This window comes from Bombina bombina, chromosome 12, assembly GCF_027579735.1.
Source record: "Bombina bombina isolate aBomBom1 chromosome 12, aBomBom1.pri, whole genome shotgun sequence".
NCBI classification, from domain to species: domain Eukaryota; kingdom Metazoa; phylum Chordata; class Amphibia; order Anura; family Bombinatoridae; genus Bombina; species Bombina bombina.
In genome coordinates, this window is record NC_069510.1 from 58,380,393 (window position 1) to 58,587,892 (window position 207,500).

The 207,500-nt window shown below is 40.9% G+C and overlaps 2 protein-coding genes across 3 annotated transcripts in view; both read right to left on the reverse strand.

Annotated features, from left to right (window-relative positions):
- Window positions 1–4,121: 4,121 nt before the first annotated feature.
- GATA1 (GATA binding protein 1) lies at window positions 4,122–147,008 on the reverse strand. 2 transcript variants are annotated; one of them, XM_053695403.1, is made up of 7 exons: window positions 146,638–147,008; window positions 144,184–144,275; window positions 23,084–23,293; window positions 16,681–17,037; window positions 16,447–16,592; window positions 15,495–15,620; window positions 4,122–5,389 (listed from the first exon to the last, which is right to left on the reverse strand). In XM_053695403.1, the coding sequence occupies exons 3-7, from the start codon at window positions 23,256–23,258 to the stop codon at window positions 5,096–5,098; spliced, it is 1,098 nt and encodes a 365-aa protein (XP_053551378.1). In that variant the 5' UTR covers window positions 23,259–23,293; window positions 144,184–144,275; window positions 146,638–147,008; the 3' UTR covers window positions 4,122–5,095. The 2 variants fall into 2 exon arrangements, with proteins under 2 accessions (XP_053551378.1, XP_053551377.1); XM_053695402.1 differs by lacking the exon at window positions 146,638–147,008 and having other exon boundaries at window positions 144,184–144,496.
- A 1,767-nt stretch (window positions 147,009–148,775) lies between these two features.
- The window catches only part of CDK20 (cyclin dependent kinase 20), a 164,462-nt gene continuing 105,737 nt past the window's right edge, over window positions 148,776–207,500 (reverse strand). The window contains exons 4-9 of the mRNA XM_053695852.1: window positions 194,012–194,200; window positions 193,798–193,919; window positions 193,582–193,644; window positions 153,702–153,825; window positions 153,003–153,158; window positions 148,776–149,185 (exon numbers count right to left, since the gene is read on the reverse strand). Of these exons, the coding sequence (XP_053551827.1) occupies window positions 149,006–149,185; window positions 153,003–153,158; window positions 153,702–153,825; window positions 193,582–193,644; window positions 193,798–193,919; window positions 194,012–194,200 (834 nt within the window). The 3' untranslated portion in view covers window positions 148,776–149,005. The remainder of the gene's footprint in view (window positions 149,186–153,002; window positions 153,159–153,701; window positions 153,826–193,581; window positions 193,645–193,797; window positions 193,920–194,011; window positions 194,201–207,500) is intronic.

Below are 207,500 nucleotides of genomic sequence, written 5' to 3' on the forward strand. Positions count from 1 at the left end.
AAAAAAAAAGCCAATCTGACGCATTCCACGCAAAACTCCAAAAATGGACTGGACAAATTATTGGCACCTTCTCAAAATTGTAACAAACAATTGCATTGCAAGTTTGTGATGCTCCTGTAATTTGTAATTAAACTCACCTGTATCAATTAACAGGTGCTGACAATATAGAAATCACACCGGGAACCAGTTAAAATGGTGAAAAATTGACTCAACCTTTCTGTTGTGTGTCTCTGTGTGCCACACTGAGCATGGAGAAGAGAAAGAGCAGCAAAACATTGTCTAAAGATTTGAGAACAAAAGTTGTGGAAAAGCATGGACAATCTTAAGGTTACAAGTCCATCTCCAGAGATCTTAATGTTCCTGTGTCCACTCTGCACAACATTGTCAAGAAGTTTACAGCCCATGGCACTGTAGCTAATCTTCCTGGACGTGGACTAAAGAGAAACATTTATCAAAGATTGCAACAAAGGATTGTTTGACCTTCAGGCACAGGGTACAAATGTGTTAGCTCGCACTATATGTCGCCATCTGAATGAAAATGGACGCTATAGTAGGAGACCCAGTAGGACCCCACTGCTGACACAGAAACATAAAAAAGCCAGATTGAAGTTTGCCAAAACTTACCCGAGGAAGCCAAAATCCTTTTGGGAGAATGTGCTGTGGACAGACAAAATATAATTACAGCTTTTTGGTAAAGCCCATCATTCTACTGTTTTCAGAAAAAGAAATGAGGCTGTTAAAGAAAAGAATACAGTCCCTACAGTCAAACATGGTGGAGGTTCTCTAATGTTTTGGGGTTGCTTTGCTGCTTCAGGCACTGGATGTCTTGACTGTGTGCATGGCATTATGAAATCTGAAGACTAACAAGTAATTGTGTCAGGATATCAGTGAATGTTATTAAATTATATATATATATATATATATATATATATATATATATATATATATATATATATATATATATAAAATTTAATATATATATGGTTGCGTACACCAAATAATTAATTTTATTTGTAAAACTCCAGATGTCACTTTAACAGACCAGTCCCCCTCTCTCATTCATCAAAGGAATTGTTTTCAAGTTATCTTAGAAAGATCACTTCAAAACACCTTATGGTCACTATCTGGAAATATGTAATAAGATTTCCTACTTCTTAAAAGAGAGCCTAAAAGTCTGAGACAAGTAACAAGTTTTGTGGGAAAGTGACCATTCACCCTTTGATGCAAATTGGTACCTGCTGTGTTAGATAAGAATCGCAAGGGCGAATCAGAGACAAGTTCCGAAGGGCCTATCATATTGTGTCACCGATGATTAGAATAATAAAGGGAGGGGATTATCACGTGATATAACCTCAATGCAAGAGGATAGAAGAGGCTGGCTGGCTGGCTGGCTATTTGCTAAACTTTTGACTGATAACTTGCTGCCTTGGAACACAGTCACTATAAGCAAAAACATAATTTATGCTTACCTGATAAATTTATTTCTCTTGTAGTGTGTTCAGTCCACGGGTCATCCATTACTTATGGGATATATTCTCCTTCCCAACAGGAAGTTGCAAGAGGATCACCCAAGCAGAGCTGCTATATAGCTCCTCCCCTCACATGTCATATCCAGTCATTCGACCGAAACAAGACGAGAAAGGAGAAACTATAGGGTGCAGTGGTGACTGGAGCTTTAATTAAAATTTAGAACTGCCTCAAAAAAAGACAGGGCGGGCCGTGGACTGAACACACTACAAGAGAAATAAATTTATCAGGTAAGCATAAATTATGTTTTCTCTTGTTAAGTGTGTTCAGTCCACGGGTCATCCATTACTTATGGGATACCAATACCAAAGCTAAAGTACACGGATGATGGGAGGGACAAGGCAGGAACTTTAAACAGAAGGAACCACTGCCTGTAGAACCTTTCTCCCAAAAACAGCCTCCGAAGAAGCAGAAGTGTCAAATTTGTAAAATTTTGAAAAGGTATGAAATGAAGACCAAGTTGCAGCCTTGCAAATCTGTTCAACAGAGGCCTCATTCTTAAAGGCCCAGGTGGAAGCCACAGCTCTAGTGGAATGAGCTGTAATTATTTCAGGGGGCTGCTGTCCAGCAGTCTCATAGGCTAAACGTATTATGCTACGAAGCCAAAAAGAGAGAGAGGTAGCCGAAGCCTTTTGACCTCTCCTCTGTCCAGAATAAACGACAAACAGAGAAGAAGTTTGCCGAAAATCCTTAGTTGCCTGTAAGTAGAACTTCAGGGCACGGACTACGTCCAGATTATGCAAAAGACGTTCCTTCTTTGAAGAAGGGTTAGGACATAATGATGGAACAACAATCTCCTGATTGATATTCCTATTAGAAACAACCTTAGGTAAAAACCCAGGTTTAGTACGCAAAACCACCTTGTCTGAATGAAAAATCAGATAAGGAGAATCGCAATGTAAGGCAGATAACTCAGAGATTCTCCGAGCCGGATATTCCTATTAGAAACAGAACTTTCCAAGATAAAAGCTTAATATCAATGGAATGAAGGGGTTCAAAAGGAACACCCTGAAGAACTTTAAGAACTAAGTTTAAGCTCCACGGGGGAGCAACAGTTTTAAACACAGGCTTAATCCTAGCCAAAGCCTGACAAAAAGCCTGGACGTCTGGGTTCTCTGCCAGATGTTTGTGAAAAAGAATAGACAGAGCAGAAATATACGTTAGCCATGTGGAAAAAAATCATGCCCAAAAAGATTTATCACCAAAGTACCTCACAAAACGAATAACATGCCAGTAAACGTTTTAAAAAACAACTTTCCAGTATTATGCAAAGTTATCACTAAGCCTGCTACCAGTCGCTTCTACTGCAGTTAAGGCTCATACATTTATTTCAGTACTAACAGTATTTAAAGTCAAATTCTAGTCCCTAGAAAATAACTCAACTGCGCATACATTTATCAGCCTGATACCAGTCGCTACTACTGCATTAAAGGCTGTACTTACGTCATATGGGTAACAGCAGTGTTTTCTTAGTCAATTCCATTCCTAGAAAATATTTTACTGCACATACCTCATTTGCGGGAGACCCCGCATGCTATTCCCTTCTCTGAAGTTACCCCACTCCTCAGAATGTGCGAGAACAGCCAGTGGATCTTAGTTACGTCTGCTAAGATCATAGAAAAACGCAGGCAGATTCTTCTTCTAAATACTGCCTGAGAGAATAAACAGCACACTCTGGTGCTATTTTAAAATAATAAACTTTTGATTGAAGAATATTAAGTAAAAAACTCCTATCTACTCTCACAACCTCCTTTGTTGAGACTTGCAAGAGAATGACTGGATATGACATGTGAGGGGAGGAGCTATATAGCAGCTCTGCTTGGGTGATCCTCTTGCAACTTCCTGTTGGGAAGGAGAATATATCCCATAAGTAATGGATGACCCGTGGACTGAACACACTTAACAAGAGAAATTGGGTTACCTTTTATTATCCATATTGCCATACCCTTATTTATATGAGGTGAAACAAGAAGTTCTGGAAGCTGAAATATCGATTTGGTTATTTTTGGTAAAGTATACGCGATTGATGAATACAAATATAATATTTAAATCAAAGGTATTTGGTAACTATAACTAGATTGCAGTTAGTAATTTTAAAAGGGCACAGTTGTATTTCAAGCTTGTGTTTCATAGCCCTGTGTAGTTTAAAACTAGTCTTTTGTATGCTAAGTAATTAATTTATTTGCTAGATAAATATCCTTTGTGTTTCATATTTCTAAGTCAGGCCTACTATTGTAAGTATATCTCTCTGGTGTGCATTAAGTTATTGGAAACTATATATATTTTAGAACTTGCCTTAATTGTAGCTAAAAAAAGATTTAATTTCAGCTCAGAGAAATTGGCTGTTAAAATATATTGTTCTATTGCTTAACTAAGCACTGTTAAAGTTAGTAATCCATATTGAACATTGAACTAGAGTTATTGGTTAATAACAGAAGATTCTGGTATTCTATTGTGGATATTTTTATGATCTTTGTAAGGGTATTATAACAGCATAAGTGTGTATCATCTGATTTATAATCTGGTTTTCTATAAATATAATTCAATGTGTTTATAAATTTAACTAATATAAAGAATTTAGGAATTTATATTAATTTTGATTGTTTTGTATATGCATTTTATTGGGGGTTTGTTTTAAAGAATAATTATTAAATATATAGTATTATAACCCGGCCATATACTGACAATTATGTGGTGCAATGTAGGGCCCAGTGTCAGAAAGTTGGGTCTCCATCAAAGGCCATTGGTCTTACAGCAGGACAATGACCCAAAGCACACTTCAAAAAACACCCAGAAATGGTTTAAGACAAAGCACTGGAGAGTACTGAACTGTCCAGCAATGAGTCCAGATCTCAATCCCATAGAGCACCTGTGGAGAGATCTCAAAACAGCAGTTGTGGAAAAGAAATCTTCCAATCTGAGAGACCTGGAGCAGTTGGCAAAAGAAGAGTGGTCCAAAATTCCAGTAGAGAAGTGCAAGAAACTCATTGATGGTTACAGGAAACAATTGATTTCAGTTATTTTTTTCCAAGAGTTTTGCGTCAATGTGTCAGGTTTGACTTTTTTTCTACAATTTTTTTGTGTCATACCAATACAATCAAAATAAATAAACATAAGAATGGCTAAACATTTGTAATTGCAACAATTGTCTGGGAAAAATGGTGCATTATCTGACAGAAATGCATGGATGACAATATTTTGACTATGACTGTGTGTGTATATATATATATATATATATATATATATATATATATATATATATATATATATATATATATATATATGAGACTATGACAATGACCTGAGAAGTGGGGTTTCCTGCAGTGGGAAACAGAAAATTATAAAATGAGGCATCTGGCACCCAATATCAAAGGGTGGTGAGAGGACAGAGGGAATGGCAGCTAATGGTCTGGGCAGGGAGAGGGTTAATTGGCAGTGTCCTTTGGGGCAGGCAGTGTTCCAGTCTGTATCTCTTTATGGGAACTAGCCATATTCCTGTAAAAAGTAAGCTGATCCTATACATGCTGGCAGTGTCCCATTGGAAGGTGATACTAGCTGTCCCTATGTGTTAGCTGAATGCAGATGTGGCCCCTGTGACCATGTGTGGTCTGTAACTGATTCCTTGGGGGGTCCTTGGGGATGTCATTAAGTGAGGCTGAGGAGCATAGGGCATCATGGATCCCATTGGGGATATCTGATTGGAGATGAGAATAGGTGCCAGGGAGAACAGAGCTGATTCCTCTTGTACCCCTTTGGGTAAGTCATAGGGAACTTCCATCTGCTTCTTCTTTTTGGATTTGCTGGTGACTTTGCGATTTCGGGTTTGAATACCATCTTTCTTCATTGTCAGTGGGCGATTCACCTACAATGTATAATTATTATATATTATTACAACAAATAATTCATAATGAAACATTATGAATGGACATTGATGGGATCACAATTCTTAGGCATATTTATACATTTGTGTCCACAACCAAACAAAGTTCTTCTAAGTTGCAATCATTGGAAGTGCATATCACTGTTCTGGATTTCATATCCCTAATATATAAACAACTAAGGGCTAGATTACAAGTGTGGTGCAAACATTTTTTGCACAAGCGATATTGTCTTTTTGTGAGCAGTTTTAATTGGGCTTATATTACAAGTTGAGCAAAATTTACACTTCAATTCTTACCACAAACTCAGAGCTGTGGTTAACTGTTTTCTGAAACAAAAAAGTGTCACAAAACATAAAAAATACATTACAAAATACAGTTACACTCAAATTAACACCATCTAATAAAAATGATTTTAAAAAAAATTGCGTGAAAAAGTTATAGTGACTCAAAGATATGAGATCTCGAGTGTTAGGGAAAAAAAAAAAACGCCAAAGTACGGCAGAGATACATACATAAGCAGAGATACATACATATACATTCTGAAGATGTATTTGTATGTATATAGATATGTTTAACTATGTATCTTATTTACTGTAAATATTTCACATTCCAATGTTCTGCACATAGTAGAATATGTTCTATGTATTTTGAAATAGATATTCCCTGTGGATGTCAGGCTTTGTCATCTGCCTGAAGGAACTGTTTGAACCATTTGATAAAGGTGCTGGTTGGGTTGGCACCAAAACGTCATGGGATCGTTTTAATCTTTGAAAATTTTACAATAAAAGCTAAGTTTTATTTTTAAACCCAGTGAGTGCTATCTTATTAGTGACTGTTTTTGTATATCTCTGATATAGCACCCTGGTGGCTGCTCACTCAAATATTTGAGGATTGGAGTACAGGTCCTATATATATCTGTATATGTCTATATCTATATAAACATAGTAACATAGTAGATGAGGTTGAAAAAAGACTGAAGTCCATCGAGTTCAACCTATACAAATCTAAAATACAAAAAGCTCCAGTTAAGCTTAAATAATCCCACTAAAAGGTGACATTTAATACTAGCAATCATATCCATGAATTTTGTTTCTAGACAAAAATGTATCCAAACAATTTTTAAATGTATCTAGGGTATTGGCATTCACTACATCCTTTGGTAACGAGTTCCACAATTTTATTGCTCTTACAGTGAAACAACGTTTCCGTTGCAGGAGATTAAGGCCTCTATTTAACAAGGTCTGGTGGACCTGATCCGACAGTGCGGATCAGGCCCGCCAGACCTTGCTGAATACGGAGAGCAATACGCTCTCCGTATTCAGCATTGCACCAGCAGCTCACAAGAGCTGCTGGTGCAACGCCGCCATAAGCGGGGGCCGCCAGCAGGGGGGTGTCAATCAACCTGATCGTACCCGATCGGGTTGATTTCCGGCGATGTCTGTCAGCCTGCTCAGAGCAGGCGGACAGGGTTATGGAGCAGCGGTCTTTGTGACCGCTGCTTCATAACTGCTGTTTCTGGCGAGTCTTTCGGAGCTTGATAGATAGACCCCTAAATCTCCTTTCCTCCAACTTTAAATTGTTACCTCTTGTCAGAAACAATTTTCTTGGAATAAATAGAGCTTCTGCCATCTCTGTATATGGGCCTTGAATATATTTATATAAAGCAATCATGTCACCTCTCAAGTGCCTTTTTTCTAAAGAAAACAGACCCAATTTGGCTAGCCTCTCCTAATAGCTTAAATTCTCCATTCCCCTTATTAGCTTTGTGGCCCTTCTCTGAACTTTTTCCAGTTCTGCAATATCTTTTTTGTGATCGGTCCCCAGAACTGCACTCCATACTCAAGGTGAAGTCTTACCAGGGATTTATATAGTGACACAATTATGCTTTCCTCCCTTGAATCAATGCCTCTTTTAATACATGCTAGTATCTTATTAGCCTTTGTAGCCGCTGCCCTGCATTGTGCAGCCATCTTTAGCTTGTTATCTATTACTACTCCCAAATCCCTTTCCTCCTCTGTTTAGCTGTCTTGTCCCATTTAAATAATGCATTGCCTGCTTATTTTTACTTCCAAAATGTAAAACGTATTACATTTAATTTTCCATTTACTTTCCCATACTTCTAATTTGTGTAGATCCCTTTGTAACGAAAGTTCATCCTGCTCTGACCTAGTGACCTTACTTAACTTAGTATCATCTGCAAAAATAGAGATGTCGCTATTTAATCCTTGCTCCAAGTCATTTATAAAAATATTAAAAAGAACAGGGCCCAGTACTGATCCCTGGGGGACTTCACTGATTGCCTTTGTCCAATCTGAGTATGATTCATTCACTGCTACTTGTTGCTCCCTATCTTTTATCCAGTTATTTATCTATGAGCTAACATTTTCAGATATTGCCAGTCCCTTAATTTTGTGCATTAATCTCTCATGTAGCACTGTATCAAATGCCTTTGCAAAATCTAAGTATATCACATCAACTGATTCCCCTTTATCTATATTTTTACTTACTTCCTCATAGAATCTAATTAGATTAGTTTGACATGATCTATTTCTTATAAAACCATGCTGGTTTCAACTCATAGGGGCCTATTTATTAATGTGTGAGCAGACATGATACGATGTAGCATATCATGTCCGCCACACATTTATAAATGCCGACAGCATACGTTGTTGGCATTTATCATTGCACCAGCAGTGCTTGTGAACTGCTGGTGCAATGCTGCCCCCTGCAGATTTGCGGCCAATCGGCCGCTAGCAGGGAGTGTCAATCAATACGATCGCATTCGATTGGGTTGATTTCTGTCCGTGGTCTCAGAGCAGGCGAACAAGTTATGTAGCAGCGGTCTTTAGCCGGTAACAAGGGGCATCAAGCTCCATTCTGATCTTGATAATTCGGCCCCATAATCTTATTTACACAAATGTGCTCATTAATATAATTCCTTATAATCCCTTCAAATATCTTCCCCACTATTGATGTCCGACTAACTGGTCTATAGCTTCCTGGATCATCCCTGCTTCCTTTTTAAAGAGTGGCACCACATCAGCTTTATGCCAATTCTGGGGTACCATGCCTGAGGATAATGAGTCTTGAAAATTTAGGAGTAGAGGTTTGTCTACTATATTTATAAATATATATTTGTCTAAAAAAACAGCATATATATGTAGAAATATTTAATTACGAATAAATAAAACATATTCAGTTACGTTAAGAACAAGGGAATATAAAATATTCATATTTTCATGTCAGGTTAGCGCAGTTGTGAAAACGCTATAGTGTTTGCGTGAGAGAGTGGGTGTTTTTTCGAATTTCAACTTTAACCGCAATTTTCAAGAAGAAATGTGTCCTGTGTTTATGTTTGTGTTCCCTTTGAGGTGCCAGGACCCTCATAAATACTTTGTAGTATACACAGAAGAGACCTTTATAGCTCAAACTGTCAGCAGAGGGCATGACAGAACACAGAGCCTCAATCCAGGAACTACACTGGGGTCAGTGATAGGACAGCCAGCTATGTACATAGGTGCTTGTATCAGAAATAATGTTTCAGGAACATAAAGAATGGAAAAATATATGATGTTGGTATCAAAATACTCCTCACAATATCTCTAAGAGATTGCCTCTTTGTATATATGCAATTGATTTACCTAGCAGAAATTATGTGTTCTATAATTTCAATCAAAGACTTAGAGTTTATTGACTGTCGTAAAAGATAGGGGGCTTTCCAGCCCCTGCAAAGAGGGAGGGTCAAGCAACCGGATCCCCTGAAAATTGTATAAAGATTTGTGTTTTAACATGTAAAGTTGTTCTTCTTACATGGGAGGCTGTATACCAACAGAGTGAGAGACCATCTTTTCCTGCCAATCTCCCTGGCACAGATACCAAGACTAGTGAAGTATAAGGGTTCTGCTTTTTTTCTCTTTTTTATTTTAAAAACTGTTTGCTTGTGTAATTCTATTTGTTAATATCTTTTTATTATTAATGCATTGTGCTAATTTTTCATATAATAAACTTTCATTTATTAAGCTTTGGCCTTTGTCTAATATTTGAACCACGTTACTGAAAGAGATTGGTAGTATTAGGACTGTGATTTTATGTTATTTTTTTGCTAAATTGTAATCTGTGATTCAATTTGTAATTGTTCTGGGTTTTCCTTAAGATTTCCCATATCATATAATCTTAAATTGTGGCAGCTAGATATAGTGTTTAGTTTAGTGTGGGTGGCATTAAAGGGGAGTTTGGGGCATTTCTTTTACGTCTAGCACAGACTAAAGAGTGTGGTTAACCCTTGCACCCACTGAACTAAGTCACTTGCTTGGATTGGCTAAACTGTGACAGAGTAGGGACAGTAAAGAAGGGGTCTGATAACCCTTTCTGTGCCAAACAAGTGACTGGCGCAGGGTTGGTTAACTTGGTCATCACACAGCACAACCTGGCTAGCACAAAAATTAAAATCCTAGCAGAGTTTTTGCTAAAGCAAAAATGCAAAACACTGCTCCACTTGTAATTTAGCCCTAAAAGAGGAAAAAAATATTATAGATATATTGAATGATTGCTGCTTCCAGGAGAAATAGGTAAAGTCTATAATAAAATCATTTTTTTTCATTGGTATGTTCTGTCTGAATAGAGATATTTCTTTGATGTTAGCAATTGTGTGTTAAGAGCAAATAAAAAAGAATTCTAAGGAAGCGTGAAGTATGGTAAAAGTTTATCTGTCGTTCACATATAAGTTTTACCCTCATTAACATCCTAATACACACACATGCACACACAACACCATCCTAATACACACCACATGCACACATAACACCATCCTAATACACACACATGCACACACACCATCCTAATACACACACATGCACACACAACACCATCCTAATACACACACATGTACACACTACACCATTCTAATACACACACATGTACACACAACACCATCCTAATACACACACATGTACACACTACACATCCTAATACACACACATGTACACACAACACTATACTAATACACACACATGTACACACTACACCATCCTAATACACACACATAACACCATCCTAATACACACACATGTACACACAACACCATCCTAATACACACACATGTACACACTACACCATTCTAATACACACACATGCACACACAACACCAGCCTAATACACACACATGCACACACAACACCATCCTAATACACACACATGTACACACTACACCATCCTAATACACACACATGCACACACAACACCAGCCTAATACACACACATGCACACACAACACCATCCTAATACACACACATGTACACACTACACCATCCTAATACACACATGCACACATAACACCATCCTAATACACACACATGCACACACAACACCATCCTAATACACACACATGCACACACAACACCATCCTAATACACCCACATGCACATATAACACCATCCTAATACACACAAATGCACACACAACACCATCGTAATATACACACATGCACACATAACACCATCCTAATACACACACATGCACACACAACACCATCCTAATACACACACATGCACACACAACACCATCCTAATACACACACATGCACATATAACACCATCCTAATACACACAAATGCACACACAACACCATCCTAATATACACACATGCACACATAACACCATCATAATACACACACATGCACACATAACACCATCCTAATACACACACATGTACACACAACACCATCCTAATACACACACATGCACACACAACACCATTCTAATACACACACATGCACACACAGCACCATCCTAATACACACACATGTACACACAACACCATCCTAATACACACACATGCACACACAACACCATTCTAATACACACACATGCACACATAACACCATCCTAATACACACACATGCACACATAACACCATCCTAATACACACACATGCACACACAACACCATCCTAATACACACATGCACACACAACACCATCCTAATGCACACACATGCACACACTACACCATTCTAATACACACACATGCACACACAGCACCATCCTAATACACACACATGTACACACAACACCATTCTAATACACACACATGCACACATAACACCATCCTAATACACACACATGTACACACAACACCATTCTAATACACACACATGCACACACAGCACCATCCTAATACACACACATGTACACACAACACCATTCTAATACACACACATGCACACACAGCACCATCCTAATGCACACATGCACACACAACACCATCCTAATACACACACATGCACACACTACACCATCCTAATACACACACATGCACACACAGCACCATCCTAATGCACACATGCACACACAACACCATTCTAATACACACACATAACACCATCCTAATACACACACATGTACACACAACACCATTCTAATACACACACATGCACACACAGCACCATCCTAATACACACACATGTACACACAACACCATTCTAATACACACACATGCACACACAGCACCATCCTAATGCACACATGCACACACAACACCATCCTAATACACACACATGCACACACTACACCATCCTAATACACACACATGCACACACAGCACCATCCTAATGCACACATGCACACACAACACCATTCTAATACACACACATGCACACACAGCACCATCCTAATGCACACATGCACACACAACACCATTCTAATACACACACATGCACACACAACACCATCCTATTACACACATGCACACACAGCACCATCCTAATGCACACATGCACACACAACACCATTCTAATACACACACATGCACACACAGCACCATCCTAATGCACACATGCACACACAACACCATTCTAATACACACACATGCACCATCCTAATGCACACATGCACACAACACCATTCTAATACACACACATGCACACACAGCACCATCCTAATATACACACATGCACACACAACACCATCCTAATACACACATGCACACACCGCACCATCCTAATATACACGCATGCACACATAACATCATTCTTATACACACACATGCACACATAACATCATTCTTATACACACACATGCACACATAACATCATTCTTATACACACACATGCACACATAACATCATTCTTATACACACACATGCACACATAACATCATATCATCCCACCACATGCACACATAACATCATTCTTATACACACACATGCACACACAACATCATTCTTATACACACACATGCACACACAACATCATTCTTATACACACACATGCACACATAACATCATTCTTATACACACACATGCACACATAACATCATATCATCCCACCACATGCATGCACACATATGGGGGTCCATTAATTAAGCAGTGGATGCTGCTTCGGAGTCCCATCATTTCAGGCCCGCCTGAAACGGAAGTTTAGAAGCAGAGGTCATAACAAAGGTGGCGGACTGAAATTATCCCGATCCGATACTATTGGGATGATTAACGGCCCTTGCTAGCAGCCAATTTTACCAGAAATACTTGTGCAATGTTAAATGCCGCCAGTGTATGCTTGTCGGCATTTTAAATGTACCCCATAATCTCAACACACACATGCACGCATAACATTATCCTAATACACACGCATACACACATAACATCATCCCAGCACAGACATGCACGCATAACATTATCCTAATACACGCGCATACACACATAACATCATCCCAGCACAGACATGCACGCATAACATTATCCTAATACACGCGCATACACACATAACATCATCCCAGCACAGACATGCACGTATAAAATTATCCCAGCACATGCATGCATGCATTACATCATCCTAGAACACGCATGCACGCATAACATCTTCCCAGCACATGCATGTACACATAACATCATCCCAGCACATGCATGTACACATAACATCATCCCAGCACATGCATGTACACATAACATCATCCCAGCACACGCACATCATCCCAGCACATGCATGTACACATAACATCATCCCAGCACATGCATGTACACATAACATCATCCCAGCACATGCATGTACACATAACATCATCCCAGCACATGCATGTACACATAACATCATCCCAGCACACGCAACTCCACCACAACGCACACATGCACACGCAACTCCACCATTATTATCCCAACATACACATCATTCCAACACATACACATGCACACTCAACCAGCAGTCCTGGGTTCAAGACCCACGTAGGCTGTGACACATATCAACAAGCACATATGGGCATACATCATCTCAGCAATAACAAGCATGCACATACATTATCCCAGCAAGCATACATACATGAATACACGTCATACTAACAAACATACATGTTAGCAAAGATCTCATACAGACCCACACTTACCCTTATTTTGGTGCATAAATCAGACAAAAACAACAATTTCTTTTCATGTTTGCCTCCTGTGAAGTGGTACGCTTCACAGGAGGCAAACATGACAAGAAATTGTTGTTTTTGTCTGATTTATGTGCACGCTCAGTGTTGTAGGTGTTTGGGAGGGACAGCTGTATAACTTAGTCATAATTTGGTGAAGGAATCCTCTATGCTAAGGTGACCAGATTTTTAAAATGAAATCCAGGGACATTTTTTTTTTATTGACAAATGGTAAAAAACTATTTTATTAGCATATTTTCCTCAAATTATGTATGCAGTGTATTTGGTATGGGTTTATGGAATGATTGTATGATATACAGTATATATACACACATGTTATTTCTCACATTTTCTCTCTCTCACACACACAAGCATACATATACACACATGCACATACACACCAGCATACATATACACACATGCACATACACACAAGCATACATATACACACATGCACATACACACCTGCATACATATACACACATGCACATACACACAAGCATACATATACACACATGCACATACACACCAGCATACATAAACACATACACAAGCATACATATACATGCATGCACATACACACACACAAGCATACATATATAAACATACACAAACACACAAGCATACATATACACACACACAGGTATAAATATACGCACCTGCACATACACAGACACACAAGAATACATATATACACATACACACAAGCATACATATACACACATACACACACAAACATACATATGCACACACACACACACAAACATACATATACACACATACACACACAAACATACATATGCACACATACACAAACATACATACACACAAAAGCATACATATGCACACATACACACACATACATACACACACAAGCATACATATGGACACATACACAAACATACATACACACATGCACATATACACAGACACAAGCATACATACACACACATATACTGTATATACTAACACACACATATACTGTATATACAAACAAGCATACATATGCACACATACACAAACATACATACACACATACACAGACACAAGCATACATACACACACACACACATGCATATACTGTATATATACATACATATACTGCATATATACACACACACACACACACACATATACTGTATATACACACATGCACATACAAACATACATGTATACATACATGCACAAGCATAAATATACACACATGCACACATACATATACTGTATACACACACACACATATACTGTATATACACACATGCACATACATTTATACATACATACACAAGCATACATATACACACATGCACATACACAAGCATACATATACACACATGCACATACACAAGCATACATATACACACATGCACACACACAAGCATACATATACACACATGCACATACACAAGCATACATATACACACATGCACACACACAAGCATATATATACACACATACACAAGCTCTTCCCTCCTGACCTGCGCGCTGCCTGCCATACACAAGGACGAAGTGAAGTTATCAGGACGATCACTTCCACCCAGCGCTTGGATGCAGTACAACAGGACTGGTGCAAATCAGATTTTTTATTTGATGCAAGTGCTTTTCTAGTTAAAGTGAAAAAATCCTGTTTTTTAGTTGTGGTGCAGGTAACGAGGTATATTGCAATTGGAGGTGCTTTTGTCCATATCTTACATTGTGCAACTTGTAGTACAGCCCACAGGCATTGCACACAGGGTCGCCACTTGCATTGCGTCTCCACAGCGTTGTGGTTGTTGTATGGCAGTTGCTGCACTGTGTCCCAGCTCTCTTACTGACTATCTGTAGGAAACAGACATGAATAAATGTAGATGATTGTATGACTTTATCAAGTAAATCTTTTTTATGCTAATACGGCAAACTCACTGTACTTAGCTGCCACCCCACCACATTCACTGCTGCCATCTCTAGTGAATATTGTTTGCTTATTCTTTGTTAGAGGAATGTTTGCTGAGTACTAGCTATGACAATTTTGCTGCGCTCATAGTTGAATCTCTACAGACCAACTGTATAACACCTTTATAGACCACCATGGCATTTTACCATAATGGCATCTCTACAGCCCACCCAAGATCTATACCATAATGACATTTATACAACCCTACTACTATGAAATCATCAAAATGATACCTCTCAGCCTTACCCCTATGGTATCTCTACAGCCCACCAAAGCAAACGATGGCTTCTCTAACATAACAGCCTTACAACCATGGCATTTCTACCATGGGGATATTTCTTCACCCTTACCACTGTGGCATCACCACCATAAAGATACCTCTACAGCTTTGCCACTATGGCATCTTTACCATAATGACACATCTTCAGCTTTACCACCACAGCATCTTTCCTAGAATGACACTTAACCACCCTTTTATGTCTACCATAATGATACCTCTACAGCTTGGCCACTATGGCATCTTTACCATAATGACACATCTTCAGCTTTACCACCACAGCATCATTCCTAGAATGACACTTAACCACCCTTTTATGTCTACCACAATGATACCTCTACAGCTTTATCACCATAGCAGTTTTACTATGATAACTCTCCAGCCCAAACACACTTAAATCTATAACACAATTTTGTTATCCCTTTTGTGTATACCAGTCGTTTTTTGGGACGAATCAGTGGGCGATTTTGTCCATTCATCTTATGGTAAAGACCGCATGCATTGCATAAATAATGACCACTAACATCCCGTCTCCAAAGGGGAGTTACAGTAGCTCCACAATTTACACACTCACGATCCTCTAAAAAGAAGAAGGAAAAAAATGAATTTACATGTCTGTTTTCCTAACATTGTGTCACCTTTCTAAAGTTTTCACCATCTATAGATACCTGATATCTGGAATAGACTCGTGTTCATGTCCTGCCCCCCTCCTCCTAGATATCCCATCTGATGTAGACTTTGGCTGCTGGGACTTTTTGGCTCTAATGTCAAAAGCTCAGAGGCTAAAGGGCTCATCCTCTCTGTCTTCAGAGTCTCCAAGAATTTGGGGCTTCCTTCACGTTCCAGAGAAGGGGCTGGAGCCACCAGGAACTGAGCAGATGAGTATAGCGGGGAAGTGGATAGAGAACCTAATTGGGTAACACCTTGAGGGTAGAAGGAATAGGTTCCTGGATTTCTCCCATAAGTGGTCACACTGTGTGAATGTCCAGGTGTCTCTGACCAGTGAGAGGTGAATGTCTGGAGCACTGTGAAAAAGATGCAAGAGAAATTGAGAGAAAGGAAAAGAGATGGACCAGAGATGAGATTAAGGAATGGGAGTGTGAGCTGGTGGTACAGAGGTTGTAAGACATTAAGGCCTCAATCACAATCTATATACAATTTGCTCTTGATAAGGCTTTTTGCTTTCTGACCGATAGGTAGTCGAGTTTTAAAAGTGCTATATTGTTTCATTTGTAGAAACCTAGCCACTGTGAACAAGTTTTGAGTTGAAAATCCCCCAAAAAGGACTTTTCATGAGTTAACTGCCTGGTTTCGAAATTGAAACTTTGAGGTCTCCCAAAATTAACTGATACAATAGTGCATTAACACTTCTTAAAGGGAACAGTATACTGTAAAATTGTTTTTCCCTTAATGTGTTTCCAGTTACTATTTTTTACCAACTGCAGAGTATAAAATGTATGTGAATTTGCTTTTTAAGGTTTATTTGTGTATATGAATTAGCTGATTTTTTTGTTTTGAAGCCACAACCTAATAAAATGGGTTGAGCTTGTAGGTAAAATCAGATCTCATTTCTTTATCACATTGTGTACATATACATGCTTCTTTATGTTATATCTGTCCCTAAACAAAATACTTGGCGAGAACAATGGAAAATTTAAATTGTATTACCTCATCTCTTCTTTACCCCACTTGGAGGAAAATTTATTCTGCTGGCTTGGACCTAAGGCCAGAAACTTTCAGAATAGGTGGGGATAGCACAGGTTAAATCAACTATTTTGAATGCCAATATAAGGGTGAAGGAAATACTTGTAAACAATGTAATACACTCCAGCAGGTAAAGTAGATCATTGGGAACAAATTAAAGGGGATCATTTTTTTGAGTAAACTGTCCCTTTAAGGTTACAGTAAAGCTGTATTTATGTAACCCCTTTGTTCACTCTGCAAAGGAAATACTAATTTGCATGTGTGACATTAACCTATTGTCATCAGAATATATCTGTAGCAATAAATAACCATAGGTATTTAGACATGATGGATATTTCTATAGTCATTTCAGGACCCCAACATCTACAAATGGCGAGTTTTTATATTTCATTTGTAATATTTGATTAAAAGTCCCACTTGCACTGTCGTGATTATCACTAGCAGTATAGGCATAATTCAAATTGCGTTTTAAAGGGGGATTGATTGCTTAATCGCAACTTTTATAGCTAACTATTGTAATCCTTTTCCATCCGCACCACTGCCAACCCATCTGAATGCATCTTTTAGGTTGTTAAGGATAAGGACTGTTCACTATTTTACTATAGCTATATGGTCACTTTCAACTTTGACAACTATTTATTAAACAGTATTTTTTAAACTATTGTTTGTTAAAGCACCGTTTCAGTTTTGGCGTGAATTGAAAACAAAATGGCAAGTACGAATTTCTATGCAAATGACTTATAATATGCTCTTTTACTGGATTATAACATTTATTTTTTAAACTGTAATGTTTAAATGTTGCCATGCAACATTTTATCTTCCTGAGAGACTTAAATTAGATTTTCTGACCTTTTTTTTATAGTTGACACGCCTACATGCACGCCAAGTCCAAACTAGTTCACGCCTTTCAAAGTGCATGTGCCTACATTACTGAACTTGTAAACTGGAATGAGCATTAATGACCATGAGTTCCATAATGTAGGCACCACCACTTTGAAAGGTCCTCTTGTGAATGTGTTTGGTCCTGGGGGTAGATTTAATAAGCAGCGGATGCTGCTTTCTACACCCGTAGTTTTTGGCTCGCTGGAAACTTAAGTTAAGAAGCTGCTCCTTAACTTGTCCACCACTTGTCCACCATCAATCTCGATGATTGACACCCCCTGCTAGCAGCTGATTGGCGGAATTGCACAAGCATTTCACAAGAAATGCTTGTGCAATGTTAAATACTGACAGCGTATGCTGACGGCATTTAGCGATGTAGGGCGGACATGATTTGTTACAGCGAATCATGTACGTCCGACATATGATAAATTGACCCCCTACTGTGCATAGAGGTGTTTCCCCTATAAAAACATACGGCTAGATTACGATTTGTGTGTTAAGGTAAACAAGCAGCGTTAACAGGTCCTAATGCTGCTTTTTTATGCCTGCTGCTATTTAAATAAATCTAAATAAAATGAATATTATTAACTAAATTATTCCTATTTAAAACTAAATACTTACCTATAAAATAAACCCTAAGCTAGCTACAATATAACTAATAGTTACATTGTATATAGCTTAGGGTCTATTTTACAGGCAAGTTTGTATTTATTTATATAACTAGGTAGAATAGTTACTAAATAGTTATTAACTATTTAATAACTACCTAGCTAAAATAAATACAAATTTACCTGTAAAATAAAACCTAACCTAAGTTACACTAACACCTAACACTACACTATAATTAAATAACTTACCTAAATTAAATACAATTAAATAAATTAAATACAATTAACTAAATTACAAAAAAAACACTAAATTACAGAAAATAAAAAACAAATTACAAGATATTTAAACTAATTACACCTAATCTAAGAGCCCTATCAAAATAAAAAAGCCCCCCAAAATAAAAAAAACCTTAGCCTAAACTAAACTATCAATAGCCCTTAAAAGCCAATCGGAATTAAGGTAGAAAAAATCCTCGTGGCTGTTCCAATCAGCCAATAGAATGCAAGCTCAATCCTATTGGCTGATTTTCTAACCATGTCTAGCATTCAGCTCTTTTACAGTGCCAAAAAAACCCTAATCTAAAAAAAAAAAAAAAAAAAAAAAAAGTCCTGAAGTCCGGACATCAATCTCCATACAGACGGCGAGAATTCTTCATCCAGGCGGTGATATCTTCATCCATCGCAGGGGCATCTTCTATCTTCATCCCGGCGGCGCGGAGCGAAGCTATCCAGGACCGACGATGACATCCTTGCGTGGAGCGTCCTCTTCATACAATCACCACCACCATACACTTAAGTTGAATGGCGTACCTTGCATTCCCATTGGCTGATTTGATTCTTCAAATTCAAATCAGCCAATAGCATGAGAGCTACAGAAATCCTATTGACTAATTTGAACAGCCAATAGGATGACAGCTACTGAAATCCTATTGGCTGTTATTTTATAGGGCTATTAGATTAGGTGTTTATTATTTTTTGTAAGCTTAGAGTTTTTTTATTTTTCGTAATTTTAGTGTTTTTTATTTTTTGTAATGTTAGATTTTTTTATTTTTTGTAGTGTTAGGTTTTTTTAAGTTTGTAATTTAGTTTTTTTAGTTTTTCGTAGTATTAGGTTTTTTTTAAAATTGTTGTTAGGTTCATTTATAGTTTAATCTTATTTTTTTTTAATTTCACAGGTTTTTATTTATTTTAAGATAATTATATTTTAACTTTTAATTTAGACTAAGTAGATTTATTTAGTGTTGGTGATGTGGGTGGGCGGCGGATTAGGGGTTAATAGTTTTAGTTTATTAGTTACGATGTGGGGGGCTGGCGGATTATAGGTTAATAGGTTTATTTAATAGTCGTGATGTTGGTGGGCGGCAGATTAAGGGTAAATAAGTTTAATATAGTATTTGTGACGCGGGAGGGTGGCGGTTTAGGTGTTAATAGGTAGTTTATTGGTGTTAGTGTACTTTGTTACATTTTAGTTAAGAGTTTTTTGTAAAACATTTTTCTTTTGCAAAATCCCTAACTACTGGTCTCAGATGGCGAAATTGATCATGTCGGTATGGGCTGTAATGCAAGCATTTTAGCTGGACCGCACAACCTGTAATACGGCGCTATTGAAAATCCTGCACTCATACGTAAGTTTTTTTGGGTGCAGAATGGACGTTGCGTTACAGGCTAAAATGCTTGCGGTATAGCTATACTGCTGCGACTCGTAATATGCGTTACCAGCCATTCTACGCGCAATGGCCAATATATCAGCGGTAATAGCCGTACCGCACCGTAATGCAAAACTCGTAATCTAATCAATTGTCCCTAGGCTACACAGTATAAAAAGATAAATACATTATAGCCTAACCCAAAAGAAAGATTTTGGGTTTAGTGACCCTTTAAGCTTACATTTCTGCTTTTTCAAATAAAGATAGCATGAGTGCTATAAAAATAATATTAATAAAAATTCATATCCATAGGCACCCAACTACTGGAAGATGGAACATAATCCAAAAGAAAGCCAAATCAGTGCAGAAACATATCAGTAGAGGATATGGAGTAGTGTACCGACGTCCTAACAGGAGGAGGCAAAGGACATGCTCCTGCGATACCTGTGGAAGGCTTGTGATTAACTCCCAAAAAAGGTGTAATTGTGCCAGTACCAAATACTTCCTATACACCTCTCTGCCAAACAGCAGCACTCTGAGGTGAAAATTGGGCCTCAACTCAGTCTGAGATCTCTCTCTCATAGAAAACTTCTGGAGCACTTTCATTCTTCACCATTCTTCACCTACCTCCAGCGGAGGCAAAGACCAAACTAGTTACCATAGAGGTTGGAGGGGTTTTATAAGGCTCTTGGAGTTTTGGAATCTTTGTCTCCTCCTAGTGGTCAGGTAAAATAATTCCCAGGAGTAATGGATCATGGAATCTCACCACCTGAAAGAAAACCTGGTCATGAAGGTAGAATCTCGTTTGAGGGTCTCTTACGCAAATACAATGTTGCAAGGCGGCGGGTTCATCATTTACAGTTTAAGTAATGTTAAAATCTAGTAACTGAAGATATATTTTATTTTTTACATATAAACTCATAGTCGCCATTTTGTTTTTAGTTCACGCCATAATTAAAATGGTGCTTTAACAAACAATAGTTGTAAATATTGTTTTAAAAAAATACTTGTCAAAGTTAAAAAGTGATTGTATAGTGATCGATAAAAAAGGGTGAACAATATGCCTATTCCGTCAATCTAAACAATGCATTCAGATGGGTTAGCAGTGGTGCAGATGTAAACAGATGACAATAGTTGACTATGAAAGTCGCATTAAGCCACCCAATTTAAAAAACTCCAGGACTGTTAGTGAAAATCACGACAGTGCAAGTGTGACTTACAATCAAATATTAAAGGGATACTAAAGCCATATTTTTTATTTCCTGATTCAGATAAAGCATGCAATTTTAAGCAATTTGCTAATTTACTCCTATTATCAAATTGTCTTCGTTCTCTTGCTATCTTTATTTGAAAATGCAGGAAAATAAGGTTATTAGCTGGCCCATTTTTGGTTCAGCACCTGTGTAGAGCTTTCTGATTGGTTTGCTACATTTAGCCACCAATCAGCAACAAATATAGAAATGCAGATTTTATCAGCAAAGATAGGTAGATGATAAATAGACAGATAGGTAGATGATAAATAGACAGATAGGTAGATGATAAATAGACAGATAGGTAGATGATAGACAGATAGGTGTTTATAAAGTTACATTTTGATACTATTTAAAGAACGGAAGAGTATGGGGCCTATCTATCAAGCTCCGGATAGAGCTTGAGGCCCCGTGTTTCTGGCGAGCCTACAGGCTCGCCAGAAACACCAGTTATGAAGCAGCGGTCTAAAGACCGCTGCTTCATAACCTGTCCGCCTGCTCTGAGCAGGCGGACAGACATCGCCGCAATTCAACCCGATCGAGTACGATTGGGTTGATTGACACCTTCCTGCTGGCTGCCGATTGGCCGCGATTCTGCAGGGGGTGGCGTTGCACCAGCAGCTCTTGTGAGCTGCTGGTGCAATGCTGAATACGGAGAGCGTATTGCTCTCCGTATTCAGCGAGGTCTGGCGGACCTGATCCGTACTGTCGGATCAGGTCCGCCAGACTTTGATAAATAGAGGCCTATGTGTTCACCATCTCTGATGGTTTGCCAATTCCTGGCACGAAAAGCGTAAGATGTCTATAGGTTAATTTTGCTGCTAAACTTCTTTATGCTTTTAAATATTTTCTAATAAAGTATAAAGCTTTTTTTTATCTTCCACAATCGTTGGATATAGAATTTTATTTAATACTGTTTTAAGTTGTATAAGAGAGGAAAAAGAAATACAAATTAGTAAAGAGAGTTATACACTGTCTCACCTGGAGACTGCCTGAATCCCCCCACTGCTCTGGCACCAAGAGATCCCCCATAGTGAGACGGACTTCCATCACCCCCCAGTCCATAGAAGAACTCAGATTCATCTGAGGGTGGCATAAGAGATGAGTCAGGGTAATGGGAGAGGGTCTCCTGGCCTGACAGGGGGGTGAAATCCATTACTGGAGATATCCTAGCACACGCTACCAAGTAACCTGCAACAGAGGAAAGAAGCACAGAGTTAGATACTTAACGATGGGGTAACGATCAAATGCAATTAGGGCAGCTGTTTATTAATATTCAGGTATCCATATTTCTTCCCTTTAAAAGGACATAAAAGTCAAACTTAAACTTTCATGGATTTCTACTTCTGTTATCAAACTTGTTCTCTTGGTATCGCTTGTTGAAAAGAATCCCTATGTGGACTTAAGAACACATTTGCACTACTGGGAGCATGTTTAACGAATCAGTTGCTGCTAGGACCAAAATGTACTAATGAAAGTGACGTTATTTAATTACCAAGTCACAGAATTAAAACGCAGGGCTAAATTACAAGTGGAGCACTGTTTATTGCTCACGGGCTAACTCCGCTAGAAGTAAGCTTTTTGTGAGCGCCGTTTACCCTGCCTTTTACAAGTTAAAAGTAAAAACGTATTCCCCCATAGACTTCAACACCCAAAAAGTCGAGCAAACCCAATCACATTTCACATTCCAATGTTCTTCACATAGAAGAATATGTTATAAATATAATGTATATATATATATGTATGATGTTTTTTGGTTAAAATTATATATATATATATATATATATATATATATATATATATATATATATAGAGAGAGAGAGAGAGATGATTATATATAGGTATAAATATATAGAGATACATATACATAGAACATATTCCCTTATGTGAAGAACATTGGAACATTGGAATGTGAAATATTTACTATACAAACACATTATAACACTTTATTAAATATGAATATTGCATAAATATTTTTTTTTATGTTTTCAGCTACTTGACTGCAAAGGGTTCCTACGCACTTATACATATGTCTATACATGTGTATATATATATATATATATATATATATATATATATATATATATGTGTGTGTGTGTGTGTATTTATGTGTTTATATGTGTATATATGTCTGTAAATACTTATATACACATATAAATACATATGTACACACACATATATATATATATATACATATACATATTTAGACATGTATATGTATGTATCTTTATTTTAAAGCCCTTTGCATGCATTTTTTCTATCTTTGAGCCCTTATAACTTTGCAATGCAATTATTAGTGTTATTATGAGTGCAACTGTACTTTTTATTCCAAATTCTTTTTATTGTGAGACAAAAAAAGGAAATGCAACATGCAAACATCGTTCTTGCAAATAAATTGACATTACAATTTTGTGATAAAACATAAAATGAAAACAACATTGCATATAGTTGAAATCAAAGTTAGGTTCTCATTTAAACTCAAACAGACAATAACTGTGGTTATATAAGCAAACAGTTTAAGATCAGATAGAGCCCCGGTTAGACTGTGCTAGGATAAAGCAATCCCAAGTATCTGTCTTATAATATCTGAATTCCTCCAGTTCTAATAATTTGGTGGTCTTCTGTCTCCACATATGTAGTGTTATAGGGATGGGTGATTTCCAGTTTTTAGCTATGAGTATTTTAGCACTATTAATACATATCCTGAAAAGGATTCTATGTTCTTTAACGGGAAGTGTCGGATTTTTATTAAGAAGCACCGTTAGAGGGTCCATGTGGATCCGTGTCTGGAGGGCCTCCTCTATCTCCCCTATGTTATTCCTCCATAAGTGATTTATAGTTTTACACCACCACCACATGTGGCCCATTCCGCTTCCCACATGACCACATCTCCAACATCTGTTGTTAGCTGAGGGGTAGAGTTTATGGATGCGTCTAGGAGTGAGGTACCAGTTGTGAAGAATCTTATTATTTAATTCTAGAATGGTTGCTGAGGAAGAGGATGATTTAGTATTCCTAAAAATCTGGGAGGCCGTCTGGGGAAAAATGATAATCCCCAACTCCTTCTCCCAAGCATCTATTGAACGTGGCAAGTTACCTGGGGGAGGCTGGGACATAATGTTCTGAATTTTCGATAGAGTGTGTTTCATCAGAGTTTTAGATGTGAACAGTTTTTCTAGATTGGTTAAAGGTCTCAACATATTATGACTAAATTTGTGCGTTGTTATGTAGTGGTGCATTCTTCTGTAGTTGTACCAATTATGTGCCCATAAAAATCCTTTCTCCTGTAATTGTGTGTAAGTTAGTATCCGTTCTCCCTCTGTGAGGTGACATATAGCTGTGTCTGCAAGGGGATCAGGCGAAGCTAGTCGTGGTCCTAGTGTCCTTAGTGAGAATTCAGAATTATGAATCAGGGAGGTCAGGGGAGAGGGACTTGATGACAGGTAATTGTTGATTCTATTTATAATTTCCCATTGTACGTATGTTTCCCTGGTAACTGGGTCCTCTATAATTTTAATTGTTTTCCCAAAATTGGGAGACCAGCAAATCGATGAAATGTTAACTCCACTATTTATGTTCTCCAACTTGACCCATCTTTTTTGCTCTCTGTGTATCCTCCAGTCTAATATTCGTTGTAAAAATATAGCTAATCTATAAGACTCTAGATTTGGGACTCCCAAGCCCCCATGTTCCCTAGAGCACATCATGATGGATCTATTTATCCTAGGGTGTTTACCTTGCCATATAAACGAGCTGAACAATTGTTGCACTCTTGTAATATATCTGGGAGGAAGAGGAATGGGCAGGGTTTGAAGTATATATAGAAGTCTAGGAAAGTCCTATTGTGTGTGTGTGTGTGTGATTGTGTGTATATTATTCACATATATATATGTACACACACACTTTAATCAAATTCCTACTCTAACACATATACAAATATATTAGAGCGTGAAAAAATAGATGAACAGATCCAGCTATGAATTTTGCACTTTGCTGCATATTTTCTGTCTTTGAATTGTAATATAGTTCTAATCAAGGAATATCATTGACTCCCTGTGACACATACAAGGAATAAAACACAATTAGTGAGGCTGTGTTTGAGGGGTCAGACAAGCTGCTGTGTTTGCATACACTGTGGCTGGAAAATCTCATAGGAGTGAGTAACAGTAAACTTAACTGTAAGTAAGTCAGTGGCCCATATTTATCAAGCTCCGTACGGAGCTTGAAGGGCCGTGTTTCTGGCGAGTCTGAAGAATCGCCAGAAAGACAAGTTATGAAGCAGCGGTCTAAAGACCGCTGCTCCATAACCCTGTCTGCCTGCTCTGAGCAGGAGGACAGGAATCGCCGGAAATCAACCCGATCGAATACATTGGGTTGATTGACACCTCCCTGCTAGTGGCTCTCCAGCAATACGCTCTCCGCATTTAGCATTGCACCAGCAGCTCACAAGAGCTGCTGGTGCAACGCCGCCCCCTGCTGACTCGCGGCTCAATCGGCCGCCAGCAGGGAGGTGTCAATCAACCCGATCGTATTCGATCGGGTTGATTTCCGGCGACCTGATCCGCAGTGTTGGATCAGGTCTGCAAGACCTTTGATAAATAGGGGCCAGTGTGTTTAATTTGCAAATTGATCTATCTGATGCAGAATTATTTGTCCAAGGGGCCATAAAGGGAGGTGACTGAGGGGTACAAAATTTAACCCCAAGAGGCTGAAGAAGTCCTGTGGAGCCTCTGTCAATAAATACACAAAATAAATTACCAGAGATATCCGCAATACATTTCATAGGTGTATGTTCCATCCATTTTTGATAACGGTCGGTTTTAATTGTATGGCCATTTGAGTTAAATAAATATTGATTTTTGGTGTAGCTTCCATTACAACAAAAATTGCAATTGGTGTATGTATGTGTGTATCTCCATAAAAGGGAAAATGTAATTACCTTAAGCTTTAAAGGGCCACTGTAAGTAAATATTTTCTATGCCTGTTACTAACTAACTACCCCAAATACGCTTTTTATCAATAGCATTTCATTAACATATCTCTACCGTATATTAATTGTTTTCCAAACCCACTCCGTGGGTATCCTTTGCTCTGTACCAATCCGTTTACAATACCTAGGTTTCAAAATGGCGCTTTAAACAGAAAGTTATTGGTTTAAGTATTTTGAACACTCAGTGCTGAAAATAGTGGGCAGGATAACGTGACATCATCGGCAAATAAAAGATATAACTTTTAGAACGTTATGAAACTTCGTTTTGGAGAAAATATAGGTCAGTAGGTATTAATTAATGTTTATTAACTTTAATATGTTAGTTGTTTAGCTTAAAAATTATAACAGAAAGTAATCCTTTAATGTTTTACATCTAATATTTATTTTTAGCTGTCCTAAATAATAATAAAAAAAAACTCCTCTGTTTTTTTCCTACAGGCACCCAAGATGTAAATCCGGCCCTGTGACCGCGCATCGACCGCTCCAACTCCGCATGGATGAAGAAGATGCTGGTCCCTCGATGGATGAAGATGGAGATGCTGGGATGAAGATCGTTCAAGCCGGACTTCAGCAACTGTGAGTACCTAAAGAGGGGTTAGTGTTACGTTTTTTCAAGGTATTTTTGGGGTGCTATTTTTTTTTATTAGGGCTATTGGCAATCTTAAAAGAACTGAATGCCCTTTTAAGGGCAGTAAAAGAGTTGAATTATTTTGTATAATTTGTTTGTTATTTTGTGTAATGTTTTTTTTTTCTTTTTGGGTGTTTTTTTTTTTTAGAATAGCCATTTTTTTATTTTTATGGGCAGCAAAAGAGCAATGCCCATACAAATGCCCTTTTCAGGGCAATGGGTAGATTAGGTTTAACTTTATTTTTATTTTGTGGGTTTGGGGGGTGGAGGTTTGTATGCTGTTAGGGGTGTTTGTTTTTCTTTCTTAGCAAAAGGGCTGATTTCTTTAGGGCAATGCCCTACAAAAGGCCATTTTAAGGGCCTACAAAAGGCCATTTTAAGGGCCTACAAAAGGCCCTTTTAAGGGCCCTTGGTAGTTTATTATAGATTAGGGTTTTTTATTTTGGGGTTTTTATTTTTTATTTTTTTTAAAAACGGTATTAGAATAGGAATAGTTTTTATTGTTTTGGATAATTTCGTTAATTATTTTTTGCAATGGTCGTTTTTTATTTTTTGTAATTTTAGTGTTTTCTTATTTTTGTAAAGGTAGGTTTTTTATTTTTGTAATGTTAGTTGTATTTATTTTTGTAATGTTAGGTTTTAGCATAAGGCAGCTTAGGTTTTAATTTTATTTCACAGGTAAGTTTGTATTTATTTGAGTTTGGTAGTTAGTAAATAGTTAATAACTATTTACTAACTAGTCTACCTAGTTAAAATAAATACAAACTTACCTGTGAAAATAAAAACCGAAGCTAGCTACAATATAACTATTATTATTATTTTTTCACAGGTAAGTTTGTTTTTAGTTTTTAATAGGTATTATTTAGTTAATAATTGTAACTTTAATTTAGGTCTATTTTAATTATGTTAAAGTTAGGGGGTGTTAGGTTTAGGGTTAGGTTTAGGGATTAATATAGTTTAATTTAGGTTGTTGCGATGTGGGGGCCGGCGGTTTAGGGGTTAATAGGTGTATTTAGTGGCAGTGATGTGGGAGGCCAGAGGTTTAGGGGTTAATAACTTTATTTAGTGGCGGCGATGTCGGGCAGCGGCGGAATAGGGGTTAATATCTTTATTATAGTGTGGGCAATGTTGGGGTGCAGGAGAATAGGGGTTAATAACTTTATTATAGTGCGACGATGTCGGGGAGCGGCGGAATAGGGGTTAAAACATTTTATTAGTGGCGGCGATGTCAGGAGCAGCAGATTGGGGTTAATAAGTTTATTACAGTGTTTGCAATGCGGGAGGGCCTCGGTTTAGGGGTTAATAGGTAGTTTATGGGTGTTAGTGTACTTTGTAACACTTTAGTTTTGTGTAACAGTTTTGTTGCGTAAAACTGCTACTCTCAAATTGCGAAAAAGGATTGTGTCGTTATAGGCTGTAATGCAAGGTTTTTAGCCTCACCGCAACACTTGTAATGGCAGCGCTACGGAAATCCCACACAAAAACGTAATTTTTTTGAGTGCGGGACTGACGTTGCGTTACAGGCTAAAAGGCTTGCGGTAAAGTTATACCGACAAGACTCGTAATGACTGCGTTGCTGTTTTAACACTGAAATGGCCATTTTTTTTAGCGTTAAAACATGAACTCAAAACTCGTAGTCTAGGTGACTGTTTTTTTGTCTCTTTAAGCAGAACTACAGCCCTCAATACTGGATACAAATAACAAATATACATAAGATGAAAAAATAACTTTTAGTAAAAAAAATGTTGAACTATTTTGAAGAAATACATTTATAATAACTGTAATTCATTTTTTGTGTATTATTAGAAACATTACTGTGTTAGTATTTTTCTGCAAATTGTAACTATTTTTTTCTACAGCTTCTTGTACTAAAAGAAAAAACTTTAGGCCGTTAAAGGAAGTTAGAACGTATTTCCTTAAAGAACCCGTTATCTGGCCAAGATCTGAGTTTTGCAGTGAAATGTCAAAATACTGTGCCGTTTTCTTACTTCAGAAGAAAATTACACAGGATCGGACATGCAAGATGTGCAGAGAGATATAATAAGCTAAAAGGGAAAACAAGACATGAAAGGAACATTAAACTCTTCTTGCTTTTAAGTAAAAATTGTGCTTTGCTTTTTTTGCCTCTATAGGGGAACGTGAGGCAAATTCAGTAACGTAAGTTTTCAAGATATGCTGCAAATGACCTAAACCAGCTTCTGCAGGTTACAGAATTAGCTGTTTGGTCTCCGTAGAAAGTGTGGGACAAGCAACGTTTACACAAAAGCAAGAGGTGTTTATTGACCTTTTAACCAAGAAAGAGAACAGATAAGTAGCTAATGAAGGTTTACAACTAACTATAGCGGAACCAGGAAAACAATTATGGTGACCGGTAACAATTAAACATGGGACCCTTTCAGCCTTCTTCTTAAAGGGACATTAAACACTTTGAGATGGTAATATAAGTTAATAAATCGTGTATATAAAAAAAACAATATACTTTCATTATTTATCCTGTCCCATTTTCCAGTAATTCCATTCTGAAATTGTGAGCTTTTCAGTTCCTGTTAGAAATGGAAGTGCAGAACACTGTTATATTCCACACAGCCATTGGCTGCACACTCTAGTAACCTATTTATATCTGTCCCTAATTGGCCACAGCAGAGAAGGTAACCTAAGTTACAACATGGCAGCTCCCATTATTTTAAAGACACAAAGGGTTAGATTTCAGGTCCGCCTGAAACTTAAAGGGATACTAAACCCAAATTTTTTCTTTCAAGATTCAGATAGAGGGGCCAAATTATCAAACTCCGAATGGAGTTTGATGCCCCTGTTTCCTATATGATCGGGCTGATTGACACCCCCTGCTAGTGGCTGATTGGTCGCAAATCTGCAGGGGGCGGCATTGCACAAGCATATGCTGTCGGCATTCAGCGATGTCTGTCGGACATGATACGCTACAGCGTATCATGTCGGACAGACATTGATAAATTGGCCCCAGAGAATACAATTTTAAGCAACTTTCTAATTTACTCCTTTTATAAATTTTTATTCATTCTCTTGATATCTTTATTTGAAAAAGCATGAATGTAAGGTTAGGAGCCTGCCCATTTTCAGTTCAGCACCTGAGTTGTACTTGCTGATTGGTTTGCTACATTTAGCCACTTATCAGCAAGCTCTAGCCAGGTGCTAAACAAAAAAAATGGGCCAGCTCTTTAGCTTACATTCCTGCTTTTTCAAATAAAGATAGCACGAGAATGAATAAAAATTGATAATAGGAGTAAATTAGAAAGTTGCTTAAAATTGCATGCTCTATCTGAATCATGAAAAAAAAAAAAAAATGGGTTTAGCATCCCTTTAAGTTAAGAAGCAGTGGACTGCAATCATCCCGATACAATATGATCGGGATGATTGACACCCCCTACTAGCGGCCAATTGCACAAGTATTTCACAAGCAATGCTGGGTGGACATGATTCGCTATAGCGAATTATGTCCGCCCGGCATTTGATAAATTGATCCCTAAACCTTTACATTTGTTTTGTCAATATTTAAACAGCTAATGAAACTTTAAGAAATACATCTACATACTAATCTTTTTTTTTAATGCATCATTTTATCTAGCATTTATTTAGTGTTTAATGTCCCTTTAACGGAAAATTGAATAAGCATAGACACCATTAATAAGCAGTATAGCGTGTTTTACTCACCTTGCTATTGCTATATATGTATAATTGCAAATTATTTAGCTACAGGGGCACAGGCCTAAATTTGCACATTTTTGGTTTTAAGGGATGCATTAGGCTTAACCCTTCCACTTCTGGAATTTCGGAGACATACTTGCTCAAAGTACCAGAGAATGTTTAGCATTTTCGCTATCACTCCATTTAAACAGATATAGAGCCTTTATTTATGTACAATAACTGTATATTTTTCTTTTTGGCATAAAAAAAGCTTTCAGTGGATGACCATTTCAACTAGCAATTTATTCACAGAATTAAGAAATTACTGTAAAATGAACAAAAAAAAGTGATTATATATATACTGTATATATATAAATGATCACATTCCACTTTTGCATTGTTGAACCTGTAGCTTTCTAACTTCAGAAAAAAAATCTCTACGTTTGGTCAATGGCATGTTTGTTGGCAAAGTTTTATTATTGTGTTTGATTAGTTTAAGGTCTTTATCTGCAGTAATGTCTACAATTATGCAATGGGGTAACTCCCATTTGGTATAGCAGAACTGCCCAAAGTCTCATAACGGACCCACAAAAATATTTTTTTAAATTAGACAACCCAAGTTATTAATCTAGACCTAGTTTGGAATATTTCAAGCCGCCACTTGGCCACCAAATGTAATCATATAACAAATGTTTTAATTTTTTTCTCAAACTTTGGGTTTCTCACTGAAATGATTTACAAATTCCTGGCAGTGAAGGGGTTAATCAGTTAGCTGTTAAGGGTGAAATGTATTTTAGTGCAGTGATTACCCTCCCACCTGACACCTCCCACCTCCCTGATCCCTCCCAAACGGTTCTCTTCCCTTCTCCCTCCCACTGGCCCCTTAGGTACTGTCAGCCAGTGTGCAGTTTTGAGTTTGTTTTTGTTGTTGTTATTTTTTTAATTATTTTCTGCAGTGTAGGGATCCTGTCTCACTGTCCCACCTCCCTGATCCATCCCACACAGCCTTTTCCCCCTCCCTTCCCCCATGTTTAATGTCATATTTGTAATAGCCAGTCTGGCTGCCAGTAAAATTTTTATAACTTTTAATTATATATTTTTTTTTTACCTGTAGTGTAGGGAACAACAATCATATCAGTTAAAGGGACTTTATCTGCAGTAAAGCAAAAATGATGTTACAATTTTGTTACTGTATGTTAGTTTTGCATTGTTGACCCCAACAAACTGAGTAAACTCATAGGTAAAGACCCAATATGGATCTGCAAGCTTTGCAGCTTCTGTGCAAGACACAGCTGGTGGTTGGCAGCTATATATGACTGAAGTTTCTAATTGGCTGACCAACCATGGGAGCTGCAACCAGTGTTAATTTTGATGGCACATTTCGATTTAGTCTTAGTTTTAGTCTTTTGACTAAAATGCCATTTTACTTTTAGTCATATTTTAGACATCTGAATTGATTTAGTTTTAGTCAACTGAATCTCCAGTAGATTTTAGTTGACTAAAATCCTAAGGGGTTTAGTTAAAGTGTAATGCAATTTAGGCATTATATACTCTAGGAGTAAACATAACACCTGTTATTATTTATGGTATAAAGGTTTAGCCGTTGTGATATATAACGTCTTTATTAAACTTAAAATGAAATAAAACCAAGTTTCATAAACAAAGAGAAGTGTAACTTTAAAATATATATAAAAAACAACAACTGTAAACTGTATTGCACATATTACCCAATATAAAAACATTAACAGTTCTCTGTTAATAATTAAAACAAGTATCACGTAACATAAAGTTTCTGCAGCTAGCACAGGCACAGCATAACTTAAACCCATACTCATGGGTTATGCTTATTTCTATAGGAAGAATCAATTGATTGTTTACAGATTTGAACATTTTTCGGCAACGATATTAGCACTGCTCTAGAACTTCCAAACTCATTATATACTCCTGGAGTAAAGGTTTATTAACCTGTTTTTGTTTATGGTATTAAGGTTTGAACATGCAATACAGATTTAAGAGATTTAACTCTTGTGGTATATAACATGTCTTTATTTATCTTAAAATTTAATAAAATTAAGTTTTGTAAATTTTACAAAAGGGCAGTAATTAGATATGGACTGATTATAACACCTTGCATAAAATGTTTTTGTCAGCAAATTTTTAGTTAGTTTTAGTCAGTCTTTTGACTAAAATGTCATTTTGATTTAGTTTTAGTCATAGGCCTCTAGTTATTAAGCCGTCAACCGCAAATACGCTGGAATTCCGCAGTGTATTTGTGGCGAGGCTGATTCGCCGTAGTTATCAAGCCCTACAGCCCGGCAAAAGTAGAATTTAGTGACGTAACCTACAGATTGATGTTTATGTCACTACAGATGTTTTCCGAACGCAAGTTCGGCACAATCTGACTACTTTTGGTAGTTATCATATACCTACCAGGTACGCTCGCCACTATTCCGGCCCAGCGTACCTGGTTTTCAATCTGCCGCCCTGGAGGCGGCGGATCCCATAGGAATCAATGGGAGTCTGACAGCAGCGAGAGCTCATGTTCGCTGCTGCCCGATATCCCATTGATTCCTATGGGAAGTGTCTGCACCTAAAACCCTAACATGTACCCCGAGTCTAAACACCCCTAATCTGTCCCCCCTACACCGCCGCCACCTACATAACTTACTAACCCCTAAACCGCCGCTCCCGGAGCCCACCGCCACTATAATAAATATATGAACCCCTAAACCGCCGCTCCCGGACCCCGCCGCCACCTACATTATACCTATTAACCCCTAATCTGCCGCTCCCTATACCTCCGCCACCTACATAAAGTTATTAACCCCTATCCTGCCGATCCCGGACCCCGCCGCAAATAAAATAATTGTTTAACCCCTAAACCACCACACCCGGAGCCCTCCGCCACCTACATTACATTTATTAACCCTTATTCTGCCCCCCCATACCGCCGCCACCTACAGTACATTGTTTAACCCCTAATCTACCCCCCTACACTGCCGCCAATATATTAAATGAATTAACCCCAAAACCTAAGTCTAACCCTAACACCCCCTAACTTAAATATTATTTAAATGAATCTAAATAAATATTACTATAATTAAATAAATTAATCCTATTTAAAACTAAATACTTACCTATAAAATAAACCCTAAGATAGCTACACTATAATTAATAATTACATTGTAGCTATTTTAGGGTTTATATTTATTTTACAGGCAACTTTGTATTTATTTTAACTAGGTACAATAGCTATTAAATAGTTAATAACTATTTAATAGCTACCTAGTTAAAATAACTACAAATTTACCTGTAAAATAAATCCTAACCTAAGTTACAAATACACCTAGACTATCAATAAATTAAATAAACTACAATTATCTTAACTAAAATAAAATTAAATACACTAAACTAAATTACAAAAAAACAAACACTAAATTACAAAAAATAAAAAAAGATTACAAGAATTTTAAGCTAATTACACCTAATCTAAGCCCCCTAAAAAAATAACGAAGCCCCCCAAAATAAAAAAATGTCCCTACCCTAATCTAAATTACAAAAAGTAATCAGCTCTTTTACCTGTAAATAAAAATACAACCCCCCAACATTAAAACCCACCACCCACATACCCCTACTCTAACCCACCCAATCCCCCCTTAAATAAACCTAACACTAACCCCCTGAAGATCTCCCTACCTTGAGTCGTCTTCACTCAGCCGAGCCGAACTCTTCATCTGATCCGGGAACAGGTGGTCCTCCATCCGGCAGAAGTCTTCATCCAAGTGGGGCAGAAGAGGTCCTCCATCCGGCAGAAGTCTTCATCCAAGCGGCATCTTCTATCTTCATCCTTCCGGCGATGAGCGGCTCCATCTTCAAGACCTCTGACGCGGAGCCATCCTCTTCTTCCGATGTCCGAACGCTGAATGAAGGTTCCCTTTAAGGGACGTCATCCAAGATGGCGTCCCTCGAATTCCGATTGGCTGATAGGATTCTATCAGCCAATCGGAATTAAGGTAGGAAAAATCTGATTGGCTGATTCAATCAGCCAATCAGATTGAAGTTCAATCCGATTGGCTCATTGGATCAGCCAATAGAATGGACCTAGCTATTGTACCTAGTTAAAATAAATACAAAGTTGCCTGTAAAATAAATATAAACCCTAAAATAGCTACAATGTAATTATTAATTATATTGTAGCTATCTTAGGGTTTATTATATAGGTAAGTATTTAGTTATAAATAGGATTAATTTATTTAATTATAGTAATATTTATTTAGATTAATTTAAATAATATTTAAGTTAGGGGGTGTTAGGGTTAGACTTAGGTTTTGGGGTTAATTCATTTAATATATTGGCGGCAGTGTAAAGGGGTAGATTAGGGGTTAATCAATGTACTGTAGGTGGTGGCGGTGTAGGGGGGTAGGATAGGGGTTAATAAATGTAATGTAGGTGGCGGAGGGCTCCGGGTGCGGCAGTTTAGGGGTTAAACAATTATTTTATTTGCGGCGGGGTCCGGGATTGGCAGGATAGGGGTTGATAACTTTATGTAGGTGGCGGAGGTATAGGGGGCGGCAGATTAGGGGTTAATAGGTATAATGTAGGTGGCGGCAGGGTCCGGGAGTGGCAGTTTAGGGGTTTATATATTTATTATAGCGGCGGTTTAGGGGTTAATAAGTATAAAGTAGGTGGCGGCGGTGTAGGGGGGACAGATTAGGGGTGTTTAGACTCAGGGTACATGTTAGGGTGTTAGATGCACACTTCCCATAGGAATCAATGGGATATCGGGCAGCAGCGAACATGAGCTCTCACTATTGTCAGACTCCCATTGATTCCTATGGGATCCGCCGCTTCCAGGGTTAGCAAGAAAGCTGCGAAGAAGCTGATGAGCAGCGAGATCGATGACTGTTAGTTAACAACAGTCCGCTGCTCATCGCTCCGTACTTGGTGCGCGGCTTCTTGACAGCTTTTTTGATAACTTTGGTGAACGTATTCAGGTCCGCGGCGGCGATGTTTGGCGAGCTTAGGCGAGCGTATTGGACAGGCAAATGCAGGAAAATATGGAGCTTCATAACTAGAGGCCATAGTTTTTTGACTAAAATGTCATTTTGATTTAGTTTTAGTCATTGTCTTTTGACTAAAATGCCATTTTAGTTTTAGTCGCATTTTAGTCATCAGAATTTCTTTAGTTTTATACTAATTTTAGTCTAGTTTTAGTCGACGAAATTAACACTGGTGGCTAGAAACAGAATTCAGGGGTATGATTGCCTGTTTTAAATGGGACTAATTTGGAAATATATTAAGATTTGTATAGGTTGAACTTGATGGACATCTTGCAATTTATAAAAGTCAGTGACTACTTTCAGTAGAAATTCAGGAATTGTTCATAAAATACAAAAAAGAACATTTGTGAGATGCAGAACAAGTAAAAAGATGCTTGGGGAGTGCTTGACACCATCTGTCACAGATGGTGGAGGCAATGTGATGGTCTGGGGAGTGCTTTGGTGCTCTTAAAGTGGGAGATTTATACAGGGTAAAAGGGACCTTGAAAAAGGAAGGCTATGCCATGCCATACTCTGTGGACGGCGCTCGATTAGATCCAATTTCCTTCTACAACAAGACAATGACCCAAAGCACAGCTCCAAACTAAGCAAGAACTCTTTAAAGGGACACTCAAGTCAAAATAAACTTTTATAATTCAGATAGAGCATGCAGTTTTAACCTTTTAATGCCGTTATGGCGGTTTATTCCATCCTAACTGTGCTGGGCTTTAACGCCGTAAGGACAGGGTAATAGCTGAGCGCCATACTTAGTTTTTCTAGTAAGGACGGAATAGAACGTCCTAGTTGTTTGGCTGTCCTGAAGCCAACAGCGCTTCCTGGATGCAATCGCGGTCTGGAAGGCGTGTCTAGCTTCATAGGGATGCCCCCTGACTCAATCCAATAACTGAAATCTCGCGATCGTGCACGCTTTGTTCCGATGTAGGCAAATTTACCCTGTCATGAAAGGGTTAAGACACTTTCCAATTTACTTCCATTATCAAATTTTGCACTTTTTTTTATATTCACACTTTCTGGGGAACAAGATCCTACTGAGCATGTGCACAAGCTCACAATGTATACGTATACTAGCCTGTGATTGGCTGATGTCTGTCACATTATACAGGGGGCCAGAAAATGGGAGAACAAATACATTTGTCAGAAAAAAAATCAACTGCTTATTTGTAATTCAGAGTAAGTGCTATTGCATTGTCTTTTTGTTATGTGCTTGTTAATTATGTAATTCTACTGCATTGAGTGGTCCTTTAAGGAAGAAGCAGTCAGCTGGTATTATGTCTTTAATAGAGTGGCCAGCACATTCGCTAGATCTTAACCCTATTGAGCTGTTGCACACGTAGATAGACACACAGATACATACACACACACACATATACACATAGACAGTAGATACACACACATGCATATATCTATCTACTGTATATATATATATATATATATATATATATATATATATATATATATATATATATATATATACACACACACACACAAACTCACAAATACATATACACATAAACACACACACACATGCATATATCTATCTACTGTATATATATATATATATATACACACACACACACAAACTCACAAATACATATACACATAAACACACACATGCATATATCTATCTACTGTATATATATATATATATATATATATATATATATATATATATACACACACACACACAAACTCACAAATACATATACACATAAACACACACACACACACACATGCATATATCTATCTACTGTATATATATATATATATATATATATATATACACACACACACACACACACAAACTCACAAATACATATACACATAAACACACACACACACACATGCATATATCTATCTACTGTATATATATATATATATATACACACACACACACACACACAAACTCACAAATACACATAAACACACACACACACACACACATGCATATATCTATCTACTGTATATATATATATATATATATATATATATATATATATATATATATACACACACACACACACACACACACACACACACACAAACTCACAAATACATATACACATAAACACACACACACATATGCATATATCTATCTACTGTATATATATATATACATATATATTGTAACAGGAAACACTTTTAACCACAGTCTTCTAGGGCACAAATGCAGCACAGGACAGTCACTATAGTTTAAAAGGCTTTATTTTTCACAGCAATAACAAACAGGCAGTTCATTTTCAAAAGAGGGAAATCCTTCCTCTGCAGCAAAGTTAAGTACTTTTAAATGTGTCCCAGCACTTTACAGCATTCCACAAGTGCTTTGTAAAAATAATGTCCTTTTACAGTTCACAGGAACAAAAGTCTTTTACACAGTGTAACAGACACACACACCAGCCTCTGTAGCTGTGTAACTCTCTCCCAAGGCCTAAGTGAGGCTGCTATTTAAACCCTCACAACTTCTAATTAGCCACACCTGTGATTAGCTGCTGGACAGCTTAACAGCTGTCTGGGATAATCAAATACACACTCTTTCTCCCTGGGGTTTTAACTGAAAGGAGAAATAGCATGTACAATGCTTGGTCTTAAATATCTTCCATTTATAACCAGGCCTTGCTTTCTGTCACATATCCTCCCCCCCAGCTCACACCCAGTGGGTTGAGCGACCATGGACATCAATGAATGTACCCGAGACAAACCATCAGCATTGCCCTGCAAAAGACCAGCCCTGTGCTCAACAGTAAAATTGAAGGGTTGCAAGCTAAGAAACCACCTAGTAACCCTTGAATTTGTTTCCTTATTCTGACTCATCCATGTGAGAGGAGCATGATCTGTTACTAATTTAAATTTTCTTCCCAACAGATAGTACCTAAGGGTCTCTAAAGCCCACTTAATGGCAAGGCATTCTTTCTCCACTATAGAATAGTTCTTTTCCTGTGAAATAAGTTTTCTGCTTAGGAAAAGGACAGGATGCTCTTCTCCCTGACACTCCTGCGAGAGAACTGCTCCTAAACCAACATCAGAGGCATCTGTCTGTACAATAAAATCTTTAGCGAAATTGGGGGTTACCAAAACTGGATGGGCACAAAGGGCATCTTTCAAATGCTTAAAAGCTTGTTCTGCTTCTGGGGACCATTTTATCATAATTGGGGCCCTTGCTTTTGTGAGATCTGTCAAGGGTGCCGCAATTGTAGCAAAATTTGAGATAAACCTTCTATAATAACTAGTTATCCCAATAAATGCTCTTACTTGTTTTTTAGTTAGAGGCTGTGGCCAGTTCTGTATGGCCTCTACTTTTGTTGTCTGAGGTTTAACTAATCCTCTACCAATAGTATAACCCAAGTACTTAGCTTCCTGTAAACCAACAGTACATTTTGCAGGATTGGCAGTTAACCCAGCGGACCATATTAAATCAAGTACTGCTTGAACTTTTGGAAGATGGGATTCCCAATCTGTACTATAAATTATAACATCATCCAAATATGCTGCCGCATAACGAACCTGGGGTTTCAGAATTCTATCCATCATCCTCTGGAATGTTGCCGGGGCCCCATGTAAACCAAATGGCAACACCGTATACTGAAATAAGCCCTCTGGGGTTGAAAAAGCTGTCTTTTCCTTTGCTTGACTAGTGAGAGGCACCTGCCAACACCCTTTCGCTAAATCAATTGTAGTGAGATAATGTGCTTTTCCTAGCCTTTCTATCAACTCATCTACTCTAGGCATTGGGTAGGTGTCAGATTTGGAAACACAATTAAGCTTATGAAAGTCATTACAGAACCTTAATGAACCATCCGGCTTTGGAACAAGCACGATTGGACTGTTCCACTCACTTTGTGATTCCTCAATTACCCCAAGCTTTAACATGTTTTCTACCTCCAGTTTAATAGCCTTTCTACGAGCCTCAGGGACCCTATAGGGTTTAAGGCAGACCTTCTTCCCTGGTTCTGTTATTATGTCATGCTTAATAACATTAGTTTTTCCCGGTACCACAGAAAATACCTCTTTGTTCATTCTAATAAAATCCTTGACCTCTCGCTTCTGATGTACAGATAGGGTTTCCGATATATTTACCTCTGGTTCAGTGACAGGGAGTTCTGTAGGTTTTAAGGTAACTAAAACTTCCCTATCTTTCCAAGGTTTTAACAGATTTATATGATATATTTGCTCAGGTTTCCTTCTCCCTGGCTGACTTACTTTGTAATTAACATCATTTATAACCCTGATATTATTTCTTGCCTCTACCAATGTTGGATCCTCCCATTGGGCTTTTTTAAAATTACCAGGGCCACCAACCAGATCTATCAAATCATCAATATTTTCCAAGCTAGTACTTGGTACTTCATTACTCTGAGAAGGTTGATCACCTACTAATACAGGCATAGGGCAATAAATCTTATTTTTCTCCTTTTCAATGGAACCCCCTTCAAAATCAGTTTCAGAGAAAGGAAATACATAAATATCAGAAGTTTGACATATTTCTGGAGATTCCCATAACTCCAGAAATTTTTGAAAATTTCTCCCTATCACCACCTCATGGGCTAAATTTGGTACTACACCAACACAATATTTTAATTTACCACACTGAGTCTCAACCTCCACCTCAGCTGTAGGATATTCCCGTTTATCTCCATGAACACAGATAATTCCCATACTAAAGATTTAGCCACTAGTGTGACCATACTTCCTGAATCAAGCAAAGCCCTAGACACTTTACCATTAACTGTCACAGTACACCAATGGGAATCATTATTAATAGAGCTGTTGCTATTAGACAATAGTGAATGTGCAACATTACGGTCCATAAATTCATCTTTATCACAGTCTCTAGCAATATGCCCAACCTCATTACATTTAAAACATCTTACAGGTTGGTTATATTTAAATGTTTCCTTAATTCCTGGGGAAATGTCTCTGGTGTTTTGCCTATACACCTGCTGCTCTCTTATCCCCTTTATCCCCTGAACAGTCTTATCAGTTCTTGTAGAGCTCTGGGACTTGGGATTGTGGGGCTGATCCATTGAAGATTGTTGCAAAACTTCTCCTGAAGCTATAAATCTTTCGACCAATACAATCAACTGATCCGCTGTTTGAGGATCACCTTGATTAACCCACCGCCGCAGGGAAGCAGGTAATCCACGCTGAAACCGGTCCATCACCAGTAGTTCCACTATTTTGGTAGCCGAATTAACCTCTGGTTGCAGCCACTTCCTGGCAAGGTGTATAAGGTCGAACATCTGGGATCTTGCAGCATTATGAGATGAAAACATCCAGGAATGGAATCTTTGTGCACGGACTGCCGAAGTCACCCCCAGGCGTGCAAGGATTTCTGCTTTCAATTTCTCATAGTCACTGGCTTGTGCTGGCTCTAAATCAAAGTAGGCCTTCTGAGGTTCACCAATAAGAAATGGCGCAAGTATACTCGCCCACTCAACTGTCGGCCATTTTTCTCTTTCTGCTGTGCGTTCAAATGCCAAAAGATACGCCTCAACATCATCAGCTGCTGTTATTTTTTGAAGATAATGACTAGCCCTTATTACTCTGGAACCTTGGCTGCCACCAACATATTCAGAGTTCAGTCTTTCTGATATGGCTTGAAGCTCTCGTTGCAGAGTCTGTGTAGCACTTTGCTGCTCCTCCCGGGTCTTCCTGAATGTCTCAGCTTGCACAGCAGCCATCTGTTGTATCAACAATTCAGTGTTCTCCTTCTGTGATTTAGCCAGCAGCATAGCACTCTCTGACTGGGCCAAGACCAACTGTTGCAGTGCTGCAGTATTTTCAGCAGCTTTTCTGTTAGTCTCTTGCTGTATAGCATTAGAATGGATCAAAGCTTTAATGACTTCCTCCATGTTGCTTGCAGATTATTATGCCCACAGACTTACAACGTGGTTGCCCGTATTCTCCACCAAGTGTAACAGGAAACACTTTTAACCACGGTCTTCTAGGGCACAAATGCAGCACAGGACAATCCACTGTAGTTTAAAAGGCTTTATTTTTCACAGCAATAACAAACAGGCAGTTCAGTTTCAAAAGAGGGAAATCCTTCCTCTGCAGCAAAGTTAAGTACTTTTAAATGTGTCCCAGCACTTCACAGAATTCCACAAGTGCTTTGTAAAAATAATGTCCTTTTACAGTTCACAGGAACAAAAGTCTTTTACACAGTGTAACAAACACACACACCAGCCTCTGTAGCTGTGTAACTCTCTCCCAAGGCCTAAGTGAGGCTGCTATTTAAACCCTCACAGCTTCTAATTAGCCACACCTGTGATTAGCTGCTGGACAGCTTCACAGCTGTCTGGGATAATCAAATACACACTCTTTCTCCCTGGGGTTTTAACTGAAAGGAGAAATAGCATGTACAATGCTTGGTCTTAAATATCTTCCATTTATAACCAGGCCTTGCTTTCTGTCACAATATATATACACACACACAAACTCACAAATACATATACACATAAACACACACACACATATGCACACATACATATAAATATACACACAAACAGATACAGATACACGTAGATAGACACATATACATATACACATAGATACACACACATGCATATATATACACACAAACTCACAGATACATACACACATACATATACACATAGATACACAGACATGCATATATTTATATCTATATATATATATACACACACACTCACAGATACATACACACATACATATACACATAGATACACACACATGCATATATCTATATCTATATATATATATATATATATATATATATATACACACACACACTCACAGATACATACACACATACATATACACATAGATACACACACATGCATATATCTATATCTATATACACACATACATATACACATAGATACATACACATGCATATATATATATATATATATACACACATACACACAAACACACACACACATATGCACACATACATATAAATATACACACAAACAGATACAGATACACGTAGATAGATACACAGATACATACACACAGATGTAGACAGACAAATACTGTACATACACACACATGAACACAGATACACATGCACACACACACACCGCCGGAACATAAGTTAAGAAGCGGACTGCAATCATTCCGATCAGTTACACCCCCTGCTAGAGGACGATTGGCCGCGAATGTGCAGGGGGTGGCATTGCACAAGAAAAGCTTGTGCAATGTTAAACGCCGGCAGCCTATGCGGGCTGACATGATTCGCTGTCCGTTCGCCATTTGATAAATCGGCCCCATAGGGCTCGCCAGAAACACGGACCCTCAAGCTTCTTCCGGAGCTTGATAAATGGGCCCCATAGACTCAACATGCAAAAATCCTAAAGACTCTATTGCTGATGTGAAGTGTCTCAACTCGTGGTCATGTCACAGATGACACGGCTCTTTAGTTTTTATTCGTTTTGCATATGTCAGAGTGGGCTGTTTTATAGAGGGAGTCTTTTTATTTTGTTTGTTCTGTAAAGTGGAACTCATGCTATGCCCAAGAGGTGATTAGATAGATACTGCTCCAAGTGATGCTATGCCCAAGAGGTGATTAGATGGATACTGCTCCAAGTGATGCTATGCCCAAGAGGTGATTAGATGGATACTGCTCCAAGTGATGCTATGCCCAAGAGGTGATTAGATAGATACTGCTCCAAGTCATGCTATGCCCAAGAGGTGATTAGATAGATACTGCTCCAAGTCATGCTATGCCCAAGAGGTGATTAGATAGATACTGCTCCAAGTCATGCTATGCCCAAGAGGTGATTAGATAGATACTGCTCCAAGTGATGCTATGCGCAAGAGGTGATTAGATAGATACTGCTCCAAGTCATGCTATGCCCAAGAGGTGATTAGATAGATACTGCTCCAAGTGATGCTATGCCCAAGAGGTGATTAGATAGATACTGCTCCAAGTGATGCTATGTCCAAGAGGTGATTAGATAGATACTGCTCCAAGTGATGCTATGCCCAAGAGGTGATTAGATAGATGCTGCTCCAAGTGATGCTATGCCCAAGAGGTGATTAGATAGATGCTGCTCCAAGTGATGCTATGCGCAAGAGGTGATTAGATAGATACTGCTCCAAGTGATGCTATGCACAAGAGGTGATTAGATAGATACTGCTCCAAGTGATGCTATGCCCAAGAGGTGATTAGATAGATACTGCTCCAAGTGATGCTATGCGCAAGAGGTGATTAGATAGATACTGCTCCAAGTGATGCTATGCGCAAGAGGTGATTAGATAGATACTGCTCCAAGTGATGCTATGCGCAAGAGGTGATTAGATAGATACTGCTCCAAGTCATGCTATGCCCAAGAGGTGATTAGATAGATACTGCTCCAAGTCATGCTATGCGCAAGAGGTGATTAGATAGATACTGCTCCAAGTCATGCAAATTTCAAGGTGTAAGGTTGTGTTGATTTTTTTCTTCAAGATATTAGTTTCATGAATCTAGGTCCATGTCCACAAAGTGTTATGTGGGGGATTCAAACTGTTTCTTGTTATTTTATAAAAATATGTATATATAAAGAATACTGAAAATAATGCAAAGGTCTGGAAAGAGCAAATATGCTTTCTTCCAATCCATTACTTACATCAAGCTTGTGCAAAGTATATTCTCAAGGGTTGAAAGTAGGCATGTGCATTTGTATTGGGCCATTCGTTCCTTCGGCTGCATATCGAGCGGACAAATGGAAATGGGACCAAAACCAGACTGGAATAAAATGTTGGCATATTTATTAATGCCATTTGTTTCTTTCATTAGGGACTATAGGCACCAAAAAAAAGGAGCAGAGAACACAGGAGAGGGGAAGGGAGCCTGAGATCATTTGACAAATGAGCTCCTTTGTTTACAGGGGATCTGACCATTATGTGTACAACTTTCCCTGTCCAATCGTGACAGAGCATCACTAAATGATTGATGTGAGTTCCAGCAAGTCAGGCATTAAATCCTGAACAGGCTTGTCCAATCCACTATTAACCTAGCATAGGGAGGTGTGTTAGTCTTCTGAACTTCTGGTTTTGAGCTGTCTAGTATTGCGTGCCTATCTGAGCTAGCTGTGCTATTTTTTGCTATAAAATTGTGCAGAATCTGTGCAAAATATTTTTGCACTCTGGGGACAAGGGAATTATATAATTTTCTTTATTTTAGTGTAGTTTAAGTTAATCATAGGTAGCAGGGGGCATAGCTGTGTGACTATACTACTAGTTATATTATAGGGCAGCTGCCTTTGGAAAAGAAAACATTTAAGTTTCTTCCACCTTTTTTTGTGCAGAAAAATAGTTATATTTATTTACTATTAATTTAAAAGCTGCATGTAAAAATAACTTTTGCTATGCGACCAGCCACTGACTGACCTGCTCGGTTTTTTGAGGTTGCCAAAAAATGTAGAATTAAACTTTTGTTTGCAGAAAAACACTTCTAATTTTGCAGTCAGTTAAACATGGAGTTAAATGCTGCAGGTAAACTTTAGCTGTGTGGGCAGCCATAGCCTGCGACTGTACTGCCCTGCCTGCATTTTTGGGGGTGCCCAAAAATTTAGAATGAACTCTAACCCTTTGGGGCCGATATATCATTGTGCGAGCGGACATGATCCGATTTTGCGTATCATGTCCGCTGCACATTGATAAATGCCGACAGCATCCGCTTTCGGCATTTATCATTGCACCAGCAGTTCTTGTGAACTGCTGGTGCAATACTGCCCCCTGCACATTCGCGGCCAATCAGCCGCTAGCAAGGGGTGTCAATCAACCCGATCGTATTCGATCGGGTTGATTTCTGGCGATGTCTGTCTGCCACCTCAGAGCAGGTGGACAGTTTATGGAGCAGCGGTCTTTAGACCTCTGCTTCATAACTTGTGTTTCCGGCGTGCCTAAAGGCTCGCTAGAAACACGGGGCATCAAGCTCCATACGGAGTTTGATAAATATGCCCCTTTGTGTGCAGAAAAACACTTATCTAGTTGCTGTTAACAGCACGTTTAGTTTATTAATAATTAAAGTATATTGCTGTGGTGGCATAGCTTGTTGCTGATAGGTAGGTCTGCTGGCTTTTTTGGGGGTTGTAAAAAAAAAGTTTTGTAAACTTTAACCCTTTAAGGCCCATTTATCAGGCTCCGTCTAAAGACCGCTGCTTCATAACCCTGTCCGCCTGCTCTGACAGCTCCGCTCCGGATGGATGAAGACTTCTGCCGCTTGGAGGACCTCTTCTGCCCGGATCGGATGAAGACTTCTGCCCCTCTGGAGGTCCACTTGTGCCCGGCTGGGTGAAGACGGCTCAAGGTAGGGTGATCTTCAAGGGGGTAGTGTTAGGTTTTTTTAAGGGGGGATTGGGTGGGTTTTAGAGTAGGGTTGGGTGTGTGGGTGGTGGGTTTTAATGTTGGGGGGTATTGTCTTTTTCTTTCAGGTAAAAGAGCTGATTACTTTGGGGCAATGCCCTGCAAAAGGCCCTTTTAAGGGCTATTTGTAATTTAGTATAGGGTAGGAAATTTTATTATTTTGGGGGGCTTTTTTATTTTATTAGGGGGATTAGAGTAGGTGTAATTAGTTTAAAAAAATTGTAATATTTTTTTTATTTTCTGTAATTTAGTGTTTGTTGTTTTTCGTACTTTAGTTTATTTAATTTAATTGTAATTAATTGCAGGTAGTTTAGGTAATTTATTTAATGATAGTGTAGTGTTAGGTGTAATTGTAACTTAGGTTAGGATTTATTTTACAGGTAAATTTGTACTTATTTTAACTAGGTAGTTATTAAATAGTTAATAACTATTTAATAACTATTGTACCTAGTTAAAATAAATACAAAGTTGCATGTAAAATAAAAATAAACCCTATGATAGCTACAAATGTAACTATTAGTTATATTGTAGCTATTTTAGGGTTTATTTTACAGGTAAGTATTTAGTTTTAAATAGGAATAATTTAGTTAATTGTAGTAATTTTCTTTAGATTTATTTAAATTATATTTAAGTTAAGGGGGTGTTAGGGTTAGACTTAGGTTTAGGGGTTAATAACTTTAATATAGTAGCGGTGACGTTGGGGGGGCAGATTAGGGGTTAATAAATGTAGTTAGTTGCGGCGACGTTGGGGGTGGCAGATTAGGGGTTAATAAATATAGTGTAGGGTTCGGCGATGTTGGGGGAAGCAGATTAGGGGTTAATAAGTATATTGTAGGTGGCGGCGGTGTCCGGAGCGGCAGATTAGGGGTTAATAATATAATGTAGGTGGCGACGATGTCGGGGACGGCAGATTAGGGGTTAATAAGTGTAAGATTAGGGGTGTTTAGACTCGGGGTTCATGTTAGGGTGTTAGGTGTAGAGATAACTTTTGTTTCCCCATAGGAATCAATGGGGCTGCGTTAGAAGCTGGACGCTGCTTTTTTGCAGGTGTTAGGTTTTTTTTCAGCCAGCTCAGCCCCATTGTTTCCTATGGGGAAATCGTGCACGAGCACGTTTTACCTGCTATCGTAAGCAACGCTGGTGTTTAGGTGAGATGTGGAGCTAAATTTTGCTCTACGCTCACCTTTTTTGCAGCTAACGCCGGGTTGAAAAAAACCTGTAATACCAGCGTTGTCTTAAGGTAGCGTTAAAAAAAAAGGCTCATTAGCAACGCACCCCTGTAACCGCAAAACTCGTAATCTCGCCGAAAATGTTTCATTCAACCAACCTGTCTTAAGGGGACATGAAACAACATTTTTCTTTTGTGATTAAGATAGAGCATATGATTCTTAATAACTTTCTAACTTACTTCTATTATAAAAAGTTTGCTTAATTCCTTTGGTACTGGAAGCAGCTAAACACAGTGCATGAGCCAATGACAAGAGACTTACATGTGCAGCCACTAACCAGCAGCTACCTCCCAGTAGTGCCTTGCAGCTCCCGAGCCTACCTAGATATGATTTTTAGCAAAGGATACCAAGAAACAAAGCAATTTAAATAATAGAAACACATTGGAAAATTGATAAAATGACATGCTCTATATAAATCATGTAACTTTAATTTTTACTTTGATGCCCCTTTAAAGATAGGAACAAAAGATAAAATCTCACTGGAAAGCAAAAGGCATTTAATAACTTCTGAGTAAGTGCTACTCTCATCTTGTCCATTTGTCTGGAAGAGGGAGGTAAAGTCTCTCATGAAATGGATTATACAGTGAAGAAAAAGATTTACTAAGAAGTATTAAGCAATTTAAGGTAGGATTTAATCATTATTTATAGATTAACCATGAGAGGAAACATATAGGAACTTAAGCATTAAAAGGAACAAGCCAAAAACCAACTTAATGATAACGTTTAACATGAGGAAGGACAAGCCACAAACCAACTGAGGACATATATTAAGCATGAAAAGGAGCCAACCACAAACTAATAGAGAGAGTATATACTGACGAGACCATGAAATGGGTCATACAATGGAAAGAAACCAAACAGATTGCATTTGCTACCCATCAACAGGGAGAAGCCGTAAACCTACTGATGGTATACTCTAAATGTGAACAGGAACTAGCTGTTACTTTAATAATATAATATAAAAAGGGACTATCCATGGGATAAATGAGAGAGACTAACCCTAAAAGCAGACGAGGTACAAACTTATAGGGACAAATCAAAAGCTGAATGAATAAAGAACTGAGAAAAACTGGCAAAACAATTTAGAAAATAAAAGGGTTATGGAGAGAGTGGGGCTTATGGCTAGTGGTTTTCTTATATACAAGGGACAGCCTGTGCACCTTTGTGGGCCTATTACAACCCAGGGGCGTATTTTGGCCTAGGCAAACAAGGCACTTGCCTAGGGAGGCAGATTTTGGGGGTGGCAGTACTTTTTGAGTCTTACTACACACACACTGCACTACACCCACCATAAACAGATACACACACAAACTTGAACCTGAAAATTTAGTTTGGAATTGCCATGAAAAAAAAAGCTATACAGGGAGGACCGCCGTTAGCAAAACCACCAACTCCTCCGGTCACCAAGTAGCAGGTATACTACCTCTCCTTCCAATAGTACATATATGCTAAAGCGGTCAACGGCTCACTACTCCTCCACATGAGAACAAACAGGCAGGTAAGGTGGGGGGATCCCACGAGTCGGGTGCTGCAAACCACCAATAATAAAATTCCTGAACTTCCAGGATAAAGTTAACATACTTAGATACTACAGAAAGAAACTTCCTTTAAAGATAGGTGAAAACACCATCTTACATTTCCAAGACTTTTCTATAGATACCTCAAACAGAAGGCGAGAAATGGCACCATTTTGCACACAGTTAATCCAGAGAGGCATACAGGCGACAATTTTGTATCCAGCTAGACTGATAATTTAGCATAATGCTGAAGTGATTTTACTGGATACAACTCAGAAAGCAAAACAATTTATAGACAGCCTAAGCTAAAAATTGGCTCCGTAGATCTGAAATGTCAGAAAGTTTGTTGTTTTAGTTAAGAATACGGAAATGTTTTTGATGTCATTTCATCTTACAGAGTATATGTGTTTTTTATTTTTGGTTTTTCATGTCTTTGATGGAATTTTTCAGTTATTTTTTTTAAAACTTGGGGTAATTTGAACCTAGAGGATGACAAAGCAGACTCAAAAGGACCTCTTTAATTCTTTCCCATTTTCCCCTTTTTTTCTTTTACTTTTTATTTCTCCTTCCCCTTTATTTCCTGAATATCTTGTAGCCTACCATCTGGATATCTAGTTAAATAGATGCTAAGAAGAGCTATAAACCTGGTTTAATGGAATGTGGGAGGTTTCACCTCCCCAATAAAGAGGAAAAGGGTTATTAATTATTTACAACATTTTCAACCAGATATCGCTCTTATACAGGAGACCCATTTAAACTGTCAAGAATTAATCAAGCTTAAAATTAAATGGGTAGGAAAAGTGGTAGTGACACCATGTAGTAGTAGGAAGAGGGGGGTTGCTTGCCTTTTCAATAAGAAGTTAGATTTTAAAATCATCAAGCAGGGATTAGACAAAGATGAAAGGTTTTTAATAATTCAAATAGAGGTCGATAAGACAAAATATACCCTCTGCAACATATATGCTCCCAATCATTTTGATAGCAAATTTTGGGAAATAATGTATACAAAATTGTTACCCTTTATCGACTCCAACCTCATCATTGCAGGGGATTTAAATATGACCATGCATCCAATTTTAGACAGGATGAAAGTCAAGTGCACAAGACAATATAATAAAGAATTCCATATACTAGTTGACCTGTGTAAAAGACTAAAGCTAAAAGATATATAGCGGTCGCATAACTATACACATTTGAGTCTAAATCCCACAAGATTTTTTATAGAATAGACTTTTTCTTGATAGGTGAGAGTATGCTGGGGCTGGGCCTGGACCTAGAGACCTAGATATTAAGAATATGTATTTATCAGACCACTCAATGATTACACTAAAAATTTGTCATAAACCGCAAACCAGGTCAAACAATTTATTTTTCCCCTGATATCTACTATATAATATAAAATTTCAAAATTGGATGAGAGAAAAATTGAATTAATTTGTTTACCATAACAAGACCTATATAGAGAAGGTGAAGATCTTTTGGGAATCTGCAAAAGCATTCTTCCGTGAAGAAATCAAGGCTTGGCTCATCAAACAGAAGAAGATGTCTAAAGCTAGAGAAATACAACTCTCAAATGCCTTAAGGAATAGCTATAGGAGATACTTAGAAAACCCACAAAAAAAAGATTTTGGGAAAAATATCGGGAAACTAAATTAGAAAGAGAGAGCTTTCTAAACCAGAAATATTGTCAGAATGCTATAAAAAAAAAGAATTTCTTAACTTCAATGGTAAAACACTAAAATGGCTCTCACTCTTGGTTAATCATCTCAAAAAGAAAAATAACATAGATTTTATTAAAGTTAAAACCGAAAGATTTACTAACATATCCCAGATTAAAGATATCTTCCATAAACACTTTCAAAAACTATATTCTGCAGACAGAATTGACAGTTTAAGGAAACAGACGTTCTGGGAGAGTATACAGGTACCTAGGTTAGACAGGGAAAAATGAGATGATCTGAATGCCAATGAGGATATTTTAAGAGCTATCAAATCAGCCGCTGCAAATAAGGCTCCAGGCCCTGACCAGGTCCCCATTGAATTTTATAAGATCTTAAAAGATCAGATAGTACCTACCCTGCAAGCTCTATTTAATAAGTATTTTATACAAAACAATATGGCCTCTCAATATTTTACATCTTCTACGATTAATCTTATTCTTAAAAAAGACAAAGATCTTGAATCAGTTGACTCATACAGACCTATTTCTCTGCTAAACAATGACTACAAACTTTTAACAGCAATCGTAGAAAATAGGCTAAAAAACATCTTGGGGACACTGAGACATTTTGATCAATCAGGCTTCATGGACGGCCGCAATCCTACAAAGAATATGCGCAGAGTCTTGATGGTAATAGAACAATTATGGGTAAAATCGATAAGGCGAAAGGGTAGAAACATAGAGGAAGCAGCCTTAATCACGATACACGCCGAGAAGACTTTTGATTCAATCACGTGGGATCATTTATTTACATCCTCAGCAAAATTTGGATTTATAGGCCACTTCAGCACATTTATAAAACTTATATACAATAATCCTTCTTCCTCTATTCTGGTGAATCGTCTTCTCACACCAAAAGTTGTACTAGAGAAAAGTATCAGACAAGGCTGTCCCCTATCCCCTCTACTTTTTAGTATTTCCATAGAACCACTGGCAATCAGTCTTAGAAAGGAATTAGAGGGGATTTTATTAGGAAAAACAAGAATAATTCTCTCTCTATATACAGATGATTTATTATTGTTTATCAAAAACTCTAGGAAAAATATTCCAATTCTATTGAAGATAATCCACAATTTCAGCTCCTTTTCAGGGTATAAGATTAACGTATCAAAATCAGAGATTCTTTGGCTTAATAAAAGTAAGAAGAGTTTAAATGTAGTGCCTTTTAAAGAAGCAGAAAACCATATTGTATACCTGGGTATTACCTTAAGCAAAAATCCATCACACTGGTATGAGCTAAATTACAAAAAACTGTGGAAATCTATTATTACAAATCTATCGAAATGGAGGCAGCAAAAATATAGTTGGTTAAGATGATTCTTATCTGAAAAATGTCTATCCCAAAATCTACCTCTGTTTATCAAATATAGGGATATAAAGAAATTCAACTCTTGCTGCTCTCAGTTTCTATGGAACAAAAAGAAAGCTAGAATAGCTTTAAGGAAACTAGTTAAAAAAAAATTGGGGAGGGTTAGGATTCCCAGATCTTAAACTATACCATCTTGTGAGTCTGATTAACATTGCCAGCAATTGGATTACTGAAAGAAACCTAGTGACATATACACAAACAGAAAATGATTTAGTTCAGACAGCTTCAGTTGTAGGGCTACTACACTAAAATCCCAAAAGCTATAAAATATAGGAAAGTAATATACAATATTGTGTTAGCATGGTTTAAAATGAAAAAGATATTAGGTATTAATAGTCAGCTCTCAAAATTCTTACCGATATGGGGCAATACGGAATTTGTGCCAAGTTTGGTTATGAACATCTTTAAAAAATGGAAACAGAAATTATTCTTGTACATGTATCAATAGGAGGATCTATCTGTTGGAGCAATTAAATCATTTGAGCATCTTAGGCAAGAATTTGGGTTATCGGCAGAAGGATTCTATGTTTATTTACAGGTCAAGCATCACTATAATACCCTAATCTTCAATTATGGTAGAAATTGGTCACTGGGAGTGGTAGATCAAGGGATTCAGTTATATAAAGCAGATTTCAGTCTGGTACAAGTTATTAATGCAAAAATCAGGATTAGAAAATTTAGAGAGGCTTCAACTTAGATGGCAGGAAGAATTTATAGAAATCTCAGTGGAGGATATTAGACATAGCTTAAAGGTAGCTCACTGCAGTACAAATCTCCAGGCCTGGAGAGAGGCTCATGTGAAAGTAATAAACAAGTCCTATCTGACTTCAGAAATATTAGCAAAATAATGCAGTGTGCTCTAGATGCTCCTTCCCAAAGGCTGATTTAACTAATTGTTTTTGGTCATGTCCAAAAGTGAATACATTTTGGCATAAAGTAAACTATTGGTTGAACAGGTTTTTGACGAGGATGGAGACAAAATGTAGCTGAAATTATTTTTTTATATAACAGACCCACAGGTGGCTCAAACCAGGATCTGATAAATACTTGCATTTTCATTGGCAGGAATATAATTTCACGTTCCTGGAAATCCAGGTTCAGTCCAAGTATGAAGGAATGTATCATTAGAGTACAATATCAAATTAGCCTAGGACAACATGACCAAAATACAACAAAGGAGGCGGGAGTCAAAAACTTTTTTTGCCAAATGGCGCAAGGTTTATACTCTCTTACCCAGAAAGAACGCAAAGGGAAATAGTCAGGCCATTTCATAAATATGATTTTATTTGCATGGCGGTCTTAAGTGGACTGTTCCCTATTTATTGGTTAGAATTTAGACCCTATCTATCCCTTTCTGTGGTGTGTCCGGCACTCTGGCCTTTTGCCATTTTTTTGTCCCTCCCTATCCCTTCCCTCCCTCTTGTGTTGGTAATAAGTAGTGAAAGAATACCTATAACAAGGAGTTCACCAATTGTTGGAGCATAGTACATCCTGTATGATTAGACATGAAGGGGCCAAAGGAAAGGGCCACTTATGGAAATATGTCTATATATCTCTTTTTATTGTCTTCTCTTTTTTTGTGTGGAAAAAGTGATACTATGTTATCTGGAACTCATCATAGGGTCTGTACCTTGTCAGAATGTTCTTTTTTGTATGTTTTATTTGTTTAAGCAGTTGGATGTAAGATCATGGGGCATATTTATCAAGATCCGTATGGGGCTTGAGGCCCCTTGTTTCTAGCGAGTGCTCGGGCTCGCCGGAAACAGAAGTTATCAAGAAGTTATGAAACAGCGGTCTAAAGACTGCTGGTCCCTAACCTGTCCACCTGCTCTGAGGCGGAGGACAGAAATCAACACGATCGAATATTGATGTGCCGCGATGTGCAGCGGACATGATACGTTACTTCGTATCGTGTCCGCTCGCACATTGATAAATATACCCCCATGTATTAAAAAAGATAAATATACAAATTAAAAAGAAAAAAGGAATGATGCATTCAAAGAAAAAAATCAGTCTGAGAATAACATGTAGATGTGTTTTAAAGTTTATTTAGCTGTTTAAATATTGACAAAATTAGTGTAAAGTGTTAATGTCAATAAAACAATGGGAGCTGCCATGTTGTAACTTAGGTTACATTCTCTGCTATGGCTAATTAGAGACAGTTATAAATAGGTCACTAGAGTGTGCAGCCAATGGCTGTGTGGAATATAACAGTGGTCTGAGAAAATCTGAATGATTCACATCAAAAGCAACTATTCATTTTTTGCTTTCATTTCAAAGCTGCAGGTTTATGTTTTTAAAGGGACAGTATACACCAATTTTCATATAACTGCATGTAATAGACACTACTATAAAGAAGAATATGAACAGATACTGATCTATAAATCCAGTATAAAACCTTTTAAAAACTTACATAGCTCCCAGTTTAGCACTGTTGATGAGGTTTGGCTGGGACACCCACTGAAAGGGGCTGGGAAAACAGGAAGAGATGACCCTCCCCCTTCCTGCATATGAAAAGACAGATAACACAAACATGAGCCAGCAGGAGTCTGTAAACGCATATATAAATCTCACACTGTGTGGCTTGTTATGAGTCTGAAAATCAGCACAATTTTATTAAAAAATAAGCAAAACTATACATTGTTACAAAAATACTCCCAGATGGGCTATATAAATTGATCATCTACAAACATCTAGAAAACATTTATGCACAGAAAAATCTAGTGTACAATGTCCCTTTAAATATTTTGTAACGGGGGGGCGTGGCCTGACCAAGCTAAGAAATGGCCGCATAATTTGTGAGCTCTGTTCAGCTCATCGAATAAAAGTTTAATTTGGAGCCCTAGCAACTAGCCAAACATGCTAAAACAAAGAGCATTAATCTAGTCCATGATTGAGCTGATCTATCAACTTCAAAAACGGTAGCAGAACATAGAGGAGTGCAGGAGATAAATTATGAAGAAAATCTCACGACACTACATTGCAGCGGAGCCGTGGCGACTACATCAGGTAGCAACGGATAAACACAAACTACTTGCCCTGCAGTATCGGAGGTCAGTGAGAGCATCGGGAGACCGCAGCGCAGCGGAGGGAATCCCCGAGGAGAAAGAGCAGCAGAGTAAGCTGAAAAGAGCTGCGCAACACCGCACGCACAACAAAGCAGCATGGAGAAATCCAAGATGGCGCCGAGGTTCGCAGCGATCTGAGACTGCGAGCGGAGCTCCCGGACAGGTAATCACGATCCCCTGTATTAAAGGGCACAAGAGGGGAGGCTGAGAGACACCCAAAAATAGAAAAAGCACTGTGACCAACAGACAGATCCCCCACATAACTCGCCATATTATATGATAATCAAGGGCCAGGAAGAAAACATAGAGGGAGCCCAAGAAGGTGGGGTAAAATAGAATCGCTAACCTCAGGAAAGCAAAACAGTGAGACACCTCATTAAGCCTCACACTCCCTAAGAAAAGACTCTGAGACTCGCATAATCCTGCTGGAATAAAGGATTGCCCAGCGGTACAAATAAGATACAGACACAAGCCCACACCAGCTTCTCTGATAAACCAAATAAAGAAGCTAACAAGGTCTCTAATCATAAAAAGCAGATGATTGCGCATCATTAATTAGGATTCACTTATTAATCTAACAAACACTTTTGACGCCCAATACAACAAGTGACATTAAACCACTAATTTGCGGCCTTTATACCGCACCACTACCAATAGGTGCCAGAAAACCCTTTTCAACAATGTCAGCCAGAAGATTGATAAAGGGAGACAAAACAACTAAATCATCCACAGTTAATGCCTACTTCAAAACAACTGTACACCCCAAACTAAACATAACGGAAGACACGGAAGAAGGGGAACAAGAAACATCAGATATGGAACACCCTGACCCCACTGAAGCAGATTTGAAAGGCTTAGTCTCAAAACAGGACATTACAGCTAATTTTGAAAAGCTTTGGAACAAAATTGATAACATGCATACAGCAATGACCAATAGCTTATCTGAAATCAAATCAGAGATTGCTGATTTAGGGGGGCGGATGGACACACTAGAGAAACAAACAGACACCTTAGTTGAAGATATCACTAATGTTAACCAAACTGTAACTTCACACCACCAGGAGTTAAACGAGATTCATGAAAAACTCGAAGACTTAGAGAACAGGAGTAGGAGGAACAATATTAGGCTGAAAGGAGTACCAGAGAGCATCCTCAATAAAGACCTCCTCTCCTATGTAGCACAACTGTTTCACCAGGTGACAGGGGGATCAGACAACTTCAACATGGGAATTGAAAGAGCCCATAGAGCCCTCAAACCCAAACCCAAAGAAGGTATGCCTCCCAGAGATATAATTATCAAAATGGCGCTATTCCAAGATAAAGACAAAATCCTACAGAGTGCACGCAAGAATCCCACCCAGAAATTTCAAGGGAACGTAATACATTTCTATCAAGACCTCAGCGTCAAAACCCTTCAACGGAGAGGTGCCCTCCGACCGTTAACACAGCTGCTCAGAAAACACCAAATATTATACAAGTGGGGCTTCCCCTTTGCCCTGTATATCACCAAAGATTCCAGAACAATCACTCTCAGGGACCCATCAGACATTCCGGAAGTCTGTCAAATCCTCGACCTAGAAACCCGAAAATTAACATCTCCTGCTCCCTTGCAACGATTAACGAAACCAGCGGATCAGATTTCGAAAGCCCAATGGACAAGATCGACCAGAAAGAAACAAAAAACTTGAACATTCCTCTTTGGGACTTATTAAGGCTTATAAAGACCCCACAGGCCACTCTTTGCCACAGATATCACACGTTCACATGGTGATAGCCAGAGAAATGTGAGTTCCTAAAGGACACTTTTTCCACCAAAACCACTATGTGAACACACAAGAATAAAGAGAGACTGGCTTACTTTCTCTGGAGCGAACAGCCCTGTTGATACGGAGCTGTTAGACAACCAGGAATGAGACTTTGCTCACAAACACTACCCTATTGACAGGGGCCCCTTTGCTACATTACTAATATTCAATTCGGTGTAGCTGAACTGACACCCCCAGTTAATTAAGACTTACTGTTATTGCACTTTAAACGTTTTCTTAACATGTTTTTCCCTGTTCCTCTTGTTCTTTTTCTATCTTTCCCCCTATTCTTCCCTGCAGAAACCACAGAGCCAGATCCAAACTGGTGGGCCCATAGCCCAGCGGTGCCGCATTGCTGCTGTTTGTGCTTATGTCTGTTTTCAGATGTCGAAAAAGAGAGGTCTTTACAGTTAAGGTTCACCAAGAAGGTAGATATGATGCCCTTCTTAGCAGGGTCTACAACACTGGAGAGTAGGAAACCTAGAGGGGTCTCATGCGGACCAGGTAAGCTAACTACCCACAAACAACAAATAGATGGAGGGTGACTTGACCATAGCCACACATAATGTACGGGGCCTTAACACTGACACTAAGAGAAGATTAGCCTTTAAACAATACACTTTGCTAAAAGCCAAGATACTGTTTCTACAAGAAACACATTTTGTAAAACCTCAACTCCCCTACTACTGGACCAAAAACTACCCCACTCATTTTCATTCGACTACCAAGTCAAAGAAGAGGGGAGTTTCGATCCTCATCCACTCCTCAGTCAACTACATACACGAATCCACCACAGCAGACACCGAAGGTAGATATTTAATCTTAAAGGGACAGCTAGACAATGTAGATGTGGTTCTGTGTAATGTCTATGCGCCCAATGAACAACAACATATTTTTTTCGCCAGCATATCGCAACTCATCACTCAGTGGTCACAAGTCAGAATTATTATGGCAGGCGATTTCAACATCCCTATCTTATCACAAGACACACAGAGACCAAAGACAAGTTCGAACAAACTGTTAAGACGAGACAGCATAATACGGAACATTCAGAGTTCACTTAATTCACATTCACTAATAGACTCCTGGAACATCTTAAATGGCAACATCAGAGACACGACTTTTTATTCGGCAGCACACAACACCTACTCTCGACTAGACTATATCCTTACAAGTCAAATCATGCAACCGATACTTAACTCTTCCAACATTTGTCCCTGTGTATGGTCAGACCACTCAGTGGTGGTACTTAAGATGATGGGTATGGTTGACCCAAATAGATCTAGATCCTGGACTTACGACCCAAACTTACACAAAAACCCACTTGTTCACTCCTCTACCTTGCAACACTTAACTAAATTCTGGGACATTAACACAGATTCTACTGACAATCCGACGTGTGTATGGGCAGCACATAAATCGGTATTAAGGGGCACCCTCATAAAAGAAAAAACTGTACATAATAGAAAGACAAGACGTGACTTGCTGCAAACACATGAGGACATAGCACAATTGGAGAGACAACACAGACTAACGGGGAACCCCACCATACTGAATACCCTGCAACACAAAAGAGACTCACTGGCTAAATTACTAAATTCCCAGGCCAATAGAGCTATAATGAAACTAAAATCACAGTATTTTATATACGCTAACAAGCCAGACAAATTCTTAGCCCATAAAATTAGAGAAAAATATAAAAAAGCTAATATCCCAATCATAGAAAGACCAGATGGCACAAACACGACCCATCCCCAAGAAATAGTTGACGCCTTTGGAGACTTCTACGCACAGCTTTACGATGGTCAAAAAGTAACACAAAGTCCACAGATAGAGAACCTCACAGAGATTTTTAGCGACCCCCTCACTAACTAAACTAACAGACGACGACAAAAAGACGCTGAATGAGCCCATTTCGACGTTAGAGGTCGTATTAGCGATCAAAGCTTTAAAATCAGGGAAAGCCGCGGGACCAGATGGTTTCCCAGGGGAATACTATAAGCTGTTTAGAAAAGAACTTATACCACATCTGACCAAATTCTGCAACCACATAATGCAAGGATACCCAATCCCAGCTGAACTACTACAAGCCAAAATTATAATTATACCCAAACCAAGCAAAGATCCAAAAAAATGCTCTAGCTATCACCCAATCTCCCTGATTAACCAGGACATAAAATTTTTTACTAAGATCCTAGCAAACAGGTTAGCAAACATATTGCCCAAATTGATACATAAAGACCAAGTAGGTTTCATTAGAGACAGAGAGGCCCCAGACAACGTCAGACGAATTGTGGACACGGTCCACCATCTCTGTGACACAAAAACGCCTTCTCTGCTTCTCGCGTTAGACGCGGAGAAGGCGTTCGATAGGGTAGATTGGGGGTACATGAACACAACCTTGACACACATGAACTTTGAGGGCCCCTTTATGGACGCCATCAAAACTATATACACTAACCCAACGGCCCAGGTTTCCTCCAATGGCTATAGATCTAAACTATTTCCAATCTTAAACGGGACCAGGCAGGGATGCCCCTTATCCCCCTTGCTATTCGCGTTGTGTATTGAGCCCCTTGCAGCTCAGATAAGGGCGAACCCCAACATAGAAGGAGTTAGAGTGGGCAAGACGGATTACAAAATCAGTCTTTTCGCGGACGACATTCTGCTCACTCTGACCAGACCTATGCACTCACTACCCAATCTATTCGAAACAATAAGAGAGTTCTCATTAATCTCTGGCTATCGCATCAACACAGATAAATGCGAAATGTTGCCAATAGCACTCCCCCCCACATACAACGAAATTAATCCAAATAAATTTCGAGCTAAAAGAATCTAAGGGCCCCATGAAATACTTAGGGGTGGGAATAACGGGACAGACCCAACAACTATACAAAGCTAACTATATCCCTCTGTACAAGGCCATCAGAAAAGACCTGCAGACATGGAGGAAGCATAACTTCTCCTGGATGGGGAAAATAGCGGCGGTGAAGATGACAGTGCTGCCCCGTCTGCTCTATCTTTTCAGAGCTCTCCCCATACGTATCCTATACCCTGATTTAGAGAAACTTCAATCAGAGATTTTGTCATTTATCCGAGGTAAAAAGATTGTCAGAATAGCAGGGAGAACCATGACAAATCATAGAAGCCTTGGAGGTTTGGGGGTTCCGAACTTAGTAGAGTACTATAAAGCAGCTAGATTGGCCCAAGATACATTAATACTTAGGGCCAGAGGGGAAGCCCTATGGACACAGCTAGAATCAGATATGAGGGGGGGGGACAGAACAGACGCAATACTATGGGTACATAGAGACAACACACGTGAAACTAAACAACATCAACCACTCACAACTGAGACCACCCAGGTGCTATGGTCGGAATTAGCACACAAAAGGGAGATGTGCCCATTAGACTCAACTTTGAGGCCCATTAGATACCTCCTTCACAAAGACTTGCAGAGAACTATTAATAAATGGGAAAACAAGGGACTGTACCGGGTAGCTGACTTCTTACTACAGAACAAGGTGATGACTTATGCCCAATTAAAGGATAAACTAACCCCAGACCCTGTGCACTGGTACTTATACCTCCAAATATCTTCAGCAATACACACCTACATACAGCCAACCCAAACCAAGGGAAGATCTACCCTGGAGCACATATGTAGTAACACAGGCAGATCAAAACATTCCATCTCTAACATATACCTCGATATACAAAAATTAAAGACCACAACTAAGACACCTCTCATGCAGAGATGGGAAGCAGACCTAAACATTAGATTAGAACCAGAACAATGGCATATGACCCTGGTGACAGTCACTAAGGGCTTACTGAGCGCTGACCTTAGGGAAAACACCCTGAAGACGATATTCAGATGGTACCTTACACCCCTCAGAACGACACATATGACACATACCAATTCTAGACTATGCTATAGGGGATGCGGAGAAGTTGGCACATACCGACACATGCTCTGGGACTGCCCTGGGGTTCAGACCATATGGCAATCACTAACTGATTTAGTCAGCTACCTACTGGACGAGCAGGTGCAGATTAACATAGCTCAAGCTTTAATCCATGAACACATACCTCACCTCAATAGACCAATAAACACTTTCATTAGAATATTATGTACAATAGTGAGAACCTGTATAGCTAGATATTGGAAGGTGGGTACACCGTCATGGCAAGAGATTAAAAACAAAATCCAACATACATATAACATGTATGACCTAGCAGCGTGGTCCCTAGACACTAAAAACTCGAATGACGAGATCTGGTTTTACTGGAACTATAGAAATGGCTTTAATCACCCAACCCTGCCGACAACTACTCATTCTTAGACTCTTGGCGGCTAGTTGAATACACCTGAACTATTAGGAGCAGCTGACCTGTTTTCTCCTATATATAAGGTCACCAATAGCACTTACAACCTTCTTTGTTTTCTCGTTTTCCCTCCTTTGCACTTTCCCTTTTTCTCCCTCTTTTAATTACTTGAAATTTTACCCACCCTCAGAAAATACCATGTTTGACCTCACGATGTATATAAATTGAAGAAGCTGAGTGGGATAGGAACTTCTCTAATATACCTCTTATTGTGAGGTACTACTCACTGAAATGTTATAGCCTTTGTAACATCTTGTTATTAATATTGTTGTAATATGCGGCTAGATTTGACGCCGTAGGTTCCTGTAAGCTTTGTTTTCATTCTTTGTAACCAATAAAAATGATTTAAACATAAATATTTTGTAACACTTTAGATTCCTATAGGGCTGTAACGCATTACTATGCAAAGTGATTAGACTGAATAACAGTATTTAAAGGGGCACAATAAAGCAATATTCACACTGCACCCTGGTTCTTAGGATTCCAGCTGATGAGAGTGTGCTTATTTGTAAAATATATATATAAATAATATATATCGTTGAACCCTTCCAAGTCAAACACCTTTTTTATTTTAAAAATAGAAATAGTTTTAGTCAAATATCAATCACAAAAAATGTGTTATAATATATTCATTGTAAATGATATTTGGTTAAAAACCTGAAAGTGCTTCTATTATAGTCGGGAGGGATTTAGTGCGGCCGTGTTAACAGAACTCCAGATATTAGCGAGCCTGAGGCTTTCACTCTAGCATAACTTTTACTTTTAACTTGCAATATGAGCGCAAGAGTAATTTCATTTGAGCAGTGTTTGGGGGCTGATTTATCAAGGGCCGAATGGCCCATGATGCCCCTGTTTCTGCGTGAGCCTTCAGGCTCACCGGAAAGAGCAGTTAAGAAGCAGCGGTCTTAAGACCGCTGCTCCTTAACTCATCCGCCTTTGAGGCGGTGGACAGCATTCAACCCAATCAGATACGATCGGGTTGATTAACACCCCCTGCCGCAAATCTGCAGGGAGAGGCATTGCACAAGCAGTTCACCAGAACTGCTTGTGCAATGTTAAATGCTGACAGTGTATGCTGTTGGCATTCAGCAAAGTCAGGCGAACATGATTGGCTACAGCAAATCATGTCCGCCCGCCATTTTGGTAAATCGGCCCCTTGGAGCTCAATAGCACTAATATTTTTGTGCTCCACTTGTCATCTAGGCCGTTGTGTGCGGAATTTATGGTGGATAGCGCAGGTGAGTAAATTCTCTCAGAAAATAGCCGATAGATGTGCGAATATTCTATTCAAGAAGTATAGTTTCAGGGTATGTTATCATCACTCATATTTCAAATGGCAAGTTTAGGGTTGCTACCCAGTCTGTATTTTACAGGCCCAAGTCAAGCAAAATAAAAATATATATGTATATTAAGGCCCAAGTCAATATCTATACTATAATCGCGTTTGTAACGCGTCCATCGCCGACCCCAGTTGCGCACGCATCCTCAAAGGAATGTTGGCTGCGCGAGGCAGGTGGATTCTTTCACCACCCTGCCATTTTCAGAATCCGCCTTGATGCAACATAGGCAAACCTGAATCCTTAAAAAAAAAAATGCAACCGCCTGCACAAAATAACTAAAAAACACGTAACTGCCCGCAAGAAATAAAAAAACTAACCGCTCCCACGAATTATTAACAAACATTGAAACCGCCAACATTGCAAAATAATAAAATAATTAACCCCTAATCCGCAAATAACATAATTAACCTATTAACCCCTAAACCGCCAACACCTCACATCGCAATAAACCTAATTAACCTATTAACCCCCTAAACCGCCAACACCTCACATCGCAATAAACCTAATTAACCTATTAACCCCTAAACCGACAAACCCCCAGAACGCAATAAACCTAATTAACCTATTAACTCCTGCGCGGAGCAGAGGTGCAGAGCTGGCTTCCCTGATGCATGGATCCTCAGCGGCGGTCCTCAGCAGCATGGAGGCTCCACTACATGGGATTGTCCGTCGCACACTAAAGATTGAATGCAAGGTTCCCCATATTTATAGGGGTACCTTGTATTCCTATTGGCTGAAATGTTGAAATCAGCCAATAGGATGAGAGCTACTGAAAACGTATTTGCTGATTTGAACAGCCAATAGGATTACAGTAGCTCTAATCCAATTAGTTGATTTCAAAATTTCAGCTAATAGGAATGCAAGGTACCCCAAATTGATTGTGGTACCTTGCATTCAATTTTCAGTGTACGCCAGAGATCGGATAAAGAGGAGCCTCCACGCCGCTGAGGATCACTGCTGCTCCGCACCTCCGCTCTGGATGAAGATAGAAGATGATGGAGCCACCTGGAAGAAGACCTTCACCGCCGGACTTCAGGAACAGTGGAAATCTATTTGGGGCTTAGTTTTAGGATTTTTTTAAAATTATTTTTTCTTTTTAAGATTAGGGATTTAATGGGCTGTAAAAGAGCTGATGGCCCTTTTAAGGGCAGTAAAAGAGCTGAATGCCCTTTTAAAGGAAATGCCCATAGGATTCTCCCTTTAGGGGCAATGGATAGCTTAGATTTTTTGAGTGTTAAGTTTTTTATTTTGGGGGGTTGGTTGGGTGGGGGGTTAGGGGGTAATTGATATTTTTTTTAAGTAAAAGAGCTGTTTAACTTAGGGCAATGCCCTACAAAAGGCCCTTTTAAGGGCTATTGGTGGTTTAGTATTAGATTAGGGGGTGTTTTTATTTTGGGGAGATTTTTTATTTTTATAGGGGTATTAGTCTAGGTTTAATTTTTTATTTTGGATAGCTTTGTTTATTTTTTTTCTGTAATTTGACTTTTTTTATTTTTTGTAACTTTATCTTGGGGGTTTGTATTTTAGCTTGGCCGAAAACATTATCGTGTCCAATACAAAGTATCAGAACTTGCTAATCTTTAAATTATACCAGGTTTCCAATGCCCGCGCAAACCGTTAATACACTGTCGGAGGCTGCCAATACAGTAGCAAAAATTACACCCAGCTCAACTAGGTGTAAAATAGGAAAAAGGTGCTCTTTGAGACCTTTTCCCCATTGAAATCTAACCCGACACGTCACCCCCTCTATCCACCATCCCCCCCACATTGCAACTTATAATAAATGTATTAACCTCTAAACCGCCCTGACCCACAACGCAAACTAGCTAGGTTTCATTTTTTATTTTGGATAGCTTTGTTTATTTTTTTTCTGTAATTTGACTTTTTTTATTTTTTGTAACTTTATCTTGGGGGTTTGTATTTTAGCTTGGCCGAAAACATTATTATTTTTTCATTACATTATTATTAACATGTATTAACCTCTAAACCGGCCTGACCCACAACGCAAACTAGCTATTAAAACTATTAACCCCTAATTCGCCATGCCCCCACAACGCAAACTAGCTATTAAAACTATTAACCACTAATCCGCCATGCCCCCACAATGCAAACTAGCTATTAAAACTATTAACCCCTAATCTGCCATGCCCCCACAATGCAAACTAGCTATTAAAACTATTAACCCCTAATCTGCCATGCCCCCACAACGCAAACTAGCTATTAAAACTATGAACCCCTAATCTGCCACGCCCCAAAATGCAAACTAGCTATTAAAACTATTAACCCCTAATCCGCCATGCCCCACAACGCAAACTAGCTATTAAAACTATTAACCCCTAATCCGTCATGCCCCACAACGCAAATAACTAATCACTAAGCCCCCTAAACTAACATCCCCTAAATTAACCCTCATGACATTAATTTAAAAAAACCTAAATTACCGTTAAAATAAAAATCCTAACATTAATTTAAAAATTAAACCTAAAATTAAATTACAATAACTAAATCTAAAATTACAAAAAATTAAAAAATGTTAAAATTACAAAACAAATAAACCACATTATCCAAAATAAAAAAAAATAAACCTAATCCCTATGAAAATAAAATCCCCCCCCCCCAATAAAAACACCCCCTTATCTAAACTAAACTACCAATAGCCCTTAAAAGGGCCTTTTGTAGGGCATTGTCCTAAATTAAACAGCTCTTTTACCTTTAAAAATAGGTAAAACCCCCACATCCACAAAACCCCTCAAAATAAAAAAAACTAACACTAAAAAATCCTAAACTACCCATTGCCCCTAAAGGGGCATTTGTATGGGCATTGCCCTTAAAAGGGCATTCAGCTCTTTTACTGCCCTTAAAAGGGCATTCAGCTATTTTTCAGTGCCCAAAATCCTAAATCTAACAAATAAAAAAAATAAACCTAACTCTAAGCCCCAAATAGGTACTCACCTTTCCTGAAGTCTGGCGGGGAAGGTACTCTTCCAGCCTGGCGGTGAAGTCTTCTTGGAGCCGGCGACATCTTCATCCAGGACCAAGCCGGAGCAGAGATGACCGTTGAACTGAAGACCTTGGACCGCGGAGCCATGAATCCTCTTCGTATGATCACCGCCGCACACTGAGGATTGAATGCAAGGTACGTGTTTAAAAATGTTTTCACTTGCATTCCTATTGGCTGATTTGGATCTTCAAATTCAAATCAGCCAATAGGATGAGAGCTACTGAAATCCTATTGGCTGTTCTAAACAGCGGATTAGAGCTCAATGAAAACTAGCCCATGGTTGGATAATCAACGTTCAAAAAAGCTCACTCGCACCTCAAGGAAAGGGTGGGTTTCTTGGGGGGTGATTAGACTCTATAACAATCAAGGTGTTTTTGACAGAGAACAGCGCAAATTGAAATTTCAGTTAACTTGCCGAGATCTTCAGAGGACGACTTTACCATCAGTCGCCCAGTGCATTGAGGTTTTGAGCCTCATGGTAGCAGTGTCCAAACTCCATTCCATTTGCCAGGTTACATTTGAGACCTCTGCAATTGTGCATGCTCAGAAAGTGGAAACTGGAATCAATTAGACAGACAGTCTCTGAACTGGTGGTTAGTCCCTCCTCCGATCTCGGTAGGCATGGTTTTCAATCGTCCAAGTTGGGAGATAATCACCACGGATGCCAGCCTTATGGGATGGTGCACAGTTTGGGGTCATCGGAGGGCCCAGGGTGTCTCGTCTCCTCCAGAGACTTCATTGCCCATCAATATTTTAGAACTCAGAGCGATATTTAATGCTTTACAAGAGTGGCCACTTCTACGCTCAATTCCTTTGATCCGTTACCAATCGGACAATGTTATGACTGTTGCATATATAAATCACCAGGCGGGGAACAAGGAGCTCCATAGCAATGCAGGAGGTATCTTGGATTCTGCCCTGGGTGGAAACTTATCATTGTACCATTTCAGCCATTCATATCCCAGGAGTGGAAAACTGGGAAGTGGATTATTTGAGTCGTCAGGCTCTTCATTCTGGGGAATGGTCTCTAAGTCAAGAGGTTTTCAACTGTGTGGTGAACTGGTGGGGGGAGAAAGATATAGTTCTCATGGCTTCTCACCTAAATCACAAATTACCACGGTATGGCTCAAGGTTGAGGGATGCTCAGGCCAGGTTGATAGACGCCTTAACATCTCATTGGTGATACAATCTAGTATACTTGTTTCCTCTGATTGTACTTATTCCCTGAGTAGAGGCATGTCTAAAAGAGTGATTCTCATAGTGCCAGCATGTCCTCTCAGAACTTGGTACAAGGATCTGGTGAGGATGTCCAGCGATCCACCTTGGTATCTACCACTGAGATCAGATATTTTATCTCAGGGGCCATTCTTTTATCAAAATCTTCCGCCTCTCAATTTAACTGCTTGGAAATAGAACAGTTAATACTTTCACAAAGAGGTTTCTCTGATTCCGTGATTGATACTTGATTCAGGCTCTTAAACCGGTTACTAGAGAAAATTAACATAAGGTATGGAAAGCCTATTTCTCTTGGTGCTCTAAACAGGGTGTTTTTGTGGCATTTTGTGCAAATTCCACAAATTCCTTAAAGGGTAAAATTTCAGCTTTGCTTGTCTTCTGGCATAGAAAATTGTCTCGCTTGTCTGAAGTTCAATCTTTTATTCAGGCTCTACACAGAAGCAGACCAGTAATTAAGTCATCTTCTCCTCCATGGAGTTTGAATCTGGTTTTAAAGGTTTTACAACATCCAAAATTTGAATTTATGCATAATCTGGATTTCAAATTACTTTCATGGAATGTACTTCTCTTGTTGGCTATTTCTTCTGCCCGCAGAGTGTCGGAATTATCAGCGCTTTCTTGGGAAATTCCTTAATTGGTCTTTTACCAGGAAATAAGTATCTTAGTATCTACAAGGAGTTTTGTCAGTCTTCTAGTCTATTTGCATTTTATGGACAAAATTGAGTTTTCTTCCTAAGGTAGTGTCTACTGAAAATATAAAACAGGAAATTGTAGTTGCTTCATTGTGTCCTAATCCAAAATGTTATCTTTAAGCTACTAAGGAATTTTGTCAGTCTTCAAGTCTATTTGCGTTATTTTCTGGTAAGTGTAAGGATAAAAAAGCCACAGCTGTCTTTGTCCTTTTGGTTGAAGAGCATAATTCATAGAGCTTATTTGGAGGCTGGCCAAGATCCACCAGTCAAAACTACTGCTCATTCCACTTGTTCAGTTGCTACTTTATGGGCTTTCAAGAATGAGCTTACCAAGGTTACCAACGACCTACTTACAGCAAAATTAAAAGGCCACTTCTCTTTGCTTATCCTCCTTGATCTGTCCGCAGCATTTGACACTGTTGACCACCCTCTTTTGCTCCAAACCTTCGGCATCTGTGACACAGCCCTCTCGTGGCTCTCTTCCTACCTGTCAAACCGTACCTTTAGTGTAGCCTTCTATGGGGCCTCCTCTGCCCCGTCACCACTTTCTGTCGGAGTACCGCAAGGTTCGAGGTTCTGTCCTCGGTCCCCTTCTCTTCTCAATCTACACATCATCACTAGGTTCCCTAATAAAGTCCCATGGTTTACATTATCATTTGTATGCCGACGACACCCAAATCTACTTATCTGCACCAGACCTATCTCCTTCCTTGCTAACCCGTGTCACTAACTGTCTTTCTCACATCTCTAACTGGATGTCCTCTCACTACCTCAAGCTAAATCTCTCCAAAACTGAGCTCCTTATTTTCCCCCCTTCTTCAAAACTCTCCACCCCCAATCTCTCTATAACTGTCGACAACTCCATCATTACCCCTACCCCGCATGCCCGATGTCTCGGGGTCACATTTGACTCAGATCTTTCTTTCACTCCTCACATTCAGTCATTGGCTAAAGCCTGCCGCTTCCACCTTAAAAACATCTCTAAAATTAGACACTTCCTTACACAAGACACAACTAAGATTTTAATCCACTCTCTCATTCTTTCCCTCCTCGATTACTGCAACTCTGTCCTCTCTGGTCTCCCCACCTGCCGCCTAGCTCCTTTACAATCCATAATGAATGCCTCTGCCAGACTCATCTTCCTTACACGTCGCTCTTCATCTGCTGCACCTCTCTGCTAATCCCTTCACTGGCTTCCTCTTGCCTCTAGGATCAAACACAAAATTCTCATTCTGACATACAAAGCCCTCAACTGCACTGCTCCCCCCTATATCTCAGACCCTGTCTCCAGATACTCTCCCTCCCGTCCCCTTCGCTCTGCTCATGACCTCCTACTCTCCTCCTCTCTTGTCACCTCATCACACTCCCATTTACAGGACTTCTCCAGACTGGCTCCCATCTTGTGGAACTCTCTGTCTCGCTCCACAAGACTCTCTTCTAGTTTTAAAAGCTTCAAGTGCTCCGTAAAGACTCTACTGTTCAGGGATACATACAACCTACGCTAACCTTTCTTTATACCAGTTCCTCTCCTCCATTGCTATCCCCTGAACCCCCTTAGCATGTAAGCCTAAGAGTCCAGCTGTTTGTAGATCACCTTCTTAAGAGCTGACTACAACAGTGCAACTCTTGGCAGGGCCCTCTACCCATTTGATCCCTATAATTGTTTTGTTGTACTCCGCATTTGTTTATAGCGCTGCGGAATCTGTTGGCACTCTACAAATAACCGATAATAATAATAATAATAATAATAATAAAATGAGCTTTCCAAACTAATTTGCAAGGTCACGACTTGATCTTCTCTTCACACTTTTACAAAATGTTATCATTTTGATGTGTTTGCCTCAGCCGAGGCTGCATTTGGTAGGAAGGTTCTTCCGACAGTTGTTCCTAGTACTCAGGTGCCTGCCTTACCTTTTCCCACCCATTAATTTTCATGGACATCTAAGCTTGGGTATTCTTACTACCATTACAAAGAAAACATGTAGTGCATGGAGGAGGCAGTCCTAGTTACCCTACTGTTTTTCTTACTATCTTCTTTCCTCTGCTTTTAGTACTAGTGGCAGAGAAGGAGAAGTAAGAGGGATATATATAAATATATATATATATATATATATATATATATATATATATATATATATATATATATATATATATATATATATATATATATATATATATATATATATATATAAAGCTCTGGTAGGGAATCTTTGCCTTCTCCTGGTGGCCAGGTGTTGTAATTCCCAAGAGTAAGGATCATGGACTCTCACTACCAAGAAAGAAATTAATTTATCAAGTAAGAATAAATGATGTTATACACATATAAATACAAATGTACACACATATAAACATATATCTCTAGGTTAAAGCCCTTTGCAGACATTTTTTTCTAACACCTGAGACCTTGTATCTTTGAGCCCTTATAACTTAAAGGGATACTAAACCCAATTTTTTAATTTCATGATTCAGATAGAGCATGAGATTTTAAACACCTTTCTAATTTACTCCTATTATCAATTTTTCTTTGTTCTCATGCTATCTTGATTTGAAAAAGCAGTACTGTAAGCTTTAGAGTCAGACCATTTTTTGTTCAGCACATGGGTAGCACTTGCTGATTTGTGGCTAAATGTAGCAAACCAATCAGCAGCTCTACCAAGGTGCTAAACTAAAAAATGGGCCGGCTCCTAACCTTTTATTACTGCTTTTTCAAATCAAGATAACATGAGAACAAAGAAAAATTGATAATAGGAGTAAATTAGAAAGTTGCTTAAAATTGCATGCTCTATCTGAATCATGAAAGAAAAAATGAGGGGTTAGTATCCCTTTAATGCAATATTTTTTTAAATAATTTTTGTTAGACAGTGTTATTATGAGTGTAACTGTACTGTCAAATGTATTTTTGATGTGTATTGTGCACTTTTTTTGTCTAGCGTAACAGTTAACCAGAGCACATGAAATTCAATGGCACTCAAACTCATTTACTTTAAACTCATAATATGCAAGCTATTTCCGATACACACAATATCGCTCACTTGCAACAGTTAATGCGCCACTCGTAATGTAGCCCTATTTTAATCAAAATAAAGCAATGTGCATTATTAATTGCCCTCAAGTTGTTATCTAGTCAGTCGTAATCAACACCCACAAAAGGGTTTAACACATAGGTAAAGTCCTGCTTGAGAGCTTCAAGCATTGCAGCTTCTGAGCAGGACATGGTCGGTGATTGGTAGCTACCTTCAAAAGCAACTTTTGATTGGCTGACCATCTGCTTGGGAGCCACAAGCACTATGGTAGTACTTTATCAATATGTTTATCTCAATTTGTGGTGGTTAAACCAAGGTCAGTAATGCAACAAATTAGAGCAAGAAATTTGTTTTTCATTAGAATATTCCTTTAAATACCACCTGTGCATGTGTCAATTGATTGTAATATTTATAGTCTGTGTGTCTTTTTTTTCCAATTTCCTCTTAAAACAACAGTGTTTAAGATTAGCCTGCAATTATTCATTTTATTGCGGAGAGATTGTTTAGCAAAACGAAAAAATTATTCATATAACAAATATAAATTGCTATAACTAATAGAAATTATAGAAACTATGGCCCAGATTACGAGTTTTGCGTTAGAGGCTATGCGGTGCTAACGAGCAGTTTTGTCTCACCGCTCACTTACATGCAGCGCTGGTATTACGAGTTTTCAGAAACCCGACGTTAAAAGACAAGAAGTGAGCGTTGAGTAAAATTTTGCTCATTACCGCACTCCAATACCAGCGCTGCTTAAGTCAGCGATGAGCTGGTCGTACGTGCTCGTGCACGATTTCCCCATAGGAATCAACGGGGAGAGCCGGCTGAGAAAAAGTCTAACACCTGCAAAAAAGCAGCGTAAAACTCACTAACGCAGCCCCATTGATTCCTATGGGGAAATAAAAGTTATGTCTACACCTAACACCCTAACATGAACCCCGAGTCTAAACACCCCTAATCTTACACTTATTAACCTTAATCTGCCGCCCCCGAAATCGCCGACACCTACATTATATTTATTAACCCCTAATCTGCCGCTCCGGACACCGCCCCCATCTACATTATATGTATTAACCCCTAATCTGCTGCCCTCAACATCGCCGACACCTACATACTATTTATTAACCCCTAATCTGCCGCCCCCAATGTCGCTGCAACCTACCTACATTTATTAACCCCTAATCTGCCGCCCCCAACGTCGCTGCCACTATATTAAAGTTATTAACCCCTAAACCTAAGTCTAACCTTAACCCTAACACCCCCTAACTTAAATATAATTACAATACATCTAAATAAATATTCCTATCATTAACTACATTATTCCTATTTAAAACTAAATACTTACCTGTAAAATAAACCCTAAGATAGCTAGGGCCCGATCCGATATGCAGCGTCGCCCGCAAATGCCTGCGACGCTGAATTTTGCGCTGGTTTGGTATCCTATATACGGCGTAACCTAGAAGTTACGCCCGTATATTTCTGCCGTCGCCCGTAGTTTTTTGGGCCATAGGCAGGTATACCAAACCAGCGCAGTTTGGTATCCAATATACAGCGTAAGGACTTACGTGGCGAAAATGGAGAAATCTTACTCAATTTTCACCTCGCCACAAAAAGCAGCCGTAATAAGCCTTACGCTGACTATTGGAGCCCCGTAACTACCTAAACTACCTGCTAAATTAAACCTAACACCTAACGCATGCGCAATGTCTATCTACCTGTCAACTGCGATCTGCTAAATAAAACCTTACACCTAACGCATGCGCAATGTCTATCTACCTGTCAACCGCGATCCCCTGCCGCAATCCCTAATAAAATATTTAACCCCTAAACCGCCGCTCCCGGACCCCGCCGCCATCTACATAAACTAACCCCCTACTGTGAGCCCCTAAAACCGCCACCATATAACTGATCTATCCCTTAATGTGAACCCCTAAAACCGCCACCATCTAACTGATCTATCCCCTAATGTGAACCCCTAAAACCGCCGCCATCTACCTTATCTATCCCCTAATGTGAACCCCTTACACCGCCGCCATCTACCTTATCTATCCCCTAATCTGACCCCTTACACCGCCGCCACCTATATAAAAATTATTAACCCCTAATCTAATCCCCCTATACCGCCGCCAGCTATATTAATATTATTAACCCCTAATCTATATCCCTAAAGTAATAAGCTCTATTACCAGCCCTTAAAAGGGCCTTTTGCGGGGCTTTGCCCCAAAGTAAACAGCTCTTTTGCCCTATAACCTGCCCTCCCTACACCGCCGCCACCTATATTAATAGTATTAACCCCTAATGTAAGCCCCTTACACCGCCGCCATCTATATTAATAGCATTAACCCCTAATGTAAGCCCCTTACACCGCTGCCATCTATATTAATAGTATTAACCCCTAATGTAAGCCCCTTACACCGCCGCCACTTATATTAAAATTATTAACCCCTAATTTAATCTACCTACCCCGCCGCCAGCTATATTATCTATATTAACCCTAAGTATATTATAGTTAATATAGTTATTATATTATATATATTAACTATATTAACCCTAATTATATTAGGGTTAATATAGTTAATATAGTTACTATAGTATTTATATTAACTATATTAACTCTATCTAACCCTAACACCCCTAACTAAATTCTTATTAAATAAATCTAATTCATATTATAAACTAAAATATTCCTATTTAAATCTAAATACTTACCTATAAAATAAACCCTAAGATAGCTACAATATAATTAATAATTACATTGTAGCTATGTTAGGGTTTATATTTATTTTACAGGTAAATTGTTAATTATTTTAACTAGGTATAATAGCTATTAAATAGTTATTAACTATTTAATAGCTACCTAGTTAAAATAATTACCCAATTACCTGTAAAATAAATCCTAACCTAAGTTACAAATACACCTACACTATCAATAAATTAAATAAACTACAAATATCTATCTAAAAATACAATTAAATAAACTAAACTAAATTACAAAAACAAACACTAAATTACAAAAAAAAGAAAAGATTACAGCAATTTTAAGATAATTACACCTATTCTAAGCCCCCTAATAAAATAATAAAGCCCCCCAAAATAAAAAATTCCCTACCCTATTCTAAATTATAAAATACCCAGCTCTGTACCAGCCCTTAAAAGGGCTTTTTGTGGGGTATTTACCCCAAGTTAACAGCTGTTTTGCCTGTAAAAAAAAAGAACACAACACCCCCCCCAACATTACAACCCACCACCCACATACCCCTATTCTAAACCCACCCAAACCCCCCTTAAAAAAACCTAACACTACCACCCTGAAGATCTCCCTAACTTGTCTTCACCCAACCGGGCCGAACTCCTCATCCGATCCGGGCGATGTCTTTATCCAAGCGGCAAAGAAGAAGTCTTCATCTCGGCGATGTCTTTATCCAAGCGGCAGCAAAGTCTTCTTCCATCCGGTGGCATCTTCCATCAAGCGGCATCTTCAATCTTCTTTCTTCGCTCCTCCGACGCGGAGCATCCATCCCGGCCGACGACTGAACGACGAATGAGGTACCTTTAAATGACGTCATCCAAGATGGCGTCCGTCGAATTCCGATTGGCTGATAGGATTCTATCAGCCAATCAGAATTAAGGTAGGAAAAATCTGATTGGCTGATTGAATCAGCCAATCAGATTGAGCTCGCATTCTATTGGCTGATCGGAACAGCCAATAGAATGCAAGCTCAATCTGATTGGCTGATTGGTTCAGCCAATCGGATTGAACTTGAATCTGATTGGCTGATTCAATCAGCCAATCAGATTTTTCCTACCTTAATTCCAATTGGCTGATAGAATCCTATCAGCCAATCGGAATTCGACGGACGCCATCTTGGATGACGTCATTTAAAGGTACCTCATTTGTCGTTCAGTCGTCGGCCGGGATGGATGCGCCGCGTCGGAGGAGTGAAGAAAGAAGATTGAAGATGCCGCTTGATGGAAGATGCCGCCGGATGGAAGAAGACTTTTCTGCCGCTTGGATAAAGACATCGCCGGGATGAAGACTTCTTCTTTGCCGCTTGGATAAAGACATCGCCTGGATCGGATGAGGAGTTCGGCCCGGTTGGGTGAAGACAAGGTAGGGAGATCTTCAGGGGGGTAGTGTTAGTTTTTTTTAAGGGGGGTTTTGGTGGGTTTAGAATAGGGGTATGTGGGTGGTGGGTTGTAATGTTGGGGGGGGTTGTGTTCTTTTTTTTTTACAGGCAAAAGAGCTGTTAACTTGGGGTAAATACCCCGCAAAAAGCCCTTTTAAGGGCTGGTACAGAGCTGGGTATTTTATAATTTAGAATAGGGTAGGGAATTTTTTATTTTGGGGGGCTTTATTATTTTATTAGGGGGCTTAGAATAGGTGTAATTAGCTTAAAATTGCTGTAATCTTTTTTATTTTTTGTAATTTAGTGTTTTGTTTTTTTTGTAACTTAGTTTAGTTTATTTAATTGTATTTTTAGATAGATATCTGTAGTTTATTTAATTTATTGATAGTGTAGGTGTATTTGTAACTTAGGTTAGGATTTATTTTACAGGTAATTGGGTAATTATTTTAACTAGGTAGCTATTAAATAGTTAATAACTATTTAATAGCTATTATACCTAGTTAAAATAATTAACAATTTACCTGTAAAATAAATGTAAACCCTAACATAGCTACAATGCAATTATTAATTATATTGTAGCTATCTTAGGGTTTATTTTATAGGTAAGTATTTAGATTTAAATAGGAATATTTTAGTTTATAATATGAATTAGATTTATTTAATAAGAATTTAGTTAGGGGTGTTAGGGTTAGATAGAGTTAATATAGTTAATATAAATACTATAGTAACTATATTAACTATATTAACCCTAATATAATTAGGGTTAATATAGTTAATATATATAATATAATAACTATATTAACTATAATATACTTAGGGTTAATATAGATAATATAGCTGGCGGCGGGGTAGGTAGATTAAATTAGGGGTTAATAATTTTAATATAGATGGCGGCGGTGTAAGGGGCTTACATTAGGGGTTAATACTATTAATATAGGTGGCGGCGGTGTAGGGAGGGCAGGTTATAGGGCAAAAGAGCTGTTTACTTTGGGGCAAAGCCCCGCAAAAGGCCCTTTTAAGGGCTGGTAATAGAGATAATTATTTTAGGGGGATTAATTATTTTAGGGGGATTAGATTAGGGGTTAATATAGATACTATAGCTGGCGGTGGGGTAGGGGGATTAGATACTGGTTAATATAGTTTAATATAGCTGGCGGCTGGGTAGGAGCTCACATTAGGGGGTAGGTAACATAGATGGCGGCGGTGTTAGGGCTCACTTTAGGGGGTTATAGATTTAATATAGCTGGCGGCGGGGTCCGGGAGCGGCGGTTTAGGGGTTAATACATTTTTTATTGTTAGGATAGTGAGGGGGGATAGCGGATAGAGGGTTAGACGTGTCGGGCTTACTTGGGGGAGGCGTGTTAGACAGTACGGGAGATTTAGACTTTAGTCAGGTTTTGTAGGCGCCGGCAGTTTCTAAAGTGCCGTAAGTCACTGGCGACTCCAGAAATTTGTACTTACCCAGATTTCTGGACATCGCTGGTTTATCCGACTTACGGCACTTTAGCCTCTGACGGCGCCGTATATTGGATAGCTCGAGTTGCGAGCTGAAACTGTGGGCGACGCGGGTTCCCTCGCTTGCGCCGCAAACTACGCCGTATATTGGATCTCGCCCCTACAATGTAACTAATAGTTACATTGTAGCTATCTTAGAGTTTATTTATATTTTACAGGCAAGTTTGTATTTATTTTAACTAGGTAGAATAGTTATTAAATAGTTATTAACTATTTAATAACTACCTAGCTAAAATAAATACAAAAGTACCTGTAAAATAAAATCTAACCTAAGTTACAATAACACCTATCACTACACTATAATTAAATAAATTAACTAAATTAAATACAATTAACTAAATTAAATTAGCTAAAGTACAAAGCAAACAAACACTAAATTACAGAAAATAATAAACAAATTACAGATATTCAAACTAATTACACTTAATTACACTTAATTAGTTTTTTATTTTTTATTTTGGGGGGGCTTTTTTTAATTTAAAAGGGCTATTAGATAAGGTGTAATTAGTTTAAATATCTGTAATTTGTTTATTATTTTCTGTAATTTAGTGGGTTTTTTGTACTTCAGCTAATTTAATTTAGGTAATTGTATTTAATTTAGTTAATTTATTTAATTATAGTGTAGTGTTAGGTGTTAGTGTAAATTAGGTTAGGTTTTATTTTACAGGTACTTTTGTATTTATTTTAGCTAGGTAGTTATAACTTTTTAATAACTATTGTACCTAGTTAAAATAAATACAAACTTGCCTGTAAAATAAAAATAAACCCTAAGATAGCTACAATGTAACTATTAGTTATATTGCAGCTATCTTAGGGTTTATTTTATAGGTAAGTATTTAGTTTTAAATAGGAATAATGTAGTTAATGATAGGAATATTTATTTAGATTTATTGTAATTATATTTAAGTTAGGGGGTGTTAGTGTTAGACTTAAGTTTAGGGGTTAATAACTTTAATATAGGGGCGGCGACGTTGGGGGCGGCAGAATAGGGGTTAATAAATAGTATGTAGGTGTCGGCGATGTTGGGGGCGGCAGATTAGGGGTTAATGAATAGTATGTAGGTGTCGGCGATGTTGGGGGCAGCAGATTAGGGGTTAATAAATGTAGGTAGGTGGCGGCTGTGTCCGGAGCGGCAGATTAGGGGTTAATAAATATAATGTAGGTGTCGGTAATGTTGGGGGCAGCAGATTAGGGGTTCATAAATATAATGTAGGTGGCAGCGGTGTCCGGAGGAGCAGATTAGGGGTTAAAATTTTTATTATAGTGTTTGCGATGTGGGAGGGACTCGGTTTAGGGGTTAATATGTAGTTTATGGGTGTTAGTGTACTTTTTAGCACTTTATGAGTTTTATGTTACGGCGTTGTACCATAAAACTCATAACTACTGACTTTTAAATGCGTTAGGACTCTTGGAGGTAGAGGGTGTACCGCTCACTTTTTGGCCTCCCAGGACAGACTTGTAATATCAGCGTTATGGAAGTCCCATAAAAAAAAGACTTTACAAAGTTTGCGTAAGTGGTTTTGTGGTAAGGCCAAAGAAGTGTGCGGTGACCCTAAACCTTCAAGACTCGTAATACCAGCGGGTGTAAAAAAGCAGCATTAGGACCTCTTAACGCTGCTTTTTTACCCTAACGCACAACTCCTAATCTAGCCGTAAAATTTTTAAAGAGAAATTACATGTATTTTGTCTTACAAAATATTGATTGATATAAACACACACGCAGTGGCGTAGCGTGGGGGGGGGCAACAGGGGCGGTTGCCCCGGGCGCATAATTCTGAGGGGCGCTTTCAGCCTCAATTTAGCAAAGGGAAGAAGGGAGGCTAAAAATTCTGACAGGCCCCCAGCTCTGTTCTGCGACCCGTCAGGAATGTGGTGATGCCGCGACTAAGGTAAGGTGTCAGGACCAGACTTACTTATAGCCCTGTTTTTTCCTGATACTAGCAACACGTAAAATGCAGCTTAATTACGGTTCTATTATTACCCAACAAGTAAGTTCCCTTCCAACAAAGGACCCAGAGCCAGAATGCCATGCATTGCCTGGGGCACTTTTTAAGGATCTCTAAGCAGAGGTGGGGGGGGAGGAATCCTTAAAAAGTGCAATAAATCTCTTTCAAACCCGTGGCACTGGTGGCAGCATGGCTGGGCTCTGCATTTCTGTTAACCCCAGTTACCTAGTTAGTGGGATGGTGGGGTGATCAGAGACCATACTTTCATGTTTGACCGGGTTCTGATTACAACTTACGCCATCTTGTCCTTGCACAAAAAAAGTATATTTGTGACAGTTGACAAAAATGATGCCTTGTTTCCTGTATTTGATTTTTCCCCTCCATGATCTTCCTAGGGCAGAAGTAGATTTAGGGATTTGTGTGCTGTCTGGCACCAGGATTGTACTGCTCACTAGGCATTTCACTGTGTTTGTCTCCTATCAAAGAAGTCCTATGAATTCCCCATCTTGAATCTATTTCTTGCTGGACTCCTGAGGTGTGGACTTTTACCTTTTTTTAGGGTTTGGGTGCTCATTGCCTTTTTTATTTACATTAAACCCACCCTTACTGCATTTAAAGTAAAAAAAAATAACTATAATTTGTGTTAGTAAATAAATTTAACAGCACCCCCCTAAATACCATACACCCTCCCCCCATATATGTATGTAATGCTGGGTTGTATGTCCCATGCCCCTTTTATATTGATTACTTACAATTGTTATATTTATTAAGGTAGAATATATACCACACTTTTATATGTCATTGGCACCCAAAAGACAGTCTGCCCAGCAGGGACAACCTTATGTAACAGCTGCCAACCTGTGTGTCCCCTTTTCCTCTTTTTAACGACTTACCAAAAACCTATTGCACCACATATACAATATGGGTTGCTGCAATGTGGGGGTGGGTGCACCCTGTGGTCTGCAGTATTTGTACCATGAAGTTTTACAGATCAGGACATGTCACCACCAGATGGGGGTTAAGGGGGGCTTTCCCCTATGTGTAAAACGAGAATAAATCTTAAAATTTAATATTGTATATATTTGCCCAGCTCTGGAGAGCTGCAGACAGGGTTTGATCACAGGGGGATAGCACATAATGCTTGCAGGCCTCACCCACTTCCTCTTGTATTGCCAACATATTGTTTTCATGGCTTTGTTTGTGAGGCGCTACTGATTAGCAGCTGCTTATGACAAGGGACATATTTTGGGGATATGGGTATCATCAGCAATAACTGAAGAAGAAGAAGCAGCATATCTAAAATGGGGTTGGGGGGGCGCAATACTTGCCTTGCCCTGGGCACTGACAACCCACGCTACGCCACTGCACACACGCACATCTTTTCTTCTGTTTCATGTGTCTGTATTTTATTTTTTATATCTCTACAACATACACACACTCGCACAGACACTCGCACAGACACTCGCACACACACACTTACACATGTACACCAACGAACACACATGGCACTCACACACGCACACACCCATACACTCACATATGCACAGGCATGCACGCACACACATGCACTAACACAAACACGCATTCACACACACACAAACTCAAACGCACTCACACGCGAACAAACACACAGTTTTGACCTTGTGGAGCATTGTTTTTATAGAAACCTCTGCTAACCACACACTAAGGGTCAGACATATGGCAGTGACAGATAAGGAATAAGGAGAGATGTTAAACCCCCCATTTAGGATAAAAAAAGATACTGTTTCCACTTCATCTCTTTGTTTGTATCTTTAGGAAGCTGAATCATAATGGCATTGTACATTCCAGGAGTCCATATAGAGTAAATGAACAGCCATTGGATGTATTTAATCCTGAAGCACACACAACAGATGTTAGAACAAATAACAGACTCTTGATCTACTTTCAGTTTTCCAAACATCGTGGCTACATTCAGAGAACATATTTTTGATAGGATCTTTAGATTTTGTTGCTTGCGATATCTAGCACTAACTAATGACAAGCAGAACAAGCATTGTGACCGATGCATCCTGAGATTATACTTTCTATTTGCTGCCTAACTTGACTTCCTGTAGAACCTGCCATTGGGCTCTAACAAAAGGCACAAAGTTCAGAGCGATACTCCTTGGTTGAATACATAACATTTAGCATTTATTCCAATATCCTTTAAGAACATAGGAAAGTCCACAAGTAGCCATGTTCAAAGCTATGAATACAGCGTTTACGCCGAAACCTGTAAGCTTATTTACCTGCTGTTCTTTTGATTGAGCTACTGCTGTAGTTTGTGGACTTTCCTATTATAGCGCAATGGAGCTGCTTGTCAGAATTATGGTGAACGAGCTACACATGTTAGCAAGTGTCCCACCGGGAAAGTGAGCTATATATTCAATGAATTGCTCTTATTTACACTTAGCATTTTGTCTATAATCATTATATATGAATTCATTATTGACATTCTGAAGTCCCATATCAGATTCTTCCCCCTTTTTTTGTGATCTAACAAAGGGCAGTCGCATGATGGTGTTGACAAGCTGCAAAGTCTAAAATTACGGTGAGGTGCCACTGTTACAGTTTACTGATGGGTAAAAGCAGCCACCAGAAAATGTGGCTCAATTTAGAAACAGATTTTAACACAGAAAGGAACCAAAAGCCCCATAAAAATGTGCTATTACAAATGACTCCAGAGTTCAACAAAACAATCAGCAAAGCAGCACATAAACAATACCTTTATAACTTTAAAGGGATATTAAACAGTATGAGATTGTAATTAGACATGTGCGTTTCGTTCCGAATTTAAATTTGGACGAATTTGTCAAATTCGGAGATTCGGATCGATTCGAATTTCCGAATTACCGTAGCACCTAATCTAATGAATAAATCTGAATTAGTTCGGATTTATTCGTAACATTCGGATGGCCATGGACTAATCACAATTACACTAGTATTGTACTGTATATTAGGTTATATCACTCTGCTATGGGTTACACCTAATATTACAGTACATAATACTAGTCTAATACACAGCACATCCCACCTAACACATACCGAACTTCCGAATTTACTAATCGAATCCGAACCGAATACATTCGAATTTATTCGAATCTGAATGAATCCAAACGAATGCATTCAAATGTATCCAAATTCGAATCAATCCAAAAACGAAATTCTAAAACATCCGAATCGATCCGAAACAATTTTTTTCGCCACGCATAAGTCTAATTGTAATATAAAGGGCTAGATTATGAGTCGAGCGCAAAATTGCGCTTATGTGAGCGTGATATTTGTGTTCGACTAGTAATACCAGCGCACAATTATTTCAAGTCCAGCACAATGCAAATGCAAGCTCGTGATCGCATTGCATGGAAGCTTTGCGCTCTATAGAGCGTGATTTCATAGGCTCCAATGGGAGCCTCGTTGTCATGCCATGAGACACGACATGAGAACTTGCGCAGCAATGGGCAGCAGATTTAAATATATATGTATATGAATATATAGATATATTTGTATGTGTTTATATGTGTATATACACATAAATATATACTGTATGTTTATAAGCATATACATATATATTTACAGGGATAACAAAGTCCCCATAGACCGCAATGTAAAGGCCTTTTCAGTGCTGGTTTTTTTCTAACACCACACACTCGCCAACTTAAGCTACTAAAACTGCTTTGTGCTGTGATTTTTCATTTAAAAAAACAAAACAAATTTGGGGCCAATTGGGGCACTTTTGGAAAAATCTAGGTGAAGGTTTCTTATCATTTCTCTCTCCTCTCTGGTGTAATATATATATAATTTAGTGGAACAATCAGCAACACCCAAAATAAGAAAATCAAAGAGAGGATAATAAATTTAAGATCTGCTGCCCATCACTGTGCGACTTCATTGGCGCCTAATGGAAGCACGCTCTATAGAGCGTAAAGCTTTCATGCAATATGAACGTGAGGTCGTGTTCGCAATGCGGGCCACTTCAAATACCAGCGCACAATTGCATGCGCTGGTATTATGAGTGGAGCGCAAATATTGTGCTCATGAAAGTGCAATTCGTTATCTGGCCCTAAGGCTTTAAGCCAGGCAGGTACGTAACAACCATAGCTTTCTGGCCTTGCGAGGCCCAGAAAATAAATAAAAAGAGAAGAAGAAAACTTTTATGGCTTCCACATAATATTTGAGGACTGTCACAATATCCAGATTATGAAGAAGATGTTCCTTAGAATGCTCCTTAGGGGATAGACAAAAAGAAGGAAGCACAATTTCCTGATTAAAATCATCTGTAGATATTGCTTTAGGAAGAAAGTAATAGCTAGTGTGAAGAACAGCCTTATACTGATGAACATTTAGAAAAACATAATTTATGTAAGAACTTACCTGATAAATTCATTTCTTTCATATTGGCAAGAGTCCATGAGCTAGTGACGTATGGGATATACATTCCTACCAGGAGGGGCAAAGTTTCCCAAACCTCAAAATGCCTACAAATACACCCCTCACCACACCCACAATTCAGTTTAACGAATAGCCAAGAAGTGGGGTGATAAGAAAGGAGCGAAAGCATCAAACAAGGAATTGGAATAATTGTGCTTTATACAAAAAAAATCATAACCACCACAAAAAGGGTGGGCCTCATGGACTCTTGCCAATATGAAAGAAATGAATTTATCAGGTAAGTTCTTACATAAATTATGTTTTCTTTCATGTAATTGGCAAGAGTCCATGAGCTAGTGACGTATGGGATAGCAGATACCCAAGATGTGGAACTTCCACGCAAGAGTCACTAGAGAGGGAGGGATAAAATAAAGACAGCCAATTCCGCTGAAAAAAATAATCCACAACCCAAATCAAAAAGTTTTAATCTTATAATGAAAACAACTGAAATTATAAGCAGAAGAATCAAACTGAAACAGCTGCCTGTAGTACTTTTCTACCAAAAACTGCTTCTGAAGAAGAAAAAACATCAAAATGGTAGAATTTAGTAAAAGTATGCAAAGAAGACCAAGTTGCTGCTTTGCAAATCTGATCAACAGAAGCTTCATTCCTAAAAGCCCAGGAAGTAGAAACTGACCTAGTAGAATGAGCCGTAATCCTTTGAGGCGGGGATTTACCCGACTCCACATAAGCATGATGAATCAAAGACTTTAACCAAGACGCCAAAGAAATGGCAGAAGCCTTCTGACCTTTCCTAGAACCAGAAAAGATAACAAATAGACTAGAAGTCTTTCTGAAATCTTTAGTAGCTTCAATATAATATTTCAAAGCTCTTACTACATCCAAAGAATGTAAAGATCTCTCCAGAGAATTCTTAGGATTAGGACACGATGAAGGGACAATAATTTCTCTACTAATGTTGTTAGAATTCACAACTTTAGGTAAAAATTTAAATGAAGTCCGTAACACCGCCTTATCCTGATGAAAAATCAGAAAAGGAGATTCACAAGAAAGAGCAGAAGAGATGGCCAAAAGGAACAAAACTTTCCAAGAAAGTAATTTAATATCCAGAGAATGCATAGGTTCAAATGGAGGAGCCTGTAAAGCCCTCAGAACCAAAGGAGGAGAGATTGACTTAATGACAGGCTTGATACGAACCAAAGCCTGTACAAAACAATGAATATCAGGATGATTAGCAATCTTTCTGTGAAAAAGAACAGAAAGAACAGAGATTTGTCCTTTCAAAGAACTTGCAGACAAACCCTTATCCAAACCATCCTGAAGAAACTGTAAAATTCTAGGAATTCTAAAAGAATGCCAAGAGAATTTATTAAAACACCAAGAAATGTAAGTCTTCCAAACTCGGTAATAAATCTTTCTAGACACAGATTTACGAGCCTGTAACATAGTATTAATCACTGAGTCAGAGAAACCTCTATGACTAAGTATCAAGTGTTCAATCTCCATACCTTCAAATTTAATGATTTGAGATCCTGATTGAAAAATGGGCCTTGAGATAGAAGGTCTGGCCGTAACGGAAGTGTCCAAGGTTGGCAACTGGCCATCCAAACGAGATCCGCATACCAAAACCTGTGTGGCCATGCTGGAGCCACCAGCAGTACAAACGAACGCTCCATTAGGATTTTGGAAATCACCTTTGGAAGAAGAACTAGAGGCGGAAAGATATAAGCATTTTGATAATTCCAGGGAATTGACAACGCGTCCACCGCTTCCGCCTGAGGATCCCTGGATCTGGACAGATACCTGGGAAGTTTCTTGTTTGGATGAGAAGCCATCAAATCTATTTCTGGAAGTCCCCAGACTTGAACAATCTGAAGAAATACCTCTGGGTGAAGAGACCATTCGCCCGGATGTAACATCTGGCGACTGAGATAATCCGCTTCCCAATTGTCTATACCTGGGATGTGAACCGCAGAGATTAGACAGGAGCTGGATTCCACCCATACAAGTATCCGAGATACTTATTTCATAGCCTGAGGACTGTGAGTTCCACCTTGATGATTGACAAACGCCACGGTTGTGACATTGTCTGTCTGAAAACAAATGAACGATTCTCTCTTCAGAAGAGTTCCAAAATGTTGATTGGTAATCTCGCCTCCTGAGATTCCCAAACCCCCTGCGCTGTCAGAGATCCCCATACAGCTCCCCAACCTGTAAGACTTGCATCTGTTGAGATCACAGTCCAGGTTGGACGAACAAAAGAGGCCCCTTGAAATAAACGATGGTGATCCAACCACCAAGTCAGAGAATATCGAACATTGGGATTTAAGGATATTAATTGTGATATCTTTGTATAATCCCTGCACCATTGGTTCAGCATACAAAGCTGGAGAGGTCTCATGTGAAAACGAGCAAAGGGGATCGCGTCCGATGCAGCAGTCATGAGACCTAAAATTTCCATGCACAAAGCTACCGAAGGGAATGATTGAGACTGAAGATTTCGACAGGCTGAAATCAATTTCAGACGTCTCTTTTCTGTTAGAGACAAAGTCATGGACACTGAATCTATTTGGAAACCCAAAAAGGTTACCCTTGTCTGAGGAATCAAGGAACTCTTTGGAAAATTGATCCTCCAACCATGTCTTTGAAGAAACAACACAAGTTGATTCGTGTGAGATTCTGCAGAATGTAAAGACTGAGCAAGTACCAAGATATCGTCCAAATAAGGAAATACCGCAATACCCTGTTCTCTGATTACAGAGAGAAGGGCACCGAGAACCTTTGAAAAGATCATTGGAGCTGTTGCTAGGCCAAAAGGAAGAGCAACAAACTGGTAATGCTTGTCTAGAAAAGAGAATCTCAGGAACTGATAGTGGTCTGGATGAATTGGAATATGAAGATATGCATCCTGTAAGTATATTGTAGACATATAATGCCCTTGCTGAACAAAAGGCAGAATAGTCCTTATAGTCAACATTTTGAATGTTGGTATCCTTACATACCGATTCAATATTTTTAGATCCAGAACTGGTCTGAAAGAATTCTCCTTCTTTGGTACAATGAACAGATTTGAATAAAACCCCAGACCCCGTTCCAGATCTGGAACTGGCACAATTACCCCAGCCGACTCCAGGTCTGAAACACATTTCAGAAACGCCTGAGCCTTTACTGGGTTTACTGGAATGCGTGAGAGGAAAAATCTTCTCACAGGCGGTCTTACCTTGAAACCTATTCTGTACCCTTGAGAAACAATGTTCTGAATCCAAAGATTTTGTGTCGAATTGATCCAAACATCTTTGAAAAATCGTAACCTGCCCCCTACCAGCTGTACTGGAATGAGGGCCGCACCTTCATGCGGATTTGGGAGCTGGTTTTGACTTTCTAAAAGGCTTGGATTTATTCCAGACTGGAGAAGGTTTCCAAACAGAAACTGTTCCTTTAGGGGAAGGGTCAGGCTTCTGTTCCTTATTCTGACGAAAGGAACGAAAACGATTAGCAGCCCTATATTTACCTTTAGATTTTTTATCCTGAGGCAAAAAAGCTCCCTTCCCCCCAGTAACAGTTGAAATTATTGAATCCAACTAAGAACCAAATAATTTATTACCTTGGAAAGAAAGAGAAAGCAACGTTGACTTAGAAGTCATATCTGCATTCCAAGATTTAAGCCATAAAGCTCTTCTAGCTAAAATAGCTAAAGACATATACCTGACATCAATCCTAATGATATCAAAAATGGCATCACAAACAAAGTTATTAGCATGTTGAAGAAGTTTAACAATGCTATAAGCATTATGGTCTGACACTTGTTGCGCTAAAGTCTCCAACCAGAAGGTGGAAGCTGCAGCAACATCAGCCAAAGAAATAGCAGGGCTAAGACGATTACCTGAACATAAATAAGCCTTCCTTAGAAAGGATTCAAGCTTCCTATCTAAAGGATCCTTAAAAGAAGTACTATCTGCCGTAGAAATAGTAGTACGTTTAGCAAGAGTAGAAATAGCCCCATCAACTTTGGGGATTTTTCCCCAAAACTCTAATCTATCAGATGGCAAAGGGTACAATTTCTTAAACCTTGGAGAAGGAGTAAATGAAGTACCCAGACTATTCCATTCCCTAGAAATTACTTCTGAAATAGCATCAGGAACTGGAAAAACTTCCGGAATAACTACATGAGGTTTAAAAACTGAATTTAAACGCTTATTAGTTTTAATATCAAGAGGACTAGACTCCTCCATATCTAATGCAATTAACACTTCTTTAAGTAAAGAACGAATAAACTCCATCTTAAATAAATATGAAGATTTATCAGTGTCAATATCTGAGGCAGAAACTTCTGAACCAGATAGATCCTCATCAGAGATAGATAAGTCAGAATGATGGCGGTCATTTAAAAATTCATCTGAAATATGAGAAGCTTTAAAAGACCTTTTACGTTTACTAGAAGAAGGAATAACAGACAGAGCCTTCTGAATAGAATTAGAAACAAATTCTTTAATATTAACAGGAACATCCTGAACATTAGATGTTGAAGGAACAACAACAGGTAATGGATTATTACTAATGGAAATATTATCCGCGTTAGATAGCTTTTCATGACAACTAACACAAACTACAGCCGGAGGAACAGTTACCAAAAGTTTACAACAAATGCACTTAGCTTTGGTAGAACCAACATCAGGCCGCGTCTTTCCAGAAGTAGATTCTGATCCCCCTGGTTCTGATCAGGTAGTGACATCTTGCAATATGTAATAGAAAAAACAACATATAAAGCAAAATTTATCAAATTCCTTAAATGACAGTTTCAGGAATGGGAAAAAATGCAAACCAAAATAAGCCTCTAGAAACCAGAAGCAACTAAAAAGTGAGACTGAAATAATGTGAAAAAAACTGGCGCCAAGTATGAAGCCCACATTTTTTGGCGCCAAAAAAAGTCTGCAACAAACATGCGCCAAAAATGACGCAACTACGTGAAAACTACCAGCGCCAACTATGACGCCGGAAATGACGAAATTCTCGCGCCAAAAAAGTCTTGCACCAAAAATGACGCAATAAATTGTAGCATTTTCTTGACCCCCGAGCCTAACAACCCGCAATTTAGAAGAAAAAAGTCAATTGAAAATTTTAAGGTAAGAAAAAATATTTAGTTCATATGCATTTTTCCAAAAAAAAGAAACTGACAGTCTGAAAGAAGGAACACTGATTATCCTGAATCATGGCAAATATAAGTTTAAAACATATATTTAGAACTTTACATATAAAGTGCCCAACCATAGCTTAGAGTGTCATAAATAAAATAAGACTTACTTACCCTAAGACACTCATCTACATATAGTAGATAGCCAAACCAGTACTGAAACGAGAATCAGTAGAGGTAATGGTATATAAGAGTATATCGTCGATCTGAAAAGGGAGGTAGGAGAAGAAATCTCTACGACCGATAACAGAGAACCTATGAAATAGATCCCCTAGAGGAAGACCATTGTATTCAAATAGGCAATACTCTCTTCACATCCCTCTAACATTCACTGCACTCTGAGAGGAAAACCGGGCTTCAGTCTGCTGCGAAGCGCATATCAACGTAGAAATCTAGCACAAACTTACTTCACCACCTCCATGGGAGGCAAAGTTTGTAAAACTGAATTGTGGGTATGGTGAGGGGTGTATTTATAGGCATTTTGAGGTTTGGGAAACTTTGCCCCTCCTGGTAGGAATGTATATCCCATACGTCACTAGCTCATGGACTCTTGCCAATTACATGAAAGAAAGGACATTTGCATGACAACACTGAAAGCTCAGAAGCCTGTCTAGCCGAAGGAACAGCTAGAAGCAAAATAACTCTCCAGGATAAAAGCTGAAGATCTAAACTATGCATTGGCTCAAAAGGAGGAGTTTAAATAACCCTCAAAACCAGATTAAAGGGTTACCTTTTCTTTTTTTAAATCCACTTACTTTGAGTTTTAAACTAAGCTTGCTTCAGTATGAAAAGTTTCATACGATATACATAATGAGGATCTAAATAGGTTTGACAGGATAAAGTATTTTTTTTGCAAAATTCAGGTAAACAAAAAAAAATTTGCAAAGTAAAAGTTCATGTTACGAAGTTTTTATTTTTTGTCTCTCTTTTCTTGTGCTCTTTGGAATGCACGCTCTGTCTGTAACAAACTTACAACTGTTCACAACATGTTTGTTTCTAACGCCTTCAATCTTCTAGCAATTACTGAAACCTGTTTATCATCTTCTGACACTGCTTTCATTGCTGCTCTCACGCACGGTGGTCTCCACTTTAGCCACGCACCTAGGCCAGGTGAGAGACATGGTGGCGGTGTTGGAATCTTACTCTCCCCCCTCCATTTCAGCACCTGCAGCCTCATCCATCTCTCTACCTTTTCCTCCTTTGAAGTTCACTGCATCCGCCTCTTCTCCCACCTCTCCCTCAGGGTGGCAGTTATCTATCGCCCCCCCTGGACCAACCTTTCAATTCCTTGACAACTTTGCTGCCTGGCTTAATCAATTTCTCTCTAGAAATACACCTGCTCTAACCCTAGGGGACTTCAACATCCCCATTGATAACCCATCTGCCCCTGCTGCCTCTAAGCTTCTCTCACTCACAATCCACCCTATTCCCTACTCACCATGACGGACACTCTATTGATCTGATATTCTCCTACCTCTGCCCTCTCTCTGATGTCACCTTTCGCCCATTTCCCATCTCAGACCAGCATCTGCTCACCTTTAATCTTAATATACAAGCTAAACCTACTTCATCCCCTCACATGTAGAAATCTGCACACTGTGTATCCTCTCCAACTTTCCAAACTTATTAAAAAACGCCTCCCCCACACTTCCACGATATCCTGCCCTGACCTTGCTACAACCCACTAAAACAATACTCTCTCCTCTGCACTTGACACTTTTGCTCCTCCCCAAATACGCAAAACCCCATGATGTCAGCTCCAACCCTGGCACTCTAAGCAAACATGCTACCTGCAAAAATGCTCCTGTGCTGCTAAACGTGCCTTGAAGAAATCCCGCTATGAACCAGATTTCCTCCACTATATGTTACATCTTTATTCTTACTCCTCTGCCCTTCCCTGAGCCAAGCAAACCTACTTCTCTTCTCTTATATCTACTCACTCCTCAAACCCTAAACGTCTTGTCTCCATTTTCAACTCTCTCCTCTATCCACCTGCACCACCCCCTTCATCTGCCTTTAGTGCTCAAAACCTGGCAGACTACTTTATCACCAAAACACTTACCATCCGAAGTAATATCCCAACACAAGACTGCAACCTTTCCATCTCCGCCCCCGGCCACCCCCTGCACCACACTCTCAGCACCTTCCCCCTAACCACTGAGAATGAAGTGAGTTCCCTATTCTCTTCCTCACACCTCACTACCTGCCCACTTGACCCTATCCCTTCACATCGAATGCCTTCTCTGTCTTCTACCCTCACTCCAGCTCTTACTCACATATTCAACCTAACCCTTACTATCGGTTCATTCCCATCTTCCTTCAAACATGCAAAGGTAACCCATATCCTCAAAAAACCCTCCCTCGACCCCAATTCTCTTGCAAACTACCTCCCCATATCACTGCTTCCGCTAGCTTAAAAAGTCCTGGGAAAACTAGTTTTCGATCGCCTAACCCACTTCTTGTCCTCCAACTCATTGCTTGATCCCTTGCAATCTGGCTTCCGTCCCCAACAGTCAACTGAGACTGCCCTCACTAAGGTTACTAATGATCTTCTTTCTGCTAAAAACAACGACCACTACTCAATACTTACTTGACCTGTCTGCTGCCTTTGACACCGTTGACCATCCCCTTCTCCTATGGATTACCCATCAGCTCCCTTGGACTTTCTGCCCTCTCCTGGATCCACTCTTATCTCTCTAATAGGTCCTTTTCTGTCTCCTTTGCTGGCGACTCCTCCTCTCCATTGCCTCTGTCTGTTGAAGTACCTCAAGGCTCTGTTCTGGGTCCTCTACTCTATTTATACTTCCTCACTGGGTAAACTTATCAGTAGCTATGGCTTCAACTATCAACTCTATGCTGATGATACTCAGATCTACCTATCCACCCCTGCACTCTCTCTTTCTGTCCTTTCTCACATCAGTGTCTGCTTATCTTGCATTTCTTCTTGGATGGCCTCTCACCACCTAAAAATCAACATGTCCAAGACTGAGCTCCTTCTAATCCCCCCCTCTAATTCTACCCCGGTTTCTAACTTTTCAATCACTGTTGGTGACACCACTATCTCCCTATCACCCCAAGTCTGCTGCCTAGAGTTACACTTGACTCCAATCTGTCCTTCATACCACACAACCAATTGCTCTCTTCATTCTGTCGCAACCACCTACGCAATATCTCCACAATTCGTCCATTTCTGATTGCTGAAACTACTAAACAGCTAATTCACTCCCTGGTAATTTCCTGAAAGAATTCCAGTGATAACCTTTGCTACCAAACCACGCAAAAAAAGGTTTTCCAGACCTTATGATTAATACTTCTAATAACAGGTTTCCAAGCCTGAATCAAGGTGTCAACTGCACTAAACCATGCCCTCAAATTAAGAGTTCCGGGATCTTCATAAAGGAAAGGACCTTGAGAGAGAAGGTCCCTACTTAGAGGAAGTCTCCAAGGCGGAAACCAGCTAATATGGATAGCAACACAAATCGAGGAAATATGTAAATCAGGTTTAATGACCAGAGCATCTATCTGACTCGCCCAAAGATCACGAGACCTGGCACAATACTGAGGTAGTTTGAGATTTAAGCAAGGGATCATGAGATCTATCTCTGGAAGACCCCAACATCTCTCAATCTAGTCAAAAACTCCCTGATTTAGAGACTATTCACCTGGGTAAAGATACTGGTGACTGAGAAAGCCTGCCTCCCAATTGTTCACACAAGGAATGTGGATAGCAGAAATCATGCAATGATGGCATTCTACCCAACTAATGATGCGGGACACTTCATGATGATTTATAAAAGGCCACTGTTGTGGCATTGTTTGACTGGAATTGCAGAAAAGATTCCTGCCTGAGGTCCGGCCAACTCTGGAGGGCTCTAAAAATCGCAGTTCCAGAATATTTATGGATAACCTTACCTCCCGAGGAGACAAAACTCCTTGCTCTCTCTGAGACCCCCAGACTTCATCCCCTGTTTAGTGTTAGAAATAGACTCAGCACATTAAATATCTGACAAAGGGACACACCTGAGAATCTTTACAAAGGCAATATAAACTAGAGGGAGTTAAAGAATCAGAGTGTCTACCTTCTAATAGATCAGTTGATGGACCAGAGGCCTGAACTGCACTAGTTTGCTCCATAGTAGCAGTAAGGAAATAGCTTAACCCCTTCCCGCCGTTAGGATGTTCCATGCCGTCCTAACTATGCTGGGCTTTAGCGCCATTAGGACGGCATGGAAAGTCATAGCCGTTATGCTGTCCTGAAGCCATAACGCCTTCCTAACTGGGATTGCGGGCTGGAGGGCATGTTAGCGTCATAGGCACTCCCCCTAGACCCAATCCCATAATTGAAATCACGCAATCGGATGTACGATCGCGTTAATTTAATTTTTCACTTATTTGTTTACATCGGAACTGGGGTTACCGGGGGACGAAACAAACCATGTCACTCTTGGACCTAAACTGTGCAATAATAAAATCAACAGGTATAGGAACCCACATATGATATAAGACTTCTTGCAAAATATCCCTAAAATTTTACAGAAACACTATGCAATACAGCAAAATTAAATGGGTTTGGCAGAAGTAAGAATGGCGTTAAGCAAATTAAAAAGTTAAAGTCTATTTAAAGGGATTTGGAACCCAATTTTGTTTCATTCATGATTTAGTAAGAACAAGCAACTTTTTAATTTACTCCTATAATCAATTTTTCTTCATTATCTTGGTATCTTTATTTGAAAAGCAGGAATGTAAGCTTAGGAGCCGGCCCATTTTTGTTTCAGCACTTGGGTAGTGCTTGCCGATTGGTGGAGAAAGCATAGCAAATGTGTTGCTGCTTCAGATAACTTAAGTGAAACACAGAAAATGCATGCTTGTACAGGAGATAGCACAAGAAATGTGTTTTTATTTCTTTCTTTTTAATCACTTTAAAAGAGACATGAAATACAAAAATGTTCGTTCATTATTTTACCTCTATTATCAAATTTGCTTCATTTTCTTTGAATCCTTTGTTGAAGAAGCAATTCACTTCTGAGAGCTAGCTGAACACATTGGGTAAGCCAAAGAAAAGAGGCATATGTGTGCAGCCATCAATCAGCAGTTAAGTAGTGTTGTAACGAAGGATACAACAATGTATCAAAAAATGGAAACAGCTTAAAGGTAAAGTAAAGTAAAAAAGGAAACTTTCATGATTCAGATAGAGCGTAAAATTTTAAACAACATTCTAATTTACTCATATGTTCAAATGTGCTTTGTTCTCTTTGTATCCTTAGTGTATTGCTGCTCCTGATCCCACCTAGGTATGGTTTTCAACAAAGGATACAAAGAAAATTAAGCAAATTAGATAACAGAAGTATACTGTAAAGTTATTTAAAGGGACATTGTACACTAGATTTTTCTTTGCATACATGTTTTGTAAATTATCTATTTATATAGCCCACCTGGGTGTGTTTTTGAAACAATGTATAGTTTCAGATGTGTACAATCATTTACAGACTCCTGCTGGCTCCTGTTTGTATAATCTGTCTTTCCATTTGAAGGAAAGTGGTGGGGGGTCTGCTCTTCTTGTTTTCCCAGCCCCTTTCAGTGGGTGTCCCAGCCTAAGCTCATCAACAGTGCTGATCTGGAAGCTTCTAAGTAAGTTTTTAAAAGGTTTTATACTGGATTTTTATATCAGCATCTGTACATATTCTTTATAGTAGTGTCTATTACATGCAGTTATATATAAATTGGTGTGCACTGTCCCTTTAAGTATGCATGCTCTTATTTACTAACCCTTTAACCATTTGAATGTCCTGAAAGAACAATTACAAAAACATGCACTGGAGTAAGCACTGCAAACGCATACCTGTACTGTACATAATGCAAAGAGATTGTTTTCCCCTGAATGATACATGTAAATAAATGGTCTGTGCAAACCTGTATGATTTGGAGAAGATGCTTCATTATACGTTAACTATGGAGGAAACTGCCCACGATGGACGGTGGGGTCACATAATGACCTCTCTCCAAAACTCTACTTTAGGCTCCACCTTTGACCCTGAGCAATGATTTTATACCCTTGGCTGCCAGTAACACACAAAATAACAATTTCACCTTTTTATGCTGTTAGTAGCACACACCAGTGACTTGCCCCCCTTTGACAGCCCATAGCACACAGAGAGCAGTGATTTAATGTCCTGATTACTGGCAGTAACATACGTGTATAAGACAATCATTTTTTTAATTGGCTGTAAGTAACACACACAGAGTCATGAACATCCAGTGTGACTACCTTCTGATCCATATTTGTAATGCAGAGGAAGTCTTTAAAATTGAACTAACAGGAGACCATAAACAAAATGGACATTTAACTCCTTCACTGCCGATACTTTCAGAGAAAAACTTGCCCAAAATACAGGAGAATTTTCAACATTTTTGCTATCACTCCATTTAAACAGAAATAGAGCCTTGTTTTTTTTATTTACCTGTCAAAACTATATATATATTTTAAGTAGACAACCCAAGGTATTGATCTAGGCCCATTTTTTATATTTCATGCCACCATTTCACCGCCAAATGCGATCAATTGTTAATTTTTTCACAAACTTTGGGTTTCTCACTGAAATTATTTACATACTGCTTGTGCAATTATGGCACAAATGGTTGTAAAAGTATCTCTGGGACCCCCTTTGTTCAGAAATAGCAGACATATATGGCTTTGCCATTGCTTTTCGTTAATTAGAAGGCCACTAACTGCAGCTGCGCAGCACATTTCTATTATTCCCGGCAGTGAAGAGGTTAATTAGGAAACTTATATGGTTAATTTTAGCTTTAGAGTAGAGATTACCCTCCCACCTGACACTTCCAACCCCCTGATCCCTCCCAAACAGCTTTCTTCCCTCCCCCACTGGTCACCCTCAATCTTAAGTACTGGCAGACAGTCATATATTTTAATATATATATTTTCTTCCCTCCCCCACTGGTCACCCTCAATCTTAAGTACTGGCAGACAGTCATATATTTTAATATATATATTTTTTCTACAGTGTAGGATCCCCCTAACCATCCAATTTCCTGATCCCCCCTCAAACAGCTCTCTAACCCTCCCCCCTAACTATTGCCGCCATCTTAGGTACCTATAAACCCCTTTTTTAATTTAATTTATTTTTTATTTTTTCTGTAGTGTAGTGGTCCCACCACCTCCACCTCCCAGGATCGCCATTTAGTACCCCCCGCACCGCCAAACCCCCACACCTCCCGCCGGCACCAGCAGAAGATCATTACAGCTAGCTGCTGATTGGTGGCTGCACATAAATACCTCTTTATATTGTTTCACTCAATGTGTAGTGCATAGCTGCTCCTTGAACAAAGGATATCAAGAGAAAGAATCAAATTTGATAATAAAAGTAAACTGAATGTTGTTTAAAATCACATGCTCTATTTGAATCACAAAAGAAAAAATATGAGTTTACTGTCCCTTAAAGACTGCAAAATGAATGGAGTAAACAAACCCAGAAATGAATGTACTGGGAGAAACGTCTGCACATACACAAGTAGGGTTGTAAGGAAACCGAAAGGAGCTTGATGGCCCGTGTTTCTGGCGAGTCTTCAGACTCGCTAGAAACAGCAGTTATGAAGCAGCGGTCACGAAGACCGCTGCTCCATAACCTGTCCGCCTGCTCTGAGCAGGCGGACAGACATCGCCGGAAATAAACCCGATCGAGTATGATCGGGTTGATTGACACCCCCCTGCTGGCGGCTGATTGGCCGCGAGTCTGCAGGGGGCGGCGTTGCACCAGCAGCTCACAAGCTGAATACGGAGAGTGTATTGCTCTCCATATTCAGCGAGGTCTGGCGGACCTGATCCGCACTGTCGGATCAGGTCCGCCAGACTTTGATAACTATAGGCCAATGTGTTTCTGGACAGCACTATTCATATTCCTCCCTGCACACTCTGCAGCATGTGTAACTTATAAGTGTTCTGTATTTTAAGGGACAGGTGGCAACCCTAACATGTCATAGAGGAAATACAGCAAATGTGCCACGTGCTGCAGAACATTTCTATTGCTGAAATCGGCTAAACTCTTGCAAGCTCAGGAGGAAGTCTTACAAATACGTCTATGTACTGCACGAGCCGCTGGAACACGTTTCTGTGCTGAGATAAATACTGCACAAATACTATGCACTGCACAAGCCGCTGGAACACGTTTGTGTGCTGGGATAAATACTGCACAAATACTATGTACTGCACGAGTCACTGGAACACGTTTGTGTGCTGAGATAAATACTGCACAAATACTATGTACTGCACGAGCCGCTGGAACACGTTTGTGTGCTGAGATAAATACTGCACAAATACTATGTACTGCATGAGTCACTGGAACACGTTTGTGTGCTGAGATAAATACTGCACAAATACTATGTACTGCACGAGCCGCTGGAACACGTTTGTGTGCTGAGATAAATACTGCACAAATACTATGTACTGCACGAGCCGCTGGAACACGTTTGTGTGCTGAGATAAATACTGCACAAATACGTTTATGTACTGCACGAGCCTCTGGAACACGTTTCTGTGCTGAGATAAATACTGCATGAGTCACTGGAACACGTTTGTGTGCTGAGATAAATACTGCACAAATACTATGTACTGCACGAGCCGCTGGAACACGTTTGTGTGCTGGAATAAATACTGTACAAATACTATGTACTGCACGAGTCACTGGAACACGTTTGTGTGCTGAGATAAATACTGCACAAATACTATGTATTGCACGAGCCGCTGGAATACGTTTGTGTGCTGAGATAAATACTGCACAAATACTATGTACTGCATGAGTCACTGAAACACGTTTGTTGTGCAGGGATAAATACTGCACAAATACTATGCACTGCACGAGCCGCTGGAACACGTTTGCGTGCTGAGATAAATACTGCACAAATACTATGTACTGCACGAGTCACTGGAACACGTTTGTGTGCTGAGATAAATACTGCACAAATACTATGTACTGCACGAGTCACTGGAACACGTTTGCGTGCTGAGACAAAAACTGCACAAATACTATGTACTGCACGAGCCACTGGAACACGTTTGTGTGCTGAGATAAATACTGTACAAATACTATGTACTGCACGAGCCGCTGGAACACGTTTGTGTGCTGGGATAAATATTGTACAAATACTATGTACTGCACGAGTCACTGGAACACGTTTGTGTGCTGAGATAAATACTGCACGAGCCGCTGAACACGTTTGCGTGCTGAGATAAATACTGTACAAATACTATGTACTGCACGAGCCGCTGGAACACGTTTGTGTGCTGAGATAAATACTGCACAAATACTATTTACTGCACGAGTCGCTGGAACACGTTTGTGTGCTGAGATAAATACTGCACAAATACTATGTACTGCACAAGCCTCTGGAATACGTTTGTGTGCTGAGATAAATATTGCACAAATACTATGTACTGCACAAGCCACTGGAATACGTTTGTGTGCTGAGATAAATACTGCACAAATACTATGTACTGCACGAGCCACTGGAATACGTTTGTGTGCTGAGATAAATATTGCACAAATACTATGTACTGCACAAGCCACTGGAATACGTTTGTGTGCTGAGATAAATACTGCACAAATACTATGTACTGCACGAGCCACTGGAATACGTTTGTGTGCTGAGATAAATATTGCACAAATACTATGTACTGCACAAGCCACTGGAATACGTTTGTGTGCTGAGATAAATACTGCACAAATACTATGTATTGCACGAGCCACTGGAATACGTTTGTGTGCTGAGATAAATATTGCACAAATACTATGTACTGCACAAGCCACTGGAATACGTTTGTGTGCTGAGATAAATACTGCACAAATACTATGTACTGCACGAGTCGCTGGAACACGTTTGTGTGCTGAGATAAATACTGCACAAATACTATGTACTGCACAAGCCGCTGGAATACGTTTGTGTGCTGAGATAAATACTGCACAAATACTATGTACTGCACGAGCCACTGGAATACGTTTGTGTGCTGGGATAAATACTGTACAAATACTATGTACTGCACGAGTCACTGGAATACGTTTGTGTGCTGAGATAAATACTGCACAAATACTATGTACTGCACGAGCCGCTGGAACACGTTTGTGTGCTGAGATAAATACTGCACAGATACTATGTACTGCACGAGCCGCTGGAACACGTTTGTGTGCTGAGATAAATACTGCACAAATACTATGTACTGCACGAGCCGCTGGAACACGTTTGTGTGCTGGGATAAATACTGCACAAATACTATGTACTGCACAAGCCGCTGGAATACGTTTGTGTGCTGAGATAAATACTGCACAAATACTATGTACTGCACGAGTCGCTGGAATACGTTTGTGTGCTGAGATAAATACTGCACAAATACTATGTACTGCACGAGCCGCTGGAATACGTTTGTGTGCTGAGATAAATACTGCACAAATACTATGTACTGCACGAGCCGCTGGAATACGTTTGTGTGCTGAGATAAATACTGTACAAGTACTATGTACTGCACGAGCCGCTGGAATACATTTGTGTGCTAAGATAAATACTGCACAAATACTATGTACTGCACGAGCCACTGGAATACATTTGTGTGCTAAGATAAATACTGCACGAGTCACTGGAACACGTTTGTGTGCTGAGATAAATATTGCACAAATACTATGTACTGCACGAGCCGCTGGAACACGTTTGTGTGCTGAGATAAATACTGCACAAATACTATGTACTGCACGAGCCGCTGGAACACGTTTGTGTGCTGGGATAAATACTGCACAAATACTATGTACTGCACAAGCCGCTGGAATACGTTTGTGTGCTGAGATAAATACTGCACAAATACTATGTACTGCACGAGTCGCTGGAATACGTTTGTGTGCTGAGATAAATACTGCACAAATACTATGTACTGCACGAGCCGCTGGAATACGTTTGTGTGCTGAGATAAATACTGCACAAATACTATGTACTGCACGAGCCGCTGGAATACGTTTGTGTGCTGAGATAAATACTGTACAAGTACTATGTACTGCACGAGCCGCTGGAATATGTTTGTGTGCTGAGATAAATACTGTACAAGTACTATGTACTGCACGAGCCACTGGAATACATTTGTGTGCTAAGATAAATACTGCACAAGTCACTGGAACACGTTTGTGTGCTGAGATAAATATTGCACAAATACTATGTACTGCACGAGCCACTGGAATACATTTGTGTGCTGGGATAAATACTGCACGAGTCACTGGAACACGTTTGTGTGCTGAGATAAATACTGCACAAATACTATGTACTGCATGAGTCACTGGAATACGTTTGTGTGCTGAGATAAATACTGCACAAATACTATGTACTGCACGAGTCACTGGAATACGTTTGTGTGCTGAGATAAATACTGCACAAATACTATGTACTGCACGAGCCGCTGGAACACGTTTGTGTGCTGAGATAAATACTGCACAGATACTATGTACTGCACGAGCCGCTGGAACACGTTTGTGTGCGGAGATAAATACTGTACAAGTACTATGTACTGCACGAGCCGCTGGAATATGTTTGTGTGCTGAGATAAATACTGTACAAGTACTATGTACTGCACGAGCCGCTGGAATACATTTGTGTGCTAAGATAAATACTGCACAAATACTATGTACTGCACGAGCCACTGGAATACATTTGTGTGCTAAGATAAATACTGCACAAATACTATGTACTACACGAGCCGCTGGAATACGTTTGTGTGCTGGAACACGTTTGTGTGTTGAGATAAATACTGCACAAATACTATGTACTGCACGAGTCACTGGAACACGTTTGTGTGCTGAGATAAATACTACACAAATATTATGTACTGCACGAGCCACTGGAATACGTTTGTGTGCTGAGATAAATACTGCACAAATACTATGTACTGCACGAGCCACTGCAACACGTCTGTGTGCTGAGATAAATACTGCACAAATACTATGTACTGCACAAGTCACTGGAACACGTTTGTGTGCTGAGATAAATACTGCATAAATATGTCTATGCACTGCACGAGCCGCTGGAATACGTTTGTGTGCTGAGCTAAATAATGCACAAATACTATGTACTGCACGAGCCGCTGGAACACGTTTGTGTGCTGAGATAAATACTGTACAAATACTATGTACTGCACGAGCCGCTGGAACACGTTTGTGTGCTAGGATAAATACTGTACAAATACTATGTACTGCACGAGTCACTGGAACACGTTTGTGTGCTGAGATAAATACTGCACAAATTCTATGTACTGCACGAGTCGCTGGAACACGTTTGTGTGCTGAGATAAATACTGCACAAATACTATGTACTGCACGAGCTGCTGGAATACGTTTGTGTGCTGAGATGATAAATACTGCACAAATACTATGTACTGCACGAGCCACTGGAATACGTTTGTGTGCAGAGATAAATACTATACAAATACTATGTACTGCACGAGTCACTGGAACACGTTTGTGTGCTGAGATAAATACTACACAAATTCTATGTACTGCACGAGTCACTGGAACACGTTTGTGTGCTGAGATAAATACTGCACAAATACTATGTACTGCACGAGCCACTGGAATACATTTGTGTGCTGGGATAAATACTGCACAAATACTATGTACTGCACGAGTCACTGGAACACATTTGTGTGCTGAGATAAATACTGCACGAGTCACTGGAACATGTTTGTGTGCTGAGATAAATACTGCACGAGTCACTGGAATACGTTTGTGTGCTGAGATAAATACTGCACAAATACTATGTACTGCACGAGCCGCTGGAACACATTTGTGTGCTGAGATAAATACTGCACGAGTCCCTGGAATACGTTTGTGTGCTGAGATAAATACTGCACAAATACTATGTACTGCACGAGCCGCTGGAACACGTTTGTGTGCTGAGATAAATACTGCACAGATACTATGTACTGCACGAGCCGCTGGAACACGTTTGTGTGCTGAGATAAATACTGCACAAATACTATGTACTGCACGAGCCGCTGGAACACGTTTGTGTGCTGGGATAAATACTGCACAAATACTATGTACTGCACAAGCCGCTGGAATACGTTTGTGTGCTGAGATAAATACTGCACAAATACTATGTACTGCACGAGCCGCTGGAATACGTTTGTGTGCTGAGATAAATACTGCACAAATACTATGTACTGCACGAGCCGCTGGAACACGTTTGTGTGCTGGGATAAATACTGCACAAATACTATGTACTGCACAAGCCGCTGGAATACGTTTGTGTGCTGAGATAAATACTGCACAAATACTATGTACTGCACGAGCCGCTGGAATACGTTTGTGTGCTGAGATAAATACTGCACAAATACTATGTACTGCACGAGCCACTGGAACAGAGTTGCATTTTTAGAGAGGAAGGTTATCTTGATGGAATATTAGCAACTTTCTTTATGTTGATAGTCCAGTCACCCCGATTTTTAACTTACCGAAAGTCCACAAATCCCTTTTGGATGTAAAGGGCCGGTCAATCATTAGCGGTATAGGCTCCATGTTTGAACCCCTTTCCCAATGGCTGGGTGCCATACTCCAGCGCTGGTTAAAGGTTTGGCTAGCTGTTTAAGGGATACAAAGCAACTATTAACTGAGTCAATGTCCTGGCATGAGGACTACAACTGGTTAACAGTGGATGTGGTTGCTTTGTATTCCTCAATACCCCATGACAGCGGTTTGGAGGCAATCAGTTTCTGTCACGAGTCACTGGGATAAATACTGCACAAATACTATGTACTGCACGAGCCGCTGGAACACGTTTATGTGCTGAGATAAATACTGCACAAATACTATGTACTGCACGAGCCGCTGGAACAGAGTTGCATTTTTATCAGTGCTGACCAATGAATAACTCCACAGGAGTGAGCACAATGCTATCTATATGACAAACATGAACTTGCACTGTCTAGCAGTGAAAAGCTAATAAAATGCACTGCAATAAGAGGTGGCCTTCAAGGGCTTAGACATTAGCATATGAGCCTACCTAGGTTTAGCCTTCAACAAAGAATACCAAGAGAACAAAGCAAATGTGATGATAAAAGTACATTGGAAAGTTGTTTAAAAATGCATGCTCTATTGGAATTATGATAGTTTAATTTTGACTTTACTGTCCATTTAAAGAAAACAGATAAAACGCATGATTATTTGGATGTTTATATGTACCACAAATGTTTCTGTTATCTTTTCCTGTAATCAGCAGCTTCATATATACTGTATATATAAAAACATAAATTATGCTTACCTGATAATTTCATTTCCATCTGTATGGGAAGAGTCCACAGCTGCATTCCTTACTTGTGGGAAATACTGAACCTTGCCACCAGGAGGAGGCAAAGACACCCCAGCCAAAGGCTTAAATACCTCCCCCACTTCCTCATAACCCCAGTCATTCTGCCGAGGGAACAAAGAACAGTAGGAGAAATATCAGGGTGAAAAAGGTGCCAGAAGAAAAAATTCAAATTTAGGGCCGCCCATTGGAGAACACGGGCGGGAGCTGTGGACTCTTCCCATACAGATGGAAATTAAATTATCAGGTAAGCATAATTTATGTTTTTCATCTTAATATGGGAAGAGTCCACAGCTGCATTCCTTACTTGTGGGAAACATATACCCAAGCTCTAGAGTACGCGGAATGCTAACGGGAGGGAAAAAAGAGAGGCGGACCCTAATCTGAGGGCACCACAGCCTGCAAAATCTTTCTCCCGAAGGCTGCTTCAGCAGAAGCAAAAACATCAAACTTGTAAAACTTTGGAAAAAGTATGTAAGGAGAACCAGATAGCCACCTTACAAATCTGATCCATAGAGGCCCAAGAGGAAACCACTGCTCTCGAAGAATGAGCCATAATCCTCAGAGGAGGCTTATGTCCTGCCGTTTCTATGCTAAACGGATGACACTCCTCAGACAAAAAGATAAGAAAGTCGAAGAGGCCCTCTGACCCCTACGCTTCCCGGAAATTAGAACAAACAGAGAAAGAGGTTCATCTAAATTCCTTTGTGGCCCGAAGATAGAACTTCAAGGCACAAACCACATCCAGAAATATGTTATAAACGTTCCTTCGATGAAGAAGGATTAGGACATAAGAAAGAAACCACAATCTCTTGATTGATGATGCAAATTGACCCAACCTTAGGAAGAAAACCTAACTTGGTTCGTAGAACAGACTTATCGGCATGAAAGGCAAGATAAGGAGGGACGCATCGCAAGGCAGCAATCACAGATACTCTGCGAGCAGAAGCAATAGCCAATAGAAAGGAACCTTCCAAGACAACAATTTAATCTCTACTTCATGCATAGGCTTCAACGGAGCCCGTTGCAAAACCTTAAGGAAAAGATTTAAACTCCAAGGAAAAACCTTAGATCTAAACACAGGTCTGATCCTAGCAGAGCCTTAACAAATGGCTGCACATCTGGAAGCTCTGCAAACCTCTTGTGCAGTAACACAGACAGGGCCGAAAACTGTCCCTTCAGGGGACTTGCAGAAAAGCCCATCTCCAGTTCATCCTGGAGAACAGAATAAGTAGGTCCTCCACACCTTATGATAGATGCGACGAGCAACCAGCTTACGAGCTTGAATGAGAGTAAAAATAACTCTCTCATAAAACCCTCTCTTGGCTAGGACTAAGTGTTCAATCTCCACGCAGTCATCCTCAGAGAATCTAGACATAGATGAACAAAGAGACCTTGTTTAGCAGATCCCTGTGACAAGGCAACTTCCATGGAGGAGATGATGACATCCCTACTAGATCCGCGAACCATATCCTTCGCGGCCAAGACGGAGCAGTCAGTATCACCGACGCCTGCTTGACTCAAGCCACTACACTAGGAAGTAGTGGTAACGGTTGGAAAGGATAAAATGGATTGAACCTCCAAGGCACTGCTAATGCATCTGTTAGCTCCACCTGAGGATCCCTGTACCTCAACCCCTATCTGGGTAGCTTGGTATTGAGACGTTATAAGGTCTTCCTCTTGCAACTCTCTGCAAACACTCGAGATGGAAAGACCATTCTCCCGCATAAAAGGATTTTCTGCTGAGGAAATCCGCTTCCCAGTTGTCCACACCCGGAATGTGGATCGCTGACAGCAAACAAATGCGGGTCTCCCCAACACCAGAATCCAAGATACTTTCCTCAAAACTAGGGATCTTCTCGTTCCGCCCTGATGGTTGATGTAAGCCACCGAGGATATATTGTTTGATTGGAATCTGCTTAATTGGGAAGAACCCAGCAGAGGCCAAGCCTTCAGCGCATTGTATATTGCCCGAAGATCCAAAATAAGATCAGGAGGGAGCTTTACCTTCTGAGACCAGAGGCCCTGTGCCTTTCTGGCACTCCAAACAGCTCCCCATCCTGACAGACTCACAACCGTAGTCACATTTACCCAGGATGGTCTTGAGATGGACGTCCCTCAGGACAAGTGATCCGGACAAAACCACCAAGAGAGCGATTCTCCCAATTGATTGTCCAGAGAAATCTGTTGAGACAGATCCGAATGATCGCCATTCCACTAGTTCAGCATGCGCAGTTGGAACAGTCTGAGGTGAAACCTGGCAAAGGAAATGATGTCCAGCTGAACACCATAAGACCAATCACCTCCATACACTGAGCCACAGATGGCCTTAAGGAGATCTGGAGGGCAAGACATGTTGAAGCTAGCTTACAACGTCTCTGGTCTGTTAGAAATATTCTCATGTCTATGGAGACTATCATAGTACCAGAGAATTCTACCCTGGTACTTGATACAAGAGAACTCTCTCTAGATTATCTGCCATCCATGGGATCAAAGAAGACATAGGCAATATTCTGAATGGTCCACTCTTCGAAAAATGTCTTTACCTAGACCAAACAGAAGGGCAATAAACTGGAAGTGCTGGTCCAGGAATGCAAACCTTAGGAACTGGAAGTGTTCCTTGAGGATTGGTACAAGAAGGGAGCATCCTTCAGACCTATCGTGAACTACCCCTCTCAAACGAGGGGAAGAATGGACCTAATTGTCTGCATCTTAAACGAGGGGACATTTAAAAACCTGCTTAAGCACTTTAGGTCCAGAATCGGAAGGAAAGTTCCCTCCTTCTTAGGGACCACAAAAAGGTTTGAATAGTATCCCAAACCTCTCACTGCGATAGGCACCGGGACAATAATTCCTAGAGGACAGATCCCGTACACACCTTAGAAAGGCTTCCCTCCTTTCTGGTCAGGAAGACAAGAGGAATCTGCCCTTGGGTGGCTGAGAAATAAAACCTATTTTGTAACCCTGAGCTATGACTTCCAGGTCCCATGGATCATGCACATCGCTGAACCAAGCGACTGAAAAGAGCGACATACTGCCCCCTACACGATCCAGAAGAGGACCGTGGACCGCCCATTCATGCCGACGTAGACTCGGTGGGATTCTTGCTCTGCTTGGATTTATTCCAGGACTGAGCCGGCTTTCAAGAGTTCTTGGTTTGCTCTGGCTTAGCGGAGGACTGCTGGCATGGGTTTTATCAGAACGAAAAGAATGAAAATCGTATCTTAGATTAGTTCATATACTCTTGTGGTAGGAGGGCAGCCTAGCCCCCTGTGACCGTGGAGAAAATTTGAGTCCAGGCCTGTACCAGACAAAATCATTCCCTTAAAGGGAGGGAAGAAGTCTAGACTTAGAAGTCATATCCGCAGACCATGACCTCAGCCAGAGCCCGACGGGCCTGAACAGAAAAAACTGAAGCCATAGCATTCAGGTGAATAAACTGCCTAATATCAGCACAGATAAAATAATTAACAACCCTCAAGGCTGTAAATCTTTTCTGAGTAATGTCGAGGGGATCCTCCACCCCGATCAAAATCCTATAAGGAGTCACACCAGAAGGTAGTTTCTCCAGGAATAGCAGCAACAGCCGCCACCGGTTGAAACAAATATCCCGTATCTTTCTTAACAGAGTTTCCACTTTTATCCATGGGCTCTTCAAATAAGGAACTATACTCAAGCGGGATAGTAGTATGTTTAGAAAGGGTGAAGATAACGCCATCCCATTTAGGGACGGGACCTCACAACTCCATTGAGAGTCCAGGACCGGGGACAATTTGTTAAAGGGGGAAGAGGGGGAAAACAAATCCAATCCTGTCTCATTCATTCTTAATAATGTTCGCCATCTAACAGGAGCAGGGAAGGATAAGGTACCACCCTGTCCTCAAACTCTATCCAATTTAGGAATTAAAGGATCATCAGGCAATTTGGCCTCTGGAACCTCTGAATTCGCCAAAAACTTCCTTTAGAAGAAAGCGCAAATTCCTAAACTAAAGTCTGGTTCCTCCGCAGCCGGAGGTTTAGAGGCAGCAGACTCCGACCCAGAATGTTCATACTCTGAAGTCTCAGAAAGAACTTCATCCTCGGATAACCATCAGTTAAATCCAATAAATTATCTGATGTGCTCTGGGAAGGAGTGCATTATGTTACCTTTCGCTTGTGCTTAGCAGGGCGAGGTAAAGCATTAAAGACCGCAGACACCGCCGTCTGAACTGCGCAGTAACGTCTGGTGAAAAAAGGCCCCCTCCAGATGGAGGATCAGCAATGCTACGGGAAAACTGCATGTGTAGAGATATAAGAATGTAGGGTACGCATCTCACTGGATGACAACTCCTCAGAGGTGGACGGCTAAGTGGTATCAAATATGTTTGATATTATCACATTATCAAGGCATATGGAACATAATTGAGAGGGCGGAACTAAGGCCTCCTCACCATATAAACAGGAATTACTCATTAGGAATAGAGTAACAGAATCCTCCATCGCTAGTGCAATAACCGGAGAACTAGAGAAAGAAAACATCTTATTTTATTAAAAAAAACAGCACCCTTATACCCCAATGGCAGGGGCACTCACCACCTCCTATGACCCAGACAGTAGAGATTTATGACTCCTCTCTGATAGACACCCGGTCAGGAAAAAGGGAATTAATGAATCACATGGTGCACAATGCAGGACTGTACCTGCTATGAGAAAGCCCGCCAAGCTTGTAAGCTGCATGGCTCTCAAAGTGAAAGTGAAACCTGTATACTGTATTCCATAACAGCCTATGAGCCCATAACATCTCACACATAAAAGCAGCATAAAATCAAATAAACATATAAGATTATTCCCCCCCCCCATTCAATAATCCACCTAAGGAGATATTAACCTTTATCTATACAGATAAAAGGAGTCACACTGTGACCCTGTCTTCTTATGTTATCATACATGTATAAAATATGAAATGATCTTACCAGAATCTACGCCGTGGAACAGGAACACGACCCTTCAAGTGTGACAGATAGAAGCATTGCTTCTGACATGGACTTGAGTGAACAAAGCAGGCAGCGAAACTCGTCAACGCTGATTGCCTATGGAGCTGTTAATATGAGTCAGGATGGTTTTGCAGAAAGACTCTCCCTGCATCTCCGGACTCTAACTTTCATCCATGCTCTCACTGAGAGGCTGACAGGACTACTTAAAACTCCAGTCCCATCTTGAAGAGTACTACCCTCCATAAGAGACTAGTCCAAAATCTTCTAACGCTTCTCTGCCAACCTCTTGTGATGAAAGGCAAAGAATGACTGGGGTTATGAGGAAGTGGGGGAGCTATTTAAGCCTTTGGCTGGGGTGTCTTTGCCTCCTCCTGGTGGCCAGGTTCAGTATTTCCCACAAGTAAGGAATGCAGCTGTGGACTCTTCCCATATTAAGATGGAAAAAAATATATAATAATATATATATACACATATATATATATATATATATATATATATATATATATATATATATATATATTACCTTTTTCTCTAATGCTCATACTCCTACTATATAGTAAAAACTGATATAAAGTGACATTCTAGTGAAGTATTTTTTATTCCAAGATTTGAACCAATGTTGCTCTCAAGGCTCTCATGCATTGCTGTGTAAGCCTCTGAAGGTCTGTACAGAGTGTATGCACCAATCAGCTGCTGTATACGTTACTAAGATCTACACAATAATTATCTCAATTAGAGTGTAATAGCTAAAATCAATTAGATCTAATTAGCAGTGTTTACTAAAGACATCCATTAGAAAATAAATGACTTCACATAAATTAAATTATAACTATTTAGAATATCACAAAATGTAAGAAACAGAGAAATGCAATGTAGCATAATTGTTTAAATAACAGAATTTATGCTTACCTGATAAATTACTTTCTCCAACGGTGTGTCCGGTCCACGGCGTCATCCTTACTTGTGGGATATTCTCTTCCCCAACAGGAAATGGCAAAGAGTCCCAGCAAAGCTGGTCACATGATCCCTCCTAGGCTCCGCCCACCCCAGTCATTCGACCGACGGACAGGAGGAAATATATATAGGAGAAACCATATGATACCGTGGTGACTGTAGTTAGAGAAAATAATTCATCAGACCTGATTAAAAAACCAGGGCGGGCCGTGGACCGGACACACCGTTGGAGAAAGTAATTTATCAGGTAAGCATAAATTCTGTTTTCTCCAACATTGGTGTGTCCGGTCCACGGCGTCATCCTTACTTGTGGGAACCAATACCAAAGCTTTAGGACACGGATGAAGGGAGGGAGCAAATCAGGTCACCTAAATGGAAGGCACCACGGCTTGCAAAACCTTTCTCCCAAAAATAGCCTCCGAAGAAGCAAAAGTATCAAATTTGTAAAATTTGGCAAAAGTGTGCAGTGAAGACCAAGTCGCTGCCTTACATATCTGGTCAACAGAAGCCTCGTTCTTGAAGGCCCATGTGGAAGCCACAGCCCTAGTGGAGTGAGCTGTGATTCTTTCAGGAGGCTGCCGTCCGGCAGTCTCATAAGCCAATCGGATAATGCTTTTAAGCCAAAAGGAAAGAGAGGTAGAAGTCGCTTTTTGACCTCTCCTTTTACCAGAATAAACAACAAACAAGGAAGATGTTTGTCTGAAATCTTTAGTAGCCTCTAAATAGAATTTTAGAGCACGGACTACGTCCAAATTGTGTAACAAACGTTCCTTCTTTGAAACTGGATTCGGACACAAAGAAGGTACAACTATCTCCTGGTTAATATTTTTGTTGGAAACAACTTTCGGAAGAAAACCAGGCTTAGTACGCAAAACCACCTTATCTGCATGGAACACCAGATAGGGCAGAGAACACTGCAGAGCAGATAACTCTGAAACTCTTCTAGCAGAAGAAATTGCAACCAAAAACAAAACTTTCCAAGATAATAACTTAATATCTACGGAATGTAAGGGTTCAAACGGAACCCCTTGAAGAACTGAAAGAACTAGATTTAGACTCCAGGGAGGAGTCAAAGGTCTGTAAACAGGCTTGATCCTAACCAGAGCCTGAACAAATGCTTGAACATCTGGCACAGCTGCCAGTCTTTTGTGAAGTAAAACAGATAAAGCAGAGATCTGTCCCTTCAGAGAACTTGCAGATAATCCTTTCTCCAAACCTTCTTGTAGAAAGGATAGAATCTTAGGAATTTTTATCTTGTTCCATGGGAATCCTTTAGATTCACACCAACAGATATATTTTTTCCATATTTTATGGTAAATTTTTCTAGTTACAGGCTTTCTAGCCTGAATCAGAGTATCTATTACAGAATCTGAAAACCCACGCTTTGATAAAATCAAGCGTTGAATCTCCAAGCCGTCAGTTGGAGGGAAACCAGATTCGGATGTTCGAATGGACCCTGAACAAGAAGGTCCTGTCTCAAAGGTAGCTTCCATGGTGGAGCCGATGACATATTCACCAGGTCTGCATACCAAGTCCTGCGTGGCCACGCAGGAGCTATCAAGATCACTGAGGCCCTCTCCTGATTGATCCTGGCTACCAGCCTGGGGATGATAGGAAACGGTGGGAATACATAAGCTAGGTTGAAGGTCCAAGGTGCTACTAGTGCATCTACTAGGGTCGCCTTGGGATCCCTGGATCTGGACCCGTAGCAAGGAACCTTGAAGTTCTGACGAGACGCCATCAGATCCATGTCTGGAATGCCCCATAATTGAGTTATTTGGGCAAAGATTTCCGGATGGAGTTCCCACTCCCCCGGATGGAATGTCTGACGACTCAGAAAATCCGCTTCCCAATTTTCCACTCCTGGGATGTGGATCGCAGACAAGTGGCAGGAGTGATCCTCCGCCCATTGAATTATCTTGGTCACTTCTTTCATCGCCAGGGAAGTCCTTGTTCCCCCCTGATGATTGATATATGCAACGGTCGTCATGTTGTCTGACTGAAACCTTATGAATTTGGCCTTTGCTAGTTGAGGCCAAGCTCTGAGAGCATTGAATATCGCTCTCAGTTCCAGAATGTTTATCGGGAGAAGAGACTCTTCCCGAGACCATAGACCCTGAGCTTTCAGGGATTCCCAGACCGCGCCCCAGCCCACTAGGCTGGCGTCGGTCGTGACAATGACCCACTCTGGTCTGCGGAAGCTCATTCCCTGTGACAGATTGTCCAGGGTCAGCCACCAACGGAGTGAATCTCTGGTCTTTTGATCTACTTGAATCGTCGGAGACAAGTCTGTATAATCCCCATTCCACTGTCTGAGCATGCACAGTTGTAACCATCAATCCTATTACTTCCATGCACTGCGCTATGGAAGGACGAGGAACAGAATGAAGTACTTGACAAGAGCTTAGAAGTTTTGATTTTCTGACCTCTGTCAGAAAAATCCTCATTTCTAAGGAATCTATTATTGTTCCCAAGAAGGGAACTCTTGTTGACGGGGACAGAGAACTTTTTTCTTTGTTCACCTTCCATCCGTGAGATCTGAGAAAGGCTAGGACGATGTCCGTATGAGCCTTCGTTTTTGACAGGGACGACGCTTGAATCAGGATGTCGTCCAAGTAAGGTACTACTGCAATGCCCCTTGGTCTTAGAACCGCTAGAAGGGACCCTAGTACCTTTGTTAAAATCCTTGGAGCAGTGGCTAATCCAAATGGAAGTGCCACAAACTGGTAATGCTTGTCCAGAAAAGCGAACCTTAGGAACTGATGATGTTCCTTGTGGATAGGAATATGTAGGTACGCATCCTTTAAATCCACGGTAGTCATAAATTGATTTTCCTGGATAGTAGGTAGGATCGTTCGAATAGTTTCCATTTTGAACGATGGTACCCTGAGAAATTTGTTTAGGATCTTTAGATCCAAAATTGGTCTGAATGTTCCCTCTTTTTTGGGAACTATGAACAGATTGGAATAAAATCCCATTCCTTGTTCTCTTATTGGAACTGGATGTATCACTCCCATCTTTAACAGGTCTTCTACACAATGTAAGAATGCCTGTCTCTTTATTTGGTTTGAAGATAATTGAGACCTGTGGAACCTTCCCCTTGGGGGTAGTTCCTTGAATTCCAGGAGATAACCTTGAGAAACTATTTCTAGCGCCCAAGGATCCTGAACATCTCTTGCCCAAGCCTGAGCAAAGAGAGAAAGTCTGCCCCCCACTAGATCCGGTCCCGGATCGGGGGCTATCCCTTCATGCTGTTTTGGTAGCAGTGGTAGGCTTCTTGGCCTGCTTACCCTTGTTCCAGCCTTGCATTGGTTTCCAGGCTGGTTTGGGTTGTGAAGTATTACCCTCTTGCTTAGAGGATACAGAATTAGAGACTGGTCCGTTTCTGCGAAAGGGATGAAAATTAGGCTTATTAATAGCCTTAAAAGACCTATCCTTTGGAAGGTCGTGGCCCTTTCCCCCAGTGATGTCTGAAATAATCTCTTTCAAATCAGGTCCAAATAATGTTTTACCTTTGAAAGGAATGTTAAGCAATTTTGTCTTGGAAGACACATCCGCTGACCAAGACTTTAGCCAAAGCACTCTGCGCGCCACGACAGCAAACCCTGAATTTTTCGCCGCTAATCTAGCTAATTGCAAAGCGGCATCTAAAACAAAAGAGTTAGCCAATTTAAGTGCTTGAACTCTGTCCATAACCTCCTCATACGAAGATTCTTTACTGAGCGATTTTTCTAGTTCCTCGAACCAGAAACACGCTGCCGTAGTGACAGGAACAATGCATGAAATTGGTTGTAGAAGGTAACCTTGCTGTAAAAAAAAATCTTTTTAAGCAAACCCTCTAATTTCTTATCCATAGGATCTTTGAAAGCACAACTATCTTCGATAGGAATAGTAGTGCGTTTGTTTAGAGTAGAAACCGCCCCCTCGACCTTGGGGACTGTCTGCCATAAGTCCTTTCTGGGGTCGACTATAGGAAATAATTTCTTAAATATAGGGGGGGGAACAAAAGGTATGCCGGGCCTTTCCCACTCTTTATTTACTATGTCCGCCACCCGCTTGGGTATAGGAAAAGCGTTGGGGGGCACCGGAACCTCTAGGAACTTGTCCATCTTACATAATTTCTCTGGAATGACCAAATTGTCACAATCATCCAGAGTAGATAACACCTCCTTAAGCAGTGCGCGGAGATGTTCTAATTTAAATTTAAATGTCACAACATCAGGTTCAGCTTGATGAGAAATTTTTCCTGAATCTGAAATTTCTCCATCAGACAAAACCTCCCTCATGGCCCCTTGAGATTGGTGTGAGGGTATGTCAGAACAGTTATCATCAGCGTCCTCTTGCTCTTCAGTGTTTAAAACAGAGCAATCGCGCTTTCTCTGATAAGTAGGCATTTTGGATAAAAGATTTGCTATGGAGTTATCCATTAAAGCCGTTAATTGTTGCATGGTAATAATTATTGGCGCACTAGATGTACTAGGGGCCTCCTGTGTGGGCATAACTGGTGTAGACACAGTAGGGGATGATGTAGTATCATGTTTACTCCCCTCATTTGAGGAATCATCTTGGGCAATATCATTATCTGTTGCATTACTGTCCTTACTTTGTTTGGACACTATGGCACAATTATCACATAAATTTAAATGGGGAGACACATTGGCTTTCATACATATAGAACATAGCTTATCTGATGGTACAGACATGTTAAACAGGCTTAAACTTGTCAACAAAGCACAAAAAACGTTTTAAAATGAAACCGTTACTGTCACTTTAAATTTCAAACTGAAAACACTTTATTACTGAATATGTGAAAAAGTATGAAGGAATTGTTCAAAATTCACCAAAATTTCACCACAGTGTCTTAAAGCATTAAAAGTATTGCACACCAAATTTCAGAGCTTTAACCCTTAAATTAACGGAACCAGAGCCGTTTTTACATTTAACCCCTATACAGTCCCAGAATGAGGCTCTGTCTATAACTAGAAAGGCCCCCATCTGAAAAAGGTCTCCAACACAGTGCCTGCCGTTTTTCTAAACGTTCCCCAAGATTATAATACCAATAATTAGTTTGAATCTGCATAATATGCCTAGTAAAGCAATTGTTTTAGCCCAGAAAAATGTCTACCAGTTTTTAAGCCCTTTTTGAAGCCCTTTATTCTTTTATGTTTAACTAAGAAAATGGCTTACCGGTCCCCATGAGGGGAAATGACAGCCTTCCAGCATTACATGGTCTTGTTAGAAATATGGCTAGTCATACCTTAAGCAGAAAAGACTGCTAACTGTTTCCCCCAACTGAAGTTACTTCATCTCAACAGTCCTGTGTGGAAACAGCAATCGATTTTAGTTACTGTCTGCTAAAATCATCTTCCTCTTACAAACAGAAATCTTCATCCTTTTCTGTTTCAGAGTAAATAGTACATACCAGCACTATTTTAAAATAACAAACACTTGATAGAAGAATAAAACTACATTTAAACACCAAAAAACTCTTAACCATCTCCGTGGAGATGTTGCCTGTGCAACGGCAAAGAGAATGACTGGGGTGGGCGGAGCCTAGGAGGGATCATGTGACCAGCTTTGCTGGGACTCTTTGCCATTTCCTGTTGGGGAAGAGAATATCCCACAAGTAAGGATGACGCCGTGGACCGGACACACCAATGTTGGAGAAATATTATTACTAGACATGTGCATTCGGCAGTTTTGTTAACTGCTGAACGTAGAAGATGGCGGCCGCTCGCGGCATTCAGCTCTTTTCTGAGCTGGATTTCTTCTTGTAAAAGTGCAACACACGAAGATCTGTGCAAATCCATTATTATGATTATGTACACCTGTCAGTCAAACAGAGACAATGAGATGTTGAGTACAGGTGATGTCACCAACACCCATCATGCTCCAGGAGGAAATGCTTACACTTTGTATACAAATGTATTACTATCTGATTGACAGGCGTAAGTGACACCGGTGTACAGAGGACACTGGCTTCTGTTTACATTAAAATCCAGGTAAAAATAAATAATTACACCAAGTTGTGACGTATGTCGGTATGGTGTATCCATTAGTAGAATTAAAATTACTGAGTTAATGTTCCTTTAATAAACCATGAATTCTCAGAACTGAAGTGATTGACATGAGGCTACTCTGAGCGCTCAGTCTCATACTAATCAAACATGAGCACATTAGAAAGTAAGTTTACAGTCAGACATTTTATGTATATGCTGGTAACTGATTACAGAAACTGCACCAATCATAACCGCATGGTTTGTAGTGATAATTGCCAGATTTTGTTTAATGCAAATGAGGCCACATTGTAGTTATATACAAAACCATAAACACAAGGGTTTTATGCTAGCTGTATACAAGGTAACACACACATATAAATTATACATAGGGTTGCCAGGTATCCGGTATTCAACTGGACAAGTCAGTAATTCAGCAGGCTGTCCAGTAAAATCTACACAAAAATACTGGATACTTAAAGGGACAGTCAAGTCCAAAAAAAACTTTCATGATTCAGATAGGGCATGTAATTTTAAACAACTTTCCAATTTACTTTTATCACCAATTTTGCTTTGTTCTCTTGGTATTCTTAGTTGAAAGCTAAACCTAGGAGGTTCATATGCTAATTTCTTAGACCTTGAAGGCCGCCTCTAATCTAAATGCATTTTGATAGTTTTTCACCACTAGTTCTTTTGTTTCATATAGATAACATTGAGCTCATGCTCGTGAATTTACCATGGAGACAGCTCTGATTGGCCAAAATGCAAGTCTGTCAAAAGAACTGAAATAAGGGGGCAGTCTGCTGAGGCTTAGATACAAGATAATCACAGAGGTAAAACGTGTATTATTATAACTGTGTTAGTTATGCAAAACTGGGGAATTGGTAATTAAGGGATTATCTATATTTTAAAACAACAAAAATTCTGGTGTTGACTGCCCTTTTAAATATAACCCATAAAGAAGTTAAAGAGACACTAAACCCCCCCAAAAAATCTTTCATGATTCAAGTAGAGAATATAATTTTAAACACGTTCTAATTTACTTCATTCTTTAGATATCCTTTGCTGAAGAAATGACAATACACATGGGTGAGCCAATCACACAAGGCATCTATATGCAGCCACCGAGCCTATCTGGATATGCTTTTTAGCAACGGATATCAAGAGAATTAGAATAGATAATAGAAGTAAATTAGAAAGTTGTTTAAAATTGCATGCTCTTTCTAAAGCTTGAAATAAATAATTTGGGTTTCATGTCCCTTTAAGCTCTTTCTATTGCTGACAGCCAAGGAGAGTGTAAAAACATAATTTATGCTTACCTGATAAATTCCTTTCTTCTGTAGTGTGATCAGTCCACGGGTCATCATTACTTCTGGGATATTACTCCTCCCCAACAGGAAGTGCAAGAGGATTCACCCAGCAGAGCTGCATATAGCTCCTCCCCTCTACGTCACTCCCAGTCATTCGACCAAGGACCAACGAGAAAGGAAAAGCCAAGGGTGAAGTGGTGACTGGAGTATAAATTAAAAAATATTTACCTGCCTTAAAAACAGGGCGGGCCGTGGACTGATCACACTACAGAAGAAAGGAATTTATCAGGTAAGCATAAATTATGTTTTCTTCTGTTAAGTGTGATCAGTCCACGGGTCATCATTACTTCTGGGATACCAATACCAAAGCAAAAGTACACGGATGACGGGAGGGATAGGCAGGCTCTTTATACAGAAGGAACCACTGCCTGAAGAACCTTTCTCCCAAAAATAGCCTCCGATGAAGCAAAAGTGTCAAATTTGTAAAATTTGGAAAAAGTATGAAGCGAAGACCAAGTTGCAGCCTTGCAAATCTGTTCAACAGAGGCCTCATTCTTGAAGGCCCAAGTGGAAGCCACAGCTCTAGTAGAATGAGCTGTAATTCTTTCAGGAGGCTGCTGTCCAGCAGTCTCATAAGCTAAACGAATTATGCTACGAAGCCAAAAAGAAAGAGAGGTAGCGGAAGCTTTTTGACCTCTCCTCTGCCCAGAGTAAATGACAAACAGAGAAGACGTTTGTCGAAATTCCTTAGTTGCCTGTAAGTAAAATTTTAGAGCACGGACTACATCCAGGTTGTGCAGTAGACGTTCCTTCTTTGAAGAAGGATTTGGGCATAAAGAAGGAACAACAATCTCTTGATTGATATTCCTGTTAGTAACTACCTTAGGTAAGAACCCAGGTTTAGTACGCAGGACTACCTTATCCGAATGAAAAATCAAATAAGGAGAATCACAATGTAAGGCTGATAATTCAGAGACTCTTCGAGCTGAGGAAATAGCCATTAAAAATAGAACTTTCCAAGATAACAACTTTATATCAATGGAATGAAGGGGTTCAAACGGAACGCCCTGTAAAACATTAAGAACAAGGTTTAAACTCCATGGTGGAGCAACAGTTTTAAACACAGGCTTAATTCTGGCCAAAGCCTGACAAAAAAGCCTGGACGTCAGGAACTTCTGACAGACGTTTGTGTAACAGAATGGACAGAGCTGAGATCTGTCCCTTTAATGAACTAGCAGATAAACCCTTTTCTAAACCTTCTTGTAGAAAAGACAATATCCTAGGAATCCTAACCTTACTCCAAGAGTAACCTTTGGATTCACACCAATATAGGTATTTACGCCATATCTTATGGTAAATCTTTCTGGTAACAGGTTTCCTAGCCTGTATTAAGGTATCAATAACTGACTCAGAAAATCCACGTCTTGATAAAATCAAGCGTTCAATTTCCAAGCAGTCAGCTTCAGAGAAGTTAGATTTTGATGTTTGAAGGGACCCTGTATCAGAAGGTCCTGTTTCAGAGGTAGAGACCAAGGTGGACAGGATAACATGTCCACCAGGTCTGCATACCAAGTCCTGCGTGGCCACGCAGGTGCTATTAGAATCACTGATGCTCTCTCTTGTTTGATTCTGGCAATCAATCGAGGAAGCAACGGGAAGGGTGGAAACACGTAAGCCATCCTGAAGTCCCAAGGTGCTGTCAGAGCATCTATCAGGACTGCTCCTGGATCCCTGGATCTGGACCCGTAACAAGGAAGCTTGGCGTTCTGTCGAGACGCCATGAGATCTATCTCTGGTTTGCCCCAACGTCGAAGTATTTGGGCAAAGACCTCCGGATGAAGTTCCCACTCCCCCGGATGAAAAGTCTGACGACTTAAGAAATCCGCCTCCCAGTTCTCCACTCCCGGGATGTGGATTGCTGACAGGTGGCAAGAGTGAGACTCTGCCCAGCAAATTATCTTTGATACTTCCATCATAGCTAGGGAGCTTCTTGTCCCTCCCTGATGGTTGATGTAAGCTACAGTCGTGATGTTGTCCGACTGAAACCTGATGAACCCCCGAGTTGTCAACTGGGGCCAAGCCAGGAGGGCATTGAGAACTGCTCTCAATTCCAGAATGTTTATTGGCAGGAGACTCTCCTCCTGACTCCATTGTCCCTGAGCCTTCAGAGAATTCCAGACGGCACCCCAACCTAGAAGGCTGGCGTCTGTTGTTACAATTGTCCAGTCTGGTCTGCTGAATGGCATCCCCCTGGACAGATGTGGCCGAGAAAGCCACCATAGAAGAGAATTTCTGGTCTCTTGATCCAGATTCAGAGAAGGGGATAAGTCTGAGTAATCCCCATTCCACTGACTTAGCATGCACAGTTGCAGTGGTCTGAGGTGTAAGCGTGCAAAGGGTACTATGTCCATTGCCGCTACCATTAAGCCGATTACCTCCATGCATTGAGCCACTGACGGGTGTTGAATGGAATGAAGGGTGCGGCAAGCACTTTGAAGTCTTGTTAGCCTGTCCTCTGTCAGGTAAATCTTCATTTCTACAGAATCTATAAGAGTCCCCAGGAAGGGAACTCTTGTGAGTGGAACGAGTGAACTTTTCTTTTCGTTCACCTTCCATCCATGTGACCTTAGAAATGCCAGCACTAACTCTGTATGAGACTTGGCAGTTTGAAAGCTTGAAGCTTGTATCAGAATGTCGTCTAGGTATGGAGCTACCGAGATTCCCCGCGGTCTTAGTACCGCCAGAAGAGCACCCAGAACCTTTGTGAAGATTCTTGGAGCTGTAGCCAATCCGAATGGAAGAGCCACAAACTGGTAATGCCTGTCTAGGAAGGCAAACCTTAGGTACCGATAATGATCTTTGTGAATCAGTATGTGAAGGTAAGCATCTTTTAAATCTACAGTGGTCATGTATTGACCCTCTTGGATCATAGGTAAAATTGTCCGAATAGTCTCCATCTTGAACGATGGAACTCTTAGGAATTTGTTTAGGATCTTTAAGTCCAGGATTGGTCTGAAAGTTCCCTCTTTTTTGGGAACCACAAACAGATTTGAGTAAAACCCCTGTCCCTGTTCCGATCGTGGAACTGGATGGATTACTCCCATTAACAAGAGCTCTTGTACGCAGCGTAGAAACGCCTCTTTCTTTGTCTGGATTGTTGACAATCTTGACAGATGAAATCTCTCTCTTGGAGGAGAGTATTTGAAGTCCAGAAGGTATCCCTGAGATATTATCTCTAGCGCCCAGGGATCCTGAACATCTCTTGCCCAAGCCTGGGCGAAGAGAGAAAGTCTGCCCCCCACTAGATCCGATCCCGGATCGGGGGCCCTCAATTCATGCTGTTTTAGGGGCAGCAGCAGGTTTCCTAGTCTGCTTGCCCTTGTTCCAGGACTGGTTAGGTTTCCAGCCTTGTCTGTAGCGATCAACAGCTCCTTCCTGTTTTGGTGCAGAGGAAGTTGATGCTGCTCCTGCTTTGAAATTACGAAAGGAACGAAAATTAGACTGTCTAGTCTTGGCTTTGGCTTTGTCCTGAGGCAGGGCATGGCCTTTACCTCCTGTAATGTCAGCGATAATCTCTTTCAACCCGGGCCCGAATAAGGTCTGCCCTTTGAAAGGTATATTAAGCAATTTAGACTTAAAGTAATTTTAGCCACAGCGCCCTGCGTGCCTGAATGGCGAATCCTGAATTCTTCGCCGTAAGTTTAGTAAGATGTACTACGGCCTCCGAAATGAATGAATTAGCTAGTTTAAGGACTCTAAGCCTGTCCGTAATGTCGTCCAGAGTAGCTGAACCAATGTTCTCTTCCAGAGACTCAATCCAGAATGCCGCTGCAGCCGTGATCGGCGCAATGCATGCAAGGGGTTGCAATATAAAACCTTGTTGAACAAACATTTTCTTAAGGTAACCCTCTAACTTTTTATCCATTGGATCTGAAAAAGCACAGCTATCCTCCACCGGGATAGTGGTACGCTTAGCTAAGGTAGAAACTGCTCCCTCCACCTTAGGGACCGTTTGCCATAAGTCCCTTGTGGTGGCGTCTATTGGAAACATTTTTCTAAATATCGGAGGGGGTGAGAACGGCACACCGGGTCTATCCCACTCCTTAGTAACAATTTCAGTAAGTCTCTTAGGTATAGGAAAAACCTCAGTACTCGTCGGTACCGCAAAATATTTATCCAACCTACACATTTTCTCTGGTATTGCAACTGTGTTACAATCATTCAGAGCCGCTAACACCTCCCCTAGTAATACACGGAGGTTTTCCAGTTTAAATTTAAAATTTGAAATATCTGAATCCAGTCTGTTTGGATCAGAACCGTCACCCACAGAATGAAGTTCTCCGTCCTCATGTTCTGCCACCTGTGACGCAGTGTCTGACATGGCCCTAATATTATCAGCGCACTCTGTTCTCACCCCAGAGTGATCACGCTTACCTCTTAGTTCTGGTAATTTAGCCAAAACCTCAGTCATAACAGTAGCCATATCCTGTAATGTGATTTGTAATGGCCGCCCAGATGTACTCGGCGCTACAATATCACGCACCTCCCTCTGAGCGGGAGATGTAGGTACTGACACGTGAGGCGAGTTAGTCGGCATAACTCTCCCCTCGTTGTTTGGTGAAATTTGTTCAATTTGTACAGATTGACTTTTATTTAAAGTAGCATCAATACAGTTAGTACATAAATTTCTATTGGGCTCCACTTTGGCATTGCAACAAATGACACAGGTATCATCCTCTGAATCAGACATGTTTAACACACTAGCAAATAAACTTGCAACTTGGAAATACAATTCAATTAGAATAATATTAAAACGTACTGTGCCTTTAAGAAGCACAGAAGATCTATGACAGTTGAAAATTAATAAATTGAAACAGTTATAGCCTCAATCCTTGTAAACAACACAACTCTAGCAAAGGTTTAATCCCATTAGCAAAGATAACAAATTCTGAAAGCAGGAAACAAATTACAGAATAAACGTTTTTTATCTCAGTCAAACTATAATTCTCACAGCTCTGCTGAGAGAAATTACCTCCCTCAAAATAAGTTTTGAAGACCCCTGAGCTCTGTAGAGATGAACCGGATCATGCAGGGAAAACAATGAGTTGCTGACTGAAATATTTGATGCATAGTAAAAGCGCCAAAAAACGGCCCCTCCCCCTCACACACAGCAGTGAGGGAGAACAGAAACTGTCAGAAAAACAGATTAAGCAACTGCCAAGTGGAAAAATAGTGCCCAAACATTTATTCACACAGTACCTCAGCAAATGAAAACGATTTTACATTCCAGCAAAAACGTTAAACATAATCTCTAGTTATTAAACAGCTTTATGTATTTCTTACAGTGTAATTCTAGTGAAGTACCATTCCCCAGAATACTGAAGTGTAAAGTATACATACATGACATTATATCGGTATGGCAGGATTTTCTCATCAATTCCATTGTCAGAAAATAAAAACTGCTACATACCTCTATGCAGATTCATCTGCCCGCTGTCCCCTGATCTGAAGTTTACCTCACTCCTCAGATGGCCGAGAACAGCAATATGATCTTAACTACTCCGGCTAAAATCATAGCAAAACTCTGGTAGATTCTTCTTCAAACTCTGCCAGAGAGGTAATAACACACTCCGGTGCTATTTTAAAATAACAAACTTTTGATTGAAGATATAAAACTAAGTATAATCACCATAGTCCTCTCACACATCCTATCTAGTCGTTGGGTGCAAGAGAATGACTGGGAGTGACGTAGAGGGGAGGAGCTATATGCAGCTCTGCTGGGTGAATCCTCTTGCACTTCCTGTTGGGGAGGAGTAATATCCCAGAAGTAATGATGACCCGTGGACTGATCACACTTAACAGAAGAAATATGGATCCACTTAGGTAAAGTCTGTGCTCAATGTTTTTTACTTTTAACCTGAGGATTTTTTAAAAAAAAGACATTGCTCTGTTTGTGCTACTGGCAGTCAAGAGGATCAAATCACTGCTGTGTATGTGTAACTGGCAAAATCATATATGGATTACTGGCATATATGGGTTTATAAACACTGCTCAATTCTCAATTGTGAAAAATGTATATGTCATGGTAATGGGCGTGACCTAAGGTAGCGCTTTGGGGTAGGAACATTGTGTTAACCCACCTATCACCTGTACCTAGTCACCAGCACATCATCAAGTATTTTTATGGAGGGCAACTGGCAACCCTAATTATACATCAACTGTATACATAATGCAGCCATCAATAGGTTCCAAACAGATGTAAAACTATAGAAAAAAAAATAACCTGACCCAGATTCCACCATCTTTAGTTTTTCCTTTGTACACATGTAATGCTGTCAACTAAAGTCAGTCATATACCATGTGATCCAAGTACAGATGACAGCTAGAGATCGTATAAAACTACAAACAGTGGTCATTGTATGGTATGTAATCCCCATACAGATAGCACTTATATACCATGTATCACATATAGACAACAGTTATATACCATGTAATCCTACATAAAGATGGCAGTTATATACCATATAATATCACATACTGTATAGACATCAGTTATATATCATGTTATACCTCATACAACTAATAGTTATAAACAATGTAATCCCCAATAAGAAATGGCAGATATATACTAGTTAATATCAAATAGCAGTTGTTATATACAATATAATCCCATATACAAAATGTCAGCTATATGCCATGTAATCCCCATACAGAGAGCAGTTATATACCATGTAATACCACATACAACTGTTATATACAATGTAATCCTAAATAAAGATGGCAGTAATATGTGTATCTGTGCTTAGGGATACTATATAAAATAGTAACTGCAGACATAAGCACACATAATGTACTGCAGCTATACATACATAAGTAGTATTACAGTAATGATACAATCAGATACATAATGATTAGTACTGGTATCACTAAGCACATACACCTATTATTACATAGTAACTGTAGACATAAGCACACATACTGTACTGCAGCTATACACACATTAGTAGTATTACAGTAACAAAATATACAATCAGATACATAATGATTAGTACTAGTATCACTAAGCACATACACATATTATTACATAGTAACTGCAGCCATAAGCACACATATTGTACTATACACACATTAGTAGTATTACAGTAACTACACAATCAAATACATAATGATTAGTACAGATACACATATTACATAGTAACTGCAGCCATAAGCACACATATTGTACTGCAGCTATACACACATTAGTAGTATTACAGTAACTACACAATCAAATACATAATGATTAGTACAGATATACATATTACATAGTAACTGCAGACATAAGCACACATATTGTAATGCAGCTATACACACATTAGTAGTATTACAGCAACTACACAATCAAATACATAATGATTAGTACAGATATACATATTACATAGTAACTGCAGACATAAGCACACATATTGTAATGCAGCTATACACACATTAGTAGTATTACAGTAACTACACAATCAAATACATAATGATTAGTACAGATACACATATTACATAGTAACTGCAGCCATAAGCACACATATTGTACTGCAGCTATACACACATTAGTAGTATTACAGTAACTACACAATCAAATACATAATGATTAGTACAGATATACATATTACATAGTAACTGCAGACATAAGCACACATATTGTAATGCAGCTATACACACATTAGTAGTATTACAGTAACTACACAATCAAATACATAATGATTAGTACAGATATACATATTACATAGTAACTGCAGACATAAGCACACATATTGTACTGCAGCTATACACACATTAGTAGTATTACAGTAAATACACAATCAGATACATAATGATTAGTAAAAGTATCCCTAAGCACAGATACACATATTACATAGCAACTGCAGACATAAGCACACATAAAGTACTGCAGCTATACACACATTAGTAGTATTACACAGTAACTAAATACACGAGATACAAAATTATTAGTACTAGTATCACTAAGCACAGATATACAGATGCATAACAGTTATTTAACAGCTATATAATAGCTCTGCACACACATACTGTATAATAGCTCTGCACACACATACTGTATAATAGCTCTGCACACACATAATGTATAATAGCTCTGCACACACATACTGTATAATAGCTCTGCACACACATACTGTATAATAGCTCTGCACACACATAATGTATAATAGCTCTGCACACACATACTGTATAATAGCTCTGCACACACCTACACTGTATAATAGCTCTGCACACACCTACACTGTATAATAGCTCTGCACACACATACTGTATAATAGCTCTGCACACACCTACACTGTATAATAGCTCTGCACACACATACTGTATAATAGCTCTGCACACACATAATGTATAATAGCTCTGCACACACATACTGTATAATAGCTCTGCACACACATACTGTATAATAGCTCTGCACACACATAATGTATAATAGCTCTGCACACACATACTGTATAATAGCTCTGCACACACCTACACTGTATAATAGCTCTGCACACACCTACACTGTATAATAGCTCTGCACACACATACTGTATAATAGCTCTGCACACACCTACTGTATAATAGCTCTGCACACACATACTGTATAATAGCTCTGCACACACCTACTGTATAATAGCTCTGCACACACATACTGTATAATAGCTCTGCACACACATACTGTATAATAGCTCTGCACACACCTACACTGTATAATAGCTCTGCACACACATACTGTATAATAGCTCTGCACACACATAATGTATAATAGCTCTGCACACACCTACACTGTATAATAGCTCTGCACACACATACTGTATAATAGCTCTGCACACACATACTGTATAATAGCTCTGCACACACCTACACTGTATAATAGCTCTGCACACACCTACACTGTATAATAGCTCTGCACACACCTACACTGTATAATAGCTCTGCACACACCAACACTGTATAATAGCTCTGCACACACCTACACTGTATAATAGCTCTGCACACACATACTGTATAATAGCTCTGCACACACACACTGTATAATAGCTCTGCACACACATACTGTATAATAGCTCTGCACACACATACTGTATAATAGCTCTGTACACACCTACACTGTATAATAGCTCTGCACACACCAACACTGTATAATAGCTCTGCACACACATAATGTATAATAGCTCTGCACACACCTACACTGTATAATAGCTCTGCACACACATACTGTATAATAGCTCTGCACACCTACACTGTATAATAGCTCTGCACACACATACTGTATAATAGCTCTGCACACACATACTGTATAATAGCTCTGTACACACCTACACTGTATAATAGCTCTGCACACACCAACACTGTATAATAGCTCTGCACACACCTACACTGTATAATAGCTCTGCACACACCTATACTGTATAATAGCTCTGCACACACCTACTGTATAATAGCTCTGCACACACCTACTGTATAATAGCTCTGCACACACCTACTGTATAATAGCTCTGCACACACCTACTGTATAATAGCTCTGCACACCTACACTGTATAATAGCTCTGCACACACCTACTGTATAAAAGCTCTGCACACACCTACTGTATAATAGCTCTGCACACACATACTGTATAATAGCTCTGCACACACCTACTGTATAATAGCTCTGCACACACATACTGTATAATAGCTCTGCACACACATAATGTATAATAGCTCTGCACACACATACTGTATAATAGCTCTGCACACACATACTGTATAATAGCTCTGCACACACACACTGTATAATAGCTCTGCACACACCTACTGTATAATAGCTCTGCACACACCTACTGTATAATAGCTCTGCACACACCTACTGTATAATAGCTCTGCACACCTACACTGTATAATAGCTCTGCACACCTACACTGTATAATAGCTCTGCACACACCTACTGTATAATAGCTCTGCACACACCTACTGTATAATAGCTCTGCACACACATACTGTATAATAGCTCTGCACACACATAATGTATAATAGCTCTGCACACACATACTGTATAATAGCTCTGCACACACCTACACTGTATAATAGCTCTGCACACACCTACACTGTATAATAGCTCTGCACACACATACTGTATAATAGCTCTGCACACACCTACTGTATAATAGCTCTGCACACACATACTGTATAATAGCTCTGCACACACCTACACTGTATAATAGCTCTGCACACACATACTGTATAATAGCTCTGCACACACATACTGTATAATAGCTCTGCACACACATACTGTATAATAGCTCTGTACACACCTACACTGTATAATAGCTCTGCACACACCAACACTGTATAATAGCTCTGCACACACATAATGTATAATAGCTCTGCACACACCTACACTGTATAATAGCTCTGCACACACATACTGTATAATAGCTCTGCACACCTACACTGTATAATAGCTCTGCACACACATACTGTATAATAGCTCTGCACACACATACTGTATAATAGCTCTGCACACACCTACACTGTATAATAGCTCTGCACACACCAACACTGTATAATAGCTCTGCACACACCTACACTGTATAATAGCTCTGCACACACCTACTGTATAATAGCTCTGCACACACCTACTGTATAATAGCTCTGCACACACCTACTGTATAATAGCTCTGCACACACCTACTGTATAATAGCTCTGCACACCTACACTGTATAATAGCTCTGCACACACCTACTGTATAAAAGCTCTGCACACACCTACTGTATAATAGCTCTGCACACACATACTGTATAATAGCTCTGCACACACATACTGTATAATAGCTCTGCACACACATACTGTATAATAGCTCTGCACACACACACTGTATAATAGCTCTGCACACACATACTGTATAATAGCTCTGCACACACATACTGTATAATAGCTCTGCACACACCTACACTGTATAATAGCTCTGCACACACCTACACTGTATAATAGCTCTGCACACACATACTGTATAATAGCTCTGCACACACATACTGTATAATAGCTCTGTACACACCTACACTGTATAATAGCTCTGCACACACCAACACTGTATAATAGCTCTGCACACACATAATGTATAATAGCTCTGCACACACCTACACTGTATAATAGCTCTGCACACCTACACTGTATAATAGCTCTGCACACCTACACTGTATAATAGCTCTGCACACACCTACTGTATAATAGCTCTGCACACACCTACTGTATAATAGCTCTGCACACACATACTGTATAATAGCTCTGCACACACATACTGTATAATAGCTCTGCACACACATAATGTATAATAGCTCTGCACACACATACTGTATAATAGCTCTGCACACACCTACACTGTATAATAGCTCTGCACACACCTACACTGTATAATAGCTCTGCACACACATACTGTATAATAGCTCTGCACACACATACTGTATAATAGCTCTGCACACACCTACACTGTATAATAGCTCTGCACACACATACTGTATAATAGCTCTGCACACACATACTGTATAATAGCTCTGTACACACCTACACTGTATAATAGCTCTGCACACACCAACACTGTATAATAGCTCTGCACACACATAATGTATAATAGCTCTGCACACACCTACACTGTATAATAGCTCTGCACACACATACTGTATAATAGCTCTGCACACCTACACTGTATAATAGCTCTGCACAGACATACTGTATAATAGCTCTGCACACACATACTGTATAATAGCTCTGCACACACCTACACTGTATAATAGCTCTGCACACACCAACACTGTATAATAGCTCTGCACACACCTACACTGTATAATAGCTCTGCACACACCTACTGTATAATAGCTCTGCACACACCTACTGTATAATAGCTCTGCACACACCTACTGTATAATAGCTCTGCACACACCTACTGTATAATAGCTCTGCACACCTACACTGTATAATAGCTCTGCACACACCTACTGTATAAAAGCTCTGCACACACCTACTGTATAATAGCTCTGCACACACATACTGTATAATAGCTCTGCACACACATACTGTATAATAGCTCTGCACACACATACTGTATAATAGCTCTGCACACACACACTGTATAATAGCTCTGCACACACATACTGTATAATAGCTCTGCACACACATACTGTATAATAGCTCTGCACACACCTACACTGTATAATAGCTCTGCACACACCTACACTGTATAATAGCTCTGCACACACATACTGTATAATAGCTCTGCACACACATACTGTATAATAGCTCTGTACACACCTACACTGTATAATAGCTCTGCACACACCAACACTGTATAATAGCTCTGCACACACATAATGTATAATAGCTCTGCACACACCTACACTGTATAATAGCTCTGCACACACATACTGTATAATAGCTCTGCACACCTACACTGTATAATAGCTCTGCACACACATACTGTATAATAGCTCTGCACACACATACTGTATAATAGCTCTGTACACACCTACACTGTATAATAGCTCTGCACACACCAACACTGTATAATAGCTCTGCACACACCTACACTGTATAATAGCTCTGCACACACCTACACTGTATAATAGCTCTGCACACACCTACTGTATAATAGCTCTGCACACACCTACTGTATAATAGCTCTGCACACACCTACTGTATAATAGCTCTGCACACACCTACTGTATAAAAGCTCTGCACACACCTACTGTATAATAGCTCTGCACACACATACTGTATAATAGCTCTGCACACACATACTGTATAATAGCTCTGCACACACACACTGTATAATAGCTCTGCACACACACACTGTATAATAGCTCTGCACACACCTACTGTATAATAGCTCTGCACACACCTACTGTATAATAGCTCTGCACACCTACACTGTATAATAGCTCTGCACACACCTACACTGTATAATAGCTCTGCACACACCTACTGTATAATAGCTCTGCACACACCTACTGTATAATAGCTCTGCACACACATACTGTATAATAGCTCTGCACACACATACCGTATAATAGCTCTGCACACACATACCGTATAATAGCTCTGCACACACATACTGTATAATAGCTCTGCACACACATACTGTATAATAGCTCTGCACACACATAATGTATAATAGCTCTGCACACACACACTGTATAATAGCTCTGCACACACATAATGTATAATAGCTCTGCACACACATACTGTATAATAGCTCTGCACACACATACTGTATAATAGCTCTGCACACACCTACACTGTATAATAGCTCTGCACACACATACTGTATAATAGCTCTGCACACACCTACACTGTATAATAGCTCTGCACACACATAATGTATAATAGCTCTGCACACACATACTGTACAATAGCTCTGCACACACATACTGTATAATAGCTCTGCACACACATAATGTATAATAGCTCTGCACACACATACTGTATAATAGCTCTGCACACACCTACACTGTATAATAGCTCTGCACACACATACTGTATAATAGCTCTGCACACACACACTGTATAATAGCTCTGCACACACCTACTGTATAATAGCTCTGCACACACCTACACTGTATAATAGCTCTGCACACACCTACACTGTATAATAGCTCTGCACACACATACACTGTATAATAGCTCTGCACACACATAGGCCTAGATTTAGAGTTCGGCGGTAAAAGGGCTGTTAACGCTCCGCAGGCTTTTTTCTGGCCGCACCATAAATTTAACTCTGGTATTGAGAGTTAAAACAAATGCTGCGTTAGGCTCCAAAAAAGGAGCGTAGAGCATTTTTACCGCAAATGCAACTCTCGATACCAGAGTTGCTTACGGACGCGGCCGGCATCAAAAACGTGCTCGTGCACGATTCTCCCATAGGAAACAATGGGACTGTTTGAGCTGAAAAAAAACCTAACACCTGCAAAAAAGCAGCGTTCAGCTCCTAACGCAGCCCCATTGTTTCCTATGGGGAAACACTTCCTACGTCTGCACCTAACACTCTAACATGTACCCCGAGTCTAAACACCCCTAACCTTATACTTATTAACCCCTAATCTGCCGCCCCCGCTATCGCTGACCCCTGCATTACACTTTTAACCCCTAATCTTCCGCTCCGTAAACCGCCGCAACCTACGTTATCCCTATGTACCCCTAATCTGCTGCCCTAACATCGCCGACCCCTATGTTATATTTATTAACCCCTAATCTGCCCCCCACAACGTCGCCGACACCTACCTACACTTATTAACCCCTAATCTGCCGAGCGGACCGCACCGCTACTATAATAAAGTTATTAACCCCTAACCCGCCTCACTAACCCTATCATAAATAGTATTAACCCCTAATCTGCCCTCCCTAACATCGCCGACACCTACCTTCAATTATTAACCCCTAATCTTCCGATCGGAGCTCACCGCTATTCTAATAAATGTATTAACCCCTAAAGCTAAGTCTAACCCTAACACTAACACCCCCCTAACTTAAATATAATTTACATCTAACGAAATAAATTAACTCTTATTAAATAAATTATTCCTATTTAAAGCTAAATACTTACCTGTAAAATAAACCCTAATATAGCTACAATATAAATTATGTCTAGATATAAGTAGAATGTTACCACTCAGTGTCAGTGAGTAGAAACAAGCGTTACTCTAATAAGATGCGCTAGTCAGAGGTCTGAAAATCTCATAGAGCAGCTGTTTGAGTACAAATATTGTGTAATAGACAAAGTCTATACAATATAGGAGGATATATATCAAAGGATAAACAGCGCTTATAGATTTTCTTAAAAACTGTATATATTATAGAGTCTCGACAGTATTGGTTGGTAAAAGTAGATAAGAGGAAAAAATATATATGGTCATATGCATATATATTTTTTCCTCTTATCTACTTTTACCAACCAATACTGTCGAGACTCTATAATATATACAGTTTTTAAGAAAATCTATAAGCGCTGTTTATCCTTTGATATACAATATAAATTATAATTATATTTTAGCTATTTTAGGATTAATATTTATTTTACAGGCAACTTGGTATTTATTTTAACTAGGTACAATAGCTATTAAATAGTTAAGAACTATTTAATAGTTACCTAGTTAAAATAATTACAAAATTACCTGTAAAATAAATCCTAACCTAAGATATAATTAAACCTAACACTACCCTATCAATAAAATAATTAAATAAACTACCTACAATTACCTACAATTAACCTAACACTACACTATCAATAAATTAAATAAACACAATTGCTACAAATAAATACAATTAAATAAACTAGCTAAAGTACAAAAAATAAAAAAGAACTAAGTTACAGAAAATAAAAAAATATTTACAAACATAAGAAATATATTACAACAATTTTAAACTAATTACACCTACTCTAAGCCCCCTAATAAAATAACAAAGCCCCCCAAAATAAAAAATTCCCTACCCTATTCTAAATTAGAAAAGTTACAAGCTCTTTTACCTTACCAGCCCTGAACAGGGCCCTTTGCGGGGCATGCCCCAAGAAGTTCAGCTCTTTTGCCTGTAAAAGAAAACATACAATACCCCCCCCCCCAACATTACAACCCACCACCCACATACCCCTAATCTAACCCAAACCCCCCTTAAATAAACCTAACACTAAGCCCCTGAAGATCTTCCTACCTTGTCTTCACCATACCAGGTTCACCGATCCGTCCTGGCTCCGATATCTTCATCCAACCCAAGCGGGGGCTAGACATCCACTGAAGAAGTCCAGAAGAGGGTCCAAAGTCTTCCTCCTATCCGGCAAGAAGAGGACATCCGGACCGGCAAACATCTTCTCCAAGCGGCATCTTCGATCTTCTTCCATCCGGTGCGGAGTGGGTCCATCTTGAAGCAGGCGACGCGGATCCATCCTCTTCTTCCGATGTCTCTCTTCTTCCGATGTCTCTCGCATTCTATCGGAACAGCCAATAGAATGCGAGCTCAATCTGATTGGCTGATTGGATCAGCCAATCGGATTGAACTTGATTCTGATTGGCTGATTCCATCAGCCAATCAGAAAATTCCTACCTTAATTCCGATTGGCTGATAGAATCCTATCAGCCAATCGGAATTCGAGGGACGCCATCTTGGATGACGTCCCTTAAAGGAACCGTCATTCGTCGGGAGACATCGGAAGAAGAGGATGGATCCGCGTCGCCTGCTTCAAGATGGACCCGCTCCGCACCGGATGGAAGAAGATCGAAGATGCCGCTTGGAGAAGATGTTTGCCGGTCCGGATGTCCTCTTCTTGCCGGATAGGAGGAAGACTTTGGACCCTCTTCTGGACTTCTTCAGTGGATGTCTAGCCCCCGCTTGGGTTGGATGAAGATATCGGAGCCAGGACGGATCGGTGAACCTGGTATGGTGAAGACAAGGTAGGAAGATCTTCAGGGGCTTAGTGTTAGGTTTATTTAAGGGGGGTTTGGGTTAGATTAGGGGTATGTGGGTGGTGGGTTGTAATGTTGGGGGGGGGGGTATTGTATGTTTTCTTTTACAGGCAAAAGAGCTGAACTTCTTGGGGCATGCCCCGCAAAGGGCCCTGTTCAGGGCTGGTAAGGTAAAAGAGCTTGTAACTTTTCTAATTTAGAATAGGGTAGGGAATTTTTTATTTTGGGGGGCTTTGTTATTTTATTAGGGGGCTTAGAGTAGGTGTAATTAGTTTAAAATTGTTGTAATATATTTCTTATGTTTGTAAATATTTTTTTATTTTCTGTAACTTAGTTCTTTTTTATTTTTTGTACTTTAGCTAGTTTATTTAATTGTATTTATTTGTAGCAATTGTGTTTATTTAATTTATTGATAGTGTAGTGTTAGGTTAATTGTAGGTAATTGTAGGTAGTTTATTTAATTATTTTATTGATAGGGTAGTGTTAGGTTTAATTATATCTTAGGTTAGGATTTATTTTACAGGTAATTTTGTAATTATTTTAACTAGGTAACTATTAAATAGTTCTTAACTATTTAATAGCTATTGTACCTAGTTAAAATAAATACCAAGTTGCCTGTAAAATAAATATTAATCCTAAAATAGCTAAAATATAATTATAATTTATATTGTAGCTATATTAGGGTTTATTTTACAGGTAAGTATTTAGCTTTAAATAGGAATAATTTATTTAATAAGAGTTAATTTATTTCGTTAGATGTAAATTATATTTAAGTTAGGGGGGTGTTAGTGTTAGGGTTAGACTTAGCTTTAGGGGTTAATACATTTATTAGAATAGCGGTGAGCTCCGATCGGAAGATTAGGGGTTAATAATTGAAGGTAGGTGTCGGCGATGCTAGGGAGGGCAGATTAGGGGTTAATACTATTTATGATAGGGTTAGTGAGGCGGGTTAGGGGTTAATAACTTTATTATAGTAGCGGTGCGGTCCGCTCGGCAGATTAGGGGTTAATAAGTGTAGGCAGGTGTCGGCGACGTTGAGGGGGGCAGATTAGGGGTTAATAAATATAATATAGGGGTCGGCGGTGTTAGGGGTAGCAGATTAGGGGTACATAGGGAGAACGTAGGTGGCGGCGCTTTGTGGTCGGAAGATTAGGGGTTAATTATTGTAAGTAGCTGGCGGCGATGTTGTGGGGGGCAGATTAGGGGTTAATAAATGTAATATAGGGGTCGGCGGGGTTAGGGGCAGCAGATTAGGGGTACATAAGTATAACGTAGGTGGCGGTCGGCAGATTAGGGGTTAAAATTTTTAATCGAGTGGCGGCGATGTGGGGGGAGCTCGGTTTAGGGGTACATAGGTAGTTTATGGGTGTTAGTGTACTTTAGGGTACAGTAGTTAAGAGCTTTATAAACCGGCGTTAGCCAGAAAGCTCTTAACTCCTGCTATTTTCAGGCGGCTGGAATCTTGTCGTTAGAGCTCTAACGCTCACTGCAGAAACGACTCTAAATACCGGCGTTAGGAAGATCCCATTGAAAAGATAGGCTACGCAAATGGCGTAGGGGGATCTGCGGTATGGAAAAGTCGCGGCTGAAAAGTGAGCGTTAGACCCTTTAATCACTGACTCCAAATACCAGCGGGCGCCCAAAACCAGCGTTAGGAGCCTCTAACGCTGGTTTTGACGGCTACCGCCGAACTCTAAATCTAGGCCATACTGTATAATAGCTGTTTGCCCAGCTATATTAGAAAACACACATTTTGTGGACTAGATGTATATAGATACAGCTCATGTCATATAGAAGCATATACTTTATATGAAATAAACATAAACAGTCAACTAAGCATCTATACTATAATCTAAACACAAACCTTGCAGACTACACACCAGTGTAACCAGTGCTTTCACATACCTGCCCCTCATATCTACAACCTGAACTTCATCATTATAAGCTGCAATAACTTCCTACATGCTACAGAGGCATTCTATCCATACAAGCTACAGTCAATTCCTACAAACTGCCCTCCCTTACTACAAACTACAGTCAATCCCTACAAACTGCCCTCCCTTACTACAAACTACAGTCAATCCCTACAAACTGCCCTCCCTTACTACAAACTATAGTCAATCCCTACAAACTGCCCTCCTTTACTACAAACTATAGTCAATTCCTACAAACTGCCCTTCTTTACTACAAACTACAGTCAATCCCTACAAACTGCCCTCCCTTACTACAAACTACAGTCAATCCCTACAAACTGCCCTCCCTTACTACAAACTACAGTCAATCCCTACAAACTGCCCTCCCTTACTACAAACTACAGTCAATCCCTACAAACTACAGTCAATCCCTACAAACTGCCCTCCCTTACTACAAACTACAGTCAATCCCTACAAACTGCCCTCCCTTACTACAAACTACAGTCAATTCCTACAAACTGCCCTCCCTTACTACAAACTACAGTCAATCCCTACAAACTGCCCTCCCTTACTACAAACTACAGTCAATACCTACAAACTGCCCTCCCTTACTACAAACTACAGTCAATCCCTACAAACTGCCCTCCCTTACTACAAACTACAGTCAATCCCTACAAACTGCCCTCCTTTACTACAAACTACAGTCAATCCTTACAAACTGCCCTCCCTTACTACAAACTACAGTCAATCCCTACAAACTGCCCTCCCTTACTACAAACTACAGTCAATCCCTACAAACTGCCCTCCCTTACTACAAGCTAGTCAATCCCTACAAACTGCCCTCCCTTATTACAAACTACAGTCAATCCCTACAAACTGCCCTCCCATACTACAAACTACAGTCAATCCCTACAAACTGCCCTCCCTTACTACAGTCAATCCCTACAAACTGCCCTCCCTTAATACAAACTACAGTCAATCCCTACAAACTGCCCTACTTTACTACAAGCTAGTCAATCCCTACAAACTGCTCTCCCTTATTACAAACTACAGTCAATCCCTACAAACTGCCCTCCCTTACTACAAACTACAGTCAATCCCTACAAACTGCCCTCCCTTACTACAAGCTACAGTCAATCCCTACAAACTGCCCTCCCTTACTACAAACTACAGTCAATCCCTACAAACTGCCCTCCCTTACTACAAGCTACAGTCAATCCCTACAAACTGTCCTCCCTTACTACAAGCTACAGTCAATCCCTACAAACTGTCCTCCCTTACTACAATCTAAATTCCCTTACTAAAAACTATAGTCAATCCCTACAAACTGCCCTCCTTTACTACAATCTACAGTCAGTCCCTACAAACTGTCCTCCCTTACTACAATCTAGTCAATCCCTACAAACTGCCCTCCCTTACTACAATCTACAGACAATCCCTACAAACTGCCCTCCCTTACTACAATCTACAGTCAATCCCTACAAACTGCCCTCCCTTACTACAAACTACAGTCAATCCCTACAAACTGCCCTCCCTTACTACAAGCTACAGACAATCCCTACAAACTGCCCTCCCTTACTACAATCTACAGACAATCCCTACAAACTGCCCTCCCTTACTACAATCTACAGTCAATCCCTACAAACTGCCCTCCCTTACTACAAACTACAGTCAATCCCTACAAACTGCCCTCCCTTACTACAAGCTACAGTCAATCCCTACAAACTGTCCTCCCTTACTACAATCTAAATTCCCTTACTAAAAACTATAGTCAATCCCTACAAACTGCCCTCCTTTACTACAATCTACAGTCAGTCCCTACAAACTGTCCTCCCTTACTACAATCTAGTCCAGTGTTTTTCAACCAGTGTGCCGTGAGAGATCCTCAGGTGTGCCGCAGCAGACTGACAACAGTGTGACATATTTTTTAAACTTTGCTTGTTTTTTACTCCCAGTGCAGGGGTAGTTTGTAGGAGGCATGGCATAACAGCACAATACATACAGTATGTGTGTGTTTGTGTGTATGTGTATATATATATGCTGTATTAGGCTACAATGTGTGATTTTTTTTAAATTTTGGGATGGTGGTGTGCCACAGGATTTTTTTAATGTAAAAAAGTGTGCCACGGCAAAAAAAAGGTTAAAAATCACTGATCTAGTCAATCCCTACAAACTGCCCTCCCTTACTACAATCTACAGTCAATCCCTACAAACTGCCCTCCCTTACTAAAAGCTACAAACTACCCTCCCTTCCTACAAGATACAGTCAATCCCTACAAGATACAGTCAATCCCTTCAAAATACAGTCAATCCCTACAAACTGCCCCCCCTTACTGCAATCTACAGTCAATCCCTACAAACTGCCCTCCCTTACTACAAGCTAGTCAATCCCTACAAACTGCCCTCCCTTACTACAAACTAGTCAATCCCTACAAACTGCCCTCCCTTACTACAAACTAGTCAATCCCTACAAACTGCCCTCCCTTACTACAAGCTAGTCAATCCCTACAAACTGCCCTCCCTTACTACAAGCTAGTCAATCCCTACAAACTACCCCCCGCTTACTGCAATCTACAGTCAATCCCTACAAACTGCCCTTCCTTACTACAAGCTACAAACTGCCCTACCTTCCTACAATGTACAGTCAATCCCTATAAACTGCCCTTCCTTCATCTAAACTATAGTCAATCCCTACAAGCTGCCCTCTATACTACATAATGTACTCCTTTCCTATAAGCTTAACGGGATATAAAACACACACTTTTTCTTTCATGATTCAGTTAGAGCATGTAATCTTAAACAACTTTCCAATTTACTTCTATTATCTAATTTGCTTAACTCTCTTGATATCCTTTGCTGAACAGCATATCTAGATAGGCTCAGTAGCTGCTGATTGGTGGCTGCACACAGATGCTTCGTGTGATTAGCTCACCCATGTATATTGCTATTTCTTCAACAAAGGATATCTAAAGAATGAAGCAAATTAGATTGGGATGGTGTTTAAAATTGTATTCTCTATCTGAATCATGACAGAAATATTTTGGGTTTAATGATCCTTTAACTACTTTCCTACATTCTACAGTCTTTTCCTTCAAGATACACTACCATCAGTCTTCCTAGAGAATACAAGAGAGCTACAGTCTTCCTAGAGAGTGCGAGAGAGCTATAGTCTTCCTAGAGAGTGCGAGAGAGCTACAGTATTCCTAGAGAGTGCCAGAGAGCTACAGTCTTCTAGAGAGTGCCAGAGAGCTACAGTCTTCCTAGAGAGTGCCAGAGAGCTAGAGTCTTCCTAGAGAGTGCCAGAGAGCTACAGTCTTCTAGAGAGTGCGAGAGAGCTACAGTCTTCCTAGAGAATACAATAGAGCTACAGTCTTCCTAGAGAGTGCGAGAGAGCTACAGTATTCCTAGAGAGTGCCAGAGAGCTACAGTCTTCTAGAGAGTGCCAGAGAGCTACAGTCTTCCTAGAGAGTGCCAGAGAGCTACAGTCTTCCTAGAGAGTGCCAGAGAGCTACAGTCTTCTAGAGAGTGCCAGAGAGCTACAGTCTTCCTAGAGAGTGCCAGAGAGCTACAGTATTCCTAGAGAGTGCCAGAGAGCTACAGTCTTCTAGAGAGTGCCAGAGAGCTACAGTCTTCCTAGAGAGTGCCAGAGAGCTACAGTCTTCCTAGAGAGTGCAAGAGAGCTACAGTATTCCTAGAGAGTGCGAGAGAGCTACAGTCTTCCTAGAGAGTGCGAGAGAGCTATAGTCTTCCTAGAGAGTGCGAGAGAGCTAGTCTTCCTAGAGAGTGTGAGAGAGCTAGTCTTCCTAGAGAGTGCGAGAGAGCTAGTCTTCCTAGAGAGTGCGAGAGAGCTAGTCTTCCTAGAGAGTGCGAGAGAGCTAGTCTTCCTAGAGAGTGCGAGAGAGCTATAGTCTTCCTAGAGAGTGCGAGAGAGCTATAGTCTTCCTAGAGAGTGCGAGAGAGCTATAGTCTTCCTAGAGAGTGCGAGAGAGCTACAGTATTCCTAGAGAGTGCGAGAGAGCTACAGTCTTCCTAGAGAGTGCGAGAGAGCTACAGTCTTCCTAGAGAGTGCGAGAGAGCTACAGTATTCCTAGAGAGTGCCAGAGAGCTACAGTCTTCCTAGAGAGTGTGAGAGAGCTACAGTCTTCCTAGAGAGTGTGAGAGAGCTACAGTCTTCCTAGAGAGTGTGAGATAGCTACAGTCTTCCTAGAGAGTGCAAGAGAGCTACAGTCTTCCTAGAGAATGCGAGAGAGCTACAGTCTTCCTAGAGAGTGCGAGAGAGCTACAGTCTTCCTAGAGAGTGTGAGATAGCTACAGTCTTCCTAGAGAGTGCAAGAGAGCTAAAGTCTTCCTAGAGAGTGCGAGAGAGCTAGTCTTCCTAGAGAGTGCGAGAGAGCTACAGTCTTCCTAGAGAGTGCAAGAGAGCTAAAGTCTTCCTAGAGAGTGCCAGAGAGCTAGTCTTCCTAGAGAGTGCCAGAGAGCTACAGTCTCCTAGAGAGTGCCAGAGAGCTAGTCTTCTGGAGAGTGCCAGAGAGCTACAGTCTTCATAGAGAGTGCGAGAGAGCTACAGTCTTCCTAGAGAGTGCGAGAGAGCTACAGTCTTCCTAGAGAGTGCCAGAGAGCTACAGTCTTCCTAGAGAGTGCCAGAGAGCTACAGTCTTCCTAGAGAGTGCCAGAGAGCTACAGTCTTCCTAGAGAGTGCCAGAGAGCTACAGTCTTCCTAGAGAGTGCGAGAGAGCTACAGTCTTCCTAGAGAGTGTGAGAGCTACAGTCTTCCTAGAGAGTGTGAGAGCTACAGTCTTCCTAGAGAGTGCGAGAGAGCTACAGTCTTCCTAGAGAGTGCGAGAGAGCTACAGTCTTCCTAGAGAGTGCGAGAGAGCTACAGTCTTCCTAGAGAGTGTGAGAGAGCTACAGTCTTCCTAGAGAGTGTGAGATAGCTACAGTCTTCCTAGAGAGTGCAAGAGAGCTACAGTCTTCCTAGAGAATGCGAGAGAGCTACAGTCTTCCTAGAGAGTGCAAGAGAGCTACAGTCTTCCTAGAGAGTGTGAGATAGCTACAGTCTTCTTAGAGAGTGCAAGAGAGCTACAGTCTTCCTAGAGAGTGCGAGAGAGCTAGTCTTCCTAGAGAGTGCGAGAGAGCTACAGTCTTCCTAGAGAGTGCGAGAGAGCTACAGTCTTCCTAGAGAGTGCGAGAGAGCTACAGTCTTCCTAGAGAGTGAGAGAGCTACAGTCTTCCTAGAGAGTGTGAGAGAGCTACAGTCTTCCTAGAGAGTGCGAGAGAGCTACAGTCTTCCTAGAGAGTGCCAGAGAGCTGTCTTCCTAGAGAGTGCCAGAGAGCTACAGTCTTCCTAGAGAGTGCGAGAGAGCTACAGTCTTCCTAGAGAGTGCGAGAGAGCTACAGTCTTCCTAGAGAGTGTGAGAGAGCTACAGTCTTCCTAGAGAGTGTGAGATAGCTGCAGTCTTCCTAGAGAGTGCGAGAGAGCTAAGTCTTCCTAGAGAGTGCGAGAGAGCTATAGTCTTCCTAGAGAGTGCCAGAGAGCTACAGTCTTCCTAGAGAGTGCCAGAGAGCTACAGTCTTTCTAGAGAGTGCAAGAGAGCCACAGTCTTCCTAGAGAGTGCCAGAGAGCTACAGTCTTCCTAGAGAGTGCCAGAGAGCTACAGTCTTCTAGAGAGTGCGAGAGAGCTACAGTCTTCCTAGAGAGTGCCAGAGAGCTACAGTCTTCCTAGAGAGTGCCAGAGAGCTACAGTCTTCTAGAGAGTGCGAGAGAGCTACAGTCTTCCTAGAGAGTGCCAGAGAGCTACAGTCTTCCTAGAGAGTGCCAGAGAGCTACAGTCTTCCAAGAGAGTGCCAGAGAGCTACAGTCTTCCTAGAGAGTGCCAGAGAGCTACAGTCTTCCTAGAGAGTGCCAGAGAGCTACAGTCTTCTAGAGAGTGCCAGAGAGCTACAGTCTTCCTAGAGAGTGCCAGAGAGCTAAGTCTTCCTAGAGAGTGCCAGAGAGCTACAGTCTTCCTAGAGAGTGCCAGAGAGCTACAGTCTTCTAGAGAGTGCCAGAGAGCTACAGTCTTCTAGAGAGTGCCAGAGAGCTACAGTCTTCCTAGAGAGTGCCAGAGAGCTACAGTCTTCCTAGAGAGTGCGAGAGAGCTACAGTCTTCCTAGAGAGTGCCAGAGAGCTACAGTCTTCTAGAGAGTGCCAGAGAGCTACAGTCTTCTAGAGAGTGCGAGAGAGCTACAGTCTTCATAGAGAGTGCGAGAGAGCTACAGTCTTCCTAGAGAGTGCCAGAGAGCTACAGTCTTCCTAGAGAGTGCCAGAGAGCTAGTCTTCCTAGAGAGTGCCAGAGAGCTACAGTCTTCCTAGAGAGTGCCAGAGAGCTAGTCTTCCTAGAGAGTGCCAGAGAGCTACAGTCTCCTAGAGAGTGCCAGAGAGCTAGTCTTCTAGAGAGTGCCAGAGAGCTACAGTCTTCATAGAGAGTGCCAGAGAGCTACAGTCTTCCTAGAGAGTGCGAGAGAGCTAGTCTTCCTAGAGAGTGCGAGAGAGCTACAGTCTTCCTAGAGAGTGCCAGAGAGCTACAGTCTTCCTAGAGAGTGCCAGAGAGCTACAGTCTTCCTAGAGAGTGCCAGAGAGCTACAGTCTTCCTAGAGAGTGCCAGAGAGCTATACAGTCTTCCTAGAGAGTGCCAGAGAGCTACAGTCTTCCTAGAGAGTGCAAGAGAGCTACAGTCTTCCTAGAGAGTGCCAGAGAGCTACAGTCTTCCTAGAGAGTGCCAGAGAGCTACAGTCTTCTAGAGAGTGCCAGAGAGCTACAGTCTTCCTAGAGAGTGACAGAGAGCTACAGTCTTCCTAGAGAGTGCCAGAGAGCTACAGTCTTCCTAGAGAGTGCCAGAGAGCTACAGTCTTCTAGAGAGTGCCAGAGAGCTACAGTCTTCCTAGAGAGTGCCAGAGAGCTACAGTCTTCCTAGAGAGTGCGAGAGAGCTACAGTCTTCCTAGAGAGTGCCAGAGAGCTACAGTCTCCTAGAGAGTGCCAGAGAGCTAGTCTTCTAGAGAGTGCCAGAGAGCTACAGTCTTCATAGAGAGTGCCAGAGAGCTACAGTCTTCCTAGAGAGTGCGAGAGAGCTAGTCTTCCTAGAGAGTGCGAGAGAGCTACAGTCTTCCTAGAGAGTGCCAGAGAGCTAGTCTTCCTAGAGAGTGCCAGAGAGCTACAGTCTTCCTAGAGAGTGCCAGAGAGCTACAGTCTTCCTAGAGAGTGCCAGAGAGCTACAGTCTTCCTAGAGAGTGCCAGAGAGCTACAGTCTTCCTAGAGAGTGCCAGAGAGCTACAGTCTTCCTAGAGAGTGCCAGAGAGCTACAGTCTTCCTAGAGAGTGCCAGAGAGCTACAGTCTTCTAGAGAGTGCCAGAGAGCTACAGTCTTCCTAGAGAGTGCCAGAGAGCTACAGTCTTCCTAGAGAGTGCCAGAGAGCTACAGTCTTCCTAGAGAGTGCCAGAGAGCTACAGTCTTCTAGAGAGTGCCAGAGAGCTACAGTCTTCCTAGAGAGTGCCAGAGAGCTACAGTCTTCCTAGAGAGTGCGAGAGAGAGCTAGTCTTCCTAGAGAGTGCCAGAGAGCTACAGTCTTCTAGAGAGTGCCAGAGAGCTACAGTCTTCTAGAGAGTGCGAGAGAGCTACAGTCTTCATAGAGAGTGCGAGAGAGCCACAGTCTTCCTAGAGAGTGCCAGAGAGCTACAGTCTTCCTAGAGAGTGCCAGAGAGCTACAGTCTTCCTAGAGAGTGCCAGAGAGCTACAGTCTTCCTAGAGAGTGCCAGAGAGCTACAGTCTTCCTAGAGAGTGCCAGAGAGCTAGTCTTCCTAGAGAGTGCCAGAGAGCTACAGTCTTCCTAGAGAGTGCCAGAGAGCTACAGTCTTCCTAGAGAGTGCCAGAGAGCTACAGTCTTCCTAGAGAGTGCCAGAGAGCTACAGTCTTCCTAGAGAGTGCCAGAGAGCTACAGTCTTCCTAGAGAATGCCAGAGAGCTAGTCTTCCTAGAGAGTGCCAGAGAGCTACAGTCTTCCTAGAGAGTGCCAGAGAGCTACAGTCTTCCTAGAGAGTGCCAGAGAGCTACAGTCTTCCTAGAGAATGCCAGAGAGCTAGTCTTCCTAGAGAGTGCCAGAGAGCTACAGTCTTCCTAGAGAGTGCCAGAGAGCTACAGTCTTCCTAGAGAGTGCCAGAGAGCTACAGTCTCCTAGAGAGTGCCAGAGAGCTACAGTCTTCATAGAGTGCGAGAGAGCTACAGTCTTCCTAGAGAGTGCGAGAGAGCTACAGTCTTCCTAGAGAGTGCCAGAGAGCTACAGTCTTCCTAGAGAGTGCCAGAGAGCTACAGTCTTCCTAGAGAGTGCCAGAGAGCTAGTCTTCCTAGAGAGTGCCAGAGAGCTACAGTCTTCCTAGAGAGTGCCAGAGAGCTAGTCTTCCTAGAGAGTGCCAGAGAGCTACAGTCTCCTAGAGAATGCTAGAGAGCTACAGTCTTCATAGAGAGTGCGAGAGAGCTACAGTCTTCCTAGAGAGTGCGAGAGAGCTACAGTCTTCCTAGAGAGTGCGAGAGAGCTACAGTCTTCCTAGAGAGTGCCAGAGAGCTACAGTCTTCCTAGAGAGTGCCAGAGAGCTACAGTCTTCCTAGAGAGTGCGAGAGAGCTACAGTCTTCCTAGAGAGTGCCAGAGAGCTACAGTCTTCCTAGAGAGTGCCAGAGAGCTACAGTCTTCCTAGAGAGTGCGAGAGAGCTACAGTCTTCCTAGAGAGTGCGAGAGAGCTACAGTCTTCTAGAGAGTGCCAGAGAGCTACAGTCTTCCTAGAGAGTGCCAGAGAGCTACAGTCTTCCTAGAGAGTGCCAGAGAGCTACAGTCTTCCTAGAGAGTGCCAGAGAGCTACAGTCTTCCTAGAGAGTGCCAGAGAGCTACAGTCTTCCTAGAGAGTGCCAGAGAGCTACAGTCTTCCTAGAGAGTGCCATAGAGCTACAGTCTTCTTAGAGAGTGCCAGAGAGCCACAGTCTTCCTAGAGAGTGCCAGAGAGCTACAGTCTTCCTAGAGAGTGCCAGAGAGCTACAGTCTTCCTAGAGAGTGCCAGAGAGCTACAGTCTTCCTATAGAGTGCCAGAGAGCTACAGTCTTCCTAGAGAGTGCCAGAGAGCTACAGTCTTCCTAGAGAGTGCCAGAGAGCTACAGTCTTCTTAGAGAGTGCCAGAGAGCCACAGTCTTCCTAGAGAGTGCCAGAGAGCTACAGTCTTCCTAGAGAGTGCCAGAGAGCTACAGTCTTCCTAGAGAGTGCCAGAGAGCTACAGTCTTCCCTGAGAGTGCCAGAGAGCTACAGTCTTCCTAGAGAGTGCCAGAGAGCTACAGTCTTCTAGAGAGTGCCAGAGAGCTACAGTCTTCTAGAGAGTGCCAGAGAGCTACAGTCTTCCTAGAGAGTGCGAGAGAGCTACAGTCTTCTAGAGAGTGCGAGAGAGCTACAGTCTTCTAGAGAGTGCACTAACAAGCTGCTGTTATTTCAAACAAGCTACACTCCATTACAGATATTCACAAGACTTCTAAGCATGCTCATCAATGACATGACATATATTGCTTGTCCTTTGGCTACTCCCCTATATCTATATATTTCAGTCGCACGATACTCTCACCAATGCAGTGTCATTAATAAATATGTGTCAGTGGCCATTCTGCAAGTCACTGCTTCTTACAAAAAGATCACAGATGACTGCTAAAGTTTATACACTATAGTGTAATATCTACAAATGTTGATGCTGATTTCATGACCTCATTTGAGTTAATATCAGGTTAATATCACAACTCTTCTTCAACACAAACCCATCACAAGTAAAATATACTGCGTGTTTGAGCACAACTTATGTGTTCAGAGATAACAACATCACCCAAAATATACTTCACTCACCTCCTGCTAGACAGGTCTATTGTAACGGTCCTTTTTCTTGAGTTTCAACCGAAAATTGTCACTTTTCCCTTGGTCAAGTCTGGTCTCCTTTGCTGTGAATATTGAGTTACTGTATTATAAGCCTGTCACATTACCCTCTTCTGCTCACAAGGATTATTGCTGCCCCTTCTCACTTATCAAGCAGTTTTTTTTCTCTTGATCCCTTTCATGTCACTTATGTTTTTAACAGAAAGGTCCCTCCCGTTGCCCCGCCCTTGTCACAGAAAAGTCCCTGTGCAAGAGCGGGTAGGGGAAAGCACTGTCCTATACCCTATGCTCCCTAAGATCCACTACGTTATCCTCCCATGACCATCCGTTTGGTCACATTTATTGCTCTATATTTTTTAAAGTAACTCTTAAAGGGACACTGAACGCAATTTTTTTCTTTTGTGATTCAGATAGAACATGCAATTTTAAGCAACTTTCTAATTTACTCCTATTATCAAATTTTCTTCATTCTCTTGGTATCTTTATTTGAACTGCAAGAATGTAAGTTTAGATGCCGGCCCATTTTTAGTGAACAACCTGGGTTGTCCTTGCTGATTGGTAGATAAATTCATCCACCAATAAAAAACTGCTGTCCACAGTTCTGAAACAAAAAAAAACTTAGATGCCTTCTTTTTCAAATAAAGATAGCAAGCGAACAAAGAAAAATTGATAATAGGAGTACATTAGAAAGTTGCTTAAAATTGCATGCTCTATCTGAATCACAAAATACAAAAATTGGGTTCAGTGTCCCTTTAAAGGGACAGTAAAGTCAAAATTAAACTTTCATGATTTAGATAAAGCATGCAATTTTAAAGAACTTTCCAATGTATTTTTGTTATAAAAAATGCTTCATTCTCTTGGTATCTTTTATTGAAGAGTAAAACTAGGAAGGCTCATATGACCTCAGGAGTGTGCACGTGTCTTTAGTACTCTATGGCAGCAGTGTTTTGCAACATTATTTGTAGCTTTGCGTGCACACTCCTGAGCTCTTATGAGCCTTTATAGGTTTACTCTTCAATAAAAGATACCAAGATAACGAAGCAAAATGGATAACAGAAGTAAATTGGAAAGTTGTTTAAAATTGCATGCGCTATCCGAAGCATGAAAGTTTAATATTACTTTACTGTCCCTTTAATAGGTGCATAGTATCAATTTGCCTCTTGGACTGTCCTTTTTACTGAACAAGTGTACTGCTGTTTTAAAATTGTAAATTATTTTTGCATGACTAACAGAAAGGTTAAAATAAAAAAAAAACTATGATGGAACCCAATAAATAGGTTTAAATAAATAATCGGACTGGTTTTATGAATCAAAGTATTCAGTTAATAAGTGGCACCTTCATTTAAAGGGATACCAGCGCTACAGAATTTGGCGGCGCTATACAAATAAATGATAATAATATCTGTCAGACTTCACTCCTCTGTCTTACATTATATCTGTTGCATATTTAGTTTATTAATACGGACAATAAACATCTATATTGGGGTATCTGTGTGGTTTTCTTACATAGATATGTTACAGCGGGTACATAACCAATGGTGATGCCATTGGATAGAAGCGATAAAGCAACAAGGAGCTTCCTAATAAGTTATTCTGAATTCTGACAGGGAAAAATGAAATAAAATATACTGGCATCTGGAAGAAGAAAGGTAAAACGCTAATGCTGAGCTATAGGGGAGTTTAGCAAACCGTATACAGGTAAAATGCTTGATGCTGGGTTCTGGCAGGTAAGGGGCTCTGGTAGAAGAAAAGTTAAATACATTGGTGTCTGATAACTGATTGTGGAGGGTATTATCTATGCAGATCTCTGGTAGAAAAGGGAAGAGATCTGATATTCAGGAGAATCAGTGAGGGTAAATGACTGATGCAGCAGTATGGTTAACTGATGCTAAACTCTGAGGTCAAACAGTTGGGGCCCTAACAGCAAGGTTTACTTTTTTTTCTTGGCTGTGTTAGGAGAAAGAATAAATAAATACATATGTTGGGGTCAGGCAATTAAGGGATTAATTAAACTCTGTTGGCTTTGAGTTGAAGTTACATTTAAAAAAACATGCTTTTAAATAAATGATGCTGGGCTAGCAGAAAAAGGGTTAAACAAAGCTATATTGCATCAGAAGGAGGGGGCTAAATAAATTATCCTAGACTATAGCAGAAGGGTTAAATAACTGATGCTGTGCTCTGGCAGAAATGCATTAAATAAACCACTGGCCTCAGGTAGTAAAGTGGTTAAATCAAGCTGGACTCTGGAAAAAGAGGAATTAAGTAATGTTTAAATGGCTAAAAAAAGTATGCAGGATTCTGGCACAAGAGGGGTTAAAAGTAATGCCACATTTCAGCAGAAGAAAGTTAAAGGACTCTAGCATGAGGGGGTCTCATCCATTATCTGTCACTTTCCCTATAACATTCCTTCTTCTCTTAGTCTCATACCTTTCAGTCTATCTGTATCTTGCACAAGCTAAATCCATCAGTCCTTCTGAACTCCCAAAATATCTGTTCACCTCTCCTTCGCTCTCCACTTCCACTTTGTCTCTATCAGTTCCCCATCCTCTCTGTCCACCATCAGCTGTAATGTACTACGCTAATATTCTTAGTCCTCCCCTCTTATATACGGTTAAGTTTTCTCCAGCTCTTTCCCATATTCTCCAGTTTTAATTTTCTACAAAATTTGTTTTCACTCCCTCGTCTCACCCCCCTTCTCATTCTGATGTCAGTCTTACCAAACTTGTCTCTCACAATCAGATAGCATCTTATCATCTGTGAGCAGCCAGCAGGAGGAGAAGGGACCGGCCACTCAGCAAGCCACAGAGTACAGCCACAGCTCAGCTCTCCTCCACGGCCTCTATTGGCAGTTAAAAAATTAACTTGTTCATGGCTCTGGCCATATATTGTTTGCACATCTCTTACTGTCTCTGAGGAATTATTTGCTACTAGTAGCAACATGGTAATGGCAAAGCATACAGGCCTCTGGAAGTGAATGGTTTACGTGAGTACGTGATAATTCCAGCTGGTAAAATATTGTGATACTACAGTACTCAGTTCTGGCAGTGCAAGGGTTACATGACACTCTGTGACCAAGAAGTACGATGTCTGTTCACTGTGTCTGTCCTTCAGCTGTCACACAAAATGCTGAGACATCCAAAGAACAACACACCCCTCTGTATATGGACTGTATATGGAGAGTCTGAGAAGAGTCTTATCTCTAGCTCCCAGATAACCCACTGAGCACTGTCCTCCCCAGTGGCAGCTCCCAGCCGCACCCACTTCTCCCATTCCACCCCTCCCTCCCTCCCCCAGTCCTGTCCCTGCAACCTCACACCACCTCCTGCCAACAGAATCACAAGTCATCTCCCAACTTTCTATTACATTTTTCAGATTATTTGCAGAGTTCCCCTCGATTTGTACAGCACTTCACCTAACGTCTAAATATTCGGCTGAAAAGTACTTTTCTTAACCTCACCCCACTTGCTGCAGGTCTTCCAATCATATCCTCATCCACCTGTAGATGGCCATGTGTTTTGTTGCTGCGACACAGCATATGTCCTTATCTATCTCTCCAATGAAACACAGGTACAATCTCAAAGTTTCCTCTTCTTGATTCAGATCCATTTAACCCAACTTTATCATACTGGCACTGTCTTCCACCAACTGTTTCATACATTGCACAGTATAGCAGTATAGGTCCTCTCCCAAATGGTACAGGACATATCACTAATCCCCACCAGATAACAGCTATCCAATTTACCCTTTTTGATACAGATCTCACAACATTCCAGAAGATGGTAAAGCCTGGCCATTTAACAGTTCCTTTCCAACTGGACATCAATCATCACTTTAGCTCACACATCTTAAAATCTGACATGGATCCTCTGAATGTTTCACAAACACAAATCTGGTTTCTCTCATAGCTTCTTTGTACTTGACAGTGGTTCACTTACAACTTTTATATGGTAGCAATCCGCATTCTATCACAGTTCCTCTCAAACTTTTCAACCTATCAAACACAAAACACTCTCACATGTTTTACCCACTAAGCAAATACTTCTCTTAGTTTCCCCAACACACTAATTTTCCCACATCCAACCTTTAAATGGTCCAGGTCTTATCTCCTAACCTTTCCTCACCCTTTGCAGGTCTTTTTAAAATTAAGTACCACTTGAAGATTTCTCCCATAATCTGCTCATCCATTACACATCTCCCAATTTGCCCTATCTAGAACAGGTACCCTCCAAACTTTCACCACCTGGAACCCTCTTCCCATATCTCTCCAGTCAGCATAGGTTTCATCCAACTTCTCTTCATGCTTGACTTATATACAATATGGATCTATAAACAAGATGCAGATGCACTGCATATGACCCAGCAGACTTTGCTACCTGCATCTCACATATTTTAGTACTTATTCCCTAGAATGTATGGTGCTCTTGAATTTTAGCTGGTTATATTTTATAATTAGGATACACTGGTTCATCCTTCCAGTACTTGAATTAGCAGTTTAAGAAATAAAAAAAATATGTTCTAGAAATCAAGTAAAGCTTAGTTTACATAAACAAGACAAAAATTCATACTAAATTTAAAAAATATTTTATAAAACATTCTGCAGAGAAATAATATATACAACAGAATTACTACAACATGTTCTCAAAAAAATAAATCTAGAATGGTTCTGGATAAACATATAAAGATATAACCTGCCAAGGCTAAGCTGGCACACAAAATGAGCCTGCAGCAAGGGACCTTAGTTATAAGACATACAATATATACAAATACTGCACAATGAGGGAATCCAATAGAGAGATCAGAGTCCATGCAAGTAGCTGCTCAGCAGTGCTGGGTCCAGTACGCTATCAGTTATTGGTTGCTCTGTGAGAAATTCTCTTTGATGCTGCCGGCTTCTCCTCCCTTCTTTCTGGGGGATGGGGAGCTCTGAATGGTGAGCAGGCAGAGGCTCCCTGAAAAAATATGGATGCAGGAGAGCCTAAGGAAGAGGAAGATTGTGTTACATGATGACAGAGGTGGGAGCAACCATAAAGATGTCAACAGTGGTAGAGAGAGAAGGGAATATGTTGCTCAGAGACATGATCACAGTCGCACAATATAATTGCCAGTGTGTACAAGCTTTCTGGTTCCCAAACCTATACTCTAAATAGTGATTACAGAGACTAAACACCACACAAATAGAATGTGTTTATAACTGGCTGATATCATAACAGAACAGCCAGTCGAATTGTAATTAGCCAAAAGCATTTATGGAGCTGTCCAATCCATACCAAGTAAAAGTGCCCTTACATAACCACTTCCCACACATAGCCAGATAAATGGCCCCTTCCTCCTACACACAGTCAGCCAGGTGGCTCAACTCTCACACTTAGCCAAACAACTTAGTTCTACCTCTCAAACCTAACCAGATAAGTTGGTCCTGCATCTCAAACCTAAGCATAAAAATGTTTCCTAAATCTCTGAAACAGATAAGCGCAAACAGACTCAAGTGTAGGTAGATACAACAAACACACCCCACTCTCTGAATTGTACTTACAAAATTGTAATTTATTCAGGCGGTTTGTTAAAATAACATATGATCTCCACGGCAGTTAAAACATAAATCTTTGCAAATGAACATGAAAGTTTCTGAGCCAAAAGTGTCCGTTTTGAGTTAATGTCCGTTGTAGTGACTTCAAATAAAAAAAACGCTTGTATTAGAGAGCGTCAATGTAGAAGCCGGTAACGTCACTGGAACAAAGTACGGATCCTCATGTAGTCCAAAAGCCTCAACGCGTTTCAACCGCCACCGTGCGGTCTTTCTCAAGAGGTAAAAGTTCATGTCCCTTCTCACAGTGCAGGTTATTATATAGCCAGCAAGCTTATTTTATTGGATGGAGAAAGGTCTCTTTATATAACTAGCCTGCTAACAGATTTCTCAAGTTTCTACCCTTCCTAAAGGTGATTAGTGGATGTTCTGATAATGATGGTGCTAGCATACTATCTGATTTTAGTATGCCCCAATGTTTCCTAAAGGCCTCCTTGACAATCATATGGCCTTCAATATAGGTAGTTATGAATCGGATGGAATCCTGGTCCTGTGCATTTTGTTTATTTATACATTTGTGTATGTATATTTATATATGTATGTGACAAAGAATTAATTAATTAATTTATTTATTAATGATATATTTTTATTATGTATATTTTGGACATTTTAAATATTTTTGAGATTTTTAGTATTTTTAATATATATTTTAAATTACATGATTTGATTAATTTGAATATGAATATTTTTATGTCCAGAATATTTAAATAGTATCCAAATAACATTTAAGTAGTATAATACTTAAATGTTTTCAAATCAGTATTATTATGTATTTTAATGGCATAACTTATGGGTGCTAATAGTAATAATCAATATAGAGTAGATAGGATACAATGGCTGTTCCCTTATACATTGGTTTAGATTTTGATCTATGCACAATATACACCGTACTATTAATGGCTATAAAAACATTTGTGAAAATACATTGGTTTTTTAATCTATTAGTGATAGTTTTTTTTTTTTTTTTTTTTTTTTTGCGGTCTATTATTTTACATTTTTCGGTAAAATTTAGTAATTATATGTTTAACAGTACATTATTATATATGTTTTCAATAGTATAAAATTTAAATATTTGTGTTTTTAATAGATTTTTGTTATAATAACTTTGTTCTTTCTTTGTCTTTTATTTTGTACTATCCTTCAACATTTTTTCGACAATTGGCAAAATATGCTTGTGAAAATCTAGTTTATTGTAGTTTAGTAATGACATCATTTGGTTTATTAACTTATTTTGTTGTAGTATAATTTATATACCATTTTATAGTATTTTAGCATAGTTATGTTTTTAATCGTATTATTATAATATGTGCCACTTATTTAATATGCATTGTAACTCTAGCTTGCTTCCCACAACAAACACAGCAGGCAGGCTAGTTATATAAAGAGACCTTTCTCCATCCAATAAAATAAGCTTGCTGGCTATATAATAACCTGCACTGTGAGAAGGGACATGAACTTTTACCTCTTGAGAAAGACCGCACGGTGGCGGTTGAAACGCGTTGAGGCTTTTGGACTACATGAGGATCCGTACTTTGTTCCAGTGACGTTACCGGCTTCTACATTGACGCTCTCTAATACAAGCGTTTTTTTTATTTGAAGTCACTACAACGGACATTAACTCAAAACGGACACTTTTGGCTCAGAAACTTTCATGTTCATTTGCAAAGATTTATGTTTTAACTGCCGTGGAGATCATATGTTATTTTAACAAACCGCCTGAATAAATTACAATTTTGTAAGTACAATTCAGAGAGTGGGGTGTGTTTGTTGTATCTACCTACACTTGAGTCTGTTTGCGCTTATCTGTTTCAGAGATTTGGGATTCTACTTTACTTCAGGAGGCACGCAGGACACCTTCGGTCATTTTTGCAGCAACAGGTCTCGTATATAATAATCATTACACAGTTGTACTTATTTGCACCTATTGTGTTTTTTGCTCCTTGTCTGATCTTTAGGAATTTGTATAATAATAATTAGTGATTCCAAACTAACACACGTTAATCTATATTTTTTTATATTATATTTATTTATTGCTTTCATTAAGTATTAATTTTTATTCTAATTCTTATTGTTATTTATCCTTTTGGTGTTTATTTTGTTACATCATAGCAATTTTGAATCACCCCTGGCAGCTAGCGCTGTTTAATTATTGTGCTTTATAAAAATGTTTCCTGTTTCCTAAACATAAACAGACAAGTGGGTTATGCCTACTACAGCTCTTTGCCAGACAAATAGGTTCTGTCTTACACAGTTGGCCAGCCAAGTGGGTCCAGTTCCCACACCTAGCTATACAAGTGGCTCCTGCCTTGCACACCTAGCCAGACAAGTGGCTCCTGCTTTCCACACCTAGCCAGACAAATTTGTCTTGCCTCTCATACCAAGGAAGCCCAGAGGACCTAGCTCACATGGAAAGCTCAGAGACCCTAGTGGTCCCATCTCATACAACTGGGAAGACAAGCAACATCTCTTTCTTATACCTAGCAAGAAAAAACACCTAACACAGATAGAGCTCTCCTGACTAGCATACCTCACAAGGCAATAAACTCTGTGTCCCACATCAATCAAGAGCAGGGATTCTACTGCCTACTTCTAGTAAAATCAGAGCCCTGCAGCTTGTGACACCTAGCAACACCAATGAGTATGCCTTCCACATCTTGAAACTCATGGACTTTGCTTATAATGCGTAAAAAGTACAGAAGATCTGACTACCATGCAAATCAAGGCTAAAGTCTCTCCCACATCTGGTTCCCACAGAAGACTAGGTGCCCTACCTCTCACACCAAGGGTGTGAACAGCCTAAACCCACAAAAACTTGTGGGGGTAACAGGGTAGTAGGCTTACTAAAAAGTATTATGTAAAAAAGCAGAATACTTAAAAGGACACTAAAGTCAAAATTAAACTTTCATGATTCAGATTAAGCATGCACTTAAAACAAAAACTTAACTAAACTCATTTTATATTCCCACTTTCTGAGGCACCAACTCCTACAAAGCATGTGCAGAGATTCACTGTTTATACGTATATGCATTTGTGATTGACTGATGGCTGTCACATGACACAAGGGGAGGGAAAATGGAAGTAGCTTTCCCATTTCTCAGAGAAAAAAAAATACTTTTCATTTAAAATTCAGATTTAGTAGTCACTTTTATGGCTAAACAAGGAATTGTTAAAGTAATAACATTTCACAAATAAGTGTGGCTCTTCTCACCTCAGCTGCTCGGATTCTCTGATTGGACGGATACACCAAGAAACGCATGAGAAGCTGCAGAGCCTCAGGGGAAGTGTCTGGGACAATACGCTCTGGGGGAAGGGGACGATGCTCTTTGAATGAGATCTTGTTATAATCTGGCAGTTCTGTAATCTCCTGCAGATGAAACAACCAGCATGAGAAATGAGGCCAAGGGCAGTCACATGGACAGAGTGAGGACATGGCAGGTTAGACGCACAGACAGAGGGATGGCCTATATGGATAGTCAATTAAAGGAATATAATTTTTTTCCTTTGTGCATCTAAAAGAGGGCATTTTAAAATATGTTTGTTTCTAAAGTTAATGTTCCTGCAAGTAAAAAAAATACTTCTGTTGCTTGCCACTGTCCAACAATAGAGATCTGGTAGTTGGTTATTAACAGCCAATGAGCAATATATCCTTTTTTGGGTTTGGGTGTTTAATGTGCCTTTAAAGACAATACAATATCATGGAGAGAGGGATGGCAAAGAGAGGAAGGGTTTAACAAGAAAGTCAGAAATAAGGCAAAAATGGCTACATGCAGCAATCATCAGTAGTAAGAAAGGAATAAAAGAACAGTGAGGGGCACTATGGAAGAAACAGTAATAAGACCATGGTCTGGCTAGTGAGTAGTAGTGGAGGGGATGGCGCCTAAAGTAACATAATAAAAGAGTTACCCACAGGCCAAGTCTTAGGGCTGGGTGTCCCCAGAGTACGCAGGACACAGCAGAGTTGTTCAATATCATTTTCCCCAGGAAACAGCGGGGAACCATTTAGCAGTTCTCCAAATATGCAGCCGACTGCCCTGAAGACAAAAGCATGGTTAAAGTGCAGCTCTCATAGTGGTGCCTCAGTTTTCTCTACAGAAAATGTTGCCATCCGGGGGGCATAATGAAAAAGCCGAATGGGGACAGATAAATACTTTGCAATATTATAACATTTTCTGTTCTTAATAAATGTTACGTAAATCATTAAATAGGTCATGGAGATAACACTCAGCCTATGATATATACTATGGATTTACAGAAAAAATAATTGCAGCAGTTAACCATTAAAGGGACAATTTACTCAAAAATTTTCTCCCCTTTAATTTGTTCCCAATGATCCACTTTACCTGCTGGAGTGTATTAAATTGTTTACAAGTATTTCCTTTACCCTTATATTGGCATTTGAAATAGATGATTTAGCATGTGGTATCCCCACCTATTCTGAAAGTTTGTGGCCGCGCGTACCAGCTATAGATAAGCTTTGTAAACACAGCCAGCAGAAGAAATTACAATCCCAGTGGGATATAGCAGAGATAAGGTAATAAAATGTTGATTTTCCATTGTTCTCTCCAAGTACTGGTGATTGTTTTATGGACAGATATAAGATAAAGAAGCAGGTATATGTACACAATGTGATACAGTAATGAGATCTGATTATACCTACAAGCTCAACCCATTTTATTAGGTCGTGGCTTCAAAACACAAAATCATAGCTTTAATATACACAAATAAACCTTAAAAAGATAATATGCATACATTCTTTACACTGCAGTTGGGGAAAAAAAGCAATTGTAAACACATTAAGGGAAAAACTATTTTACAGTATACTGTCCCTTTAAGGTTAAGGAAATTTAACCCTTACAGTTCGTGTCCTTCATTCTGTGTTTTCTTTCTCTATAATAAACTGTTACTTAGTTCCTTACACAGACGCATTATGCAGATATCTGAGCAGCCCAGGCCAAAATATAGGTAGAATTAAGTATGATAATAAACATTGTAGTCAATTTTTTTTGTTTAATCTAAACACATTATTTATGCTTATTTGATCAATGAATTTATTTCATGATAGTGAGAATCTACAAGCCATCACGTGTGGGCATTCCCCTCCTGCCCACTAGGAGGCAAAATATACCCCAAAACCATACTTTAAATCCCTCCCACTTACCCTGAATCATCAGTCATACAATTAGCCAAGTAGATAGAGGAAACTGAAAAGCAGGAAAGATAAAGCAGGGCAATAGAAGGGCATAACAAGTACTACCACCACCTGAACAAAAAGAAAGGACGGGGCTTGTGGACTCTCACCATCATGAACAAAATGTATTTATCAGGTAAGCAAAAATGTTGTTTTCTTTCATCAGATGGGGAGAGTCCACTAGTCATAACATGTGGGAGTCTACACCCAAGCAGTGAAGTCCCTGAGATCCCCATCAAATAGGTGGGGGGGGAGACAAACAGTGAAGGCAGGTACATTACCAATGAGGAACTGCAGACCTTTCGTGTCAAGAGCAGCCTCTGAAGAGGCATATACATCAAAAAAATATATAACTTTGAAATAAGTGTGCAAAGAAGACCAAGTAGTTGCCTTGCAAATCTGATCAATAGAAGCCTGATTATGAAAGGCCCAAGAACTGCTCTAGTAGAATGAGCAGTAATGTGCTCAGGGGGGGAGTCTTAGCTGCAATCAAATATGCCTTAAAGGGACACTGAACCCAATTTTCTTTTGTGATTCAGATAGAGCATGACATTTTATGCAACTTTCTAATTTACTCCTATTATCAATTTTTCTTCATTTTCTTGGTATCTTTATTTGAAATGCAAGAATGTAAGTTTAGATGCCGGCCCATTTTTGGTGAACAACCTGGGTTGTTCTTGTTGATTGGTGGATAAATTCATCCACCAATAAAAAAAAGTGCTGTCCAGAGATCTGAACTAATAAAAAAGCTTAGATGCCTTCTTTTTCAAATAAAGATAGGAAGAGAACGAAGAAAAAAATGATAATAGGAGTAAATTAGAAAGTTGCTTAAAATTGCATGCTCTATCTGAATCACGAAAGAAAAAATTTGGGTTCAGTGTCCCTTTAAGAATTAAGAGAAGAACTCTGAAATCTTTTGTGGCTTCAACAATATCCAGATTGTGAAGAAGTTGCTTCTTCTATAGTATCTATAGATACTACCTTAGGGAGAAAGGAACAAGTAGTGCAAAGAGCAGCCTTATCCTGAAGAAAAGTCAGAAAAGGAAGTCAAAATTTGAAAGCACATAAATGAATTTTATCTTTATATAGAAACATATTTGTAATAAACATGTATTGGCAAAAATGCTTCTAGTAAAAGTTACTACTGTTTTTCTGGTATAGCTAGATAAATGGACAGTAACATCATTTAAACAAATTTAAAAAGTGCCCAAAAAGTGCTTAAAAATTATACAAAATGTATGGTATATAAATATATGTCCTCAGACTATATGAATCATTTCTATATGTTCATACTAATAGCCGGTTGGCAACATCCACTGTGCTTACCTCAGCAGCAGCACCTCAGCATGGTGCCAAGGATCTATCACAATTAACAGCACTCAAAGGGGGAATGGTGGATACATCTGCATTTCCCATGGGGAAGGCTGTGAATCCCTCAAGGAGAAGCACACTGTAGACTAGGGGATTGGCTAATAAATCAACATTTCATCTCGGGAGGGCTAGCAGACTGTAGACTATGGGACTGGTGGATAAATCCACATTTTAACTCTGGAGGGCTGTGAATCCCAAAAGGAGAAGCACTCTGTAGATTAGGGTTTGGTGGATGAATCCACATTTCACCTGGGGAGGACAGTGAATCCCACAAAAAGAAGCAGACTGTAAAATAAGGGATTGGTGGATTAATCCACATTTCACCTGGGGAGGGCAGTAAATCCCACAAGGAGAAGCACACTGTAGATTAGGGTTTAGTGGATGAATCCACATTACCCCTGGGAAGGGCTGTGAATCCCACAAGGGGAAGCAGACTGTAGACTAGAGGATTGGTGGATGAATCCACATTTCACCTTGGGAGGGCTGTGAATCCCACAGAGACAAAAACACTGTAGACTAAGGAATTGGTGGATGAATCCACATTTCCCCTGGGAAGGGCTGTGGATCCCATAAGGGGAAGCAGACTGTAGACTAGAGGATTGGTCAATTAATCCACATTTCACCTGTGGAGAACTGTAAATCCCACAAGGAACAGCACAATGTAGACTAAGGGATTGGTGGATTAATCCACATTTTAACTGGGGAGCGCTGTGAATCCCACAAGGAGAAGCACACTGTAGATTAGGGTTTGGTAGATGAATCCACATTTCACCTGGGGAGGGCTGTGAATCCCACAAGGAGAAGCACACTGTAGATTAGGGGATTGGTGGATTACTCCATATTTCATTTGGGGAGGGCTGTGAATCCCATAAGGAGCCGCACACTGTAGACTAGGGGATTGGTGGAGGAATCCATATTTCACCTGGTAGGCCTGTGTCATTCCCACTGAGAAAAGATCTTTCACTGCCTAGCTGACAACTCCTTGTCTACCCCTACGTCAGACAGAGTGATATAGGAGGAAATAGGCCTCAGATCAGTTAGAGAATCCCCCTTCAACAACAAGTAGATCGGCACTTCACCTCACCCCATCAAGGAGGCAAAATAAATTACTTAGGATTCAGGGGAAGTGGGAGGGATTTAAAGCTCTGGTATATTGGGGTATCTTTTGCCTCCTCCTAGTGGTCAAAGTGGTCAAGAAGGAAATTTAAATACATGATGACTTGTGGACTCACTATTATCTCACCAAAGAAAAGAGCATTTCAAAAAGTATTACCGTTTCTTTCTTTTCTGGAAAAAACACATGGTCTTGTCCTAAATAAGTGTGACAGACACCGGCTACCCTGACTGGGTAGCTCCGCCAGAAGGGTCCTTCCTATACCTGGAACATGCCGCTATGTAGGGGAGCAAAATGATTAAAGCAGAGCCCACCCGAATAACCAGACAAAACCAGTATTCGGGTGAAACAAAGAACATCTTTATTGTGGAAACACACTGCTTATATACACAAACACATCTTTATAAGGAGTCTTATCAGACCCCCAGATCTCCCGCCATTCCAACCCCTCCAGACAGGTTGGCGCCCCCCATAGCAGTTATAGTCCCATAGAGTCCCAGCGATATGGAGGTGGTTATTCCGGGTTGATACCGGGGGAGTGGCGGGACTTCCAGGGTGTCGTTGGAAAGCTCTCGGTCCCCAGATCCAAAAAGCGTCATGATCCGTTGCTGGGGGCCGGAGCTACGGATGATCAAATGTACACCGGGAAAGCCATAAGAAGTAGGAGTTATAGGGGTGTCCGAGACTCCAAGTTCCCAAAGGTGGTCCCCTCCGGCAATCACCCCACCTCTTGCCTGCCCTAGGGGGTACCAACCCACAAAAGAGCGGAGCTCTGGGGTGAAGGGCCCCTGGAGCAGCCTGGGGTAAAGGGCAGCGGGTACTCAGGGAGGCGCGGCCGTCCGGTAGTTCCAGGAGCCCGGCCAGCTGTAAAGGGGTTAGGATCCGTGACAGTGCTCTCCCTGAAAAGTCCGGCAGACCCGGCTAGATCCACGCACGGGTCGGCCTTGGACTGTCTGGGGAACTATCCCAATTCAGTTTGCCAGGAAAGTTCGTTGGCATTCCCATTGGTTTTTCCCGGCCGATATTGGAAAGTGAAATTGAAGGGCTGCAAGGCTAAACTCCACCGCAATAGGCATCCATTGTCCCCAGAAACTCAGTTGAGCCAAACCAGGGGGTATAGTTGTAGCTTTTTCAGGGCCCACACCAGGGCCAGGCATTCCTTCTCCTCCGCCGCGTAGCCTACCTCTCTGGGTAACAGCTTCCCACTGTTGTAGGCTACAGGGTGGTCGTGCCCGTCTTCGTCCACCTGGCTCAGCACTGCTCCCAACCCGAACCTGGAGGCTTCAAAAACATGTGGTTGGGTTAGGAGCGGCCAGGATAGGGGCAGAGATCAAGGCTGTCTTGAGGCTTTGGAAGGCGGCCTCACACTCGGGAGATCACCAGACCTGTCGGGACTTTGGAAGGCAGCCTCACACTCGGGAGATCACCAGACCTGTTCTCGGGTTAGATCGGTCAGGGGTTTGGGCAGGGCACTGTAGTTGGGGTCAAACTTGTGGTAGTACCCTGCGGTCCCTAGGAAAGCTAAGACCTGGGTCTTGGTGGTTGGCCAGTTTGCGACCGCCTCAATCTTGGCCGGCTCCGGCACTGCTTCCCGCAGCCATCTCGGTGTCCAAGGTGCTGGATCGTACATTTGTCGGGCTTCAGGGTCAGACCGGCGGCCCTGATGCGGTCTACAACGATGCCTAGATGGACCAAATGGTCCTCCCAAGTGTTGCTGTAGGTCGCATTATCATCTAGGTATGCACAGGCATAATCCTGGAGGCCATCCAGGAGGTGATCTACCATCCTCTGGAAGGTCGACGGAGCATTCTTCATTTCAAACAGCATGACCTTAAACTGGTATAGGCCAAAGGGGGTGATGAACGCCAACTTTGGAATGGACTCTGGGTCCAGGAGGATCTGCCAGTACCCCTTGCAAAGGTTTAGAGTGGCCAGGAAGTTTCCATGGGCAATGCGATCTAGAAGGTCATCGACCCTGGGCATAGGGTAGGCATCTGTCGTTGTTCTGTCATTGAGCCTACGGTAGTCTATGCAGAACTGGGTGGTCTCGTCCCGTTTGTGTACCAGTACCATCGGGGATGCCCAGGGGCTGTTGGACGGTTCAATAACACCCATGTCCAGCATCTCCCCGAATTCGCTGCGCATATTTTCCCTAACTGCCTCAGAGACCTGATACACCGGCTGTCGCAAGGGTGCCTGTCCCGGGGTCTCCATTCGGTGCACCGCTACCGTGGTGTACCCAGGTTAAGTGGAGAACATGTCTCTACGGTCCCCTAGCACCTGTCTGACTTGCTCCTTCTGCCTAGTCCCTAGCCTCTCGTCTAACTGTATGTCACCCATGCCTGGGGGCATCTTATTTTGCCCCAAAAAGTCCCCCCAAAGGGGAACTCCGGCATGGGAAGACTCTCTGAGTCCTCTACGGCCTGTGCACATAAGGCGGCTATGTCCTCTGCCCTTTCCTGGTATGCCTTCAGCATGTTCACATGAAAGGTCTGGCGGACCCCGTCATCTGAGCATTTAGCTACCAGACAGGTTGCGTCATTCAGCTGTTCTACCACTCGATAGGGTCCCTGCCAAGAAGTCTGTAGCTTGTCTGTTTTGACAGGCTTCAGGGCCAGGACCTTCTGCCCTACTTCTAAGATCCGGTTACGGGCATTCCGGTCGTACCACCGCTTCTGCCTACCTTGAGCGACCTGAAGGTTCTCTTGCACCCTCTCGGCAAGGTTCTTCAGTCAGTCTCTGAATTCTAGGATGTACCCCACAATGGAGGGTCCTTCCTTCCCCACTGATCCTTCCCAGTGGGCTGGTCTAGGTGCCCCCTCACCCGCTGGCCATATACTAATTCAAAGGGGGAGGTGCGGCAGGTATCTTTCCCAGTCTTTGTGAGAGGCCAAGAATGTCCTAAGCAACTGCTTTAGGTCCTGTTGAACCTCTCACACAACCCATTAGTCTGGGGGTGGTATGGAGTGCTTTGCAGGGGTTTTAACCCACAAAGCCTCCACAGCTGCTGGGTGAGCTCAGCAGTGAACTGGGTTCCTTGGTCTAAGATCACTTCCCGGTGAAAACCCACTCCGCCCTGTCTTTGCCTGGATATTGGACAGAGGGATGGCCTCTTGGTACCAGGTGCCATAATCTACCACTGTCAGTATATACTTTTTCCCGGAGGGGCTGGGACAGGACAGGGGACTAAAAATATCTACAGCTACCCTGCTGAAGGGTTCATCAATGATGGGGAGAGGGTGAAGAGAGGATTTGGAGTGGTCTCCTGTCTTGCCTACTCTCTGGCATACATCACAGGTCCTACAGTACTGCCTAACATCCCCAGTAACCCCTGGCCAAAAGAAGGTCTGAGTCAGTCGGTAGTGGGTCCTAGTGACTCCTAGATGTCCTACTAGGGTAATGTCATGAGGCTCAAACGGAACCTGTTGCAAAACTCGAAGAACAAGATTTAGGCTCCAAGGAGGAGTCCCAGATCTAAACACAGATCTAAACTCTGTGCCAGGAAAAACCATGCTCTTCACACCAGAATAAGTAGGTCCACCACACCTTGTGGTAGATACGCCGCGTAACTAGTTTACAAGCTTGAATAATAGTATCAATGACACACTCAGAGAAACCTCTCTTGGCTAAGACTAAGCATTCAAACAGTCACAGTCAGCCTCAGAGAATCTAGATTTTGATAAACAAATGGACCTTGTATCAGCAGGTCTCTGCAACAAGGTAACTTCCACAGAGGAGATGAGGACAACCCCACTAGATCCGTAAAACATGTCCTTCGTGGCCACAATGGAGCAATAAGGATTACTGATACTCTGCTTGATGCGGGCCACCACTCGAGGAAAAAGTGATAATGGAGGGAAAAAATATATGAGTTTGAACCTCAAGGGCACTGCTAGTGCATCTATTAGATCTGCTTGGGGATCGCTCGACCCGTACATGGGTAGCTTTGTATTGATACAGGACGCCATGAGATTTATCTTCGGCGTCCCCCACTTGCTGCATATCTCTGCAAACATCTCGGGATGGAGAGACCATTCCCCTGGATGGAAGGATTGCCTGCTGAGAAAATCCGCCTCCCACACAATAAACTAATTCACAAACTGTATCTCCTTGGTCTAGATTCAAAAATTGTGAAATAGGTGGAATGCTGGCTTAAGGACAGAAAACAAAGTGTCTTAGTAAATGGATTTGTAACAGAGTGGATGTTCCAGGGGGGGGGGGGGGGGGGGTAGGCAAAATGAGAAGTGATATACAACAATTTGAGGATTGGACAAACGACTGGGATCTAAAGTTTAACACAGCAAAGTGTAAAAACACAATTTATGCTTACCTGATAAATTTATTTCTCTTGTGGTGTATCCAGTCCACAGATCATCCATTACTTGTGGGATATTCTCATTCCCAACAGGAAGTTGCAAGAGGACACCCACAGCAGAGTTGTAATATAGCTCCTCCCCTAACTGTCATAGCCAGTCATTCGACCGAAAACAAGCCGAGAAAGGAGGAACCATAGGGTGTAGTGGTTACTGTAGTTTAAATTTAAAAATTACCTGCCTTAAAATGACAGGGCGGGCCGTGGACTGGATACACCACAAGAGAAATAAATTTATCAGGTAAGCATAAATTGTGTTTTCTCTTGTAAGGTGTATCCAGTCCACGGATCATCCATTACTTGTGGGATACCAATACCAAAGCTAAAGTACACGGATGAAGGGAGGGACAAGGCAGGAACTTAAATGGAAGGAACCACTGCCTGTAAAACCTTTCTCCCAAATATAGCCACGAAGAAGCAAAAGTATCAAATTTGTAAAATTTTGAAAAAGTATGAAGCGAAGACCAAGTCGCCGCCTTGCAAATCTGTTCAACAGAAGCCTAATTTTTAAAGGCCCAAGTGGAAGCCACAGCTCTAGTGGAATGAGCTGTAATCCTTTCAGGAGGCTGCTGTCCAGCAGTCTCATAGGCTAAGCGGATTAAGCTTCTTAGCCAAAAAGAAAAAGAGGTTGCCAAAGCCTTTTGACCTCTCCTCTGTCCAGAGTAGACAACAAACAAAGCAGATGTTTGACGAAAATCTTTAGTAGCTTGTAAGTAAAACTTTAAAGCACAGACCACGTCCAGATTGTGTAACACAAGGATGGAACCACAATCTCTTGATTGATATTCTTGTTAGATACCACCTTAGGTAAGAACCCAGGTTTGGTACGCAGGACTACCTTATCTGTATGAAAAATCAGATAAGGAGAATCACATTGTAAGGCAGATAGCTCAGAGACTCTACGAGCCGAGGAAATAGCTACCAAAAAAAAAAAAAAGATAAAAGTTTGATATCTATGGAATGAAGAGGTTCAAACGGAACTCCTTGAAGAACCTTAAGAACCAAGTTTAAGCTCCATGGTGGAGCAACAGGTTTAAACACAGGCTTGATTCAAACTAAAGCCTGACAAAATGCCTGAACGTCTGGAACATCTGCCAGACGCTAGTGAAAAAGAATAGACAGAGCAAAAATCTGTCCCTTTAAGAAACTAGCGGACAATCCTTTTTCCAAACCTTCTTGGAGAAAAGATAAAATCCTAGGAATCCTGACCTTACTCCATGAGTAACCCTTGGATTCACACCAATAAAGATATCTACGCCATACCTTATGGTAAATTTTCCTGGTGACAGGCTTTCGTGCCTGTATTAAGGTATCAATAACTGACTCGGAGAAGCCACGCTTTGATAAAATCAAGCATTCAATCTCCAGGCAGTCAGCCTCAGAGAAATTAGATTTGGATGGTTGAAAGGACCCTGAAGTAGAAGGTCCTGTCTCAGAGGCAGAGACCATGGTGGAAAGGATGACATGTCCACTAGATCTGCATACCAGGTCCTGCGTGGCCACGCAGGTGCTATCAGAATCACTGATGCTCTCTCCTGCTTGATCTTGGCAATCAGTCGAGGGAGCAGAGGAAACGGTGGAAACACATAAGCCAGGTTGAAAGACCAGGGCGCTGCTAGAGTATCTATCAGTGTTGCCTTGGGATCCCTGGACCTGGATCCGTAACACGGAAGCTTGGCGTTCTGGCGAGACGGCATGAGATCCAGTTCTGGTTTGCCCCAACGGAGAAATCAGTTGTGCAAATACCTCCGGATGGAGTTCCCACTCTCCCGGATGAAAAGTCTGACGACTTAGAAAATCCGCCTCCCAGTGCTCTACACCTGGGATATGGATAGCTGATAGGTGGCAAGAGTGAATCTCTGCCCAGTGAATTATTTTTGAAACTTCTAACATCTCTAGGGAACTTCTTGTTCCCCCTCGATGGTTGATGTAAGCTACAGTCGTGATGTTGACCGACTGAAATCTGATGTACCTCAGAGTTGCTAACTGGGGCCAAACCTGAAGAGCCTTGAATATCGCTCTTAGTTCCAGAATATTTATTGGAAGGAGAGACTCCTCCTGAGTCCATGATCCCTGAGCCTTCAGGGAGTTCCAGACTGCACCCCAACCTAGAAGGCTGGCATTTGTTGTTACAATAGTCCAATCTGGCCTGCGAAGGTCATACCTTTGGACAGATGGACCCGAGATAGCCACCAGGGAAGAGGATCCCTGGTCTCTTGGTCCAGATTCAGTTGAGGGGCCAAATCGGTGTAATCCCCGCTCCACTGACTGAGCCTGCATAGTTGCAGCGGTCTGAGATGTAAGCGTGCAAACGGCACTATGTCCATTGCCGCTACCATTAAGCCGATTACTTCCATACACTGAGCCACCAAAGGGCGCGGAATGGAATGAAGAACCCGACAGGAATTTAGAAGCTTTGATAACCTGGACTCCGTCAAGGTAAATTTTAATTTCTACAGAATCTATCAGAGTCCCTAGAAAGGAAACTCTTGTGAGTGGGGATAGAGAACACTTTTCCTCGTTCACTTTCCACCCATGCGACCTCAGAAATGCCAGTACTACGTCCGTATGAGACTTGGCAATTTGGAAGTTTGACGCCTGTATCAGGATGTCGTCTAAATAAGGGGCTACTGCTATGCCCTGCGGCCTTAGGACCGCCAAAAGCGACCCTAGAACCTTTGTAAAGATTCTTGGGGCTGTAGCTAATCCAAAGGGAAGAGCTACAACTGGTAATGCCTCTCTTGAAAGGCAAACCTGAGAAACCGATGATGATCTTTGTGTATCGGAATGTGAAGATAAGCATCCTTTAGATCCACTGTAGTCATATATTGACCCTCCTGGATCAGTGGTAGGATGGTACGAATAGTTTCCATCTTGAACGACGGAACTTTGAGGAATTCGTTTAAGATCTTTAGATCCAAAATCGGTCTGAAGGTTCCCTCTTTTTTGGGAACCACAAACAGATTTGAGTAAAAACCCTGTTCCTGTTCCTCCTTTGGAACTGGATGGATCACTCCCATAACTAGGAGGTCTCGTACACAGTGTAAGAATGCCTCACTCTTTATCTGGTTTGCAGATAATTGTGAAAGGTGAAATCTCCCTTTTGGGGGGGAAGCTTTGAAGTCCAGAAGATATCCCTGGGATATAATTTCCAACGCCCAGGGATCCTGAACATCTCTTGCCCACGCCTGGGCGAAGAGTGAAAGTCTGCCCCCTACTAGATCCGTTACCGGATAGGGGGTCGTTCCTTCATGCTGTCTTAGAGGCAGCAGCAGGCTTTTTGACCTGCTTACCTTTTTTGCAGGTCTGGTTTGGTCTCCAGACCGTCTTGGATTGAGCAAAAGTTCCCTCTTGTTTATTATTAGAGGAAGTTGATGCCGCACCTGCCTTGAAGTTTCGAAAGGCACGAAAATTAGACTGTTTGGCCCTAGATTTGGACCTGTCCTGAGGAAGGGCACAACCTTTTCCTCCCGTGATATCAGCAATAATCTCCTTCAAACCAGGCCCGAATAGGGTCTGCCCCTTGAAGGGAATGTTAAGTAGCTTAGATTTTAAAGTCACGTCAGCTGACCATGATTTAAGCCATAGCGCTCTGCGCGCCTGTATAGCAAAACCAGAATTCTTAGCCGTTAGTTTATTCAAATGAACAATGGCATCAGAAATAAAATAATTGGCTAGCTTAAGTGCTCTAAGTTTGCCAAGTATGTCATCCAATGGAGTCTCTACCTGAAAAGCCTCTTCCAGAGACTCAAACCAGTACGCCGCAGCAGCAGTGACAGGGGCAATGCATGCAATGGGCTGTAGGATAAAACCTTGTTGAATAAATATTTTCTTAAGGTAACCTTCTAATTTGTTATCCATTGGCTCTAAAAAAGCACAACTGTCCTCGACAGGGATAGTAGTACGCTTTGCTAGAGTAGAAACTGCTCCCTCCACCTTAGGGACTGTCTGCCATAAGTCCCGTGTGGTGGCGTCTATTGGAAAACATTTTGCTAAAAATAGGAGGGGAAGAGAACGGCACACCTGTTCTATCACATTCCTTATTAATAATTTCTGTAAACCTTTTAGGTATTGGAAAAAACAGAATTTATGTTTACCTGATAAATTACTTTCTCCAACGGTGTGTCCGGTCCACGGCGTCATCCTTACTTGTGGGATATTCTCCTCCCCAACAGGAAATGGCAAAGAGCCCAGCAAAGCTGGTCACATGATCCCTCCTAGGCTCCGCCTACCCCAGTCATTCGACCGACGTTAAGGAGGAATATTTGCATAGGAGAAACCATATGGTACCGTGGTGACTGTAGTTAAAGAAAATAAATTATCAGACCTGATTAAAAAAACCAGGGCGGGCCGTGGACCGGACACACCGTTGGAGAAAGTAATTTATCAGGTAAACATAAATTCTGTTTTCTCCAACATAGGTGTGTCCGGTCCACGGCGTCATCCTTACTTGTGGGAACCAATACCAAAGCTTTAGGACACGGATGAAGGGAGGGAGCAAATCAGGTCACCTAAATGGAAGGCACCACGGCTTGCAAAACCTTTCTCCCAAAAATAGCCTCAGAAGAAGCAAAAGTATCAAACTTGTAAAATTTGGTAAAAGTGTGCAGTGAAGACCAAGTCGCTGCCCTACATATCTGATCAACAGAAGCCTCGTTCTTGAAGGCCCATGTGGAAGCCACAGCCCTAGTGGAATGAGCTGTGATTCTTTCGGGAGGCTGCCGTCCGGCAGTCTCGTAAGCCAATCTGATGATGCTTTTAATCCAAAAAGAGAGAGAGGTAGAAGTTGCTTTTTGACCTCTCCTTTTACCAGAATAAACAACAAACAAGGAAGATGTTTGTCTAAAATCCTTTGTAGCATCTAAATAGAATTTTAGAGCGCGAACAACATCCAAATTGTGCAACAAACGTTCCTTCTTTGAAACCGGTTTCGGACACAGAGAAGGTACGATAATCTCCTGGTTAATGTTTTTGTTAGAAACAACTTTTGGAAGAAAACCAGGTTTAGTACGTAAAACCACCTTATCTGCATGGAACACCAGATAAGGAGGAGAACACTGCAGAGCAGATAATTCTGAAACTCTTCTAGCAGAAGAAATTGCAACTAAAAACAAAACTTTCCAAGATAATAACTTAATATCAACGGAATGTAAGGGTTCAAACGGAACCCCCTGAAGAACTGAAAGAACTAAATTGAGACTCCAAGGAGGAGTCAAAGGTTTGTAAACAGGCTTAATTCTAACCAGAGCCTGAACAAAGGCTTGAACATCTGGCACAGCTGCCAGCTTTTTGTGAAGTAACACAGACAAGGCAGAAATCTGTCCCTTCAGGGAACTTGCAGATAATCCTTTTTCCAATCCTTCTTGAAGGAAGGATAGAATCTTAGGAATCTTAACCTTGTCCCAAGGGAATCCTTTAGATTCACACCAACAGATATATTTTTTCCAAATTTTGTGGTAAATCTTTCTAGTTACAGGCTTTCTGGCCTGAACAAGAGTATCGATAACAGAATCTGAGAACCCTCGCTTTGATAAGATCAAGCGTTCAATCTCCAAGCAGTCAGCTGGAGTGAAACCAGGTTCGGATGTTCGAACGGACCCTGAACAAGAAGGTCTCGTCTCAAAGGTAGCTTCCAAGGTGGAGCCGATGACATATTCACCAGATCTGCATACCAAGTCCTGCGTGGCCACGCAGGAGCTATCAAGATCACCGACGCCCTCTCCTGATTGATCCTGGCTACCAGCCTGGGGATGAGAGGGAACGGCGGGAACACATAAGCTAGTTTGAAGGTCCAAGGTGCTACTAGTGCATCCACTAGAGCCGCCTTGGGATCCCTGGATCTGGACCCGTAGCAAGGAACTTTGAAGTTCTGACGAGAGGCCATCAGATCCATGTCTGGAATGCCCCACAGCTGAGTGACTTGGGCAAAGATTTCCGGATGGAGTTCCCACTCCCCCGGATGCAATGTCTGACGACTCAGAAAATCCGCTTCCCAATTTTCCACTCCTGGGATGTGGATAGCGGACAGGTGGCAGGAGTGAGACTCCGCCCATAGAATGATTTTGGTCACTTCTTCCATCGCTAGGGAACTCCTTGTTCCCCCCTGATGGTTGACGTACGCAACAGTTGTCATGTTGTCTGATTGAAACCGTATGAACTTGGCCCTCGCTAGCTGAGGCCAAGCCTTGAGAGCATTGAATATCGCTCTCAGTTCCAGAATATTTATCGGTAGAAGAGATTCTTCCCGAGACCAAAGACCCTGAGCTTTCAGGGATCCCCAGACCGCGCCCCAGCCCATCAGACTGGCGTCGGTCGTGACAATGACCCACTCTGGTCTGCGGAATGTCATCCCTTGTGACAGGTTGTCCAGGGACAGCCACCAACGGAGTGAGTCTCTGGTCCTCTGATTTACTTGTATCTTCGGAGACAAGTCTGTATAATCCCCATTCCACTGACTGAGCATGCACAGTTGTAATGGTCTTAGATGAATGCGCGCAAAAGGAACTATGTCCATTGCCGCTACCATCAACCCGATCACTTCCATGCACTGAGCTATGGAAGGAAGAGGAACGGAATGAAGTATCCGACAAGAGTCTAGAAGCTTTGTTTTTCTGGCCTCTGTCAGAAATATCCTCATTTCTAAGGAGTCTATTATTGTTCCCAAGAAGGGAACCCTTGTTGACGGAGATAGAGAACTCTTTTCCACGTTCACTTTCCATCCGTGAGATCTGAGAAAGGCCAGGACGATGTCCGTGTGAGCCTTTGCTTGAGGAAGGGACGACGCTTGAATCAGAATGTCGTCCAAGTAAGGTACTACAGCAATGCCCCTTGGTCTTAGCACAGCTAGAAGGGACCCTAGTACCTTTGTGAAAATCCTTGGAGCAGTGGCTAATCCGAAAGGAAGCGCCACGAACTGGTAATGCTTGTCCAGGAATGCGAACCTTAGGAACCGATGATGTTCCTTGTGGATAGGAATATGTAGATACGCATCCTTTAAATCCACCGTGGTCATGAATTGACCTTCCTGGATGGAAGGAAGAATAGTTCGAATGGTTTCCATCTTGAACGATGGAACCTTGAGAAACTTGTTTAAGATCTTGAGATCTAAGATTGGTCTGAACGTTCCCTCTTTTTTGGGAACTATGAACAGATTGGAGTAGAACCCCATCCCTTGTTCTCTTAATGGAACAGGATGAATCACTCCCATTTTTAACAGGTCTTCTACACAATGTAAGAATGCCTGTCTTTTTATGTGGTCTGAAGACAACTGAGACCTGTGGAACCTCCCCCTTGGGGGAAGTCCCTTGAATTCCAGAAGATAACCTTGGGAGACTATTTCTAGCGCCCAAGGATCCAGAACATCTCTTGCCCAAGCCTGAGCGAAGAGAGAGAGTCTGCCCCCCACCAGATCCGGTCCCGGATCGGGGGCCAACATTTCATGCAGTCTTGGTAGCAGTGGCAGGTTTCTTGGCCTGCTTTCCCTTGTTCCAGCCTTGCATAGGTCTCCAAGCTGGCTTGGCTTGAGAAGTATTACCCTCTTGCTTAGAGGACGTAGCACCTCGGGCTGGTCCGTTTCTACGAAAGGGACGAAAATTAGGTTTATTTTTTGCCTTGAAAGGCCGATCCTGAGGAAGGGCGTGGCCCTTACCCCCAGTGATATCAGAGATAATCTCTTTCAAGTCAGGGCCAAACAGCGTTTTCCCCTTGAAAGGAATGTTAAGTAGCTTGTTCTTGGAAGACGCATCAGCCGACCAAGATTTCAACCAAAGCGCTCTGCGCGCCACAATAGCAAACCCAGAATTCTTAGCCGCTAACCTAGCCAATTGCAAAGTGGCGTCTAGGGTGAAAGAATTAGCCAATTTGAGAGCATTGATTCTGTCCATAATCTCCTCATAAGGAGGAGAATCACTATCGACCGCTTTTATCAGCTCATCGAACCAGAAACATGCGGCTGTAGCGACAGGGACAATGCATGCAATTGGTTGTAGAAGGTAACCCTGCTGAACAAACATCTTTTTAAGCAAACCTTCTAATTTTTTATCCATAGGATCTTTGAAAGCACAACTATCCTCTATGGGTATAGTGGTGCGTTTGTTTAAAGTGGAAACCGCTCCCTCGACCTTGGGGACTGTCTGCCATAAGTCCTTTCTGGGGTCGACCAAAGGAAACAATTTTTTAAATATGGGGGGAGGGACGAAAGGAATACCGGGCCTTTCCCATTCTTTATTAACAATGTCCGCCACCCGCTTGGGTATAGGAAAAGCTTCTGGGAGCCCCGGCACCTCTAGGAACTTGTCCATTTTACATAGTTTCTCTGGGATGACCAACTTGTCACAATCATCCAGAGTGGATAATACCTCCTTAAGCAGAATGCGGAGATGTTCCAACTTAAATTTAAATGCAATCACATCAGGTTCAGCCTGTTGAGAAATGTTCCCTGAATCAGTAATTTCTCCCTCAGACAAAACCTCCCTGGCCCCATCAGACTGGGTTAGGGGCCCTTCAGAGATATTAGTATCAGCGTTGCCATGCTCTTCAGTATCTAAAACAGAGCAGCCGCGCTTACGCTGACAAGTGTTCATTTGGGCTAAAATGTTTTTGACAGAATTATCCATTACAGCCGTTAATTGTTGCATAGTAAGGAGTATTGGCGCGCTAGATGTACTAGGGGCCTCCTGAGTGGGCAAGACTCGTGTAGACGAAGGAGGGAATGATGCAGTACCATGCTTACTCCCCTCACTTGAGGAATCATCTTGGGCATCATTGTCATTATCACATAAATCACATTTATTTAAATGAATAGGAATTCTGGCTTCCCCACATTCAGAACACAGTCTATCTGGTAGTTCAGACATGTTAAACAGGCATAAACTTGATAACAAAGTACAAAAAACGTTTTAAAATAAAACCGTTACTGTCACTTTAAATTTTAAACTGAACACACTTTATTACTGCAATTGCGAAAAAACATGAAGGAATTGTGCAAAATTCACCAAATTTTCACCACAGTGTCTTAAAGCCTTAAAAGTATTGCACACCAAATTTGGAAGCTTTAACCCTTAAAATAACGGAACCGGAGCCGTTTTAAACTTTAACCCCTTTACAGTCCCTGGTATCTGCTTTGCTGAGACCCAACCAAGCCCAAAGGGGAATACGATACCAAATGACGCCTTCAGAAAGTCTTTTCTAAGTATCAGAGCTCCTCACACATGCGACTGCATGCCATGCCTCTCAAAAACAAGTGCGCCACACCGGCGCGAAAATGAGGCTCTGCTTATGCTTTGGGAAAGCCCCTAAGGAATAAGGTGTCTAATACAGTGCCTGCCGATATTCTTATATCAAAATACCCAGATAAAATGATTCCTCAAGGCTAAATATGTGTTAATAATGAATCGATTTAGCCCAGAAAAGTCTACAGTCTTAATAAGCCCTTGTGAAGCCCTTATTTACGATCGTAATAAACATGGCTTACCGGATCCCATAGGGAAAATGACAGCTTCCAGCATTACATCGTCTTGTTAGAATGTGTCATACCTCAAGCAGCAAGAGACTGCATACTGTTCCCCCAACTGAAGTTAATTGCTCTCAACAGTCCTGTGTGGAACAGCCATGGATTTTAGTTACGGTTGCTAAAATCATTTTCCTCATACAAACAGAAATCTTCATCTCTTTTCTGTTTCTGAGTAAATAGTACATACCAGCACTATTTCAAAATAACAAACTCTTGATTGAATAATAAAAACTACAGTTAAACACTAAAAAACTCTAAGCCATCTCCGTGGAGATGTTGCCTGTACAACGGCAAAGAGAATGACTGGGGTAGGCGGAGCCTAGGAGGGATCATGTGACCAGCTTTGCTGGGCTCTTTGCCATTTCCTGTTGGGGAGAAGAATATCCCACAAGTAAGGATGACGCCGTGGACCGGACACACCTATGTTGGAGAAACATCAGTACACACCGGCACTGCAAAGCATTTATCCAGTCTACAAAATTTCTCTGGCACTGCAATGGTATCACAGTCATTCAGAGCAGCTAAAACCTCCTTAAGTAACACGCGGAGGTGTTCAAGCTTAAATTTAAATGTAGAAATATTAGAATCAGGTATCTTTCCTGAGTCATTAACATCACCCACTGACTGAAGCGCTCCTTCCTCAGCTTCTGCATATTGTGAGGCAGTATCAGACATGGTTCTTAAAGCGTCAGTATGCTCTGCATTTTGTCTCACCCCAGAGCTATCTCGCTAACCTCTAAGTTCAGGTAGTCTGGCTAATACCGCTGACAGTGTATTATCCATGACTGCCGCCATGTCTTGTAAAATAAACGCTATGGGCGCCCTAGATGTACTTGGCGCCATTTGAGCGTGAGTCCCTTGGGCGGGAGTCAAAGGGTCTGACACGTGGGGAGAGTTAGTCGGCATAACTTTCCCCTCGTCAGATTCCTCTGGTGATAATTTTTTTAAAAACAGAATATGATCTTTATTGCATAAAATGAAATCAGTACATTTGGTACACATTCTAAGAGGGGGTTCCACCATGGCTTTTAAACATAATGAACAAGGAGTTTCTTCTATGTCAGACATGTTTATACAGACTAGCAATGAGACTAGCAAGCTTGGAAAACACTTTAAATCAAGTTAACAAGCAAATATAAAAAACGGTACTGTGCCTTTAAGAGAAACAAATTTTGTCAGAATTTGAAAAACAGTGAAAAAATGCAGTAAATCAAACGAAATTTTTACAGTGTATGTAATAGGCTAGCAGAGCATTGCATCCACTTGCAAATGGATGATTAACCCCTTAGTTCAAAAAACGGATCAAAAAAACGAAATAGAATTTTTTTTGTTTTTTTTTAACAGTCACCACCAACTTCCACAGCAAGCTGTGGTCCTACCTTCCCCAATAAACGACTTTGGAAAGCCTTTGAGCCCTTTAGAGATGTCCTATAGCATACAGGGGACTCCTGAGGGAAGCTGGATGTCACAGTTTGTAATTTTAACTGCACCAACTGTAACTTTTATACTATAACAGTGGAAAGCCTCAGTAAAACTGTTTCTAGTCAAAATTTAAGCCAGCCATGTGGAAAAAACTAGGCCCCAATAAAGTTTTATCACCAATGCATATATAAAAACGATTAAACATGCCAGCAAACGTTTATATTGCAATATCAGAAGGGTATTACCCCTGGGAGTAAGCATGATACCAGTCGTTATTAAATCACTGTATTCAGGCTTAACTTACATTAATCCGGTATCAGCAGCATTTTCTAGTGTTTTCCATCTCTAGAAAAAATTATAACTGCACATACCTGATAGCAGAATAAACTGCACGCCATTCTCTCGCTGAAGTTACCTCATCTGTGTAATCCCCTCAGACATATGTGAGAATAGCAATGGATCTTAGTTACAACCTGCTAAGATCATAGAAACCTCAGGCAGATTCTTCTTCTATTTACTGCCTGAGATAAAATAGCACAACTCCGGTACTATTTAAAAATAACAAACTTTTGATTGAAGAAAATAAACTAACTATATTTAACCACTCTCTCCTACAACATCCTAGCTTGTTGAGAGTTGCAAGAGAATGACTGGGTATGACAGTTAGGGGAGGAGCTATATTACAGCTCTGCTGTGGGTGTCCTCTTGCAACTTCCTGTTGGGAATGAGAATATCCCACAAGTAATGGATGATCCGTGGACTGGATACACCTTACAAGAGAAATAATGCATTTAGCGAAGAAAAATCCAAATGCTAATTACAGACTCAATGACACTTTACTGACACTTTACTGACTCTTACAGATGAGGAACAGGACTTGGAAATTATTATTTCAGATGATTTAAAATTTAGTAAACAATGTAGTAATGCAGTGAGTAAGGCTAGCAGAATGCTTGGATGTATTGGTAGAGGTATTTGCAGCAGAAATATTAAGGTTTTTATGCCACTTTATAGATCATTAGTTAGGCCTCATCTTGAGTATTGTGTGCAGTTCTGGAGGCCATATCTTCAGAAGGATATTCACAAACTTGAATCTGTGCAAAGGAGGGCTACCAAAATGGTACATGGTCTAAAAAATAAAACTTACCAGGATAGGCTCAATGACCTAAATATGTATAGCTTAGAGGAGAGAAGGGAAAGGTGACATGATAGCAACTTTCAAGTATGTTAAAGGGCTTAGTAAAACTGAGGCTGTGGGTATTTTACATAAAATGGAAAATTCAAGAACAAGGGGTCATGAACTCAAGCTAAAGGGTAGTAGATTGAGGAGTAATTTGAGGAAGCACTTCTTTACAGAAAGAGTGATTGATTTATGGAATAAACTTCCTCAAGAGGTAGTAGCAAGAAACACTGTGGGGGACTTTAAAAATGCATGGGACAAGCATAAGACTATCCTACAAACTAGATAAGTTTATACTGTTAGGTAATATCGGGCAGACTTGCTGGGCCTATTGCTCTTATCTGCCGTCAATATCTATGTTTCAGTTATCCACACCCGGAATGTGGATCGCTGACTACGGAATCTGAGATACTTCTTTCATCGCCAAGGAACTTCTCGTTCCCCCCGATATTGTCTGATTGGAACCGGATAAACTGGGACGAACCCAAAAGTGGCAAAGCCTTCAAGGCCTTGAAGATTGCCCGTAGATCCAAATTATTGATCGGGAGGGAGGACTCCTTCTGAGTCCACAACTCCTGTGCCTTCCTGGCACCCCAAACACCTCCCCATCTGGATAGACTTGCGTCTGTAGTCACAATCACCCAGGATGGTCTTAAGAAGCATGCCCCTCAGATGATCTGGACAGAGCCACCAAGAGAGAGATTCTCTCAACCGGCTGTCTAATACAATCTGTTGAATGATCGCCGTTCCACTGCCTCAGCATGCACAGTTGTAAAGGTCTGAGATGAAACCTGGCAAAAGGAATGATGTCCATGCAGGACACCATGAGACCAATCACCTCAATACACTAAGCCACAGAGGGACTCAAGAAGGTCCGGAGGGCAAGACTTGCCGACGTTAGCTTGCAACGTCTCTGGTCTGTTAGGAATATCCTCATAGATATGGAGTCTATTATAGTACCCAGGAATTCCACCCTGGTACTTGGGATAAGAGAACTCTTTTCCAAGTTTATCTTCCATCTATGTGATCAAAGAAGACTGAGAAGGACTCCGAGAATTCTTCCGCAAGACAAAAAACATAATTTATGCTTACCTGATAAATTCCTTTCTTCTGTTGTGTGATCAGTCCACGGGTCATCATTACTTCTGGGATATTATCTGCTCCCCTACAGGAAGTGCAAGAGGATTCACCCAGCAGAGTTGCTATATAGCTCCTCCCCTCTACGTCACCTCCAGTCATTCGACCAAAGACCAACGAGAAAGGAGAAGCCAAGGGTGTAGTGGTGACTGAATTATAATTTAAAAAATATGTACCTGCCTTAAAAAACAGGGCGGGCCGTGGACTGATCACACAACAGAAGAAAGGAATTTATCAGGTAAGCATAAATTATGTTTTCTTCTGTTATGTGTGATCAGTCCACGGGTCATCATTACTTCTGGGATACCAATACCAAAGCAAAAGTACACGGATGACGGGAGGGATAGGCAGGCTCATTATACAGAAGGAACCACTGCCTGAAGAACCTTTCTCCCAAAAATAGCCTCCGAAGAAGCAAAAGTGTCAAATTTGTAAAATTTGGAAAAAGTATGAAGCGAAGACCAAGTTGCAGCCTTGCAAATCTGTTCAACAGAGGCCTCATTCTTAAAGGCCCAAGTGGAAGCCACAGCTCTAGTGGAGTGAGCTGTAATTCTTTCAGGAGGCTGCTGTCCAGCAGTCTCATAGGCTAAACGTATTATGCTACGAAGCCAAAAAGAGAGAGAGGTAGCAGAAGCTTTTTGACCTCTCCTCTGTCCAGAATAAACGACAAACAGGGAAGAAGTTTGGCGAAAATCTTTAGTTGCCTGCAAGTAGAACTTGAGGGCACGAACTACATCCAGATTGTGTAGAAGACGTTCCTTCTTTGAAGAAGGATTTGGACACAAGGAGGGAACAACAATCTCTTGATTGATATTCCTGTTAGAGACAACCTTAGGTAAGAACCCAGGTTTAGTACGCAGAACTACCTTGTCTGAGTGAAAGATCAGATAAGGAGAATCACAATGTAGGGCTGATAACTCAGAGACTCTTCGAGCCGAGGAAATAGCCATTAAAAATAGAACTTTCCAAGATAACAATCTTATATCAATGGAATGAAGGGGTTCAAACGGAACACCCTGTAAAACGTTAAGAACTAAGTTTAAACTCCATGGCGGAGCAACAGTTTTAAACACAGGCTTGATCCTAGCTAAAGCCTGACAAAAGGCCTGGATGTCTGAATTTTCTGACAGACGCCTGTGTAACAAGATGGACAGAGCTGAGATCTGTCCCTTTAATGAGCTAGCCGATAAACCCTTTTCTAAACCTTCTTGTAGAAAAGACAATATCCTAGGAATCCTAACCTTACTCCAGGAGTAATCTTTGGATTCACACCAGTATAGGTATTTACGCCATATTTTATGGTAAATCTTTCTGGTAACAGGCTTCCTAGCCTGTATCAGGGTATCAATAACCGACTCAGAAAACCCACGTTTTGATAAAATCAAGCGTTCAATTTCCAAGCAGTCAGCTTCAGAGAAGTTAGACTTTGATGTTTGAATGGACCCTGAATCAGAAGGTCCTGTCTTAGAGGTAGAGACCACGGCGGACAGGATGACATGTCCACTAGATCTGCATACCAAGTCCTGCGCGGCCATGCAGGCGCTATTAGAATCACTGATGCTCTCTCCTGTTTGATTTTGGCAATCAATCGAGGAAGCAGCGGGAAGGGTGGAAACACATAAGCCATCCTGAAGTTCCAAGGTGCTGTCAAAGCATCTATCAGAACCGCTCCCGGATCCCTGGATCTGGATCCGTAGCGAGGAAGTTTGGCGTTCTGGCGAGACGCCATGAGATCTATCTCTGGTTTGCCCCAACGTCGAAGTATTTGGGCAAAGACCTCCGGATGAAGTTCCCACTCCCCCGGATGAAGAGTCTGGCGACTCAAGAAATCCGCCTCCCAGTTCTCCACTCCCGGGATGTGGATTGCTGACAGGTGGCAAGAGTGAGACTCTGCCCAGCGAATTATCTTTGATACTTCTATCATTGCTAGGGAGCTTCTTGTCCCTCCCTGATGGTTGATGTAAGCTACAGTCGTGATGTTGTCCGACTGAAACCTGATGAACCCCCGAGTCTTTAACTGGGGCCAAGCTAGAAGGGCATTGAGAACTGCTCTCAATTCCAGAATGTTTATTGGCAGGAGACTTTCCTCCTGACTCCATTGTCCCTGAGCCTTCAGAGAATTCCAGACAGCGCCCCAACCTAGAAGGCTGGCGTCTGTTGTTACAATTGTCCAGTCCGGCCTGCTGAAAGGCATCCCCCTGGACAGATGTGGCCGAGAAAGCCACCATAGAAGAGAGTTTCTGGTCTCTTGATCCAGATTCAGAGTGGGGGACAAATCTGAGTAATCCCCATTCCACTGACTCAGCATGCACAATTGCAGCGGTCTGAGATGTAGGCGTGCAAAGGGAACTATGTCCATTGCTGCTACCATTAAGCCGATCACCTCCATGCATTGAGCTACTGACGGGAGTTGAATGGAATGAAGGACACGGCATGCATTTAGAAGCTTTGTTAATCTGTCTTCTGTCAGATAAATCTTCATTTCTACGGAATCTATAAGAGTCCCCAAGAATGGAACCCTTGTGAGAGGCAAGAGAGAACTCTTCTTTTCGTTCACTTTCCATCCATGCGACCTTAGAAATGCCAGAACTAACTCTGTATGAGACTTGGCAGTTTGAAAGCTTGAAGCTTGTATCAGAATGTCGTCTAGGTACGGAGCTACCGAAATTCCTCGCGGTCTCAGAACCGCCAGAAGGGCACCCAGAACCTTTGTGAAGATTCTTGGAGCCGTAGCCAATCCGAATGGAAGAGCTACAAACTGGTAATGCCTGTCTAAGAAGGCAAACCTTAGATACCGGTAATGATCTTTGTGAATCGGTATGTGAAGGTAAGCATCCTTTAAATCCACTGTGGTCATGTACTGACCCTTTTGGATCATGGGTAAGATTGTCCGAATAGTTTCCATTTTGAACGATGGAACTCTTAGGAATTTGTTTAGGATCTTTAAATCCAAGATTGGCCTGAAAGTTCCCTCTTTTTTGGGAACCACAAACAGGTTTGAGTAAAACCCTTGTCCTTGTTCCGACCGCGGAACCGGATGGATCACTCCCATTAATAATAGATCTTGTACACAGCGTAGAAACGCGTCTTTCTTTATTTGGTTTGTTGACAACCTTGACAGATGAAATCTCCCTCGTGGGGGAGATAATTTGAAGTCTAGAAGGTATCCCTGAGATATGATCTCTAGCGCCCAGGGATCCTGGACATCTCTTGCCCAAGCCTGGGCGAAGAGAGAGAGTCTGCCCCCCACTAGATCCGGTCCCGGATCGGGGGCCCTCGGTTCATGCTGTCTTAGGGGCAGCAGCAGGTTTTCTGGCCTGCTTGCCCTTATTCCAGGACTGGTTAGGTTTCCAGCCTTGTCTGTAACGAGCAACAGCTCCTTCCTGTTTTGGTGCAGTGGAAGTTGATGCTGCACCTGCTTTGAAATTCCGAAAGGGACGAAAATTAGACTGTCTAGCCTTAGCTTTGGCTTTGTCTTGAGGTAGAGCGTGGCCCTTACCTCCTGTAATGTCAGCGATAATTTCTTTCAAACCGGGCCCAAATAAAGTTTGCCCCTTGAAAGGTATATTAAGTAATTTGGACTTAGAAGTTACATCAGCCGACCAGGATTTTAGCCACAGCGCCCTACGTGCCTGAATGGCGAATCCTGAATTCTTAGCCGTAAGTTTGGTTAAATGTACTACGGCCTCCGAAACGAATGAATTAGCTAGTTTAAGGACTCTAAGCCTGTCCGTAATGTCGTCCAGCGTAGCGGAACTAAGGTTCTCTTCCAGAGACTCAATCCAAAATGCTGCCGCAGCCGTAATCGGCGCGATGCATGCAAGGGGTTGCAATATCAAACCTTGTTGAACAAACATTTTCTTAAGGTAACCCTCTAATTTTTTATCCATAGGATCTGAAAAAGCACAGCTATCCTCCACCGGGATAGTGGTGCGCTTAGCTAAAGTAGAAACTGCTCCCTCCACCTTAGGGACCGTTTGCCATAAGTCCCGTGTGGTGGCGTCTATTGGAAACATCTTTCTAAATATTGGAGGGGGTGAGAACGGCACACCGGGTCTATCCCACTCCTTAGTAACAATTTCAGTTAATCTCTTAGGTATAGGAAAAACGTCAGTACTCGCCGGTACCGCAAAGTATTTATCCAACCTACACATTTTCTCTGGTATTGCAACAGTGTTACAATCGTTAAGAGCCGCTAAGACCTCCCCTAGTAATACACGGAGGTTTTCCAATTTAAATTTAAAATTTGAAATATCTGAATCCAATCTGCTTGGATCAGAACCGTCACCTACAGAATGAAGCTCTCCGTCCTCATGCTCTGCAAGCTGTGACGCAGTATCAGACATGGCCCTAGAATTATCAGCGCACTCTGTTCTCACCCCAGAGTGATCACGCTTGCCTCTTAGTTCTGGTAACTTAGCCAAAACTTCAGTCATAACAGTAGCCATATCTTGTAATGTTATCTGTAATGGCTGCCCAGATGTACTAGGCGCCATAATATCACGCACCTCCCGGGCGGGAGACGCAGGTACTGACACGTGAGGCGAGTTAGACGGCATAACTCTCCCCTCGCTGTTTGGTGAAATTTGTTCAATTTGTACAGATTGGCTTTTATTTAAAGTAGCATCAATACAGTTAGTACATAAATTTCTATTGGGCTCCACCTTGGCATTGGAACAAATGACACAGGTATCTTCCTCTGAATCAGACATGTTTAACACACTAGCAATAAACATGCAACTTGGTTACAATCTTATTTAACAAAAACGTACTGTGCCTCAAAGAAGCACTAAACGATTAAATGACAGTTGAAATAATGAACTGAAAAACAGTTATAGCATCACTCTTTAAAAACAACATAACTTGTTAGCAAAGGTTTGTTCCCATTAGTAAAGCAACACTAATTAAATTTTAAACATAAAAATCACAGAGCAACGTTTTAAAACACAGTCACTATATAAATCTCACAGCTCTGCTGAGAGAATCTACTTCCCTTCAAAGAAGTTTGAAGACCCCTGAGTTCTGTTAGAGATGAACCGGATCATGCAGAAAATATAAGTGTAACTGACTGGAAATTTTTGATGCGTAGCAAAGAGCGCCAAAAACGGCCCCTCCCCCTCACACACAGCAGTGAGAGAGAAACGAAACTGTCATAATCAAAACAAGCAAACTGCCAAGTGGAAAAATAATGCCCAAATATTTATTCACTCAGTACCTCAGAAATGCAAACGATTCTACATTCCAGCAAAAACGTTTAACATGAATTAAATACCTATTAAAAGGTTTAATGTATTTTTACAGAGTAATTCCGGTGAAATACCATCCCCAGAACACTGAAGTGTAGAGTATACATACATGTCATTATAACGGTATAGCAGGATTTTCTCATCAATTCCATTCAGAAAATAAAAACTGCTACATACCTCAATGCAGATTCAACTGCCCGCTGTCCCCTGATCTGAAGCTTTTACCTCCCTCAGATGGCCGAGAAACAGCAATATGATCTTAACTACTCCGGTTAAAATCATAAGAAAAACTCTGGTAGATTCTTCTTCAAACTCTGCCAGAGAAGTAATAACACGCTCCGGTGCTATTGTAAAATAACAAACTTTTGATTGAAGTTATAAAAACTAAGTATAATCACCATAGTCCTCTCACACCTCCTATCTAGTCTTTGGGTGCAAGAGAATGACTGGAGGTGACGTAGAGGGGAGGAGCTATATAGCAACTCTGCTGGGTGAATCCTCTTGCACTTCCTGTAGGGGAGCAGATAATATCCCAGAAGTAATGATGACCCGTGGACTGATCACACATAACAGAAGAAATATGGTGCTTGCACCAGAATATCATCCAAGTATAGGGCTACTGCAATACCCTGAGTTCTGTCAATGGCTAGAAAAGCCCCCAGAACCTTTGTAAAGATTCTTGGAGCAGTAGCTAGACCAAACGGAAGGGCAATGAACTGGAAGGGCCGGTCCAGGAATGCAAACCTCAGGAACTGAAAGTGTTCCCTGTGGATTGGAACATGAAGGTAAGCGTCCTTCAGATCTATAGTGGTCATAAACTGACTGTCATGAGCGCTTCCGTTCATCGCCGTGTCGCCGCGGCTCCCGGAACTCCTCTGTGTCTCTGACGTCATGTTGCTTAGCAACATGACGCTTTCTCTCACACCCCTCTGATGACGGTTACGCTCCTGCCCTTTAAATCTCGGCGGGAGATCTGAATCTGGGCCCGTTTGTTTGTTTCCCTGGATTGTGAGTACCATATCAGTTTTATTCTTCTGTGTACCGACTTCTGCCTGCCTGACCAAGCCTCTTGCCTAATCCCTACTTGCTGATATTTGGACATTGACTTCTGCCTGCCTGACCTTGCCTGTAGCTATTACCCTTTTGCTGACACTTGGATGCCGACTTCTGCTTGCCTGACCCTGTCTTTTGCCTATACCTTTTGCTGATATTTGGATGCCGACTTCTGCCTGCCTGACCTTGCTTTGGCCTTTACCTTTAAACCTATTCTTTGTTAAACAAGACCTGCTTAAAAGGGACATTTACTTTTACAAGCTGCAAAAGAGAACTTTGCCTTTCTGTTTGTTATACACCTGCTTAAAAGGGACATTTACTTTTACAAGCTGCAAAAGAGAACTTTGCCTTTCTGTTTGTTATAAACCTGCTTAAAGGGACATTATACTTTTACAAGCTGCAAAAGAGAACTTTGCCTTTCTGTTTGTTATACACCTGCTTAAAAGGGACATTTACTTTTACAAGCTGCAAAAGAGAACTTTGCCTTTCTGTTTGTTATAAACCTGCTTAAAGGGACATTATACTTTTACAAGCTGCAAAAGAGAACTTTTCCTTTGTTTTACAAGCCTGCTAAAGAGGACCTTTTTCAGAAGTTTCAAAGTAAGAGCATTTCCTTTTTGTTCTTTGTACTACTTAAAGGGACGTTTTATCCTTTGTGGCTTTCCTGCATTCTGGAACAATATTCATTTTTGTTATCTTCTAATCTGCTTCCTGAGTGGGTCACGTCCTGGATATTTCTCAGTGTGCTAGCGTGTGCTTTCAATTCACGCTAGCAGTTGGGTTACATCCCGGATTGATTCCAGAGCGGCTGACATTACAAACGGGCCATAAAAATGGACCCCACTGAATTATCTATGGCCGTGGCTCACCAGGGACAGCTCTTGGGTTCTCATGCCACTCACTTGCAGTCTCTGGACACTAAACTTGATCAAATTACTGCTCTATTACAAAATTTGGTTGCTACCGCACCTCCCAATCCTAATCCCAATCCAAATCCGATTGAGGCATTACCTCCTCCGATTCCTAACAATCAGTCTCAGGTACAACTAAGTCCCAGGATTCCTCTTCCGGATAAATATGATGGGAATCCTGAAGAATGTAGAGGCTTTTTGAATCAATGCCGTCTTCATTTCCGAAATAGCCCTACTCTCTTTGCTACTGCCTCTTCTAGAATCACGTTTCTTATTTCCTTAATGAAAGGAAAAGCCTTGGCTTGGGTGTCACCTTTGCTAGAAAAGAATGATCCTATACTGTTGGATGTTGATACATTTCTATCTACATTCTCAAACGTATTCGATAAACCTGGAAGGTCATCCGCTGCTGAAGCAACTCTCCTGGATTTACGTCAAGGAAATCAACCAGTCTCTCAATATGCAATTGAGTTCCGCACCCTTGCCTCTGAAACCACTTGGAATCAGGGAGCACTCAGAGCCGCTTTCCGTAAAGGACTTTCTGAGCGTCTCAAGGATGAATTGGTGTATCGTGAACTTCCAGAGTCCTTAGAAGCCTTAATAAATCTCTGTATCTGTCTCGACGCCAGGTTTCGTGAACGCCAACAAGAAAAGGATAGAACACAGAGGACTGCCACTCGAACTCCTTTTCGTTTAGCTCCTCGTTTTTCTAGTCCAGTCACTCCAGCCTCTCCTACTACTGATCAGGCTGAACCCATGGAAGTAGGAAGTATAAAATTAACTGAGACTGAACGCTTAAGAAGACGGACTCTTGGCTTATGTCTGTACTGTGGCCTTAAAGGACATTTATTAAGGGATTGTCCTACTAGGCCAGTAAAAGCCAGGGCTTAACTCTAGTCCAGGGAACTGAGTTAAGCCAAAATAGTGGTCATTCCCTATACAAGAAACTCTTTGTTCCAGTAACTCTTCTAATTGGACAAAAGAAGATCTATACCCAAGCCCTAATTGATTCTGGTGCTGGAGGTGTGTTCATTGACTCTACATTTGTTTCTACTCATTCTATACCCTTACTAAAGAAGGAGTATTCCATTTCAGTCTCTACGGTCAGTGGAGATCCTTTGGGTTCTGGATACATTCAGTTTTCTACTCAACCCTTAATCCTCACCGTAGGAATACTTCATTCTGAGACAATTTGTTTCGATGTCATTCCCACTCCGCAATTTCCCATTATCTTGGGATTACCCTGGCTCCAGATTCACAATCCCATTTTTTCTTGGACTTTCGGTGAACTCACTTCCTGGGGATCTACATGCCAGACTAAATGTCTTCAAGAGATTACTAAGTTACCACTCACTATTGCTCTCACAGTTGAAACTCCGGAATCCTTACCTATGCATTACCATGACTTTGTGGATGTCTTCTCCAAAAAAGAAGCGGAACGTCTTCCTCCTCATCGCCCTTTTGATTGTCCCATTGACCTCCTTCCTGGGGCTGCCTATCCTCGAGGCAAAACATATCCACTTTCTAAACCAGAAAACATGGCTCTGGAAGAATATATAAAAGACAATCTGGCTAGAGGATTTATTCGACCCTCCTCTTCCCCTGTAGGGGCTGGTTTCTTTTTTGTGGGAAAAAAGGATGGCGGATTAAGACCCTGTATTGATTATCGTGGATTGAATCAGATTACCATCAAGAACAGTTATCCTCTGCCCCTTATTCCTGAACTTTTTACTTATCTTCAGGGAGCCACCATTTTCACCAAACTCGACCTACGTGGTGCATACAACTTGATCCGTATACGCAAAGGAGATGAGTGGAAGACTGCCTTTAACACTCGATTTGGGCATTATGAATATTTGGTCATGCCCTTTGGGCTATGCAATGCTCCGGCGGTTTTCCAGCATTTTGTAAATGAGATCTTTCGTGATTTTTTGAATATTTTTGTTATCATATACCTGGACGACATCTTAATTTTTTCTCAGAACCACCAAGATCATGTGCACCACGTCAAGAAAGTACTTCAACGTCTAAGAGAATTCCATCTGTTTGCTAAACTGGAGAAATGTTCTTTCCATCAAAAAATCATACCCTTTCTGGGTTATGTAATATCGGCATCTGGATTCGAAATGGACCCTACTAAACTTTCTGCCATTTTGGATTGGCCTAGACCTGATTCTTTGAAGGCTTTACAACGTTTCCTAGGCTTCGCCAATTATTACAGAAAGTTCATCAAGAATTTTGCTACTATTACTTCTCCTCTTACTTCTCTCACAAGAAAAGGACAAAACTGTAAAGTATGGCCGTCTGAGGCTATAGAAGCTTTTGAATCTCTCAAAGAAGCTTTTTCCTCAGCTCCTATCCTTCGTCATCCAAATCCTGAGTTTCAATTTATTCTGGAGGTGGATGCTTCCTCTGTTGCTGCTGGAGCGGTTCTGTCTCAACGAATACCAGAGACTGGAAGGATTCATCCTGTTGCTTTTTTCTCTAAAAAATTCACTCCTTCCGAATTTAACTATGACGTAGGGAATAAAGAGTTGCTTGCCATCAAGATGGCATTGGATGAATGGAGACATTGGCTGGAAGGTACTTCTTTGCCATTTACTATACTTACTGATCATAAGAACCTTCTGTATCTCCAAACAGCCAAACGACTAAATTCCAGGCAAGCACGCTGGTCCTTATTCTTCTCTCGGTTTCACTATAATTTGTCTTACATACCTGGTTCAAAAAATATTAAAGCAGACGCACTTTCCAGACAATTTCAAGATACCCCAGTTCCTGAGTCTGGTACCATTCTCCAACCTCATGAAGTCATTGCCCAGTTAACAACTTCTTGGTTACAAGAATTACAGTCCGCTCAAGAGCGTCTTCCTTTGTCCTGTAAACCTCCCAATGGTTTACTCTTTGTTCCTGAACGCCTTCGTTCCAAGATTTTATTTTGGGCTCATGATAGTCCCCTTTCTGGACATCCTGGCATCAGTATTACCACTCGAAACCTCAAACAACATGTCTGGTGGCCTACACTCTCTCAAGATGTGAAGGATTACGTCTCAGTATGCACACAATGTGCCATGAACAAAACTCCACGCCAACTTCCTTCAGGATTACTCCAACCATTGCCTATACCTCACCAGCCTTGGACTCATGTATCCATGGACTTTATTACCGATCTTCCCTTGTCCACTGGGAACAATACTATCTGGGTGGTGGTCGACAGGTTCACTAAGACGGCTCATTTTGTACCCTTGCCAGGATTACCATCTGCCAAAAGACTCTCTGAACTTTTTATTCTACATATTGTAAGAATCCATGGATTTCCTCTTGATATTGTTTCAGATAGAGGGGTACAATTCGTTTCTCGATTTTGGAGGTCACTTTGTAAACATTTTGGTACTACTATATCTCTCTCTACTTCTCACCACCCACAATCGAATGGTCAGACTGAAAGAGTAAACCAGTGTCTTGAAACATATCTTAGACATTATGTGGATCATTATCATTCTAACTGGACTTCTTACCTTCCTTTGGCTGAATTGGCCCATAATGCCCGGTACAATTCCTCCCTTCAGACTTCTCCTTTTCATGCAGCTTACGGATATCAGCCTAGGACGTTCCCTTTGCATACTTCCTCCACAGTGAATCCTGCTTCTGATCTTACAGCCCGAAGATTAACTCGACATTGGCAGAAGATACATCGTATTCTTTCTGTAACTTCTAGACGTTACAAGTTCTTTTCGGATCTTCGACGGAAAAAGGCTCCCAAATATCGCCCTGGTGATAAAGTTTGGATTTCCTCTCGATTTCTTCGCCTGAAACAACCTTCTAACAAATTGGGACCACGATATGTGGGTCCTTTCCGAATACTGGGTCAGGTATGTTCCACTGCTTATCGGGTAGCTTTACCCAAGTCTCTCAAAGTCCATCCGGTATTCCATGTTTCTCTTTTAAAACCTGTGATGATTAACAGGTATTCTAAGCCTTTTTCTAAACCTCCACCGTTATTGGTGCATGGACATCCTGAGTTTGAGATCAGCCATATTCTAGATTCCAAATTGCGGGGCAAGAAATTGTATTATCTCATTCATTGGAAGGGTTATCCAGTCACGGAACGTTCTTGGGAACCTGCTCATCAAGTAAATGCTCCAATATTGGTCAAGACCTTCCACAAGACTCATCCTGATAGACCTGGTCCTGTCCCCCGGAGGGGCCCTTGAGGAGGGGGTGCTGTCATGAGCGCTTCCGTTCATCGCCGTGTCGCCGCGGCTCCCGGAACTCCTCTGTGTCTCTGACGTCATGTTGCTTAGCAACATGACGCTTTCTCTCACACCCCTCTGATGACGGTTACGCTCCTGCCCTTTAAATCTCGGCGGGAGATCTGAATCTGGGCCCGTTTGTTTGTTTCCCTGGATTGTGAGTACCATATCAGTTTTATTCTTCTGTGTACCGACTTCTGCCTGCCTGACCAAGCCTCTTGCCTAATCCCTACTTGCTGATATTTGGACATTGACTTCTGCCTGCCTGACCTTGCCTGTAGCTATTACCCTTTTGCTGACACTTGGATGCCGACTTCTGCTTGCCTGACCCTGTCTTTTGCCTATACCTTTTGCTGATATTTGGATGCCGACTTCTGCCTGCCTGACCTTGCTTTGGCCTTTACCTTTAAACCTATTCTTTGTTAAACAAGACCTGCTTAAAAGGGACATTTACTTTTACAAGCTGCAAAAGAGAACTTTGCCTTTCTGTTTGTTATACACCTGCTTAAAAGGGACATTTACTTTTACAAGCTGCAAAAGAGAACTTTGCCTTTCTGTTTGTTATAAACCTGCTTAAAGGGACATTATACTTTTACAAGCTGCAAAAGAGAACTTTGCCTTTCTGTTTGTTATACACCTGCTTAAAAGGGACATTTACTTTTACAAGCTGCAAAAGAGAACTTTGCCTTTCTGTTTGTTATAAACCTGCTTAAAGGGACATTATACTTTTACAAGCTGCAAAAGAGAACTTTTCCTTTGTTTTACAAGCCTGCTAAAGAGGACCTTTTTCAGAAGTTTCAAAGTAAGAGCATTTCCTTTTTGTTCTTTGTACTACTTAAAGGGACGTTTTATCCTTTGTGGCTTTCCTGCATTCTGGAACAATATTCATTTTTGTTATCTTCTAATCTGCTTCCTGAGTGGGTCACGTCCTGGATATTTCTCAGTGTGCTAGCGTGTGCTTTCAATTCACGCTAGCAGTTGGGTTACATCCCGGATTGATTCCAGAGCGGCTGACACTGACCTTCCTGAATTAAAGGGACACTGAGAAATTTGTTCCAGAATTGGACGGAAAGTTCCCTCCTTCTTTGGGACCACGAAAAGGTTTGAATAAAACCCCAAACCTCTTTCTTTGATAGGCACCGGGACAACAGGGATAGATCCCAAACGCACTCTAGAAAGGCATCCCTCTTTTCTGGTCTGGTAGACAGATTCAAGAGAAGGAATCTGCCCCTTGAGAGATGAGATTTGAAGCCTATCTTGTATCCCTGAGATACCTTCTCCAGGACCCACGGATCGTGTACGTCCTTGAACCAGGCGTCTGCCCACCACATGATCTAATCCCGGATTGGGGGCCGCCCCTTCATGCCGATTTGTTTTCGGCGGGCTTCTTATTCTGCTTGGATTTATTCCAGGACTGAGCCGGCTTCCAAGTACTCTTGGGTTGCTCGGGCTTGGTGGAGGATTGTTGTAGTTGGGATTTGTCAGAACGAAAGGAATGAAAATTAGAAGATTGTCATCTCTTAGACTTGTTCTTATCTTGCGGTAGGAAGGCACCCTTGCCTCCTGTAACCATAGAAATAATAGAGACCAGGCCTGGACCAAATAAAATCTTTCCCTTGAAGGGAAGAGAAAGGAGTCTGGACTTAAAGTCATACCCGCAGACCAAGACTTCAACCAGAGCACCCGGCGGGCTAGGACCGCAAAGCCAGAGGCTTTTGCATTTAGGCAAATAATTTGCAGGTTCGCATCACAGATAAAAGAATTAGCAATTCTCATAGCTCTAATTCTGTCTTGAAAATCCTCAAGGAGAGACTCCACATCAATGAGTTCCGACAAAGAGTCACACCAGTAGGTAACCAACCTGATGACAATACTCTGTCACCCCTCAAGGGGGCGCTAATATACACAGAATATATATAGTGCTAGATCACTCCTATAATGTCAACAGATTACAAAATACAACAAAAATACAGTGTATATATAGTGTGATAAAATATACAAAATGATATAACTTATCAGTCCATAGGTGAATCAATCACTGAAAAAAGTGTTGTCCATTTGGACTTGCTTCCTTTTTATTCTTGAATTCACGGCAGCTCCTTCCCAAATAGAAGAGGTTAACAGGAATCTGTGATGGTATAAAACAAACACACAGAAGGGCGCCTCCTAGTGTAATAAAGTACAGATGGTGTACAAATATGTGATAACAGATGTTCAGGTACTCACAAGTGTGGCAGCACTCACTCGTGAATACTTAGAGAAAAATTGGAGGTACAGACACGAGTATGATGCGAAATTAGAATGAATTTATTAACAGGTAGTGCAAAGGCACTACATGAGTGAAAAAATACAAATTAAATGTATACACATATCATGGAGGGGATAAACGCCCCGGGGTAAAATACTGAAAACAGTGAAAACATGAGCAGGAAACAACAGGTTACCTGAGGAACAGCAAGCTAGCTGAGAAACTAGTTGCATTTTAATACACAGTGATATATGTATACACTGCTTTTAAAGACCATTGTTTTAATAAAAGTGATTTTAAAACTTATCACTTGACTGAGAGCCTGTCCATGTTTGTTTGCGGTTGGAGACTACAGCCTAGACTGAGACCTGTGGGAAAAGAACAGTGAGCTGGGACACTGTGAGATTCCAGTATGCACTACTAAGCACGAGTGAGTGCTGCCACACTTGTGAGTACCTGAACATCTGTTATCACATATTTGTACACCATCTTTACTTTATTACACTAGGAGGCGCCCTTCTGTGTGTTTGTTTTATACCATCACAGATTCCAGTCACACCAGTAGGTAGATGCTCCGGCAACTGCAGCCACCAGTTGAAACAAAAATTGCGTATGTTGAAACATCTTTCTCAGAAAGGTTTCCATTTTCTTATCCGTCGGCTCTCTGAACGAAGAGCTATCCTCAAGAGGTATAGTAGTATGTTTAGCAAGCATAGAGAGAGCACCATCCACCTTAGGAACGGAGCCCCACAAATCCAGTTGAGAGTCCGGGACCGGGAACAGCTTTTTAAAGGTAGATGAGGGGGAAAGGGAAGAACCATTCTTTCTTAATAATGTTCGCCATCTTAACCTGGCACAGGAAAAGTCAAAGGAACTTTCCTGTCTTTGTAAACTCTATCTAATTTAGGTATCATACGTTCTTCAGGCAGCACAGCCTCTGGAACCTCTAACGTATACAGAACGCAAGTGCTCAATTTTTAATTCTAAAGGACGGTTCTTCTGCAGCAGGAGGCTTAAACGCTAAGGACTCCGACCCAGAAAGTTTACCCTCTGAAGCTACAGAGGTTAACTCATCATCGGATAACTGGGACATAATAGCTAAATCCGATAAATATTTAGATGACTCCGGGTCAGGAGAGCTATGTTTTACCTTTCTCTTGCGTTTGTAGGAGTGAGGTAATGCACTGAGGGAAGCAGACACCGCCGTTTGTAACTGCGCGGCAAAGTCCGCAGGAAGAAGACCCCTTTGGATTGGAGGATTAGATGTGCTACGGGGAACTGCATGTGGAGTGGATAATGTAGCAAGGGTAGTAATCTCAAGGGACGCAGAGTCCTGAGAGGTAGACGGCTCAGAGGGATTAAGAGCCTTAGCAGGCTTGTCTCACTTCTTAGACTTTATAACGGTGTTAAGGCATGTGGAACATAATTGATTGGACAGGAAAACCACAGCCACCTCACAATATAAACAGGTATGATTTAGTACAAAAGTAGAACCTTCTAACATGTCAGAGTCCTTCATAGCTCAGGTTATACCCACAGAAGGACACAAATAAAAACATTTTTTTATTATAGAAATCTGCACCTTTATACTCCCAATGGCTGGGGCACTCACCACCTCCTAGACCCAGACAGTTGACAGAGGAAATGCTCTCCTCAAGTTCAAGTCTCAGCTGGAATGGAGGAAATGAACATAGACCCACATGGAGTGTAAGACAGTACTTCCCTGTTATGCTATTCCCTGTTATGCTATGCAACACTTTCAAAAACTAAAGTGAAACCTGTTTGTTCCAGCCAAAAACACACAGTCTATCAGCCCAGTAAAAAAATCACACAAAGCAGCATGTAAATAATTAATACACTGATTAATTAACCCCAACTGTTCAATAAACCCCCTTCAGAGGATATTAACCCTGGATCCTATCAAGGTATAAAGGAGCCACACTGTGACCCTGTTATAGCGTTTTATGTGTAAAAATTGAAACAATCTTACCTCCAGGATCTATGCTGTGGAACAGAAAACAGCCTCTCAAGTGGCACAGTCTTATAGCAGCGCTCCTGACATGTACTCTGAATGAGAGAAACAGGCAGTGAAACTCATCAACACTGATTGCTTAGGAGCTGTTAGCAGTAGTCTGGATGGTTTCGCAGTAAAACTGTGCCTGCATCTCCAGACTCTAACTTTCATCAATACTCTCACTGAGAGGTTGACATGACTAATTAAAACTCTAGTCCTATCTCGAAGGGCAGATACACTTTTTCAGGACTCTCCAAATCTTTTGACACTTCTCTGCCACCTCCTGTGACGAAAGGCAAAGAATGACTGGGGTAATGAGGAAGTGGGAGGGATATTTAAGCCTTTGGCTAGAATGTCTTTGCCTCGTCCTGGTGGTCAGGTGTTGTATTTCCCAAGAGTAAGGAATGAACCCGTGGACTCTCCCTATCTTAGGAAGGAAAAGTGCTACATTTTTTAGCATTATTTTGGATTGTGCTCGAACACAACTTGTAATACAAGCACAATAATCAGATTAATAGTGCTCCCTGACCTTGCCATTAAGTATAGTTTTTTTATGCATTAACATGCTTTGGTTTAAAATATTTAACCATCCACTTATAATACCACATATTATGGGTTATAGTTTGTGCAAAAGATAACACACCCTACGCTATCAATTAAGCTCCACTTATACTCTAACCTTATGGGGTAGATTTATTAAATGTTGGGCAGACATGATCCGCTGTAGTGGATCATGTCCGCCCGACATCGATAAATGCCGACAAGGGGGTGTCAATCATCCCAATCTGATCTGATCAGGATGACAGCTGTCCGTCACCTCAGAGGTGGCGGATGAGTTAAGGAGCAGGGGTCTTACTTCAGGGGTAGATTGCAGCATCCACTGCTTGATAAATTTACCCCTATGTGTTTAATAGTGCAAAGCAGTTAAAGTGCCCCTTGTGAACTACAAGCATATAAACTCCCGAGCCACCATTAACCAGCCTTGTCCTGTTTGGAAGCTGGAATGCTTATGGCTCCTGAGCAGGATTTTCCTATATGTTCAACTCCTTTTCAGGGGTTAAATATATAGGGTTAGGATACAAGTGTTAAGCGGGACTCGATAAGCAATATTGCGACCTTGTGTTTAGCTGTAATTTTCCTCTTACTCATTTACTGTACCCACAGTTTTTCTCGCCATTAAATGGACTTTCTAAAGATACCATTATTTTCATCATATCTTATAATTTACTATAAAAAAATATATAAAATATGATGAAATCTATTAAACATCTACAACCACCAAAAAACACCCATTCTAAATAGTTTCTAAATGTTGTCCTGAATTTAGAAATACCCAATGTTTACATGTTCTTTGCTTTTTTTGCAAGTTATAGGGCAATAAGTACACGTAGCACTTTGCTATTTCTAAACCATTTTTTTTCTCTCCAAAATTAGCGATAGTTACATTGGAACACTGATAACTGTCAGGAATCCTTGAATAACCCTTCACATGTATATATTTCTTTTTAGTAGACAACCCAAAGTATTGACTTGTGCCCATTTTGGTATATTTCATGCCACCATTTCACCGCCAAAGGCAATCAAAAAAAAAAGTTCACTTTTCACAAACGTTAGGTTCCTCACTGAAATTATTTACAAACAGCTTGTACAATTAAGGCAAAACTAGTTCTAAATGCTTATCTTGGATCCCCTTTGTTCAGAAATAGCAGACATATATGACTTTGGCATTACTTTTTGGTTATTAGAAGGATGCTAAATGCCAGCAGTGAAGGGGTTAATTATGTAGCTTGTAGTGAACTTGTAGGGTTAATTTTAGCTTTAGTGTAGAGATCAGCCTCCCACCTGACACATCCCACCCCCTGATCCCTCCCTGCCCCACCTCAAACAGCTCCTTTCCTTCCCCCACCCCACAATTGTCACCGCCATCTAAAGTACTGGCTTAAAAACTCTGCCAGTACTAAAATAAAAGGCTTTTTTTTCTTTCTTTTTTTCCCCATATATATTCTGCAGTGTAGGATCCCCCCTTAGCCCCCAACCTCCCTCATTCCCTAAAACAGCTCTCTAACCCTCCCCCCTCTACCTATTTGTTGCCATCTTGGGTACTGGCTGCTGTCTGCCAGTACCCAGTTTGCTACAAAATGCTATTAAAAAAAATTAAATTAAACACCCCATTTTTCTGTAGTGTTACTGCCCCCCTCAATACATAACCCACCTCCCCCTCCCAGATCCATTTCCCAAACACTTATTTCCCCCCCTCAAACTCCATGAAGAAATATCACAGTAGCGCGCACGTGCGCCCCTGCCCTTTGTGCACATGCGTGCGCTCCCTCTGTCGGCACTCCCGGCATCCGAAACTCATCTGCAGCTATAGGCCGCCCACCCTTCTCTATCGTATCCCTCCCACGCCACCAACAATCAGCACTATCACTGTCCGATGCAGAGGGTATCTAAAAAAGGGTATTGCACGATGCCTCAACATCGAGGCATTGCTGAAATACCCTGAAAGCATCTGGAAGCGATCACGATCACTTCCAGTGCTTGAAACCCCAGAGGACGTGCCATGCACATCCTTGGTCATTAACTAACACCCAATGTAGGACGTGCTTTACACATCCTCGGTCGCCAAGGGGTTAACATAGCAGTTCTTACATGTTTGATTTATTTTCAGTCTGACTCCTTATGCCTGGATTTTAGGGCACATACATAAATACATCCCTTAGGTCACCTAAACCTCGCAATTCTTCCCAGACAGATGCATTTAACTTACCACAAGTCCACTCCCTCATCGTACTTGCGGGCTCCGTACAGTAGCTCAGGAGCTCGATACCACCTGTAGAGAGAGTCTAGCTTAGAAAAGAAGTGTGACACAACCAACAAGTGCACCCACACACTGTTTACCACTAACAATCCACCAGCCAACATCTTAATTACACACTGTTTGGCTGTGACAATACATTTTCTTCCTTTCTCTCACAGTACTTGCCTGGTAGCAACCTGGTGGCTATAGAGACGGCCTCTGTCATTGAAGAAAACCCGGGCCAAGCCAAAGTCTGCTATCTTAAGCAGGCCCGTGGAGCTAATGAGAAGGTTTGCTGGCTTCAAGTCCTGTTAGAGAAGGATCAGATGTACATGAATATAGAATAGCTGTAAAACTAAACATATATATCACACTCTCTCTGTACATACAGGCTACTCACTCTGTGCATTATGGAGTTTTCATGGCAAAACTTGACACCTTTAAGAAGCATCATCATGTAACCTTTCACTTGGGCCTCAGTCAGTGGCTGGTCAGAGTTCCTGATGACCTCAGAGAGGTCAGAGAGCATGTACTCAAAAACGAGTACAAACCCTGTACCATGAGGGAAGACATCCCTCAACTTGACAACCTGCAGCGGCACATAAAGGATTGTTTCAATGTAAGAATGTGATTAGAAGGTTAAGAAAGTCATGGGTATGTGTTATTATCACAGTGCAATATATATATATATATATACACATATACATACACACACACACACACACACACACACACACACACAGTATACAACAGAAGTTAGTACACCCCTGGGCAATATCACTAAATTATCAAATAATTCAAAATTGTATCACCTCTCAATTTCAATAATTGTTTTATTGTTTTATTTCTAAAATGACAAGTAGAGTATTTCCTATTATGAACAATTAAAAACAAATACTTTAGAAAGATTATATTGAAAATACAGGCCCCAAAGTAGAAACTTAATGCAACAAAAGTCACTGACACAACACAAGTTAGTCACTGACACACAAGTTAGATCGCTGAAACAAAATTGAGTACAGCTATGATTTCCAATTAGACTAATTGAATGAGCATAGTTATCAGAACAGTCAAATTTTTTGACCTATGGGCTATGTCTATCCGCAAGTCTGCATCATGCCTCCACATGAAAAAGAATTGCCAGAGGAATTGAAAAATCTGATTGTGAGACTTCACAAAGATGGAAAAGAGGATACAAGAAGATTGGTGACCAACTAAAAGTCATTCAAAACGCAGTTGCAGCAGTAATCAGGAGGTATAGATCGATACACATTACAGACAGTGTGCTACTTGAACAATCTAGCTCTGAAAAACAGGCAACAGGGAAGTGCTTCAGATTTATACGAAAAACGGGGGTGGGGCGTGAGGGCGCTAGTGAAAGCTTAAGAAATCTAAATGGTGAATATTTAACACAATATGTGTCTGTATAGTCAATGTCTGCTCAATTGAATGCTATAAATATATAAATAAACACTGAAGAAATTGGTTTTATATAAGTATTGTGTAATAGTTTGTGTTGTTTAACGTTTTAAGATATATTATGACCATATATCATAATTTATAATAATGTGAATAAAGTGCACTGTGTGACAAATCTTCTGCAACCAAAATTCTTTGATTATTAATATACAATGCTATATAGAATCAATGCTACTCTTGAAAATTTCATACGTCTTAGACTTTGTATTTCAAAATGTGTTAACTTACAAATTCTAAGTATACCGATGTTCAAAAAAACATAATTTATGCTTACCTGATAAATTCCTTTCTCCTGTAGTGTGATCAGTCCACGGGTCATCATTACTTCTGGGATATTACTCCTCCCCAACAGGAAGTGCAAGAGGATTCACCCAGCAGAGCTGCATATAGCTCCTCCCCTCTACGTCACTCCCAGTCATTCGACCAAGGACCAACGAGAAAGGAGAAGCCAAGGGTGTAGTGGTGACTGGAGTATAATTTAAAAAATATTTACCTGCCGCAAAAAAACAGGGCGGGCCGTGGACTGATCACACTACAGGAGAAAGGAATTTATCAGGTAAGCATAAATTATGTTTTCTCCTGTTAAGTGTGATCAGTCCACGGGTCATCATTACTTCTGGGATACCAATACCAAAGCAAAAGTACACGGATGACGGGAGGGATAGGCAGGCTCTTTATACAGAAGGAACCACTGCCTGAAGAACCTTTCTCCCCAAAATAGCCTCCGATGAAGCAAAAGTGTCAAATTTGTAAAATTTGGAAAAAGTATGAAGTGAAGACCAAGTTGCAGCCTTGCAAATCTGTTCAACAGAGGCCTCATTCTTAAAGGCCCAAGTGGAAGCCACAGCTCTAGTGGAATGAGCTGTAATTCTTTCAGGAGGCTGCTGTCCAGCAGTCTCATAAGCTAAACGAATTATGCTACGAAGCCAAAAAGAGAGAGAGGTAGCAGAAGCTTTTTGACCTCTCCTCTGACCAGAGTAAACGACAAACAGGGAAGACGTTTGTCGAAATTCTTTAGTTGCCTGTAAGTAAAATTTTAGGGCACGAACTACATCCAGATTGTGCAGAAGACGTTCCTTCTTTGAAGAAGGATTTGGACACAAGGATGGAACAACAATCTCTTGATTGATATTCCTGTTAGTGACTACCTTAGGTAAGAACCCAGGTTTAGTACGCAGAACTACCTTATCCGAGTGAAAAATCAAATAAGGAGAATCACAATGTAAGGCTGATAACTCAGAGACTCTTCGAGCCGAGCAAATAGCCATTTAAAATAGAACTTTCCAAGATAACAACTTTATATCAATGGAATGAAGGGGTTCAAACGGAACGCCCTGTAAAACGTTAAGAACAAGGTTTAAACTCCATGGCGGAGCAACAGTTTTAAACACAGGCTTAATCCTGGCCAAAGCCTGACAAAAAGCCTGAACGTCTGGAACTTCTGACAGACGTTTGTGCAACAGAATGGACAGAGCTGAGATCTGTCCCTTTAAGGAACTAGAAGATAAACCCTTTTCTAAACCTTCTTGTAGAAAAGACAATATCCTAGGAATCCTAACCTTACTCCAAGAGTAACCTTTGGATTCGCACCAATATAGGTATTTACGCCATATCTTATGGTAAATTTTTCTGGTAACAGGCTTCCTAGCCTGTATTAAGGTATCAATAACTGACTCAGAAAAACCACGTTTTGATAAAATCAAGCGTTCAATTTCCAAGCAGTCAGCTTCAGAGAAGTTAGATTTTGATGTTTGAAAGGACCCTGTATCAGAATGTCCTGTTTCAGAGGTAGAGACCAAGGTGGACAGGATGACATGTCCACCAGATCTGCATACCAAGTCCTGCGTGGCCATGCAGGTGCTATTAGAATCACAGATGCTCTCTCCTGCTTGATTCTGGCAATCAATCGAGGAAGCATCGGGAAGGGTGGAAACACATAAGCCATCCTGAAGGTCCAAGGTGCTGTCAAAGCATCTATCAGGACCGCTCCCGGATCCCTGGATCTTGACCCGTAACGAGGAAGCTTGGCGTTCTGTCGAGACGCCATGAGATCTATCTCTGGTTTGCCCCAATGACGAAGTATTTGGGCAAAGACCTCCGGATGAAGTTCCCACTCCCCCGGATGAAAAGTCTGACGACTTAAAAAATCCGCCTCCCAGTTCTCCACTCCCGGGATGTGGATTGCTGACAGGTGGCAAGAGTGAAACTCTGCCCAGCGAATTATCTTTGATACTTCCATCATTGCTAGGGAGCTTCTTGTCCCTCCCTGATGGTTGATGTAAGCTACAGTCGTGATGTTGTCCGACTGAAACCTGATGAACCCCCGAGTTGTCAACTGGGGCCAAGCCAGAAGGGCATTGAGAACTGCTCTCAATTCCAGAATGTTTATTGGTAGGAGACTCTCCTCCTGATTCCATTGTCCCTGAGCCTTCAGAGAATTCCAGACGGCGCCCCAACCTAGAAGGCTGGCGTCTGTTGTTACAATTGTCCAGTCTGGCCTGCTGAATGGCATCCCCCTGGACAGATGTGGCCGAGAAAGCCACCATAGAAGAGAATTTCTGGTCTCTTGATCCAGATTCAGAGAAGGGGACAAGTCTGAGTAATCCCCATTCCACTGACTTAGCATGCACAATTGCAGCGGTCTGAGGTGTAGGCGTGCAAAGGGTACTATGTCCATTGCCGCCACCATTAAGCCGATTACCTCCATGCATTGAGCCACTGACGGGTGTTGAATGGAATGAAGGACACGGCATGCACTTTGAAGTTTTGTTAACCTGTCTTCTGTCAGGTAAATTTTCATTTCTACAGAATCTATAAGAGTCCCCAGGAAGGGAACTCTTGTGAGTGGAAAGAGAGAACTTTTCTTTTCGTTCACCTTCCATCCATGCAACCTTAGAAATGCCAGTACTAACTCGGTATGAGACTTGGCAGTTTGAAAGCTTGAAGCTTGTATCAGAATGTCGTCTAGGTACGGAGCTACCGAAATTCCTCGCGGTCTTAGTACAGCCAGAAGAGCACCCAGAACCTTTGTGAAGATTCTTGGAGCTGTAGCCAATCCGAATGGAAGAGCTACAAACTGGTAATGCCTGTCTAGAAAGGCAAACCTTAGATACCGGTAATGATCTTTGTGAATCGGTATGTGAAGGTAAGCATCTTTTAAATCCACTGTGGTCATGTACTGACCCTTTTGGATCATGGGTAAAATTGTCCGAATAGTCTCCATTTTGAACGATGGAACTCTTAGGAATTTGTTTAGGATCTTTAAATCCAGGATTGGCCTGAAAGTTCCCTCTTTTTTGGGAACCACAAACAGATTTGAGTAAAACCCTTGTCCCTGTTCCGACCGTGGAACTGGATGGATTACTCCCATTAACAAAAGCTCTTGTACGCAGCGTAGAAAAGCCTTTCTCTTTGTTTGGTTTGTTGACAACCTTGACAGATGAAATCTCTCTCTTGGAGGAGAGTATTTGAAGTCCAGAAGGTATCCCTGAGATATTATCTCTAGCGCCCAGGGATCCTGGACATCTCTTGCCCAAGCCTGGGCGAAGAGAGAAAGTCTGCCCCCCACTAGATCCGATCCCGGATCGGGGGCCCTCAATTCATGCTGTTTTAGGGGCAGCAGCAGGTTTCCTGGCCTGCTTGCCCTTGTTCCAGGACTGGTTAGGTCTCCAGCCTTGTCTGTAGCGAGCAACAGATCCTTCCTGTTTTGGAGCAGAGGAAGTTGATGCTGCTCCTGCTTTGAAATTACGAAAGGAACGAAAATTAGACTGTCTAGCCTTAGGTTTGGCTCTGTCTTGAGGCAGGGCATGGCCTTTACCTCCTGTAATGTCAGCGATAATTTCTTTCAATCCGGGCCCAAATAAGGTCTGCCCTTTGAAAGGTATATTAAGTAATTTAGACTTAGAAGTAACGTCAGCTGACCAGGATTTTAGCCACAGTGCTCTGCGCCCCTGAATGGCGAATCCGGAATTCTTAGCCGTAAGTTTAGTTAAATGTACTACGGCATCCGAAATGAATGAATTAGCTAGCTTAAGGACTCTAAGCTTGTCCGTAATCTCATCCAGAGTGGCTGAACTAATGGTCTCTTCCAGAGACTCAAACCAGAATGCCGCCGCAGCCGTGACCGGCGCAATGCATGCAAGGGGTTGCAATATAAAACCTTGTTGAACAAACATTTTCTTAAGGTAACCCTCTAACTTTTTATCCATTGGATCTGAAAAGGCACAGCTATCCTCCACCGGGATAGTGGTACGCTTAGCTAAAGTAGAGACTGCTCCTTCCACCTTAGGGACCGTTTGCCATAAGTCCCGTGTGGTGGTGTCTATCGGAAACATCCTTCTAAATATCGGAGGGGGTGAGAACGGCACACCGGGTCTATCCCACTCCTTAGTAATAATTTCAGTTAGTCTCTTAGGTATAGGAAAAACGTCAGTACTCGATGGTACCGCAAAATATTTATCCAACCTACACATTTTCTCTGGTATTGCAACTGTGTTACAATCATTCAGAGCCGCTAACACCTCCCCTAGTAATACACGGAGGTTTTCCAGCTTAAATTTAAAATTTGAAATATCTGAATCCAATCTGTTTGGATCAGAACCGTCAGCCGCAGAATGAAGCTCTCCGTCCTCATGTTCTGCAAGTTGTGACGCAGTATCTGACATGGCCCTAACATTATCAGCGCACTCTGTTCTCACCCCAGAGTGATCACGCTTACCTCTTAGTTCTGGTAATTTAGCCAAAACTTCAGTCATAACAGTAGCCATATCCTGTAATGTGATTTGTAATGGCCGCCCAGATGTACTCGGCGCCACAATATCACGCACCTCCCGAGCGGGAGATGCAGGTACTGACACGTGAGGCGAGTTAGTCGGCATAACTCTCCCCTCGTTGTTTGGTGAAATGTGTTCAATTTGTACAGATTGATTTTTATTTAAAGTAGCATCAATGCAGTTAGTACATAAATTTCTATTGGGCTCCACTTTGGCATTAGCACATATAGCACAGATGTCTTCCTCTGAATCAGACATGTTTAACACACTAGCAAATAAACCAGCAACTTGGAAATACTTTTCAAGTAATTTACTATAATATGCAAACGTACTGTGCCTATAAGAAGCACAGAAAAAGTAATGACAGTTGAAAGTTAATAAACTGAAAGGTTATAGCATCAAATCTTTGTAAAAAACACAATTTTAGCAAAGGCTTGTTCCCATTAGCAAAGGATAACTAACCCTGATAGCAGAAAAAAAGTTACAGAAATAAACGTTTTTTATCACAGTCAACTACAATCTCACAGCTCTGCTGTGAGGATTACCTCCCTCAAAACAAGTTTTGAAGACCCCTGAGTTCTGTAGAGATGAACCGGATCATGCAGGAAATACAATGAGCTTCTGACTGAATTTTTTGATGCGTAGCAAAAGCGCCAAAAAAGGCCACTCCCCCTCACACACAACAGTGAGAGAGATCAGTAAACTGTCATAAATTAAATCAAACAACTGCCAAGTGGAAAAAAATAGTGCCCAAAACATTTTATTCACCCAGTACCTCAGAAAATGAAAACGATTTTACATTCCAGCAAAAAACGTTTAACATAAATTAAGAGTTATTAAAAAGCCTGTTGCCAGTCCCTGCAAATTAGGCTAAAGTCTTATGTACACAGTGTAATTCCAGTGAAGTACCATTCCCCAGAATACTGAAGTGTAAAATAACATAATTTATGCTTACCTGATAAATTTATTTCTCTTGTAGTGTATCCAGTCCACGGATCATCCATTACTTATGGGATATTAACTCCTCCCCAACAGGAAGTGCAAGAGGATTCACCCAGTAGAGCTGCTATATAGCTCCTCCCCTAACTGCCATTACCAGTCATTCGACCGAAAACATGCAGAGAAAGGAAAACCATAGGGTGCAGTGGTGACTGTAGTTTAATGGAAAAATTACCTGCCTTAAAGGGCGGGTCGTGGACTGGATACACTACAAGAGAAATAAATTTATCAGGTAAGCATAAATTATGTTTTCTCTTGTTAAGTGTATCCAGTCCACGGATCATCCATTACTTATGGGATACCAATACCAAAGCTAAAGTACACGGATGACGGGAGGGACAGGCAGGCTCTTTATACGGAAGGAACCACTGCCTGAAGAACCTTTCTCCCAAAAACAGCCTCCGAAGAAGCAAAAGTGTCAAATTTGTAAAATTTGGAAAAAGTATGAAGAGAAGACCAAGTTGCAGCCTTGCAAATCTGTTCAACAGAAGCCTCATTCTTAAAGGCCCAAGTGGAAGCCACAGCTCTAGTAGAATGTGCTGTACTTCTTTCAGGAGGCTGCTGTCCAGCAGTCTCATAGGCTAACCGTATTATGCTACGAAGCCAAAAGGAGAGAGAGGTAGCCGAAGCTTTTTGACCTCTCCTCTGACCAGAATAAACGACAAACAGGGAAGACGTTTGTCGAAAATCCTTAGTTGCCTGTAGATAAAATTTCAGGGCACGGACTACATCTAGATTGTGTAGCAGACGTTCCTTTTTCGAAGAAGGATTAGGACACAAAGATGGAACCACAATCTCTTGATTGATATTCCTGTTAGTGGCCACCTTAGGTAAGAACCCAGGTTTAGTACGCAGAACTACCTTGTCTGAATGAAAAATCAGATAAGGAGAATCACAATGTAAGGCAGATAACTCAGAGACTCTTCGAGCCGAGGAAATCGCCATTAAAAACAGAACTTTCCAAGATAACAACTTGATATCAATGGAATGAAGGGGTTCAAACGGAACCCCCTGTAAAACATTAAGAACTAAGTTCAAACTCCATGGTGGAGCAACAGTTTTAAACACAGGCTTGATCCTAGCTAAAGCCTGACAAAAAGCTTGAACGTCCGGAACTTCTGACAGACGTTTGTGTAAAAGAATGGACAGAGCTGAAATCTGTCCCTTTAAGGAACTAGCGGATAAACCCTTTTCTAAACCTTCTTGTAGAAAAGACAATATCCTCGGAATCCTAACCTTACTCCATGAGTAACTCTTGGATTCGCACCAATATAAGTATTTGCGCCATATCTTATGGTAAATCTTTCTGGTAACAGGCTTCCTAGCCTGTATTAAGGTATCAATAACTGACTCAGAAAAACCACGTTTTGATAAAATCAAGCGTTCAATTTCCAAGCAGTCAGCTTCAGAGAAATTAGATTTTGATGTTTGAAGGGACCCTGGATCAGAAGGTCCTGTTTCAGAGGTAGCGACCAAGGTGGACAGGATGACATGTCCACTAGATCTGCATACCAAGTCCTGCGTGGCCATGCAGGCGCTATTAGAATCACTGATGCTCTCTCCTGTTTGATTCTGGCAATCAATCGAGGAAGCATCGGGAAGGGTGGAAACACATAAGCCATCCCGAAGGTCCAAGGTGCTGTCAAAGCATCTATCAGAACCGCTCCCGGATCCCTGGATCTGGACCCGTAACGAGGAAGCTTGGCGTTCTGTCGAGACGCCATGAGATCTATCTCTGGTTTGCCCCAACGTCGAAGTATTTGGGCAAAGACCTCCGGATGAAGTTCCCACTCCCCTGGATGAAAAGTCTGACGACTTAAGAAATCCGCCTCCCAGTTCTCCACTCCCGGGATGTGGATTGCTGACAGGTGGCAAGAGTGAGACTCTGCCCAGCGAATTATCTTTGATACTTCCATCATGCTAGGGAGCTTCTTGTCCCTCCCTGATGGTTGATGTAAGCTACAGTCGTGATGTTGTCCGACTGAAACCTGATGAACCCCCGAGTTGTTAACTGGGGCCAAGCCAGAAGGGCATTGAGAACTGCTCTCAATTCCAGAATGTTTATTGGTAGGAGACTCTCCTCCTGATTCCATTGTCCCTGAGCCTTCAGAGAATTCCAGACAGCGCCCCAACCTAGTAGGCTGGCGTCTGTTGTTACAATTGTCCAGTCCGGCCTGCTGAATGGCATCCCCCTGGACAGATGTGGCCGAGAAAGCCACCATAGAAGAGAATTTCTGGTCTCTTGATCCAGATTCAGAGTAGGGGACAAGTCTGAGTAATCCCCATTCCACTGACTTAGCATGCACAATTGCAGCGGTCTGAGATGTAGGCGTGCAAAGGGTACTATGTCCATTGCTGCTACCATTAAGCCGATCACCTCCATGCATTGAGCTACTGACGGGTGTTGAATGGAATGAAGGACACGGCATGCATTTTGAAGCTTTGTTAACCTGTCTTCTGTCAGGTAAATCTTCATTTCTACAGAATCTATAAGAGTCCCCAGGAAGGGAACTCTTGTGAGTGGAAAGAGAGAACTTTTCTTTTCGTTCACCTTCCATCCATGCAACCTTAGAAATGCCAGTACTAACTCGGTATGAGACTTGGCAGTTTGAAAGCTTGAAGCTTGTATCAGAATGTCGTCTAGGTACGGAGCTACCGCAATTCCTCGTGGTCTTAGTACCGCCAGAAGAGCACCCAGAACCTTTGTGAAGATTCTCGGAGCCGTAGCCAATCCGAATGGAAGAGCTACAAACTGGTAATGCCTGTCTAGAAAGGCAAACCTTAGATACCGGTAATGATCTTTGTGAATCGGTATGTGAAGGTAAGCATCTTTTAAATCCACTGTGGTCATGTACTGACCCTTTTGGATCATGGGTAAAATTGTCTGAATAGTTTCCATTTTGAACGATGGAACTCTTAGGAATTTGTTTAGGATCTTTAAATCCAGGATTGGCTTGAAAGTTCCCTCTTTTTTGGGAACCACAAACAGATTTGAGTAAAACCCTTGTCCTTGTTCCGACCGCGGAACCGGATGGATCACTCCCATTAATAAAAGATCTTGTACGCAGCGTAGAAACGCCTCTTTCTTTATTTGGTTTGTTGACAACCTTGACAGATGAAATCTCCCTCTTGGGGGAGAGAATTTGAAGTCTAGAAGGTATCCCTGAGATATGATCTCTAACGCCCAGGGATCCTGGACATCTCTTGCCCAAGCCTGGGCGAAGAGAGAAAGTCTGCCCCCCACTAGATCCGTTCCCGGATCGGGGGCCCTCGATTCATGCTGTCTTAGGGGCAGCAGCAGGTTTCCTGGCCTGCTTGCCCTTGTTCCAGGACTGGTTAGGTCTCCAGCCTTGTCTGTAGCGAGCAACAGCTCCTTCCTGTTTTGGTGCAGAGGAAGTTGATGCTGCTCCTGCTTTGAAATTACGAAAGGAACGAAAATTAGACTGTCTAGCCTTAGGTTTGGCTCTGTCTTGAGGCAGGGCATGGCCTTTACCTCCTGTAATGTCAGCGATAATTTCTTTCAACCCGGGCCCGAATAAGGTCTGCCCTTTGAAAGGTATATTAAGCAATTTAGATTTAGAAGTAACGTCAGCTGACCAGGATTTTAGCCACAGTGCTCTGCGTGCCTGAATGGCGAATCCGGAATTCTTAGCCATAAGTTTAGTTAAATATACTACGGCATCTGAAATAAATGAGTTAGCTAACTTAAGGGCTTTAAGCTTGTGTGTAATCTCATCTAATGGAGCTGATTCAAGTGTCTCTTCCAGAGACTCAAACCAAAATGCTGCTGCAGCCGTGACAGGCGCAATGCATGCAAGAGGTTGCAATATAAAACCTTGTTGAACAAACATTTTCTTAAGGTAACCCTCTAACTTTTTATCCATTGGATCTGAAAAGGCACAGCTATCCTCCACCGGGATAGTGGTACGCTTAGCTAAAGTAGAAACTGCTCCCTCCACCTTAGGGACCGTTTGCCATAAGTCCCGTGTGGTGGCGTCTATTGGAAACATCTTTCTAAATATCGGAGGGGGTGAGAACGGCACACCGGGTCTATCCCACTCCTTAGTAACAATTTCAGTAAGTCTCTTAGGTATAGGAAAAACGTCAGTACTCGCCGGTACCGCAAAATATTTATCCAACCTACACATTTTCTCTGGTATTGCAACTGTGTTACAATCATTCAGAGCCGCTAACACCTCCCCTAGTAATACACGGAGGTTTTCCAGCTTAAATTTAAAATTTGAAATATCTGAATCCAGTTTGTTTGGATCAGAACCGTCACCCGCAGAATGAAGCTCTCCGTCCTCATGTTCTGCAAATTGTGACGCAGTGTCTGACATGGCCCTAATATTATCAGCGCACTCTGTTCTCACCCCAGAGTGATCACGCTTACCTCTTAGTTCTGGTAATTTAGCCAAAACTTCAGTCATAACAGTAGCCATATCCTTTAATGTGATTTGTAATGGCCGCCCAGATGTACTCGGCGCTACAATATCACACACCTCCCGAGCGGGAGATGCAGGTACTGACACGTGAGGCGAGTTAGTCGGCATAACTCTCCCCTCGTTGTTTGGTGAAATATGTTCAATTTGTACAGATTGACTTTTCTATTGGGCTCCACTTTGGCTTTAGCACATATAGCACAGATATCTTCATCTGAATCAGACATGTTTAACACACTAGCAAATAAACTAGCAACTTGGAAATACTTTTCAAGTAATTTACTATAATATGAAAACGTACTGTGCCTATAAGAAGCACAGAAAAAGTTATGACAGTTGAAAATTAATAAACTGAAAAGTTATAGCATCAAATCTTTGTAAAAAACACAATTTTAGCAAAGGATTGCTCTCCATTAGCAAAGGATAACTAACCCTGATAGCAGAAAAAAAATAAAAAAATACAGAAATAAACGTTTTTTTATCACAGTCAACTACAATCTCACAGCTCTGCTGTGAGTGATTACCTCCCTCAAAACAAGTTTTGAAGACCCCTGAGTTCTGTAGAGATGAACCGGATCATGCAGGGAAGACAATAAACTTCTGACTGAATTTTTTGATGTCTCCCCCTCACACATAACAGTGAGAGAGATCAGTAAACTGTCATAAATTAAATAAAACGACTGCCAAGTGGAAAAAAATAGTGCCCAAAACATTTTTTCACCCAGTACCTCAGAAAATTAAACGATTTTACATGCCAGCAAAAAACGTTTAACATTAATAAATTGAGTGTTATTAAAAAGCCTGTTGCTAGTCCCTGCAAATTAGGCTAAAGTTTTATGCATACAGTATAATTCCAGTGAAGTGCCATTCCCCAGAATACTGAAGTGTAAAATATACATACATGACAGCCTGATACCAGTTGCTGCTACTGCATTTAAGGCTGAGTTTACATTATATCGGTATGGCAGAATTTTCTCATCAATTCCATTGTCAGAAAATAATAAGCTGCTACATACCTCTTTGCAGATTAATCTGCCCGCTGTCCCCTGATCTGAAGTTTACCTCTCCTCAGATGGCCGAGAAACAGCAATATGATCTTAACTACTCCGGCTAAAATCATAGAAAAACTCAGGTAGATTCTTCTTCAAATTCTACCAGAGAAGGAATAACACACTCCGGTGCTATTATAAAATAACAAACTTTTGATTCAAGGTATGAAACTAAGTATAATCACCACAGTCCTCTCACACATCCTATCTATTCGTTGGGTGCAAGAGAATGACTGGGAATGGCAGTTAGGGGAGGAGCTATATAGCAGCTCTACTGGGTGAATCCTCTTGCACTTCCTGTTGGGGAGGAGTTAATATCCCATAAGTAATGGATGATCCGTGGACTGGATACACTTAACAAGAGAAATACATACATGACAGCCTGATACCAGATGCTGCTACTGCATTAAAGAGTTAACATTATATCGGTATGGCAGGATTTTCTCATCAATTCCATTGTCAGAAAATAATAAGCTGCTACATACCTCTTTGCAGATTAATCTGCCCGCTGTCCCCTGATCTGAAGTTTACCTCTCCTCAGATGGCCGAGAAACAGCAATATGATCTTAACTACGCCGGCTAAAATCATAGTAAAAACTCAGGTAGAATCTTCTTCAAATCTACCAGAGAAGAAATAACACACTCCGGTGCTATTATAAAATAACAAACTTTTGATTGAAGGAATAAAACTAAGTATAATCACCATAGTCCTCTCACACCTCCTATCTAGTCGTTGGGTGCAAGAGAATGACTGGGAGTGACGTAGAGGGGAGGAGCTATATGCAGCTCTGCTGGGTGAATCCTCTTGCACTTCCTGTTGGGGAGGAGTAATATCCCAGAAGTAATGATGACCCGTGGACTGATCACACTTAACAGGAGAAAGTATCTTAATTCAAATACTCTATAGGTATTTCTCTTTTATACAAATATATGCCAAAAAAACCGAAGAGGAGAATAAATGTTAATAAAAGTTATTTATTATAACAATATAAGAATCAGATTAGATAAAAGGGACGTCTCCCCAAAATGTAAAAAAATAAAAACTAAAAACTAATATCTGTTAACAATGGAATCTAAATTCCTAATAATTTCTGCAACTCTGTATAACAAGGGAGTCTTTGCAATCAGGTTTCTAAGAATTTCCCATT

Excerpts from the sequence above, each read along its gene's own strand:
- GATA1 (XM_053695403.1), bottom strand. The coding sequence starts at position 23,258 with ATGGATTTCACCCCCCTGTCAGGCCAGGAGACCCTCTCCCATTACCCT. Across the intron at positions 15,621-16,446 it reads TTCGTCCCAAAAAACGACTG|ATAGTCAGTAAGAGAGCTGG; the intron begins GTATACACAAAA and ends TGTTTCCTACAG. Across the intron at positions 5,390-15,494 it reads TGTACTACAAGTTGCACAAT|GTGAATCGCCCACTGACAAT; the intron begins GTAAGATATGGA and ends TATACATTGTAG.